This window comes from Peromyscus eremicus, chromosome 13, assembly GCF_949786415.1.
Source record: "Peromyscus eremicus chromosome 13, PerEre_H2_v1, whole genome shotgun sequence".
Taxonomy (NCBI): Eukaryota; Metazoa; Chordata; class Mammalia; order Rodentia; family Cricetidae; genus Peromyscus; species Peromyscus eremicus.
Window position 1 is genome coordinate 39,728,386 of NC_081429.1, and position 266,764 is coordinate 39,995,149.

Below are 266,764 nucleotides of genomic sequence, written 5' to 3' on the forward strand. Positions count from 1 at the left end.
ATAAGCTCTCTGAGGAACAATATTTGCTTTTAATAATTATGAGAAAAACATGTCCATTTATGCTCATTTATGGGAAAAAATTTAAAATACCCCATCATAAAGGTTACAAAATCATCTTATTACCGCGTTCCACAGTGTGTGTTAGCTTTCTGCGTATTAGGCATTTGAGTGGTGACTGTCCAAGTGCATCTGTCATTGAAGACCGTCACTCAACTCGGCAGCACAGAGTGCACTTTTGGTTCTGTGTGTGCGTGTACATGTGCGTGTCTTTCCTTCTCCATCCCGTTTCTCCTGCTTTCTCTTTTCTCAAATTTAGTAACCTATCTTAAGTATTTTCATGTTAATAAATGTTTCCAATATTATCTTTCAATGGTAACACGTTTTATGGTAGTTAGACATTATTTTGTGGAAAGTCATCATGCTTTTTATAACCACAGATACTGTGTCTCCAAGCATCCCCTTGCTTTCTTCTCTACCCTGTGACCTAGCTCTCACTGCTCAGCCTTACTTAAGGAGGCAGGAGCTTACCCAACGTGGTTCAAATGCTTGAAACAAAAATTTGAAGTAGACTGAGCTACTCAGGAAGCTGAGGCAGAAAGATCTGGAGTTTGGGGCTGGTCTGAGCCTCATAGCAAGATTCTCTCAAGAATACAAAAAGAGGGAAAGAAAAGGAAGGAGGGAAGAAGAAAAGAGAAGAAAGGAAATCATAAGTACATCTGATCAACTTTGACCGAGCCAACAACAAAAGTTAAAAAAAGAAAAAAAAAAAGACCAGAAACAAAGTGTTTCTACTACTTTCTCCAACTGATGGCTCACTGTGTCCACAAAGGAAGTTCCTCCCTGTCCATGAGAGCTCACTTCTAGTTAGGAAAATGCTTTTTCTCCTTTTGTGTGGCAGCCAGCTAGCTACCTGGAGCAACCATCACATTAGGGCCTAGCTAAGGAAATCCTGGCTCTTTGCCGGGGACCAGCCATCTATACCAAGTATGAGGTCAAATACTTTAGAAGCTGTGGCAGGAAACATGCTGTGTGAGCCACTGACCACTGTCGTGGGTATTTCCACCTTTAAGACTTCCCAGGGCCCTCTCGTTCCTTCACCTGCTGCCCCCTGAGACAAAGGGTGCTGTTGGGATTCCCTGCCAGCCTGTCTGTCCAGCTTCTTCTGCAGTAAACTATTAGTTGTTTGGCCTATCAATCATCCCAATCCCTCTGCTCAATGTCCCTTGTGACCTCCACTGGGCTTGACAGGTGGAAGATCCAGAGCACTTGCCCATTTTCTGGAGAACTAGATAAAGTAAAGGATCCAATGCCTGACATTTGGCACCATGAAAGCTGAGGGGAATATATTTCCTGGACTAAACCACAAGCTAGTCAGGGATTGTCTTCGCACCCCTAAAAATTTACAAATAATGGGTATCCAACTGCAAATTGCCATCTTTTAGGCAATACACAGCAGCTGTAAACATGAACTCTCAGCAACTCAGGATGGCTGGGCTAGGTCTGCACAAGAATGGAGCCATCGATAGCCAGGCAAAGATTCAGGGGGAGTGCGGGCAGGAACAGGGAGAAGGGCCATGTGACCCTTCTCAAAGTCCTTATAAGAGGTCATGTATAATGGCAAGAAGCACAACCTCCTTTGGGCTGTATAGCCCAAGGTCATGGGTGGAGCAAATACCACTACATATCCCCTTTTTGTCTAAATAAGAAGTTTCTAACCTTAATGCAAACTATATACAATGATTATCAAGTATTGTCCGGGGAAAACAAAGGGTAATAACATAAACAAAAATGGAACTACAACCAACAAGAATAACATCAAGGGTTGAGGATTTAGCTCAGTGGTAGAGCGCTTGCAAGGCCCTGGGTTCGATCCTCAGCTAAAAAAAAAAAAAAAAAAAGAATAACATCAAGCAAGAAAGGCATGCTAAATGTCCAGAAATGTCCAGAACTGGGTAAATGGCAGGTCCTAGCCCTCACTGTTGAACTATTTCCTTTGAACAGAATGAAAAATGGAGGAGTCATAGACTTCTGTTGTATACCTACTGATGACCACAGCAGTTTCCAATGAATAGTCCCAATCCAGTGGTCACACAGATGGCCCCAATTAAACTCAACCAAACCTTGTGAATCTGGGAGAGGAACACAGTCATGTGGTTGGGTTTAGAACCAATGAGAAGGCAGAACAGAAAGGCAATAAAAAGTCAGGACACAGGAAGAAGGTCTCTCTCAGGGGAAGGACGGTAGCGAGTGGTAAGATAAGGTAAGATAAGCTCTTGGCTACTGCTCTGATCTCTGGGCTTTTAACTCTTTATTTGGCTCTGTGTTTCTTATTTAATAAGACCGTTTAGAATTACATCTATAGAACACAGTGCAGAGAGGGATAGGTGTCAGGAGATAGGAGGGGGTAGGAACTAAAAATAACCAGAATGCATTATATACATGTGCAAAATTGTCAAAGAACAAACTCAGCAACAGCAATTAAATAAATAAAGGTAAATAAATTGTCTAAAGTTACTGAAGGAATATCTATGGCAACAGCGGGTTTTTTAGCACCAAGCAGACAGCCTTAGGAGCTAGAGCAGAAAGACCACTTGGAGTGATGCTAATGTCTCAGGTAGGAGGGAAAAGGGATACATTTCATGGCCCAGACAGCCAAGTGGAGTACCAGAAGCCCAACCTGGGATGTGGGTCATGAGGAGAAAATACATCATGGCGGATTTATTAAAAACCAGTACACAGCCTATTATATCATGTCGTCAGTTTGGAAAAGACAGGAAACTGGGTGGTAGCAGAGAGCAGAAGTGAGGGAGCTGTCCTAGAAGGGTTTATGTCCTCTAAATCTGTAAGAAACATACTTCTGAATTCTCACCAGAAGACTTTTGGTCCTTGCGTTCAAAGCTATGTGACTTCAGGAAGTTGATATTTAGCCAGGAATTCAAAGATTGCTTTCTTTATTAGGTAATGCCATAATGTTTGAATTTACTAATGCTTTCAGAATGCTAGTAGCTCTTCAAAATCTAAAATGTGAAATATTTTTCTTTTCCCATTTGAAGACATTTAAAACACGAGAGTGGGTTTTTGTTTTGTTTTGTTTTTTGAGTAAAACTGCTAATTCATCTGTATCAACTTTGTGGGAAAAAAAATATAGAACACTGCCAACAGTCTTACATGTAAAAGGGTTGGAAGTATAGGAAAAAAACCTCTGAATATTAGGAAGAACAAGTCATTTTTTTTACCTTATTTATTTATTTTTGAAGCAGAGTCTCACTACATACCTAAGGCCGGCTTAGGACTTGCAATGTGGCCCATTTTCAAATTCACTCCTTCCCTTCCTCAGTCTTCCAAGTGCTGGGATTACAGGTATGTGCCACCCCATGTAACCCCTCAAGACATTTAAAACATTTCACACAGTTAAAGAGAGCCCTAAGAACGGTATACTGCTGTGGAGAGAAGGCAAAGGCATCTGCCATTTGGCAAATACTTTCTGCGAATCTCACATCCTACAGGTTGTGCTAATGTTGGGGTCTAATCACCAATAAAATACTTCCTGCTCTTACGGAGTTGATGTTTTGCTGGTTATAGGCAGAATATTTTTATTCCTTTTATTTATTTATTTATTTATTTAATGCCGAATGCTGTTTATTGAAGGAGGGAAGAGGTCTTATATACAGGCTTACAGCATAATGGGAGAACCCCGGAAGACAGAAGTTCACTACGATGTTTTACAATCTTGCATCTAAGCTATTAATGCCCATTATGCAGGATACACAGACAAGGAACTTCCCTTAAGCATTCAGGAGGTGGAACCCAGCAGGGAATTAGCATAAGGAGGATATCAAGGTCAAGGTCAGCAAGCAAGGCAACAGTTACCCAAAACAGGGGCCAGGGACCTACAGGTCCCCCTTTTACTAATAAATGAGCTTCTGACTTAGGTTGCGTGGGACGTCAGCAGGCCACCTTACCCATCATAGAGATGCCTGCCCAGGCCACACAGGCACTCTGTCTTAGGTTGGTGAGCGCCCCCCAGGAATTACCTGTCTCTGAATACTCATTATCATACAGGCTCAGTTGTGTGTGAGCTGCAGAGTTAACTGCTGCCAAAGATCTCAAAGTGGCGCTGGGCTTGTAATCTGTGTGTTCGACACAGAAAAGACCAACAGAGGTCCTATCCCACCCATAGCCAGTAGGCTAAAGGCAACTGAGCCATTCCCTTCCTTAACGATAGGCAGAAAATTAAAGGAATGAATGGGTAAAATAATGGCTATGTCATCTGAGGACAGGTGACATGAAAAAGTGACGGGGGGGTGTGCTGGGGGGGACAGGTAGGGGCTGCATTAGTTTCTATATTAGTTTACATTTATATTAGTTTACATTAGGTTTTTCTTTTTCTTTTCTTTCTTTTTTTTTTTTTTTTACAATTTTCATAAACCTGACTTAAAAGCAAATTTATCATCTTAGTGTCTGCAGGTTTTAAGTATAAAATGGGTCTCACTGGGTTACAGTCAAGGTATCAACAGGGTACGTTCTTCTGGAAGACTCCAGGGCAGGGTAGTGGGGAATCTGTTTCCCTATTCTTTGCAGCTTCTAGAGGCTGCCCAGGTTTCTTGTTGCATGGCCTCATCCCACTTCCACTTTTGTTATCTGACCTTCACCTTCCTTCCATAACAACCTTTGCAACAACAACACTCTCAGGCATGTTTAAGTATTCCAGAGTTATCTCCCCATTCCCCTCCCCCCCCCCAAGTAGCATGACGTATTCACAGGTTTGGGAGTTTAGGATATGAGCATCTTTAGAGGCAAATTATTCTGTCTACCATAGGGGGTGACTGCAAATTTTAAACAGGGTGATCAAAGGTGGGTGCACTGAAAAGATAACATCTGAGCAAAGACCAAAGAAGGCAGGCCAATCAAGAGGACATCTGGAGGAGAGTGTGATAACCACAGAAAATGGACTTTGGCCTCTGCAAAATCTAAAGCAAAAAGAAGGCTGGCAATTTGATGAATAAGAAGGAGGCCAATATCATAGGGAGAAATCCTGAGGAGAGCACAGATAGATGTAAGGCCTGGGAGCTGAGCCAATGGATGGTGAGGTTTCTGAGGTTTTATTCTGAATGGGCTGTGGAGACTGTGGAAGCATCTGAGAAGTGACATCATCTCACTTCCATTTTTAAAGTTTCATCAGTTGATCTATAGTAGGTGGGAAAGAGCCTCGTGAAGAATGGAGTCAGCACCCTGGCTTGAGAATCTCGGAACTCCAGAAGGGAGATGACAGAAGAAGAGTCTGGTGGTGAGGAAGGGTTGAGTCGGCTGATGTAGACAGGGTGGAGTGAGAACAGCCATGGGGGGCCCGTGGTGGTGGGAGAGGAGCAGGGGTATATAGTCAGGCTTCTCTGACCTCCCCCAGCTGCAGCCAAAGAGAAGCAGTCATCGTCCCTAACCTCCACTGCATCACTCCCTTTTCCTAACTCTCCACCCCTTGGCTTCATACCAAAAGAAGCCTGACTCTGTCCACTGATGGAGATTGAAAGAGAATTGACTATCTCCTTATTCCTTTTGAGTCAAAGTCTCCCAGGCCTAAGTCCTATCTTGCTTGGCTGGGATCTTTTCCTACAGAGATGTAGGTCACCCGAGGATGGTATGGAAGAGCACCATTAGGAGCTTCTGAACATTGGAGGAGAAATGCTTGTCCTTTAGACTGCGCCTTGGGTAATTCAGAGCCCTAGAAGGTTTTACGTGAAAGGTGTTTGCTTAGGAGTATGGTAGGATATGCTAGTTGAAATGCAAATCATTCTACACTTTCAGGGAGTAAACAGTGACAGGACCCATCTTAAATTCAAGTCCATTATCAACAGACTCAAGCATTATCCTCACCCTTCTCCCCACCCAGCCCCTGCAAATTGGGTCAAAATTTGGCTGGACTAAAACAGTAGACTTCTTTCTCCAGAAAAGGTAGCCACTATGGCCCCAGAGCACCAGGAAATGGGACTCAAGGAAAAAGAAAAATAATAATAATAAAATAAACCATAGCTTTCCAGCGGGGGAAGGAGAAGGGTAGGCATCTTACCCAGACCTGGAAAGTGCAGCTATCAATTCAGCCTACTGTGAAGAAAGATAGCCACATCTCCAAAGCCATCCTGTAGGGCTGGAGATTGTACCAGAATAGACTTCATTTCCAAATTATGGCAAATTGAGAGTGCCAAAATGGATATTTTTCTAAGTCTTCTCCCAACCAAATTTCAGTTTACAGACCCTGGATTCCAGACATCCAGCATTGACTAACCAGCTTTCAGGGAGGTCAAAGCCACGATTTCACCTACTTCTTGTGTATCAGACACATCCCAATGTCTGTAAGCCTCACTGGCAGCACTAGACACGTAGGTGCTGGTGGACTATCTTGGCGAGGATGGGTGCTTTAAGAGTTAGTGTATTATCTTGTTTTCTGCAAATGTTGGATGTGAGCGGCCAGTGCATGGAAAACCCATGTGCTCTGTGGTTCCTCCTTCAGCTCCTGCCTCCAGGTTCTTGCCTTGAGCTCTTGCCCTATAACTTCCAATAGAGGTGAACTGTTACCTAGAATTCTAAGATGAAACAAGCCCCTTCCTCCCCAAGCTGGCTTTGGTCAGGAGTGTTTTAGCACAGCCACAGACACCAAATTAGCATGTGGATTTTATATTTTTCTTCCCTAAGATTTTGATCATTGAGAGAATGTTGCTTTTATATTTGGGGAGCATGTCACTAACTTATTGGGATTGTACTAGTTGAATTACTACTGTACATCTTATAATTTGTGCCATCCTATGGCCTCAGAAAGATGACACTGGGTGACTGTGGACATCTTGTGGGTTAGGAAATAGACAAGGCAGTGTGCTATGGATATCGCTCTATATAAATAAAATGCTGATTGGCCAGTAGCCAGGCAGGAAGTAGAGGCAGGACAAGCAGAGAAGAGAATCTTGAGAACAGGAAGGCTGAGAGAGGAGACACTGCCAGCCGCCGCCATGAGTACCAACATGTAAGATACTGGTAAGCCACGAGCTACGTGGCAAAGTATAGATTAATAGAAATGGGTTAATTTAAGATGTAAGAACTAGATAACAAGAAGCCTGCCACTGCCATACAGTTTGTAAGCAATATAAGTCTCTGTGTGTTTACTCGGTTGGGTCTGAGCGGCTGTGGGACTGGCAGGTGAGAGAGATTTGTCCTGACTGTGGGCCAGGCAGGACTGGAGAAAACTTAGCTACAGAAGTGAGTGTTCAAGTCTAAACACAAACACCTTGAAAGTGGTTGAACTGCCTCAGAGCTTTTGCCAATTGCAGTGTTCACTAGAGGCTCACAAGGATCCTCAGTGGAGGGGTGGTTGGCATAGTGTGGCCTCAAACAAGAAGGGGTGGACTGTCCTTGAAGGGAAGGGCTCTCATCCCTAGATGCCCACAGTTGCAAAGGTGAGATGGTTAATCCAGAGTGTTAAGGGAATATCAAGCAAAGATACCACAGGTTGAAACTTCCACCCATGTCACTTGTAGCTTCAATAGGTGTGACAGCTCTGGCTTTTTTTTTTTTTTTTTTTTTTTTTTTTGTCCTATACCCAGTCCTCAGGCAAGAGTGAATTATCTAATTGCTAAATTCAAGAACAATATTTTGAGCTCTCTCACTTAGGCAAGCTGCTTAAGCACACCCCTTTAGAGGCATAATCCAGGATAGAACTCCCTGGGCCCCGGAGTGAGCAGAAAATAGGTCTGCTTCTATGGTTCATACTGGGAAACCGATGTGGGGCCAACTGATCCCTAATGACAAATGGCACTTTGTATCGGTTGAGAAGGTGATGTCTGAACCAGTGGTTATTTTTCTTAGTTCTCAACTGGCTCTCAATTGACTCAGAATCTACATAGAAAATACTGTTACTATGTATTCAGCACATCCTCGGGGGGGAAAACAGTGTTTTCTCTATTGCAGTAACTAAATTAGCAGAGCAGCTGGAGCAGCTGGCAGACATTTTTTTCACTCTGTATATCTGCTAGTAAAGGAATCCTGCCTGAAAACAAGCCAATGCAAAGAAGGCAGTGCCAGGAGTACCCCATCAAACATCTGCATCCAGATGTGTCCGACTTCCGCGAGCTTTTCAGCTACAGGAGTCGACACTGTCCCTCTTTTTTAAAAACAGGTTTATTTAGTTTTTTATTTGTGTGTGTGTGTGTGTGTGTGTGTGTGTGTGTGTGTGTGTGTGTATGTGTATGTGTATTTGTTCATGTGCATGAGTGCAGGTGACCTCGGAATCCAGAAGGTGTCAGATCCCCTGGAGCTGGAGTTCCAGGTAGTTGTGAGTTGCCTGATAAGAGGACTGGGAACTGAGCTTGGGTCCTCAGCAAGTGCTCTGTAACCACTGGGCAATCTCCCCAGCCTGTCACATTCCCTCTTTCACCCATGTGACCTAGAGTTTGATTTAGAGCTTTGCCAATGGAAAGAGATCTGAGCAATGCCATTCAGGGATGAGTTGTTTCTCTTGAATCTCAGTCTTGAAAACATCTACTTTTAAAATTTGCGTCTTGCTGAGCAGTGGCGCAAGCCTTTAATCCTAGCACTTGGGAGGCCGAGGCAGGCAGATCTCAGTGAGTTCGAGGCCAGCCTTGGCTACAAATCGAGTTCCAGGACAGCCAGGACTGTTACATAGAGAAACCCTGTATTGAAAAAACAAACAAACAAAACCCCCAAAATTTGCATCTTATTTGCATAAAACCAAAGGAAAGTTGCTGTGGAATAGTCTTTTTGAGTGTTATGAATATGTATTACTCTCATTGGTTAATAAAAAAGCTGATTGACCTATAACAAGGCAGAATATGGCTAGGCAGGAAAGCCAAACTGAAAATGCTGGGGGAAGAAGACAGAGCCAGAGCAACACGAGCCAGGCACCCAGGAAACAAAACATACTAGAAGACAGGTAAAGCCACAAGTCACACGACAATACATAGATTAATAGAAATGGGATAATTTAAATGTAAGAGCTAGTTAAATAATAAGCCTGAGCTATTGGCCAAGGATTTGTAATTAATGTAAGCCTCTATGCGTTTATTTGGGACCAGGCGGTCAGGACAGGAAACATCCATTTACAGAAAGTTGCAAGACATGAATGTGAGGTTATAAAATTAGTTACAAGGCAGTGGTGGTGAACGCTTTTAATCCCAGCAATCGGAGGCTGAGAGGGAGGCAGGTGGATCTCTGTGAGTTCAAGGCCAACCTGGTCTACAAATCGAGTTCCAGGACATCTAGGAAGGACTGTTACACAGAGAAACCCTGTCTTGAAAAAGAAAATCAAAGTTAGTAACATTGGTCTGGAAAAAGCAATAGCTCTTTCCAGCTCCACTGTCATCGAGATGTTCCTGCTACAATCTGAAAGGACAAAGTGTTGGTGTGGCTCAGGGGTAAAATGTTACTTTCCCAAATAAAGGAAGGGTGATTTGGTAATTAACTATCTTATGTCTGCCCCCCTCCCTCTGCCCAGCTTTTGATACTATCTTGTTTTATAGTGCCACGACAGACTGCCACAGACTGGTTAATTAACAGATTTATATCTTATAATGCTAGAGGCTGGGCGTCCCGAGATCAAGTGCAAATAGCCAAGGAGTTTCTGGCTGTACCAGCCCACGGCAGAAAGACCAAAAAGAGGGAAACAGCAAATGCTCAAGGTGTTTCCTATCTAAACCACTCCTATAACCATCAGCCCACTTCTGTGATAAGGCATCCATTAATCCATCTATTAGGGGCAGAGTCATCAAAGCCTAGACACCTCCCACTGGGCCCTGCTTGTCTATGTATGATGTTAAAATTAGATTTCTAGTACCTAAACTTTGGGGGCCACCTATGAACAAGAGCAGTAACCCATTGGTTTTCTTCATGTTTGAATATATATATTTGACTTAAGATCTTTCTAAAGGGTTTAGCATTTATGTGTCTGTGGGTGGGATGAGATGTATTTGAGCCATGGTGCCCATGGAGAGGTCAGAGGATGGCTGGCCAGGGTCTGCTTTATCCTTCCACCACATCGGTTCCAGAGACTGAACTTAGGCTCCAACTTAGGCTCTCCAACTGTGCCGTCTCACTGGCCCCCTTAACTCAAAAGTCTTTCATGACAATAGTTCTAGCAGTTCAGAGTTGCAATTTTTGAAGGAATGGCTCTTTTTTTTTTTGGAGGAAGTCGATAGGAAATGAAAAAAAAAACTATTTTGAAACAACTAAGTCTGGATCCTTGAAAGAGGTGTTAGAAGAAAAGCTGAATTCATTAGAACTTAGAGACACTTGGGCAGGCATGTTTATGGTCCTCAGCAGAGGAAGAAAACGGAGCAGGAAAAAGAGGAGAAGGAGGAAGAGGAAGAAGAGGAATTGTTTGCAGCAGTAAGAGTTACAAGCCAGGGGGTCATCACAATGGAACCCACAGAAACAACTAACTGGGCTCATAGGAGCTCACAGACTCTGGACCAACAACTAGGGAGCCTGCATGGGACTGACCTAGGCCCTCACATATGTGTGACAGTTGTGTAACTTGGTCTATTTGTGAGACTCCTGGCAGTGGGTTGAGGACCTGTCCCTCATGCTTGGGCTGGCTTTTGGGAACCTGTTCCTCATACTGGGTTGCCTCACCCAGCCTCAGCACAAAGGGAGGAGCTCAGTCCTGTAGATGTAACCAACCTTCTTATTAAATAAGAAACACAGAACCAATGCAAAGAAGAAAGCCAAGAGGTCAGAGCTAAGAGTTAAAACCTTACCCTTCCTCCTGCGGTGGTCCTACCTCTCCGAACCAGAGCTACTTTCTGTGTGAAAGTCTTTATATATAGTTTCTGTTCTGCCTTCTCATTGGTTGTAAACCCAACCACATGACCACCTCGTCACGGCCTGTCTGTATAGGCCTCCAGGTTTTCTATGATTGGTATTGAGATTAAAGGCATGTGTATCCAATGCTGGCTGTATCCCTGAACACACAGAGACTTACCTAGCTCTGCCTACCAAGTGCTGGGATTACAAGTGTACGCCACGACTGCCCTGCTTTCCTATGGCTTGCTAATAGCTCTGAACCCGGGCAACTTTATTTATTAACATACAAATAACATTTTAATACAAATAAAATATCACCATACAGTCCTACCTCAACTTGGTATGCCATGCTTTGTTGAGACCCATAGGAGGCCTGTCCCTTTCTGAACAGAGACAGAAGAGGAGTGGATGGAGGGTGGGGAGCAGAGGGGAGATAGGAGTGGAGGGAACGGAAGGAAAGGAGGGAGGAGGGAAATTGTGGTCAGGAAGTAAAATAAGTGAAAAATTTTAATTAATAAAAACAAAAAAACTTAATTCACATTTGTCTTGTTAGCACTGGGCAGACTCCAAACATATATGTCACTGCTGAATAATTTCCTAAAGATTCCCTCTCATCAAGACTCAGTTGAACACTGAAACAAGTCCTGTGGGGCAAAAGAGTCACGTGGACTGGCGCGGCGGGGGGGGGGGGGGGGGGGGGCAGGGGCAGGAAGAGCGGGGATTCTAAGATGATTTTTCACTGAGGTCAGAGCCACCAGCCCCCATCCCTGAAATAGGATGCCCACTGTGTATATGAGGACGCCCTCAAAAGGCAAGAAGACAAAAGAGTTTAAGAGAGCAACAGGAAAACTAAACACAGATGACTCACTTATCTGTGAAATTGGCTGCTTAATGGCTGGGGTGTCTAGACTAAGTCCATAGGTAATCATGCATGGGAACAGCCACAATTTCGAAACATCACAGAAACGAGCTACTCGTGTCTGCATTTAGGATGAGAAATCAAGTGTAACTTAGATAACTCGAAGAGTCCGTATTTCTTTATTTGCTTTTGTTGGTTTTCTTGTTCTGTTTTTTAAAGTCCAGTGGGTTCTTTAAGGTGTTTATCCCACTGCTGAGGCAGCCTCTGCAAGTCCCCGGCTAACTAAACGGTGTCCCTTCACTGATTTTAGACAGCTTTTCACGGTCTTCTCCCAGGCATGTATGTACAGACAGAATTCTTTCACAGGGACATTGCCATCTCAATCTCAAAGCAGATGAAATGGAAAGTTAATGTGAGCTAAGAAGAAATTCATCTTTACTCTTTATCAAAGTCACAGGGGGCAAGGCAAACCCAGCTAAAACAGGAAAGGAGCCAAATAAAATGACATCATTTATTCCGGGGAAAGAGTATAGCTAATTTGTCCTTGGCCCATGCCTATCAAATGTTGGCTGATGTTAAAGCTTTAGGTTTTTGCTTTAAGATTTAGGTTCTTTCTATGAGTTAGTTACTTTTCTGTTATTAAGAGAAAACATTCTGACTAAAAGCAACTTGAGGAGGAGAGAGTGTCAGCTTACAGGTCCATCTCTACGGAAAACAAGGGAAGGCGCTCATACAGGAACCTGGAGGCAGGAACAGGAAGCAGAAACCACAAGGAGTGCTGCTTACTGGCTTTTCCAGCTAGCTTTCTGATGCAGACCAGGCCACCTGCCTCGGAATGTGCTGCCTATGGTTGGCTGGGCCCACTAGATCAATTATCAATCAAGAAAACGTCCCGTTGTCATGGCCACAAGCCAATCTGATGGAGGCAAGTCTTCAACTGAGGCGCCTTCTCTCTAGATGTATCAACTTGACAATCAAGATTAGCCAGCACACTAGCAGACACCGAAAAGCATTTTTATTAACTATGCAAGTGAGACAAGGGCAAGTAACAGGCCTCAACATGTAGAGGATTTTGCTGCCAAGGCTGACAATCTGAGATCCATTCCTGGAACCCACACGGTGGAAGCCAGTAACAGAAACCAAAAGAGTACCAGGTCCCTCCTTCCCCCATGCAAATGTGTCTCCTACTTAAAACCTGCCATGACTGCCCATTGCCTTTAGCATAGTCAAGTCAATTCAACAAGGCATCTTTGACCTTGGATGACCTTGAATGTGTTCTTTACACCAGCTTTCTCCTTCCCACCCACCACTATCACCCAGTCCTTTCTAGTCTGACTCCTCTCTACCTCCTCGGCATCCCCCCATGCCAAGTGCTCTCTTAAATGCTAAGCTAGAGTTTCCTAACTGGCTTGCCAAAGCACCAAGACCTTTGAGATGGCTGGATGTACAGCTAGTCAGTAAACCCAAGTTAGCAATGACAACAGAAATATGAAGGAGTGTGGGATGTATTGTGTCCCCAATATATTATACACCCTGATAAAGTTTATTGGCGGATCAGAGGAAAAAGCCATCCACTATAGTAAACATAGAGGTCAAGCAATGGTAGTGCATGCCTTTAATCCCATCACTCAGAAGGCAGAGATCCATCTGGATCCATGAGATTCAAGGCCACACTGAGAACAAAGCCATGTGTGGTGGTACATACCTTTAATCCCAACACTAACCATAAAGATCTGGAGGTCTGTACAGACAAACAGGAAGTGACAGAGCTGGGCAGGAAGAGGAAGTGATGTAGCTGGGAGGAGAAAGGAAATGAGATGGCAGTACAGAAAGGCATATAGGCATGGGTATACAGGAAGCAGGTCTCTTTGGAGACTGAGGTGTTGGAGAGGTGAGGTTGGCTGTGGCTTTTCCTATTCCTCTGGTTTCTCGGTTTTTCACCAATATCTGGCTCCGGGTATTTTATTAAAGGAGTGCTGTTCTTGTCAAGTCATGCTCATCTGCAAAGCCGTCTGCCTCTCCTCCACACCTGCCCCTTCATTCAAGACACCTGCCCTACCCAGAATTCCCTTCTCAGATCTTTGCCTGCTTACTGCTTGAGACTCAAATCTCACCAGTTCTTCCAGGTCCTGGAATCAAGGAGGTCTCCTGTGACTTCCCCGATTTGGTTAATTCATCCAGCCCCACAAATGTCATTACATCTTTTGAAACATCTGTGGGCTTTCCAATCATCCTCCATGATACCCGTCTCCTCCTGTACATACCAAGTGGAGTGGCTACTCCAGCTACCTCACCCCTGAGTCTCCAGTGGTGAGAACAGTACTGGCAGATAATGAATATTCAGCACATTTTTGTGGTTGTATAATTCTTGGCAATCATGAACTCCCAGATTTAGATAAATAAAAATAACGCCTATTATAGGTATGTGCTCCTTTTAAAAAATATATTTAAGTAAAATCCCTTCTTATTTGGAAATAAAGTGAAATATTGAAAACAAAAATCAGTAATTCAGAAAAAATGGCTCAGATCACAATGAAGTTGTTAATAGCATTCATGGTGGCACTAGGCACCATGGGCAACACTGGGCAGCACTCAGGAGGCTGAGGCAGGAGAATCAAGAGTTTGAGTTCAGAAAGAGAGAGAGACAGAGACAGACAGACAGACAGTCTGACTGACTTCCTGATCTTTCCTCTTATTAGGGTTCATGTTCTGTAGGGAGAATAAGATATCTTTCCTCCAGAAAACTCTCAGAACAGCTGAATCAAAGGCAGCCTTTGAGTGGCATTCAGTGCTGACCTGTCTCACTGCTGTGGTCCCCACATGCTTACGTCACAGCCTGCTGATCACATATTAGGGGAGCTGTAGCTATGAAGGCTTTTATTATCTGTCATGTGTCTGTCCTATGCTTTAATGTAAAATTGCACCAAAAATGACAAAAGGAAAAGTTTTTTTTTGTTTGTTTGTTTTTTTGTTTTTCGAGACAGGGTTTCTCTGTGTAGCTTTGCTCCTTTCCTGGAACTCATTTGGTAGCCCAGGCTGGCCTCGAACTCACAGAGATCCGCCTGGCTCTGCCTCTCGAGTGCTGGGATTAAAGGCGTGCGCCACCACCGCCCGGCGGAAAAGTTTTTAAAATATGCCGGGGTAACAAAAGAATTATTTTTATTGCAATTTTTTTTGAAATGTCTAGCTCTCTTCCTGGGTTTTTCTCCAATGGACTCCATACAACTTGCAGATGTGACTACAGAGAAGGGAATCACTTCCGTTAGGAAACACGAGGAGGCAAATGTATCAGCCCTGTGTAATTCCAATTTCTTGTTCCATGCATCATGTGACATTTTTGATTATAAACTGATGGCAGGCGAGCCTTGGTATGAAACCTTCCCTATTATGTAATGCAGACGTGGTGTTCATAACCGTTTGCCAGATGGAAACTCTGAGGCTCTCACTGGAGAGTGAACTAGTTGGTCTATTTTGTGTAAATCTTCAAAGCATAGATTAAAAGCAGAGGATATGCTTTATGGTTTCAAGATCTAAAAGCCGTGGCCACACTCTGTAAATCTGCCTGTAGTGTGAAGGGTAGCTTATTCGGTCAGCCAGACCGACAGCCTTATCAAGTCTCCTGTGCCGTTTCACTCTGAGATAACTGAGCTAAAGAAAAATGTACCCTGAAATGAGTATCCCCATCTAAATATGCGGCTCGAACCCTGAGGCCAGACGCGGTTTATTTTAGTGTCTGTTTGCGGTGCCCTCTGTGGTACATCATGTTGAAAGTTTTCTCATTCAGAAAATATTTCAATCTTTCATGGTTTTGCAGGGCCTATATGAAAAAGGACTTGGTACACGTAGAAACGATCTCTCAGATAGCACTTGAAATGTATTTATTTTCTTTTCATATTGCCTGAATAATTTATGTGGTATGTTTTGCTAGTTATCGAGAGGAGGAACTTACAAATCTATTTTTTTTTTGAGTTCAGAAAGCTTCTCTTTTTCCATAAATATCAAGCCAGCACTCAGAATGTCTTTAGGAACAGCACAGTAAAATAAAAGATAGATAGTTAACATATAAATAGAAAGATCCACACTTACACTATTTCTCTAGATCTTAGGGAACTGAAATGGAAAAATGGCAAAAGCTAACAGGAGAATATTCCCACTGACCAAGAACGCATGAATTATTTCTACCCTTGTATACTAGCAGGAGAAACCAGGATGCATTTTTTAGACATAGAAAGTAAAACGCAATTTCAAAGTCGCTCATGTGGTAGTGGTGGTGTGGAATAGGAAGGATTTACACTGCCATCTCCTCCTCCCCAGCCCGTCCCCCAGTGAGTGCTGGCATATCCTTCTGCAGGTCTGAGCATGTTCTCCAGGCTAACAAAAGCCTCAAAGCCTGCTTCATATCTAGGGCATAGTTAAAAACTCACAATTCTTATCTTCTGGAGATAAACACTCAAGTGTTTGTAGGTGAATTGAGACACGCATGTGTACGATGTGGGGGTTTTGTTCCGTTTTTCTTGCCGTGCTGGAGATCAAAGACGTGGCCTTGCTAGGCAAGTGTGTGATATCACCCGTCCGATGATTTTACAGCCAGAGTTGCTTTCAAATAATCTGGGGGCTGGGGAGGGGAAGGGAGGATGGAGGGGGTGGGCATAGACGGAAGAAGATCGGATATGCATTGATCATCATATAAGAAAAGTGACAGCTCCATAGGATTATTGAGTTTTTTCCCCTCTGCTTTTTGTGTTTTACAAAGTTAAGAAAACAAAACAGAACAACTCTTTAATGCTTAAAATCTGGTATAATGCCATGCCTATGGGCAAACTGGCAGCACTAATTGGATTCAGTGGGTTAAAAAAAAAAGAGCCAATCAACAAAAGGAAGCTATGAGCTGGGCGATGGTGGCGCACGCCTTTAATCCCAGCACTGGGGAGGCAGAGGCAGGTGGATCTTAGAGTTCGAGGCCAGCCTGGGCTACCAAATGAGTTCCAGGAAAGGCGCAAAGCTACACAGAGAAACCCTGTCTCGAAAAACCAAAAAAAAAAAAAAAAAAAAAAGGAGGCTATGAAATTGGAAGGGAAACGTGACGGGAGTTCTAGGGGTGGGTTAGAGAGGGGAGGGAGAGGTGGATATGATCAAGATACATTGTATACATGTATGACATTTTCAAAGAATAAGTAACAACTGAAATAAACGAAAATACCAATAGCACTTGTAGCTGGGCATGGTGGCGCATACTTGTATTCCTGTCATACAGAAGGCAGAAGCATCTCAAGATGAGGGATGGCTGGGGCCGTGCGATGACATCCTGTTCCCAGAAGAGTGGAGGAAAGGCCACATAATTTGGATCTGATAATTTACCTTCCAACTTTCTGTCAGCCTTTCAAGCACTCCAAGTCCCATCCAGACTCCATCCTTGAGTTTATCTTTTCTGAACTTAGTGCTTCTGTTCAAGCTGTTTTTCCCTAATGGAATCGTATGCCTTCCCTTTGTGGACCCTGCTGGGTGCCATTTTCCGAGTCTGATTTCACTGTTCTGTGCAATAATGGCTTTGGGTTGAATAACTTCCCAGACCCCTGCCAGCCTATAATTATTGAGGCCAACTTGGCCGCTTATTTCTAAAGACAAAGATCTCCTTGCCAATAAAGTCTGTGAGTCAGAGAGCTTGACTACAGTCTGAGCAAAGATTGATAAGTGCCTGCAGTATCGAATTGTGGAGTTCTGCTAAAATTGGGACCCACCCTTTTTATATCTCACTATTTGTGGCTTCTTGGAAACTTGTCATGTCAAATGAAAATTGATCTAAATGATGTGTGAGGCCCACTTAGCAACTTTTCCCGGGAAAAGTGTGCCTTGGGGAGACTTAGAAACTGAGCACAGATTTGGGACTGATAGAAGGAATTTGGCATGGGAGGAGAAATGCTTTTGGCTCTCCATACCACCTGAACACTCTTCTCTGTTGTTTCAAATGACTTACAGTAAATATTTTTGTTGCCTGGATTTCCGTTATTAAATGTTAACTGAAGTTATTTGAAAGATAGAGCAATCTTTTGGAAACCACTGGATTTGACAAGTGGAACTTTTTCTCCCTTTTAAAAATAAATGCTCTTATTCCCTGATGCTGAAAATCAAATACATTAAGAAACTTGATACAAGTGACTCTTAGTCTGCACCCCTGTCCCCTCCTTGCCCACGCACCATGGGAAGCCCCAACAATAGACACGCTGCACCCCGTGAGCCCCTGACGCTAAATAAAGTTGTCTGGATCAGGGGCATGGTTCTCACAGGGCTCTACAGCTTACATAAAAATCAATTAATCTGATGGCTAAAGTGAGATTAAACCCGAGGCTCTGTGGACTGACTTCATTAGAACTCTCTTGGTTGACAACAGAAATGCAAACTCAATTATGCTTGAACAAAATATAATAATTTGTTAAGTCATTAAGTTAGAAGTCCAGAGAATGATGTTTCCAGCCGGCTGGGCACAGAACTCAGAGGACGTATGCGGACCTGAGAATCTCTCTCTAGTTTCCTGTTGATTTTTGTCTAGACAGTTTTCGTTCTTAGGCCAGGCTCCTTTCACACAGAGGCAAGGTATCTCCCAGTGCCTCGCCCCTATGTTGTTTCATTATATAGCAACCCCACATGGGAGTCAAATTATTTTTTAAATTTCAGAAAAATCCCCAGGAAATACTTTCACTGGCCTCGTTTGGATTTGAGCCCACGTGTGATCTAATGGTAAGAACTAGGGAATTACAACACTCTGATGGCCCAGTCTAAACCAAAATCCCACTCTTCCCTATTGGTGGAAGTATTAAGGCAACTCCATGTAGTTAAAAGGGAGGTTTATTTGGGGGTTTTACTTACAACAAGTAAAGGAATAGGTTACAGGGTCCAGGAGAGGTGAAGTGCAGTCCAGTGATGTTCTCTGGAGAACTCTGCTCCGTCTGCCATCCAACATCCAGGATCACCAGGAGCCAAGAGAGCTGGCACATCTGGATCTCCAGTCTTAAGGGCTCCCATCTCAGCCCCACCACAGGGGCGGGCCATAGGTAGGCATGACAGTTATCGGAAGCCTTAATGGGGGAACAGCTACCCACTACACTTCCCTTATATCAATGATGTCTGAGCTCACGTACTGAAAGAAATAATGACCAATCTTTACAGGGAAACTATGATGTTCCTTCTCAGTAACAGGCCATATACTAGAAAGGGGAGGTTGTAGATGTAACCGTCTTATTAAATAAGAAACACAGAGCCAATGCAGAGATGAAAGCCCAAGAGGTTAGAGCAATAGCTAAAAACCTTACCCTTCACTGCTGCTGCTGTCCTCTTCAGCCAAAAGACCTACTTCCTGTGTATCTGTCTTTATATAGACTTTTTGTTCTGTCTTCTTATTGGTTGTAAACCCAACCACATGACCTCCTCGTCACTGCCCATCTATACAGACCTCCAGGTCTTCTATGGTTGGTATTGAGATTAAAGGTGTGTGTCTCCATGCTGGCTGTATCCTTGAACACACAGAGATCTGCCTAGCTCTGCCTCCTAAGTGCTGGGATTAAAGAGGTGCACCACCACCACCCAGCTTCTGCTATGGCTTGCTATTAGCCCTGACCCCCAGGCAACTTTATTTATTAACATACAAATAAAATCACATTTCAGTACAAATAAAATATCACCATAGGAGGTGATAGCTAATTGGTTACTAGTTGACTACATTTTTTTAGTTCTTTCTTTTTTTTTTCCAGTGATTGAACCCAGGCCTGTGCATGCTAGACAAGCATTCTACTGCTAAGTTATATCCCTAGCCTGTTATTTGTTAATGAATCTCCTATCTAAGGCTAGACACTTGGATAGTTCTCCTTATAGAAGGAATATATGCAGCAGAGACACTAGCAGAATGGACTCATGAGGAGAGGGAGAGCCATAAACTGCCTTTGTCTAAATGACTGTGGTTCTCTCCCACTCATTTGACTGAATGTGAGGCCTCATTCTTTAGCTGTTATTCTTTTTAGCTTGGATTATACTGAAAGAAAATGGCTAAGGCATCTAGACCACCGATGATGAGAAAAAGTATAGGAATCAATCTTGCTTGTCAACCTGACTGGTTTGAAAAATTCCTAATAACACACACCTCTGGGGTGCCTGCGATGGTGTTTTCAGAGACAATCAGATCTTTAGGGTTATGATCCCTTAATCCACTCATAATATGGTGGCATGGATGAAGAAGGAAGACCACAAGGAGAGTGTTCTCAGGGGCTATAGCTTGCCCTCACTCCTTTTCCTCTTCTTCCTGGCTGCCATGATGTGAACTGCTTTGATCCGACGAGTCCTCCCTTGACTCTGATGAAATGGATCCTGAGAAGACTTGAGTCCAAATGAATTATTTCTCCCATAAGTTATTTGAGTCAGGTATTTTGGTCACAGTGAAGGAAAGCTAATTAATCCAGAAAGTACGTGCACGGATCCTCCTTACTTTCTACAAATGTCCAAAACCATTGCCTGTCAGGTTCCTGGAGGGAGCCTTGTGCTTCAGACAAGCCTGCTTGCATGCTCATCCCCCACAGCTGCGGGTGCAGCGTGGCTTGTCCATGGCTTTGCTCATTTTCTCATCTTCGAAAGGATGGAACTGTACAAACCCAGTGTCCATCAAAGGGAAGAACACATGGATTGTCGTTCTCTATTTAAATAAATAAACAGATGTAATCGGCATCTCATGTCAGCAAAATAAAAGTGTTTTATTGTTGACTGTGATAGCGTTTAGGATAAGGACCCTGGGCTTCCCTGCTTCTAACAATCAATTTGACTTGATCCAACTGAAGCCTTGTCTCTTTTATAAACCCTTGATTCAGCACTCTGTATCAGTTGCTTCCATTTCCTCCCTCTCACATCCTTTGTTTTTCTCCAGAAATATCATTTCAGTTATTGAATCATGACTATGCACCCACAGGGTTAAAGGTTTTTCATGAATTATCTTATTCATTGAACTCATCAAGTCAGGTCATTAAAGGTGCTGGTAAGAAACTTTAACCAATGTCATATAACTAATAAATAAATGTAACTTTGAACCCCGTGTGATTCTTGAGCCCATGCTCTTGACCTTCTTGGTACACAGTCTCTCATGGTAGTTTTGATCATGCTTTAGAAAGAGCAAAGTGTAGACAAAGCTCTTCTGTAGATGTAACTAAGGCTGTTATTTGTCAATTGACTGAGTTCATTACAAAGCTGATGTATGGCTGAGCCAATATTATTACATGACCCCTTTAAAAGTAAAGGCCTCGCTAAGGTTGGTGGGCAAGGAAAAGTCAAAGGCATTCAGAACACAAAGGTTCCACATATCTTTTCTGCTTAAAGATGGAAGTGACCACATGCAAAAGGCCTGAGAGCATCTTCTAGCTTCTTTGAACAAACTTGGATAACAAGCAGAAGAAGCTAAGCTCTGCCTACAATCTGAAAGAGCTAAGAGTCAGAGACTTCTCCAGAACCCAGGCCTGCCTAGACCTCAACCTTCCATGACCCTAATCAGAAAACTCAGTCAAGCCTACCCAGACTTCTGACCTATTGAATTAAGATAAAAGAGTGCTGTCTTGGCTGTTAAATTTGTAACAATTTGTCATACAGCAATAGAAACTGATAAAAGTCTTCTGTTGTTGAAGTTAGGCTAAGGCACAGGAAATGGCTAATGTCCACGGCTACGGTCGGTAAAAATAATTACTTTTTTAGGTTCCATGTAATACTACCTGGGGGTGTCCAATCTAATATTGTTTGCTTAACGCATTCTCATAGACTTGACATCTCAGGAAGATGTTGGAAATGAGTGTGGACGACTCAATCCAGTGTCCTTTACTCCCAAGAATGTACACACCAAAAACTGACAGTTCATCCATCACACAGCAGAGAGAATGTCCTTTGCTCCTGATCCTGTTGCCTATTATGGTTTGAGTCTGTGCGCAAGGGTGACCTGATCATGTCTGAGGTCAGAAGCATAGTTGTTTCCAGTATAGTATTTTTTTACAGTAATAAGTAAACATTAAAATTTACAGTGTTAGTCCTTGGAGTATATAAGGTTAACATTTAGTTGTACAAAATCTTAGGTTGGATTTTGCTTAATATCACCACTAGAGAGAAAAGATATTTTTCAGTTTAAACTGTAGATCAGGATTTTAAATTTCTTTATTGTCAAACTGAAAGAGCAGCTGGATGGAAGGAAGGAAGAAAGGAAGGAAAGAGAAAGAAAGAAGAAAGAAAGTGAATGAGTAGTTGAGAAGATTCAAAAAACTCTCATGCAAAAAAGCGTGACTTAGCTGTCGAGGTGGGAATTTAAGCCATCTTTTCAAAAAACTCACTCTAAGCCTGTTTCAAATAAAGAATGGAGGTGTGGTGATGCACTATGTTAATTTCACCACCTGGGAGGCAGAGACAGGCAGATTTCTGAATTCAAGGCCACACCAGTTTATTTAGCAAATTCCAGGCCAGCGAAGCCAATATGGTGAGACCCTGTTTAAAAAAAAAAAAACTCCAACCAAACAAAAAGAATAATTCTCATTGACATAAACTCTCAGTTATTCAAGAACCCAGAAGTTGTGCTTGTTTTCTTTACAAAATTTTAAAAGAAATGTTTGTTTGTTTTAATTTAACCCTTGCAGTGAAGATCAAAAGCCACGAAAGATGAGTTCAATACAAGGAGGTGCATATTTTGATCCCACAGATGTGGCTTGAGGCAGTCAACACCAAACAGCTCCTCCTAGCTGTCATGGAGGGAATGACACTATCACATCAAGACTTTCTGAGTCTAACTGAAAGATGTTAAGAGCCGATCGCGTGTTCTGACCACTGTTCTGACCACCGTAGGCTGTAGGACTGTGCAGGAAGGTTGCTCCATCCATGCAGACACCCAGAAGCTATGGTTGACTTCTAAGTTATGGCCAGTTCACTGTATCCCATCAACTTAGCAGACACTCACCATCACCTTTCCTTATTAATACTAGAGTCTGTTCTTGGAGCAACTTTTGTTCCCAGGTTTCCTTCAGTAAGTTTTAGAATCATCCAAACCCTTCTATCAACTAAATTTCAACCATCTGTTGTACTGTTTAAAGAACAACTAGAGTCGGGCGGCAGTGGTTCATGCCTTTAATCCCAGCACTCAGGAGGCAGAGCCAGGTGGATCTCTGTGAGTTTGAGGCCACCTTGGGCTAAAGAGTGAGTTCCAGGACAGGCACCAAAACTACACAAAGAAACCCTGTCTCAAAAAACAAAAACAAAAACAAAAACAAAAACCAACTAGCAAAGGAATACTAACACGATATTCAGAATACATGCACGGATCTTTTAGAAATACGTATAGAAAAGGTTGTCAATACTTTACTTGGTAATAACTTATTCCAAGTGTTTCCCTTCCTTTCCAATAAACCTTAAATGATCTTTGTTTCTATCAAAAGCAGACCCATGCTGCATAGTTTTAGTTTGTTCTATTAACGAAAAAGACAAAGGAAATACTTTCAAAAAAGTTCCCTTCATTAAGAGATTCAGTTCCTCTTACAGAATATTAGATTTGGAAGTGACATAGAGGTCACTCAGTATAACCCAAGCGTGGATGTGCTCAAATTCTTTTACAGCTTTTGTTTAACCTTGATAGTACATATCAGTCTAAATAGCTCTTACCACTAGAAACTTCAACCTTACAATGAAATGAAATGTACATTTCTATAATTACTATCTACCATCAGGGAAGTCAAACTGCACTGAAGAGCATAAATATTTTATTCTTATCTTGCCAGTTATTATTTAGTTATAGATCCTTAGGCACTGAAAATCCTCACTGAGGCTTCTCATTCCATACAATTACATTCGACATTGCTCATCAATTTGGATGTCCATGGAAGCAATCCCTACAGGAAAGATTTTGATTCCCAGATGGTCTCAGTAGCTTCAAAGCTGTAGTGAAGGCTAACATCAACAGTCAGCTTGACAGGATCTAGAATTTTGTAGGAGCCGAGCCTCTGAGGATGCCTGGGAGAGATTACCTGACTTGAGTTATTTGAGGTGGGAAGGTTCGCCCTGTATGTGGGTGAAACCATCCCATGGGTTGGAGTCCCAGACTGCATCTGAAGAAAGTGCAGGTGTTCATCTCCCTCTGCTTCCTGAGTGTTGATGCATGGAACAGCGGCTGCAAGCTCCTTTTGCCATGACTTCCCCTCCATGACAGACGACACCCTGAAACTGTGAGATGAAAAAAGAAATCCTTCCTTGAATTTCCTTTGCCAGGGTATTTTGTCACAACAACAAGACAAATAACCAATTGAGTTGTTTCTAAAGTTCCTTCTAAGACCATTCACACGGACTCGGATTACAGAAATGAGTTACACTTTCTTGGAAGTATTTTTTTTTTTTAATTCTTCCAAATATAAATGTTAAGAAACTAAAATGTCAGAGTAAGCAACAGTAATATTAGCATGGTAATACTGGAGGTAAATGTTAAACACATGCACACCGTCTTTTCAAAGAGCATTTGCAGATGTAAAACCAAGAGTGGTTTTGTTCTAGGGAAATCTAGTTGAAAAGTTACATTAAATGGCTTTATGTGACATATCTTGGCATTTTCCTTTTTTAATTTGCAAAAATGTATTTCTGGAGAATACGGCTAGCAGTGGTTATGACTGTACACTTAGACTGATCCTCTTTCCCCTGCTTCTGGTGATTTTCTGGGAGTATGGTCTTGTACATCTTCTGGGCCATTTTCTCGTATAATCTGTTCTCTGGGAGAGTGAAGAAACTTACTGGGTTTATAAATTTAGAAAGAACTATCAAACAAGACTGCTCAGTTCCGCTGTCTTTTTTTCCCACCTAGGCAGGGGGACTTGTTCACTGGGATCTTTGCTGTCTTTCAGTTCATCCATGAAGTTAGCCTTGCAAGAACAGCCACATGCTCTGTGGGGCCACGACTGCCCAACAAAGCATGCAACAGGCAGATGGGACTCCCTAGGTCATGCCCACCAACCTGACTTGCTTTATTCCCTCAGGAGTCACTTTCTCTGCCTTGGCCCATCCTTCCTGCTCTTGGAACTCAGCCCAGTACGTGCTATTTTAGGTGGTACGTACTTCAACTACATGGATACCCAAGTGGGAAAACAGTGGAAATATTTGTAAATATTCATTTACAAAGGTATGGGGTAGGATGGGGGAAATCAAAGCCCTTTCTTCTTGCTAAAGATAAAAATTTCAGCTAGAAACAAAGTAAATTTAGGATATAAACCATATTCCTTGCTAAGGTATATGCTCCAACATTCCACTTAAGTGCAAAATGTGCGCATGAGTGTTTAGCAAGAATAAATGTACTGTCATTCTATTTTTGAACATTAAAAAAAAAACAAAGATAGGAATTATAGTGGATAATAGTTGGGGTGGTTGATTTTGATTCTAGACGTTTGTTTTTTTTTTTTGAGATAGGGTCTCTCTACATAGCCCTGGCTATCCTGGAACTCCCTATGTAGACCAGGCCGACCTCTAACTCCCAGAGTTCAGCCTGCCTTTGCCTCTTGAGTACTGTGATTAAAGGCATGTGCCACCAAAAAGCTCTCCTGAGTCCTTTTCAAGTTGTGTAATTTTTGAGCCCAAGAAGTAAGAAATAATTTCACTCAGCACATTTGGATTATAGATATAAAGATGGAGGCATAAAGATTTAAACATAGCCAAGTCAACACTGACATATCCTAGCAGAACATGAGATGAGAGTGCCAATTATATAGGAATATCAGCTGATGGGTGTTATCTAACCCCAAACCACAGTGCCATTGAGCATCTCTGTAGTTCCTACTGGTGTAGGTAGACCAAATGTAATTCCATCCAGCTTTGACCAAAACAAGTGGCCAAGTTTTCAGTAAGGATTTTTGCTACAGTTATAAAGTGAACTGCGAAGATTAATAAGCAAAGTGCTTCCTGCCAGGTCTTCCTAAACCAGATCACACATCCTCAGCATTTGATGGTGATTACATCCAAAAATGTTCCCAAACGTTGGGTTAATTTTCAGCCCCCTAACATTTTCCTCTTAGAATAACAAGGCAGCTTAGACTTAATTGTACAACGTTTGGGCAGCTAAAAAATGAGAATAAGGTGAAAATTATACATTATGTGCAACAATGGACTTCTTAAGACAGTTCCTTTTATTGTCAGTATTTTTCTAAATTTAAAGGAATGCCACAAATATTTGTGCATTACACATGTTATTATTTATTTATTTTATGTGTGAAGGAGTGTGGAGTGGTGGAGGGGAGGAAGCGGGGAAGGCATGTGCCATGATGCTCATGTGGAAATCAGAGAACAACTTCTGACAGTCTACTGGAGGTTGGGGGAGGTGGGGAGGGGGACTGTACCATGATGTTCTTGTGGAGGTCAGAGGACTGCTTTTGGAAATCTATTCTCACCTTCCACCATGCGGGTCCCAGGGATTGAACTCCAGTCTTCAGACTTGACAGCTAAAGCACCTTTACCCACTGAGCCATCTTGCAGGCCCTGCTGTCAATATTAATGACATCCTTAACCCAGTTCGCAGCAAAGCACTTGCATTTCATCAAAAATGGCGCCCAATCTGCTCACAACTTCATCTTTGTCTTAAAAATAAACAGTATTTGCCATTTCCGCTCACATTGCATTATGTGCTGAGGGCCTTTGACCCTTACAGCCTTCTTTCACGTCGGCGCCTCTGAAAGGTTCCTTTGAATTTTGCTGCCTAGGCACAAAAGTCTAAGACCCAAGCAGTAGGTGAGAAAACATAAAAGTGAATCGTGAAAGCTGACATATCATTTGGGAATATGGAAAACAAAACAAAACAAAACAAAACTGAGCATTCCAAGTCAAAGCAGAAGCAGACTAGAGTCTAGGACTGAGGAAACCCTTTTGTGGCTAGAGCCTCAGGAATTGTCACTTCCAGATTACTGAAGCATCATCGTCATCTCCTCCTCTCAAAAGAGAAGTTTATTGACAACTTTTCAGTCTGGCATAATGTGCTTGGAAGAAGTATACGAGAGAAATGGAATGCTGAGTCCCACCCCGAGGGATTTCATCTTTAGTGGGTGAGACAAAACCAAGAATCCAAAGCGACCAGGCAACAAATACATCAGATCTCTTCAGCAACCATCATGGGCTCATCTGCCACAGTAACCTGAACTCTGCTCTCTCTCGTATATATATATATGAAGCAGATTGGTGACACCCAGTGAGAGCCCAAAACATGGCGAGCCAGCACCTGCCTGTTCCCAGAGCCAAGTGATTCATTCATCAGGAGTCAGTTAGGAAGTACCAATGTGTCTATCCTAATTGTACTTGATTTTAATTATGTAACTCAGGTCAATATTTTCGAGCCTTTGAAATAGAAGTGTGAAAATGAGTATTTTATATGAAAGTCGTTTTGAATTCCTTTAGGAAAATAATAAATCTTTGACACTTAAAACATTACTGTTGAATCATGTCTTGGCAAGGCAACTAAAATAGAAGGAAAAAAAGTACTATCCAAATTTGAAAGGACGTTTCACCTTGGTGCTCTACACCAAAGGTCAGCAAGCTGTTCCTAAATGGACATAGCAAATATTTTCAGATTCATGACCAATATGTCAACATGGATTCTGTCACAACTCTCAACTGTGCCACGAGAGCACAAAAACCTAAATAAAACATTAACAACTTGTGTGCATGCCGACTCCACACTCTGAGACTGAAGCAGGAGAAGCATGAGTCTGAGGTCACAGAGACCCTGGGAAGGGAGGGGGAGGGGAAAGGGGAGGAAGAGAGAGAGGAGAGAGACTGCTTTCATTTATAGGCGTGAGGTGATGACTCCCTGGGTAAAGCACTTTTCACACACATGTGAGGACTGGAGTTCTAAAGGGCAGACTTCACACCAAAGCTGGGTGGTAGCCTGCCTGCAGTTTGGGCATTCAGAAGGTGAAGGCAAGGGATCCCCAGGACAAATGGGCTGGCCAGACTGAACATATCGGTGAGCTTTGGGTTCAATTAAGAGACCCCGCCTCAATGAAAAAGGCTGAGAGTAGTTGAGAAAGACCCCCAACATCAGTCTCAGGTCTCTGCATCCATGTACACACACATGCACAATACACACACACACACACACACACACACACACACACACACACACACACCATAGACACTTGCAAAAAAAAACCTTTCATTTATAAACACTGAAATTTGAATATCATACAATATTCTCAAGTAATAAAGTGGTATTCTTTTTTTCCCCCCAACCATTTAAAAGATCTAAAATCGGGGCTAGGTTTGTAGCACAGCTGGTAGATTATTTACATAGCATGCACAAAGCCCCAGGTTTGATCCCTGTAATGTCCCTGATAGGTTCTGGCATCTGAATGCTTGGTCCCTGGTTGGTAGAGCTATTTAGGAAGCATTAGGAGGTATGGCCTTGTAGGAGGTATTATGTCACTGGAGGTGGGCTTTGCGAGTGTCAAAGCCGCTGGCCATCACCAGTACACTCTCTCTGCTTCATTTCAAGATGGGAGCCCGCAGCTTCCTACTCCTCAGTCAGGCCTTCTGTCCCCTAACTCTGGACTCTGACCCTATGAAACTGTTGGCCCAAATAAGCTCTGTCTTCTATAAGGTTCCTCGGTCACAGTGTCTCATCACAGCAATAGACAATTAACTAACACAGTTCCCAACACTGTATGAACCAGGAATCTGTGTTTACCTATAATCCCAGCACTTGGGAAGTGGAGGCAGAAAGACCAAAAGTTCAAGGTTATCCTCAGCTACATAGCACGGTCAAGACCAGACTGAGATACATGAGATCCTGTTTTTAAAAAACAAAAAATCTAAAATCTATTCTTCACACACACACACACACACACACACACACACACACACACACACACATTACGTATCTGTGATATACAAAGACAAATAGACAACAGTCCCACTGCAAATGAAAGCAATGAAAAAATAACATGGAAAGGCAGGGCCAAAGCAAGAGCCAAACATCTGGCATTCCATCAACAGCATCTTGACACATGGTGCCATGATGTGAGCTCCAATGAGTTTGGGTAGTCCTACCTTTATGGCCTTGCAGTTTACAACCCACCCAATCTCTCTATTAAGCTGGGCCCACTCTTTGTCTCCAGCTTCATTCAGCATGTATTCATTCTCCTGGCATCGCTAACCCCTTGGAGTGTCGATTGCAGCCTGGGCTCTGTCTTAGTTAGGGTTTGTATTGCTGTGAAGAGACACCATGACCACGGCAACTCTTACAAATGAAAACATTGAATTGGGGTGGCTCCCTTACAGTTTCAGAGGTTCAGTTCATTATTGTCATGGTGGGGAGCATGTCATGGCGGCTTGCAGGCAGACGTGCTACTGGAGTAGCTGAGAGTCCTACATCTTGCAGGAAACAGGACGTCGATTGAAAGTCACACTGAGGGAAGCTTGAGCAAAAGAGACCTCAAAGCCCGCCCCCCACAGTGACACACTTCCTCCAACAAGGCCACACCTCCTAATAGTGCCACTCCCTTTGGGTGGGGGGCATTTTCTTTCAAACCACCACAGGCTCAAACCTCAAAGCTTTATGCTTTACCTTCTCAGGGCTGTTTGTAGGGACTCTGACTCTTGGGACATTTCCTGACTTCCCTCACCTTCCTTTGATGCCTCAAGGCTAACTTCCATGGCTCCACAACTCTTGGCCTTTTTTGTACTTAGAAAATTAGCATCATAAGAATTATGTTAATACTTCCCACCATCTCACCCATCTCTCGTGGTAGCGAAGGTCCCTGGGGACCACAGTGGCATTAGCCCTCTGAGTGTGTCATGCCTGAGTTTGATGAACAAATCCTGGTGAATTCATTTACTAGACATCCCTGAGCGGTCAGTCTAGACACTCCAGAGGTGAAGCAAGTCTTTCGAAAACATTTGAGATAAATCCTGAGATGCCTCCAGGCAGCATTTCTGCTGTCCCAGTGTACCTACACTGTTTAAACAGTCTGTATCTTTACTACCGCCTTTTCCTGGGCTCCAGCTTTCAACATGCTTCTTTTCTGAGGTGGAAAAATAACATCCTTTTTCCCCCCAAATCCTTCTGTTCTGTTTTTCCACTTCAACGTCTCACCGTACACTTGGCTAAAAGGAACCAGCAATATCCACACTACAGTGTGAACGCTGGACTGTCTTGAAATTTCGTCAACTAACTCGGCCTCTCTCACGAAGTCTCAGAAAGTCGCTTGCCACAGTGGAGCACGAAGCCTCATGAGTGCAGTCAGTACTTCTGTTGACATTCTCGCCTGCTGAGCTCCCACCAAAATTACCTATTATTAAGCTCTGCTTATGCATGCTAAGGCCTCTAGCCCACATCCTGAAAATTTTTCGAATTCTTCCCAAAAACCTGCTCCAAAGCTTTTAAATGACCCTATTCACCTGCAAACAATTTTCTGTTAGTCAGCATTTCTAGGTGCTGTGACCAAACCCCTGAGAGGGACAACTTAAGAGGAGGAACACTCGCTTTGGGTCCCAATTTCATAGGCTTCAGACCTTTATGATGGGAGGGCACAGCAGGGGCATTTATACCTTAGTGCCAGCACCAAGCGGAGACAGAGTGAGTAAGCACCATAGTCTGCTCTTTCCATTCCCCCATTTTGTTCCATGCAGGATCCCAATCTGTTGGATGGTCCTGCTCAGAGTCAGGATGAGTTTTCTCCTCTTACTGAATCTGCCCTGAAAATACATCATTCTCCTCTCACCTGCCCAGCCAGAGTCGAGCTGTAGCACATCTGCAAATGTACCACATCTGCAAATGCTTCTCAGTCCAATCAAGTTGGCAATAACATTGAGAATCAGGCTTCAATGTATAAAACTGAGGATAGGGTGAAACACATTCAGTCAATAACCAATATCTTCATACACTTTTGATCATATATATATATATATATATATATATATATATATATATATATATACAGGAATTCCAACCACGCCCCATGGTCGTGCACGCCCGGCAGGACACTTAGTCATCTCCGCCTAGTCATTTCTGGGTCATACGTCCTGCATGACCCATGACCCATGGTTACGCGGTCATGTAGTCACGCAGACATGACCCCGTGATCCCTTTGTCTTGATAAAATTCTTGTTAGTGGATTTTGTCGTGTGTGGTGACTTTTCCTTTGGGGCCAGAGCGCCGCAGGAAACCTTGTCATTTATAACATCAACACCTCTTAGAAATAACCATCAGCTGTCACTTCTAATTTCTGACCCTAGTAATTATAACTGCTTCATTGCTTAAAATTTTCCCAGGATCTGGACCCATCGGGATATTTGAGCGTTGAGGAGTATGTCTTGTTTATTGTCTCCTTTCCAAGCAAGTGGACAATTCTTGTTTGCATGACTGCTTGTCACATCTTGGTAGCATAATTTTCTCATCTGTATTGGCCTCTCATTGTCCTTTTAAGCTCAGAGATGTACCAAAAAGAGAAATTACAAAATCTATCTTAGTCGGAGAACAATTAAGAACATTCAGTTTAAATCAACTGGGTAATTCTTGCTTCTCAATTTGGTTCTTAGATTTGACTTTTATCAAGTATATAATAAAGAAAAAAGTTTATGTTTTATATTTAGGAATGACCATTACAAAATCCCTTCCTGTTACTTAACATGAAATATCTTTGAATATAAGAAATACATCTTCAAAATAACCAAGAGAAAAGCAGTTGTACGACATAGACATCATGTTTGCATTCTTAAAATTGCTTGAATCCTGACACAATGGCCTTACTTAAGATACTATGAAGGATGCAGAATTCATAGGCAAATAGAAGGGCATTCTTTTAGACAAGGTGAGCTCTCAGACAAGGTAATGCTGCAATTATCATTCCACAGGAACTCTGCAGGAGGAAGCTCAATGGTCTTTATTACATAAACACCAGAATAGCCACAGACTACCATTTCACCTCTCATTCCTGGGGAGAGGAAATGGGCTCACTGACGGCATTGTTCAGTCAGCTTATGGTAACATGTTCCTTTTGTTTGTTTTGTTATTTTTGAGACAGGGTTTCTCTGTGTAGCTTTGGAGCCTTTCCTGGCACTCACTCTGTAGCCCAGGCTGGCCTCGAACTCACAGAGATCCGCCTGGTTCTACCTCCCCGAGTGCTGAGATTAAAGGCGTGAGCTACCACCGCCCTGGCTAACATGTTCCTTCTAACCTGAAAGACTCTGGACTGTAGTCCAGCTATCTTGCTTGCTAAATTACACATAGTTCCAGAACACCCACCATGGAATAAAAGGCCAGCTTTCAAGATTCAGAAATTCAAAAAGAACGGTCACAATCTTGAGTGCTAGGTAAGGTAAGGTGATAATAAAAAATATTAATAAAAACATCTTCATGGTTCACAGAAGAACCTGAAGGTGAGAATTAAGTTTTGACCATGAAAGGAGTTTGTCATCACCAAGAGATTTCGTTGCCTGTTCATGAGTAGGGCTGACATGAAAAGCCAAGTCTATACATGGCAATGGGCAGAAAACACAATAGAACAAGATACATCAATGATTTTCTTTTAAGGATATAAATACTAAAAGAGAGCTTGAGGTTAGAGTTCTTCTTCCATGGTCTTCACTACTCAGTCATCCAGAGTTTTAAGATCCATCCATGAACACATGGCTTTGAGTCACTCATCAGAAGAAATGTCCATCACTGTGTTCTCATAACCAGGCAGAGTCTTCTGTGGAGATCAGCCTAGATTGGCCCATATCTTAGATACCTTATCACAGGTACTACTTTCTTGATAGGCTCAAACTGGGCACAAGTCACTGAATTCTAATGGGCAGGGATGGTATGGAGGCAGCATCATGACCAAAGGTCCCATCTTTTGCCGATGTTGCTACCACTGCCATTTCGCAACGTGGTAGCCATTAGGGAAGAAATGTATTCCACAGATTTTCTCCAGGTGGCCTTCTAGGATCCTGCTACAAGATCCCGTGTGCAGCCTCCAAACTCATCCAAACGCATCCAGGCAAAGAGCTATCTTGATAAAAGGCAATGCCATAGATCCTCACGCTCTGGCCTTCCTCTTGAGTTGTCAAATCTCGTAAGTGCCATGAATGAACAGTCATTGCAAGTGGTACCTAGGAGACATCCTGATGAATGCCACATTCTTGGACCTCACACAGTTTGGTTTTTTTACTATCTGCCCCTGGTTCACCACTGCCAAGACTCAAAAGGGTCACAGAACCCTTGTTAGCACACGTGGCAAGGGGGACACTTTTTGTCTAATGTGATAGCAGACTTGGGGAGTAGAAAGTTGCCCCCACATTTGCGTTATAGCTTCAAAGACTGCCGAGATGTTGTAACTGAAACAGAACAGACCACACAAAATCCAATCCACCGAGCTGAGCTCAGCATTTTGGATTTGGGACTACAGTAACAGCAGACTACAGAGGCTCATCATTGTCAATTTGACTTTAGAAATTACTCAAAGGCCAGAGAATTCTGTCTAGCTTGGCATCTGAGAGGGCCTACCTGTTTCAAGGACCTCCTTTTGGACATGGGCCTCTTCCCAGCACGTCATTACTCCGTGCAGTGAATAACGATCAGTCCATATCAAGCCACCTTCAAACTGTTTAGTTCCTCATGGTACCAGGGCTTACAGATACTCTTCTTTGGACTTATTAGATTCCTCACGATTTTATTCTTTTCTTTGTTCAATTTTTTTTTTTATTTTAAGTCATCAATACTGACCATTGACCTTTTCCCTCTTCCAGCAGAGTCCTCTCTAAACAGTATTATGGAAGCTGGGTATGGCTGTGAATGCCTTCAATCCCAACACCGGGGAGGCAGAGGCAGGTGGGTCTCTCTTCTGAGTTCTAGGCCAGCTGGGACTACACAGTGAGTTCCAGACCAGCCATGACTAAATAGTGAGATTCTGTATCAAAAACAAAGAATTAAGACCTCCTCCAGGTTTCAAGGCAAGCCTTGGCCTCTGACTCATCTGTGGAAACATTGATTCCTTCTTTCAAGGTCTGCCATACCTCTGTGTTACTCATTGCTACCCTACTTAATTTCAAATAAGTCTTCATAGTTTGTATTGCTATTTCCTACTTTAAATCCATCTTTCTCCCTAAATTCCAGAGTCTCCTGTAGCCAGACATTCTTTCTCCTTTGTCAAACCTCAGTGTTTGATTTCGTCCCAGGTGGTGTGACTAAGTCACCAGGTGCTTTGGTTATGGTTGTTATGGAGACGTGTGTAGCAGCCATGCTGGGGTCTGGAGTCCTGAGGCTCCAGTCAACACCAACCTGCAGGTTTCGGACTGTTCATTGCCAGGTCTCCCTTTTTCATAAGGACAACAGTCACATAACGTCATGGCTCACGTTAATGAACTTGTCACCAAGTTACTTCTTTAAAGACTTTGTCCCCCATGAAGGTCCCAATGAGAGGTAAAGATTTCAACAGGTGGATTTGAGGGGAGGAAAACCTTTTGACTTGTACCAGTGTTCTTAGCAGGTACTCAAAAATATTCAGTGGGTAATTTAAATTTACTATTCAGCAGTAAATAGCAAAACATTAAGGGAGTTTGGCATAGAAACTACAACTCTATGTGTGTTTATGGGAAGCCAGAAAGAGAGAGGGCTGTGGTACAGAGGTGTCTACATCAAGACAAAGCTAGCAAATGAAAAGAACTTTCTCAGGAGGGCAGCTACGGAAAGCAACAATAGTCTTCTGGAAAAGCATGGCTCCGGAACAGATGTGCTAGTAACAAGGAGATTGGATGAGCAAGAAGTATACTTCTGTCTCAGGCAACAGTCCCAAACTGAATGACCCAGGTCACTGGTCAAGTTCTGTTCTTCAGAGTGTTTCAGAGCCCAAAAATTCCCCAAACATTTTCATCATCTTTACGGTAAATGCTGGATGCCGTCCATGTCTGCATTTCTGCTGGTGGGAATGAACGGGAGGAGGCACAATGCTGAATGGCGTTCCCGCCCCAGATCTGAAACATGTCACTTCTCACATTCCACTGATGAGGACAGTGTCTACTGCATGTCTAACTACCAGGGAGGCTGTAAATGCATTCTACTGTGCTTGAGAAGGGAATGCTCTATGTAAACATCTGGCAGTCCCTACCATTCCCCCTTAAAAATTTGCAATGGGAGGGAAAAAGGTTTCCTAGTAAGAATGAAGTTGGTGTCCTCCATTAAAGAGATGACAGCACTATTTGGGAGAAAAGCATCAATGAAAATTTCAAGAACTACAATAAGATATTGGTCTCTACAGAGAAGTGTTGAATTTGGACCACAATGAGAAAGACAGAATGCCCAGAATCATCAGAGCCACGAGGAACAACTCCACATAGAAACTAATTGATAGCACCTTATTTACATACTAATTATATTAAACAATAATCACCCTATCATTACCTACCAATTAGTTTAATAATCATCAAATTCAACACCTGGCAAAACCATGGTTATAGTACTTATTTCCTGTAGTGTCTTTTCCTTCATTGACTTTTGATTAAACGTTCTTTCAGTTTCAATCTTTGGCATCATGCTTCAAGAGAAACAGAAACTGTTTTCAAATAGTGGACTAGTAGGAAATGATATAATACTGGATAAGCAAAGAGGGAATATTAAAATAACAGTAAAAACTTATGTACCAAAAAGCTGCTAAAAGTAACAACTTTTATCAGACTCAAAATGGAAGAGGCACAAAGTTTTTAGACTTTCTAAAAATACATAATCCATGGGCTGTCGAGACAGATCAGTGGGTAAACATGTGCCTGGAGCTAAACCTGATAATCTGAGTTGGATCCCTGGGACCCACTTTGTAGGAAGAGAGATAAATCTGATAGGTTGTCCTCTGATCTCCTTAGATAAGTCATGGCATGCATGCACCCTCATATATACACACATAGTAAACGTAAATTTCTTAAAATGAAAATGTTAAATTTTTTAAAATAAAAATTATGTAATACAGTTCTAAATTATAACTGAGAACTATGGTGCCGAAAAGGATAATATTTTTTTTTCAGTTGTTGGTTAGTGTCCTTAAACTGTTGAAAACACAGGAGCCCCTCAGTAGCTGCTCACATGAAGAGGGACAAACTGCTGTCTCACATAAAACATGCTGTGGGACATGAGCTGGGGTGTCACCCACTGATGGTGACAGGTGGATCGATACAACAAAGCAAGGACAATGGCTATTGACTTAAAATACTAAAACATTCACCTAGCAAACAATTTGAACAATTTCATTACTAGATATTTATCCACGAAAAAAAATCCATCCATACAAAGAATCATTTATTTATATAATAAACAGAGATGAATCTCAAAATAATTATCCTCAGTATAAGAGCCAGACACAACGGATATATAAAACTCTAGAAAACGCAAACTAACCCAGGGTGGCAGGAGGCTGACTCATGGGGCAAGAGAAGACAGGAGGGGAAGGTTACTCCGAGGACCAGGGTACTTCTGGCCACTGTCTTATCACTTGTGGTGTACGCAGGTCAACCCTTATCGAAGGGTGTATCTCAAAGGCAGTTGACATATGATGAGAATATGCTAGACAGAGCAACAAACCATCTTTTTAAAGGCCCTAACGCTCTAATCACCTGCCTCTCACTCCTCTTAATCCTCTAAATGGGAGCATCCACAATCACAGTTTGCTGAACTATCCGAGTCGATTGTTTAAGTGGTAACTTTATCTAAGCCCATTTTAATAACCTCCCCCAAAAGAGTCAAGCCACGCTTCGAGAAAGAACAGGGAAAACAAAGATTTTCGTTTACTGAAGAAAATGATCTTCCCGTTTACATGTTACTGGCCTGCTAAAAAACTCAGTCACTGAGGACAAAATCAGAACAGAGCTGGTGTCCTACCCAGAATTCCGTACTGGGTTTACTTCGTATTGCTCCGCTAAGCTGAAGTGGCTTCATCATTTCAGTCCTCAACACTTGGATTATTTTACTTGAAAGCTTGGCTGGAAGAAGAAGACAGACAGACAAGTTCACTGTGTCAGTTGGTGAAGTCTGGGGAGTCTTGTAGAACACTGTGTCTACTGACAGACACGGGACTGCTTTGCAGTAGAGGGTCAATTAGCAAATATCTTTGAGAAGGGCTGCACAGTAATTACTGCTTGCACCGTAACTAACAGAGACATTGCAGTTGCTGTGGAGTTCCAACCTAACCCCCAACTAAGCAGATTTCAATAGATAAGTAACAGAGTTGAAAAGTCTCCAGAACACTGAGAAGTTTCAAAGCACTGAAGAAAAGCTGTGTTGCTATAAACATCTTATTGTGTTGTAACCATTGTATGATACAAGCAAAAACATCCTTCACTTTTATGTACATGATGGCTGCAGATTTATGAAACACTTTTTAATTTTTTTATTTATTATTTTATTTTCTGAGACAGGGTTTGTCTGTGTAGCCCTGGCTGTCCTGGAACTCACTCTGTAGACCAAACTGGCTTCAAGTACAGAGATCCTCCTGCCTTTGCCTCCTGAGTGCTGGGATGAAAGTCATGGGCCACCACATCTGCCTGCTGATTCCTTCTTTGCATGAACCAAATGACTTGGTAGACACATCACTGTTTACATTCTGTGGCTGTATCATGACTGGATTAGAGCATTTTACTCTGGGAAAGCTATAGTGTTAGAGGGCACACCATCAACAGATATGAGAGCTCCCAGGAGAAACCTATGGATACCCAGATACTAATTGTTCAGTTCAGAAAAGTGCCTTAAATATATTGTTGCCATGTAAGATTAAACCATACACTACTGTCATGATTAGAGACTGTTAGAATTTGGATTGCGAGTGTTTCATCAAAAAATAAGAGTTCAATTGGTTTTTGTGGGAAGACTTCGAGAAAGGTCTATTACCAAGGTTTCAGCAATGGATAAATAAATCATTGATGCTTATGCCTCCAAGAATTAGCAGCCGAGAAACTTTGTCACAGCTGGGGCTGGAGAGATAGTTCAGCAGTTAAGAGCACATACTGCTCTTCCAGAGGATCAGAGTTCAGTTTCCAGTACCCAGGGACCCGTGGCCAGCCAATCACCAATAACTCCAGCTCAGGGGATTTTTTTTCTGGCCTCCACCGGCATCTGCACTTCCATGCACATATCTATCCCACCCCACTCCATCCCATCCCCCCCCACAAATATACAGGATTAAAAATCTTTGAAAAAGAAATATAGAGCCTGCTGGTGGTGGTGGTGGTGGTGGTGGTGGTGGTGGTGGTGGTGGTGGCGGTGGTGATACACACCCTTAATCCCAGCACTCGGGAGGCAGAGGCAGGTGGATCTCTGTGATTTTGAGGTCAGCCTGGTCTACAGAGTGAGTTCCAGGACAGCCAAGGCTATAAAGAGAAAAATAAAATAAAAATAAATAAATAAATAAAGGAAATACAGAAGAATTTTGTCACTCTAGACCACCATGAGTAGGACAGAGCTCTTGGGAACTGGAGCCTCCTGTGAGAACATCCTGATAGAAATCTAGTGTGGACCAGAGTTCCCCGTCTCTGCTTGTCTTCTTATTTATTATCTGTGACCCAACCTATCCCTAGAGATAAATCAACTTTGATTAGAATTCTCATGGGATAAACGAACAACTGAAGATCGTTTTAGAGCAGCTCATTCCATGTTCCCTCACCCCACCTCCCTGCCCTGCTCGGCCCTACCCCAATCCCAGAACCAATCTTCATCCTTGTGGGGAAATACTGCCCCCCTCTGCAAACACAGGTTTTCTAGAAGGAGCGGGCAGAAGGGCAGTGGGGGTAGATGTGGGGAAGAAGTTTCCTGAGTTCTTCCCTCGGGTACTGCTGCAGACAGACAGCTAGCTGAACAGTCCAGAAGGCTAGGCTCTGGGCCCAGGGCAGAGCAAGAGGATCTGGGGGAAGATTAAAAGGTAAAGCCAGAGAGTTTCCCACATTTCTTGTAACTTATGTGGGACAAAATGACTTCAGGGAAAGCCATGAATGTCTCGGTTAAGAACATGAGTTTTATGTCAGGGACCTTAATTTAAATTCCAGTCCTCTCTCTCTCATCTTTAAACTCTGAGCCTCAGAGAGTAAAATGAGGCTGTTAATATCTATTCCTGGCAGTTGCTTTGAGGACAAAGTTAAATAACACATGCAAAGTACTGAGTACTGCCCCCGGCTGTGGTCTCCATGTGAACAGCAAAGTGTTCATCATCGTAGATTTTATTTTTTTTTCCCCTGATACATTTTTTTCCCCTGTGTAACAGTTTTGACTGTCCTGAAACTCGCTTTGTAGACCAGTCTGGCCTTGAACTCACAGAGATCCATCTGCCTCTAGCTCCCGAGTGCTGGGACTAAAGGTATGAGCCACCACCACCCGGCCAACATCTAAGATTCTTTTCTTCATTTGCCAAGTACTTACTCCCAGAGCACAATGAGGACAGGGCTGGGCCTTTAGGGGCCAACTATAAAACAGACTCCCCATCAAGAAGAGAGTCCCTAGGGACTGTCTTTCACATTTGATTCAAAATGCCAAAACTAGGAGCGAGGGGCTTGTGGCTCAGTAGAGTATGCTTGGCATGTTCAAAGCCCTGGCTGGGTTAAATCCCACCCCCACCAATGTCTTCCCTGTAGTAGTCGAACTGCTAGACGATGGACCAGTCCTTATACAACAAGCAGAAACCAGTAGTGTGACAGCGAGTAACTTCACATGTGACCTCTCTGAGATGAATTAGCCTCGCGTGGAAGACCACATCCGACCAAATACTGTAGCCAATTGCTTTGCCCAGGCTTTTGTTGCAAGTGTGAGATTGTGAAGTGGCACACTATTTCTACAAAGCTGGTGACTTAGGAAATGCTCTTCTAGAGATTTTCTGAGCCACAGGGTCTCGTTTGTAAGGACGAGAAGATGATGGGGCTTTCCCATAAGTTCTTGGTGGGGGCTGGTGCCATAACTTAGTGTGGGAGCACTTGCTCAGCAGACTCCAGGCTGAGTTCCGTCCCCAACTCTGCAAAACAAGACAGTTGCCGAGAGGGGAGTGAGAAACCGAGTAGGTAGTTTGTAAGCCAATCATCTGGCTTCGATCCGTGTTTAGTAAAATCTACTTCCTTAATTTTTTTCTATTAAGGTGTTGAAATGTTATGATTCTATGCATGGGATCCATGTCTTTCCTTTTTCATGTTTAAAATGGTGGGTTTTAAATGTCCATTCCATGCTAGTAAAACTTTCATAGCCAATAAAGGAATATATTGAATTAATCTAGGATACAATTCAGTATAAATTTTGAGAGAAGTGTATTTTTGTCTTCATTTTTATAATTCAGTTGGATATGTCTTTCATTTGTTACCACTAACTAGACACAAAGAATGACTATTGCCACCTCTATCCTAATGGTCTACTATTAGTATACATTTTTATTTGAATCATAATATTTGTGGTTATTTTTAGTGCATCTGATTCTATCTTCCTGGCCAACTGCGTATGAGGAATTTGAAATATGTGGTGCAAAAACTTGAAAATAATTTAAATATGAAAATCTTTCAAGTTTTTGTTTGTTTGTTTGTTTTTGTTTTTCGAGACAGGGTTTCTCTGTGTAGCTTTGGTGCCTGTCCTGGAACTCACTCTGTAGACCAGGCTGGCCTCGAACTCACAGAGATCTGCCTGGCTCTGCCTCCCGAGTGCCCGGCAAGTTTTTTTTTTTTTTTTTTTTGTCAATCTCCCTGAACAAATTGCCAACATAAAACAAAATTGGACATAAAATCATGTTGCCAACATAAGATAAAGCCATTCTGGAAAAAAAGAATCAACAATTTATACAAATAAGAATTTCCCAATGACATGCTGCCTATCTTAGAGAAGTAGAGATGGTCTGGTGATGTGGTCCAGCTGAACAGTAGTTCTTTCCGTTTTAAAGCAGACTCCTTTGCAAAGCCTTTGGGAGTTACATCATTCTAATGAGAAAAGAGTCTTCCCATTAAGGAGCAAAAGGCGTAGATTAAGGCTTTTTAAAGTGCTGATTTTTTTAAAAAAAAAGTAACTTTAAATATAAACAAAATGCTTATTAAGTTAAAACTAGCTAGCTTTCATGGCATAATTTAAAACCATTATCAAATATTTTCTCCCTGGTTGCAGGCTGACTGTCAATTCTGGACAAACTGCTCAGACACCCTGTTCACTCAGGCTGCCCATGGGGCAGTTTACGCTTTTTCTGCACCTGTGCTTAATGAGCAGCATTTTTGCAGGCATGTCTGTTTTCAGGAGAAAAATAATTGTTTCATGCAAATAACAAAAACAAAACAACAAAACCACACACACACACCCCAAACCCCAAAGCAACAAAAATGACTGTAATTTATCTCCATTCAGCCTACCTAAAGAAAATCAGGAAATTTTATGAACATGTCGAAAGATCTGGAGACTGAAAGTTTCAAGGTTACCCAGCCAAAGGCTTCCACAGGCAGGACTGAGAGATTAACAGCAGGATAAAGGCCAAAGATTATCAGAAAAAAACAGCCACTGCCACCCAACTGTATCTTTTTAAGCCCAGATGGGCTTATCAGGGATGCCCCTCCCCCGCCGGGCAACCGATTTGGTCAGTAGGGATACTGCCTATGGTGTTTATTAGTCTTAAACAAACCTACATTTTCACTTGGAAAGTAAAAATTTACCCTCAAAACTCATCCTGTAAGTTATTTTAATTTCAACCCTGAATGAGTGGGTCTGATAAATTGTCTTTGCTCTTCACCCAGCCCCACCTCCAATTTTCGACTTGAAAGAAGTCAATCTAATTCGGTTCTGTACCACACATGCTCCTAACCATCTCCTTCCAACAGCAAAACACAGATGGATGCGCTCCCTTTTGCTTAGGGAAATTTTAAGTTGTCAGAAACACTGGGAAGATTCTGTTATCCTGGCAATTACAGGAGGAAGAAAGGCACAATCCTTCCTGGTTGGTGTGTCTCTTGGCCACATGCACGCATCATACACACAGACATCTAGCGCCCCAACAAGCTGCCGATGGGGAAAGCCACCTCTATACTGAAGGTCAGCTTCCCTCTAGAAAAACTAAGACATAAGGATGCTTTGTGGACGTTGTTGCAACCTAGGATCAAGGCTTTGAAATGAAATTAGAAAATGCTAAAAGTATTACAGACACAGAAATAGTCCTAAAACAAACAGACAGACAAAACTCCCAACTTTATTGAGGTTTGAATTGCCTAATTTTGAGGAGACAGATTCCCCTAGACCTGGAGTTACAGATGGTTGTGAATGGTCATGTGGGTGTTGTTCATGGTCATATGGGTGTTGGAAATAGAACCTGGGTCCTCTAGAAGAGCAACCAGTGCTAGAGATATTTACAGTTCCCCACCCCAGGTGTAGTGTTTAAGATTTAATTATCTCTGAGTTGGAGATAATCTTGATCTCAGAAGGATACAGTAGCAAGGCAGATTTATCTTAACTAAGAAAATGTCTCCATCTCCAAAATTAAAAACAAAACACAACTTTCAAGTAAAAGGGTGAAGTCCTAAGGATTCCTATCAAATTCCTGTCAAATATCATATTTTTGCTTGTAGGCCGCTAGAGATATTTCTATGGAACTGAAAGAGAAAACTTTCTTCTGAAATGTAAAGGGGGCTCCCCGAAAAGCTCTCATAGGAATATTATTCTAAAGTATTTTGAGTACAGTAAATATACCAAACTATCATATTTTTGTGACAAAATTCTTTTCTGACCGCGTATTTTCTTCCTCCAGAATCTGCATATTTACAGAAAGCCTTTCCTACAGGTTTATCTTTCAAGCGTCCTGATTTCCAGGTATCCTTCCCCCCCTGGAGGGAACACTTCCCAGAAGTTCACTGTTTTACAAGGAGCCCTTTTATATTTGAAAGAGACAACTGTTTTGTCAAGGGATGATGAGAAATTCCAAAAAAGCTAACCCAGACGGGATTCTAAATTTGGGGCAATCTATGGCACTCCTTCAACTCCGAGTGTCGGTCAGAAAGATTCTCGAGTTATTTTACACCACTTATAAGGAACTGGTATTTGCTGTGGTTTTTTGTTTTTAGTTCTTTACATCAATAAATATAAATGTTAGTTTTGTGTCTTTAATGTGTTGAGGATTTTATAGAGCATACAGTTCAAATTATCCTCACGGCAGTTACCGAAGGCGGAACTTTTGGCGAAAATAAGAACCTGGTAGAAATAACATATTTTGCTGGTAGCTTTAATATGTTCTCAAAGCAAATGAGACCTCGTGCCTAACCGAAGGGGAAAGCCAAGTTTGGGGTGAGTTTCTGCTGCTTTGAAAACTGTGGGCTTCTCGTTTTGAAGCCCCTTCAAAAGCAAAAAAAAAAAAAAAAAAAAAAAAAAAAAGACCAATGTTTAGAGCTGCTGACCTGCAGGGGACGTCTCCGATCCCCTTGCCAACCTCAAGAGTGTAGAAAGTACGGAGAATTTTCAATGGAACTTTATACATTCTTGGAGCAAATAACAATTGAAATATATATATAAAAAAAAATCTGGCGGTGGAGGAGGGGTGTGGATAGCGGAATTCTTCCATGACAGTGAAGTCTACAAAAAACGAAAATGACCACGCAAAGGGATTCCGGGGAAGGCTGGAGGAAGGCAAGACTTAAAGGTCTTTCTGCCCACCTCCGGCCCAGCTCTCTTACAGAGGTCACCTCGGTCTCTGCTTTGGGTGCAAATGGCCCAGTGAACGTGGCCTGGACGGGGAGGTTTTTCCTTCCTTCATCGGCCAGTTCAACCGTCCCCTTCTCAAACTGTTGGCCACTTTCCTTCTCAAAGAAACGGGCGGGCACTCCGTTCCCAGGAAAGGAAAACTTTGCTTCGGGACTTAGAAACTGTTGCTTCATCATTGCGGAGAAACTTGGTTCTGGGGGTCCGCCTGCAATCTGCAGAGCTCCTCACGGAACCCCCGGGGCTGTGGAAGCTCAGGCAAGGGTCACCTTTGTCCCGCGTTCACCCTCTCCCAGCCGGCTCTTCCTCGAAACCAGGTAGATATCGCCTGGAAACATGGGGGATGTCTGAGCCCAACAGTGTAAGGCAAAGAAAGGGGACCCTAGGCGGCGCCCAGGAGACCCAGGAAAAGCACCCAGGAGGAACCGCCCCGCCCCGGGGCTGCAAAAGTGAAGTCTGGAGTCCTACGGAGAGACAAGGTGGTGGCCACTTTTAGGACTTTTTCGCTCCCCACAAAATACACTCTGGTGAGCCCAGACTTTTCTCAGAGGTGACGCAATGTTCTCAAACACCACCACAGCCACCAATTAAAAAAAAAAAAAAAAAAAAAAAAAGGGAAAAGTGGGATCAAGCCTTGCTTCATACAGCTCCAGCTCCTCCCCTCGCTTTCCTCCGGGTCCTACCTCACTTTACAATCGTTTCCCATCCCTACCCCCAATCCTCCGCCAAAAAGTTTGACGACCGCAAAGGAAACCAAAGTGGGGGAGAGAAAAAAAAAAAAAAAAAAGTTCTCCAGCCCCAGACCTGGCGGGAGATCAGCATCTCTTTTGTTCGGGGCGAACCCACCGTCCCCCGTGACGTCACTCGGACTCGGGGCCAATCGGAGCGCGGTCGGCGGCGGCTGCGGCGGCCGGAGGGGTGGGGGCAGCGGGGCCGGTCCCTCCTTCCCAGCCCGCAGGGCCTCGTGGGGGGGCGGGAGGGGACTGTCCCATATAAGCCCCGGCTCTTGGGGCTCAGCCGCCCGCACCCGCTGCGCTGCACTGGGGGAGGAGAGGGATACCCCGGGCGTGAGCGCGGGACCTGCAGCCACAACTTCTGGTCCTCTCCCGCCGTCCTTCCATCCTCTGTCCCCCCCCATCTTCTTAACAGGCGCCCGCATCTCAGGACTCTCCCACCCCCGCACTTCGAGGCCACTTGCCTCCCGGGGAGGGCGACTCTCCTCCCGTCCACTCAAGATGCTCAGGGGTCCGGGACCCGGGCGGCGGCTGCTGCTGCTGCTGCTGCCGCTGGCCGTCCTGTGCCTGGGGACGAGCACCGAAGCCGGGAAGAACAAGAGGCAGGCTCAGCAGATCGTGCAGCCTCAGTCCCCGGTGCCTGTCAGTCAGAGCAAGCGTGAGTACCGACAGTCGTCTGGCTGAAACCGGCCGGCTGCGAGGGGACGACGGCTCCGTCCCCCTGCGCCGCCGCCGTCTGAAGTTGGAGCTGAAGTTTTGCGCGCGTGCGTGGCTGGGGCGAGCGCGCGTGTGTGTGTGTGTGTGTGTGAGTGCGCGCTTTATTGAGAGAAACCAGCTGTGGACACAAAAGGCTTAGGTTTGAACAGGCTGGTTGGGGGTGGAGGGCCCTGGAGAAGATCCTGCAGCGGAGGTGGGGGCCATATGGCGCTAACAAATTCTACACCTTCCGATTGCCCTTCCAGGAGCCAAAAGTTGTGGTGAAGGACAAATGTGACACGAACTTACACATTTTCCATCTGAGATTAGCGTGGTCCCCCCTGCTCCTCATTTTCTTTATTGCTAAATAGTTGGTTAAATATTTTCCAAATGGGGATGAGGAAAGACTATCTAAACAGGTAGTTTCTGACCAACCTGAAAGAGTTGTAGTTGGCTTAGTGCTGCTTTTGGGGTACCCCAGGATTCTTCACCAAGAACAAGGGTTGGAATTTCTTCTTACAGTTTTTCAGGCACACCTTTCTTTTACTTTGGGCTAGAGGAAAATTTTAACGTTCTCCTCAATTTTTTTTTTTTTTTTGAGTTGGTCTCACACTGTAGCCTAAGCTAGCCTGGATCACTCTCCTTGTGTAGTCCAGGCTTGTGTTCAACTTGGAGAGTTTCTCCTGCCTCAGTTTCCACAGAGCTGGGGTTACAAGCATGGTCAGCAGCACACCCAACTTAAAATTTTCTTTCTTGTCTTTTTTTTTTTCTTGGCTAACTGTAATGAAGGCTCTCTCAGGTTTTAAAAGTAATTTCTATTATTTGCCTATCAGAATGTTCCACTCTCCTGATGTAGTTCCCCTGGCCAGATGGACATGACATCATTGTATAACTTTTAGCCAAGATAAAAGATAAGAACAAAAATACCTAAACATCCACCTACATAAATAATGCTTCAGTCTTTGGATACCTAGTTTCCACATCTGTATTTTAGTGGAATATTGCTTTTAAGAGATTTTTATGTTTGTTCAGGCTCATCTATTCAGGTGGGAAAATTCAATAATTTTGTAGGGGGAAAAAAGGAGGAGGATGGAGCTGTAATAACCTTTCCTTCAATTCTTCACAGCTGGTTGTTTTGACAATGGGAAACACTATCAGATTAACCAACAATGGGAACGCACCTACCTAGGCAATGCCCTGGTTTGTACCTGCTATGGAGGAAGCCGGGGTTTTAACTGCGAGAGTAAACCTGAACGTAAGTGGAAGGCAATCTGGTCGCTGGCAGAAACGAGGCTGACTTTACTAAAGTTAATTTTCAATAAAAACACTCCCCCCTCCCCCCCCCCCCATTGCCGGTAATTCCCTCTTTGTAAAACTGCTGACACTTTTCACGTACTCCTCTTACCTCTAAAACCAATGTCTCACACACTTAAGTTTCCAAAAGCCTGCCTTTTCTTCTCTCAAAAGATTTTGATTAGAAAATGAAAGGTTTTTGCCTGTCCTCCTTCAAAAAAGAAAACTTATACAAAAGTTTGCTTATGAAGGTTTAATTCATTGGAAAGTGATCTCAGATCTTCGGCTCTCAGATTATGGGCCAAAAGCTGCTTTGAAGCACTTGTGTTGTAGAGTGATTGGTTAGCCGCAGTTCAATGAAGAACCACCAGCACTTCTGAGACTTGGAAGCCCCTTGATAGGTTTCTTGTGAATCACAGCAGTTCCTCCAGCTTCCCCCGCCCGGCTACAGGGGAAACGTTTCAGTCAAGCTGACAAAGGCCAGTGCCTGCCAGAGGAAGGCAACCTTCACACTGTTTGCCTCCCACGTGGCCCTTGAATTGATTTCCCTAGTTTGAGGTTGGAATTTGAAATCTTTCCCTTGCAACTCAGCTGGTCCTAGGGTGTGGCTTCTTCTTGAGGAATTCTTTACATTGTAAAAAGAGGACACGTTACAGAGCTTGCCCAAGGCCAAGAACTCTGGTTTCATTAAAGTGTAACTTGAAATTTCTCAAGTCTCATTTATTGCAGTGACAGGTAGCCGTGCTCCGTGTCAAACGGAAGAGAGGTGTCTCCTTTGGATGGCTGGGAGGGGTGGAGAAGTTTTCATGTGTGTGAGGCTCACGTGGGCTTTTTCTTCTCCACAGCCGAGGAGACTTGCTTTGACAAATACACCGGGAACACTTACAAGGTGGGCGACACCTACGAGCGCCCTAAAGATTCCATGATCTGGGATTGTACCTGCATCGGGGCCGGGCGAGGGAGAATCAGCTGTACCATTGCAAGTAAGGAAGGCAGTCTGTAATGTGACGGAGGTCCCCTAGACGTGTATTTCTCTGTCCTGTCCCTGCTGTTTCCGTTTGCCCATGACTGAATATTTCTTCCATTGGGATCTACCCCAATGACCATATTCGTGTGGTCACCCACCTACTTCTTGTACCTAGGTAGAGGAAGATGATCTAAGTAGAGATGGAATCAGAATCTCTCTCTCTCTCTCTCTCTCTCTCTCTCTCTCTCTCTCTCTCTCTCTGTGTGTGTGTGTGTGTGTGTGTGTGTGTATACAGTGGAACCAAGTAGATCTCTTGGTTCTTTTCAATAAAGTAGACCCAGAGGACCTCCTTATTTTAAATTACCTGGGCATGCCGGGCGGTGGTGGCGCACGCCTTTAGTCCCAGCACTCGGGAGGCAGAGGCAGGCGGATCTCTGTGAGTTCGAGGCCAGCCTGGTCTCCAAAGCGAGTTCCAGGAAAGGCGCAAAGCTGCACAGAGAAACCCTGTCTCGAAAAACCAAAAAAAAAAAAAAAAAAAAAAAAAAAAAAATTACCTGGGCATCTTCAAGCCAGATTGATCACGTAATCATCTGCAGTGATGAACCAGCTACACTTGTATTCTTTGTTATGTAGTCTGGTTCTTTATGATGAGTAGGTAAGACTTAGGGAGCTGATCTGTCTGTTCTCAAATACAACATATGATGAGCACAGTGTATTTCCAAGGAACTCCGAGTGCTGGGCTTCATGAACTCTCTAGCGAAAGCAATCTTTCCAGTATGACTCACTGGGTTGCCAGTACTTTCTATTAATAATGTATTTAAAAAAAAAACAAAACCAAAAACTAGCTTTTAAATATAAGTCCTCTGTCCAAAAGAACCAATCAGTCCCTTCTGAGTAGACCCAACCAATATTCCCAACACTTAATGTTAGGGTTTTTCCAAGTTTCTTGGCAAAACTCAAGAGTCAATAGTACATAGTGTTTATAATTCTGCAGACAATTCAGCCATTGGACTTAACCGCCTGAGCAAGAATCAGGGTTTCCACACTCATGTGTGTGTATGTTTGCTTTGCACCAGAGTGACATTTACATCCTAGAGTAAAATGCAGTCTGTCCCTACTCCAGGAAATTGGAATGCTTTGCCCACGCAGCTCAGTTTACTGGATGAGAGGAGACCATTCCTCCCAGCCCTTTTCTGTCTTGGGAACAAATTATCTGTGATGTCTCTGGGGGAACCATTATTTATGACCCCTTTGCTATTCAGATTTCCCTGTGACTTCCCTTGGTGCTTTAACAGTTGACCCAAAGTAAGCAGATAAGTTGTTAGCCTTTTCCCTGCCTCTGACAGAAAAGCTGTTTTCAGGTTTAGGGGTCTCCTTTGGGCCCCCGCTAAGTACTTATCTCAGGTGGAACACAAGGTCACCATCTCCCTTGATTCTCTGCATTGCTTTCTCCTAACTTTTGCCCTTGTTGCTGTAACAGATCGCTGCCATGAAGGGGGTCAGTCCTACAAGATTGGGGACAAGTGGAGGCGGCCCCATGAGACGGGTGGTTACATGTTAGAGTGTTTGTGTTTGGGAAATGGAAAAGGAGAATGGACTTGTAAGCCTATCGGTAAGTGGCTCGTCGGGATGATTGGGGGAGAGGGGGAGCGGGAGTGCGGAAATGTGTGGAACCCCAAATCACCGGGCAGGATATCTGAATTACAATGTAAAGATTAGTGAAATGTTGTGTGAACCCCAGTCTTAATGAAATCAGATCCTGAAGTACAAACTGTAGAGAAATCTTAATTTTATTTCAGAAGCCCAAGAGAGAGTTAAAATATTTAGGAAGAAGTCATTTCTTTTGTTTATATCTGAGGCTGTCTCCTTGGTGAAGACTTGTTATTTAAAGGGGGAAAAAATGACACTTTTGACACATTTCTTGTTGGAATGCAGTGGACTGAAACACCAAATGGCATGTGGCTCTGGTCACACCTTGGTAATTTCTCTAAAAATAAACATTTTCTTTTAGTCTCAGCCTCATTTGTACTCTGTGAATCCAAATGTTTTTTTGTGTCTGTTTCCTAGTTTTCCAATCATAGTTGTTGTGTTTCAGATTTGTTTTGTCTTTGATTTTTATAGAAGTCTAAAATTTAAATAGCTTCCTTCTTGTTCTATTTAAGTCATTCATAATCCAGATTGGGATTTGGTTTAGGGACATAGTTTATTGATAGAGCGCTTGCTGAAGCAAACATAAGGTCTTGGGTTCAATCCCCAGCACCACATTAATGAATTAAAGATTTAAAAAAAAAAAAAAAAGATTGGGATTTTTGCAAGAATCATCTCCCACAGGGTGTATACATTGATTCTTTCCACTTGAAATGCTAGTGGAAAGCTTGGGAACTGGCAGAAAATGCAGTCTATGTACTCATTAGGAGAAAAGAATTTGCCTGCCAACTGGCCCAGGGCTTCCTTTTGCTTTGGCTACTTGCTATGTGCTTAGCTGCAGGGTGTGCCTTCTTTTCTGAACAGAGTGCTACTTAAAAAAAAATGTGGCTGGGTTTTTGCTTACACACTACACTTTAAATTACAGGGAGACACTATAATTTTAAATAGCTTTCTCTCTCTCTCTCCTTTCTCCCTCTTTCTCTGTTTTCTTATTTCTTCTACAGCTGAGAAATGTTTTGATCATGCTGCTGGGACTTCCTATGTGGTGGGCGAGACCTGGGAAAAGCCCTACCAAGGCTGGATGATGGTGGACTGTACTTGTCTGGGCGAAGGCAATGGGCGCATCACATGCACCTCCAGAAGTAGGTTTTAACTCTTTTCTGTTGAAAATGCAGCCTACTGGTGGTGGCTTCAGGATTCCTAGAGAGAGTTGTAATGCTGTGTCACTTGGAAGAGACCCAGCACATCAACATGCTTTGGCAACTTTAAGATGTCCAGAAAAATTGTAAAACTAACTAACACATTCTGCTTCTCCAGAGAACACTAAATAAGTAGAAAAGGCAGTTCTCAAGTCAATACTATCTTAGGCAGTCAGCTAGTAAAAAGAGCCCTAGTATTTATTCAATTGCTGAATGGGTCATCTTAGACCTGGAGATTATCACTGAGATATTTTCCTACTACTAAGGACAATTAAATCCCTAAAGTAGTATGTAAATAAATCCTTTGACACGAGGGAGCTATTGACATGGAAATAAAAAGCTCTGAAAGTTCAGATTTCCTTCTGTGTTTGAAGTTTAAATAAGATTTATTTACAAAACAAAAACCTAGTGAAAATGAAAAGTGTTCAGTATTATCCTTCCAATAGGAACCTGGAATCAATTTCTGTGTGTTCATTTATTGAGCTAACAGACTGTTTTAATTATAACCCATCTTTAGTCTTGAGCTACACTATGACTATTAAGGGTCTCGCCTCTTTGCAACTTAGATATTGCTGTAAATGCTGAGTCAGGAAAAAAATCAATCATTGATGTAGGCAAACCCTTAAACACACAAGAACGGAGATCAGAGGAAGATCTTTGCTGGTCAGTGCTTTCTGTCAAGACCTCAACTAAGAGTGTTGTCACACCTGAACCTTCCCAGTACTATTTTCAGTATCTTTGTTGACACTTCTAATGCTGTGCTTTGTAAATGACTGAATAGATAGAAGCCTTCCTCATCTCTGACCTACTAAGTGTTCTCTGAAGGCCAGGCTATTTATTGTTCAGTTCATATTCCCCTCCCTATACCCCCTCATACAAAGTGAGCGCTTATAAAATTTCATTGAACAAATGATTTTTCTTGGAGAAACTTCTTAGCTTGCTATCGGGAGTTTTAAGGGATACGTAAGAGTTTGAAATGGATTTCTTTCTAAATCCGTTTATGTTTGTGTGTAGAGGTGGGAGGCACACATGCCACAGTGTGCAGGTAGAGGTCAGAGGACACTTTGAAAGAGTTGATTCTCTCCACCAAGCAGGGTCCAGCGAGCTCAGGTTGTCAGGTTTGGTGGCAAGTGCCTTTACCAACACTGAGCCATGTCGGTGGCCCAGAATTAGATGTTGCCACAAAGGTCTCAGAAGACCTCAGAAGATCGTCATGTTTTTAAATGCTAAAGATCTAATGAACCAGTTAGTTTGGGGGAAATGTTTGATTGTTTTCCATGATCTACTTTTGTTTAGCGAATTTGATCTTGGCTGGTATTTTTAATTAACTATTTTAAGCTAGACAAATAAAGCACATTCAAGATATTTAGCTTTGATTTTATATTCATTTTAAAACCAGGCTTCAGCAAATTCCAAGGCTGTTGTTAGTTTGAAATTCTACACAGGGAAATTTGAACACAGAAGCAGCAATTAAGACTTGAATCTTATAAGGGACAGTAAGGATGCCTGAGGCCAGCTTTTTTTTTTTTTTTTTTTTCACAGCAATAATGAGACAACTTCCTTAACTCCAGAACAGTTTTTTTTGTTTTGTTTTGTTTTGTTTTGTTTTTCGAGATAGGGTTTCTCTGTGTAGCTTTGGAGCCTGTCCTGGATCTGGCTCGGTAGACCAGGCTGACCTCGAACTCACAGAGATCCGCCTGGCTCTGCCTCCCGAGTGCTGGGATTAAAGGCGTGCGCCACCACTGCCTGGCAAGATAAATTCTTAAAAAGCCCTGGCTGGCCTAGAATTTACTATGTTGCTAAAAAAGACCTTAAACTCCAAATCCTCCTGCCTCTACCCACCAGGTCCTGGGATTACAGGTGTGAGTGATTTTGTTTGCTGACTTGTGAAGCAGGTGTTTTAGGGTAGGGCAAGAAAAGAGACCCTTCTAAGCCAAAGAAATTGTTGTTCCTGGGAAAGTCTTTTACATAACAAATGGAGGAATGGACGCTTTAAGCATTTTATGGCTTCCCTGGGGCAATAGGCAAAGACCCTTTAACAACTGCCTACCCACCCCACCCTCACCCCACCCCCGTGTTGTGCCTAGAGTTGTGAAGAGGGTTGGCTATTGCAAGCAGGGCCATATGCAGTAACTACCGAGAGAGAGTCTCGAAGACACTAAGGAGTTAAAAGAATAGTCGAATGTCAGAGAATGCATTGGGTCCAAGAAGCAATGTAAAACGTTTTCAAAAAAATGTTTTGTTTTTTTAAATCAGTGAAAGATACTGAACAAGTTGTTTTTGCAAATTGGAGAGATGGGACTGTATTGTAACAAACGTGACCCCGCGTATCTGAATTTTAGTATCTGCAGCCCCAGCACTGGGTATGGGCATGTTACACCAACAGCCCCTTAGAAGCGTTCAACTACAACACTGCTGTTTTTGTTTCAGTGAATGCTTGCTTGTCGTTTACTACCGGAATTCTACATTCAATGCTTCTTTTTCCACAACAGACCGATGCAATGATCAGGACACCCGGACGTCCTACAGGATTGGAGACACCTGGAGCAAGAAGGACAACCGAGGAAACATGCTCCAGTGCATCTGCACAGGCAACGGCAGAGGGGAATGGAAGTGTGAGCGACATGCTCTCCAGAGCACATCAGCCGGTGAGGCGCCGACACTGGGGAGTAGCTGGACAGACATACCATTTGCAGATGCTTTATAGAGCTTCAGCTGAGAACATTTCCATAATTTTGTTTAAAAACAGTCACTCTATATTTTGAACAAAATTTTGAATGGAAGAAAAAAAGGGTCTTGGAGGTTGAGCAATGGAATTTAGCTCCACAAGGTAGAACAGAGGTTTGAAAAACAGTGAGACCGAGGTCACGGCTCCAGCAGTACAGTGCTTTATGCATGAAAAACAAGAGTTCAGGGCCCAGGACCAGCATGCAAATCCAGGCGTGGTGGTCTTATCCCTGCACCAGGAAGGTGGAGGCAGGAGGATGGCGGCACCGACTAGCCGCCCTACCCTACTAGGCAGGGGTTCCAGGGTAGTGAGAGACACTGTCTTAGAGAACAAGATGATTGGCTCTGGGCTTGATCTTTGGCTTCCACATGCAAGTGCTCTCCACACACATGTGCACAAACATGTACACATGGACCCTCACTCACACGCATGAATAATAGTGAATGAGTGTGTAATACGCACTTACAATCCTCACAGCCCTGGGTTCAATTCCCAGCACACAAACAAACAGTAGTTATTGTCTAGAATTTAAAAGAACAACTAAAGAGGTAAAGGTATTTGGACCACAGGTGTTTTGTGAGAGTCTGAAGAAGGGTTGAGAGTGTTTACACAGAGTACTTGCCCACTATGCACGAAGTCCTGGGTTCGAGCCCCATCACCAAATGAAATAGGGGTGTTGGTGGTACCTATGATCCCAGGGGTCAGGAAGTGGAGGTAGGAGGATCAGAAGTTCAAGGTCATCCCTGGCTACTTAGTGAGTTCTAGTCAAGCCTGTTCTGCATAAGACACACACACACACACTCTCTCTCTCTCACACACACACACAAATCTGAAGAAAGCAACACAGCCTTTGAGGTGTGCCTTCCCAATCCTGTGCTTTGTGTTTTCATCTAGTGTTTGACTATGTGATATCCCAGCCTTGTTACTTAGCCTCTTAGCAATCAATCATTTAGCTAATAGTAATTAGATTTTTTTCCCTTTTGATGAGTTTATCCTGACCTAATTAATTCTTGTGAAAGCAAACAAGGTTAGATTTGATGATCTCTACATTATCTAATTATCATCAATGAAGTAGCAATTGGTGAAAGAGAACAGTGACAAGTGTCAGCCTATTGAACTAGATGAAGGATTAACTGGGAGTTAACTGGGATAAATAACATGTGCTAACTATTTTTATGTCATTACTGATAGTATACTGAGGTACTTTGTTATTAAAATGTTTGAGAAACACTGTTAAACAAAACAACCTATTCTACGAGGGCCTTGGTGTTCTTCTGTATGTGGTCTTTGACACCATTGGCATCCTCTGAGGTATCTTCGGGTCCTAGCGCTCAGCCTCGAGGGGGAGATGCTAGATTCTCTAGTCATTGCCCTATGAGCTCTGCTGCTGCTGTGGGCTCTGGCCTTCAGAGGACAGATTTTCTGAAAGTTCCAAGAGAAGATAGCACATTCTGATGTGTTACTATCCGAGAAAACTTGTGAGGATTGACTAGTTTTAGGAACACACACACACACACACACACACACACACACACACACACACACACACACCCTAAGTAAGTCTACTGAGTAACAGCACCCAGGAAGAGGGGCTAACAGGAAGTCCGTGGCTATCCTGGGTACCCTCCTATGAGTGCAGTTTCAGAGAGGGCAGGAAGTCTGCTGTGGATTGGCGGGGTCTCTCAGGAAGAGGAAGGTCCCCACACTGTGTGTATGAGGGCTGTGAGGGAAGAAGGAGGAGACAGACCATTTCAGGTGAAGGGAGATTCGTGAAGGGAGGGCAGGGACATGGCATCCAGGAACAGCGAGCAGGTCAGTGGGTTGAAGCTTACGAGGTGGAAGGGAGGGGCTGGCAGCCAAGCAGGAGGAGAGCTATGGAGGAGTGTGGAGTTGACAGACCAAGAGGCTTCCTGGCATGACTGAAGGTTGGTTGAAGGTATTCTGGGTGGCAGAATAATGTCTGTGACTTAGATGTGTTTTTCTGGTGGCTCAGGTGAGGTTATCTGGAGGGGTCTTGTGGATCGCTTCTTGGGCTGAATGCAAAAGCTAAAACTCAGAATGGGAGGAACATTTCATTCAAGTTCTGTCCGGGTCAGGCCAAGACTCTGGACGCGTTGATTCCTCTCTTCTAGTTTTATAACTTTGCATTCTCACGCTCCTAGGATCTGGCTCCCTCACAGACGTCCGAACCGCGATTTACCAACCGCAGACTCACCTCCAGCCCGCTCCATATGGCCACTGTGTCACAGACAGCGGGGTGGTCTACTCTGTGGGGATGCAGTGGCTGAAGTCACAGGGAAACAAGCAAATGCTGTGCACTTGCCTGGGCAATGGAGTCAGCTGCCAGGAGACAGGTAGGCAGCATCTCTCTACAATAACACCGGGGAACTCATATTTAGTCTGTGCAACATCTTTGTAAAAAATGTAAAACAATAAAACCAGAATAGTTTATAGTCTTAGCCTCTTATGATAAAAATCACAATGGTTGACATTTTCTTCCAGTCTTTTTACTTTGTGTATTTTCTTCATGAGGAACAAACTGCGTTGTGTTATCTGTGTTTGCCAAAAGTGATATTATAAGACTCCTGGTTTTCTGAATAGCGAATAATCTGTATTTAAATTTGCCATTATAGATGTCTTTCAACAACTCACAGCCTCTTCTAAGTTACAAGCACATCTATCTTTCATTATTTTCCCCCTAGAATAGCCTTGCATACTATTTCTTCAGATACGAATATAACCATAAATCTCTCTCTGTCATCTCTGGACGATAATTAATAAAGCTTTGCAAATGGAGAAACTGAGTCACAGTAGCAGAAATGGCTCTCATGGACACTAACAGAGGAACTCTGGCCCATGGCTCTATCCTAAATAATAATACATTTTGATTGCCGTTTGCCAGATGTCTCTCACTTTGTGCCTTTAGCGGCACAAACACTCAGCTTCCATTTAAATTAGAAATTTGCTGCCGCTGGGGTGAGGTGGGGGTGGGGCACAACTGTTCTGACCGAGACTCTTGGTTATGCTTGTAGCTGTGACCCAGACTTACGGTGGCAACTCGAACGGGGAGCCCTGTGTCCTTCCCTTCACCTACAACGGTAGGACCTTCTACTCCTGCACCACAGAAGGACGGCAGGATGGACATCTGTGGTGTAGCACGACCTCAAATTATGAGCAAGACCAGAAGTATTCTTTCTGTACAGACCATGCCGGTGAGTGTCCCAGGAGTAGCCGGGGCAGTGAGGAAAAGCCCTTGTGTTTGCCCGCAGTCAATCATTAATTGTGAGGCCGCACAAGAAACACCGCTTTGATCTGTTTGGACCCAGAGACACAGCCAGTTCCGCAGCAGAGGCTCATGGCCCTTAGCACCACTAGGGAAATGACACCAAGGGAAAAGGCCCTGGGGTGTGATTATTTTGACACATAGGGATTACGATACGATTAAAGACACTCAAGTATTGAAATCAGTGGATGATCCCACAGAGCCGATGAACACACAGGATAAATGTCAAGGGTGCCTCCACTTATCTTCTGTTTAGAGCCATATTTTACACAAAGCTATCGTTTAATCTCTTTTTCCTTCTTGGCTGGGAGAACACGAGATTTAAATCTATTTTGAAAGTGAAGATGAAAATCCACTAAGAAGCTTAGGACTCTATTATCAGATACCTTTTATTCTGCGATAGGCCCTCTGGGAATTAGCAGCCGGGACCCGGCTCTGGCTAAGCCGTTGGTGGCCTCTCCTTGTTGTACACACAGAAGCTGAGCTGTAATCTTCCTGTTTGTTTGTTTGTTTTCTTTCCTGGGCAGTTTTGGTTCAGACTCGAGGCGGGAATTCCAACGGGGCCCTGTGCCACTTCCCCTTCCTGTACAATAACCGCAATTATACCGACTGTACTTCGGAGGGCAGGCGGGATAACATGAAATGGTGTGGGACAACCCAGAACTATGATGTGGACCAGAAGTTTGGATTCTGCCCCATGGCTGGTAAGACAAGGCCCTGTGAGTTAGGCACGGGGTCCACTAAGCAGCCTCTTGATGCTGATCTCTTCATCTCTCCCTAAGACAATTTGGGAAAGTATGATACCCATATATGTATGTACGTATTACGGTTGCAAGTTGAGAAAACCATCAATAGCAATGATTATCGATATGCTTATAAAGTCCCATTGACAGGATTAAATGTCAAGAACTAAAACACAATGCCAGGTACTTTTACAATTTTGTAAGTCTTCAAACAAATTCACAAAATGTATCTTTAAAGCAATCTGACTCGTAGTCACAGACTAATCAGCACATGGCTGGTTTGACAGACACCACAGCTCTTAAGAACCAAAGTGATCGAAATAAGTCAAATTGTTTTCTGACAAGTACTGAACTGTCCCTAGTTTACCTAAGTGAAGAAAGAGGAATCAGGTATTGGTTATTTTGTTTTTAAGCTTTGAGAGTCCTGTAGAAGACACTTGATTTTCCAAATGTAGAATCAGGAACTTGAGTGTTACGCAGTCATGTGTGGTCAGAGGCAAGGGAACAAGGGAACACTTTATTTTTCTCATTTCAACGAAAGATGACATTAGGTTTGAGAAAGAAAGTCCCTTTTCCAGGGGATTTTATTTATGCTCAGTTTTCCTTTGAACTAGAGTTGAACTAGCAGAAACAGGTGAAGTCACGAGGCTGTGGTCCAGCCTTCTGGACAATGAGAATCAATAGCACGAATGTATGAGATTTTTCTAGTCTAGTATTCTGTAGCCCTTCTGGTATTTCTCTCCAGTCCCCTCGGGACTAGCTCTTCCCTGGAGAGTTCAAAACTCTCCACCTTCACCCAGCACTGTGCATGCACGTCTTCTTCCCCAATGAGAATTCTTAAAATCATCAAACAAGACCCATGACTTCCTATTTGTGTTCCTATTTGGATCTCGTGATCATTGATCAAGTATTTCTTGATCCATTTCCAAACAGCCCATGAGGAGATCTGCACGACCAACGAAGGGGTCATGTACCGCATTGGGGATCAGTGGGATAAGCAGCATGATTTGGGCCACATGATGAGGTGCACGTGTGTTGGTAACGGTCGTGGAGAATGGGCCTGCATCCCCTACTCCCAGCTCCGAGGTACGCTGGTTTATTGATGAGCAAGGGTACAGAAAGACGGTGTGAAAACTTGCACCTACCCAAAGCAGAGGAGGAAGCACCCAGTGCCGGGCTTTTCATTCACTTAGTGTGCTGGAGGAGTTTCTGGTTTCCAGCAGCCCGTTGAGAAAAGCTGGCAAGAGTGCTGAGCACTTCTAGGGCTCTGGAAACAGTCCCAGAATGTAAATTTAGGTTGAGCCAAAAGGGTGGCTTCCTAGGGGACAGCATCGGCATTTGATCCTTCTAGCTCTAGGTTATTTATGTCTGTGTTTCTGTCTAGAGAAGATATGATCATTTCTTTTCCCCCACCCTCCCCCCGCTTTTTTTTCTTTCTTTTTTGGTTTTTTAAGACACAGTTTCTCTCTGTAGCCCTGGCTGTCCTGGAACTCACTCTATAGACCAGGCTGCCTCGAAAGTCACAGAGATCTGCCTGCCTCTGCCTCCCGAGTGCTGGGATTAAAGGTGTGCCCTCCGCCCCCACCACCCAGCAGCCTATAGGCCAGTCTTCTGGAGGCATTTTCTCAACTGGGATTCTCTCATCCCAGATATGTCTAGGTTTGTGTCAAGTTGGCAAAAACCAACAAGCACATCCTCCTATCCATTCCAGAAACCAGACCACAAATTGTAGTATATGCTGTACAAATTTCTCTACTCATCTTATGATAACAACCAGAAATTTAAATAAAATAATCAACTAAACAAAAATGTTACAGGGATTTAGACATGTATTTGTTGAAAAACAAGTTTCTTCAGAGGAAGCTGTAGCTTACCATGGCTTTTCTTTTAATGGACCAATCCATGACAATTATAAGTCTATTAGACAGAATAAGAGGGGAATAAAAGTTGTGTTATTAAGCTTTGAAAAAGTTTATTTTTATGCCTGTAGAAACGACGTTTTAGCGGGTGTTAAATCCAACAATAGAACCTAATGCTTTGAAAAAAAAGTACAGTTTCTTCTATGTCATCAGTTAAAGTTCATCACCTGTCCAACTGTCCCTTGAACAGATCAGTGCATCGTTGACGACATCACTTACAATGTGAACGACACGTTCCACAAGCGCCATGAGGAGGGACATATGCTGAACTGTACATGCTTCGGTCAGGGCCGGGGCAGGTGGAAGTGCGACCCCATTGGTAAGTGGCTGCCCCCGACTGCAGACTTTTCACCGTGGAGCATGGTTAGCCGGGGGTGGTGGGGGGTGGGGTGGGGTGGGGGGGTGATGGTGGATGAGGAAAGCTCTTTGTTGCTGCCGGATTGCCTTCGCTCCAGACCCGACTCAGTGGTCTGCAGAGAGCTTTGCCAAGTGTGTTTCTCATCGTGAGCCAGTGCGCAGTCTGTCCTGCTGCTCATCCTTCGGTGGCAAGCGTGGCTTTACTTCACTTGAGTGGAGTTAAGCTTTTTGGTTGTGAATCATAAAAGGGAACTTTCTTTTACTGACTGCAGAAACGTGGGTAAAGGGCTAAGCCGGTAAATACCTCCCTTCAAAGCACTTCATCCTTTGGCTCCCTGTGTAACAGAAAGGTCTGTGCTCATGCTGAAGGTTCAACCTTCAGAACAGCCCTGTTCCAAAAACCCGTATTCCTTTACTGCAGGAGGCGGGTTGCTAACTGAGAAAACAAATTGATCCTAGAGGTTTGTTTGGCCTGAGACTGCAAAGCTGAGCGATCCCAAGAGGCTGGCCTATAGAAGCCGCTCGTGTTTAAAATTTAGCTCACTAATGTAACACTAGCTCCTGAATGTTGAAGAAGTATATAAAATGGAGTCATTGCAAAGCTCTTTCTTGCTATTCAAATGGCAAGTCAGTTAGTTACTTTGATATCTAATTTTACATTTTTAATTGATACCTAATTTTTTAAAAGTAATATTCAGATTATGAATATATACTGAAATTTTAATCTTTACATTTTAAATTTAGCAGTGTTTCCCCTTTAGAAAGCTAAATATCCCTCCTTCCCAATACGTACGTTTTAGTTTTTACTGCTAGTTTTTCTATAAGGTAAAACATTTGAACAAAATATTATTTTAGAGCTGGGAAATGGCTCCACACACATGTGTTTGTACACTTACATGCACATGAACACATACACAACACATTATACACCCATACATGTACAACTATTATTTTAACTATATTTGTAAGAAGAATTGCAAGTTTTTATTCCTATTTTAAGAATATACTCTCGCCAGGTGGTGGTGATGCATGTCTTTAATTTCAGCACTCGGGAGGCAGAGGCAGGTGGATCTCTGTGAGTTAGAGGCCAGCCTGGTCTACAAAGTGAGTTCCAGGAAAGGTGCAAAGCTACACAGAGAAACCCTGTCTCGAAAAACCAAAAAAAAAAAAAAAAAAAAAGAATATTCTCTCTCACACTACAATGACATGTTTGGGACTGTTTTAATCTTTTCCTTGCGTATGTTCTAGACCAGTGCCAGGATTCAGAGACCCGGACATTCTACCAGATTGGTGATTCCTGGGAGAAGTTTGTGCATGGCGTCAGATACCAGTGCTACTGCTATGGCCGTGGCATTGGGGAGTGGCATTGCCAACCTCTGCAGACCTACCCAGGTAAGCAGGTCTGAGACTGACACCCGACCTGTGAGTGGTCATGATAACAGGACAGCGCCAGTCTCCATTGATATTTGGAAGCCCAAATTGGGGGCCTGTCTCAATCCCATCCCTTATCATATTACTGTCCAACACATTTTTACTTAAGTTATTTTTCTTTCTTCACTGTTCATCAGGTAAAAGCACCAGAGTGCATGTTACCGTTTTTGCATTTTATACACTGCAGAGCATTCCGTTAGGTGAAAACATTGCAGTTAATTTTATCTTCTCTCTCTCTCTCTCTCTCTCTCTCTCTCTCTCTCTCTCTCTCTCTCTCTCTCTCTCTCTGTGTGTGTGTGTGTGTGTAAAAATAGTGACTTGCTCTGGAAGTAAAAAGCATTCGCTCATTCTGTTTCTTACAGAGAAGTCACGTACATAGACAGAGGGTAGGAAGTACAATATGAGGTATAAATTTGTTCCCTGCCATCTTTAACCCTTCCTTGGGTTAAATTTCATTTGTTTATGAGATGGAATGGGGAACTTGGTCAACTGCACCCACACAGTTCAAATACCCCAAAATATTTATTGTTGGCTTTTTTGTTTGTTTGTTTTCTTCTACAAAGACATCACGCCTAGCTGTAGGTGTTTATTAATTTTGGGGAAAACATTTGAAAATCATTGAATGACTGTAATGACACATACTAAATTTATGATATTAGTCATTTCAGCAAAGTCTCCTAGATCTCCACTAATGATTTATTTATTTTAATTTGTTATCATCCTCTGAGTATGTGGGGGAAAGGCGGTGTGCCATGGCATCCATGTGAAGGTCAGAGACAAATTTGTGAAGTTCTCTCTTCACTTTTCTTTAGGTGGGTTCTGGGGATCAGGCCCCGGTCTCCAGGCTTGTATGTGGCAAGCTCCTTACACGGAGCCATCTTGCTGGCCCTAATTTTAGACATGAAACATGGCCTGTATTCAGAAGCAAAAAGATTTGGAGCGAGATAACAATCTGCATGTAATAGACATTACAATAATAAATTAAGTCCCTAAGAGTTAAGACTAAAAATTAAGATTAAATTAATTCTGCATAAGAGAGTCACCATCCCAGAGTGATCTACGGGAGCTAAAGGCATTGCGAGCCTGTGAGCAAGCTTTGAGCCCTAGCTCTGACTGCTGTGAAAGACACACTGGTTAGCTGCATTCTTTCTTCACATCTGTACTAAGGGAGACCAGCACAGTCAGCTTCGCAGTTCCCTCCTGTCCTTCACACTGACAGTCAGCTATCCCGAACGCCGCTCTGTCACTCGTGCATTGTTTTTATGAGCTGGGAACATCCTCCTCTGCCCAGCCTTTAGACATTGTCAGGGCTAAGAGAGGCGACTGCTTTCACAGGTTTATGAAAACTCAGAGTGACCTGCCTCTTAACACGTATTTTTTATTGGAATTAGGTTTAAGAGTCACTTAACATATATATATAATCATTGCTTTGTTTTGCTTTTTGAGAGTCTCCTCTAGCCCAGGGTTGCTTCAAACTTACTATATAGCCAGTGATAATCTTGAACTCCTGACCCTCTTCTCCATTCCCTGAGTGCTGGAATTACAGGTGCGCACTACTATACCTGCTCTATTTAATAGTTTAAAATCTGATTACAAATATGCTATACAGTCAGAAAATGTATACTTAGCAGGGCTGGATTTTTAAATGCTACAGGCCAAGGACACAAGCTTACTGTGTTTACGGTTGGTTTTGGCAGGGCAATTTTTTTGAAATCTGTTCTCTTTTGAGACCTTTCTTTTACAATAAGCCCACCCACATAGTCTTGCTGCAAGCATTGAGGTAGACCAGTTGGATGGGACAGAACCCCACCTAGCTGGAGTTATATCTGCGGACTTTGCTCCTAGTCTCTAAAAAGGGCCACATCAGAAGCCCACAGAACACAGAAGAGATTTCAGGGTGCGGAGATGAGTGCTTGACCTTAGACACCGTGTGGTGCTTATCTCCATGTGGGCTTTGCTCAGTGGCTCCTGCCTAAGCTGTGAGGCTCCGTGTTGTGGGAATCATAAAAAAGACCACAGATAGCTGAAAGATTGTGTCTGAGCCTTGCTCTGTTTGTTCTTCCTACTGGGTTGGTGGGGTTGTTCAAACAAACTAACAGAAGATAACGGGAATTTGGTTTGTCAATAAGCACCTGGAAAAGCACAGCTCTCAGCAAATTAAGTAGAGAAAACTGGTTCAAGTCAAAAAAAAGAGTCATGAATGTTTAACTTCTCCAGGGTCACCCTTATTGGAAATCACTCATTCTGACCTTATTTTCGGCTGCTTTTGAAAGTGCATAACATGTCATCCTGTAAGTGAAGATTTCACAGTAGGAATTGCTCGTAGATGTCAGAAAGGTCCACTGGAAAAATTGCATCACCTAACCAGCATCAAAAGGACTATAAAAACATTTCAATCTAAATAGTGTAAAGGAGAGCTACGCTCTTAACTTTACTGTCTTTAAATCAAATGTGGTAGTGTAGAGTGTAGTGATGGGCTGGAATTTAATTGAGCTAAGAAATAACTTAGACGATTTTTTTTTTTCTTCTTTTCATTTCTGCACAAAAATGCTGTAAAATCCCCTTTGCTTGTTTAGGGCAGTCCCTTAAGGGTAGAGCATGCCATGAGTTTAGGGGGCTGGAGAGGGAGGTAGCTCAGTGGTTAAGAGTACATACTCTTCATGTACATGAGTTTGATTCCCAGCACTGACACGGGACAGTACAATTGCCTGTAACTCCCGTTCCAGGCCAGTTAACTTCTCTATCCTCTGCCAGCACCTGCATTCACATACGTGTACCCTCACCCACAGAGGCATTTTAAAAATTAAATTGAAATAAAAAATACTAGAATTTCAGGCCTGTGCTGGAAGTCTGAGAAAGGAAACAAAGCTTTGATAGTTCTGCTTCGCTTGGGTTATCCATTGAAACCCATCTGTCTTCCTTCCTTTCTCATCTTCCCGTCATCCTCTGCATAGGAGTATGGTTAGTGGACAGTTAATGTCCTTTGTATCGTCTTGGTAGACTTAACTTATCACGAAGATTTAATCATTACATATTTTCCCATCTTCACATTCACTATTGATGCACTAAATAAAATGCCTGTGAAATGTCTCTCTACCTGAGAGATTATAGTGGGATGTCTCTAAAAGATCAATATTTAACAACCTTATGCGATTGTCACAAATAACATACGGACAAACATCTCTTTTTTACTGATTTATAGGGAATTTCTTTAAACAGTGTTTGAAATTTTGTTTTTTAATCTATGTGCATTTGTGAAGCTCTTCGTGCATGGAAGGGGTGATTCTAGAAGGCCATGGAAATGACTTTTGTTAAGTGGTCAAATGACCAACCTGTGTGGTGTGTGGAGCATATCATATGCCTCTTTAGGAGGCAGAGCTGAGAATTTTATGTGTGAATTTTGACGTTCACCTTGTAGCATTAACTGAAATTAAGATTCAATGAATATTTGTTAGTCTTCAACAAACTGAATTATTCCTAGTGTGGAAGTGAGTACATTATTCTAAAATTTTTTTGGAGGTCACAAAAGTATGTAAGTTACATATTTGTCCTGCTAAAGAAAACCTTGTTTTCAAAGAATTTAGAAGCTAAAACCATAATTAAATCTGAAAGTCAATATAGTTTTCCCAAGGGCATTCAGAAAACTGCCCATAGTGTAGAGTACTACTTTATCAACATGTAGAACTTGGTTCTGTTTTGCAGAACATCAGTGAGAAATTCTTCCCTTATGTTTTTCTAAGGACTTTGTACAGGTGACCTTTGACTGACAAAGATAGGAAAAAGAGAAGAAGTTCAATTTCCATTCTGTAAACATTTTTCAACAAGATTTCATTATTATCCTGAATAGAATCCACTATACTAAAAAATTCATTCCCTTCTCTTATTTTGTTTTTTTTTCAAGCAAAAGAACTGAATCTATCTTTGTTAGTCATTATCAAAGTGTGAAAATATTTTAATTTTTAAGTATGCTTCCAAATGTCATTTCACTTAGTAACTGCTTAAAAAAACAAAACAAAAAACTTGATCTCTTAACAGTTTGACCCACAGTGATCTTAGAGTACATTTAAGTAAAAGGAAAACTAGATGTCTTTTTCCAAATGGAGAGAAGGTTTAGCCGGATGGGGAAATAAACCTGGGTCTTTAATTATTACCTTTGTCTGTTTGTCCGGGATTCAACCCCATTTAGAAATGTTTGTTTTACATCATGCCGTACGGCCTTGGGAATGTTGCTTCCTTCCTAGAAGAGCCATTTGGGCTGAAAGCCTCGCGATTCAGAATCTGTCTTAAAAGAGCGTTAATAAAATTGGCGTATGAGGTGTGCATTCTGAACTACATTATTTATGTTACGGAGACCTCACAATTGTCTCTCAGTGCTTTGAAAGCAGAGAAGAAAGCAAGCTGTGAGACATCGGGGTGGTTTTGTTTTATTTATTAGAGAAAAAAAATCTAATTGCCTTTCTTATGGAAAAGGCAATAATTATCAAGTAGAATTACACCTGTTTCTAATGTCAACATGTAAAAGGTGTAGCTAAATGCAATCATGTTTATTATGCTCATATTTCCTGAGAAGCCAACAGTCTTTAAGGGTGGACATCCATGTGTAATGAATTTTAAGAATGCATAAGGTAAAGAAATCACACATTTTCATTTTCAGGCACAACTGGTCCTGTCCAAGTAATTATCACAGAGACTCCCAGCCAACCCAATTCCCACCCCATCCAGTGGAATGCACCGGAGCCATCTCACATCACCAAGTATATTCTCAGGTGGAGACCTGTGAGTATTAGCTAAGGAGCCTTGGACTCTGAGACTCCTGACCTTTCTGGATTAGGATGTGATGCTCTGCGGGGTTGTTTCTGCTTTTGAGTCAACAGATCTGATCACTTGTCAGACAGTATTTTTATTTTCTTAGTGTCTAGGCAGTCTGTGGTCAGTCAAATTGAGAATTGGCATGTCGATTTAGGGTTTTGGTTGGTTGGTTTGTTTTTAATGTATCTAGAAGAAATTAGGTCTTTGTGTTAGAAAGCTCTTAGAAATTATAATGCTTACAACTATTCTCATCCAATGTGGAAAGATTTGAAATTTTTATATGCTTTGCAACTCCATTAAAGGTAAAATTGCATTTTCAAATTATTTCCAGAGTTTGAAAACCAGCTAAATGAATATCATTCCTTTGACTCAATCAAGTCAACTGTACTTTGGTCCTCTAAAGTTATTTAGACAGAAAGGAATGAGGTAATGAGAGAAAGGAGGGTCAGAGCAGGGATTGTAGTTGGTTTCTGAAAGGAAATGAACCCTAGAGTTTTCTAGCCATCCAGAGGCTGAAACTATACTAAAGAGGTTATCAGTATAATAACATAAACTAAGGAGGTTATTAGTATATTAGGCTTTTATGTCTCTGTCCCTCTCAGACCTGCTCTCTTCAAAGTTCATGACATAATTTGAAAAACACTATTTTAGAAAGGAGAAAAATGTGCTTTCTAAAATCAAATCTTGTCCAATTGTAAATAATCCAAGACAACAAAAAACATTTGACTTGTGACATTAACTCACGCAGTGAATTTAAACTCTTTGGGGGAAATCCATGCTGTTGAGATCATTCTTTTTCTTCACTTGCACTGTGTGTTCCATCATCTTGAGTAGTCAGTCGCCAGCTTAACATCTGGCAATGTCGATCAATCCGTGATGTTTTTCTCCCCTTCAATAGCTCCTGTCCCTCTTCATCTTTTTATTTTATCACCATTTCTATTTACTTTGAACTTAACTCTGAAGTTTTTTTGCAAAGCCACTACAAAAGGGACATTTCCAGATAGGTATGAAGTATCCGTGGAATTGAGACATCCGCACATTTGATTAAATTCTTTTGAGTATTTTTTGGTTTGGGTTTTGCTGTGCTTTGAGACGTGTCATTTGGCAAAAACTGGTTTCATATTCCTTTTGTAGCTGCAGATCTTGAACTGCTTCTGCCTGGTGCTTGGTGTCAGGTGTGGTTCATCTCCCCCTCTAGGTGGAGCTGGAGGTTGAACTCAGGCCATGCTAGGCAAACACTCTACCAACTGAGCCCCACCCATAGGTCTCCTTAAAATTTTAACCAAGAAGTCCTTTTTGGTTCTTGTTTTTGTTTTGTTTTTATGTAGGCAATCTGAGAGTTTACATGCTGATATTTTCTTCTGATGGCCAAGAAAGCTTACATTGTATAGAAGTTTATTGCTAATTTTTAAACTAACATAACGGCTAATTTCAATTTCTTTCAGCATATTTGAGCTAAAACTTAAATTTAAAGGATACTTGGACCACTTCCATTTATCTTCAGAATATAAACTGGCCCTAGAACATTTGAAGTATCTACAAACTTGATTGGATAACCTTTTTTTAAAAAAAAAATCTCCAGGCATTAAACATGTATTTGATATTTAAACCGCTTTAGAATATTTACACTTAAAAGGATTTCTTGTTTGAAGTCTGGGTGTTTCTTTTCCACACAATCTATTGCAATGAGTTTTGTGGTCCATGACATATTAATGAGGTTGGACAGGATATAAGAATGTAAACCGGAGGGAAAAGATTAAATAAACTGAACTATATTCTTCTGCAGTCTTTCCCAAAGTTGGCTAACCGCTCTTGATGGGTTGTTCATTTCCAAGGATGAGTCACACAACCAGACAAGTTGAATCTTGTTTGTGATGGCCCCAGGATCTGAGTCAAGGCAATGTTATGCTTTCCAGAGTCTCTGTAAGGCCAGAAACTTGAACTGTATCCCACCAAGTTGAAAGATAGAGTGTGTGGCCTTTTCTCACTTCAGAGAGAAATGGGTCTTGGTTTACTGGAAAAGTTGAGGGAGGCTGAGTTGAGGATGCTGGTATTAAATTATTCAATAATTAGCCATGAGGAAGGTATTCAGCACCTCAACTGTGTGACTCTGAAAAACATCATTTAACTGTTTCTCCGTCTGTAAAGTGGGAGCAGTGAAGCTCTTCACTTCTGGCAGGGAGATGAAGATTAGCAGGAGAAACAAACAAACCACCCCGGGCACACAGTAAACTACTCGGCCTAGCCATTAATTAACATCCACAAACTCAGTAGAGGCCGCTCTGAACCGAATCGTTTTCTTCCAAAATGGAGCTGTGAGAATCCTTGATCCTTCTTGGAAGATTACTGAACACCACCTTGGAGGGATTATCCTCGCCAACGCTTGGGCCGTGTTTTTCTTTTTAAATTGTCAGAAAACCTCTGTGGGCCGCTGGAAGGAAGCTACCATTCCAGGCCACCTCAATTCCTACACCATCAAAGGCCTGACCCCAGGTGTGGTATATGAGGGTCAGCTCATCAGCATCCAGCAGTACGGGCACAGAGAAGTGACACGATTTGACTTCACCACCAGTGCTAGCACGCCTGTGACCAGTACGTATCCAGCGTCTTTGGGGCTGGGTGCCATCCTTGGGACTGGGTGCCATCCTTGGGGCTGGGTGCCATCTTTGGGACTGTGCCCACATTGCTCGGACACGGGCTCCTCGCAGAAGGATCTCTCCTTCTCGGCCGCTTCCTTTTGTGAACGGTGCCTGCATTTTCTTTTTGACATCCTCCGAGCACAGAGAGGGTGGGTGAGCATTCTAGCTACTCAGACGGCTTGTGTTCATTCCCCTTTTCTCTAGGCAACACAGTGACAGGAGAGACCGCGCCCTACTCGCCCGTGGTGGCCACTTCTGAGTCTGTCACTGAAATCACAGCCAGCAGCTTTGTGGTCTCCTGGGTCTCGGCTTCCGACACCGTGTCGGGATTCCGGGTGGAGTATGAGCTGAGCGAGGAGGGAGATGAGCCACGGTACCTTGGTGAGTAGAACGTGTGGTTGGCTCAGCGTAGGTTAATTGATACTTGGCTTGGGAGAATTTTGGTCTCTGGAACGACTCCACAGTTCAAACTGAAGACACTCCCATGCTGTTAAAGTCAGGAGAAGGGTAGATCCTCTCTGACCAGGCCGGGATTCCCTGAGCACCTTGTTTGTCTCTGTTGCTGCTTATTTTTATTTTTTTATTTCTTTAAATTTTTTTGTTTTTTTTCCAAGACAAGGTTTCTTTGTGTAGCTTTGCGCCTTTTCTGAAACTTGCTTTGTAGGCCAGGCTGGCCTCGAACTCACAGAGATCCACCTGCCTCTGCCTCCCGAGTGCTGGGATTAAAGGCGTGCACCACCATCACCACCACCACTACCACCACCACCACCACCACCACCACCACCACCCGGCGCTGTTTATTTTTCATTTGTCTGCATACGGGACCAGAATGAGACCTGCAGTTGACAATGTTATGTTTTAGGCTTGCATAGTTACCGTCTTGTACGCTTTTTAAATATCCCAGTGATTAGGGATCTTCTAAGTTTACTGGTGCCGGTGAGTAAGGGGCTCAGTGAGTAGAGGTCCTCACTTCCAAGCCTGACGACCTGAGTTCAATCCCAGGGTGGAAGGAGAGGATTGAGTCCCACAGGTTGTTTGACTCCTAGTCCTCTGACCCCCATCGTGTGCTGTGGCGTGCATACCAGACCCCCCCATGTCCAGTAAATACTTGTGTGAATGGGACCCAGATCATAAAAATGAATGTCCTAGCTGGGTGGGTGGCAGTGGTGCACGCCTTTAATTGAAGCACTTGGGAGGCAGAGGCAGGTGGATCTCTATGAGTTTGGGGCCAGCCTGGTCTACAGAGTGAGTTCAGGACAGTCAGGACTGTTACACAGAGAAACCCTGTCTTGAAAATAAAAATAAATAAATAAGTAAGTAAGTAAATAAATAAATATGAATATTCTTCCAACTTCCACCCATGGCTACTATCCTGATTTCTAACAATAGCTCTATTTAAAATATCAGATGGAGGTTATTAAAAACTATACATCTTTGGGGAAGAAATGGAAAATGAAAGAATACACATTGGAAATTGCAGCCTACTCACTAGTATTCCTCCCAGTCTTACGAATACAGAGTTCTTAGAAGCCAGAGAAGGTTGGTTTGCTCCGGCCACTGACCTCTCCCTTTATTTCAAAGATCTTCCAAGCACGGCCACTTCTGTGAACATCCCTGACCTGCTCCCAGGCAGAAAGTACATTGTCAATGTCTATCAGATATCTGAAGAGGGAAAGCAGAGCTTGATCCTGTCCACATCACAGACGACAGGTATGTGTGCACTCTAAATCGTGTTCAAAGAATCTTTTGGTGTGGGATATGATGGGTGATACGATACATATGTGTGTAATCCCAGGCTCGGGAGGCCGAGGCTGTTTCAGACTAGTGTACGTTACAAGACAACTGTTTTAAAAAACAAATTTTTGAAGGCCCTTTTACTAGAAAGCATGGGCTTGTAGCAATATTGACTGACTTTCTTTTTCTGTTAGCACCCGATGCCCCTCCAGATCCTACCGTGGACCAGGTTGATGATACTTCAATTGTTGTTCGGTGGAGCAGACCCCAGGCACCCATCACAGGTCATTCTTGGCTTCTGTGTTTACTTGGATATATAGATGTGGAAGGAGAAAATTCTAACTAGACTGGCATCATCTTTAAATCTCCCATTTAAGTGGTTAGAAGTGTGTGTGTGTGTGTGTGTGTGTGTGTGTGTGTGTGTGTGTGTGTACTTCAAATCTTCCAGGGCTACTTCATTATGGATTGTTTTCCCTCAAATCCATTTTTCACCCCACCCCAACACGTGCACATACAGCCAGTGAAGCCAGCCCGCCCCATGGCCCATTGAAGCAGTTTCTAAGGGTTGCAGAGGTGGACTCTTCCTGCAAACCTGATGTTCACTGCTGGAGAGGGAGTGGGGCTGCTGCTTCCCCATCATCAGTGAGGGTCCCCAAAGCTGCAGACAGTGCTCAGGCTCCTTCCTCAGTTGTCTCCCCCATCCACAGCTCCAAGAAGAGAAATGGGAGTACTATGAATATCTCACCCCATGGCTTCACTAATTGACATTTGTTAAGGATCCTGTCTTCAAGGACGTTTATTGTTAAAAGATTTGTATCACTGTTCTTATCTCTGTGCTCGTCAGTCCTTATATGGTAGGAAATGATAACACTAAAAGACCCCGAAAGAATCTTGCTGATTCTTAACAAACTGTCAAACAAAATGCAGAGGGCCATTAGAAAGGAGAGATTTATTATTTGTCTAGCCTCGGCTTCAGAAGACTATGTATCTAGACACTTTCCTCCTAAACCTGCAGGGTACAGAATCGTCTATTCACCCTCGGTTGAAGGGAGCAGCACAGAGCTCAACCTTCCTGAAACTGCCAACTCCGTCACCCTCAGTGACCTCCAGCCTGGTGTGCAGTACAACATCACCATCTATGCTGTGGAGGAAAACCAAGAGAGCACACCCGTGTTCATCCAGCAAGAGACTACCGGCATCCCACGGCCCGGTAACTTAAAAACACCACCTCTCCTGCTGTCTGATCTTGTAGGTCTGGACCAGACAGCAGCTCTAACCTTCCAGGGGAAGATAAAACCTAGGTGGATTAAATTCATTCCCTTAGCCTCCAGGGAGGACGGAAGTGCAAGTCACGTGACAGGTCCCTGAGAGCGAACTGTATTGTCTCTGTCAACAGTTTCTACATTGCCGCCACCTAAATCAGCGGTTCTCACCCTTCCTAATGCTGCGACCCTTTAATACAGTTCCTCATGTTGTGACCCCCAACCATAACATTATTTTCATTGCTACTTCATAACTTACTTTGCCACTGTTATGAATCATAAGCATATGTGTTTTCTCATGGTCTTTGGCGACCCCTGTGAAAGCGTCATTCGACCCCAAGGGGGTCTCAGCCTACAGGTGGAGTACTGCTAATCTAAATGCTGAAATATCAACACTAGGAAGGAACTTATCAAAGACAACTATTAGGTTTTCTGGTTAAAAACTGGCAAGGTCTCATCTTATTTTTCCTAAGACACCCAAGAACTACTTAATCTGTTCTCTGAACAACCATCAAATGAGCCAATTAAACAAATATACCAGTTTTTCTGGAAGCATCTTAAAGTGAAAGCATTTTTATTTTGTGTATTTACTTCAACTTCTTGCTTTTATGCCTATCTGTAGACACTAGATAAAGATTCCAACATCAGTTAAACTAACCAGGAATATCTACACACACACACACAAAAAAAAAAATCTCATTTTTTGAGTAAGAAGGAAAAGCCAGTATTGGCCAAGAGCGGATGGGTCTAAGAAATGCCTCGATTGTTCAGGGAGTAGACTTTTAGCCACAACCCGCAGTGGGAATTTGGAATGACACATTTCTCTTGTCTGCTAGATAAAGTTCCCCCTCCCAAGGACCTACAGTTCGTGGAAGTGACGGATGTGAAAGTCACCATCATGTGGACCCCTCCTGATAGTGCGGTGACTGGCTACCGCGTGGATGTCCTCCCTGTCAACCTGCCTGGGGAACACGGACAGAGACTGCCTGTCAGCAGGAACACCTTTGCCGAAATCACCGGGCTGACCCCTGGGGTCACTTACCAGTTCAGCATCTTTGCCGTGAACCAGGGCAGGGAAAGCAAGCCTCTGACTGCGCAGCAGACCACCAGTATGTCCTCTTCCTGCCTGTCTGTCTGTCCTTTTGCCGTGCCTCCAGGCTCTACACCCTCAGTTCTGCCTGTGATACACCACATGCTACTCACTCCCAGGTTCATGGCTTAGGGTTCATAAAACATCCAGCAGGAAAGAATGTTGAAGGTAGAAAGAAACAAGGGTTCCAAGGATGCTGACTGTAACATACACACCGCTTCCCACATGTGTACCACACCCAACATGCACACCACTTCTAACATGCACACTGCTTCTCACATGTGTACCACATCCAACATGCACACCACTTCTAACATGCACACTGCTTCTCACATGTGTACCACATCCAACATGCACACCACTTCTAACATGCACACCACTTCTAACATGCACATGCAGGCAGTTGCAATGTAGGAAGGAGAGCATTTAAGAGAGTTAGAAAAAGTTTTCTTTGCTAATGGAGACATGGAGGTGCAATTTCAGTGCATCTCTGTCTTCCTTCTCTTCCTCCTTCTCCCCCTCCCTCCCTGTCTCTTTCTTTTATCCTTGGTGCTGGGAATCAACAGTGCTCCACCAATGTTCCCAGCCCTTAAGTACATTTGTTTGTATGTGTAATGAGATATATCTATATCAAAGTTAAAGTGTAGTCTCTTAATACTACAGTAGAATTTGAGACAAGCAGATGCCAGGCAGACAGGGGTGTGTAGCTCAGGAGATGGGAAGAAACTTCAGGTCCTTTTCAGCCCTGTGTCCAGGAAGTGACTGAAGTGTGTCTGAACTGCCTTTTGGATTCCAAAGCTCATGCTCTCATAGGACACACAACCGTCTCTGGAAAGTTCCTAAAAGATATTTTAAGTTCCCATGGGAAACCCAGTTATCATCCTCACAAAGGAAAGTGATGATCTATGTGATTCCTTCTGGTCGTAGAAGTTCCCCACCGTCCCACCATGAGACTGGGGTCCTGCGTGTCTGTTTCAGTTGTTGCAATCAGGTCCCTGTGAGAGAGCTTTTCTTTCTCCAGAGGAGGACTAGTCGGTCAACAGTACGTTAATTAGTGTATTGCCTGCAATCTGGACCAAGCTGTCCTTGCCCTGAGCCTGTTCCTCCCTTAACCTTTCCTGCCCAAAGCAAATTGTGGGGTTTGCAAAGTGTTTTGCTTTAAAAAAAACATGCTGTCACTCCAGCGTAGCTATAATTTCCAAGGGTGGTGGTGGGTAAATCTTGCTGAGAAAATTAGCCTTCCTAAAGATGACGGGCCAGTGAAAAAGGTCAGTGAATTCTCATAACTGACAGAGTTTTGGCAAAGTTCTACACTACCCTCAGTCCCCAAGAACCTCAGTTTCCAGGGATGTGGCTCTCTAGTTTCAACCTTGAGGAGTGAAAACTTGGAATATTTAATCAAGCTGGAGACTCTCCGCGTGGTAATTATTGACCTAAACATTTCTTGACATATTTCATCTTGTTTTTTGTTTTTTGTTTTTTTTTTTTCCCCAGAACTTGATGCTCCCACTAACCTTCAGTTTGTCAATGAAAGTGACAGAACGGTTCTGGTGACCTGGACCCCACCTCGGGCCCGGATAGCAGGCTACCGACTGACAGTGGGCCTGACTCGGGGAGGCCAGCCCAAGCAGTACAACGTGGGACCCTCAGCCTCCAAGTATCCCCTGAGAAATCTGCAGCCTGGGTCTGAGTACACTGTGACCCTGGTGGCCGTGAAAGGCAACCAGCAGAGCCCCAAAGCCACCGGAGTCTTTACTACCCGTAAGCTGAAATTCAAAAGCCTTTCCTGAGGGAAGCTACGTGTTCTTAACGATGCTGGGTTTTTTCTGTCCTTCTACGCTTTGAAAGTTAATTTAAAAACCATAGTGCGTCATTTATAGTAGTACCTCTGAAAGTGTGCTGTGGACTGCCTGGTGGTCTGGGAATATTTGTTACTGATACGGCACCTCGCCAGAATGGGTATCACAGCACATGGCCTTGGCTTGGGCTGATAAATGTTTGGAAGCAAGATTTCCTTGCTGAAGGAAGCAGTGTGTGGATTTGAAGGTATTTCCAAGTTCCTTCTGTCCTCCTGGACTAATAACACTGTGAGTCAGGAGGGCTTGGGAGATGGCTCAGTGGATAAAGTCCGCGCTGGTTACGCGTGAGGACCTGAGTTCGGTTCCCTAGCACGGACATAAAAAGCCAGGTGCAGTAGTGAATACTTGTAGTCCTAGCATTGGGAGACAGAGACAAGAGGATCTGGAGAGGCGGACAGCCAGTCTTGCTAGTCAGTTACTCCAGGTTCTCAAAAACTAAGTGGCAGAAGCCTTGTGTGGTGGTGCGCGCCTTTTATCCCAGCACTCAGGAGGCAAAGGCAGGTGGATCTCTGTACACCAACCTGATGTACATAGCAAGTTCCAGAACATCAGGACTACATAGGAGACCCTGTCTTTAAAAAATATATATATATACATACATACATGCATGCATCTGTAGGTATGTATATATATGTGCGTGTATATATGTGTATATATATATATCATATACACATATATATTATATATGGTGGAGACTGATAGAGGAAGTTCCTTAATGCTGACCTCTGTCTTCCTCACAGACTTCAGGGACATGTAGAGCACACACACATGCATATACACACAAAGAAGAAAATATTGACTAAATACTAACAGACAGAGTATAATCAGTATCTAATATAACTAGTATCATCACATTATTCTGGACATCAAAACAAACACCACCCCGGACACCAGCAAATAGACTGAGAGGTTAAGCCAGTGATTTCTTGGAGAGCCTGGACTGCTTCAGGCTCTAGTACCTCACAGAGCTGAGACCTGGTTTCCTCTTCTCTAAACTGTAAACTCCACGGAGAGGAAAAAAAATACAAGAATTTCTGGCCATGGCTATCCTTTTACTCAACATTTTAGAGGAAATGGCCTTAAAGCTCTTATTTAGCTACATCCCAATAAAGGCGAGTATTCCCAAGCTCTGTCTCTACTAAGTGCGCTCCATTTACATGACAAAGGATTATGAGGCTGTTGCTTGCTGAGCACTTATTTGTTATTTTCAGCCTGACACCTTGAATTATGGAAGCACCTACCATAAGCATGCTCTCTTCAGTTATTGCTGCGTGCCCCTCGTTCTCGGCTTTCCGGGAGCTTTCAACAAGTCTTCTTTGACTGATTTTAAAATATGGATTCACAAAAGCGTTAAAATGTAATCTAAGCCGGGCGTGGTGGTGGTGCACACCTTTAACCCCAGCCCTCAGTAGGTAGATGCAGGTGGATCTCTGTGAGTTCAAGGCCAGCCTGGTCTACATTAGGGAGATCCTGAGCAGCCAAGGATATGTAGAGAGACCCTGTCTCAAAAAAAAAAAAAAAAAAAAGAAAAAAAGAAATATATATATATATATATAAACAATAATCTAGAAAACTTTAGTTTGTAAATTACTCTGGAATTTCTCAAAGAAGATTCTTGTCAGCTGTCCCCCATGGGAATCTATAATTTACCACAAACTTACTTGCCTGTTTATTTGGTGTGAGTTTAAACAACGAAGGCTCTTTCCTATGAATTTGCTAATCACAGGCAAGTGAAGTCTGCTTTTAGTTTGCAAGAGAATTCATTTTAAATTTTTGCTATTTTATGTTGCCTGGTTTTGAGATAGCCTAAGATCCACTCTCATGGAGTTAATGTCTGTTTTTTCTTGCAAATACCCATTTTTTTTTTTAATAGATGTCCTTCAAGTGAATCAGCTTGGAGGTTTCAATGCACATTACCTCTTACTAGGTGGCTTCTGGGAGTAATAGTAAAATTTGAAGACAGCTGAAGATTAATTAACATACTTCATTCTACATAGTGTACTTTCCCAAAACTTTTGAGTAGATGAGTAATTGAAGGATAAATTGTTTAAAAACAAAACAAAACAAAACAAACAAACAAACAAAAAAAACAGCTCAATGAGGCTCAGACTTAAATAAACCAATGTAAGCAAGGGGTAACACAAGTCCATCTGAACCTCAAATAGTCTCTGGCTGTAAACATCAGCAGGGCCAATGAACTTTAATTTCGGGAGCTTTAGTAAATCTGGATTTACTCCTGTAGGGAGGGCATATTTTTATCTCTCCACAGTCAGATTGCTCCTTACCTAACAGCCCCTGCCAGAACCCATAATTCATACTTACAGGCACATCCTTTGTCTGACATCAGTTTGTGGGTTTGTGGTTTGCTGATTTTCCTGTAATCGGCTGCCTAGGCAAGGTAGTATCGTCTCGAGATGGGAAGATTTTACTGCTGGGCTCTAGCAATAGAAAAATACCTTGACCAGGTGAAAGAAATGGACTGCTCTGAGTTTTGTTTGTTTACTTTGGTCCACAACCCCCTATTGGTGAAATTATTAAGGCCACTCCACGTAGTTAAAAGGGAGATTTATTTAATGGTGTAACTTACAAATGAAGGGATAGGTAGGTTGAGGGTTCTGGGAAAGACGCAGTGCAGTCCGGCGGTGTTTTCTGGAGAACTCTCCTTGGTCTACCCCTAGCGTCCAGGGTCCAGGAACCAAGAGAGCCGGCGCATCCGGATCTCAGGTCTTCAGGGCCCTCTCTTGGCCCTGCCTTGTAGGCATGATAGTTACCAAAGCCTCAATGGGGGTTGGAACTTCCAGACCAAAGCTGGAATGGCTACCCACTACAACGCCCCTCCCCTCTCCCCCACTCCTAGACAGGGTTTCTCTGTGTAGCCCTTGCTGTTCTGGAACTTGCTTTGTAGACCAGGCTGGCCACAAACTCAGGGATCTGTGTGCCTCTGCTTCCCGAGTGCTGGGGAAGGATTATTCATTCTGAATTGTTTCGGGTGAGCAGTTAAAAATGGTCACCCAGGACTGGCTCAGGCGTGTAAAGTTGGCAGCAGGCGAGCAGTGTGTGATTTCAGGTCACCAACCGGAATTCCCTCAAATGCCATCAAAATGACATACCTGTGAACCGCCCACTAACACAGCAGGTAGTCAGTCAGTACAAGGCTTCAGTTCATCCACTACAGCAGTCTCTCCATAAGTCGGTGCATACATATTTGACTTACATTTCAAAATAAAAATGAAAAGTGAGACAAGAAATCCAAAATGAGAAGATAAAAATGGAAGAATTGTAATATTGGACCTGAATTCTCATGTCGTATTAAAAAAAATATGGAGCTGAGTACAGTGAGAGATGGAAACATTTTCTTCCTCGTTTGGGGCTGGGGATGGAGTGTAGTTGGAAGGGCATTTGCTTTCCTGGGTTTGATCTCCAGCATTTACACACAGTGTGTCATGGTGGTGCACTCCTGGGTTACAGGAAGTGGGGGAGGAGGTCAGGCTAGCCTGAGCTACACGAGACCCTGACTAAAGAAAGAAGGGAGAGAAAGAAACAAACAAGGAATTAATCCTTGTTTGTATGACTGGAGGGTAACTAGCCATTCATAATTTATGTAAATGCATTCTGTGGGGTTTATTCCAATAGGAAAAGAATTTGCCTGGAAAACAGAGGAAAGAGTGAGTGGGGCTATTAACATACTTAACAAACACCTTTGAATTTAACAACTCATATCTCGGTTTCTGGGGCCTTGCCGTTCTACATTTATAATCAAACCTGCAAGGTGTTTGAAAATGTTTATCTTAATTCTGTGTACATACTTCTCTTTTAAATTTTCATTTTTTAAAAAATAACCAGGCAGTGGTTGGCAGACACCTTTAGTCCCAGCGCTTGGGAGGCAGGTACAGGTGGATCTCTGCGAGTTCGAGGCCAGCCTGGTCTATAAAGTTAGTTCCAGGACAGCCAGGGCTACACAGAGAAACCCTGTCTCAAAACAAAAACAAAACAGAAAATAAAATAAAATAATGTGTGTATGTGTGTGGGAGGGGTGGGTATATACGTGGATGCTGGAAACTGAACGTAGGTCCTCTGCAGGAGCAGTGTTTGATCTTAACTGCTGAACCTTGTCTCTGGCCCATGCATTTAAAAAAAATCAGTATTTTCACTAAAAAAATTGATGGTGTTCTCAGGATACTAAGAGAATACGAAGCATACTTTCGTTGTAATTCCTGCTTCTGGTTGTTAGGTCCCAAATGTCTGTAGCATTATTATTCTGAATGATCCATCACATGCTTGAGGGACGGATCTTTAGAACTTGTAGCGCGTTTTTAGAGTGTCAGACTCTCTAATTGCATCGAAAAGTAATTTTGCACTATTGTGAAATAATTCGGCATGAAGCTACTTTGAGATTACCCCTGTAGTTTCATCTTTGTTCATAAGGATACAGAAACAGAATGACTACTTACTGGTTTTCGGTGAGCAGTTGTGTGTTTTTAAAGGGGTTTTGATATATGATATGATGAAACTATAACAGGTCATAAAAACCAAGAAATGGAAAGGGACTTACTTTGAGCTCACCTGGCCCCTTGTTTTACTTATGTTTGAGTGACGGGTCTTTGCCAGAGATTCAGGCCCCAGCCCAATGTTGGACGTGGAGAATCACCATACTGTTGTCTTCGGGCCCTGGGTGACATGGTGTTGCACGTTACTGATTATGAAGCAGTGATGTTCAGCTTCTCAGTCGATGAAGGAACCCGGGCTACATTCTCTGTCCACTTGCTGGTTAGACCAAGTTCTGGTGAAAATACTTGTGCGTCTGCAGTCCTGGCCAATGCCTACAAGCCTAAGGTTTTGAACGTCACGTTGGTTCCTTTACAGTGCAGCCTATGCGATCCATTCCACCATACAACACCGAGGTGACAGAGACGACCATTGTGATCACCTGGACCCCCGTTCCAAGGATTGGCTTCAAGGTGAGTCGAACATGTACCTCTCATGATAGAGCCCAGAAGTGCCTTCCCATTTCTGCCTATGGGAAAAACAGCCGCATGCTAGAGACGTGGGTTTTGTGAAGCCCTATGGTCGTACTCTAGGGCCTTGTGAGAGCAAGACCTTGCCTGCACTGCGGATTTTTTTTTTAAATTATTATTTTTTCCTCTATGGTCGTACTCCAGGGCCTTGTGAGAGCAAGACCTTGCCTGCACTGCGGATTTTTTTTTTTAATTATTATTTTTTCCTCTTTTGCAAAGGAAGAAAGCCATTAGCATGGGACTATAGAGCTTGTTGTTTTGTTTTGTTTTCTGTCCATCCCCCTAGGGAACTCCATTTTAAAAATAAAAGTATAGGAGAACTTCATTTGATGGGTTGCTCTAAATGGGTGTCAAGAAGCTCACGGAAGCCAATTTGGGGAGACCAATTAAACTTAGAGTCACTTCAAAATCACATTTTTATCCAATCAGTTTCCTCTCAACTTGTTCAAAGCCCTGTGGGTGAATTTCTTAATAGGAGTTAAAATTGAGGTCTTCGTTTTAGATTTCTGGAGTCATGTTCTTTCAAGTAATGATACCAGGGAAATGATGAATACAAATGAATATCTTTTAAAGACTCCATCCTTTGGCATTCAAAGGATGAAAAAAGAAATGTTTATTATGCCTGGAAATCAAAGCCTGATAGTTTGAAAGGAAGGAAAAAAAAATAGATCGAAGGTCACTTCATTTTTTTTAGTATGCAAATAGCCATATTGATGGCCATGTTACTCAAATACAGGAGCTCCTTAGGAAGACCGCCAATGCACCTTTTTAGTTTCCCTTAATAATGTCATTCAGAGTTGCAGCAGCTGCAGAGAATATGATGAATTTCTCTTGAGTCGAATACTGTTTGATAGTATTACCTAGGCTTTTGAAGTTATGAACACACTTCTTCATGGGAATGTGTTTTTCATTTCCAAGTGTCAGAGTAGCTGGTAATAACTAGAAAGTTAACTGTACGTGAGTAACTCATTAAAGGCAGAGCCTAGGGGATTTCTTCCCTGTGTACTGCTGGTATGTACCAGAAGGGTCTTCGTCAAACAGCTGTGAGGACATTTCTCTGGAACTTTCTATTATAAACGTCCCTGGTGCCCAAGGAAGACACTCTCCAGTTAATTGCAAAATAACTAAAGCGAACCCCCAACTTGTTACCCATCCAATAAAAAGCACAGTGTGGATTTTTCAAGGAGGTCTCACGGTGTTAGCGTACCTGCAAGCTCTTGGAAGCTCTGCGATGTTCATCCTTCATGCTGATTTTGCTTCCCTCCATCCAGCTGGGTGTACGACCAAGCGAGGGAGGCGAAGCACCCCGAGAAGTCACCTCGGAATCGGGGAGCATCGTTGTGTCTGGCTTGACTCCAGGCGTAGAATACACTTACACAATCCAAGTCTTGAGAGATGGCCAGGAGAGGGATGCACCGATTGTCAACAGGGTGGTGACGCGTAAGAAGACCTTTCCTCCTCCTTCTAACTTTTAAACTGTTTAAAAAGACTACAAAAGCCAGGTGTGGTCATGCATGCCTTCAGTCCTAGTGCTTGAGAGGTGAAGAAGGAGGATCGGGAGTTCAAGGCCAGCCTCACCTACACCAAAAGCTGGAGGCGGAAGAGCTGGTTGTCATAATGCACACCTCTAATCCCAGCAACGTAGGAGGCAGAAAGAGGCAGATAGCGGAGGGTTTGAGGCTAGCCTGGTCTGCATAGCGAGTTCTAGGCCAACCAGGGCTGCACAGTGAGAGCCTGTCTCAAAAAAGGGCAACAGATTCCTCTAATTCTTCTGATACTGGTGCCACAGCTTGCTTATGAGAACAGAAGAAGGAGAAGAGTCCACCCCCTAGCTACGTCATTAGAGTCTTCAGAATTTGATGTCGCTGGCTTAGCTGGTGTCTTGCCGTCCACAGCATTGGCACTGGAGATGTTCCTTCTGTGTCCAAAGTCCTCCAAACAGGCAGGATGAAGCAATTTCAGTAGTGGTACAATATAGCACTGATCTTAAAAAAACAATCCTCTATCAGAGGGTTACTGTCACTGTGTTTTTATAGTATACTTTCTCTATTTTTAATGATCCTAAAGGGAAGGGACAAAAGGGAGGGGAAAAAAGGAGAGAAGGATGGAGAGAGGCAGTAAAGGAAACATTTCACAAACCAAATGTTTTGTGCTCACTTTAACTTTTCGCTTTTCTTCTCTCTGTAGCACTGTCCCCGCCAACGAACCTGCACCTGGAGGCAAACCCTGACACTGGAGTCCTCACTGTCTCCTGGGAGAGGAGCACCACCCCAGGTGAGCGCAGGGGGGATCTGAGGGCACGTGTACACCAGCTCTCCACGACAGATTCCATTCAGAAACCAACGACCCAGCTCTCTCTCCACGAAGGGATACAGCAGTACAAGAGAGGTCATGACACGCACAGGGTGCTCACTACACGTAAACATGTCCGCATATTTTCTCACGTCACAGGCATGAGAGCAATCAAGTGTGAGGCTGTGGGGGAAAAGACAAATGGAGCCAAGATTTTGTTCAGTACGTTAGAAAATTCCCAAACAGGTTGGAGGGATGCTCTTCCAGAGGACCTGGGTTCCATTCCCATCACGCACATGGCAGCTCACAACTGTCTGTAAATCCAGTTCCAGGGGACCTGACACTCTTACACAGACATACATGCAGGCGAGACACCAATGCACAAAAAAGAAATAATTAAAAAAGAACCCGAACAAATGGCTAAAACTATAGCACATCATTTCTCTGGGGTGAGTTACCGTAAATCTTAAACAGACTCTTTCTTCATTGGAGTTTGATAAATCTCTTGGTATCTGGGTGAGGCTGGCTCCAGGATTTGCAATGATTCTGAAATCTGCAGCTGCTCACTCAGCCCATTACATAAAATGGTGATGTGCTCGCTTCTAACCTACACATTGCTCACGTACTTCACATCGTCTAGACTGCTTATAGCCTAAAATGCAGCCCGTGCTGTGGAGGTAGTTGTCCTACTGGGTTATTTCGGGGACAATAACAAGACAATGCGTGCACAGTACAGACCCAGATTGTTTTCAAATGTTTTTTTCTTATCCATGCCAGTTCTGTACACAGATGTGTAACTTAAGGATAGGTGATGAACTGCGCTCTACACAATGTAAGCGAGGCGGGGCTGGAGAGAGGGCTCGAGTGTGTAATAGGGGTTGCTGTACGAGCATGAGGATGTGAATTCGTCCCCAGCACCTACACAAAGAGCTGGACATGGCTGCACGAACACCTGTCATCCTGTTCTGGAGGAGGGAGAGAAGTAGGCAAGAGGAATATTGGGGTTTGCTGACTGCCAGTCTAGCTCCAAGTCCAGTGAGACCCTGACTCAAGGGAATCAAACGGAGCGTGATAGCAAATGAAGCTGTAAACATGTTCACACATGCTACAATGTATTGGGGGCTGGTGAGATGGTTCAGTAGGTGAGGGCTCCTGTTGCCAAGTCTTCCATTGTGTGAGTTTTGATCCCCAGGATTCACATAATAGAAGGAAGGAACTGATTCTTGAAAGCTGTCTTGTGATGTCCACGGGCAGATCATGGCACATGTGCCCTCATACATATGCACACTCAACAAATAAATGCAATAATTCATGTACACACATACACACTCTGGATAGATAAATGTAATTTTTTAAAGGGGAGGGGGTCGGATGGAGCTCATCAGGGTAAGTGAGTGGCTTGCTACCAAAGCTTACTGAGGTCAGGCCCTGGGACCCATGTGGTGGACATTGAGAACTGCCGTGTGTGTGTGTGTGTGTGTGTGTGTGTGTGTGTGTGTTTATGTATGCCATGGGGATGTGCAGGATGCCCGCGCACATGCACACACAAAGTAAATAATTGTAATAAAAATAAACAGAATTAATAGTAATAAAAAGGATTTATAAAATCATTAGATGTATAAAGTCTAACTATTCAAGGAGCATAATGCACCAGAAGAATATTAACTTAGATATAATTCTATGATTAAATAATGAGCATGGGGGAGACCGTTGTTGAGACAACATGATACTCATTATTGAGAACGTTCTAAGTTGAAGCAAACTGATTGGAGCTATACTTAATCAGAGAAATACATTTGGTTTATTATTTAGCTGTTTTCAATTTTACTGGTATTGGTAACATTTTTATAAAAGTGAAACTGTTATACCAACCCTAGGGCTGAGGTAGGAGGATTAACATGAGTTCAAGGCCAGCCTGGTATACATAGTAAGTCTTGATGCTAGGCCAGGCCACAGTGCAGGCCCTGTCTCAACAAAAACAAGACAAAACTGTATCTATGTGTGTGTATAGATATATATCTATATCTATACACACACATACATGTGTACATATAATTTTAAAGTGTCTTTGTATGATGGATGCATGTCCACATGCATTTTCATCCATGTAAGTTCAGGTGGGCACTATGTGTGTATGAAGGTCATAGGGTGACCTTCAGTGTACGTGACTGCCTTCTATCTTGTTTGAGATGGGGGAGTAGAGGAGGGGGCTGGTAGCTTCTCAGGATTCTCCTGTCTCCACTTCCCAGCTCTCTACAGGGATTACAGACACATGCTATGGTGTCTAGCTTTATATGGATCCTGGGGATGTGAACTTCAGGTCCTCGTGATGGCATGGTAAACACCTAACCCACTGGGCCAATTTTTTAGTCTGCAATTTGTAGAAATAATTTCTTACACAGTTTCTTACACAGTTCTTAGCCTTGTTTGAGTATATGTGTCAGGAGATTATAAACGTGTGTGTTTACAGTCACACAAAAATAAAACTAGCTTAAAATGTTCCTTTAAGTCTCCCTTCCGAATGGACTGAATCTCACATGAAGTTTCTGTCTCAACGTATTGTATAATGTGACAGTTAACACCGTTTCCAGATAACTTACTTGGGTTGGCAACGTGAAGCTGACAAGTCCCTTGCTTCTTGGCAGCTGGGTCATTAATCTCTGGTCTCAATGGCCTGCCCATTCAGATGGTCAGTAGCAAAGGAAGTGACCTGAATGTTATTGATCTCCCATCCCATGGGCTTCCTAGCACACACCGCTTTAATGTTTACCTTTTCCCCACTGACAGAATATACCTGCGTTTCCTGTCTTTATGACTCAACATTGTGATGTTTTCTCCCAACACAGGCCTGCAGAGCTCTGGCCACTGCTAGGTTTATTGGTGTCTCCTTCCCTTCAACACTTCCACTGCCTCATTTTCATAATTCTGAAGGCTTCTGTGATTAATACTCCTTTTCAAGGAGGAGCATCTGTACTTCCGTTTTCCACACCCCACCCCACCCCACCCCGCCCCAATTCTCTTCCTGAAAGTCCCATCCATAGATCCAAACCTTTATACTCTTGGGAGAATGTTCTTAGGTGGAAATGGATCTCATAGTAGTCAAAAAAAGAATATTCCTCAGCTTTCTGTCAGGTCACCCATTAAGGAAAGGCAGAATGTCGTGTGGAAAGGAGGCTGGAATTTGGAAACAGGAAAGTCTCGGCTCATCCCTTCTCTTTCTGAGATTGCCTTATCTTTGTTAAGGATCTCATAGTTTTATTTTGTAATAACACATTTGTACATATGTGAGATCATCCAGTGGATATGACGTACAATGATCAAGCTTAGCCTTTCCATCTCAAACATTCATTTCTATGTGCTGGAGAGACCCTCAGACTTGTCTGGTTATTTCCAAATGCACCCTACATTGCTGTGGACTAGTCTCCACTCTGCAGAGTTGGAGAAGATTAAAACTAATTCCCCCTTTCTGACTGTTGGTGCAAGTCATTGGCCTGCCCCTTTCTCCCACCTGTTCCTCCACGGGTCCATCACTGGTGTGTCGTTTAATATACCCTGGTTCATAAATGTTCTGTACGGTAACTTCCTCTCCCTATTCACTCCAGATATCACTGGCTACAGAATAACCACGACCCCCACAAACGGGCAGCAGGGGAGCTCTCTGGAAGAAGTGGTCCATGCCGACCAGAGCTCCTGCACTTTCGATAACCTGAATCCTGGCCTGGAATACAATGTCAGTGTTTACACTGTCAAAGATGACAAGGAAAGTGCCCCTGTCTCTGATACCATCATCCCAGGTAATAGAAAAATAAGCTGTTCCCCTCAGAGTGGCAGTTTCAGTAGCAGTGGGTATTGGGTATTAGCATCTTAATCCCAGAGAGCGGAGAGTGGCAGACGGAGTTGGGATTTAATGCCAGCCTCCCAGTGTGCTCTCCACAACCACGAAGCCAAAGCAACTGCTTGGACGAAGGCTTTGCTGTTGCCTCCGCTTCACTGTCTGTGCTTCCCCGGGATGCTGTTTGTTGTTGCCATGGGTATGTGATGGGCTCAGCCACGGCATTAACGCTGTACTGTGTGCTCACGTGGAAAGATTACTAAACAGTGTCGTGTGTCTGTACCCGGTGCCGACAGGCTGAAAGTAATGTGGTAAATGCATCCCGTTGGGACGTTTGTGCCCGATTTTACAATCCAGATCCACCTCCAACAGTTACCTAGAAAACAGTTTTTGTCTCCCTATGTGAGCACTGCAATACACTTGGATGACAATCCAATTCTTCACTTTGCAGCTTCAAATCCTTTTTAAAATTGGAGGTGGGGTGAGAAAAAAAGGAAGAGGTAAAGGCCAGGCTTTCTTCTGAACTGAAAAACCCCACCACAAAGGCCTATCTAGGGATAGGTTCATTGTTTGCCCCAAGTCTTTGGTGGAATAAAAGCACTGGGCAGACTGTTCTCCTCTGCAGTATTTTGGTATGCATTTATGAATACTAATTAAATTATAGGAATTAAAATATTGGCAGTGGCATGGGCTCAGGGCTGCCTGGCCTTGGGCTGACCATGCTTTTGAGTGGCACATTCGGAACATAACGTTAATACGATGGCCACAACGCTGTCATGAGTTTTGAACGTGGAAAACAAATCAATTAACCAGCCTTTTTTTTTTTTTTTTTTTAAGCCTTATACTTAGTAAGATTTTATTTTCTTACTAAAGGTTTTGGATTCCTTTCCCTCAACATTGCTGGTATTCTCTTGCAGATATTATGTCTTAAGTTCTGAGAATGGTTTTGACATTGTAAATGTGTTTATGATTTTTTTTTTTTAAAGAACTTGAGAAGTTAAAACTGTACCATTCAGGGACATTTTCTAAATGCAAGGAAGTCCCTGAAAGAATGTGGTAAATTAACCTGCCTTATTCTCCCAGGGAAGCAAATTATTCACGATGCTTGGGAAGTCTTTTCAAATAATTTGGGACACATTGCATATTACCATCATTGCTTTACGATTCTGTCAGTTTTACTGCTGGTCACCTGATGTGTACACTGCTTGATTTTTTTGCCTCTACTTTCCTTTTGCCTCTTCTCTGCTTTGTAACTCAATAGAGGTGCCCCAGCTCACTGACTTAAGCTTTGTTGATATAACCGATTCAACCATCGGCCTGCGGTGGACCCCGCTAAACTCATCCACCATTATTGGGTACCGCATCACAGTAGTTGCGGCAGGAGAAGGGATCCCTATTTTTGAAGATTTTGTGGACTCCTCAGTAGGATACTACACAGTGACGGGGCTGGAACCCGGCATTGACTATGACATCAGCGTTATCACTCTCATTAATGGCGGAGAGAGCGCCCCTACTACATTGACACAGCAAACGGGTGAATCTTGAAATCTTCTGTGTTTGAGACGTGGATGGTGTTGCATGCTGCTCAGTCACTCTGGTTAAACCTGGATGTTTCCAAGGAGAAGCCAGATTGGCCACAGAGATGAAGATGGGGTGCATTCAGGGATAAGGCATACATGAACCTAACTGAAAACATATATAAGCAGCCTTATGCACTTTCATTCAAATCACAAACAGATGTCAAGCTAGAGAAATCTAGATAGCTGATCTATGAATACAAAGTAGATAAAATTTGCCGACCTTGTGTTTTTTGTTTTGTTTTTGTTTTTTTTTTTAAAGTATGAATACTAAGCTGAATGGTGAGCACTGGTTAATACTAAGACACACCTCCAAAATGTGCCACTGTGTGTCTCCTCTTACCTTTTGATAAGCTCCCACACTCCTTTGTAGCTAGTAAAACATCCATCAAAAATTAGGGTGGAACGGAAGAGGGGGTTTTAGAGGTAGGAAGACATGAACCCTAGGGCCTCCTAGATTGTGTGCTATGCCAGGTGAAGAAACTCCTCTTTAACCACAGTCTGGAGACCAGCATGCAACATCGGAAAGGTTCTCTGCCCTGCATGGTAAGAAACATGCTGAGAACCACTGTGCATGAATCCCCTCACTTGTAAGTAGCGGTCACGGAGTGGAATTATGATGATGCAGTAGTTTGTAGAGATGTCACTGCGGGGAGATGGAGGACCCCTTGTCTTTTTTGTCTGTGTGCATGTGTTTCTTTGGAAAGTACTGCTATGTCTCTTTGCTGTGTGGCAACTTAAGCCTCTTCAGCCTGGGATAAGAATCTTTAGTGGTATTAACGCACTAAAAAACAAAACAAAACAAAACAAAAAAACCCAAAACAAAATAAAACAACAACCAAAAAACCTATTTGGAAATAGGTTAAAATTATTAATATTCTTTAAAATGCATGGATGATGGCAGAAAGGTTAAAGGGGCCTAACAGTATTCTGTATAGTATGTTTTTCTTTAACAGTAGTGTATCATGATTTAGATTAGATTTGGAGTAGACTATTTGCATGATTATGACTGTTTTCTTTTGTGCATGAAATGCTGGTTTTTACCTTTTCAGCTATCTCGTTAGGTTTAACTTTAAAATTGCGTTGACTTAATCTTCCTTCTTTAAAATTGCATTGACTTAATCTTCCTTCTTATTTGAAATCAGCCGTCCCTCCTCCCACTGATCTGCGATTCACCAATATCGGTCCAGACACCATGCGCGTCACTTGGGCCCCACCTCCATCCATTGAGCTAACCAACCTCTTGGTGCGCTACTCACCCGTGAAAAACGAGGAGGATGTGGCCGAGCTGTCGATTTCGCCTTCAGACAATGCAGTGGTTCTAACAAGTAAGCTCCCAAACGTACACATTCCATACATGCTCACCTGGAGCAAAACGGACGGATTCTGAATTCTCCAGAAGGAGAGCTGTTACAGCACAGCACACCATCCAGGCTTGCCAGGCAGCCTGTGGAAGATGTAATGTTTCTGCTGGTGTGACAAACACTTGCTGTCTACAAATCACAGTGGAAAAATCATCAGTGAAGTCCAAGGCTTCAAACACATCCCACTACCACATAGATGCACAAAAATAATTGACTAGCACATGAATTCTGTAACCAAGGGAAGAATAAGAAAGATGCGTCTATTAGTATTGTCCTTTTGTGTGTGGTAGCACACAACAGATGATCCTAGAAACAGTGACTGGGCACTTGGGCAGGGGAGGGAGTTAGATCAGGGTTTTATGTGGACAGAGAGAGGGAGTTTAGTTCATAGTTCAGATAACATCTGTCGGCAGAATTTCCTAGAAGGTTTAGAGTTTAGAAAACAACTGACATTCAATAGACTTTTTGTTGTAGTTTTTTTTTGTTTTAATGTGCATTAGTGTTTTGCCATGGGAAGTTTCAGGTCTCCTGAAACTGGAGTTACAGCCAGTTGTGAGCTGCCATGTGGGTGCTGGGAGTTGAGCCTGGGGCCTCTGGAAGAGCAGTCAGTGCTCTTAACCGCTGAGCCATCTCACCAGCCCCTAAAATAGACAATGTAATAGAAATTGCCATTTCCCGGTTCCTGCCATTTAGGAATTGATATTTTGTATTAAAGAAAGTAAGAGGTTGGAACATGGTGCTGGGCTTCCAATACACATGTAAGATACAGTGTAAGGTTCCACGTGAGGGGAAAGTAGTTACATTTAGGTATGCTCCTTAATAGTGGCCAGAAAACATCCCTTCTTGTTCAGATGTGTCTCAGAAAGTGAATACAAAAAGGCAGCCAGGCATGACTGACCCTGCTTTCTCACTGTGAGGGTCAGAGCATCCAGATGCTTGCTTGACTGTGGCCACAGGGCCGAATCAGTCACTGGGTACCACATTACCCCAATACACTAGACCCTGAATCACACGTTGGCTCCAGTTTAGCCTAACCTGTCAAGTGTTAATTGTGTACCTTACAATTCCTAATGCTATATTGACGTTGAAGTAACTCTCTCCTCCTTCAAGAAGTCATTATTCCTGTGTTTTAAAAATTAAGCAGCTTGGTACAGTGTAGTGAGCCCGGGGGGTACTGGGTACCTTCATTGTCTTGAATACAACATTGGTGGCTCCCCAAGGACACATGTCCAATGTCGTCCAACTGTGCATTTAAATAGATGCAACACTGTATAGCATGGGAGCTGCAGACCACCTTGTTGGGTTGCTGTGATAGGGAGGGGGTAATGCACAGTCCCACAAAAATGTCCGTCAGTTGCCCTTAGTAGATGCACTTTCACATGGATGGAAGAGGCTTTAATGCGCCATGTCTACGCTTGACTGAATTGCATTTATACAGGCGGAACGGAGGGGCTTGAAGAGGCACAGGAAAAGGTGGCCCTTAACTACAGATTTTATCAGGCATAGATGTTCACTTAGCTACGAGGAGGCTATGGGACTGCCTGGCTGGCTGTTTCATCAGATGGAGTAGTCCAGGGCGGGCTGTGGTTTCCCATGCTTTCGAGTCTAAAGCATGTCCCGCTTGCCTCTTTAGATCTCCTGCCTGGGACAGAATATTTAGTGAGTGTCTCCAGCGTCTACGAGCAGCATGAGAGCATCCCTCTTCGAGGAAGACAGAAAACAGGTGAGTCATGTTGGCAACATGCTTCTCAAGTAGCTCGCGCCTACCAGTCTTAAACAACAAAATGGTTGATTGGGTCTAAAAATACATCTCCGCTTTTTATGGTATTGGTACATTACTTAATTTTTTTTTTTTTTTCGAGTTAGCATAAAGTAATGGGTTTCACTGTGGTGTTTTCACACGATCCATTGGTCCTCCTATTCCATTCCTCTCCCTGCTCTCCATGCCACATCTCCTGGTTCCCTTTCTCCCTGCGGGGATGTACAGCCCCTTTCTGCTCTCCTGCCTCATGTCCCATGTCACCTATATTCTATGACTCTTTTCCACCCTTCCCTATGAAGGCGTCCTTTCCTCTTTCCCACACTCTCTTTTCTAGTTTCATGACCTATGCTACACACACACACACACACACACACACACACACACGTGTATATATATATATATATATATATATATATATATATATATATATATTCCACATAACAGAAAACATGTCACTTGTTTTGTAAGACTGGATTACTTTGCTTAACATAATAATTTCTAGTCCCATCCATTGCCCTGTAAATTTCATTTTTCATTATGGATGAATAATATTCCATTGTGTATATGTATCACATTTTCTTTTCCTTCCTTCCTTCCTCTTTTCTTCCCTCCTTCTTTCCCTTTGTTTTTGTGGTTTTTCAAGACAAGGTTTCTTTGAACCCTGGCTATCCTAGAACCAGGCTGGCCTCAAACTCAGAGATCCACCTGCCTCTGCCTCCCAGCTGCTGGGATTAAAGGCACGAGCCCCAGATCCCCTGCTTTGTAGCGTATTTCCGTTGTCTGCTCATCTCCTGATGAACGGCTAGGCTGATTGCATTCCCTGGCTCATGTGAGCACGGATGTGCACGGATCTCTGTGGTAGGATTTAGACAGCTGTGAGTGTATGCCTAGCAAAGTCACAGCTTTTTGAGGAACTGCCCTACTGACTTCCATAGCGGCTGCACCAGTCCACATTCCCATCACTAGTGAAGAAGCAATCCTGTTTCTCTCCATCCCTGCAGCATGTGTTGTTGGTTTGATCTCAGCCTTTCTGACTGGGATGAGATGGAATCCCAGAGTAGTTTTACATTGCATTTCTCTGATCGTTAAGGGCGTTGCTTACTCTCTAAGATATTTATTTTGCCAATTTTTTTTTTTTAATCACTGATCTTGAAAAGTAAGACCTTACTTGTCTCTCAACAATGAATAATTACTAATTTAGCAATTCAGTCCTTATGGTCCTACTCTTTGCTTCCGAAGAGGACTGAAATTAGTTCAAAAACCTTATTATTTCTTCTTAAAACAAAGCAAGAGAAGCATTTAAGAATAATATATCTCCTTCTCGATAGTTGGTGGACACAGCTTTGAGTAGGTGTCACTGTCCACTGGCTGATCCGTCACTCATTATCATCTCTATCATTTTCCTCCTTTCCTAAGTCAACAGGTTTAGTTTTCACTTGTCATGGGAAATTTACAAGGAAGAATTGAATCCAATAAGAAGTAGGTTCTTTCCTAAAAGGGAGTTTTTATTTTAATTTTTCCATTAAAAAAATGCAGCCTTGGGCTGGAGAGATGGCTCAGAGGTTAAGAGCGCTGACTGCTCTTCCAGAGGTCCTGAGTTCAATTCCCAGCAACCACATGGTGGCTCATAGCCATCTGTAATGAGATCTGGCACACTCTTCTGTATACATAATAAATAAATAGATCTTAAAAAAAATGCAGCCTCTAATCTTAGCACTTGGGAGGCAGGGCAGGTGGATCTCTGAGTTCAAGACTCATCTGGTCAACATAGCAAGTTCCAGACCAGCCAAGGGCTATGTAATGAGACCCTGTCCCCAAACGAAGTCCAGTTTCGTATTGCAATTTGCTGCCAAACAGGAGTTAGGATATCACAGTTTGGTTTGAGTATATGTTTGATAGAATTAGTGAGTGTTATAACTCAAACAGAAATTAGCTAGCAATTCCAGAGAGCTCCAATGATTCTGGATGAGATGAACACTACACTACTAATAGTTTTTTTTTTTTTTTAAATTAACAATTATATTTTTGTGCTATGGCCAGAGTGCTTTGCCTAGCATGAATGAGGACCTGAATTCAATCCCCAGTACTTTAAAATAAATAAATAAATAAATAACAACAAAGAAGTACTAATTTCTTACTTAAAAGGGATTATGTGTATTGTAATTTGTCTGGGGTGATGACTTTAAGCTTTATAGGGCTCGTGTTTAGCATCATTGCTACTCCGTTGTCCTCTCAGTTCCATATGCAGCACAGAGAACCACTTTGAGCGCCAAATACCAGACTGTTCTGCTTTGAGAGATGCACTGACACACACACACAACACATATAATATGTTTGAATGGTGTCCTGGTTGGGATTCCTATGGCTGTGGTGAAACACCATGACCAAAGCAACTTGAGGAGGACAGGGCTTATTTGGCTTACACTTCCACAAAGTAGTCCATCACTGAAGGAGGTCAGGACAGGAACTCAAGCAGTGCTGGAACTTGCAGGCAGGAACTGATGATGCAGAAGCCATGGAGGAGGCGTACTGCTTACCTATTGGCTCCCTCTGGCTTGCTCAGCATGCTTTTTCATAGAACCCAGGACCACCAGCCCAGGCATGGCTCCACTCACAATGGGATGGATGGTCCTTCCCCTGTCAATCACTAATAAAGAAAAGGCCCTGCTCTAATTTTACAGGCACATTTTCTCAATTGAGGTTCCTTCCTCTAAGATGACGTCAGCTTGTGTTGAGTTGACCTAAAGCTATCCAGTACAATGCCAAAGCCCTTGAAAATATCAGTGCATAATAAGTATGGTGCAGAAATCAACTATGATTAATTGGACATATTGTTTCAATTACTTTGAAAAAGAAAAGATAAATGAGTGTGAGCTGATGTGGTCGACTCTCAGTACCATATAACGGGGCATGTTGCTTCCCCCCACATCTTCCTCTGTGTCTAAGCTGGTTTTGTCTTTTGTTCCCCTCCTTGGGTGGGGAAAAAAAACAGGTCTTGATTCCCCAACTGGTTTTGACTCTTCTGATATCACTGCCAACTCGTTCACTGTCCACTGGGTGGCCCCTCGAGCCCCCATCACCGGCTACATAATTCGCCATCACGCCGAGCATTCTTCCGGAAGACCCAGGCAAGACCGAGTGCCTCCCTCTCGGAATTCTATCACACTCACCAACCTCAATCCTGGGACTGAGTATATTGTCAGCATTATCGCTGTTAATGGCAGAGAGGAGAGCGCCCCGTTGGTTGGCCAACAGTCGACAGGTAATTTTGCTGTTTGAATCTGCAAAGAAATTCATTTGTATGGATTTTGTGCGGTTGGGTGTAGTCTGTGGCACAGCTTCCTGTCACCTGAGTTGGCATCGACACCGAAAGGGTGGTGATGGAGCACAGAGCCAGGCATTGTGGTGCACGCTTTTGATCCCAGCACTGGGGAGGCAGAGACAGGTGGACTTCTGAGTTGGAGATCAACTTGGTCTACACAGTAAGTTCTAGACAAGCCAGAGCTATGCAATGAGAGAGACTCCATCTCAATAAATAGGGGGAGGGGGCGGTGACAATGTGTGGCCAAAATATCTCCCTCTTAGAATATACATTAAAAAGATAACTTTTTTTTTAACCCTGAGGAATTTTTACCTGATTCAGTTATCTGTGTTTTGGTGTTTTGGCCGGTCAGTTTTTTTGTAGTGTTTTGAGATGGTTTCATAACCCACACTGACCCAGAACTGGCTCCGTAGCCCAGGCTAATCTAAGATATTCTAGCCTCAACTCATGAGTGCTGGAGTTACAGGCACAAGCTAATACTCCCAGCTTGGATGTTTATTGGTTTTTAATAAAGTTTCATTCAAAAACATATTATGGTCCCAAAGTTACTATAAACCTGATTTTCAGTTGGGCTTGGTGGCACAGATCTGTAATCCTAGGTACTCAGGAGGCTAGAGTAGGAAGATGGAGCGGTCAAGGCCCTTCTAGGCTGCTGTGAGCTCAGAGTTAGCCTGTGCACTTCAGTGAGACCTTGTCTCTGAATTAAAGTTTTTAAAAGAGGTGCTATGGCTGTGGTGTATTGGTAGAGTGCTTTGTCTGGCGGGAGTCCAGCCGTCGGTCATTCAGATGTCTATAGGTGTAGATTATTTATTTTCAGTGACAGTGATTGGGAGACCTGTTATCATGATATCTATATCTTAGCTGCCAATAGGGCTGTGTGTGATCACTACTTCCAAATAGCATATAGTTAAGAGCGCATGGACAAGTACCACTGTAGGTTTTTATAACTTTTCTGTGATTTAAATGATTTGCCAAAGAAAACGTTGAGGAAAGAGAATTCACAATTTTATCACTGTTTTCCGGTCTCCTTAGCCCCTTCCCTTGACTTCTTCGTAGTTTTTAATTTTGCTAGTTTAGTGTCTATATTTTTGTATGAAGGAATGTAACAGTTATCTAGGAAAAGAGCAAAGAGTGATTCTGAGCTTTCTTTGGAAATTATGGATGTGAAATTTTCCTATGATTTGTTTTCCTAGTTTCTGACGTCCCGAGGGATCTGGAAGTGATTGCCTCCACCCCGACCAGCCTGCTGATCAGCTGGGAACCTCCTGCTGTCTCAGTGCGTTATTACAGGATCACCTATGGAGAGACAGGTGTGTTCATTGGATCAGGGTCCGGGTGGGGAACTTGGAAACCTGGCAGTGGGTATGAGGTTAAATGCAAGCAGGCCCATTTAAGGAAACTTCTTTTTATTTTTTTCGGTCCAAAAATACATGGGAACTATGTATAATTGATTGTCAAATGAAGTTTAAAAGTTGTTTATATGTTACAGCTAGAGGTGGAAAGCAGAGCTGAGGGAAAAAAGCTTATATATTCACAAATATTATCATTTTCAAGTATTTCTTATATTTTCTTCTCTGTGTTCTCCAAATTTAAACAAATATTCTGTTAACACTTTTGAAAAGAATGCAATTTATTCAACTTAAGGTTGAGTGAGCCACATTCTTGTCCCTCTTTTCTATTTAAAAAATTAATTAAAAATATAATTACATCATTTCCTCCTTCCCCTTTCTTCTTCCAAACCCTCATATACCTCTCTCCCACCACTTCCTTTTCATTTTCTTGGCCTCTTTTTCTTGTTTCACACACACACACACACACACACACACACACACACACACACACCCCAAGAGTGTGCACGCACTCCTACAAAAATGTTGAAAGTACAACCAACCTACCTAGTCTGTGTAGTGTTGCTTGTGTATACATGATTTCAGGGCTAACTACTTGGTATTTTGTAATCAACTAGGAAGCTCATTCCTGGGAATTTCTTCACCTTTTGCCTGTTAATCTGCAGCTCAGTGACATTTTAACCCAGGGATGTTAAAATGGCATTAGCTTGAGAGTTCTCCCGATTTTTATATACTTACCGGGGCTTACTATGTGCATAAATACACCTGTCTGTTCAGTCTGTGTTACAGCAGCACTTCTTAAAAGGCAAGTTGTAAGCAGCAGTGATTTCTGTACTGCTTTCAATGTGTTAATCATGTTGGAGTAACTCTTAGTTCCTCAAATTTTCCATGAACTCCTTTCGTACAGGCGGAAACAGCCCTGTCCAGGAGTTCACTGTGCCTGGGAGCAAGTCCACAGCCACCATCAACAACATTAAACCTGGAGCTGATTACACCATCACCCTGTACGCCATCACTGGCCGTGGGGACAGTCCGGCCAGCAGCAAGCCAATTTCCATCAATTACCGAACAGGTACAAACTTCCCATCTGGGGCGACCCAGGGTTGTTTATGAAGATGGTTATCACAGTATTCTCCCGGGGTATTTCCTTCACTGTGAAATTGATTTTCCTTCAGTTTTGTGTGGTGCTGGGGATCAAACCTAGCATCTCACATATGTTAAACAAGTGCTCTTTCGCTGAACTAAACCTTCAATCCTGATTTATTTGCTTAATAAGACAAAAGCCTATAGCTGACAACACCTATATGTGACAGAATTTTGAGACAAATGTACAAAGAAGACCCCAAAGGCAGACATTTTTGTCTTGTGTTTTTAACTGCTAAACCTCATGCGTCTGCAGTAGACATAAGACAGAGAGAGTATTCATAAATACCTGTAGAAATGACTGGGTGAGTAGATTGGGTAGAGGACAAAGCTCTGCCTGAGGTGTGGTATTTTGTTTGTGGAATGAAACAGTCATGTTGAAAATAGTTGTAATAGTGTCTGGATGCGTGCATTTCCTTCCTCAAGCTAACCCTTCATTCTTGTCAAAAGAAATATCTGCAGTGCATTAGTAGAAGCCAACGGTCATTTGTATACACACGAGGACCAAAGACAACCGGCCTGTCCAGTCCTGCCCTCAAACACTGGGGGGACTTCACTGGTTTCTTTTTTCCTTATAGAAATTGACAAGCCATCCCAGATGCAGGTGACTGATGTGCAGGACAACAGCATTAGTGTCAGGTGGCTGCCTTCAAGTTCTCCTGTGACAGGTTACCGAGTGACCACCGCTCCCAAAAATGGCCCGGGACCAACAAAAACTAAAACTGCTGGTCCAGGTAAGAAAAACCAGTTTGGCGCCTCTAGCAGGATAAACCCAGAAGGATTGTGGAAGGTTTTGTTTTAAGTGTCCTATATGGTTATGTGTTGTGGTATTCCCATTCATAGACTATATTGCCAGCTCACTTCACAAGGCAAGTTTTAGTGTCCATGTATTTCTGGGTTTGTTTTTTATACAGTTTTGTGTAGTAATGTGGACACACCAGGAAGAGAAGGGTGGACGGACGTTGTAGAGCCTTTCTAGATCTGATGTTTTTATTATATAAAATGACTTCCAAGATTATGATCTCAGGCAATTGCTTAAGGTCAATTTAATTTCTTTCATTTTTTTTCAAGAATACCTCATTAATTTTGGGTTAACAAATATATATGTATATATATATAATATATATATAATAACATCTTAAGTTGTATTCTTGAATATGATTTTGCTGAAGTATGCTAAAATTCTTTTTTTTGAAATAGGGTCTCATGAAGTCTATGCTGGCCTTGAATGCACTGTGTAGCCAAGGTTGACCTTAAATTTCTGATCCTCTTGTCTATACCTCCTAAAAGCTAGTACTATAGGCATCAGTTTACTGTGGTGCTGGGTATCAAAGCCTGGGTTTCTTCATGCGAGACAACACTCTACCGATTAAGCGGCATTCCCTAGCCCCAGCATGTTAAACCGTTGTTACCAATGAACAGATTTCCCCAAGAGGAGATAGGCATCTGACTTTCCCAAGAGGAATAGGTATTTCATGATTATTGTGTACGTCTGCTTTTGATTAAGTTCTCTCGGGAGTGGCTTGGGTGGTTTTATAGATCTGCAATTGCTTCTCCTTCCTCTGCAGATCAAACAGAAATGACCATTGAAGGCTTGCAGCCCACCGTGGAGTACGTGGTCAGTGTCTATGCTCAGAATCGGAACGGAGAAAGCCAGCCCCTGGTAGAAACTGCGGTAACAAGTATGTAACCAATGTTTGATTTCTACTCCCAAAGTCCTTTTGTTTTGGGGTGTCTGGATGCCCCCTGCATGCCTTTGGCCCTTCTATACAGGAAAAGGCAACATGTTAGCTGGTTCATAGCCCTTCTATACAGGGAAAGGCAACATGTTAGCTGGGTCGTATCTTGAGATGAGCCCTTGGCAAACATTTTTTTTGTCTTCTTGCCACATAGTGAGCTTGCAGGGGAAACCATGGTAGTGTTGCCACCAACAGCTGCGCTGCTTTGAACCTCCTTTGCTCACATAGCCTCAGCAAAATCGCATTTGCCTTTAGCAGATCTATGAAATATTTCTCTAGGACCTACTTTTTCTATGACTGGGTGGTAAAGTTGAAGTACCTCGTGAAGCCGTTATGTTCAGAGGACTGGCTAGGCCAGCATTTTATTATATATATTTAATGGGGCGGGGGAGAAGAGTTTGAGAAATATTAAATTGAACATTGGAAGTCAAAACTTTACCATTTCCAAGATATAGAAAATCCAGGTCTATGAGACTAACATCACATTGCAAAATCAAATCTTGATAGAATATCTTTAAATTAATTAAAAAAATTCCTTTGTGGGGACTTTTGCAGGGTGTCTAAACACCTCACACACACCAGTGTTTTAATAAGTAATGTGACGATAAATATTCTAAACCACCCCCCCAAAGGCTCTTAAGCAGATGTCAAGTAACTTTCTATTTTAATAGTCTGATAATTGGAGTTTAATTTGTCAAAGAAAATGGTATCTGCAGAACTGCTTTGCACGGTATAAAAATATGCTTGTTTCACAACTTGGCTTTTCACATAACCTCTTACCATTAATTTGCCTAACAGACATTGATCGCCCTAAAGGACTGGCATTCACTGATGTGGATGTCGATTCCATCAAAATTGCTTGGGAAAGCCCACAGGGGCAAGTTTCCAGGTACAGGGTGACCTACTCAAGCCCTGAGGATGGAATCCATGAGCTTTTCCCTGCACCTGACGGTGAAGAAGACACCGCAGAGCTACAAGGCCTCAGGCCGGGTTCTGAGTACACAGTCAGTGTGGTTGCCTTGCACGATGATATGGAGAGCCAGCCCCTGATTGGAATCCAGTCCACAGGTATATCGTTAACTAACTGCACCACCCGAGTGCTTACGGGAGCAGAGGCTTTATGCCCTGCTGACATTATATTGTACTGGGCTATTGATTCCCATGGTAGGGAGAGTAGAAAAATGCCCTCAAACGCTTAGGAAAGGCCTTCTTTACCGAGGAATGGTAACGCACAATAGAAGTTAGGTGACATTAGTTACCTAAGTCTAGTAAAAAGAAATTTAGAGTAGCTTAGCATATATATATATATATACACACACATATAGATGTATATATGTGTGTATGTATGTTATATATATAATATATATATTATATACATATATATATTTGAAGACCATAAAGTAAGACATTTGAAGATGATATTAAACTCTGGATTATTTCCTAAGTGACACACCTCTGTAGCTAACCCCACACACACATACATACATGAAGGAAAGAATCTAGAATCATAGAGCTTACTCTGAGAAAGGACCCTAAACCAGGTGGTTCCTTGCAGCATGGTCTAAGAACACCTGGGAACGTCTTCCCTGAGCAGATAGCCTGTGCTGGTGCGTCACTTGCTTGAAGGATTCTGATGCCAACACAGAGGACCGAGTGGCTAGGGCAGGTGCTTCCTCCAATCCCTTGTCCTCCTGTGCTTGACTTCTGAAGCAGGGTGGGAATGCTCAAAGCGTGTGGAGGCGACTGTCTGTGTGACTGCTCTCGGCTGCTCTCTCCTGCCTCTGTTGTGAACCAATTTTCTTCTTACGCCGCACCGCAGAGAAAACTTCACATTTAGCAGCGATATTTGCCATGGGGTCCAAATAAAAGAGACAATAAAAGCCCACCTCCATCTCGTGGATGGAACACTCTGTGAAATGGTTTACCATATGAAGATAAATCTATACAGAAAAGGGGCCATTGCTCATCTTTTTCATACAAAAGAAAAGAAAAATCAATTCGAATGACCAAGAAGGCAATTCAGCTCTTGGTTTTAAAAGGGGTGGGAAGATAAGACCTTTTAAAACCCAAAGTCTATTAGAGGCCTGACATTTACCCAGGTGTTTTCAGCGATTCTGAGAATTGCTGGTATAAAACACACTTCCCTCTTGTGTATCCCTTCTTATTACCGGTTTGTGCTGAATCTCTGCTGGGCCCGGGGGGCCCTCCCAGCCCCTACAAGAACAACCCCATTCTACTTCTTAAAAGTCGCTTTGCTTTCCCTCTCCCCCACCCCCTCTGAGATCACTTTTTAACCAATGACCGTCCTGACAGCCATTCCTGCTCCAACCAACCTGAAGTTCACTCAGGTGACACCCACCAGCTTCAGTGCCCAGTGGACAGCACCCAACGTGCAGCTCACTGGCTATCGAGTACGAGTGACCCCGAAGGAGAAGACGGGACCGATGAAGGAAATCAACCTTTCTCCAGACAGCTCATCTGTGGTTATATCCGGGCTCATGGTAAGGAGTGAGCTTACATCCCTGGAATAAGGAAGTGGGTCGTTTCACGGCCTTTATCAGAACAGCAGCGTAATCTCATAATAAGTAGAACGTTCTTTCCTTCTACCATCAAATAATTTTGTTATAAATGTATGCAATAGAATTCTTTTATGTTGAGCCGAGGTTTTCTAGATGACTGTTGGATTATAATGGTAGAAATAGCGTTGAATTTTGTGCAATTCTTTGGCAGCTATTAATAAGCATTTGGCTTTTTTTTTTTTAAGGTTATACTCTGTAGGGATCTATTTATAGATCTACTGGCTGAATTTATGGCTTTTATGAGTGGCATTTCCTTGGCAGGAAGCATTCTCCTGTTAGTGCCAACCTAACCTGACACTACCCTCATTAAAACATTTAAACATCAGGGGCTGGAGAGATGGGCTCAGAGGTTAAGAGCACTGACTGCTCTTCCGGAGGTCCTGAGTTCAGTTCCCAGCAACCACATGGTGGCTCACAACCATCTGAAGTGAGATCTGGTGCCCTCTTCTGGCCTACAGTCCTACATGTTGTACACATAATAATAATTAAAAAAAAATTTAAACATCAGCTGGGTGTGTTAGCACATGCCTAGAATCCCAGCACTAGGGAGGCAGAGGCAGGTAAATCTCTTGAGTTCTAGGCCAGTCTGACCTACAGGATGGGATCCAGGACAGCCAGAAATACACGGAAAAATCTTGTCTCAAACAAACAAATAAACAAACACCATTTCTTTCTAGACATGCAGCAAAATATCCAGCATCCCTAAGGGGTTGATGGACATCTTAACACAAGACCAGTTCCAGGGGAAGCAGAAGAGAGATCAGAGACAGAATAGAAACTTTCTCTTGCCTCTTTGTGATCAGAAAAACAAACAAACAAATAATATAGATGTGATTTACATCTGTCAGCTACCTCCAGTGACCCACTTGTCTCTTGATGCATGAGGAATGTAGATGCACAGTCATACTTGGTAGACTAGGCTGGCCTCGAATCCACAGAGATTCATTAAAGGCATATACCATCACACCTTGATATGCCTGGCATTTTATATGGATGCTGGGAATTGGAACTCTGGTTCCCATAAAGGAAAAAGAAAAAAAAAAAGGCTAATACATTTCTCTAATGCTTTAGTAGAACTCTCTAGGCTTTATGCAATACCCTTGCAAAAGCTTCTCATAACCTTACTTCTAGGTGGCCACCAAGTATGAAGTCAGTGTCTATGCTCTCAAGGACACATTGACAAGCAGACCAGCCCAGGGAGTCATCACAACTCTAGAGAGTAAGTAATCAAATGTTTTAATATGGACAAACCTTCAGTATAAGTAGAAAGTGAAGGTGCGAAAGTGATCTCTTAGACCATTAATTTAACAATAGAATTTGGAAATTGCTAGAATAGCTGATCTTTTTGATAATCTACTTTGCATGCCATCTAGAAAATGGCCTGCTGAAACAAAATGGAATCACTTCATTCCCGTGGGTTAAAACCCACAGCTCGTGTGAGGATTTGTTTTCATAGAGTTCAGTTTGGGGAGGATGAACCGGCTTCTGCTGTAGGAAAGATGGGGCTAAATTAGGTCCACGATCTAGTTCTCTGCTTTATCAATAACTTGATATGCATTCTTTCAGCAGTCATGGAAAATGTCTGTTTGACCATCTATGGAATGATGAAGGGAGAAGATGCCTTATAAAAATGACAGAATACTTCTAGCCATGCTTATGTTATTACTAATTAACTGTGTTAGGATTCCTACCACACAGTTTTACATTACAGTAAATTAATCATTGTAACACTTGTTTGAAAGATTTCTGGATACTACAGAGTCAGCCCTGGGAACCACTGGTAGTATTGATAAAGCTTTTCAGTTTCTTCAAAAGAAAGACATGAGAATAAATATTTTCCTATTAACTAAATACCGTTAACCTTTCTTTGTGAATGCCAATGGGGGGTAACCTACACATTATTAATCAGTGCATTTCCTGCAGTGAATGTATTTGTACAGTGAGGAAGTGTTTTAAACTATCAAAACCTTCCATGTATGAGCCCAGCATGCATTAATCTCTAGCTATGTTCCTATACAGATGTCAGTCCTCCAAGAAGGGCCCGTGTGACAGACGCTACGGAGACCACCATCACTATTAGCTGGCGAACAAAGACGGAGACAATCACTGGCTTCCAAGTCGACGCCATCCCAGCCAATGGCCAGACCCCAGTTCAGAGGACCATCAGCCCAGACGTCAGAACCTATACCATCACAGGTCAGTGTGCTCAACAGTCTGTGTGCCCTCACAGCAGTCTGAGTGTATGCCCCCACAGCATAAACTGGCCAATTAGTTATTCCAAGACCAGTGTTTTATGAGAACAGTTTAAAAATGTGATGCCATCCCATGATATTTTACTTCCTGACTTTTGTTTGACCTATAAATTTCATCATTTTTTTTTCCCCACAAAATGCTCATTATTATTTAAAGAAAATGTACACCCATAGTCACAAGCAGGAGTCTGAGGCAGGAGGATGTAAGTTTGAGACCAGACATAGCGAAACTCTTATTATTTTTTTTTTAATTAATACAGAAAACAAAAAGATACAAATGAGTAGTGTACAGTTCTTAGCATTAGTGTGACTATATTTTAAAAAGTATAGTGAAACTTATAATTACAAACAGCACTACATGCCTGGTGGTGGTGGTGGTGGCGCACTCCTTTAATCACAGCACTTGGGAGGCAGAGGCAGGTGGATCTCTGTGAGTTCAAGGCCAACCTGGTCAACAGAGCAAGTTCTAGGACAGCTGGGGATACACAGAGAAACTGTCACAAAAAAACCAAAAAAGAAAAAAAAAAAAACCTAAGAAAACAAACAACAAACAGTATTACATGTTGTTGTTGGTTGTTTTTTGCTTATGCTCTTTTGGGGGGCTCACCACCCAGGTCCCAAATAAATATACACAGAGACTTATTATTACTTATAAATGTCCAGCCTTAGCTTGGCTTATTTCTAGCTAGCTTTTCTTAACTTAGATTATTCCATCTGTCTTTTGCCTCTGGGCTTTTACCCTTCTCTATTTCTGGATATCTTTTCTTTCCTTCCAGGCTGTCTGGATAGCTGGGTGGCTGGGTGGCTGGGTGGCTGGCCTCTGGAGTCCTCCTCCTTCTCATCTCATTCCTTCTCTCCTCTAATGTTCTCCTCCTTCTATTTATTCTCTCTGCCTGCCAGCCCCACCTATCCTTTCTCCTTGCTATTGGCCATTCAGCTCTTTATTAGACCAATCAGGTGTTTGAGTCAGGCAAAGTAACACAGCCTCACAGTGTTAAATGCAATATAAAAGAATGCAATACGTCTTCGCATCATTAAACAAATGTTCCACAGTATAAACAAGTGTAACAAGTCTTAAAATAATATTCCACAACAACATATAATAAAGGTCAAAGTATAATCAGAGATTAATAATCAGAGTTCAGTATCAGGGACATAAGTGACTATCTTTTGAAATGGGTTTCTCATTAATAGTGTCCACACCATGATGCATTTTACTGTTCTCCTGTGGACTGCTTCTGTAGCCTACAAAAATTTGGGATGGTAGAGGAGTCAAGGAAATTGCAGGCAAGCATGAGAACTCCCCTATAAAATATGAACCAATAAAAGGTGTGTCTTTTTAAATTCCAGGTTTACAACCAGGCACTGACTATAAGATCTACCTGTATACTCTGAATGACAATTCCCGGAGCTCCCCTGTGATCATCGATGCCTCCACTGGTAACTACGCTTTCTATTAAGGAAATGTCAACTGATACATAATGGAGTCAACCACGTAAACTTGAGAACTAAGTGGGAAGCTGGGATCCCCATGGGCTAGCTCCCAGGGCCCTCCGGTTCTCCCTACTTGGTTTGCTCGGGCTGGGCGCAAGTGTGAATACTTTCGTGGCCGTTCATGTTCTAAGACATCATTTGGTTTCCTTTCAGCCATCGATGCCCCATCCAACCTGCACTTCCTGACCACCACACCCAACTCCTTGCTGGTATCATGGCAGGCACCCCGTGCCAGGATTACCGGCTACATTATCAAGTACGAGAAGCCTGGATCCCCACCCCGAGAAGTTGTCCCTCGGCCCCGGCCTGGTGTCACGGAGGCCACCATTACTGGTATTGCTTCCATGCTGCGATTTTCCCCTCCTTAATTACAGATACCCCAAATCTAGAATACTTCCTAACTGTGTCTTTGCTGTTTCGTGAGAATGGGATGCCCGGCACTATGTAAGGCATTCTTCTCTTTAGGGACAGTGCTGTTCTCAAAAGGTCTGAGCATGTAATTTCAGTGACATCATATGATATAGCTAGATGTATTGCTCTTTGATGGAAGTTCACCTATTTTTTTCATTCTTTTTGGCCCCCCCCATAAGATAAATCATATCTATAGTATCCCCTGGATGTTGGAGTCCCTGTAGAACAGATAGCAGGAATCACAGCTTCTTAGCTGCATCTGTGGGACAAGAAAATAGAATCTGGTATGGGAAGACTTGAGTGAGCTGGATTTTTGCACTGTCATTGAAGACTGTCAGTGATTAGACCTAAACAGAAGTCTGAAGTCTGCGATGCGCTCTCCCAGATGTATATTCCACTGGTGGCCTACAGTGTTGATAGGTTATCTACTACTAATACTGCCGATCAATACTGTCCATACTGAAAGAATACTCCAGTAAGGTTACCGTGACACTGCCTTTTCAAGTGTCAGCTGTGATTGGAAGATGGCTAGCTGGCTGGGTGGCCTTTGTGCACAGAGTCTCTGGATGTAGCTAGAAGAAAAGCTGGTTTTACCTTTGAAGACTCCAGAGACAGCTGGGAGGAAGGCTCGCTCCCCACTAGCCTTTGCCGGTGACTCCTGCTGGACTGACCGAGTCTGCCAACATAACGAAATGGCTGTGTGTCCCACCAGGTCTGGAGCCAGGAACTGAGTACACCATCTACGTCATTGCCCTGAAGAACAACCAGAAGAGCGAGCCGCTGATTGGGAGAAAAAAGACAGGTAAAGACTCAATAATAACCCGTGGTTGGCTTGCAGGGTGAAGTTCTCTACGTTGTGATATGTTTCTCACGGGTTATTTTTTCTAGCAGTATGGCTTATATATCATACTCTTTAACAGGGATCACCCAACATCACCCAAAGCTATTTGATTTATTTACTTCTCTACAACCTAAAGCCTTATTCAACTTTCAGAAATTCAAACTAAACAAAACCAAACTTTTTGATGGTGGGAGTAAAACTTTCCTTCTTTGTCGTGATTTATTCCTTTGGTTTCTGAAATTTCAAATCAAATGCTTGAGTTGCAAAGGCTTCATTGGAGCAGAGGCAGCTTTCTATGGGCTCGGCGGTTCAAAGCTTTGTCTATACGAGAAGTTCATACTAACATTTTTTTTTTTTCCTGTCTGCACTATAAAGAAATCTGTGAGGAAAATCAAGATTTCTTTCTAGAAAGTGGTTTGTGATCTGAGAACCGCTGATTGGCTAGGAGCCTCGATCGGGTTGATGAACAGTTGTTGCCTGGATTGATGGTGATTGTTGCTTCTTCCTCGAGCTTACCGCGCTTTGCTTTTTTTTGGCTCTAACCTCTCTTTGGCTAGATGAGCTTCCCCAGCTGGTTACCCTTCCACACCCCAATCTTCATGGACCAGAGATTTTGGATGTTCCCTCCACAGTTCAAAAGACCCCCTTCATCACCAACCCTGGGTATGACACCGAAAATGGTATTCAGCTTCCTGGCACAACCCACCAACAACCCAGTGTTGGGCAACAAATGATCTTTGAGGAACATGGCTTTAGGCGGACCACACCACCCACCGCGGCCACCCCCGTCAGGCTTAGGCCAAGACCATACGTGCCGAATGTAGATGAGGAGGTCCAAATCGGTCATGTTCCCAGGGGAGACGTAGACTACCACCTCTACCCTCACGTTCCGGGGCTCAATCCAAATGCCTCTACAGGACAAGAAGCTCTCTCTCAAACAACCATCTCTTGGACGCCATTCCAGGAGAGTTCTGAGTACATCATTTCATGTCATCCTGTTGGCACCGATGAGGAGCCCTTACAGGTAACTAAATTTTTTCTCTCTTTTTGTAACTTTGTCAACCAGAAGCAACCAAAGCTTTCACATCAGATGTCCATTCTCCCAGGACTCCTAGAAAGATGTCACAACTCTGGGAGTTGTTTATTTTCATATCTCATTGTGGCTCTGGAGGATTAGCCAGAGAGTGTCACTGAGTTCACCCTGGTAGAGAGAATGAAATTATTTTTATTATTCTCACACACTGGAGGCTACTTAGTGAGATGGATAGAAAAGAAGGAAAAGTATTCTACTTTTATATGAAGTCTGAAATGCCACCCTTGTCCTTGAAAAGTCACATTATCTTTGATGTGTCTAGGAAGATTAGATGAACCTTTGGGTACCAGCTGTTATGAGAGATTGATTCTCCAAAACCCTATTCTTTAATTTGTCCCATAGGTGCTAGAATCAATTTTTATTGTGTTATTTTTAGAAAGCGGCAGAAATTTAAAAGTTGACTGTACTGGAGGACATTTGTTTGCTTAGAAACTTCAGTCTAGGGATATGGCCGGTGTTTTAGGAAAATCCAAGTTCTCATGTGATGGCACCTTGCTTGGCATGTGCCTGTCTCCCGTGGTGTCCATGTTTATGAAGAGTTTTTTTTGCCCCGGAGTTCTAGGGAGCCACAGGATTCAGAGGAGGCTGGTATAGCGGAGGGTATTTCTGGTAATTGTGGCCCACCTAGATAGAAAAATCTAGCAGAAATGATGGCTCATTTAACATCTCATCCTGACTGGGTGGAAAGCCTAGATAACCCACCTCCGCCCAGCTCTCCCTTCGCTCTTTTTTTAAACAGGGAGGGTTACTAATGGGATACGGGAGCTCATGCCCGCCTGTCATTGTAATGCTGTGCCCCCCCCCCCCCCCCCCGAATGTACAGTTCCAAGTTCCTGGGACTTCCACTAGTGCCACCCTGACCGGCCTCACCCGAGGGGTCACCTACAACATTGTAGTTGAGGCACTGCAGAACCAGAGGAGGCACAAGGTTCGGGAAGAGGTGGTGACGGTGGGCAACGCCGGTAAGTACACTGCTGTCCCGGTCAGGCTCACGCTTCTTCCTGCTGGGTCGCCCCGGAGAAGGCTTTGTCTGTCGTTCCTTGTTATCTCTGAACTTAGGGAAGTTAAGGCCGCACAACAGCTGGGAATTCCCCTTGTGCAACCCTAGGGCGTTCATTAACACGTATGTATGATTGACGGGCCTGGGAGGATGCTAATGTCATTTAGTACGATACTCTTTGTCCCCTCCATTGAGGATCTAGTTGATAGAGGCAATGGTTTCTGGGTACTTTTTACTATTCTCTTGTCCCTTACTCTGTGGTCCTCTTCAACGTTTCTAACCCAAACAGAATACCTTCTAGTCTTGCTTGGCAACATTAAGTGATGGCTTAGATTTTTGTTCCTAATGTAAAATATTACCAACATTGCCCCTTTCTTTCCAAAGAGCTCTCTATTCGAAATTTCAATTCTATATACTTCTTTGTTTTCTTTTTTTTTTAGATGTACTTATTTTAATTTTATGTGTATGGGTGTTTTGCCTGCATGTATGTCTGTGTGCAACATGCATGCAGCACCCACGGAGGCCAGAAGAGGGCGCGGGATCCTCTGGAACTGGAGTTACAGATGGTTGTTAGCCTCCATGTGGGTGCTAGAACCTACCCCAGGTCCTCTAGAAAAGCAGCCAGTGCTCTTAACTACTGATCCATCTCTCCAGTCCCTTTATGTGTGTTTTAATACCCTTTATTATATATATATTAATTTCATGTGGCATACATGAAAGATCTTAATAAAGGTTAAATGGCCATCACACAAACTTAATAAAGATTAAATGACCACCATGAAACATCTTAATAAAGGTTAAATGACCACCATGAAATGTCTCAATAAAAGTTACATGATCACCATGAAACATCTTAATAAAAGTTAAATGATTACCGTGCAACATTTTAATAAAGGTTAAATGGCCCCCATGCAACATGTTAATAAATGTTAAATGATCCCCATGCAACATCTTAATAAAGGTTAAATGACCTCCATGCAACATCTTAATAAAGGTTAAATGGCCCCCATGCAACATCTTAATAAAGGTGAAATGACCCCCATGCAACATCTTAATAAAGGTTAAATGGCCCCCATGCAACATCTTAATAAAGGTTGAATGACCTCCATGCAGTATCTTAATAAAGGTTAAATGGTCACCAGTCAACGTCTTAACAAAGGTTAAATGACCTTAATCATGAAACATCTTAATAAAGGTTGAATGACCCTTGACTCTTCTGTGTGTCCCCTGGAAAGTTTTTTGAAACCACTGTGTGCCATTTGGCTTTCTACGGTGCAGTAGCTGAAGAATGGCCGTGGAACACGAGCTAGGGAATAACAGAAAGTGTGAATCTCAAATCTTCTATCACTGTAAGGAACCTCTTCCACGTCGCAGGACTTCTGTGTAGGACCAGTTTCTTGGGTTCAGTCTCTTTCCTCTGAGAGAAGACTGCTGCTTCACTCATAAACTAAGCAGTTGCCTGGCTGGCAGTGCAGAACTGGGCAGATAGTTGGTATGACATCCACAGTAATGAATATTCGCCTTTGTGGGTTCCCTAGTAAAGTGCCACATGAAAGGCCTTTTCAAAAGCGTAGGGGTTTTCATGCTTTCCCACATTGTTTTCTTGAAGGTGAGGTGTGTTTCAGACAGAATCTTACTAGACAGTCTGTGCTGGAGGGAAACCTGCCCTGTAGCTCAGGCTCCATAGTATTGGAGTAGAATTCTAGCTCCGGGATGTTTTTAAAATAGTGAATCCCCATGTAAGAGTTTCAGCCCCTTCGTTTTCTTTTCAACTCCTTATTCCATCTGTGTTCTCACTTACCATGTTCTCTTGTCCTAAAACATTTTAGATTTTTTTTTTCATTCTTCCAGGATGAAGGCTTTTGAAATATTAGGCATTTCAAATATTGGTTGCATTTGTTCTTTTGATTTTTACACAATTAAAAGAAGTATCCACATGGGGGATTTAGAGTTGTAGTAAGTTAGCTTATTTAACATTTAGAGACTAACTTGTGGTGTGCTTTATTTGTACATATTATACTTATTTATTCATTAGAAATGGGTATTAATGTTCTAACTGTACATATGTCTGTGCACAATATACATGTTTGGTGGCCATGGGATGCAGAACATGGCCCCCGAGACTGGGAAGTTAGAGACAGTTTTGAGTCACTGTGTGGGTGCTGGGAACCTAAACCAGGTCCTCTGGAAGAGCAGGCAGTGCTCTTAACCCCCAGCCATCTCTCTCCAGCCCCCTGTACAGACAATGTTTTTAAAATAATTTTTAATTTTTTGCCGGGCGGTGGTGGCGCACGCCTTTAATCCCAGCACTCGGGAGGCAGAGCCAGGCAGATCTCTGTGAGTTCGAGGCCAGCCTGGGCTACCAAGTGAGTTCCAGGAAAGGCGCAAAGCTACACGGAGAAACCCTGTCTCGAAAAAAAGAAAAAAAAAATAATTTTTAATTTTTAAAACAAAATTTTCTAAGACAGAGGGACAGATCTTGGGAGACCCACTGAGAATTTTTTACTTATTTCTAAGTTATCTGCATCATGGTGATTTCTCTTATTTGGAAAATCCATATTTGTCCAGTTTTATAGTAACTGTAAAAATCTAGGTTTTCGAAACTATTTTGTAAAAAAAAAAAAATGCTATAATGTAAGTGAAGGTTGCGTTCTAATGTTACATAAAAAATGTCAAGACTTTTTTAGTATAAGCAAAGAATGGTGTCCAACAACAATGGTTGTTAATTACTCGCTAACAATAATTGTTAATGAGTAATTTCTGTATACTGATGAAGAGATGTCTTGGTTTCATGTAGCTTCTACAAGATCCTAAGGAGGTGGAGGTATTTATATTACTATTCTTATGTAATGGACGAGGAAAGGGAGGCAGAGAAATGTTAATTAGCTCAGAGAAATTTGGTACCTTGGAGAAGCATCACTGCCCACGTTCATAACTAGTTTAAATTGTCTGAAGATCCGTGTAACTTACGTGCGGTAGATTTCCCAGAAGAGATCACATTTCGAAACTGCAGACGGGAATGAAGGGAGATGGGTTTCTTTTACCCTGCGGCGTCAAGTGCGCACTGGCTGTATCAAAGCATTGCTGATGAGAATTAAGTTATTGTTAGTGTTACTGGATTAGGTCATTGTACACAGTACATCTGTTTCTACGTGTGGCCTGAAACCATCAATAAGATGTCTTTTTCCTTTTCCCCCCCTTCTCCTCCTTTGCTCCATAGTCAGTGAAGACCTGAACCAGCCTACAGATGACTCCTGCTTTGACCCTTACACGGTCTCCCATTACGCCATTGGAGAGGAGTGGGAGCGATTGTCTGAATCTGGCTTTAAGCTCACATGCCAGTGCTTGGGCTTTGGCAGTGGCCATTTCAGATGTGATTCGTCTAGTGAGTAGCTTGCTTTGTCCATCGACCTACTCCTCCATCTCTTCCAGGCTCCTGCCTTCGCACTAGTTGGCCACAGAAGCATGTTTGGCAGCTGCAGGCTCTTCCAAACATGATGCAAACAAAAGTATATTGTTTGACGCGAAGTAACATTTTGCATCATGGAAGAATGATGGGAAATTTTACTTGTCGACTGTTACTGCATTTCAAGAGTTGTGTGCTAATCCAACTCTTCACTAAAACATGTTTGTAGCAGCGATACACGTTTTGAAGAGTTTAGTTACGTCTAACTTGATGAAGTTAAAAACTCACCAAATTTCTTTCAGTCTTTAGTGCTGAGTCAGGACAGAGGAGAACACACTCACAAACACCATGTTTCTCAACATAACCAGACACACATGTATTGTAATACATGCACACATCACACACACACACACACACACACACACACACACACACACACACACATCTCACAGCCTAGATATCCCAAACACTGCTAGTAATATAAGGGAAAATATCTAGGTAATGCATTTAACTTTTTTTTTTTAATTCGGAGCTGAGGACCGAACCCAGGGCCTTGCGCTTGCTAGGCAAGCACTCTACCACTGAGCTAAATCCCCAACCCCAGCATTTAACTTTTAAGGGTCCAGTTCAGGGCCTGTGAGATAGGTGACGGCAAGCCTGATGACTTGGAACCCATATGATACCAGCTCCCACAAGTTGTCTTTGACCTCTATATATGAACTTTAGGACATGAATTTCCATACATACACATATACACATACATACACATGGAAATAAAAGTTTCAAAGTCAACTTTGGCTAGAAAATATTTGATTTTCAAATTTTTAGGAGGTTTTTTTTTTTCCAAGTGTTGGTGGAAATGATCCGAGGAATTATATACTGTGTCTAGAAGTTTAGTATCGAAGTATATAACCATTCATTTATTCTTTGTTGTTGGAGGTATAATTATTATGGGCAGTTTTTTTTAATGTGGTAATCATTATGTCTTAAGTACAAGCCGGTGGACAGTCATAGAAACCATATTCCACGGAACGACATCTAACAGATCTCTAAAATTTTCCGTGCAACATTTTCCTTCGTGTTATGTGAAATTGCTAAATCCAGACTGAAAGTATAAAGTCAAGAAGTGGTTTTGGGTGTACGTAGACTTGTGTACTCAATGGAGCACAGTGGACTGACTATGCACCCTTGCTCGAGCCAGGAGAACGTTTGGCATTGACTAGGAGGTTTTCCAGTTCTGAGACGGAACCACATTGAAGTTTGCATGTTGTTCATGAGTCAGTTCTTGTGCTCGCAAATGTGGAGGCCTACAGTAATTTTACATGTGAGGCTTTGGCTCAACGTTCTTGGCCATAATACTTTTACTTATAATTTAAGGGAGGCTGAATTATTGATAAGGTGGAAGAAACACTGTATTTTATAAGTGTCTTAAGTGTATTCTGTTTAGAATAAATCTTAGAGATTAAAAGGTCGTTTTACATATGACATGCACAGCTTGTGGTGACTGGCTACGTCTTAGGATTTATCTATTTGTACAAGCCTAATTCACTGATTGGTCATCAATTTGTTTGTTGTTACATTTATTCTCTTGATTTATATGAATCAGGTGGTAGCAGGTAGATGCTAGCGGATTTCTCTTTAATGTTTAATTAAACTATTTTATATCTATGGTCGCCGCAAACCCCCAAATAGTTTTTTATTCTCCAATTCCATTTAGTTTTCCATGATTGTAAGGTTTAAAAAACCCAATGAATCAATGATTAGACCTATGAAATGATTTTGGCAATAGTGTTGTCCTAACACCATCTTGGAAAATACTAAATATTAAATGTTATCATGAACGGTTTACCATAGGGAATGTGATCTTCGACTTTCCACTCTACGGATTCATGTCATGTCCCAGTATTCTGCCTGTCACGTGAGTCAAAACACAAGTAACTCTTTGCCTGTGATCTCCCCACCTTACAGAATGGTGCCATGACAATGGCGTGAACTACAAGATTGGAGAGAAGTGGGATCGCCAGGGAGAAAATGGCCAGCGGATGAGCTGCACGTGTCTTGGGAATGGAAAGGGAGAGTTCAAGTGCGACCCCCGTACGTCATCCTAATGGTTTCTAGACCCTTGAGTACTCTGACCTTCCTAACTGAGCTAAAACACTCATTCACAGGATGGGCTGGAGACCCATGGGTTTGTCAATGTTGTGGTCGGGAAATCAGTAGCTTGCTTCAAAAGTGAGTCGTGACTGAATGTTACATCCAAGCCCTTTAACGGCTTTGATCATCTGCAGTGAAGTGTTATAAGTAGACTCGGCTTTTAAAATACGATTTCCACCTTCCCATCGGGCCTACCATACTGAGGCTTTGAAACAACTCTTTCTGATTCACCTAAGTTGCTGAGATGTGAGCCTGTGCCCACGCAAGTCTATGGCAGGTTCATCAACTTAACCTGCATGATTGTTCTTGGTCTTACAACTCTTTCTGATTTGTGCCCATGTGCAGATGAAGCAACGTGCTATGACGATGGGAAGACCTACCATGTAGGAGAACAGTGGCAGAAAGAATATCTCGGAGCTATTTGCTCCTGCACGTGTTTCGGGGGCCAGCGGGTAAGACTGGTGTTTTGGTAAAGTACAGAGGAGGCTCCAGCATGGATTTGCTGTGTGCATAGGGGGGCCTTCCCTCTTATGAAGAGTCCCTAAGATGGGTATATTCCTCCCCACATGCCCTTCTCCTTGATAAAAATGTCAGCACCCCCACGCATGACTACAGGCTGTCCTGTTTGTCCTCACCTGACCTGTAGCACTAAGCCTCCTCCAGCTCTGTGCTGACGGGCTAGCATCTCTGTGGCAGTATTGTTCATATGTTTAATAATACCTTGATCTAAGAAAATGCCACTACTTTATGCCCTTGCTCAACCTAGAAATAGATCGCCTATCACTCTAATACTGAGCTGAGTAATAATGGACAAACAGGGAACAAGAAGAAGTGGCCCTGGCTCTTAATGACCTACTTGGGGACATTAAATTAGCATACCCTGCCAATCCAAGCTGATCACTAATTCTGACTAATACCGCTCTGGATGGGCTGGAATCAGCAAGAAGGCTCCATAGAAAAGAGAAACATAAACCACCTGGGGTGTGGGATGCTAACATAAGTAGGGATGGAAGAAAGCAGAGATATGATCATCTTCCTGGGCCTAGGAAGAGCTGCTCCAGGGGGGTTCCAGCGAGGCAGTCTTCCCCATGGTGTCTTCTGTTAAGAAATTAGATTTGAGGAGGGAGAGAAGTATGGAGGGCTGAGAAGTTCATTACTAATGTAGTACTCCTCAGCCATTTTTAATATGTGCCCTTTTTCTATATATCAATTTATATTCCATCTCTTAACAATTAAAATTTCAAAATGACTTATAACTTAAAAGTAATAGACATAGAGGTAGGTGTGATGGCGCACTCCTTTAATCCCAGCACTCAGAGGCAGAGGCAGGGAGATCTCTGTGGGTTTGAGGCCAGTCTGGTCTACAAAGTGATTTCCAGGACAGCTAGGGCTGTTACACAAAGAAACCCTGTCTCAAAAAAAAAAAAAAAAAAAAAACAAAAAGAAAGAAAAAAAAAATCTGGGAGCTAGAGAGATGGCTAAGTGGTTAGGAAAGAGCACTTGTTACTCAGGCAGAGGACCTGGACCTGGTTCCTCTATTCACATGGTCCCTAATGATCACTCTCAGAAGAACTGATGCCCTCTTCTGGCTTCCCTGAGCACCAGGGACACATGGTACACATACATCCATGCAGGCAGGCACGCAACATAAGATAAAAATATATAATAAATCTTTTTAAAAAGAGAAGGAAAATGAGCGGCAGCAGGAAGGATCTTGTGGACCACCAGACTCATTAGATCCCAGGGCAGCCCATGGGATTGACAATCTCGTTCAACTATAATGTGTTAAGTGCTCTCTCTCTCTCCCTCTGACAAACACAGAAGCAAATCATAAAACCCAGTCATCACAGTCTAACTGAGTGACTTTGTTGGAAGTAGACTTCCATCTTCCTTCATCACTTCTTTATAATTTATGAACACGAAACCCTTTAAATAATGCCTGTCTCTAAATTTCTGAATGAAACCTAATGGTAGGGATTGTTCTGGTTTTATACCAAAGTGTAGCACAAATTCTAATTGGTCTTAATAATAAAACCTGGAGTCAGATATTGGGGTAAATGCTGAAAGATCAGAGAAGTAAAGGAGCTGCCACTAGAGAGACTTCTTACCAAAAGACCAAAAGTCTGAGCTCCAGTCTCCTCCGGCCTTATATTCCTTTCTCCACCCAGCCACATCATTTCCTGTCTCCACCTCCATAGTGCTGAGATTAAAGGCATGTGCCTCCCAAGTACTGGGATCAAAGGCAAGAGATCCCAAGAGCTGGGATTAAAGGCATGAGCTTCTGGCTCTTTCTCTTTTAGACTGGATCAATCTCGTGTAGCCCAGGGTGGCCTTGAACTCCTGATCTTCCTGCTTCCTCCTCTCAAGTTCTGGGATTAAAGGTGTGTGCCACCACTGCCTGGCCTCTGTGGTTAACTAATCACTAGCTCTGCACTCTGATCTGCAGGCAAGCTTTATTTGTTAGAGCACAAGTAAAATATCACCCCCCCCCCCCAAAGCACCTTTATTGATTCTGCAAGTGGGTCTTGTGGGAAATAGGCTCTTTTTGTTTTTTTTTTTTGGTTTTTTGAAGACAGGATTTCTCTGTAGTTTTGGTGCCTGTCCTGGATCTCGCTCTGTAGCCCAGGCTGGCCTCAAACTCACAGAGATCCGCCTGCCTGCCTCTGCCTCCCGAGTGCTGGCATTAAAGGCGTGCGCCAACACTGTCCGGCTGGGAAATAGGCTCCTGAATGGAGAAATATGTCAAAAATATTTAAATGATTGTATAAGAAAATGATTGTAGTATTTATTTGTTTATTTTTGAGGCAGGGTCTCTCTGTTATGTAACCCAGGCTATCCTGAAACTTACTATGTAGACCAGGCTGAACTTACTATGTCGACCAGGCTGAACTTACTATGTCGACCAGGCTGGCCTCGACTCCCAGCAATCTGCCTGCCTTTGCCTCCTAAGTGATGGGATTAAAGGCATGCACCACCATTATCACCTGGCCTTTTCTCTTAATTTTTTTTGAATTATAAAAGGAAAGTCTCATTCAAGTTTGGCAAAAGATGGACACCAAACTGAAGGAACCCCCCAGTCTGTGAGCTTCAGGGGCTAAAGCAGTGGAAGCCAGAGTTTGTACCTCTCTTTATGCCTTTGTTAGTATCTACCTCCGCTTTCCCTAGGGTTCCTGCTAATGGTGACATCTTCACCCCATCAGCTCATTTTTCCTCCTTCCAGCTCAAGAACAATGAGATAAAGTGAATGCCTTTCCAGCAAAACTCAGGAAGAAGCATAGGCCCATTGTGGGATCTTCCTGTATCCCGTCCCACCTCTGGCCAGGGCTGAGGCGACAGTGCTATAGGATAGGGAGGTTTTAAAAGGGACCGGAAAGAGAAAGCGGCCAGTTATCCAGTTCTTCCTGAGGCCCACTGTGTCCTTTCTGGCTTCTTCTAAGTCATTCCTCTCCTCTGGCTCAGTTTCCTTCACTGGAAAGTGATAGAGTTTGTCCACATGCTCCAAGTCACTGTTAGGAGCCATGGAGGGCTGTGAGAAATCCTCCACCGAGAGTAGAAAGCCTACTGAGGAGGAAGGTGGGAGTGAGATGAGCAGAGCTTGAACAGGAAAAGAATCTAGGACATTTCAGAAGAAAGAAAAGCGGATGTGGACAGATATATGTGTAAGACATGGTAATAAGCCATGAAGGCATCATTGGAGCTTCCTGTTTGATTAACTGCTTATCTTACCAGTGCATAAGAGCTGAAGTTTTTAAACTCGAGCACTAAAGTCTGTCCTCAGGTTATCACAAACCCCATTTAACTTCATGTCTCTCTTCTCAGGGCTGGCGCTGTGACAACTGTCGCCGACCTGGGGCTGAACCCGGTCCTGACGGCTCCACCGGCCACACCTACAACCAGTATACTCAGAGATACCATCAGAGAACAAACACAGTAAGGGCACATACCCCCCACCCCAGCGCCTCTTTCCGAATTCAGTTAGGTGCATAATAAGGAGTCTGTGTATAGATAGATGCTTTTCTTTTGAGTGAACCAAATGATTTTTATTGGAGAGAAGTCTTTTATGGCTGGGGAGATAACTCAGTGCTGAAGACCCGAGTTCAATCCCCAGAAACCATGTAAAAAAGCTGGGTGCTGTGGCAAGTGCTTGTAACCCCTTATAATCCCTTCAATGAGGCTGCAGAAATAGGGGGTCCCTGGGGCCAGCCAGCCTAGCCTAATCAGTGGGCTTCAGGCTCATGAGATCCTGTCTCAAAAATCAAAGGTAGGTAGCATCTGCATGTCACCCAAAGGTTAACTTCTGGCCCCTTACATAACATACATACATACATACATACATACATACACCCAGATGGACACACACATACACAGTCTGATGATCGACTTACACAGAATTCTGTACCTTAGAACGGAATTATAACTTGTTGTAAGTTACTAAATTCCTGGGCATTGTCTACTGCTCAGTGCCTTGTTAGTCTTTTGAAACAAATCTTCCCCTCCACACTTCAGAGTATTGCTACTAATGTTTTTCTTCTACTGTTACAGAATGTTAATTGCCCGATTGAGTGCTTCATGCCGTTAGATGTGCAGGCTGACAGAGACGACTCCAGAGAGTAATATTTTCAACCCGGAAGAACAAGTGTCTCTCTGCGGAGGTCAATCCACACCCGAGTGATGTTAGCGGACCCTCCATCTCTGAGCGTTCATTTCTCCCTTAAGCCTTTTGCTCTGGAGTCAAGTTCTCAGCTTCAGCTCAACTCACAGCTTGTCCAAGCACCACCCTGGGGAATGTTTTTAAACGGTGGCGGTTGGTTACCTTGTTCTGCTCCCGAGTATTCGGTACTGCCCGGTATTGTTTAAGAGCATCAGAGATCCTTGTGATTTGGTCTGGGATCCGTAGGGAAACACAGGTAGCCAACCAAGATGAAAAATGTCTCAGTATCCAAAATCTTGAGTTGGAAAGTTCCCCAGACACTTACTTCTGCTCTCTATAACCATGTGGCCTGCAGCGCTGTCCGGAGGCATGTCCTGTGGCCGTGTGTTCAAACACCTCACAGTACTCACTCTGTTCCAACAGTTCTAATTGCCTAGAAATATCCTTCTCTTACCTGTTATTTATCAATTTTTCCCAGTATTTTTATACGGAAAAAATTGTATTGAAGACAGTATGCGGTTGATGAGAGGAATTCAGTATAATTCTGGTTGGTGATTATTTTTATACTGTACGTGCCAACGCTTTACTACTGTGGAAAGACAAGTGTTTTAATAAAAAGATTTACATTCCATGATGTTAAGGTCACTTTCTTTTTTAACATAAGGTGTTAGGGGAGAAAAAAAAATCACAATCTTCATGGATGTCTTTTTCTTTTCAGTTCAACAAACATTTGAAAAGCCACAATGTGCTCGGCTGGGGTGACTTCTGTACATGAACCTCTGCCTGGCCCTACAGAAGCACAGATTTAGATTTTGTCATTTGTGTCCTTGGCTGTGGTTCTGCCTTAACAGGTTTAAGTGGATTCAAATATTTGTTATCCTTGCTAGCTAGTATTTTAGAAGTATAACTGAAGTAACTTTCAGTTTTTCTTAACATTTGTTTTCAGTGTGTGTGTGTGTGTGTGTACATACATGTATGTGCAGGTGCCTATGGAGATCAGGAGGCCCAAAGGGGATGCTTGGGTCCCTTGGAGCTAGACACAAGTTTGTGTGAGGCACTGGGATTTGAACTCATGACAGAGCTATGGGTGCTCTGATCTCCCTAAGCCCTGTCATTCTTTTTTAACCATCATAGACCTTTGCTTCTTCATTGAATAAACACCTATTCAAGTAGATCATTTGCAAGGGAAAGAGGATGGCTGAGCTGTCACAATTACTTGATTGGCATAGTATGGGAATTTTCTCCCTAGGAAACTGCATGCTATGATCTCCATCTAGCCTTTGATTCAGGTCAACTGCCACTTTGAGTGTGAGTTGATGGACTCTCAGCTCATAGTGTGCCTACACTTGATCTGCAGAAGTCATTTCCTTTTCAATTTCACCTTGGAAAAACAAGATTCAGGGATTTTTAAACCTGTATATTGAGGATGGGGTATATGGTATGGGGCATGTGGCTCAATGGCGGAGCACTTCCCTAGAATGTGGGAGGCTTTAGGTTCACTACCTAACACCTGACATCCTCCCCACCTCCCAAATTTGACATTTAGTATAGGAAATAGTAGCACAGAAAAACAGTAAAAAGTTCATTATTGTCCTAGTTATAATTAACTGTTCCTTTGCTGTGAGGAGACACCATGACCCATGTGACTCTCATAAAGAAAGTATTTAATTGGAGACTTGCCTATAGTTTCAGAGTGAGTCCAGGATCGTGGCAGGGAATGTGGCAGGCAAGCAGGCAGGCGGAGTGCTGGAGAAGTAGCTGGGGGTTCCACATCCTGATCCGCACATAGAGAGACAGAAATACTGGGCCTATTGTAGGCTTTTGAAATCTCCAAGCCCACCCTTAGGTGCACACCTCCGACAAAGATGCCTAATGCTTCCCCACAGCTCACCAACTGGGGACTAAGTATGCAGATACATGAGCCCATGAGGGGCATTCTCATTTAAACCACAATTATTAATTAGTAAGAGATTCCGAAAATGCTTTTAAAATACATCATTATTCAGTAAAAAGAGTACTTTAGTAAACACCTGGCAAAGAATCAATTCTTTGTCTTCTTGGTTCATTTGCTAGAAGAACATACTAGGTCACTTTTGAATTGATTTGCAGTTTGCAAAATGCCTTGACATTTTTAGTTCTCACTTGGGGGAGGTTCCAGGGCTTAGTTTTGCAGAGAACCCAGCTCAGATGAGCTTTCCTTACAAACTAGAGGCCCAACCCCTGAGTTTTTAAGATTACTAATTCAGCTTCTCCAGTCCAATAGTTAGAAAGCTAGCTGCATTGTATCTATCAAAACAAAAGAGCTAGACCTGTTTGTTGGCTTACACCTCCAGTCACATGCTTAGGAGGCTGAAGCAGGAATATTGCCATGAATCTGGGCTATACAGAAGTTCTAGGCTAAGCCTGGGCTTTGGCAAGGGAGACCCTGCCTAAAAAAAGAACAAAAGAAAAATATCACAGAATATTCTAAGTGTAATGGTACACACTTGTAATCTCAGCATTCAGTGGTGGAGACAAGAGAATCCTGAGTTTGAGCCCAGGCTGGACCTGGACTACATGGCCAAACTAGGCTACATGGAAGACGTGTCTTAAGAAAACAGCAGGACTAGGGGCTGGGGCTGGGGGTGAGCGCTTGTCTAGATGTGGGAAGAAGCCCTATGCTCAACCCTCACTGTAGGAATGGTACAGTGGTGCATGTCTGCAGTCCTAGCCAAGGTGAGACAAGAAGTTCAGAAGTTCAAGGTCATCATGAACTACCCGGGGAGTTGGAGGCCATCCTGCCTTACATGAGACCCTGTTTTCCCCCACTACCACTCAAAAGGCAGGAAACACAGAGCCAGGTGCTTTTCAATGGCTGTCTGACATGGGTGGGTCCTAACTTCCTTGAAGAGGGGATCTGGCTCACATCAGTCTTCATCTGATGCTCCCCGAAGATGTGAGGAGTGAGTTAGACCATTCATAAGTGAAGCGGTCAAGATTGATTTTACTCAAAGGTCTTCATAGTTAAAAACAAAGACCAGCAGGGCGTGGAAGCTCATACCTGTAAGCCCAGCACTGGGGAGGGAAAGGAAGGAAGATTCCCACAGGTGGGAGAGCCAGCCTGTCTATAGGGAGACTCTGGCATAAAAGGCTACAAAGCTAACACATGCAAAGAGCAGGTTCTAGCTGATGCTATGCTCCAGACAGCCTGCAAAACATCAAGCCAAAGCCGAGTCCCTGAAACAGGGCAGAACTAAGTCCAGTCAATTGGACCGATTTAATTGACTAGTCAATCCCTCTGACTACTTTTATGTGGCAATATAAAAAACCACAAGCTTCATGATTAAGATTAAAAAATGTCAACAAGGTGTTGGAGACACGGCTCAGCTATTAAGGGTTTGTAACTGCTCCTGCTGAGGACCCAGGTCCAGTTCTAACACCCATATCCAGTGGCTCTTCACTCACTGCTCCTGCTGAGGACCCGGGTGCAGTTCTAACACCCATATCCAGTGGCTTACAGCTGTCTCTAACTCAAGCTCCAGGGGATCCAAAGCCTCTGGCTTCCAAAGGTCCCTGCACATGCATGCACATACTCATCCAGACACACACATGGGTGCTGGGAACCGAATCCTGGACCTCTGCAAGAGCTGCAGTGCTCTTAACCACTGAATCATTTCTCCAAACCCTGAAAATAAATCTGAACAAAACAAAACCAAAAACCAAAAAACCAAAAAAAGCAACAAAGCAGCTCAACAACAGCAGCTCTGTCTTTCCTGTGGTCCTCACTCCAGCAGCAACTCTGTCTTTCCTGTGGTCCTCACTCCAACAACAGCAGCTCTGTCTTTCCTGTGGCCCTCACTCCAGCAGCAGCTCTGTCTTTCCTGTGGTACTCCATTGCTTTTGCTTTTTCTAACTTTTAAGACAGAATCTCACGGTGTAGCCCAGGCTGGTCTCCAACTTACTGTAATCCTCTCTCAGCTTCCCAGGTGCTAGGATAAGAGGCATGAGCCATCGTGTCTAGCATTCTGCTCGACATTCAAAGCAAGACATTGAACTTACAACTCAACTTGGAATACATGAAGCAAATTTAAAGGGCCTTTTCTGTTTGGGCATCATAATTCAAGAAAGAGCAAACTCTTTTCTACTGGTCCTTTCTCAGAAAGAGCATTCAACAGGAAGGCCACTTTATTTCCGAAGACCTTTACAGTCTCACTGACTCATGTTGCTGAGTCCTCTGAGAACTGCCTTGAGCAAGCCAGATTGCTGAGGCCTAATTAAAAGACTTAGTTGGATTTAGGCTAGAGATAGACAACAATTCAAGATAATTCAGTTAAAATTAGTAAATATTAGGTTTTTAAAAGACGGTAACAATTTTGAAATTTTACTCTGCCCGGCCAAAGTTGACTTGTGATGAAATATGTTGTTCTGTATTTGTATTGTTTTCAGCTCTAATGATCTGAATGAATTATGTAAATTAGCCTATAATAATGTCACTATAAGCCTGTAAGGCACTTTCTAGGGAGGTGAATGGAGAAATGAGGAGGTAGAAATCACAAGTATAGGAAATGGCTTTCCTCATTTAATTATATTTCCATAGAAAATTCTATTGCATTTCTATGTGTATGAAACTCATTAAGGTGATTAAGAAACATCCCATCAGCACATTGAAGTGCCGCAATCGCCTCCTATTCAGGAAGTTCCCAGTACTGCAGTAGGGAAAGTGGCAGGCTACCATTTTTTAAAGTCTCACACTCAGGGATGCAATTCAACTGTTGAAAAAGAAAAGCATTGTTGGGACTTCTCGAGTTAGGGAAGGAGATCCAAAGACTACCAGAGGCTGCCAAAGCAGAAGCCACAGGAAGGTGACCTTGCACAGATTATCCAAGTTCTTGACAACTCAGGAGGGGGAGTCCCGGGATCACTCGGTGGGAAAAGGTGCTGGTGGCCAAGTCTCATAACCTGAGTTCAATCTTTGGGACCCACATGGTGGAGAGAACTGACTCCTACAGGTGTCCTCTGACCTCCACATGCATGCTGTAGTGCGCGCGCACACACACACACATGCACACACACGCACACACACTCTCTTTAAAGATTCTTTGGCACTTTCATTTGAAATGTTATTTTTATCAACACCATCCTATTCTACTTTCATTAAAAGATTTTATTTGGATTGTTAAAAAAAAAAAACCCTCCATAAATTACAAATGAAGGGAATACTGTAAGTTATAAAAGAACCGAGAAACTGTTCTCCAGCTAAAATCCCCAAACAGGAAATTCCTCTTAACATTCCTCAGTAGTCAGGTATGAGACATGAAGGCATGCTTTACATTTCCTTAAATTTCTCACCGCTTACTCTTCAGAGACAGAGGGGTTTTAACAACCCTCGGAGCCACATTTACCTCTAAAATAGCTCTTGTGAGCCTCTCGGTGGGAGGGTGCACAGGCAGGCCGTCTGGGGTCACTGTCAGCACTCTGTCCTGGCCTGGGTGGGTCTGGGTCTGCGGTCACCCGTTCTGCAGGCCGTGCACCATGCAAGCTCCCCTGGGTCTAGTGGACAGGGGGCCCAGGGTTCCACCAGTGAGCACCTTGCATCAGGGCTTTGATGAATTTTGTGGATGATGTATGCTCATGTATAATCCCATGTGTGTGTTGGGGGTACACATGAAGCCAGAGGTTGTCTGGTGTCCTCTTCTATCATTCTTCGCTTTATTCCACTGAGAAGGAGTACCTCATTGGACCTGCCATTTTCTGGCTAGGCTGGTGGCCTAAAATTCCACAATCTTCCCAAATGCTCCTGTCTTACCCCACCTCTCCACCCCTGGTGCTGAGGGCAAGGTATCTGTGAACACATCCTTCTTTTTAGGGGTCCTCATGCCTATGCAGCAAGTGTACTCCTACCCACGGAGCCATCTCCTCAGCTGTACAAAATGACGACTTCTTATGTTAATAAAGAAAAATTGCTGTTATGAACGTCTTTAATATGACCTTAGTATTTTTCACGGTCATTTCCATCCATCGTTTTCTCCCACTACTTCCCATACTTCCACATGCACAATAACAATGTGAAAATAACAGCTAGCATCGTTTCCTAAACAGTGTTGAACATGTGACAGGTAGAACTGCGAGTCTTTTAGTATTTTATCTCATTGATTCCTCAGAAACATCAATCACCATCATTGCTACAGCCTACAGTTGGGCATGAGGCTACAGGAACCAGCAACGGTCACATAGTTGGTGAGTACCACAAGCGAGACTTGAACCAGACTACCCAAACTCATTCTGCAGTCTGCAAAGGATGGGAGGGTAAGATGCACAGTCAAGATTACTCAGCTGGGGCCGGAGAGATGGCTCAGTGGTTAAGAGCACTGGCTCCTCCAGAGGACCCAGGTTCAATCTCAGCACCCACATGGCAGCTCACAACTGTCTGTAACTCTAGTTACAGGAGATCTGACATCCTCAAACCAATGCACATAAAATAAAATTAAATAAATTATTATAAAAATAAAAAAGATTACTCAGCTGCTGAGTAGTAAACAAGGTGATTATCCTAAAAGGCAGGTAGATAATCTCCTGGAGAAAAAGATGGGGCCATGATGAAGAACAGGAATGGTGTGTGTGTGTGTGTGTGTGTGTGTGTAGGGGATGCTGGAAAAGTCCTACCTCTGGGCTTCACTGCTGATGTCAAGAGAAGTGTTTCACACTTTCTCGGATGGAGGACTTCTTACAAGTTAAGATAAATTCCTGCCTAGCACAGTGTTTAGCAAAAACAAGGTTTAAGAGTATCCACGAATCTGGGCATTTAAAGCCTTTCAGGGTTTAAGGACCGCTGATAGCTTTAGAAAGGTAACTCCAGAAGGAAGCGTCATGGGATCAGGTAACAAGGAGTGAAGGGTACCTCTCATGGGTCTGGGTGGGTTTCTTCAGTGCTCAGCAGCACCCCAACGTAAGTACATCCATTAATGATCCAGGTATTTTATGCTATGGGTCTTCTGAACCACTGAAACAGGATATATCACTATGCTTTTCATTTAAGCAGTTTTAGTTTCCACTTATTGAAGGCAGTCTCATCACACATATATAGCTACGAATTCTCTAGTCACTTTAGGAAAGACTTAGCTGGTTCGCTGTCAAGACTCTGCCAGTGATGCACTTCGTGACCCGGCTACCTCCACCAAGTTACACCTAGTACAAAAAGGGAAACTAAGTCACAGAATCAAGGAGGCATCAGGGACATGGGCTTGAGAGGAGTGATGCTTTGGCCTGTGTGGCAGGGTGGTGGAAGATAAGCGGGAAAGGGACCTGCTGACAACCCTCAACTTTTGTGAAGAACCGATCAACAGACGTTGTTGTATGGGGCAATTTCCATGGTTTCACCGGAAACTCTTGTTCCTGAAGGGAGGACGCAGCAACTATCCTGCCCCAAGCTCTGCCTGGTTGTGGGCAAGGGCGAGCAGGAACAACACTCCAACATATTTTGGAAAAGAATTTGAAAATACGCTAGAATACAAACTCCAACAAAAGCAGCAATGTTGAGCATTAAACATGTAACTCCTGATGTGAAGGTACCCACAGATGGGACAGAAGTATAATGGAGGTGATGTGGGATGATCACCTGCTCAGAATGCACACACTCTTTAAGATATGACAGAGCTGAGTTCTGATAATCTCATCTTAACTTGGAAATAGCCTACATGGAAGATGACCTTTTTGACCTCATGGCTTACCAACAGTACACTACGGGGGTACTCATTGTCCATACCCTGAGTGTTCACCTGGGAGGTGTTTTTGCTGTTGTCCGACCTCAGTGATGTACTGAACATCACTGGCAAGCAAAGAAAAAAAAAAAAAATCACAATTTAAAATTGAACACAACACTCAAGTCAAAGGACTCTGTGGAATCAACTATGAAGTTGGGGATCCTCTTTTTAATCTTTTTTGACGTGTGACATGGTCCAGACAGACATCAATCTCCCCATCCCCTGTCCTGTCTTCCAAGTGCTGGGATTTGTGGCCTATGACGTCATGCAGGCAGGTTTTCTGTTGATCAACCATGCTTATACACTGTTAAAAATGGTTCTACGTAACATTTAATTGTTGTGAAAAATATTGAACTAATCCATTCCCTATCACTATTTTTATTTGCAGTAAGATTATGTGAAAGCTGGATTCCCACCATCCCTTCCCAGGTGTGTGGGCACAATAGTTTAAACACTCAAAAGGGTCATGGTTAGCATTACATGTGTAAGCCTAATGAGGCAGCATAGGGTTAAGTAGAAAAATGGTTCCAATTACATTTTAATGTTCACTTTCAGTCAAGCTAAATAACTCGAGGGAGACAGCACATTTAATAATTTATGAGCCAACATCTACTCGCTATTTATTGCTACAAAAAAATGAGTTAAAAATGCTGTGGCCAACAGTATGTGTCTATGAGTTGGGAATTAAGGCATTCCACTGAGGCTGAGGTTACAGCTTAGTGGTAGAATGCTTGTTTAGCATGAAGGCCCTGGGTTCTGGTCTCTAGTACGGCAACAGATCATCAGCACAAAGCTGACTCAGATGCCCCTCAAGAGGTAGAAGCCAAATGTGGGCAGAGGTTGGAGCAGAAAGACCCATGTCTAAGATGTCTCATGGCAGGGCTGGCAGTTAGCATACACAAGATGGTTTGTTTACTCTGAGGGATTCCTGCCCTGTGACCTAACACAGAAGCCACAGGATTTTACTGATTACTTAAATATGATTTATTTCAATGGGCTATTCCTAGAGCTGGAAGATCAGTCAGCATATAATGACTCACAAACATGACTGCTTATAAAAGTTTCTGTAATGGGAGTGGTGGCGCACACCTTTAATCAAGAGCTTGGAGGCAGAGGCAGGCAACCTCTGGTTTTGAGACCAGACTCATCTACAGAGCAAGTTCCAGGACAGCTAGAGCTACAGAGAAACCTTGTCTTGAAATACAAAACAAACACACACCACCAAAAACCTTTTGCATTGTTTATTTAGGGGAGGAGCGGAATGAAGGCAGGGCTGAGGCTGACTGACTGAAGGTTTCAGCTGCCCACAGGCACTATCCCTGTGAACAGCCAGGACCACAAAGGCAGGGACACAGATCTACTTCCGTCCGGCACAGGGAGGCACTGACACCCCCCCACCCCAAACACACACACCTATGCTCACTTTGGGTAAAAGCTCTAAGTAAAACACCGGGTCCACTTGTAGGTACCAAATAAGTACCTAATTACTAAATAGCTAAGATGAGTTTTAAGCAGTTCTGGAGGGAAGATCATGGGCGCCGAAATACGAACAACACTTCACCTAAGAAAGGAAAAGCTGTATCAGCATTATCCGGATCCTGCTAAGGACCCAGTTCCCAGGGGATAACTGGCTGTTTGTCAAGGAGGTAAACAATCAGAGGCACGATGAAAAGAGCCCCGTGGAGAGCAATCCCAAGTGGGGATGTGTCATCATAAGGCAGCTTGGCTTCTCACTGTCTCGAAAGCTGAGCTCCAGGAGGGAGGGATGCTTTTAGGTTCTGCACACACAAACCTCTAGGAGTCTATACCTTTCAGATAAGTAAGACCCAGCTACCTAAAACCACAGACCCACTTATTAAGATGCAAACGACTCATTTTCTAAAAGGTGCTTTAAAAATCCCACACATGATTAGCCACTGCACCTAAGTAAAGCAGGAAAGAACAGAAACTGAGATCAGTGGTGGAAGAGCCGGAGGTCCGTGTGAGCCAGGACGATCCCCAGTTCATTGCACGCCTCGATCACAACCTTGTCTGCAGCGGATCCAGACGGAGCGACAATGTAGGCCACACCACTCTGCAGAGGAAAGTCCCAAAACCTGTGTTGACTTTCAAAACACAATGACCTGCATACCCAGGAAAAAACAAAATTCCCCTCCAAAAAGCAGAAGCCAGGGGTAGAAAAGATGGCTCAGTGGTTCAGAGCACTAGCTATTCTTACAAAAACAAAACACAAACATACACACATACAAAAAAAAAAAAAAAAAAAAAAAAAAGAGTTTGGTTCCCAGCACCCACACAGCAGCTCACAACCATCGGTGACTGCAGTTCTAGGGCTTCTGGTGGCCTCTTCTGGCCTCCCTGGGCACCAGGCAGGTACACACACACACACACACACACACACACACACACACACACACACAGTCCAAACAATCACAATTATGTATGATAAAATTTGATCATAAATAAAAATAAAACATCTTTTTAAAAAAGCATAAGCTAACAATGACATATTTAGGCAAAGCAATAGAATTTGGGTTATGCCTACATCACACAGAAAAGTGAAGTAATTCTCCACTTGTATCAAATCAACACAGCTTTAATACGCAACTCGAAGTAGCTTAAAACATCAGAAGCACAACTTTTTATTTTTTTGGTTTTTTGAGACAGGGTTTCTCTATGTAGCTCTTGCTATCCTGGAACCCACTCTGTAGATCAGAATGGCCTTGAACTCACAGAGATCCGCCTATCTCTGCCTCCCAAGTGCTGGGATTAAAGGCGTGTGCACTACCACTGCCTGGTACAACTTTTTTGTGGTACTGGGATTGAACCTGAGGCCAGGTGTTCTATACTACATCCCCAGCCTCAAAGGGGCTGAAATTGTTTCTACGATTCTGTATCCCCAACTCACACCGATTCTCACTTACCCTTTTAGCTCGGTCTACATTATCCCTGAAAGGAAAGAAGGCATCGGAGCTGACAGAAACACCACTCAGCTTGTCCACCCATTCCTTCTTCTCCGCCTCGGTGAGTACCTCGGGGACTTCCTCGAACAGTGCCTTCCACTTCACCAGGTCTTCTCCCTAGGGGGCCAGGGAGCAAGGGGGCTCAGCATCACCGGCAGCTTTATCCAGTGGAAAGCACAATGCAGAAACCACCTGGGCATTTTCCTAGCACTGCTCACTAAACAATGCCACACCCAAGTTCCTGTCTTCAGAAGCTCTTTGATGCTTAAAAACATTTTCATGAAGGAAAGGTCATTCTTAGATCACCAAAGAGATTATATCTTACTTTTGTAACTCAGTTTATTTCAAACCTACCGTGTTCCCAAATCTCTAAGTTAAATCTGTATGTCTATATACCTTCACCAAAACATTTAAGACAATTCTTCATTGTAATCTAGGAAGAAGATGATACTGGTGTTTTCATAGATGAAGTACACATATACAACTATCTCAGGTGCAGTCAGCTGTAGGCAAATCAGAACAATTCATGGTAGTTACGACTGCCTGGATGTTTGTGTTACCCCTGAAGTTTATACTGAAATGTAACCCCTAGAGCAAAGGTATTAAGAAGCAAGGCCTTCGGCAGGCCGAGGTGGAACAAGCCTGTAATCCCAGCCTGGGAGCTGAGTTCAGGTCAGCCTGCACTACAGAGAAGACCTCATCTCAAACAAAACTTAAAAAAGGCAGTCATCATAAGGACACTGTGCCTTAAGAACATTCTTGTTAAAAAACAGAAAAGGTACCCAAACCACACTAACTTGCTAATGGCCTTGGTAGGTATGGTAGGAGAAAGCCCCTGGTTAGCAGCTATCAGTCATTAAAGTTAAAGTGGATACACACGACCAGGCAGCAAACCTCTGCTGACAGCCAGAGACGGGTGGAGAACAGTCCTTGCAAGGACAATATTATAACCCACAGGGGAAGCATGGGCCCACAAAGTTAATCCAAACTTCATAACCCAGGAAGCAGAGGCTCATGGCTTCAGAAAGGGGGCGGCAGCGAAGGTGACAGGGATTACAAGCTATCTTAACAATTTCAGACAGTGCAGGATTTCAAGAAGGTCTCTCTGTAGTAATACTGTGAAAGTCTGTCCCAAACACTGAAGGATCAACACAGCCCCCCTGGACCTCAAGCAGCCCGTACCTCGCCAATGGTGCCCGTCACATACTGATCAATGGCATTGGAAATTTCTGCTCTCTTCACCCCGGATTTAAACTTCATGGAAAGCACCCGTGGATGGTGTCGGAGCCACCACGAGTTTGCCTTATCCCCTGCAAGGCGTGTGCAGTGTATCCGGGACTGCTGTCCTGCTCCGATGCCGACAACCTGAGAACAGACATTTCCTTTTAAAGATGCCGGCAGAAAAGCGTCCACTCCGAGGGGCTTTGCTGGTTCCTCAGAGACCCTGCCCGAGGACCAGTGCCTACAACCAGCCAGGATTGTGTGACAAGAACCAACAATCTTTTTATTAATTAATTAATTATGTATGTAGTACTCTGTCTGCAAGATTTTGTGACAAGAACCAACATCTTTTTTATTTATTTATTATGTATGTATGTATGTATGTATGTAGTATTCTGTCTGCATGTAGACCTGCAAGACAGAAGAGGGCACCAGATCTCATTACAGATGGTTGTGAGCCACCATGTGGGTGCTGGGAATTGAACTCAGGACCTCTGGAAGAACAGCCAAAGCTCTTAACTGCTGAGTCATCTCTCCAGCCCGAACCAACAATCTTAATGGTTGGCGTCCATGAAAAGCCTTCTGAGTCACATACTAGTATCTCTAAGGCCCCGACAGCCATCACAACTGTCATCTGTGGTCTAAACATGTAAAAATGCCAGAAGACCAGAAGATAAACTGGAGCGTGCTGCTGAAGCTGTGGTCAAACCAAGCTCACAAGTTAGGAAAGACCCTCGTGATGAGCTGGGTCATTGCTGCATCCCATGGCTGGGACACATGGTTGAGAGATGTTCACTACAGGAGCTGGCTAAATTGCTCAGCAGGTACATGCACCTGTACTACATGCTTAGCAACCCAGTGTGAGTCCTATAACCCACACCCAGTGTGAGTCCTATAACCCACACAGCAGAAGTACAGAACTCCTGCCGTTGTCCTGAGATCTAACATGTATGTCATGGTATGTTCACAGCCTCAGACCCTATCCCCCCATATCCTCCCTTTCCCCGAACAAAAAAAAGATTAAAAAATTCATTAAAAATAAATACTCAATACAAATACTGCTTAACCTTAACAATGGTTAAGGTTTTATGTCCCAATGAATCCATGGTAAGCGGAAGATATCATAAGAAAATGTACTAAATCCCCTCACCCAACCAACACAGTCTACTATACAGTCCCAGAATATGGACTTTAGTTGAGCAAAATCATCCAGTCTAGGTCTAGTTTAGAAGCATGTGGTAGCTGGGAGTGGTGGTGCATGACTTTAATCCCAGCACTTGGGAGGTAGAGGCAGGCACATCTTTATGAATTCAAGGCCATCCTGGTCTACAGAGTGAGCTGCAGGCCAGCCAAGGCTACAAAGTGAGACCCTGTCTCAAAAGGCAAAAACAAGAACAAAAACCAAACAAAATAACCAAATGGTAAATAGCCTCATGTAGTGGGTAGCTGTTCCAGCTTTGACCTGTAAGTACCACCCCCAATGAGGCTTGGGTAACTGTCACGCCTACAAGGTGGAGCTGAGAGAGGACCCCTGAAGACCCGAGATCCGGATGGGTCGGCTCTCTTGGTTCCTGGATCCTGGACGCTGGAGGTAGACCGAGCAGAGTTCTCCAGAGAACACTGCTGGACTGCACTTCACCTTTCCCAGACCCTGTAACCTATCCCTTCACTTGTAAGTTACCCCACAAAATAAACCTCCCTTTTAACTACGTGGAGTGGCCTTAATATTTAAACCAATAGTCTCATGCAAATTCACACTGTACTGAAAGCAAAAATAAATGGTTACTATGAATATTCTTTGGTCCTTAAGTTGAAATGCCCCAGCTTCAGTTATTTTAATTTGGAATGATCTGGGACTGGAGAGATGGCTCAGTGGTCAAGAACACTGACTGCTCTTCCAGAGGACCTGGGTTCAATTCCCAGCACCCACATGGCAGCTCACAACTGTCTGTAACTCCAGTTCCAGGGCACCCAACACCTCCCACCCACCCCCCCCAGACAAACATGCAGGTAAAACACCAACGCAATTAAATAAAAATAATTTTAAAAAAGTTGAGGGTAATCTATCTTGTCTGCAACAGTGGCCACACAACCACCTAAGTAGTAAAAAAAAAAAAAAAATTTAAAGAAGGTAAATGTCACTGTGTTCAAATTATTCTTTAATAACGCAGGCATTAACAAGGCAGGGGCAGGGCAGGAGGAACTCTGGGAGTCCAAGGACCATCTCAACAACAGTTCAGGTCGACGCCTAGCCTTGCTGCCCTTTCAACAAATTCCTGGAAACACAGCACAGGAGGCGGGGCCCAGCTTGTGGCAGCCCAACTGCCTGGTACACATGGGCACTGGCTTTGACTCCCAAAGACAAGGTTAGAAACACGTCAAAACCCTGCAGGCCGCACACACAGCCCTTCTTTCCTCCCTCATGCCCTGTCAATGGAATACCACCAGTGAGGGGTTGGGGTGGAGAAAGCACTTCCGCTAAACCAAATGCAGCCAGCTCAGTCCAAGCAAGAACCAGCAGGGCTCGGCTCTGGGGCTGCTGACTTAGTTCTCATTAGTTTTAAGTCTACCAGGCAGGAAGAGAAACATGGCAAGTCTTCTCTTTCAAGCGCATAGTACCCGAGACAGACGGGCTTCTGAGTACTGTAAACAGCAGTGCCTGTGAGGTGGGCTGACGGCGCGGTTACCTGTCCGTCCTTGGCGTAGCACACGGAGTTGGACTGAGTATACTTGACGGCCACAGTGGCTACAATGAGGTCTCTGAGGGCAGACTCCGGCAGCTGAAACACACAGGACGCTTAAGTCTCACCAGGCTTTCGAAACCTCATTAGCGTTAAGCTATGGCGACACCAGTGTAACACGCAGGTCTCTCACTGACAGCAGATGACCGAGTCATACCGCACGCTGCCATGCTTTATGAAAGACTGAAGCACGTTAGCAGATCTGCGACTGATGGAGTGCAGTGTCCCGTGTGTCACCCTCAAACTAATGGCAACTGTTCAACAAGATAGGAATAGTGTACTTATTTTAAAATGATTACCTTTTGTCCAGAGTGACTTCATAACTGAGGATGTAAGACTCAGAATCAGAACTAATACTGAGGTTAAATTTCATGTGTTACACACTACTGTGATGTACACCCAACCAACGCTGCTCTGGAAAAGTCAAATTATACCATTTTATGTTTTGCTGAGAACACTGTAAGAATCTATTTTAAAACACTCTGCAAAAAGAGTATGTGTGTGTGGGGGTACGGTCAACATACAATACATACTGTGTGAAAATGTCCTTATGTTACAATGTATCATATGTAATGAATACACGCGGTGAAAATTTTAAAATTTAAAAATAAACAAAAAGGTAAGCTTGGCTTCATCCTATAGTGTTATTTGCTCTGTCCATGACCTTGGGCTATAGGGCCTGAAGGAGGCTGTGCTTCTCCATTGTACATGACCTCTTAAAAGGGTCACGAGCCCCTTCTCCCTGCTGCCTGCTTCCTGGTCTGACTGAACTGCCAGGTGGATTCCCTCCCGGTCAGATCAGAGGACAACTTCAGCTGTCTACTCGGTTCTGTATTCTTGAGTGTATTCCTTCAATTTACCCTAATAAATTTCCCTAATATTCCTTAAGCAGACTCCCATGGATTTATAGCATTACCTGGCACCCAACCACGTGGATCTGAGCCCCACGCCCCCAGTTGCTTGACCAAACCCTAATGCTCTTGGGCAGCTGCTGGTGAGTTTCTCTGCCCTGCAGATTCCGCACACACGCACGCAGCCCAAACCCCACAGGAAATGCCTGACTCCTGCACAGGTGACCACAGTGGCTATGCGGGGAGCCTGTAGGCCAGTTCTTGTAACCACTGCCAGAAGGAGAGAGGGGGCTTAGCGGTTATAAGCACCGACTGATGTTCCAGAGGAACTGGGTTCAATTCCCAGGTCGTCTGGAGCCTGATCACGCTAGGCTAAAAGATAGATAGATAGATAGATAGATAGATAGATAGATAGATAGATAGATGATAAATGAAAGAAGGAACCATATGACCCCTCTCCCTTTCCTTTTAAGAGGTCACATACAACGGAGAAACACCATCTCCTTCAGGCCCCATAGCCCAAGGTCATGGGTGGAGCAAACACCACTACATCATCCAAATTAAGCTTCTATTCTGTCAAAGAGGAACGGAGTAAGAAGCACAGGAGAACCCAGCACCTGCAGTGAACCTACACCTTCTAAATCTCAAAATCCGTAGTTGTAAAAGATCTTTAAAAGAATTTATTGTTCTAAGACATTAATATGTCCTTCATCTTTTGTTTGAGCCAACAAGTACAATCTGACTCCACAGAAAGCTAGTCCCTTAGAAGTCACTTTCAAATATAGCCCTGGCATTCCGAGTTAAATCAAAGGATATGAGAAAGGCGTGTGTGTGTGTGTGTGTGTGTGTGTGTGTGTGTGTGTGTGTGTGTATGGAAACTCAACCAACTGAAGCACTATTTGTAAAAAGGGTAAGACTTCGTGTGTTCAGCTTCCCCTGCCCAGCAATCAAGACCAGAGCAGTCTCAGACCCCCTCTATTTTCCGCTCTTGCTACAATGACCTGTCTGTGAAGAGACCAGTCCCCTCCAGAAGCAGAGAGAAGGCGGCCCACAACTCACTTTGACGGAAAAAGATGCCGAGAAAGTGTTACACACACGCACACACACACATATTCATTTCCCTACCTTGTAACTTTAGACAGATTTAGCTATTTTCTGTCCCAACCCTGTAATTTTTACAATACAGAGGATAGTGCTCTCCCATAAACACTGGGACTGAATGGACAGCATGTGAGCACTTCTTCCCAGTCATCATTATCCCAAGGACAGACCTCTTCTACAGGCTGACAAAAACCAACACAGAACTTGTTCCCGTTAAAAACAATTAGCAAGCCCTGAAAGAGGAAACGGCCTACATACCCATCTTGGCACAGATTTCTACACTTGGGTTGTCATGTGGCTTTTCATCAATTCGAAGCAACACTCATTAGCAGAGAGAAACATCTGTAACCTAATGTATGCAGCTACAGACGACACAATCCACTTAGGTATGATTGAAGACACTTATTTCTATGTATGTACACATATACAGATATGCTTCTAATGTGTCCGGCTTACCTGACATCTCAAAGATGAGCTAGCTGCTTGCATATCTACCAATTACAAACATGGACCTTAATAAATGATAAGCTTATATACACTGAAGACAGACATGTTATTAGCATTTGGTTTAGACATTTTCAAACTTACATCTTTGTTCTTGGTGACAATATTGCTAAATAAGGACTTGTCGATGACACCATTATTTCTCTTCTGGCTTAAACGAAGACCAAAGAGTGTTCGGACTTCATTTTCATCTGGTTGGTAGGACTGGTCCATCTAGGACACAAATTTTAAAAGTTACAAGTATTACATCTCCAGTCTTAAATTTTCCATACAAAAATGTCCCTTCTTGTTGGGCATGGTGGTATACGCCTGTAATCCCAGTGTACCTCCCAGTGGGAGGATGTGGCAGGGGCACGTCAGGTTAGAGATCAGCCTGGGTCACAGTGAGTTCCAGGCCAGTCTGAGCTACACAGCCAAACCATGTCTCAGAAAACAGGACCAAACACTAGCAAAGGAAAGACTTCACTCTTGAATTACACTCATTCTCTAACATGAAGATGTGTGATGACATCATTGAGTATGGGCATAATACAGCAGCCAGGCACCAAAATCACTGATCACCATGGACACACTGTTATGTTAACCACAGGTTACCACCCCTTCAGGTCCTTTCCTAGATACGCATATAACACAGACTCGCCAGAACAGGTTGAGGCACAAAATTTACATTCTATTTTTCCTTTCTTCCTAAAAATTTGTTACAGAAATTTAGTTAATATTTGAATTACAAATAAAAAACGGGTTCCTGCCTAGTGGCACATGCCAGTCACTCTAGCTTCCTGGGAGGGCTTAGAAGGACTGCAAGTCCAAGGCCTGCCTCAGCTACAAAGTGAGTCAGCTCAAGGCTAGCCTGGGCAACTCGGTGAGACTTTGTCTAGTGGTAAGTAACAGAAGAAGGGCTGGGGACGTGGCTCAGTAGTTGAGTTTCTGTCTAACATGCACAAGGATCCCCAGCTCAATTCTCAGCACAGCAAAAATAAATGGGGGAAAAAAAAAAAAAAAAGCAACCAAAACAAAACCAAAAAAACCAAATAACACAAAACTGGAAAAACCAAGAATTATAGCTTTCATCTGAAAAATACCACCCGGCCCCTCACACACGAAGAGGCTCACTCGGTGAATGTGAGATGCCACTTTCGTCACCATGCCCACGAGGACACTGAGGTTGCTGCCCACTTTCTACAGGGGCAGCGTAGAGTCTCCCATACACACAGCCTGGACCCACCCTATTTCTCTTGGGACTTATTATATAAAGACATGAGACAACCTGCAAGGGTGGGAAGCAGGGGACATGAGTGAGAAACCAAAGAAGCCGGGCGGTGGTGGCTCACGCCTCTAATCCCAGCACTCAGGAGACAGAGGCAGCGAGGCCAGCCTGGTCTACAGAGTGAGTTCCAGGACAGCCTGGTCTACACAGAGAAACCCTGTCTCGAAAAACCAAAAGAAAGAAAGAAAGAAAAAAAAGAGTGCAGATGAAAACACTGGTGGAATATGCTCTATTTCTGGAAGGACAAAGAAGAAATTTAGAGCAGTCACTTAGGCTGGAGGTTTTCTGCCATGTTAACAGTAACATTTGAACAAGCAAGCATGTAAATAAAATTTAAGAAAAGAAAAAAAGAAGGAAAGAATCTTAGATCCCGCAAACCACCTGTATAAAAAAATAAGATTAAGAATAAAGGTAGGTATGGTGGCACATGCCTTTAATCACAGCTCTGGGAGGCAGAGGCAGGCGGATCTCTGAGTTCTCGGCCAGCCAAAGGCTACACAGTGAGCCCTTGTCTTTTCATAAACAGTAAGAACGGAGGAGTCTGAGGTGTAGCTCTAAACGGCTAACCCAGCACAGGGAAAGCTGTGCGCTTGAGGCCGCCTTGAGCTACAGAGTACAACCCTATCTCAGAAAGAAAGAAGACCAGGGAGAAAAGGACAGAGACCAGTACACTAGAGAGGGGTAAATCTGAAAGATGTTTATAGGAAAGATTCACAGGAAAAGAGCACAATGTGAAACCGAAGACTAAATTACCGCCTAATTTAGGAACTGCTCTGACCTGAAGAACACAGTAGTTTCCATTCTTCTTTTTAGATAGTATTTTCAAGGCTTCTTCTTCATATCCCGGGGCAACAATACCATCTGACACCTGTAAATACGTTAGATATAATTCTTATTTTTAGAAATCAGAGAACAACTCTCTAAGAAATAGCAACAATTAGCTGTCATAAGTAATGCACTACTACTATCAACAGAATTATTCTTTAGGGCTGACTCTGTTTTGCAAGCTATCTTATCCTATTTTCTGTGGTTAATCTTAGTTTTAACTAAGAACAAACGGATGATTGACTTGAATACGCGAGCCTCAGGGAAGGAAAACCCATTCTCCTGCTAGTCTGTTCGTGAAGTGGGCTTGGGCCTGCACTGGAGAGCACACTCCATCCAGCCTGGCTCCAGAGAACACAAAGCAAAGGGATGAGATCCTGGGGTTGTTGTCTTGCAACTAAAGACACAGATGTCTCAGTGTCGCCATGACCCGAGTGGCATGCCAGCCCAGCACGGTTGGGATGGCTCAAGACCACAGAAAGATTCACTAAAGTTCACTAAAGTAACTAAACACTGCCCGCCACGCCACAGCCTCCCCAACCCTCCCGACCCTCTCTGATTTCCTCTCTGAGCTACCTCTTCTGGTTCTGCCTCCCAGCACTAATGGTGAGATGCAAGTCTAGTGCTAACTGATGAGGGTTACTTCATCAAAGTTCTTCTAAGTTCCTCCGCCCTAGACATTCAGGTCTCTAAAGGGTTTATAGCAAGGTCCATTATTATTTTCTCATCGTGCAAGATGGCTCTGCCTTTCAGAACAGTAACTCTGGCATTAAGATGCACCCAGCAGCTGGATGGTGGTGATGTACACCTTTAATCCCAGCACTCGGGAGGCAGAGGCAGTGGATCTCTGTAAGTTCGAGGCCAGCCTGGTCTACAAAGCAAGTCCCAGGACAGCCAGGATTGTTACACAGAGAAACCTTGTCTTATCTAGGGGTGGGGGGTGGAGAACAATAAAACAAAACAGAAAAACCACCCAGCAGAGAATTTAAAAGAATTAAACATATAATGAAAACCCCCATCAAAACAAACACCCACCTGAAACCTTCAATCCCAAAATTAACAAAAAGTCAAGATTTGTGTTCCACATATAATCTCAGTATCCTACATGGTAAAGAGCTGGTACAGACAACCACTGTCGGCTACAGATTCAAGGAAGCCTAGGAACAAGTTATTCAGTTACACACGGATCAAAATACCCGAACCTCTACTCACTTCTCTGGAGATGATTTTTGCCGTTGGGACATCACAAACATCAGATAATGCAATAAAATCACCAAATGAAGACATCCTATCGGCCCCTGTAAGTGAAAGTTAAGGGATTTGCCATAAAGTATCCTTGCATTGAAAAACCTATGGGATCAAATCCAGTTTTTCCTCTGATCCCTTTCAGGTCCATAAACATGTTGGGGTGTGGCATTCATCTCCCCAAACTCTGCTACTACGATGTGGGCATACTATATATGTGATGTGGAAACAAAAGAATATTCTCTAAAGCTTCCTTTATTACTCAGAGTTAATATACCAGTCAAATAACCAGTAAGAAAGTATTCACTCATTTTCCTTTCTAAATTAGCACTTAGCTGTAGGCCAGCACCAGCTATAAAGGAGGCCAGTGGCCGCCATCCACTCAGAGTGTGTATACAGAATAGCACAAGGCTACAGTTGCTGCCTCTGGTGTCTCAAAACCCCTCAGGAACTAGTATCTGCTGGTCATCACACCTAAGATTCCGGTATTTCTGAGTATGTAAAAATGCAAGTCAAACCAAACTTAGTGGTTAGAATAACCATACAAGTTTTTTCATAATAAAAATGTATTCAAAGACCTAATCTAAAATAAACTGTACCAATCTCATTGTTTGTTTATTACATTAGAATACTGACATGCACTTTTGTATAAATATGTTCATCTTAAGTATTAACTAAAAAACAAATTTAAATCCTATAGTCTTATTCTATTAAGGCTAAAACATTGCTTTTTCCTTTAAATGACAAACTCTCTTCTGACCTCTTGCTCTTGCATATGCAGTGGCCATAGGCGTGAGGGTTGGATAGAGGTCATAGACCATGCAGACTCTGGCCTCGTCTTCACTGAGGGGAACCCCAACGGCAGCACCTGCCAAATGAAGCAGAAGGTCAAGCTGGTGATGGTGGCGGGTAGGAAAGGCACTGACCAAGCAACCCCATTCTGCCAAGGTAAAGTACCGACTGAGCACCCCTACCCCGCCAAGGTAAAGTACCAATCTAGCACCCCCACGCCGCCAAGGTAAAGCGCTGACCAAGTGTAGTGGACAGCAAACTATCAGCCTTAGATGATTTGCAGTGATGTGGATTCTTGCATAGCGATACAAATGTAAACTATTTTTCTATTCCTATTTAAGATAATTTGTATAGATACAAATTCAAAACTATAATTGTCATATTGTACACATGTTCCTACTCCTATTTGAAATATTTTGTATACTGATACAAATGTAAGATTATATTTGTATGTATATTCTACCTGTTTAGGGTATTTTGTATATTGATACAATTAAGGATACTGTTATCATATTGCACTATACATTTCTACCTCCATTTAAGATATTTTGTGCATTTTCACAATTCTGAGGTCATTGTCTTTATAATATACATATGTTTACAGACTGTTTACCTCATTAAGGTGAAACCTTAGTCCTTAGGTTATTTAGGTAGGCAAGACTTACAAAGTAATAGTCATCCATGCCTGTCATATCTATAGTTATGTTAGTTAGGCTTTCCAGATTTACAAAAACATATGTCAGATGGGTAAGTAATCTTCAAACACGTTATAGATCTACAGAATACGGCATTTAAATGTTTTGATAACTTAGAATTCTGTTGATGTGAGACACAATTGCTCCTGGCAGCACCATTTACTCCCAAGAGAATGTTGGGCTTCAAAGACACTCTGTTTGGAAGTTTGTCTTCTCGGCACCAAGTGGCGTGCTGAGCAAAGAACTGCCCTTGCCTCGACTGCGGACACGGACAAGCATGACAGTGACTACTGAACCTTGCCAAGACAGGGTAAGATGGTCTTTCAAATTTCCTGCCTCTGAAAATCGTCTGTCAGATATTCTAGGCCTGCAGACAAAATGGATGCCCCAACAACGAGGAAAATCTTTAGGTAACTGTCCAGGGTGCCAGCTGTCTCTGTCAATTCTTGTAATTTTTCGGAAATTGCTTGCCTGCACTTCCTGTTTTCTCAGGTATTATTATTTTCCTACAGGTCTCTGAAGGTGTTGAAGACTAGATAGTTACAGTTATAATCCTCTCATATCTTAGCTAAGAACATTTTAGACACCAAAGTTAGAATCTTCAGGGTAGGACAGCTATTGGAGTAATCTCTGTAACATGACACTTACCTATGTTTTGGACATTTCTGGGTTTTAGTATGTGTCTCTTGTTTGATGTTGTTCTTGCTGGTTGTATTTCTGTTTTTGTTTATGTTATTACTTTTCCCCTCTCCTGGACAACACTTAATAATCATTTCTATTGCATACAGTTTGTGTTAGGATAGAGCTTTCTTGTTTAGACAAAGGGGGAGATGTAGTGCACAGCTGTGCACCAGCCAAGGCCCTCCTTGTCTACATGCACATACACACAATCTTCTAGAAAGCCATAAAATAATAACCTAAAAACTCAAATTGCTACTTTTCAAAATTGACATCAAAGTCTTTTTTTTAAAGGGCTAGAGGTGTATCTTAGGGGTGAACCATGTGCAAGGACAGGGATTCAATTCTCGGCACCACAAAATAAAGAAAACAAAACACATTTAAAAAATTCACATTTTTCAGAGACTTAGCCTGTATTTTTCTAACATCCAGGCACTATATCTTCTACTACTTGTACCAAATTAAACAAAGACCACTCCGTGAGGTAATTAAACAGCACACGTGCAGTGCAGGGGCAGGGGCACTTTCCCCCTGGCCTCCGAAAGCGGAGCCCGAAGCCTGACCACACTGGCCTGTGCAGGAAGCTGGACCACTGCATTCCTGACTCTGCTTGGTGTCATAGACCACTGACTCCTTCCTCACTCATCTCCCTTTAGCAGCTAATAAATATTAGGAACAATGACATGCTAGACCGCAAGCAGACCTTGCAACATTGTGGACAACCCAATCATGGAAATAAGGAAAAGCTCACTCAACAGAAACAGGAGCAGAATGCTACAATTGTCTCTTCATCTTTACTGAGGTACACTTCCGACACAGAAGAGCAGTTGGCTGCCTCTGTTCCATTACATCACTTCATTTTCATCTCTGAACTTAAGAACGACATTGCAAGAGCGAACAGTGCAATCTCTCCATCTCCTGATGTCATATAATTATGTGTGTATTTATTATGTTACCCAGTTGTATATAACGATATCGACACTATTAGCAACAGACTTGCCAAAAGTGGCCTATGATGTTCAGATTCTACAACTGGCATCAGAACTTACCGATAATCAAGAAAACTAGAGAGAGGAAACAAAAGAGCCCAAGCCTCTAGGGCGTTCTGGAGCACAGTGCCTTACCTGCTGGGCTGACATGCTTGAAAGAAGCCGCAGCGGGGATGTCCACTGCCTGCCTGAGTTCCTTCACCAGCTGCCAGGCGTTCAAAGCATCACACAAGTTTATGAATCCAGGGGCTCCATTGAGAACTACACACAGAAATACACATTAATAAGCAGGTTGAATAAGGTCACATATACGTACATTCCTTAAAAAAAAACATGTCTAGACTACACAACTTGCATGTGATTTTAGTCAAAAGGCTGAGAACCGAGTCTACAAAAAGTAACCAAATGCTGGGGGTATAGACAGAGGAAGGCGGATCTCTTTGAGTTTGAGGCCAGGCTGGTTTAGACAGTGAGTTCCAGGACAGCTAGGGCTACATAGTGAGACCCTGTCTCAAGAACCACCCCCAGCCCCACAAAAAGAAAAATTGAACAAGAGGCGAATGTAGATCTATAAACACAGCGGTAACCCAATTTCAAAAGGAGCAGAGCGACTGCACTTGGGTCGTCTTCAAAAACATGCACCCCTCCCACCTCCCCACCCCATCACTGCAGACTAGAAACACAGCAGTAAGAGACTGGGCATCAATGACAAACCAGCCATTTCCTACATCCCTGTGACTAAGATGAAATACTTATGGAAATTACAGTGACAGTATCCATCACAAGCCATAAACCTTTTCAACTAAACAACAACAACTATGGTACAAGTCCAAGTGCTGTGGACGGCAGAAGAGCGACAGAAACAGTGTTTGCACCTGTTAGAGCAGACGCAACAGAAGCTGCAGGCTGGGCATGGTGGCACACGCCTTTAATCTCAGCACTCACTAGGCAGAGGCAGGCGGATCTCTGTGAGTTCGAGGCCAGCCTGGGCTACAGAGCAAGATCCAGGACAGGTATCAAAACTACACAAAGAAACCTTGTCTCGAAAAACAAACAAAAACCAACCAAACAAACAAAAACATTGCCAGGCAGTGGTGGTGGTGCACGCCTTTAATCCCAGCACTCAGGAGGCAGAGCCAGGTGGATCTCTGTGAGTTTGAGGCCAGCCTGGTCTACAGAGCGAGATCCAGGACAGGTACCAAAACCACACAGAGAAACCCTGTCTTGAAAAACAAGACAAAAACAAACCAACAACAACAAAAAAAGTTCCACGACAGACTACAAGTGCAGCAGAACAGAATGGTACATGCTTGTAATCCCAGCACTCTCTGAGAAGAGACCTTGTCTCAAAACAAGTTTCCCCAACCAAAAGAAAACCACACCATATCCTCATGGAACTTAAGATGACAGGCAGAGAAGAAACAAAGTCAGCGATAAACAATACACGTGAGCTATCTTATGAGGCGCCCAGCAAGAGAGCCGAAGAGAGACTGTGAGCTCAGATCCCACCTCTGTGGGGAGCCCAGTGAATGTGAACGGGGAGGTGAGTGGGAAAGCTCGTGTCTAAACACTTCACAGAACAGTGGTTCCCCTTCACACATTGCATTCTCGGAGGTGCTAATAACTGGTTAGACATAACAGAGCGTGCTACAGAGAAATGTTTCACGTTGCTTCATCTACTAGACAGACGAGACAAGGCACCATCTCACTTCCGGCCGGAAGAAAGCAATCAGTCACACCAAATCCGGCCACTGTACTGCATGCCTCCATCAGCAGTCCTCAGGAGGCAGAGGCAAGAGTGTCACAAGCCCGAGGCCAGCCTAGTGAGTTCCAGGCTAGCCAGGACTGCATAAGGAGGTGTCGCAAAAGCAAAGAAAAACAAAACAAAAGACAAAAATCACACAGACATACAATTCCATCTTTACTTTTGCTTCAGCTTTGTTCCAGACAAACATGCATGGACACTGTAATTATACCACTGCCGAATATTCAAACCACACGAAAAGGCAAAATACTTTTTTTTTTCTGCTGTAAAAATAAGTATGTGTTTGAGAGAAATCCTGTGAATGAATGTCTTGCAAGAAGCTGCTGTTTCCAGGCCCGGGGCCTCCTCCGCCCTGAGTACAAATAATCCTTTTACAGTTTGGAAGAATGAAGTACTATACACACACAGGAACAAGGGAGACTCTCTCTCTCTCACACACACACACACACACACACACACACACACACACACACACACACGGAAACCATTCTTCAGTGCCGAGCGTGAACACAGAGCTTCTCAGAGTGCAGGTGACACTCGGGCCCTGGAAATTCTTATAAAAACGCAAAGTACACAGACTCTACATGCAATCAAAGTTTCTGCTTCTGGGGCTGCCACCCTAATGGGAGAACCCGCAAAGCTGGGGGAGGTGACAACAGGGAGGATCAGCTACTCTGGTCTGGGGTGCTGAGATCCGAAAAAAAGGCAGCCAAGACCATGAGGAGCTGAGCGAGGGGAGCAAGCCTGAGTGAAGAGGTCTGTCAACATCAAGACCCTAGAGTAGAGGCTGCGCTGTGCTAGGATCAGAGCTGAGGGGGTGGTAGAGTGACTGGGGAAGCAGATCTGAGGCAGGAGGATGTACTTTATGGAGCACGGAGGCCAAGGAAGGGTCCTAAGTAGGGCGGCATCACCCGATGCACACTGTAGGCAGAAGTATTTAGCACAGTCTGGGAGACCCTGGGGTGACTGAGGGACTTAGAGTCTGGGAGACCCCAGGGTGAGGGACTTAGCATCATTAGGTACAAGATGTGGCTGTGGCAGAGCAGTGACAGATCCTTAGCACTCTGGATGGGAGGGATAGGAGGAGAGCATCTGAAACCCTAAACCCCCCACCCTGTTCTCTTCACCCTTCCCTGGGCTGTGACGTTAGCAGCCACCAGAAGAACAGGGCTTCCCCACAGGAAAACGTGGGCCAGTGTGGCTTGCCTGGAGTGTGGTGAAGCTGCCCTGGCTCTCAGCTCGTGCTAACCCTCCTGACGGTGCCAAGGTTCCACACCTGGAGCTCTCCTCTGCCCTTCCCCACCCTCCCTCCTCTCAGGGGGAACAAAACAGGGCAAAACACTGAAAATCCCTCTGTTAACTCTACAATAGGTCATGCAGCAATTTCGTCCAAGGTAAAACTCTTGTTTTGGACACAGAACTTTAAAAAGGAGGTGAAACAGTCCATCCTACAGCAAAGGTGGCTAAGCACAGGAAGTCCCTGAAACTGAGCAGATTTACCAGGCACCTATGGAAGCTGAAGGGACTACTGGGAGACTTCGACCAGCTGAGCTGTCTGGAAAGGACGCTCTCTAACCTGTTGAGCTGTGCAATGTGCTCCTGGTTTCTAGCTTTTGTAAGCTGTCACCAATGCCAGGGGGGGCTTTGGTGATGTGGCCGTTTGAGCCATTTCTGCTCCTATAAATAACCTCTCTCCAATATTCTCGTAAGTAATCACAATAAAAACCATTAGTGCACAAGCTGGTCTGTTACTGGTCCCCTATCTGGAGTGAGTAGACACATGCTCACATTTCAACTACAAACCCACAGTTCTAATTCCCAGCTCACAGAATTATCTGTCACTTCTTTTTCTTTTAAATTAAATTATTTATTATATTGTCTGTGCATGTGTGTGGGGAAGTAGAGGCGTGAGTGTAGTGCTCAGGGGACATTCCGACCCGGGACTGTACTCTAGTCGCCAGGCTAGCTTAGCAAGTGCCTTTGCCCCTGACCAATCACACTGGTCCCTCAACGTTATTTCTATCTGGCCCACTACAACTGGCCTGTCAGGCCATCAAGGAAATCAGGTCTTGTAATATTTGTCAAACAGTGGCTCTTGACCCACAGCAATACACAGGTTCCCCTCTGCTTTCTCCACTGCCTCAGTGACGTCACAGGAGCACCACAGGACTGGTCCTCTTCAGTGACGTCACAGGAGCACCATAGGATTGGTCGGGGTCCTCTTACTGGTAGTCCCAGCAGTCCTACCCGGCCTCAAGTCTTCCAAAACACCAAATGTCCAAAAACCTGTACCTCCAACTTGAGCTTTGTTTACCAGCCAGGACCTGTGGTTTGCCAGGAAGCATGAGATGCTGTGCCATGCTGACACTTTGTGCAGAGTGTCCAACTGGCACTTGATTTTGGATGGTTACAAGAGGTCTTAAGTAATTTAGTTTATATTCTGAACGGGAGTAACCACACAAACACAGAGAAAGCCAGGTGTCCGGACACAGCACGTACTCCTTATACTTTACCTGTGATGGGAAGCTTGGGCTTCAGCGTATACAGCTGGGCAGGAGTCTGATGGGGATTCATCCCATACCGCAAGGGCATCTGGGAAATTCCTTTACTGTATTGCTTTCTGAAGTAATCAGAAATCGCTTCATCATATTGTGCAGTATGAGTAAATGCCTAAAAAAAGTTGCACTTTGTGAGATACTGGGAATGCTTTTACATACATAGCCTTACCTGCCGCCCCTGCCCCATGTCTCCTACCCCCAATTAACCCTAAATAGCACAACTAACCTTTCTGCCTTTGAATCTGACAGGATATTCCTAATATTTGCTCTCTCCATGTTTAACAAAAGGACAGAAGCCCCAAACAGAGTGTGCAAAGCTGATACATTTAGCAGAATTGCAGACTGCTTGGACAGGCACACGGACTACATGGACACTGTTTTTTACAGGATCACAGAAGTGTATCCCACCTTCAAGGCCAAGTGGCGCCTGGTCTCCAGGGAGGTGTCCTTACTATCGGAGCTCTGCATCTCAGTGGCCACGGCCACATAGTCCTCTGGCTCACACACGACTGTCACTCGAGCGTGGTTTTTGGCTGCAGCTCTCAGTAAGGTCACTCCACCTTTGAAGAACAAAATATATTCTTTTTCTTGGCACTTTGCTATCAGTTGATGAGTTCTCTAGTCACTGTGCACAATACTTCTACCTTAATTTCTGACTTAAAAAAATAAGGGGGAATAGCCCATATGAACCTCCAAAATACACACAAAATATTTAGTTTATAGTTTAATATTTTCTAAATAATTTATAAAATATTTTCTAAGCTGGATGTGGGACACACCATCAGAATTTGTGTACTTTGGAGACTGAGGCAGGAGGATCACAAGTTAGAGGCCAGCCTGGGCAATGTAGCAAATCACTGTCCCTAACATGAACAGCAAATCCCAACATGAAACAAAACCACAAATACTCAAAAATAAACAAAAACAAAATCTCCAAGAGAATTGAATCTCCACCCATGCCAGTTCTGAAACGTTTATTCCGCCTTACCAATATCAATTTGCTCAACAGCGGCCTCAACAGTCACATCTGGAGAAGCCACAGTCTTCACGAAGGGGTACAGGTTACAGGCGACAACTCTGTCAACCAAGGAGAACTGGCTGTCACTGGAAAACTCAAGCTTTGTCGCGGACAGCTTTTTAGAGATGTGAGCAAAACCTATGAATACCTAAAACATACACTGCAAGCCTCACATTTTCAAATTCTTTTCTGAAAGACTGACTCTCTGCTCACAAGGGTTTGCCTACAGATGTGTATGTACTCACGAGTTCAGGACCCATGGAGGCCAAAAGAGGACATCAGACCCCCAAGAACTAGTCACAAATTGTTGTGGGTGCTGGAATCCAAACCTGGGTCCTCTAAAAAACAGCAAGTGCTCTTAAGCGCTGAGCCCACCCGTCCAGCCCCAACATTTTGAAAATCTCAGAAGTAAAAGAGGTCTGGAGGCTCTGCACTCGCAGAGCACAGAATCAGCACACACTCTGGACACGGGACGCATCGTCCTCCCCAGACCATCGTGCAAGCCTGAGGCTCGACTGGCTTCAGCTAACTATTACTATTAAACCATTTAAATCTCAAAACTGGTTATTTTGGCTGGGAGTGATAATAGTCCCAACATTCAGAAGATTAAATAGAGTCTGAGGTCAACCTGGGCTGCACAGTTAAACTCCTACCTCAAAACAAAATATTTTAAGAAGAAATCAAAATTATAAGAATATAGAAATTTGGGTCTATGTCATTTGCTTTAAAAAAAAAGAAAAGAAATGCAAATGTGTTTGGTGCAAAAAAAAAAAAAAAAAGTATAGAAAAATCTCATTTTCGACTGTGATGTTTACCTAGGACATTCACATTTACACTGCTTTCCCAACAGACTGTGCACATGATGTAAGGGTAGAATACTTGTTTTGCCTTCAGAGAAGTCACAAGTATGGTATAACATGAAAGTCAAAGGACTATCCACCCCAGGACCGCAGTATGAGCCCGGCTGGCAGAAACCAGTGCAACGGGAGGAGAGCTTCCTGGTTTACCAGATCAGGCCTGCTATTCCAGATCCCAAACAAGACAAGCACGTTACAAGAACACTTCCACTGCTTCTAATGGAAGCTGACACAAAAGCTAACTTGTCAGTCCAACCCAAAAATGAGAAGAATGACACACCACAGCCAAGCAGGACATCGCCCCAGCAAGGCAGTCAGTCAGCTTAGCACCTGAAAATCCATTAGGGGCTGGTAAGATGGCTCAGGAAGTCAGGGTGCTTGCTGCCAAGACTGATGACGAGTTTAATGCTTAGAACCCACAGGGTGGAAGCATGTGTGTCCCGTAAATAAAGATCTTCAAAAAATAAATTAATGTAAGGTTCATAGACGACAAAAGCCACAAGATTACTTCAATGCACAAAAAGTAGGAAAAAATCACTATCTATCCGTAATTTTAAAAAAAGAAGACATCAATAAGTTTAGGACTGTAGAATTTTCTCAACATGATAAAATGTAATAAAAATCTAACATCATGGTTATCAGTATCTTAGAACCACTATGTTCCTCCTAAGACTCAAAAATAAGAATATTCACTCTTAACCATTTCTATTCAGTATTTTGCCATGTTTTAGCCAAAGCAATGTCTAAAGAAAACTAAAGGTAAGACATCAGGCTTGGATACAAGTGAGATGATGTTCATATTCGAAGAAAACCTACCCGCCTTAATCAATGAGTCCAGCCAAGGCTGCCGGTCTTATGATCAATATGCAAAAGTCGATTGTAATAATACACATTAGCAAACACCAATCACGACAGGAAATCAAGGAAGCAATGCAGTAATGACAGCGCTGATGGGAATCAAATACTGAAGAATAGAATGACAAAGGTGTCCAACCGACACACCGAAAACACAAAACCATGCTGAAAAGGAATAAAGAAAATCGATGTCTCTCAAAAGGGAAGAAAGCTCCCATCCACGAGTTAGAAGACACTCTGCTGCTGAGAAGGCAGTAATTCCCCACATTCATCCACAGACCCTACAAAAGTCCCACTGCCTTCCCCGTAAGTGTTGCAGAGCAGTCCAAATGTCACGTGAGAACGCAAGGGTCCCGGAATGGCTCAACGGAGCGGGAGGACCCATGGCTCTCTACTTCAAATCCTACTGCCGATCTACCGCACTGGAGTAACCACAGACAGAGACCAAGGATGCCTGGATCACGTGGAGGAAAGAACAGCCTTCAACAAATGATGCTGGGACAACAGGACAGTCCCCAATGTGTCAAATGAGATCTCTGCCTCACACCTCTCCAGATACAAAAATTAACTCCACCAACAGAGCTGGGTGTAAAATAGCACAGCTCTGTAATCCCAGCACTAGGTTAAGATAGGAAGGCGGGGAATCAGAAACTAGTTTCAACCACACAATTGAGGTTCTGTCTAAACACAAACAGGCAAAACCCTAGAATCACAAACTTAACCACAAAATCATAAGCAAAAAAAGAAAAAAAAAGTCATCACAATAATGAGGTGTCTTTGGTACAAGAAAAGCACAAGATTCAAAAGGAAGAAACTGGCCGCCATCGAAGTAATCAAAACTTGTGATGGTCGGAATGGCACCACTGAGCAAGACACAACCCACAGATGGGGAGAACCGTGAGGAATCAGTAACAAAGTGAGAAGGAACACTACCAAGTTCAGGAGGCTTTGGTGGGAGGTACAGATGGGAGACAAGAGCGTTCTAACAATCAATACGGTGATGGTTTTACAACTTCTTTTGAATATACTGAAGACCATCAAATTGCATCTTTTTAATAGGCTGAATTGTATAATACACAAAGCATACCTCATGAAAGCTACCACGGATGTTTAAAGAAAACAGTATCTTTGTTGATTTGATGCAGTGAAATTTCAATCTTAACTCTTGAAAAACAAAGATTGGGGCTGAGGGTCTAAGTCAGTGGTGGGATGTTTGCTCCAAATGCACAGTAACAACAAAGCAAAAGTTGTTCTAACTTAAGTTACATAGTTTAGAAACATGAATTTGGCAAAATTAAAACACTCATACATGAAAAATATCACAAAGAAGATGCAGAAAAGCATTTATATCATGAGGACAGCAGATCATTTATACAGTGAGACTTAGAGATAAGTCTTTAACTCACTCAAAATTCAGCTTCAAACTTTTTACCTTATAAGGTTGAAATCAAGTCTAGCCATGTCAGCATTATCTTCTGGAATATTTCGGGCCAAGATTCCTAATGCAATAAAGTGGGAGGTACATAATTAGTTTATGCTGTGTAGTCCCGTCAGTCACAAGGTAAAAACTGTCTAGTATTCTTTTTATTTCTGAGGCAGGGTCTCACTACGTAGACCAGGCTGGCCTCAAACTCAGAGATCTACCTGCCTCTGCCTCTCAAGTGCTGGGATGAAAGGGTGCACCACTACATCTTAAACTCCTGGGTTCAAATGATCCTCCTGTCTCAGCCTTGTAAGTATTAGGATTACAGGTCTGTGCAAATGCACCAAGCACCTAATATTCTTAAAGAGCATTACGCACAGCTGAAGAGTTCTACAACAAAAAGTTAAAGAATTTAACAACAGACAGTGGTGCAGGCCTGTACTCTAAACACTCAGGTTAAGGCAGGGGGAGAGCAGGTTTGATAGCAAGCCTGGGCTACCTAGCAAGGCCATATTTCATTAAAACAATAACAACAAAACCAACCAAGAACAGAACACCTTTTCCCTCAACGAGTAAACGTCACCGGGCCTGGTGCCTCACACCTGCGATGCCAGCACTTAGAGGCTGGTAAGAGTTCCAGACTAGCATGGAATACAGAGTGGAGTCTGAGTTAGTCTTGCCTCAGGGTGGGCCTGTCTCAAAAAACAAATCTAATTCCTTTTTCTTCGGCAAAACAAACAAAACCCCAAACCCAAAAAACTGTAAAAGGAATTTTTACGTCACCTCTACCAGTCTTTCCATCCACATTTTCATAAGCAATAGCTCACGACTTGACTGGTAATCCTTAGCTTTCAGCCTTTTTCTTTCAGATTTATTTATTTTATGTGCATGACTGTTTGGCCTGTATTTTTTTTTTTTTTTTCTTTTTTGGTTTTTTGAGACAGAGTTTCTCTGTGTAGCTTTGCGCCTTTCCTGGAACTCACTTGGTAGCCCAGGCTGGGCTCGAACTCACAGAGATCCGCCTGGCTCTGCCTCCCGAGTGCTGGGATTAAAGGCGTGCGCCACCACCGCCCGGCTGTTTGGCCTGTATTATCTGTATGTGCACCACCCATGTCTGATACCCAAGGAGGTCAAAACAAAGAAGTGGACCGCCTGACACTGAGTTACAGGGGTTTGAGCTGCTACGCAGGTACCAGGAACTGAACCTGGGTCTTCTGCCAGAGGAGCCAGTGCTCTCAACTGCTAAGGCCCAGCCACCCCTCCAGCCAGGCTTTCTGGCCTTCCTTCTCAAGGTTCCCTGCAGCTCGCAAGGCAGAAATACACTTCCTGCTGCTATGACTGTTTAGAGGGTTTGCTGTGCCAGACAAATGAACAAAAGTCACATTCTTTCGAGAGTCAGTTATAATGTAACACTGTAATCCAAGTCTGAACGACTGCAGAAGTCTACGGTCAGACTCTAACAAGGAAACACTGCAACCCAGATTAGCTGAACTAGTCATTAGTCAAGATCACCAGCAATGGGGGAAAACAATCTGCACTTGTCCTGCAGTGAGGCCAGTCATCTTCCAAAGGGATTCTAACAGATTATGAAATCAGAAGGCAAAGCTGATAAAACCAAAGCAACTTTTTAAAAACACTGTTTTGGAGCTTATAACTTATTTCTTCTTCCTATGTCCTTCGAAGCTCTTAACTACAGTATCTATTATAAACGGAAGGTGTCAACCACTTACCAGCATGGACAGCAGGATGCAAGGTTTTCACGCGCCCCCCCAACATTTCAGGAAAACCCGTCAGCTCAGATACATCTCTGAAAACAGAGTAACGAAAACAGTTATGAAACTATCATTTTCCACTCCTAAGGCATCTCCCACCAAGTTTACTAAACTCAGTCCGAGAGATTTTTTTTTTTCAAGTCCAACTTAAACAAGTATATTTTTAAATTTTTTTTCACTATGCTGGATTTCCAAAATTTTATTTATTTTGCAAAAAATGTTATGTTTTCTGAATGGTGTGTGTGTGTGTGTGTGTCCCGGTTTTTCGAGACAGGGTTTCTCTGTGTAGCCTTTGTGCCTTTCCTGGAACTCACTTGGTAGCCCAGGCTGGCCTCGAACTCACAGAGATCCGCCTGACTCTGCCTCCTGAGTGCTGGGATTAAAAGCGTGCGCTACCACCGCCCGCCCTGAATGATATGTTTTTTAGAGAATCAATTAGGTATGAAAGCATTGGCTTTACAATTTCCAGAGACATAAGTCAATAACTTTAATCAAGAAATAATTCAATGGAGAGTCATTTATAGAGAACTAACAACAACGAACATTAAACAGATCTTTGGACTAGAAGTATAGCTCAGTGTAGAAAGTTTGCCTGGAATGCACAAGGACCTGTATAAAACAAACAAAACCACCCAGAAACCAAAAAGGAGAAAAACGAATTTAATTTTACAAGAGCTGGGAATATTACTTGCTTGTGTAGCCTTTGTCTTGGCTATGTGGGGGCCTGGGTTCAATTCTCAGTACTATGCACAGAGGGTGGGGGAATTTAGTCTAATGGCTAATAGACAGAAGGTCTTTGCTGGGAGTGGCCACACACACCTGAATTCCTAGCCCTTAGGGAGACTGAAGTCACAGGATCTGGACTTCTAGGTCAGTCGGGGCTACATTGTGAGACAGTCTAAACTGAAGTTTCCAGTCCATTGAGAGACTCGGTTCAAAAAAAAAAAAAAAAAAGTGTGTGTGTATGGGGGGATGGGGGGGACATGAACCTGCCTTGGAGCCTGAGTTCAACCCCTAGGCTCCACATAGTGGGAGAGAACCAACTCCCTTCCTGAATAGCAACAAAAAAATGCCATAAAATACATTTTAAAATCTGTATATAAAGCTTGCAATCTGCTCACTACTGCACCTCACTAACGGTAATCTCATCTGTTTGCTGCACAAGGTATTGGTCAACTTCCTGGGAGAAAATCTTGACCTCTTTCTTAGCTAACTGCATGACCTTGGACAAGTTACTTCTTTGTGCCTGTGTTTCAAATACGCACTTGTCCAACAAGGACAATCAAGAAAAGATGTTACAACAACTGTAAGAACTAATCATGGAACACGTCTCCCACTTGTCCACATTCCACTCTGTGAACATGACCGAGCCAGGCTCTAAATAAACCATTTAGGCCCCACACACTCACTCCCTGCAGGAAATATACCAACGTTCTCCATTTTTTAAAAGATACCCACAATCCAACACTCACTCAAGGAGGCTGAAGCGGGAAGGTCACAAGTTTAAGGCCAGCCTGGGCAACTCAAGAGACCTTGGTTCTAAATTTAAGAAGTTTCTAAAGTAAAAAAACGAAAGATGAGCTAGGGATATGGCTCAGTGGCTGACTAGGCAGGACACTGGGGTCAATGCTCAATACCACCAAAAGAATAAGAATCAAAAAGCTACTGGCAGAATGGGGGCAAGCAGAAGCAGGGATTGGGCGGGGCAAGCAGGGATTGGGCAGTGGCATGGGAATGAATGACCATCTGATAAACATTTAAACCAGGTGATGCACCATGTAAGGACTCCTTATACTTCATAATTTCGATTCGTTTGAAACGCCAACAGCAACAATGGTGAGCACCAACTTGGCCACAGGACTCAGAGACTGCACCTCACAGGAACCTAACTGTCTGCCTGTCCCTGATGCTCCGGATTCTCATGAGAAGATGCAAAAAGATTCTAATGAGAAACACTTGTTTAAGAAGTTAACAGCAGTCTTGCAGTCTGGAGCTGTCGAATCTAGAGGGGATACATATTGCTCACACAGACAAGAGTATGAAGAGGTGGATAATAAACCTCTCCAGGAATTATCCATAGGCCAAGAACTGTTATGGCAACCAAGACAGACAGGTCTTTTGTTTTCTATCTGAATATTATCCCAGTGGTTAAGTGTGTCCTTCCTCTGAACTTCTGTCCTTGAGATCTTTTTCCTTTTCTATCCTCCAGTCCTTCGGGATCATCTCCTGACTTCTCTTGTCAATCAACCCCTTCCCACTGCCTAGTCGTCAGGTGATGAGCAGCTTGTGAGCGAGCCAATGACTTGTGCTTTCATAGGGTTACAGGATGCTAATGGAAGAGGCAGCTGTAAATCAGGATGTTAAAGCCAGACCTTCCTCGGACACAGAGAATTTGTGTTTGTTCTGCATAACAAGTGACCTGCCTAAATTGATTTGCTTGAAAACAGTGGCTGAGTGCTAGGGTTGTAAAAATCAAATCTCTAATTCTGAGGCAACTTCAACCCCTCACTGTTATGCTGTTACCTGGGAGTTTCCTCTTCCACAAACGAGTAGGGTTGTATGGGTCTCACTATGTTACCGGGAGTAGGTTATTTTTCTCACAGTGTCTGGATTACATCTCTTCCGGGTTACTATGGTCACAACGTTTTTCTCCCTGAACTTACCTTTAACACTACTTTCTTGCCTTACCTGACTGCCAGGCCAGCATCCCTGAGCGCTTTGGCCGTGCCTCCGGAAGCGACTAGACTCAAACCAAGAGATGCGAGGTTTCTGGCAAATTCCACTAGGCCAGTTTTGTCAGACACGCTGAACAGAGCTGAAACAGAAGGCATTGCTTATTATTCGCGGGCTTTTTGCACGGCGTTCTCCCGGGTCTGGACAGGGGACAGGCGATGGCAGGCCCGGGCCCAGCACTGGGAGCACACAGTCTGCAGGCCCGGCCCCGGGGCTTCCCCAGCTCGGCCAGCGGCGGGCGTGCTGCACGGGCGGGTGGCGGGGCTGGGGCAGGCAGAACCGGGCCATGCTCCGCGAGGGCCTCACCAAGCTGGCCGGGAGCCATGGCTGCAGCGCGGGGTCGCGGAGGAAGAAGACGGGCAGGCCACGTGCGTACGCCGGCAGGCCGGACCCCGAGGTTCAGGAAGCGGTGGGCGGGGCGGGCTGACCCCCCCACGTGACCCGAGGCCCCGCCCCGCCCCCGGCCCCGCCAAGCTGCAGCCTAGGGCGGGAGGCGCCGCTGGGCGGGGCAGCAGCTGATGCCGAGCCGGGAATTTGCAGCCGCGGGCTTCCGGACTCAGAAACCAGATCTGGGCGTGCACGCCCGGGATTCGCGGGTTTTTTATGGGGTGCAGCCGAGGTCCGGGGAGGCGGGGCGGTCGAGGCCCAAGCACCGATTCGGAGGAACTAGCCAGAGAAATAAACAGTCCCCAGTCGAGGGCCAAGTCAGAAAGAATTTGTGCAGCCTTCTACCATGATCGCCTTTTTTTTTTTTTTTTACAGGTTTGGGAAGCAAGCGTGAGACCTACAGATGAAGTCATTGACTCCACAGTCCAGTTGAGAGCCCAATCGAAATGAAATTGACCATCACTTGAGGTTTTCATGCCATATTATAAAACGGCCTGGAATTTACATCAAGATCACTATCTTGTAAATAGGTAAAATGTTCTTTTCCTTCAAGCCCAGGTGAGAAGAGTGATAATAAAGGTTGCAACAAGACTTCTTTACTAAAAACGGAATAGCAAAGTTGAACACCTAAGTCTTTTTAATGAAAGTGACCCCTTTGGCACAAAATAAACACATCTTGCTGTGAACACAGCTCTATTTTTAACGTTAGTGTTTTAATATTAATTTTTCTTTTTAATTATGTTTTTATTTTTAATCTTCTTTAATACAATTCAACAAAAGAACCTACAATTATTCTGTAGAAGAACCCAAAATGCTACAATTCTATTAAAAACCTAGCTTTTTATTTCCAGTCTAGGCGCCCAATCTGTGCAAGATCCATTTTTCTGTTGCCTGGATGCTATTTATTTCTGCTTCTCGTCTTTCCCTCTCTAATAGTCCAATCTCTTTTTACTCCCTTGAATATCTATTGACCAGAATCAAGAGTTTCATTTTTCCTTCTTACCTCTAAACACCTCTCACGTTTCTAAGAAAGATATATTAGGATCATCATAGTGTCTTCAGAATGTGTTTACAACTTTAAATGTACAGAGATGAGGTTCATGGTTAGGGGTACAGGGAACTACCCTGACCAATCACATTAGATTTCTATAAAAGCCGGGTGGTGGCACACGCACTCTAGGGAGGCAGAGCCAGGCAGATCTCTGTGAGTTCGAGGCCAGCCTGGTCTGTAGAGCGAGATCCAGGACAGGCACCAAAACTATACAGAGAAACCCTGTCTCAAAAAACAAACAAACAAAAAAGATTTCTATAGGAACTAGAAAGCAAAGAAAACAGTAAACAATGAAAGGAAATAAACAATGCTTGGATATTAGACATTTTTCTCATAAATTATCATATATATGTATATATATGTATATATATATATATATATATACATATATATACTTAATTTGGTAAATATTTATTGAACCCCTTCTGCCTGACATAAAGACAGAAAACTATGGCCTGATTGCCCGCCCAGGTACTCAAGATGGGAAGAAAGTACAGACGCATACCCTGGAGCGGTGAAGGAAAGAAAACAAGGTATTAAATTGAGTTAACTCAGGCCCCTGGTAACAGAGTGAGACACATTCCTTTAATTTAAAGCCATTGAAATTAATTCTGATTAATTTAATTCTCTCATAGTTTTTGAATACAGACTTGATTGTTGTTTCACATGTTAGTAGCAGGAAGAAAAAAGTGAGTTTTGTTCTTAGTTTCGTCACCCTGGACAAAGTCACTTCTTCGGGGGGATCTTCACTGCCTTTCCTATAATACTGAATGAACAAATTGTGAAGTGACCGGCAAATGCGGTAACATACAAGTATGCCTCCTCCATTTGTCCTCTTGACATAGTTGACCATCTGGATATGTCTCGGAGCTTCTGATTACATCCTTGACGATGCCCATCGAAAGCAAGCTAGCATCTTGGGAGCGAGAGATCCATCATTCAGGTACTGCTATTGCAGACTGACTGACTGACAACGAATAGGTAAATTCTATAATGATTACACTTGCATATCTTTTTATTTCCTACCCCACCCAAAGGGAGCTTGAGGACCCTAAAGTCACATTATCTGAAAAGTCTCGTGTATATGTTTTTCCAATCTTGAATGTACTATAGTTTGATTTTGCTTCATGGTGTTTGTTCCTTGTGGCAATTTACTACTACAAGTAAGTCTCTGTCCCATTCCCATATGTAGGCTTTTCTGATGGCTATTGAAGCTGATTTATGTTAGACTCACTCCAATGAAGGGTTTGTGCACCCCAATGGGAATATCTGTCATAAGAAGCAATTTCCTGGAAGTTTAAATTATTGGGTTAATATACTAAGTATTTTCTACAAAATAGAAACCTACTAATACATATCAAGAAATGCAAGCATTTTCCTTGAGGTCTGGGAACTGTTTGGAAACAGCAAGTTGGCAATAATACGAAATTGAGTAAGAACGAGAAAGCAGTTTGGAAGGTTCTGGAACTAGCCCACTGTAAACCAGAAGAAGCTGCGTCCTCATTAAAGATCCTGCAAGCATCACAATTATGGAGAGATAGAATGTTACATCTCTAGAGTTATCTTAGACCCTTTATAAAAAAAAATGGCCAGTTCTGAATCTTATATGTGACCTAACTTTCTTGTTACCTCTTGGACTATCACTTCCATAGACCTCTAGCCTTGAGTAACCCCAAGGCTAAGAAAAACAAGATAACATCTAAAACCACCTTCCTTTTCTGCAGCCAGCCTACACAATGCCCACAAAAAAATGCCTTTCTTAACTGCATCAATAGATGACCTTCCTTGTCTCTTGGCTTTAGAGCAGCAGGTCATTCAAGATGTCTTGACTCTGAGTTTCCAAGGCACCATCACTCATGTTTGGTTTAGAATAAACAATTTCTTATTCCTTTAATGCAGAGTCGTTTATCTTCCTGTCATACCTACTCTTAACCAAAGATTTGAAACTACGAAAAAGAAGGAATCTGTGTGTGTGTGTGTGTGTGTGTGTGTGTGTGTGTGTGTGTGTGTGTATACTTGGGAGGTGGCTAAGTGGGAGAGTGCTTCTTAGCATGTGCAAAGCACTAGGCTCAATCCACAACACTGCAGAAGTGAGACAATGAATGAATGAGTGAGGAAAAAAGAAAATGGTCTGTGAAAAACAAAATCAGAGGTAAAGAACAGGAAGACACAGATATCTATGGGGTATGAGAGGTCCATCATTTCTACCTTGGTTATACAACTATATAATGAGGCAGGTAACCTGTACATTATTATATACCTATGCAAACAAAAAAGTATAGTCTCGGTATATGCATATTTTGTGTACAGTCAATGTGAGTAGTTGTGCAAATCATGTGAGTTTCTAAATGTTGATTTTAAAGTACAGATAACGAATAGACACACTCTAAAATCATATCAGAGGATGTTTGGGGGTTTCTGTTGCTGCAACAAAGCACTGTGACCCAAAAACAAGTTGGGTAGGAGGAAAGGGTTTCTTTGGCTTACACTTCCACATTGTAGTCCATCACTGAAGGAAGCCACAACAGGAATTCAGAAGGCAGGAACCTGGAGGCAGGAGCCGATGCAGAGACCATGGAGGGGGTGCTGCTTACTGGCTTGCTCCATATGGCTTACTCAGCCTGCTTTCTTTTTTTTTTTTTTTTGTTTTTGTTTTTGTTTTTCGAGACAGGGTTTCTCTGTGTAGCTTTGCGCCTTTTCCTGGAACTCACTTGGTAGCCCAGGCTGGCCTCGAACTCACAGAGATCCACCTGGCTCTGCCTCCCGAGTGCTGGGATTAAAAGCGTGCGCCACCACCGCCCGGCTCAGCCTGCTTTCTTATAGAACCTAGGACCACCAACCCAGGGGTGGGACCACCCACAATGGGCTGGGCCCTCTCCCATTGACCACTAATTTAGAAAATGCTCTACAGGCTGCCCTGCAGCCCTATGTTATGGAGGCATTTTCTCAATTGAGGTCCCCTTCTTTCAGATGACCATAGCTTGTATCAAGTTGACATAAATCTAGCCAGCACAGAGGGTGTTGAAATTATGAATGCAAATTAGCAATGGAAGAGACAGCTAAAGGTAAACAAATTTGGAAAGTTAATGACATTGAAGGCCTAGAAGTTGATAAACCTAGAAGAAGATAAAAGTGCTTCATTAGGTTTGCAAACAGACTGAGGAAGAGGTCAATCCAAAAGCAGAAAATGTGTTCAAACAAGTATTTAATATTCTAGGAGTACGTGTGGATGTAACTAGAATTCAAGCCATAGGTTCATGATGATATTAAAACAAGTGCTTTTCTTATAAGTGTTTATTGAGGACACTGTACATTTGTTAGTGGATTCAGATATCCATATATTCAAAGTGTTAGGCACATATTTGTAATCCTAACACTTGGAGGGTGAGTGGGAGGAAGATTGTGAAGCCTGAGGCCAGCCAGGGTAACACAGTGAGACCTCTAAAATAAACAAACAAATAAATAAGCAAAAACAAGCATCAAACAAAAACAATCTCTTTTGAGAGTTGTTTATGATTTGCATGAGAAATGCTACCCATAGTCTGTGGCATTTGAATGCTTGGTCTTCAGTTGGTGGCACTGTTTGGGGAGGCTTAGGAGGTGTGGCCTTGTTGGAGTAAGTCACTGGGAGTGGGCTTTGAGAGTAAAAGACCAGCACCATTTCTTCTTCACTCTCTCTCTGTTTTGTGTTTATAGTTCAAGATGTGAGCTCTTAGCCTCCTATTCCTTCCATTGTGGACTCTAACCCTCTGGAACCATAAGCCCAAATAAACCCTTTCTTTTTCTAAGTTCCCTTGGTTATGTTGTTTTATCACAGCAACAGAAAGGTGACTAGTGCCAGGATCTACTCTGTGGCAGTGGTGAAATGCAGTGATTAAGGAGGAATTTTGCTCTCAAAGAGTTGTTAGTCTTGATCTACAATCATGACCTGCAAGATACGCTGGTGCAATAGTTGCACAAAAGTTATGGGAGTAACCAACTGCTATCTGATTGGAATTGAGTCCCACTCCATGGAGCACATGCCTGACAATGCCTGGGGTGGTCACAAACATGAGATTAGATAGGACATAGACCCAGGGGAAAATCAAATACCATTCTGCTAAATGAATGTAGCAATAAAAATGACTCCTAACAACATTCGGTCATACAGTATCTTGCTCAGCCATCATCAGAGAAGCTTCCTCCTGCAGTAGATGGGAACAAATAAAAGAGACCCACAACTGGAGAATGTGTAGAGAGCAAGAGACCTTGGGACATTCAGTTCTAGGTGAGATGTCTCCATCAAATCTTGCCCTCAAGGTTCAAGGATCTCTGGAAGAAGAGGAGGCAGAAAGAGTGTAAGAGCCAGTAGGGATGGAAGACATCAAGGAAATAAGGCCTTGTAGACATAACAGGACTGAAGCACATATGAACTCATGGATGGCAGCATGCACAGGGCCTGCACAGGTTTACGTTACAAGGGGGTCCCATCACTGACATGAGCCCCCATCCCTAACCCAGAAGCTATCTCCAATTGATGACTGCCCACAAAGGAAGTTAGTTTTCCCCAATGGAGTCTCACTGGGTATACAAACCACACTTAAGGGAGGTCCCATGCCTAGCAGTAGATGGCCAACACAGAATGAACTCAATGGTATATTTGGAGGTTTTCTTGGTGTTATAGCACTTTGTCTGTTTTTCTTGTTTTTGTTTTCCCTTACAGACCTTTTGCTTATACGTTATGGCTTCTGGTTTTGTTTTTATGGGTTTTCTGTGTGTGCGCGAGTGTGTATGTATCTCCTTGCCTGTTGGTTTTCTAAAGAGAGAGACAAAGGTTTGGATTTGGGTGGGTGGGTAAGTCTGGGAGGAGCTGGGGGAGGGGAAACTGTAATCAGAATATATTGTATGAAGAATCTTGAATTAAAAAAAAAAGAACTGGCAGTCTCAGAGAAGAAAAAAGTTAATAAGTAAAAGGAATTGATAAACGTTATAGGATGTTAGATGAAGATACCTCACCATTATCGAAGACAGTCGTGACCAGAGAGAGCTGCCATGGTTTACAGACCTGCTTCACCATGGTCAGGACAGGGAGCTGCATTTTTTAAAAAAATTCTCTCATCTATTGCATCCTGGACTGCAGTTTCCCTCCCCTCCTCTTCTCCCAGTCCATCCCCCTCCCTTCTCCACTCCCCCAGATCTACTCCGCCTCCATTTCCCTTCGGAAAAGGGCAGACAGGAGTTGCAATTTTAAGCAGGCTTGTCAGAGAAACTTTTTTGCTGTGGATATCGCTATATGTAAATAAACTCTGATTGGCCAATAGCCAGACAGGAAGTATAGGCGGGACTAACAGAGAAGAGAATTGAGGGAACAGGAAGGGAAGAGAGAGACTGCCTGGAGCCGCCGCCAGGAGAAGGAAGATGTAAGGTACCAGTAAGCCATGAGCCATGTGGCAAAGTAAAGATTAATAGAAATGGGCTAAATATAAGAGTAAGAGCTAGACAGTGACAGGCCTGAGCTAATGGCCAAGCAGTTTAAATAATGTAAGAGTTTGTGTGTTTATTTTATAAATGGGCTCTGGGACTGGCGGGACTTGGTGGCAGGAGCTGGAGAGAAATTCTCCAGCTACACTTTTTCACTGATCACAGTAGAGAGCTGAATACTGAGTGTGTGTGGGGGTGGTGGTGGGGGGGGGGTGGGGGGGATGGGGGGGTGGTTAGCAAGCTTCAGGAAACTTGAGGGAGCGTGTTCCAGGCTGAGAGAAACCAGCAAATGCCAAGGCCCTGCAGAGGGAGTGTGCTGGTAGAGTTTTGGGAACAGGCGGAAGAGCAGAATGGTTGCAACACAGGAAACAGGGGGAGGAAGAGGAGTGACAGGTGGAACGAGGCGCCGCGAGCCACTGGAAAGAACTGGGCTTCGATTCTAAATGAGAAGGAAGCTTTGGGAAACTTGGGGCGGAAGTGGCATTTAATCCATCTGTGCTAGATCACTCTAGCTGTGGAGATCAGAGGTGAAGGAAGTAGACAGATCCCAGGGGAGACTTGGAGTGCATGCCAGGGCAAGACCAGGGTGGTGTGGCTCAGAGCTTCTGCAGTGGATGGACTAATGAGGAGGAGGATATATATGCATGTATGCTCTGGGTACAGGCAGGGATGCTTCACCACTCATGTGCTCCCCACTTCCCTCCTTTTATGTTCTGGTACTTCTGGTCATGAGAGCTGGTGAGAAAAGAGACTCAAGGCAAGTCTAGGTCAAGCTAACCCTACAGTATAGTTCTGGGTAAAATGTCTCTTAAATTGTCAACATGTCTACATGCAGAGCCTGTAGAAGAATCTGCCCCCTAGGTCAAGGTAACAAAGGGGATAGAAGCCATGTGAGCAAAGAGATGTCAAACCTTCTCAGCTTGTGCCAGTCACTCACTGGACATCGGCAAGCCCAGCTGAAGAGTCGGTGTTTTCATCAAAAGTGGCCTTTCTGCCCCTAAAAAGTAACTGGGCAGCTGTTGCCATAACCTACATGACAGAAGTATTATCTATGGCAAAGTCAGCGGGAAACTAATAAGGCATCATCCCAGCTGTGTAACCTTCAAATTTAGCCATTTTTTAGTCAACTGAAAGCTAGTGAAGTTAGATAGTATGTTTAGACTTTTTTTTTCCCCTCAGTAACATGAAGGGAGAGAGATGTGTTATAAAGTGATTAGTGACGCACGTGAAAAACACAAGGAAAACCGAGGGCACACAGAAAGGGAAAAGAATCCCTCTCTCCAGGTCTGGTCTACACATACCTTCAGCTGAGACTCAGAAATGTCTGAACAACCAACAGCACTTGGTACAAAGATATGATATTCTCTTTATACAGAGAGATTTTAAACAAGAACGTTAAGATAGCAATGCACCATGCTCAAGGCATAGGTGTACATGCTGTTCAAATAGCTTCCTTCTTTCCCAGATATAATCCTGCTGTCTTCTGGGACTTTCACAAACTTCATTTATAGTCTTCAAACATATCTTAACTGCCTCGTGTAACCTCTGTGACCTAGGATTTTATCTGATCAGCTGTAATTCTGTCCAATGCACCCGAGGAACCACATTTAAGTTCCTTAGCAACCACTTGAGATGTAACTGCAGAAGCCACCAAAATGATGCCTATCGTTATTGCAGAGGTACTCAAGGGCATCTCTCCTGAGAAGCCTACACTGGTGCTTAGGTATGTACTATCCTTTCCTTAACCACTTTTCTTTCTATGAACCCCGGGCTTAAATCTTCATGACTTCCTCTTAATAACTTGCTGTGGAATAATCCTTCTGTACACGATGTGAATATATGTCGCTGTGATTGGTTTTAATAAACAAGCTGATTGGCCAATAGCCAGAACAGGATAAAGTTAGGCAGGAAAGCCAAACCGAAGATGGGATGAAGAAGGTCAGTGTCAGAGGCATTGCCAGCTAGATGAAGAGGGAGCAGAAGATGAATGTGCCATGATAATAAAGGTACCACCACATGGCAGAGCGTAAATAAGGAGTATGGGTTAACTTAAAATGTAAGAGCTAGTTAGTAATAAGCCTAAGCTATTGGTCAAGTGTTTGTAATTAATATTAAGCCTCTGAGTGATTATTTGAGAGCAGATGTAGGACAGGAAAACACCACCTATAATAACTCCAGTTCTGGGCTGGATGGCTTAGCAATTAAGAGCACTTGCTGCTCTTCCAGAGGACCTGAGTTCCCGGTAATTACATTTGGTGGTTCACAACTCCAGCTCCAGCCCCAGGGGATCCAATACCCTGTGTGCACAGACACACATATACATATGTATTGTTCAGGGTTCTCTAGAGAGACAGAACTGATAGAACGAAATATATATAGATATTTCTCTATATATCTATATATATAGAGAGATATATATATCTTCTTATGTCATGCTTAATTTCCAAATTTATTAGAGTGGCTTACAGGCTGTGGTCCAGATAGTCCAACAATGGCTGTCTACCAATGGAAGGTCCAAAAATTTAATATCTGATCAATCCACAAGGCTGGATGTCTCAGCTGGTCTTCAGTACATGCCAGAATCCTGAAGAAGTATGATCTGATGCCAGTAAAGAATGGACTTACCAGCAACAGGGAGAACAAGCAGACAAAGAGCAAGAGTTTCCTTCTTTCATGTCCTTATACCAGCTGCCAGCAGAGGATGGGCCTTAGATTAAAGGTGGATTTTCTCTTCTCAAAAGATCCAGATTAAAAGTGGCTCTTCCCACTTCAAATGATTTAATGTGGAGAAAAAGCCCTCACAGGTGTACCCAGCCACTTGAGTTTTAGTTAATTCCAGATGTAGTCAATTTGACAATCAAGAATAGCCATCACAAGTTCACACTTTGTCAACTTGACACACAATCATACATCCTTATGTCATGCTTAATTTCCAAAAGAAAACAATAACCAGAGCCAGGCATGGTGGCACACACCCTTAATCCTAGCACTCCTGGGGCAGAGGCAGGTGGATCTTTGTGAGTTCAGGGTAGCCTGGTCTACAAAGAGAGAGCCAGGACAGCCAGAGAGATTACACTGAGAAACCATGTCTCAGAAACAAACAAACAAACAAAAACAATAACCAGGTCAAAATTATGTCTAACATGATATAACTATTCTATGTACATTCACAAACATTATATATTTAGAATAGGTGGCAATATCCCTTGAGGGACATTCTTTTGGTATTTCAAAACTTTAAATATGATAACCACTGATACTTTCTTAATTGATGTTACATTACATGATAAAGAAAATGAGGAAAGAAAACACAAATATCTGTTCAAACACGTTCTTAACGAAATATGATGGACACACTCATGTCAAGTATAATCCTCATTTCTGCAACTGGTCACATGGCCTTAGCTGGTATATATAACCACTTTCCTCTACGACCCATTCTGTATTTTCCCCACCTTAGGAAGCACTTCATCATGTCTTGGTTCTTTTCTGGAGGAGTGACACATACCGTCATTCCCGAAGGATCTGTGTCTTTTGTCGTCCTGCCTGGATTTGGTCATTGTAGTTTCCCATTGACTTACATCACAGGACGTGGTAGCACCAAGAGATACCCTGAAGGATCTCCTGCTCTCTAGACATAATCTTTCTTCATCAAGGAGAAGCAATCCGATTTCCTCTTGGTAATATGGATCAATCACCCCTCTTGACACTGCTATCCCTTTCTTAGTCTGTTGGCTTAAGGACATCAGAAGCCCAAAGTAGCCAAGGGGAAGTCTGAGCTTCCAGCTCAATGGAATGTTTGTGTCTTCTGGCAGGAGCACTCCCCACTCTGGAACCAAAACTTCTAGGCCAGCAGAACTTAAGGTTGTGGGGTCCAGAAGCAAACATTTTCCTAGTGGGTCCCTTGGACCATTCCATTTTCTGCCCCTTGCTTCCTGGATGTGGCTGTGGGAAAAACTGTACCATATGTTGGATTCAAAGCATATACCACCTTCTGGGGACTCCCGCCCCAGTTCTCCAAGCTGCTGCCACCCAATTGGCATTCTATCTTTCTCTCAGGCCAGCTGCTTCATGATGGTGTCGAACATGGTAAGACCACTGGATTTCATGTTCATAGGTTCACTATCACACTTCTCTGTGGATTGAGTTCTTTGGTCAGTAGCAATACTGCATGGAATATCATGATGGTGGATAAGACATTCTGTAAGTCCATGGATGGTGGTTTTAGCAGAAGCATTACATGCAGGAAAGGCAAATCCATAACCTGAATAAGTATCTACTCCAGTAAGGACAAAGTGTTGCCTTTTCCACTGAGGAAGTAGTACAATGTAGTCAATCTGCCACCAGGTTGCTGGCTGGTCACCCTGGGAAGTGATGCCATATTTAGGGCTCAGTGTTGGTCTCCCCTGTTGGCAGATCTGGCTGGGTCAGCCTTGGTGAGTGGAAGTTCATATTGTCAAGCCCATGCATAACTTCCATATCGGCCACCAAGGCCACTTTGTTCATGGGTCCATTGGGCCATGACAGGAAGGGGAAAGAGGCTGACTGTCCACAGAACAGGTCATCCTATACACTTGATTATTGAACTCTCCCTCTGCTGAATTCACCTTTTGATGAGCATTTACGTGGGAGGCAAGTATCTTCCCATCCTTCACCCATTTGGAGAGATCTCTCCACATACTTCTTCTCTAGATGCCTTTCTCATCAATTTCCCAGTCAGGCTCTTTCCACATCTCTGACCATCCAGCCAATCATTGAATGATTGCACATTTCGTCATTTTTCCTTTCCAAACAAAATGCATGGCCATATGTACTGACAAAATTTCTGCCTACTATGAAGATTTCCCTTCACTGGTATCTTTCAGGGTTGTCCTAGAAAGGGGCTGTAATGCTACAACTGTCTGCTTCCAGGTAGTACCTGCATGACATGCAGAACCATCAGAAAACTAGGCCTTAGTCTTCTCTTTCTCAGTCAACTGATCACAGGGCACACCCCATGAGGCTACAGGTACATGCTTGGCAGCAGACAGCATTGCAATAGGAATAGAAACCATAGAAATTTGGGCAATTTCCTCCTCCTCCTCCTCCTCCTCCTCCTCCTCTTCCTCCTCCTCCTCTTCCTCCTCCTCCTCTTCCTCCTCCTCTTCCTTCTCTTCTTTTTTGGTTTTCCAAAACAAGGTTTCTCTGTGTAGCCTTGGCTATTCTGGAACTCTTTCTGTAGACCAGGCTGGATTCAAACCTTAGAGCTCTTCCTACCTCTGCCAAAGTGCTGTGATTAAAGCTGTGTGTCACCATGCCTAGCATTTGGATGACTTCTTCATATAACTTACTTGTGCCTTCAGGACCTGTTTAGGCCTGATTATGTTCAGTTTCCACTAAGGCCCAATAGCAGGCCAAGAGCTGTCTGTCAAAGGGAGAATGGTTGTCTGCAGATGATGGTAGAGCCTGGCTCTGGAATCCCAGAGGTCGATTCTGCGATTCACCTGTAGTGGCCTGCCAAAGGCTTCAAACAGCATCCCTGTGACTGTGTGAGACCAAAATGAGCCATCTTAGAAATAAGACCAAAATGCTTTCACCCCAAAATTAAGGCCTAAGATTTTTCCTTTTGGGAATAGGCCATTAGTTACTGAAACCAGTCAGTTCAGATTCCAGAAACCAGGAAGTGTAAAAGTACAGAGTCACAAGATAGTCATGAGGTAATGCCTGCCAGACTATGGAATGTCCTCTCCCTGGTTTCCAGGGTAACTGACCATAAAAATGCCCCCACCTGAGGGCAGCCAATGAGAAATGGTGGCGGGCAACCACTCCCTTAGAAGTAATTTCTAGAAGCCCCTAGAAGCGAGCCAGTCAGAATTGTACCCATACTAGCACCCCTAAACAATGTAACCTTGTGACTTTTCCCTTTAAAAGCTGAGCTTGCAGATAGGTGGGCGCTTCCTCCAGCCTCCACTGTGTTGGATGTATTGGACGAAGTCCCTGCCTAGGCTTGTATTGCTTTTGGATATCCAGAATTAAACCATGCTTTTGCATTCCGGCATGCTCATCTTTGGTGGTCTCTCTGGGGGTCACGATCTGGGCACAACAACTGACATCTTGTCCTAGTCAATGTTCTACTGTTGTAAAGAGACATCATGACCAAGGCAACTCTTATATGAGAAAGCATTTAATTGGGGGCTTTCTTACAGTTTCAGAAGTTTAGTCCTTTATCATCATGGCAGGAAGACAATGGTGCATGGAAAAGAAGTTGAGAGATACATCCTGATCTGCAGGCAGAGAGAGGTGAGGGAGAGACTGGGCCTAATATGAGCTTTTGAAACCTCAAAGCCCACCACTAGTGAAACACTTCCTCCAACAAGGCCACACGTACTCCAACAAAGCTACACCTCCTAATAAAAGTTCCACTCCCTGGTGACTAAGCATTCAAATACATGAGCATATGGGGGACATTCTTATTTAAACTACAGCACATTTCAACTACTATCGGTCTACTGGATCATAGGTCCAAGTGGCAGAGCAGCCTGGACCTGTTGAAAGTCTTCTCCTTTTCCAGTTCGTACTCAAAGCAAGCAGCTTTCTGGGCCTCTTGGTACACTGTCTGGTGTAACACACCTAAGTGAGGAATGCGCTGTCTCCAGAATTCAAACAGGCCCACTAAACATTGTGCTTCTTTCTTGGTGGTGGGCAGGGCCAGGCACAATAACTTATCCTTCACCTTAGAAGAAATATCTCTACATGCCCCTCACCACTGGACTCCTAAGAATTTCACTGAGGTAGAAGGCCCCTGAATTTTAGTTGGATTTATTTCCTGTCCTCTGATCTACATAAGTGTTACCAACAAGTCCAAAGTGGTTGCTACCTCCTGCTTGCTTGGTCCAATCAGCACAATGCCGTCAATATAGTGCACCGATTTAATATTTTGTGGAGGAGACAGACATATGATCAAGATTCTTTTAACTAAGTATGACCCTGGGCAGGAGAGTGACTATATCTATCCCTGAGGCAAACTGTAAAGGTATACTGCTGGCCTTGCCAACTGAAAGAAAATTGCTTCTGATGGTCCTTATGGACAGGTACTGAGAAAAAGGCACTTGCTAGATCAATAGCTGTATACCATGTACCAGATGTGTCAACCTGCTCAAGTAAGGATACCACATCTGGTACAGCAGCTGCAATCAGAGTTGCTACCTGACTGAGTTTTCAACAGTCCACTATCATCTTCCATGATCCAGTCCACTATCATCTTCCATGATCCATCTGTCTATGCACAGACCAGAGAGGAGAGTTAAAGGGAGATGTGGGAATCACCACCACTGCGTCTTTCAAGTCCTTGATGGTGGCACTACCTTCTACAGCTCTTCCAGGGCTGCCATGCTGTTTTTGATTCATTATTTTCCCTGGCAGAGGCTTCTCTTTAGCCTTCCAACCACAGTAGCCCTCACTCTACAGGTCAGGGAACCAATGTGAGAATCCTGCCAACTTCTAAGTATATCTATCCCAATTATACATTCTAGGACTAAGGAAATAACCACAGGATGAGTTTGGAGACCCACTGGACCTACTGGGAGTTGGACTTATGATAAAATTCCATTTAGCACCCGACTTCCATAGGTCCTTACTTTAACTGGAGGGCCACACTGTTTCTTGGGGTCTACCTGAAGCGGTGTCAACTCATAACCAGGCTCCAATAGACCTCAGAAAGTCTGATTACTTTCCCCCAGTGTATAGTTACCCTTGTACAAGGTCAGAGGTCTCTCTGGGGAAAGATTGAGGAAGGCTAACAGTAAAACTTTTAGGTATTTTGTCAAGGTCCTTGCTCAGGAGAATTTGGCCATCTCTTCATTCAAGGGGTTCTGGGTCTATACAATGGCTCAAGTCTGGAAATTGGTTCATGGGCTGGGATTTCCTTTTGCCATAATCTATCCAAAGGAGCCTTTCTTTCATTTGTTTGAGAATTTTTCTGCTTACACAGATCAAACAAAAATATAGTAGGCTTCTTATCTTATGCCTGGAAACACCATAATGAATTAGTTAGTATCAGTGGTCCATCCATGTCATAACACAATTAATAATAAATCTCGCTGGGCAGTGGTGGCACATGCCTTTAATCCCAGCACTTGGGAGGAAGAGGCAGGCAGATCTCTGTGAGTTCAAAGCCAGCCTAAAAAGTGAGTTCCAGGACAGCCAGGGCTGTTACACGGAGAAACCTTGTCTAAAACAAACAAACAAACAAACAAACACCACTCACCCTGACATTCTTTTCTTTAGTGACGTCAAGAATCCTGACTCCATCTGAGCAGAAGTCTCTGGAAAGAAGTCTTCAGGCTGCCACAGGTGAGTCTCTGGCCTGTGTCCCGTGGCTGTTAATACCCCAACTCTGCTCGGACAGACTATATGACATCTGGGTTGGTCCTAAATGCTTGCTGAGGCAGTCAGAGGCTGGGGCTTTTCCTCAGTAACATGGACAGAGTGGGGAACCTTCATAATGGAAATACATTTTTAAACCAGTATCTTTCAAAACTAAGTGACAAAAATTAAAAACAAACAAGTAAGTAGAGACCACGGTAGAGCTTAGGGGTAGTGCAGTTGCCTAGCGTAGTGTGTTTGAGGACCTGTGTTTAATCTTCAGCACCACAACACCTCAACAACAAAAAAATTGTCAGAGAAAGAAGTGGGAGGGAGAGATTGAGGAAAAGAAGTCAGTGTGTGTCAAGGCCCAAAAAACTAGAACTAAGATCTATAGAGGAAGCATTGTACATTTCTAAAGAGTGAGAGAAACCACTCAGCTAGAGTATTGAAATGAGTCTATTCAGACAGGCTGCTGTAGGTTTTAGTCACAATACTAAGCACATGATAAACCACTAAAGTTTTAGGTTAGGGATTGACTCACCAGATTTGTTCTAGAGAACAACAACAACAAAAACAAAAACAACCAACCAACCATCAAACTTTCTGTCTTTGGAAGGCAGCAGAGAGGAATACAGAAGATGATTGCAAGAGAAACTGATGCCAGTGGAGATTAAAATGGGGGTGAAAAACAGGAGTCAGGTAAATAATTAAAAGGTAGACCCAACATTACCAGTAAGTGACAGGATATGGTAAGCGCAGGACCAGGCTGGATAGCCCCAACTCTCTCTTTCGAGAAGGTTCCTCTCCTGACTCGGAAACACCAGGGAGGGGCAGGTGATGGAGGATAGTAAAGACTTTCCTTTGGGACTCACTGTTTCAGAGGTCTCTGTGGAACTTGTTAGTGGACATACTCAGAAACGCTGTCCTGAATCTGGGTTTGGGGGCTCACACCTACTATCCCAGTACTTGGGATACTTAAGGCAACTGTTTCAAAAAGAGTCAATACATCTTCCTGGGGTTGTAAATTTGGCTGCTCAACACATCAGTGACAGTAGAATCTCCCAGATTATAATGATTTGGCAAGAGGAGCTGCAGGGTGAGAAGACAATTTAAGACAAAGTTCCAGGAGAAAGTAGCTGGATATTGTGAAAGTCAATGGCAAGGTGTTGAAAATACAATCGATTATTTTTAATAATTTGGGAAGGTCTTTTGAAAACCGAAGAGTGACTTGGAATGAGCAGTGTCATCAAAATCACCAGTGACTCTGGCTGAGACGTTTTGGTAGAACGGTGTCAGCAGAAGCCAGTCTGGAGGAAGAGTGCCAGACAGTATTCAGATCCATTTGAAGTTGATGACCGTGAATTCATAGACCGTGGAGATGTGTAATTTAACTCTAGGAGCTCAACAGTCCTTGCCCAGGCATACACAAAAAAGGCAGACGGCTCCATTCATCCAGGACTGGGATTTTGCCAGCAGGCTGTGGGAGGAAAAAAGGGAGTCAAGGGATTTTGGCGAGTCTGATGGACTTGATGGATCATGGAAGCTCAGCAGGACAGGGAGAAAGCGAAGACAAGAGGGAAGATGTCAATCAACTGTGGGGGCAAGGACAGTGTGGGCTGCAGGAACATGGTTGCAGGGAGTAGGTTTCTAGGGCAGAGCAGTTGATATTGGGTGTACAGCCATAGGAAGCCAAGGAGAGGGTGTGGAGACTCTGTGTGCCCAGAGTCCTGTGCTTTGCTGATAGGATCGATGTCTACTTTCCAAAGGTCCCTACTGAACAACAGTTATATAGTTCCAATGGAACTTTTGTTGATAGTAATTTCATGAATAACACAACACAGCATGAAATATCAATTCTAGTAACATATGAACCAGGAGTTTCTCAAAGATAATTGCCATGGTTTTATGTTTAAGATTTTGGAGTGTCCTGTTCATTTTGGTTGCCACTTTGGTTCCTTCAGGTATTTAAAGAGTTTAAAACAAAACCATATTATCTCCACATTTACCAGGATTCTGGTATCTGAGATGTCAGCTATTAAGCCATGCTCCTTTGGAAGAATGGACATTACTGGCAAAGATTTATTTTTAATGTCTTTAGTTTGAGTTTCTAATCTAAACTTCTTTTCAACCACCCACCATTTATCACAGAAGTCCTTAGCTGGGATTAGTAATTGGCCTTTACTTTGCCATCCTCTCTATCCTACTGGTCTCAGACATAGACTACCTGAATTTTCAAGTATTTTCTAATGTCTGCTTTTCCCTGGCCAGCCATACTCAACTGTTGTAGCTTATCTTGTCCAGTGTGCCAGCCATCTGTCCTGGTGGAGTTACAGACTACTGCTCAGCTCCAGCATTTGTCATAGCCCACACTGGGCTGAACACCATCATCATCATTGGTATCTGGAATTCCTTGCTCAGAACTCAGACTCCTGCTTCCTATGTTTCTACCAAGAAAAATACCATAATGGATTAGTCCCAAGATAGAGCATATAATTCTCATGTTGTTTTCAGTGTAGAGGCTATTAAACTGTAACTCTTAAGATGAAGGGAGTCTCTCTGAAACAAACCAAACCAAACCAACCAACCAATTAACTCTCCATCCATCCAACCAACCAACCAACCAACTAACCATCCATCCATCCTGTGATAAAGTTAGTAGTTTTATGATTCAGTTACCTCTCAATATTCATACTAGCTTGAGACCACGCCTTCAAAAATGGGAACCCTTTGGAAAGGGGAGGGCACTTCAAATTTAGAATGTTATAAGACCCAGGAGATCATACCCTGCACATACTTATCACTGAACCTGGATGCCAAAAGATGGTTCAAGCAAAACTATAGTTTGGGAATAGCATCATTATAATTTATTATTATGTTTTTCCATTATAAAATGTTGAGGGACATGAAACATACAGAAATATAACATATTAAAACATAATCTGCTTAGATGCTTTTTTGTTTGTTTGTTTTAATTTTTGAGACAGACTCTTACTGTGTAGCTCTAGATGGCCTGGAGCTCACAGAGGTTAACTTGCTTCAACCTCCAGAATGTGGGGTTAAAGGCATGTGTCACCATGCATGACACTCTACTTGGACTCTTTAATGATAGTTTGGCTTTTTTTTTTTTTTTTTGCTGTTATTTGTTTTCTGAAATTGAGTCCACTGTAGCTCTGGCTGACTTTGAACTCTGTGTTGCTGATGACCTGATCCTCTGGCCTCTACCCCCCAAGTACTGAAATTGCGGACATGTGTTACCACGCACAGCTGGAATGCTAAATTTTCAATTAGCATGTAAGAATGCATCTTGGTGTCATGGTCTGCAGCCCCAGAACTCAGAAGACTGAGAAAGGAAGATCATGAGTTCAAGGCTTGCCTCAACTACACAGTGAGAATCTTTAAATTAAATCTCCTTTATTTGCTCTTTGTGTTGGTTCAGTTTGGATATGAATAGTATGTTACTAGGGCAAGGACTAGGGCCGTAAAGTAACAAGCAACTGGCATGTTTTCCCCATTAGGAAAAAACCTCTTTGAAACCCAAAAGGAGTGATACTTAAATAATATTTTCTTCTTGCTTTTTAAAGAACTGTACAAGCTAGGAAAGGGTCAGAGGATCTACAGTCGACAGAAGGTAGTATGAATTGGCAAATGCCTATGACACAGATTTGTGTATGGGCTGGTTATGCCTCACCAAAATTTCATGCTTGCAAAGCTATGAAAGAGAAGAAAATGGGGATGGAGAAAAGGCGGGCTGCCTGGCCATTAGGCCTCTCTCTAGGAGAGAGAGATGAAGTTTAAGGAGTTTAAGATTATTCTCTGTGCATTCTTTATGGAATGAGCTCATGAAATTGTTCTACAAAAAAATCTTAAGCATCTCCTCAAAGGCTAGTTAGTGAAAGAGTTAGTTGCGAGAGGTGTGAGCTAGAGCGCACCACCACTAGGGTGCAGCAAAGGCTGTCGTTGGGGTATCAGCCGGTTAGTATTTCACAGTTCAAGGAGAGCCAGCTCCACTTTCTGCCTGCTGAAGTGCCTTTCTCAGGCTCTCAGTACAACCCCCGGAGGGGCATTCTACTCCTAGCCTGCTGTTCAGATGCAGGAAGAGTCCTGACGGAGCTCCAGGTAACAGTGCTGGGGTGGTAGGGCTGACACCATGTCCTTCCTGGAGCTAACGTTTGTGCTTGGATAATTAGGAGCAGAGAGCCAACGGTGATGAGACACGGGCTCAGAGCTTACTGCTATGGAGAAATACCTGTTGACATCTTAAATTTTAGTATGCAACATTGATTTTTATAGCCGTTTTTTTATTGTTGAGAAATGATTTTGTTGCTGTTGTTGTGGGAGAAGAGGTATAATAAAACACTAATTTTAAGTTGCATCTAATTTTAGAAAGTTAAAATGCAAAAAAGTGTTCTGAATATTTAATAAAATAGTATATATAAATAATTCAAACAGCCATGGTGTGTGTGTGTGTGTGTGTGTGTGTGTGTGTGTGTGTGTTTGTGTGTGTGCGTATGCTCAGACATGCACAGTTTTACAGAGAAGGTAGTACAGTGGACAGGGAGTTTACATGCTTACGCCTTTGATCTTGTGTCTTCTTAATTATTCCTCTTCTTTGTCCATACCGAAATATACTCACAGAGCATTTCCTTAAGGCCAGTCAATACTCAGTTGAAATTTCAGAGTGAAATTTACCATATAGTTTCCAATATATCAGCAAAGCTAGAGGAGCACTCAGAAATTTCTCGTCTTTAAAAGAACTAGAATATTCTTTTCTTTTAGAAAGAGGGCCACACTCAATTTTAGGTCAAATAGTAGTGGTGATTGGTAGAGGTGGCCTTTGGATTGTCTCAGTAACACTGTGGGGTGGGTACATGCTCCATCATAATAAATCAGCTCTTTCCTGCCTTGTGTGTATTTCCAGCTGCCAATGATGACCAGACAGTTTACAGTAAGGCTGCTGTGACCAGCATTTCTGAAGGGCTGATGGACTATTATTAAAATGAAGAAGCTGGATTAGATCTAAAAGGTTTATTCATTCAACAAACATGTATAGGATATCTACTATGTATCTTACCTTAAATTGCTTCTGAAAATATTAAGGTAAGAGGATAGACTTCAGGCAGAAACCAAGCAAAGCAAAATAAGAACAACCCTTCCAAAAGATATCTATTAAGGCAGAGTCAACATTATGCAAAGTGGATGTCAGTTGCTTGCCAAAACCCTTTTTCTTCTGGCTTCCTTATATAAGGATAGCATGGTGAGACATTCTTTTTGACAAATGTTGCATTACTGACTCTTGTTAGATATGAAACTATTCTTCAGACGATCACAGAAATCAATAAAACTGGGTTTGTGGAGGTCAGAATTCTCAAATAGTCCCAAGTGGTGGCCACTGTGTAGTAGTACCTAGCTTTATGTAGTTGTGTCTCACGTTGTAATAAAGTTGGTCAATGCAACCAGTGATGTACTCCCACTTACTTTTCCTCTCTCTTGGATCAATAGCTCAGGAAGTACCAGATACCACTGTGTGAACAGACCTACAGGGAGGTTCCAAGTGACAAGGAACCGGTTTCCTGCCAACAGCTCTTTCTTATTCAGTCCCTTAGATGAGGGCATCATAGACTTTTTCCATTTATGATCTCTTTTTGCCTGAAAAATTCTTCTGTAATCTTGGGTATATAGGCATAGAAAATAACTGTATGTAGCAAACATTTACCAATAATCAACTAACTAAAACAATTATTTGGTATATGAGTAATTTGCTAAAGGTAAAAGAAAATTTACCAGTCAGAAGAATGCACTTGTTTGTTTTTGCATAAAAAAATTAGATCTTGGCTGAATATTTGATACTGCAGGATATGCAAAGAATAAGGCAAATGTGGGAGTCTTTTGGAGTCCAGCTCTGACCTGTTGAAGGGTTCTTGGAGGGAGGAGAGAAGAATGAGGAAATTAGATAGATAGAAATATAGACATAGAGAGACAGAGACACAGGATAGCTTTGGGGGGGGGGCCCTGGGTCAATACCTAGCCGCCTCAAGGTTTATTCCAAAAGGCTTTTTATACAATGCCAAGGGGAGTGGCAAAAGACCTCCCCCTTGCAAGATCAAAGCATAACATACAGGCAAGTGTAAACCCTTCCAAACACCTGATAACCATGCCTGTGGCCAAATCATCCCATTATGCAGCCCTGCTGGGTAAAGCAAGCTCAGATTCTCTGACCTTGAGTAAGGTCTTACTAGGAAGCCTCTGTGGAACTTTACAGGCAAAATAAGAAAATCCTTTCCAAAGATATTTATAAAATAGAGAGTCCAACATTACACAAAATGGATGTAGAACATCTTCAATGTCTTTCAGAGTTGGTCAACAGTGTGATTTTATAGTTGCTATTGCTGAGAATTTCATTTTACATAAAAACATAGCACAAAATGTCAGAAGTATATTTTAGGTCATTTGAGAAATTATTGGAAATTCTGCTTTAATATGCAGCCAAAATTAATTTAATAAACTTTTAAGTGAAATTCAAGTCAGCAACTCAAGTAGCAGTTTTAAAAGTGGAACATTCTAATGCAACACAGTCTAAAGATGGACTAGTTTGATTCTTGCATGGTGAGGAATGACAGGAGGAAATGATTACAAGTCTTTGTTTTCCATAATTAAACCACTATGTCCCTGCAATAGTAGAAAACTGTATGTGTACAGTAAGAGCACCGTAACTCATACCCCCTACAGGCTTGAATCTGGCCCATGCCCAGGTAGCATCCATTAGCACTGCATGGCGTGATGGCATGCACAGTGCAAGGTGCTTATGTTGTATTTTCAGAATTGAGGCTGGAGTGAAGTTGTATGATACAACCCAGGAGAGACAGAATGACAGAAACACCTCGGATTCATTACACATTTGATCTTAAATGAGGTTTTGATGTTGCATTCCCAGAAAACTTTTACTATTGCCAAAGGTTTCATGCCCAACCACAATAGGTTATATAACCCGTATCGGGACAGGAGCCACAGTCTAATAAGCTGTCCTTTAGGTGACCACAGCCTCTGGGGACAGTTCTCACTACAACCTCAGGAGATGTCTTGAACCGGGTCCATAGTTAATCGTCTCTTGGACTTGGGACTCCTAAACACTGAGGTAATAAATGTTTGTAATTTTAAGCTTCTAAATTTGGAAGTTCCTTGTCACACAGCTAGTATGGGTTTGAAATGATGTCAGACTAGAAGAATATAGAAGTTGCAGGGCCCACAGGCATTCTTACAATCATGCATGGTTTATTTACAATCAACACGGTGGAGTCTGGTCTAACGAGTTTTGTTTAATCCACAATGGATGTTGGGCATAAATCTAACTTGGTAGCGGGACAAGGGAAGCTGCCCCTTATTTTCTGTTCTTAACTACTGGCCTAATTTCTACTTTCTCTAATCCTCAAATTTTTCCTATTACTTAAGTAATATTGATGAACTTAATACTAACTAGGGCATAATGTCCAAACTTTATTTAATTGCATTAAGTGAGGGCTTCACAGTAATGAATTATGCAGATAATAAGCTAGTAAAAGAAAAACATTTTAAGAATACTTCACTATTTATTTATCTTTCCCCATTTATGTGTGTGTAATTATGTCTGAGTAATTCATGGATAAGCATAAGAAGCATTATTCATATGTCAGACGACTATGTTTTCTTTTCAATACTGATAAAAAAAACAATGGTACATATTACAGCCAATGACTTTTTAAAAAAAAATTGAAATAAGGTCTCTCTATGTAGCCTGGGCAGACCTTGAACCCACAATCCTTCTGCCCAGTTCTCTGAGTGCTGGAATTCCACCATCCCCAGCTAAACGATATCTGTGGTTGGATATAGAAGTCCAGTTTTGTGTGGCATCTTTCTAGAAGGACTTGCAAGGAGTCATTTGGGCCCTAAGCATGGTTTACTGTAGCAACTAATGGTGCCAGCTTTGGGAGACAAAAAGACATATAGAAACCTGTAGAGACAGCTGTTACAGAATCAAGAGGATGGGTTAACATGAGGTCTAAAATTTAGTACTGATCTTTGCAGAGTGCGCAAAGAGTTGATGTGGGGTGTGTGTGTGTGGTGTATGTGTGTATGTGGTGTGTGTGGTATGTGTGTGGTGTGTGTGTGTGTGTGTGTGTGTGTGTATATGTGCGTGTGGTATGTGTGATGTGGGGGTGGGTGTGTGTGTGTGTGTGTGTGTGTGTGTGTGTGTGTGTGTGTGTGAGACAGAAAGAGAGAGAGAGAGAGAGAGAGAGAGAGAGAGAGAGAGAGAGAGAGAGAGAGAATATGTGGCAGGCAACTATTGATCCCAACATGTTATTTCCAACTCCCAAGAATGCTTCCCAATATTCATCCACACACTCAAGGCAAATGCCTTGAAGTTCTCCTTATCTTCTTTTTCTCAAACTTAGTATCTCACACTTAATATGCCAACAAATCCTGCCAATAAAAAAATAAAAATAATACATAAAAATTAATAAGAAAAATAAAGAAATTCTAAATGTTCACAGAATCCAGTGGCTTTGTGTTACCACCAGCCATGCTTGGGTCCTTGTCCTTTCTCTTGGACTGTTATTCCTGTTTAACTGGACTCTCTCTTTCTGTTCTTGCATCCTGCAGTCTACAGAGTAGCCAGGAAGTGATCCTTTCAAAAAGTGGATCTATTTAAAATACACCTTGACTCTGAGTTCCAAAGGGAATGAAGTTTGATCCTCTGTAAGGGCAGCCACTGCTTTTAACAATGGAGCCGTCTCTCCAGCCTCAGTATTCCTATTTCTAATGGACACTTGTGCATACCGTGGGGTGGGGTGTAGCTCTGCAGTTCGTGTACAGTGCACCATGACCAGACCAGGACAATGAGGACATCTATCATTGCAGACACTGATTATTTCTTTGTGTGGGGAAAACTGACCATCCTTTCAAAGAGCTATCTCTAACTACTCAACTTATGGTCAACCATAGTTACTCTACTACACTAGAACTTCGGGCTTTTCTGTTCTTACTCAGCTATACCCCTGTTGGACTAGAGTTTCTATCCAGTCTAGAATCCAGTCATCTAAATAAAGAGTGATATTTGACATGCAGAGCTAGGTTGCTGAGTTCTAGTGGTGGTGGTGGCGGGGACAGACTAGTTCTCGGGTGAAGTTCTCCCATACACAACCCATCTTCAGTCATCTTTCACTCTTTCTGCTTAAGATTATCAGTGATAGACCTGCCAGTGGCCTTTGACCTGTGGGCTCAACCATAGCCCTTACAATCATGATATTCTTTTTAAGAAGTGAAAAGATTGAAATTAAGCTCAGACATGAACTTAAATGGGAAAATCATACTGGTGAGAGGCCCAAGATAGGACCTATCTCTAGATGCCACTCCTGTGGAAGCTCTTGCTTTCCAAACCTGGGTCAATCAATGGATAGTTCCCAGGGGCCAACAGGCAACACCCACCAAAGCTGTTCCCTCAGAGTGGTCCTGCATTTGTCTTTTCTGTCAGGGTTTGGGCTTCCTGGCTTTGACTGACCACAAAGGGATTAGAAAGTATGTGTTTGGAAATGAGCGACATGGGCAGTATGCTGTGTGGGTCTGCTGGAGCACGGTGTCCTTTATAGCCTTATGGAGGGAGTGTCAGGACAGGTGCCCCATTCTGTAGGAACCGGGGAAACCTGCACCTGGGGTGACTCTATTGCGTCATAACCTTACTTAATTTCTGAGGAGCAAGCATAATTCTTCCAGAGAGTTGTTGACCATAATCACTGTGGGAGTAGGAAGTGAAAAATTTAACAAATTATTTTAAAAGTCCAGGATTCCTATTGTTTTTCTAAAGAAAGTTACTGAATTTAGGCCTAAAAAGAATCTTTTTGAGGATACAAACTATGAAAATGGGTAACAAGAATGACCTCACAAGTACAATTGCTGGAATATTGCCAAAGGAAGAAATGAACAAAAGGAATAGCAGCATTTGGCTTTCTGTAGCAGACAGAAGTACAGACCAGGACTGAGAAAACAGCTTGATATACAGGCAAAGTCTCTTTTGTCTGAATGTGTAAGAGGTTGTCTAAAAAACTATCTCCAGATGGGGCTGTGGCTCAGTGACAGGGTACTTACCTGGCAGGCATGAGGCCCCGGGTTCAATCTCTGGCACTATCCAAATCAAACCAACCAACCAGCCAACCAAACCAACCAACCAACCAAATAAACACAAAAAGCACCGCCAACACCACCACACAACCAAACTTCCACACCTCATTGAGGACAGACTTTGATAAGAAGCCAAAGTGATGTTAGAAGTAACGTTACCTCTAATGTTATTTTTAAGTAACAAAAAGCCAAGTAAATGTTAGGAACCCTATTGCTTTCTGAATGGAGTTCTGTTGGATGTAGTTCTGGAAATTAAGAAACAAACGTGGCTGATAGAAGGAAAACGTGTATTCAGGAAAGGATTTTACTCTCATTTCTTTCTTCATAAAGATGCCAAGGAAGAGCATATTGGGTCTTTAGGGAGAGGAAGGGAAAGGAAGAAGGGGAAGGGGAGGGGAAGGGAGGTGTGGGGGGAGAGGCAGGAGGGAGGGGAAGGAAGGGAGGAGGAGGGGAAGTTGGGGGAGAGGAGGGAAGAGGAAGGGAGGCAGGGGGAAGGGAGGGAGGGGAATTGAATTGCAGACCCTAAAAACTACAGTAAAGGAATAAGGGCTTCCTTCAGTGGTTTTAGCATCCTTTAGAACTGTTTTGATGGTGGTGACCCCACAGTCCCTGTAATACTGAATGAGTAGAAGCCTGAGAGTGGCCGGGTTCAGATGAAGCTCCAATTTATAATAACCGATGGATAGAGAAAACTTTTTTTATTGTATAAGAGAAGCTATCTTTTAATAGTTTGGTGGATGGATTATTAAAACTAAATAAAGCTTTCAATGATGTTTCATGATGAACAATCTTATCTTTCATTAGTTTAAAAAATACAAAAGAGCATTCAGTGTCTATAATTAGTGTTAGGTTTGACTTGCTCCTTTAGGCCTCATATTATGATGGAAGCTAACAACCCCATGGACTTTGGGGTGTGCAATCGAGGTCATTTGAGGTCATTCGAGGTCATGGCACTGACAGGTTTGTGCTGCTTTATCTAGGTTCCCATTAGTTTCCTGAGACTAATGACACAGCATGAATCCACAAGACTAGACTGATCCTTTGAGAGTCAGAGGCAAGGCCTTGGCCTTGCACAGGAGCTCACAAACTGAATTAATTGATTGCCACAATGATTTATATAGCTACCATTTATGACACGCCCAAAGATAAAGCCTTACAGTATATTTCTGGCAAATATAAATTTTGGTTTATCTGAAATTAAAAAAAAAAAAAACCAACAAGAAAAATAAACAAAAAGGCACATCATACTTCTAGGAGTGAGATTTACATCCTACACATTTCTAAATTAACAATTGACAAATTGACCATTTCTATACCACGCCTTTTAAAAGAAACATATAATTCTCATATACTGTCTTAGGCTTTCTTTCTTTCCTTTTTTTAAGATAATATAAAATGTTTAATTAAAACCATAAAGGAAATAAAAACATTAAAAACAGAGAAAAAGGACAATAGTAACCAATACAAAATAGTAATAAGATGACAGATTGACAGATGTCAAACTTTTGTATCAATAATCTTTCTATCAATTCTTCTGTAATGTTAGGTTCACATATGAAGAGCTGTTATGTCTGATATGCTCTGATAATTATCATGCAATGCTCCTTGTCTTACTCGGTGTTTTATTGCTGTGAAGAGACACCATGACCATAGCAACTTATAAAAGAAAGCATTTAATTGGGGCTTGCTTACAGTTTCAGAGGTTTAGTCCATTTTTTTTTCATTTTTCTTTATTAAGAAATTTTCTACTCACTATACATACCACCCACAGATCCCATTTCCTCCCTCTTCCCACACCCCACAGCCCTCCCTCCCAAGCCACCCCACATCCCCAGATCCCCCAAATCGAGGTCTCCTATGGGGAGACAGCAGAGCCCGGCACACTGAGCCTAGGCAGGTCCAAGCCCCTCCCCACTGCACCAAGGCTGTGTGTAGGCACCGGGCTTCCAAAAGCCTGCCCGTGCACCAGGGACGGATCCTGATCCCCCTGCCTGGGTGCCTCCCAAACAGTTTGAGCCAAACAACTGTCTTCCGTATCCAGAGGTCGAGAGGGTGCCTGGACTGGTCTACTCTGGTGACCGGGCTAGTGACTACCCTAACTGTCTTCATAGAGCCATGACGGAGGCAGAGGCAGAGATCCATGGCCAGGCACCAGGCTGAGCTCTGGGAATCCAATCGATGAGAGAGAGGAGGGATTCTGCAGGCAGGGGACTTCAAGATCATGATGGGAGGATTTTCAGAGATGACCAGCCACACTAGTGGAAGCCCATGAACTGTAGATTAGTGGCTGTGGAGCCCCCACCGGACTGGACGAGGTCCTCTGGATATGGAAGATGATTGTTTAGTTAGGCTTTCAATTGCTGTGATGAAACACCATGAACAAAAGCTACTTGGGGAGGAAAAGATTTATTTGGCTTATACTTCCAAGTTGCTGTTCATCACCAAAGGAAATCAGGACAGGAACTCAAACAGAGCAGGATCCTGGAGGTGGGAGCTGATGCAGAGGTCATGAAGGGGTGTTGCTTACTGGCTTGCTTCACATGGCCTGCTCAGCCTTCTCTCTTACAGAATCTAGGACCACCAGCCCAGGGATGGCTCCACCCACAATGGACTGGGCCCTCCCCCATTGATCACTATTTAAGAAAATGCCTTATAGCCCAATCTTACGGAGGCATTTTCTCAACTGAGGCTCCCTCCTCTCAGATGACTCTAGCTTGTGTCAAGTTGACATAAAACTAGCTAGTACATGTACTTACTGAAAATTATTACTATTAGCTGCATATTTGGATATGCTGAGATAAATTTATGAAGCTTATTTGCTGTAGTCTTACTTTAAACCATGATGTTAATGTTGCTCCCTGCCCCCACCAACTTTAAAAACAATTCCTGAGATGTATTTTTTTCCTTTTCCTTTGTCCTTTTCTATCTCTAGCCAACCAGACACAAAATTGCAAGTGTTATGTCTTTTGATATGATTGTCTACAAGTTATTGCAGCAGGTATGAATGCATTATTTATATATATAGATATAGATATATACATCTTGCATACAAGATATATATATATATATATATATCTTGCATACAAGTTGATAACATGAATCAGATTTTTATTTAATCAGAAGGTTAATTGAGCCAATGTAAACAAGAATATCAGACTGACATATATGGTAAGTAAAACAATAAATAACACCTGAAATTAGATTGCTAAATCATATGCAAATCTGGCAAGTGCCTCTACAGGGCAATAGACCCAGACTTGCAGAGCTAGCTCCTCTTCCGGTTAGAGATTATTTGTAGTCACTAGTCTTTACAATTTAAATAGCTAACTTCACAGGCCCTAAGTGACGGCCACCAGTACGTAAGTTCTACTGCAGTTGGACGTGAAGTAGACTTGTTTACATGATCTTAGAACATGACAGAATTGGAGCCGAGGAGACAGCTTGTTCAGTCAGGTGCTATGAAGATCTGCTTGGATCCCCACTTACGTGAAAGGTGGGGGTGTTGGTGTGAACCTGTAGCCTCAGCACTGGTGGGGCCCAGATAGGTTGTTCCTGGGAGCGTACTGCACAGTCCTGTCTAGATGAAACTGTGAGCTCCAGATTCAGTGAGGGACCCGGTCTCAAAATTTAAGGTGGAGAGTGATAGAGCAAGATACCTTGATCTGCACACACACACACACACACACACACACAAACACACACACACAAACACACACACACATGAATCGTATTTGTGCCTCTTCTCAGTTTTCTCACAGTTTTCTTTATATGGGTCATAAAATGTGAGCATTTAGTAATATAAAATAGAAAGCAATGTTTGTTTTGACAAGCTTTTATAAATGTTCATGTGCCGTTACAGTCTTTTTGTGTGTATGATGTGTGTGTGTGTGTGTGTGTGTGTGTGTGTGTGTGTGTGTGCACTCATGACTGGGTTCTGATTATATTTCCCTTTTGCTATTCCATCATTTAATTTTATCCTTTAGCCATGCTCACTGTGCAAATGTCTTTGACTCAGCTGTAATTTTGGAAATTAATAGAATTACGATGTAGAGGAAAATGTTGAAGACTATGTTACCCATAACATTATTCACACCACCCCTAAGAAGAGACCCCAAAGAGTGGAAACTTGGTGAAGGCTTCCTTTGTGGATACAGCTCAGCTTCCTCTCTGATCTCCTGCCCTCACTCCCACATCTCAGCATTGCTCCCATTCACACCTACCCTGGATAAACCAGTAATTGCCTTCTGTGGAAACCACTTCCCTGATCATAGGCGATACAAGATCATTTTCTATTGTTCAATCTCTAGGACCAATAGTCTCTGTCATGGCATTTCTGAAACTCTGAGTTACGAATGTTTGTCCATTGGGGTGTATCAACTTGACACTATGTATGATGAACACTGGACTCATAAAACAAACTTTTTTGTAATTCCATTTCTCACCCTTAATCTATTAAAAAAAAAAACAAACCCTCCAACAGTCGAAGGCCGTATATTTTCCATAGGGTGGAGGAAGATAAACTTTTACCTAAATATAAAATATTTTCTGGGTTTCTGCTCTCATGTATGTGGGATACTTACTACCTGATCTGTATTGTTTCCCTTCTGCTATTCTTCTAAATTATGCCTCTCTCAAATACTCTTGAGCTATCTGCCCCTTTTCAAACCTCTTTGATGTTGAAGGAATTGAGTAAACTTTGAAATAATCACACTTCTGAGAGCAAATGGGAAGGATCCGATTTCACATGCTTTACGCAGAAGGAAGTCTGCATGGTAGAATTTGTTTTCTTTGTTCTCAAGTGTCAGCTCTTTTTCTCCCAGAAAACACAGAGGGAGTTCTTCTAGTTAAACATATTGTGTTTGGTGAGAATTTGGCAAGACAATGGTAGAGAATTGTGAGTTGAATTGTGGACACCACAAAGATGTACTGGGATCCCAATTCCAGTATTATGGATGTGACTTTATAAGGACATATAGAGTAAATGTAATGTACGATGATACTGAATTAGGGAGGACCCTATTCCAACATGAGTGGTGTCCTTATATGGGAAGAGGGGAAGAAACACAACCACACTCATAATTGCAAGGATGTATATACAGTGTGGGTGCAAGGGTGTGTGTAGCACACAGGTGGCCGTGCAGACATGGAGGCAGAGAATGGAATTAAGTTGCCACTGTCAAGCCAATGACTACCTGAGACTACAAGGGTAGAAGAAACAAGGAAGAATTGATCCTCCCTTGGATGCCTGGGAGGAAGCACACCTCTGCTAGCACCTGGATTTTAGACTTCCAGCCTCCAGGACTGTGAAGAAATAAACGTTTGTTGTTTCAAGCCACCCATTTGGTGATATATTGTTACAACATTGCCACCATCCTCTTAGGCACCATGAATGACATCTATCACGTGACATTTATTGTGTCATTTGATTGACTGGCTTGTGCATTCCACTAGAACATACGTTCTAGAGTACAGATTCCTGGGTGTAAAATCCCGATCAAAGTTGAAGGTGTGTGACCCAGGGCATATTGTTGGACTACCACCCAATATGTCTATGATGATTTTCTCAAATCATTACAATAGCCTTAAATGCTAGGTATTAATATCACCACTTAAGGGCAGAGCCTGGGGAAACACAGAGAAGCCTATCATTTGTCCACACTAGTTCAGTTAGACTAAAAAATGTGTTTAACCTTTTATTTCAAAATAGGCTCAACTTTATAGAAAAGTAACGAGAATACCTGGGGATGTAGCTCAGTGGTAGAACACTTGTCTAGTATGCACAAGGCCCTGGGTTCCATCACCAGGACTTGAAAAAGGAGGAAGAGTAGGAGGAGTAGGAGGAGTAGGAGGAGGGGAGGAGGAGGAAGAGGAGGAAGAAGAAGGAGAAGAAGAAGAAGAAGAAGAAGAAGAAGAAGAAGAAGAAGAAGAAGAAGAAGAAGAGGAAGAAGAAGAAGAAGATCACAAGGACCTCATGTCTCTTACCCAACTTCTCCAATTTTTACTTTTTTGTTTTTAGAACCATATTTTCCATCATTGACTTTATTTCAATGTATTATATATATATATTTTCACTCTATAAATTTCTTGTTTTGTATAGATTATATTTTCATTCCTTTATATGTATATATTCTACATATATTATATATGATATATAAATACATTATATTTTCTGCCACCTCAAGAGACTATGACCATGGAATTGAGGGAATTTAAGGTTGATATGCTATTATGTTTCATTTAAAGTGTTCTACCACTGAGGTAAATCCCAGTTCCATTGTATTTTTTAGTAAGAATTTTATGTGAGAATAACACACACACACACACACACACACACACACACGCACGCACGCGCACGCACGCACACGCGTGCGCGCGCGCGCGCACACACACACACACACACACACACACACGTGCACACATCATAAGTGCATTGCCTAAGGAATTTCTGCCAAGTAGGCATACCTTCCTAACCAACAAATGGTTCAGGAAATAGGTCATTAGTGACTGTGAGCTCCCCACCCCTTGCCCCATCCCACTCACTTCCTCCTCCTCAGAGGTAATTATTACCCTGACTTCTCTCATCCTAAATTGCTTTTGCCTGCTTTTGAACTTTATAGAGATGGAGTTATATAGTATAGTATGCACTATGGTGTTTGAAATAAAGCCTGGTTTCTTTTATTCAATATTGTGTAAGTGAGATCCATTATTTTTGTTGGGTGTATCTGTAGTTTTTTTTTTTTTTTTTTTGCTGTTGTTGTATGATTGTGTGTGTGTGTGTGTGTGTGTGTGTGTGTGTGTGTGTGTGTGTGTGTGTGTGATTTAGGTGTGCATGGCATACATGCACTTCTGCATGCAGATGTGCGTATGCTAACAGGGGCCAAGGGAGGATGCTGGTTATCTTGCTCTATCGCTCTCCAAGCAGAGTCTCTCCTGGAACCTGGAGTGGATGCTTTTCTGCCAGGCAGCCAGCAAGCTTCAGAGCTCCTCCTGTCTGCACCTCCACAGTGCCGGGGTTACAGGTGCATGTGAGACCACTCCTGGCTTGCTATCAGGGTTCTAGGATCCAGACTCAGACCTTCATAGTTACACAGCAAATTCTCACAAGCACTCGGCCATTCCTCCAGCCTCCATAGGCCTTTTCCCCCTTCCCTGAATGACCACATCCAAGTTTATCTACTTCTGTTGAAGATGGGACTTGATCTCTGTGTGGAGCCATTGATCTTGGAAAGTTTGGGGGCTAATCATTTTTGTACAAGCATTCCTCTCTGTTTCATTATTAGAAGAACAGTTAGGTTGGATGGCATGTGTAATGTCACTTCTAGTACTTATTATACGGCAAACCCATTTATAAATTGATTATACATCATCTTCCACAGGGTATGGGCACTCCAGAGGCTTTACATCCTTTATAAACACATACTACTATCATTCCCCTTCATTCTAGATATTCTGGTAGATGTGTATGTGTTGGTGGTGAGCAGAACACCATGGCACGCATATGGAGATCAGAACACAGCTTTGTGGAGTCAGTTCTCTCTTTCATCTTCGTTTGGGTTCTAAGAATCCAGCTAGGTCACCAGGCTTGTGGCAAGCACCTTTACCTACTGAACCATCTTGCTGGCCCAATATTTAAGTATTCTTGCAGCAAATGTAGTGAGTTGATTTTAGGGTAACTATCTTCTACATATTACCAATGTTCCAGAGGGTAAATGAACATGGACAATTTTTATTCTTTTATTCTTTCTGTGTGGGGATGCCTTTCGCGTACACACTCGAGAATTTGCATCAAAACTTCAGAAGCCGTACACTCAAAGACCATAAAAAGGTGTACATTGCTTCAGTTGGCTTAGGTTGCCATAATAAAATGGCAAAGATTGGGAGGTAGACATAGCAGGAATTTATTTTCTACAGTCCTGAAGGCTGGAGTCTGACAGCAGCGTCTCCATGGCTTGGTTCTGGAGAGGACCCTCTGGCTTGCAGACCACTGTCTCCGGTGAATCTTCATGTGGCCTTCCTCACCACAGGAGAGTAATATCCTTTTGTAAAGCCATTAATTCAAGAGGATGAGGATCATCCCTTTAACTTCACTGGGCCTTAATGACTTCCCCAAAGTTCACTCTCTAAATACAGTCAGATTGGGATTAGGAATTTCAAGGAGACAAGACGATTCCGCCCAGGTATGTATGAATGTGTCTTAGGCTTTATCTTTTCACTTTTCTGTGTCTCGTACTTGATGACATATGGAGTAACAGATTTTGTGCACATGAAAATAGTTTGCATTAGTCATCTTATCCTCCCAAGTCCAGTGATCAGTGACTATTATCTGGGTTAGTTATGGTGAGGGGTGAATGAAAGGGAAGAAAGGAAGGATAATGGATAGAGAGCGGGGTTGGGCTGAGCTGCTGTATGTTAAAGGGCCCATTTCTCAGAAGAGATTCAGGAAGTGCTGAATGTCTACCTATTGTGATCTATCATCCATATATCCTACCTACCATTTATCCACCCATCCATCCCATCCATCTATCATCCATCTGCCCATTCATCTATCTATTCATCCATCTGTCAATCATCTAACTATCTGCCAATCTATTACTCTATTCATCCATAAAGCTTCTCTTTTACAAAGTGGATCAAATTGTCACATTCCCATTTTTAACACTTGCCTGGGGAATGTATTAACAATTCTAAATGAAGTACATATTCACAAAACACTTTGATTCTACAGGGTTTAAATTCATTAACTTTTTCTTGTTTGTTTTTTTAAGATAGGGTTTCTCCGTGTAGCCTTGGCTATCCCGGAACTCACTCTGTAGATGAGGCTGGCCTCAAACTCAGAGATCTGCCAGCCTCTACCTCCTGGGTGCTGGGATTAAAGGTGTGCGCCACCACCGCCAGGCTCATTAACTTTTCTATGTTGTCTTACAAGTTTGATTCTGTCCAACATATTATGACAGTCTAGCATGTTCTAATTTTTTTTCTCTTAGTTGTTCTCTAGAAATGATACCTTTAAAGCAAGCTCTCTCTATTAGTCCAGGCTGGCTTTAGACTCAGGATCCTCCTGCCTCCACTTTTTGAGTTCGGAGATTACAGGTTTGCACCACCATGTCTGGCTGGTAAGCACTCTTTACAACAGTCTTCTGCGCCCATTTATAATCTTTCCCTGGCATTTGTCTAAGTTTAATAATACCAGTAAATTCAGATCAAGGCTTTGTGACCTGAAATACTCATCATTATATCAGAAGAATTAACCTGTAGTGTGACGAGCCAAACACTGTGATACGCTGCTTCATACCCATCATTTTGTTTACGGTCACAGCCCTAGGAAGAAGCTTGTATTCTTATCCCACTTTTTCTAAATCATAAAGTTTCAGATTGGAAGTACGGTTTAACTTGTCTAAGGTTGTATAGCTAATAGTGACCGAACTGTCCAGTCAAGTCTGATGGACTCTGAAAACCATCTACACCTCTCCACCAAGAAACAATTCTACAGTAGGAGAAAGCACAGGTGCGTGGTGACTTCAGGGCCATGCCGTGTTATGCAGCCATTGACACTTGGGTTCCCAAGTCAATTTGATTCATATTTTGACAGTAAACAAAAGTGTGAGGTGCAGGCATGGGTACATATATTGTGCCCTCAACTATGTAGATAAGTAAACATATATGAATAGTCGTTTACTCTTCCTGTTTCTGTGACAAAGTACCTTGACAAAAGCAACTTAAGTGAGAAAGGGTTTGTTCGGGCTCACGGTTCTAGACCACATTCCATCATGGTGGGTGAATCATGGCGGCAGGAGCTTGGGGCGGCAGGAGCTTGATGGCAGCTGGTCCCAGGGCATGCAGAGTCAGGAAGCAAAGCGAGATAAATGCTTGTGCTCGGCTCCTTTTCTCCTTTTGGTTCAGTCCGGGACCCCAGCATGTGGCATGGTGCCACCCAAGTGGGCTGGCCTAATCAAGATCATCCTCCACAGGCATGCCCAGACGCTTTTCTCTCAGGTGATCCGAGATCTCATAAAGCTGACAATTCAGATTAACCATCACAATTCTCAGAGGGGGAAAAAATGGAATCGGTATATACAAATATGAATAATTCTCATGCTACATATGGTTAGACTATCGATTGTCATTTTCCCATGGTATAATTTCTCTAATGAATATGTATTGCTTTTATACTCAGTAAAAGAAGTGACAAGAAATCTTTAACATTTTAAGACAGAAAGTATAAAAACTTGTTTTTTTGTGATAAAAGGAATTAGTCCATTTAATCACTGCCATATCCATTAACACAGTGCAAACGATTCCATTCGTGATGTTTCTGAGGTGCCTGGCTATCAGATGCTCATGTACAAAGTCACATTCTCCTGCTTGCTGAGTTCTCTTTCCCTATCTGCTGTATGTTGGAGATAAAGTGGAAAGTGTGTTTCTCGTCGGGAGGTTGGCATTTGAATGAGGCGGTTGCTTTTCTCAGCTTAAAGAAGATAAAAGGTGTTATCAAGTAATGTTTGCTTTCGCCTCGGATGTCCGCCCCACGCCAACAATTGGAATTGATTGAACTCTGTTGCCTTCTGATTTAAGAGCCTAGCACTGGGGATCTACCCGCTCTGAATTTTACAAATCAATGGATAAACTCAAAACAAAAAACCTGTTACAGGGCACCTTAATGTTTATCTGCTGGCGAGATAAACACTAGTTAAACAGGCGTTTTTGACTGAGTTTCAGTAATAACACTATGAGATCTGTACTGGATGATAAAATTTTGCCTAGAACTTTACGTAAAGATAGAACAAACACGGAGGAAAATTACTTAAAAACCTTTATCTTAAAAAACAAAAACACGCCCCCAATAAAACGCTTGTCTTGCTTGTGATGCACAGGCATAATTGGACACAAAATACCAATACTCATAATTTTAAAAAAGGTCTTCTTATTTGCAGTCTTAATCAACTTTATTTCATATATCCACACAAAAATCGTTTGTGAGCCTTTAAAAAAGATTTAAAAAAAATAAATGTGTCTGTGTGTATACCTGTGTGAGTGGATTGCTCTTGTGTGTGGGTGCCCATAAAGGGCAGAAAAGGTCAGATTACCTGAAACTGGAGTCCTAGGCGGTTATGAGCCACCTGATGTGGGTGCCAGGAACAGAATTCTGGTCCTCTGGAAGAGCAGCAAGTTCTTTTGACTGCTGAGACAGCTCTCCAGCTCTATCTCTTGTGACTTTTGGTAGTATTTTCATTACTGTCAAGGGGATACAGCACCCCATAAAGCTCCTGTGTAGTTAGTACTTGATTAAAAGATACTGCTTCTCGGAAGCCTAGAAACCCACGAACCAGGCAAAAAGAAATAAGGCTACATAGCATTATGCATGAGGAATACAATGACTGCCTAACTGGTTAGTTAGTTCATCCCGACGTCAAATATGAATTTTGGCATTCTATTGGATGCTAGAGCTTTATTAAAAGGAATAAAATTAGAGGAAAAGTTCTTAAAGGACAATATTTATTCAGTGTCAAGATTTTTACGTAGAAAAAAAAAAGTGGTCACATTTCAATCAGCAGACCTTAGAGCCATCTATCTGGTAAACTATCTAGATCAACTCTTTACAAACGGTTTTCAGCGATGGACTCAGTTCTCAATTTGCTGCTGACCAACACTTTGAGGGAATAGAGTAAAACTGAATGACTGAAGTAGTACGAAAATAAAAAGAAGACCTGGAGAACCAACTTGATAAACACTACTTTCAATGGATGTGTAACTGCTGTCAAGTTTTTGTAGACATTGTAGATTTATCTTGTCAACATCTTGTCACTTCATGTGCCCCCTCCCTGCCCCCAACAATTGAATATAGGGTCTTGAAAATGCTAAGTAAGTGTCCTGCCGTTGAGATGTGTTCCTAGCCCTTTGGGTATTTTTTGTTTTGAGACAGTGTTGCATTGAGTTTCTCAAACTGATCTTGAACTCACTCAACATCCCAAGCAGGTCTTGAACTTGTCATCCTCCTGCCTCAGTCTCCCATGTATCTGGGATTACAGGCCTTCATCACCATGCTCAGATTCCCATGTTTCTCTTTCCCTGAACAACTCATACCTCATTCTCAGACCCAAGCCCACGTGTTGACCCTCTTTGAGCAGCGCTGGTGTGGATCTCTTTTTCTTTGAGTTCTACTGCTGTTTGGCCTGATTATCCAATCTGATTATGGAGTGGAATGAGACTGAGTTCACTGACCTCATCCACACCTTGGAGAGGTCTGTGTAATTACACCTCTGTGGGAAGGATCTGCCTGTGGTTTCCTGATGCAATCACTCTGTTTAAAAACACAGAGGCTTGTGTCCCTAGAGTTCAGCTGGCCTTGGTTTTACATGATTACTCTCGTGGATGAATGGCAAGGAAATCCCATGTAAAGAGTCCCCCCAGGTGGGGGAAAATCTCCCAGTATTTTACAAGGCTGTGGATGAGACAGTGTGTCACCATGTGAGGTGCTCATGACTCACACAATTTTCAGGATTTAGCTACCCCTGTTAACAGTGGGTAACTGTCATGGCTGGTGCAGACAACTTAATCTCATTCATTTTATTTTCTCACAGCCTCAAACAGCAATCTTTCAGGTTAGTTCGGATTTGGAATCCATTCAACATTTATTCAGACTCCATTTTGAAGCTATTTCTCACTGGTTCGTTCCAACACCCCAGTGAATGGATGCGGTCTGCAGCCCGGATTCGGGATGGGGATAAGGTTCCACTTCTGGGTCTTTTCTAGCAGTGGTGGGCAATGCTGGCTGCCAGGCTGCACTTGACATAGTCAGGATGGCAGGTGCTTCAAGTGATGGACAGCTGGCATCTCTCCAGCTGCTGCTTCTCCTGCTTCATCTTCCGGCTGACAGGTACCCCGAGAAGGCCTTAGTCTGTCACATATGCTGGGGTTTCCAGTTTGTCCTTTGAGCATGGGGGCTGCTGGGATTAATGCTCTCCTGTCTTTGGCTAAATCCCACTCCTCTGAAAAAGAGTAATATTTTTATTAATTATTTGGGAATTTCATATAAAGTATTTTGATCGTATTTTCCTCCCAACCCCTCCATATTCTCCCTCATCACTTCCATTCCCTTACTCACCCAGCTCTCAATTTTCTTCTCCCTCTCACCAAGTTCTGTTTGTGCTGCCCAACTGCTCTTGGGAGTGGGACCTGCCCTGGAGTGTGGCCATATTCCCAGGGGTCACATTCTTAAAGAAAGCACATCCTCCCTTTTCTGTAAGCTATCAGACACCAAGCTCTTCCGCTGCTGGTGGAAGTTCATTCCCATCTCTCCATCTCCATGCTTGGACTTTGTCTGGCTAGAGCTTGAGCAGGTCTTATGCATGCTGTCACAATTACTGTGAGATCATACTTGCGCAGCTGCTCTGTTGTGTTTGGAAAACACTGTTTCCCTGAAGTCATCTGCCACCTCTGGCTTTTGCAATCTTTCTATTCCCTCTTCAGCAAAGTTCTCAGGGCCTTGGAGGGAATGTGTGTAATATGTACATTTTACAGTCTCATATCTTCTGCATATTGACTGACCAGTTGAGGGCCTCGGTGTTTATTGGGCCTCGGTGTTTATTGCTCTTCATCCCAGAGGCCACTGGAGACTTTTTTTAAATTTTTTTTAAACAATTTATTTATTTTTATTTTATGTACATTGGTGGTGTCTGCACATGTGTCTGTGTAAGGCTCTCAGATCTTGGAGTTACAGACATTTGTGAGCTGCCATATGGGTGCTGGGAATTGAACCCGGGTCCTCTAGAAGAGCAGTCAGTGCCCTTAACCGCTGAGCCATCTCTCCAGCCACTGGAGACTTTAACACCAGGTCGTCTGACTTTACAGGTTGGGTCTTGTCCCTTGCCTCATTTCCTGTCTATTAATACTCCCTTTATCAAGGCTGGGAAGTAGATGAGCCCCTCTAGCAAGGCTGCAGCTTACAGGAAACCTAAGGAAGGGGTAGTGGACGCTGAATGAGATGTTGGGGGAGGATGAGAGAGGGTGAGGGGAGCTTCTCTACCTAGATCACCTGGCCCTGGACATGGGATTGTGTCCATGGAGTGGGAGAAGAACAGGGCTGAGATGAAACGGATTTACTTCTGTGTGTTGTTTATGGGTTATCCTTTGTGAACCAGAGAACAGGCATGGGCCAAGGGGACAGTGATGGCTTGACCTGGGGCTGGCTCCTTCCATGGTACAGTTGAGCTGAAAAGAACCTGGTTACTAGGTGACCTTCAAAGACCCCACAGTTACCTGCTTCATACATAGCCCTCCCCACTATTTGTGGTGAAAGATTTCATTCAGACACTCCCAGAGTTTGACAAACCACTGAAGTCTGCTTCCGGTCTCAGCTGGTCAGGATGTATTGACACCTCCAGGCACAGGGAGCTCAGATACATCACAAACACACCAGACACTGTAGTTACAGGCCCTGACGCTTTAGAACATGGTGACCACCCCTGGGAACCCTGGAGCACCACCCCAGTCTGCTCCATCTCCTCTTCACTGGGAAGGGAGGGGACAGTGTGGCCATAATTTCAATTCCAAGTCACTCCTCAGCATCTTTTACATTCCCTAAATATCCTGGCTGTGTCTACTCCTGCCGGGAAACTTGGAAGCATCCATGAAATCTGTATCTGATGAAACTAATGTGCAATGTCTGGAAGTAAGGATAGTGGTTACCCCTGGAGGAGCATGAGGTCAGGTGCCATTCTGGGGGCGGGGCATGAGGTCAGGTGCCATTCTGGGGGCGGGGCATGAGGTCAGGAGCCATTCTGGGGGTGGGGCCTGAGGTGCAGGAGCGGTTCTATTAATATCATCATGTTCACTTTGTGAAAGTCCACAGAGCTGACGATTTGACCACAACAACCTTAATGGAATTTTCTTGGTATTACCTGGTATCCAGTAAGCCATAATAGTTGATCAAGGGCCTGATGAGAAAAGCTGCTTCTCCCTCAGAGCCTCCAGGAGACACACAATCTTGTGGCATCCTTATTTTCGGACACCTGAGTACTAGAATTGCAAGATAACAAGTTTGCTTTGTTTTAAGCCACAAAGCTTAAGGTAATTTCTTAGAGCCACAAGAGGAAACTCATCCAAAGTTGTTTCAAAGGAAACGAATTCTCGTTGCGTGACTGATAGGTGCCGGGCAGGCTCTAACTAAGCTGGGATTCCAATGCAGATTTGCCTGCATTTAGAAAACAGGAGCCCATTAAGACCTATTTTTTTTTTTCCCATCCAAAATGTTCCTCTCTGCTAAGCTCGGTGCTACATTGAATTTCTGTAAGGAGAATTCTGGAAGTCATTAATTCGGGTTAGGGCCTTGTGTTGGTTGTTGTAGTGTGAAGGGGCCCCCAAATAACTTGACCACACAGCGGCCATGACAGGCTTACTGGCAGGCAACACCCAGATCCAGGAAAAGCCTTAAGCTGATACCACCCAGGGATCTACCCAGGGGTGAGGAAGTACCTGATATCCCAAACATTCCAACCATTAGATAAGGTGGCCAGATGTCCTTGAGTCTAGCACACACCTATTTTTTTTCTTTTACAGATACCCCTAGACAATTGTCAGCCAATCAGGGTCCTGGACCCTGGAAATCCCCTCGTCCTAACCTCTGCTATGATAAAAACTCTGCCCCACCTGAATTCAGGGCTCTCTGCTCTCACTGCTTCATTGGACAGACAGAGGGACTGAGCCCCGGAGCTTGAATAAAGGCTCTGTGCTTTTACATCCGGGATTCGGTCTCCGTGGTGGTCTTTTAGGGTTCTCCGTGATCTGGGCATAACAGTAGTTTCCCATTGACTTTAATCACAGGACATGGTAGCGAGAGATGTTCTAAAGGATCGCTCTCCTGTACTCCAGACAGAATTTTCCTTGTGTCTATCGTAGGGAAGCAATCCAATTTCCCCTTGGTAATCTGATCAGTCACCCCTCCTAACATCGTTTTTTTCCTTTCTTAGTCTGTTGGTTTAAGCAAACCAGAAGCCCATTTGGCCAGGTGGAAGCCTGAGTTTCTGGTTCAATGGAGTGTCTGTTGTGTCTCCCGGCAGGAGCAAACCCCTAACCCCCATCAGAAACCAAAGCCTCTAGAAGAGCCAACCAGTTAGCTCCCTCTGCCTTGTGGTTGTGTCTCAAGATGTGAGCTCTCAGCTGCTGCTCCAGTGCCTGCCTGCTGCCTGCTAGGATGGGCTCGGATTCTGACCCTCTGAAACTGTAAGCACCAAACAAACTCATTTTTCTGTAAGTTGCCTTGGTCATGGTGTCTCCTCAAACAATAGAAAAGTAACTAAGCTAGGGCCAATGCCACACTGTCCCTGAACCCTTATTTGGCTTCTAATGATCTGCTAGTTCCTGGTCATAGCCCCAGTAACTTGACAGTCCCCTGCTCTGTTCCAGTGAGAGGAAGAAGGGAATTATTGTCTTCAGTGTTGCTACATTCATTTCTAACAAGAAATCGCCTCTCAAATGACAGTGTATCCCTTTACTTTTGAAGACAAAGCATGTGAACTGCTAAAATGTCAAGCTCTGCGCCATGAGAAGAAATTCTAAGGTGAATTCTTGGGCTAAATAAGATAGGGCTTGGGAAGCCACTTAGGGGGAGAGTGTTTGCCTGGCTATGTACTAGGCCCTGAGTTTAATCCCCACCACTACAAAAATAAATAGATGAATTAATACAAAGTCATTTGCTCTTTGTGTTGGTAGTTTTTATTAACTTGACCAATTACCTATGTCAGATTGGTGGGCATATCTGTGGGGGCATTTTTCCTGATTAATGATTGATATAGGAGAGTCCAGCCCACTGTGGGTGGTACTACCCCAGGGCAAGTGGGCCTAGGTTATATAAGAAAACAAAGTGAGCAATTGAGAGAGCAAGCCAACAAACACTGTTTCCCTATCAATTACTGCATCTAAGTTCCAGCTTTGACTTCCTGCATCTCCCATGGTAGACTGTGACAGTTTTAAATCAGGGTTAGTTTGAGAATAAATCATTCAGTGTGAGTAGAACTTGCTTTGCAGGGCTAGAGGTATAGCTCGGTTTGTATCTTAGCATTCACAAAGCCCTGGGAATAAACCAGGAATGTCAACACACTCCTGTAATATTACCACTTCAGGTGTGGACTGGATGGAGGAGGATCAGGAGTTCAAGGTCATCATTGACTATGTTCAGAGTCCAAGGCCAGTGTGGGATACATGAGGCATTGTCCAAAAAAGAAGAATAAGAAGAATAAGACTAAGAAGAAGAAGAGGAAGGAAGAGGAGGAGGAAGAGGGAAAAAAAGAAGGTAGCTTAGAAGCAAAGAAGGCATAAAATATTGAAATATTCAGATATAACAGGCATGTCCTAACTGTTATGTATATGTAGTATGAGAATGACATGCAGAATGTTCCCATATTCATTTTATTACACTGCTCTAAGAGTGTACTGTGGGATACTCCTTTAAACTGTGGGAATATATGTCACTGTGATTGGGTCAATAAAGAAGGTGACTGGCCAATAGCTGGACAGGTAGAGGTTAGGCGGGACTTGCAGACAAAAAAAGAGAGCACAAAGAGGAAGAAGAGTCTCAGAATCACGAGACAATGTGGAGAGAAGGAGATGAACTTGCCATACTGAGAAAAGGTACCAAGCCACGTGGCAGAGCATAGATAAGAAATATGGGTTAATTTAAAATGTAAGAATTAGCTAGTAACAAGCCTGAGCTTTCAGCCGAGCCTTTATAATTAATAATACGTCTCTCTGTGGTTATTTGGGAACTACAGTGTATGTCGGTCATTACTGAGTCGATGTTGGGTCAGGACTCGTATCACCCAATTCTTAATCAGTCGCTGGTGTGGGCAAAACCTTACCTGTAAACTTGTCCACAGTCCACACACAGTAGTGATGAGGTCAGCCCCCTGGTTCCTGCTTATTGTGATTTGAGTTGGGCTTTCTAGACCTGGACACTTTGTACTGGAATATACAGGGTTCAAAAACCTCTTAGGTGTTTGTTTGTTTGTTTTTTTGGTCAACCCTTCTAACAAAGAAAATTGCCCCCAGATTGTCTTACTCTGGTGGCAAAAAGGCAGCTATCAACCCATAGATAGAACCTCTATTTTAATTCCCTATGCCCCACCCCCACCCCATAAATAAATGAGAGAGAGAGAGAGAGAGAGAGAGAGAGAGAGAGAGAGAGGGGTAGGTGACTGAGACCGAAAGTGAGGAGCCAGGCTAAGCTTTCCTTTGTAGGTCAGGGTGGGGTGAGGATGGAGAATAAGGTGAAAGAGAGATGAAAAGTCCCTTGGTGGTGGGAAGTCATTTTAATGAAACAAGTTGAAAAGGACCCCTGAGAGACCCAGTTCCGCTGGAGACTGCAGGCTGAGAATGACAGGATCTAGCCCTTCCCTTCACTATTATCACCGAGAGTTCTGTCCTTCGCAGGTCCAACGATGAGCTACAGGGTCCTCACAAGCTAACATCTCTCCTGGAGAGCAGGAACCAGGCAGGCCTGGACCTTTGCTCTGACCCCAGGAGCCAATAATGCAGCAGATGGTTCCACGGTGGGGTAATGCTGAGGTCATCATAGACTTCCTGGTTCTGCGCCCCCCCCTCGCTCCCTCCCCCCTCCCCCCGCTCCCTGCCCGCCCCCCACTTCCCCCAGATGAACTGGAAGCTTTTCTTTCTCAGTCTTCCTTCCACTGCGCCTGCGCAGCATCATTTCTTTAGGGATCCGTCTCATCCCTGCTCCTTTGCATTGCAGTGGGCTGGGCTGAGAGGCAGCCCAGAATGCTCTGGAAGGCTCCACAGCAGCTGCAGCCACAAGCGGGAATCAATTAAGCAGCTCTTCGGTTCATGCTCTCAGTCAACGACTTAGCCGGGTTCACGCTGACTTTGTTATATACGAGATCCCCAAAGAGAATAATACCTTATCTAAACTTTCATTATATTTTATAGTACAATGGCTATGGATCGATAGTAAATTTTGTTCTGATGTAACATTAGTTTCAGAAGAATTTCCCCTTTTTCTTGTTTCTCTATCGTGAAATCAAATTATAACCATAAAAAAAGAGTTTTCTTCTTATGGACTCTGTGAAGAGAATAATGGTATGTTCCAGAGGAATATTTTAACTTATTATTGCTTGGATGAGTTTATACAATATAGAATTAAACATTCTATTCAAAAACTATCCCTGTATGTTTTGGAAAAGTAACACCTTTTATGATGCTAAAGAAAGCATATCATATATTATTTAAATATAATAATTTAGTGGGTTTTTTTTTTTTCGACAGAGTTTTTCTGTGCATCCCCAGCTGTCCTGGAACTTGTTTTGTAAACCAGGCTGGCCTTGAACTCACAGAGATCTGCTTTCCTCTGCCTCCCGAGCGCTGGAAATAAAGGCATGTGCCACCACACCCAGCTGTTTTATTGATTTTTTTTAAAAGGAGGTAAGTACGTCAAATATATAAACACGATTGGAAAATAAGAAATGAAAATCAATGATCTTTTTCCATATACTGTCAAGCTGAATTAAAATGCTGTTACGCCGTTTACACTTGAACAGTTACTGAAGAGAGGACCGCATAGATGTGCCAGAGAATCTGCCTCTGGTTTTACCCCATCCCGTTAGCTTCCCCTTCCCTCAGAGGGAATGACTACCGTGAATTTAGTGATCTTTATTCTGCGATTTGCATATTTTACTATGCATATGTGGAAACTCCCATCTTATTCGGTACACTGCCATATTATTCTCCAGCTTCATCTTTAAATTCAGAATTTCAGGCAGGTACAACCTGGGGTGCTGCTAGACGAATGTTTAGCTTGGGCTGCACACCCTTCCGGTACGACGTGAGGTTACAGATGCGTGTACGTTTTTATTCAGAGAAAAAGGCCCATAGCTTTTTATTAGATCTCCAGTTCCATTTTTGATCGGACTTGTCTGTTGCTTTTTTAATTTTGCTTTGAATGAATTTCCTTTTAATGTTGTAGGGGGTACAAAAAAGGGTTATACCCCTCTTGTCCATGTAAAAGGTCACAGCTGATAATCCCACACCAAGACAGGTTAATAAGAGAAAAGTGTCAGAAATCTATTCTGCAATCAACGTGGTTGTCTTTTTTTTAAACACATTGAGATGCCATTAAACCGTCTTTTCTAGCCACAATCCATGATTTATTCTCTTTAGTTTGTTCTGTACGGTCTTTTCGGTGGACGGAGCATTGTCACACTTTTGCTAGTTTGAGTTCTCTTATGGGGTGAGCTTGGTTAATGACCCATGCATGGTTTGGGCTCTGCAAAGAGATTTAGTAGAACGGCAGGTACCATTTTGAACGCTAGAGGGCACTACCACAACTAAAAACACAAGAAGGCAGCCTTTTTTTGGAGGCGTCTATATTACACACGCTGGAGGAGCCGCTTGCGTGATCTTCACATATTTGTTTATTTCTGTTTATGGATTCTTGCGTCGAGCTTCTAATGTTTCAAAACTTTCATGTTCGAGCTTTAATGCTACCAGTCTCTCAAAGCACGTGCAAAAGCAAGCCAGAAAGAGGGACTTAAGGAGGCACAGTGCAGCTGGATTCTGGTTACTTTTCTAGTCACGGACGTTTTAAGATATCAGTTAGTTGGTATCTTTATTAAAAAAAAAAAAAAATTTTACTTCGGAGTTTACATAGACAACGTTTCATTTAAGTCTGAAATCACTCTGTCATTATCTAAGTAGCTGTGGTCTGCATTCCATGCCAGTGAAGATCCCTGTGGGCATTTCGTGTCCGGAAAGCTGAGCTATTGAGCATCCAGCAGGAAGCAGGTACTCCACGGGACCTTTTCCATCATTGTCCTGCCTGCCCATGTCTCCAGGCAGCCAGCTAAGGAAGGAAGAATCACTTCTCCTTGACCTCCCCAAGGCCTTTTACATGTTAATGGCCAGTGTAAACCAGTATTTTAACATTACCACATCGAAATCAATCAGATTTATAAAGCACTTCACAATTCACAAGGACTGTCTGCCCAGAAGCCTGACAATGACCCCTGGATATTTAAAATTAACGTACAGTTCTTCCCAACTGTGAACAGGAAAAGCCAGGATTCTGCAGCATTACGGACTGTGGGCTGCCAATGACCCTGCCTATCCTTGGGGATGTTGTTAGTAAGAAGGAGACTAGAGACCTCTCTGGGGTTTTCTGATTTTTTTTTTATTATTGTATGAGTTTTTTTTATATTCACTTGTCTAATTTTTCCCTTACTCATTTTGAATAAATTTCTTTTTTGATGTTGTAGCGTCCGTGAACCCGTTCCTGCCCATCACAAAGGGTCACAGTGGACATCTTGTACCAAGATACATTAACAAGAGAAAGACATAAGAAACACAGGGACCAAAGTGAGCTATGTGCTTAAGAGTACTGAATGTTAACTGTACAAAATAATGGGTTTCTGACATTTTTGCACATGTATCTAGAATGCTTTGCTTGTACCCATCCCCACCCGCTTGTTTTTCTCAGTCTCTCTCTCACTGGGTCTCTTGCTCTTCTCAAATATTCATTGTTTTACATTCATGTCTTAAGAAGAAATATGGACCCACATATGGGAGGAAATATGTATTACTTGTCCTTCTGAGCTTGGCTTGTTTTGCTTAATATGGTGATTTCTAGCTCCATGCATAATCTCTGGCTCAAACTGTTTTCCTGTAAATGGCCAGATTTTGTTTAGTGGCTGAACAATCCTCCACTGTGTACACAGGCCAGGGACTCTATCTACACATCTGTTGCTGAGTACCTAAGCTGATTCCATCACTTGGCTGTTGTGAATAGTAAACACAGGTATTCAGGGCTCTCGATTGTGTGTTGACTTTGATTTCCCTTGGGTATAATTCCGGGAATGGTATAATTAGATCATGTGGTACAAACTGTCCATTTTTTAGTGATAGGCCTGATAAAGCAAGGGCAACTGTTTAGGAACGTGAGTGGACAAAAACGGCGTGATTGGGTTGTGACAGACCAGGGAGGAAATGGGGCAAGTCTGTCTGCTCTTTGTGTGGCTTTCCTTCTTTCCACGTGTGTGGCAGCAAGACAGACCAGAGAATTTTTATTTTATTTTATTTTTTTATGATCTCCTCCAAGATAGAGAAGGAGCATAACATTAATGTTTCAAGGCCTTGTTGCTTCCTTTCGGGAGAAGAGGTTCTAGTTTCTGTGATCCACCTTGGGGAAGTGAAATCCTAGTTTACATGGCCTGCCAATAAGCAGGAGCAGAGGCAAAGGATACAGGAGATGGGCAGAGAGAACCATCACCACAGCATAAAGTCTTTAAAAGAAACTCTATTGTTTAACTTTCTGAATGTTGTTTAATGTTTTTCTCCTTCTGAAGCTTTAGTTATTTCATTTAAAATACATTTTAAAGATTTATTTATGCTTGAGTGTGGTGGCATACACCTTTAATTCTAGCACTCAGGAGAGAGGCAGAGGCAGGCGGATCTCTGTGAATTGGAGGACAGCCTGGTCTACTTAGTAAGTCAATTAGGGCTACTTGATGAGACTCTGTCTCAAAAAGGACTTTATTTGTGTGTGTGTGTGTGTGTGTGTGTGTGTGTGTGTGTGTGTGTGTGTGTGAGATTTCCTGATATGGCCCACTGTATTTATTTACTTGTTTTTCAAACTCAGGGTCACACATGCTGGGTAAGAATTTTTATCCTTCCTCAACTTAGCTTGATTTCTTGATGAGTTCATTGCTTGTGTGAGAGAGGAGGTAAGCAGAACTCCCACAGTCTGTGGCTAGACAGGGTGGCCGTCAGTGAAGAAGAATAGGGGCGGGGCTCACAGCACAGCAATGGGGTATGTCCAAGGGGCATAGGAGGAGCAATGTTTGAACGCACTGACTTTAGGAGTTCTTTGACATTGCAGTGGAGAAACAAAGTCATCAGTGTGATGTGGAAGTCTGGGATTCAGGAGAGAAAGAGTTCTCAGTGACGTAGGCAAGAGATCGGACATCACTGACTGCCTGTATCTCAACAAGCCAGTATGACCAGGATAGGCTTGACCAGAGGCACCAGGGAAGGATCAGAAAAGCAAGGCAAGCTGGGATAGCAGGCCACTCAGCTGCCCAGTGTCCTGGGGAAGGAACAGAAGAGAAGAGGTCAAAGATGCTTCATTTGCTCACCGAGTCCCATCTTTGGATACTGTGACTTTCATGCTCTTTCCCAGCCAGAAAACCCATCATGGCCTTGTGCTGTGGAAATTTTGCTTGGAAGGAAACAAGATTTCCCAACCATGGATTGCATTGTTCTGTCGTTCCGATTGCTGGCTCCTCCAGGTCAATGCTCTCAGTAGTCTCACGGCCTTCTGTATCCAGGCCCATTCACATTTATATAGTAACTGGTCATTAAGAAACACTACAGTGAGCCACACCTTTAATCCCAGCACTCTGGAGGCAGAGGCAGGCAGATCTCTGTGAGTTCAAGGCCAGCCTGGTCTAAAGAGCTAGTTCCAGGACAGCCAGGGCTGTATGAAGAAACCCTGTCTCGAAAAGCCAAAAACAAAATAAAACATTTAAGTGTATGCCAAGCATGGCAGTGTACACCTGTAATCCTGGCAGTCAAGAGGCAGAGGTAGCCTGGGCTACCCAGTGAGACTTTTGCTCAAAAATCATAACCAGACTATTACAAAAGGATATATATATATATATATATATATATATATATATATGACACTGAAAAGGAGAAATTGATAGGTTAAAAACCTTTTCCTACCAAGTTGTTCAGATATCAATAATATGCGCCCTGATGATAAAACAAACAAGTAAATAGCATCTTTAATTCCAGCACTTGGGAGGCAGAAGCAGGCTGATCTCCGAGTTCAAGGCCAGCCTGGTCTACAGAATTAGTTCCAGGACAGCCTGGGCTACACAGAGAGACCCTGTCTTGAAAAACCAAAACCCACAACAAACCAAAAATTGTAAATGGATGTGCTTCCCTGGGTCTTAATAAAACTAAAATTCGCACGTAGCTCCTAGTGTCAAGTCTCTGGGACTGAGGAGTGTATACTCTGACTGCCATGTAGGACTCTGTGTTTGAGTAAAAGCCCGAAAACCAAGCAGAAACCAGTCTCTCTGCCCTGACCTGGCCTGTCGGCACAGATTCTGGGCTAGCTTAGGGGGTTGCCCCACCCAGAGTGGGGAAGGGCATCTGTTTCGCTTTCAGGACAACCTGTCTTTGGGGAAATCGAGGGAACTGGGGTGCAGAACGATGATGGCCTCCAGAAAGCCACATTTTACCTCAGCAGCAGAGGCATGGTTCTCTTCTGTGCCGTGTGCCGCCCTTCACAGTTACTCCTGGGCCACTGTGGGTGAACATCACTCACCTGGGAGATGCCCAGAAGCAGTGGGGGTGACCGCTCCCATTTGCACACACTGGGAGTGCAGAACACGGTTCTGTGAGTGGTTGCCTAGTTACAAGGCTGTGGCCAGCCTCTGCCTGAGGCCAGTTTGGTCTTCTGTTTTTAGGTTCTGGAGACTTCACCAGCCCCAGCCTTCTCTCTACGCCACACTGTCTCTCATCATTTCCATTTGCATTCATTGTAGGACTGGCTGTGGAATCAGGATCACCATTTAAGTGTAATCTAATGTTTACAGCCAGACTACGGGGCATTGAGCTATGCTGTCTTTGTGTTTCAGTTTTCCTATTAAGGAAGGAAGGGCTCATCGACAATATTTTTCCTAACAATAACTCATTAGCTGCTGTCAACAGCAAAAATTTTAATGGATTCTAGCTATATGAGCCATATGTGTTATTTCTTACCCCCAGGGCCATTTAGAATGAAAGGTTCTCAGGAAATGGACAACATATTGTCAAGTTTAAAAGCATATGGAGCCAGGCAGGATTCTAGTGAAGACTCAAGGTCTTATAATACAATATTTATAAGCAATTAAAGTTCACCGAAGTCTATAAAAACATGCCACAGCTGTGAATCAAATTAGTGCCTTGACCTACCCAATTAGACAAAGAAAACATCAATATCATAATTAGGCAGCCAATTATTTTCTTAGAATTAATGTAAGTAGTGTTTATACTCTAAAATCAAATGAACACGGTGTTTTCAAACAAGCAAGTGCCCTCTGCTAAAAGATGGGGCTTCCTGGGTGAGAGTAACTTTTTGTTTGATTAGTGGATTGACCAGAGGAATTGCTTTCTGTTATCTCAGCAAAAATTTCCTTTTGTTTCAAATCAATCTCACTCTCTTTTATAAGAATCGACTGCCTATGGATTTAAGTCATTGCTTTTGTCAGTTTGGGTTGAAAGAGAGAGAGAACTTCAAGGCTTCAAGCAGGCCACGGTGAATAATTCATAAGTTCCACAGGTAACTCAAATGCAAGTGTAAGGACCAGCTGGTCCTCTGCTGCCGAAGCCCTTCATCCTTGTCAGGTGGGGAGGATGCTTCAGATCCGGGGAGGGAGTTTCTGTTGTGATGGACAAGTGCTTACTTCCCGTCTCTGGTTTCCTAGTCTTCAGCTATTCATCTCTCAGTTTCCAAGTATGGAAGCCACTTAAGATGCACGGACTTGCCAATACACTTCAGAACTCCAGCTGAAGTCGTCACCTGTCAGCTGCAAGGAAATTCCAGAATCTTATTATGTGGAAGGAGGGCATCCATCAAAATGCTTTCATTCCTGAGGTAGCCATTGAGAGACTTTTTTTTTTCCCCCTAAAACTTCCCAAACCAGTTGCATTTAGAAAACTGTTTTGCTGTGAAAAATCGTAGCTCAAGCATGCCAGTCTTGTGGTCAGTCTTCATGATTGCCATTTTGTGTCTGTAGACATAATGACGTGGCCTGGTTACCTTATCTCCAAATAGATGTTCACAACATTTTTTTTTTTTCTTAGCAGCAGTGTGTGACGTTTGTCTTTATTATTCATCCTTGGGATTTAAGAGTCACTTTGTGCTATATTCTTATGATTTTCCCTTGAATGTTCTTGATGGTTCACAGATAACCTAAAAGACACTTTGTTTGTTTGTTTGTTTGTTTTGAAAAGCATGTATATATAAAGCACAGTGGCGTCTGAGGTAGCACTCCACCAGAGAGCATCTCATCATGCATATTAGCAGGGTTGAGGCCTTATCAATACTATCTGAAGATGATTTGAGGAAACATCCTAAATGCTTTCATTATCCTTCCAGACAGCATATTTCCTTAATCACTCGGAAGGGTAAAGGGGAGTTATTTGCATCCTTACACTTACTTGTTTTAGGAAGTCAATATTGAGTGTTACACTTATGTAAGTTGAATGTCTGATACTTGTCAATTGTTTATATTCTCACCTACTAATCTATCATTGAAATTGCTATATACAGCTGCTTAATACTTCTTGACTGCTGTCCAATTTTTATACTAAATAAAAATGTACACATCTCATAATGACCAGAGAAGGCAAACCATCTCCTCTCCGTTGTCCTTTTAATTTAATTTAATGTTTTGTTTTATTTTCTTTTGTATGGAGAGTATCTCTCTATGTATCCCTGGCTGTCCTGGAACTTGAAATGTAGACCAGGCTGGCCTCAAACAGAGACCCTCCTGCTTCTGGCTCTTGATGCTGCGACTAAAGGTGGGTGCCACCTTTCCTGGAGCCAGCTTTTCAAAAGATCTTAGTGTATTTTTAATTATGTGCACGCGTGTATGTGTCTGTGCGAGGCTGTGTACATATATGGAACCTCCAAAGGCCTGAAGAGGGTGCCAGATCCCTGTGAGCTGGAGTTGCAGGCTGTTGTGAGTTGTCCAACGAAGGTGCTGGAACCCAACTCAGGTCCTCTGCAATAACAATATCATTTTTGACCACTGAACCACCTCTCCTGTGGCCTTATCAGCTCCCAAACTATTGTATTTCTGGCAATTATATTGTCCAGTAGTTTGAGGTTTCTGTTTGAAATAGAACAATAAAGCAGTAACATATTTTCCTGGTTGTCAGTTGACCGTTTAAGAGCTGAGTGAGTTTGTTCAATATCTTATGTTATTTACCTTCACGCTTTATTTCTACTTTTTTTTTGAGTGTCTTTCTATATAGATCAGGCTGTCCTGCTCAGTGTTGCCCAGGCTGGCCTTGGACTATAATCCTCTTGCCTCAGCCTCCTGCATGCTAGGATTACAGGTATATGACACTCTACTTAGCTCTGATATTTTCAGATAAAGTCTGTGGGAATTCAGTAGGCATCATTCTGAACATTAAGCATGTGTGAGACTGCTGTGTATTGGTGGTCAGAGAACGTATTCCATCTTAGCTCAGTCTCTGTCTTTCCTTCTTTGCTTCCATGTACATACATGTACAGTGCTTTATTTAATTCCAGCAGACCATTCATTTCCCTACAAGGAACTCAGTCGAATGGAGGAGCTGAAGGTATAATCTAGTTTACAATTTATGAACTTTCCTTGATAAAGACATGCTCCGTATTGCTCATTTGTATAGTTCCACTCTGTTATTTTTATTATTTTGCAGGCTTTTTGGTGACCTATTTGATGTTAGTTGTCTCCATCACCTCTTGAAAGACACAATTACTTGTGTTTTCTTAAGCCCTTGAGCAGTTTCTCATCTCTTCTGGAGCTTATAAAGATAGTTCACAGTGCAGTGAACACATTGACAAATTCCCTTCATAACTTGGGATTCCTGTCAGACCTGCCAGTGTGCACACAACACACTCGAAATCAGCATTTCCCCCAATCTACTTAGAAAACCAACAGTGAACTCAAAATCTTGTAATAATCTTCTTTACCCTGAGATTGTCTGTGGTGGTATTGTGCTACCCAAAATATTGTGCACCCTAATAAACTTATCTGGGGTCAGAGAACAGAACAGCCACTAGATACAGGCTAGAAAATGGTGGCATTCACGCTTTTAATCGTAGCATTCCAGGGGCAGAAATCCATTTGGATCTTTGTGAGCTCAAGGCCACATTGGAAACAGCCAGGCATGGTGACACATGTCTTTAATCTCAAGAAGTGAGCCTTTAATCCCAGGGAGGGATGGCAGGAAGCAGAAAGATATATAAGGCGTGAAGACCAGAAACTAGCAGCATTTGGCTGGTTAAGCTTTTAGGCTTTTGAGCAGCAGTTCAGCTGAGAGCCATTTGGATGAGGACTCAGAGGCTTCCAGTCTGAGGAAATAGGATCAGCTGAGGAATTGGTGAGGCGAGGTGGCTGTGGCTTGTTCTGCTTCTCTGATCTTCCAGCATTCACCCCAATACCTGGCTCCAGGTTTGTTTTTTATTAATAAGAACTTTTAAGATTCGTGCTACAATTGTCCATTCTTACTTTCTTTCAAATGGGGGTTGCCCTTCCTCAACTGTTGGACAAGACCCCATATGGGATCATGCAGCTGAGTAAGGTGGGTCTACAGAATTTATCAACAGTAAAAGATTTCTTAAAATTAATGTTCTGGTTTCCCTTCCATTGCTGTGATAAAGCACCCTCACAAAAGGCTCACTATTCGGCTCACTATTCCAGTTCATAGTCTATTGTTGCAGGGGAGTCAAGGCAGGGACCCAAGCAGCTAGTTATAGCTCATCCACAGTCAAGAGCAGAGAGAAATAAATGCATGCAGACTTGCTTGCTTGTCGTAGACTAGCTTTCTCTTTTCTTATACTGCTCAGCACCCTTTGTTTAGGGAATGGTGTTGCCCACAATGGGCTGTGTCTTTTTACATCAACTAACAACCAAGAAATCACCTGAAGACATGTTACCAGGCCAAAAAAGATCTAGACAATTCCTCATTAAAACTCTTTCTTTCCAGATAGCTCTAGGTTGCCTCAAAGTGACAATTAAAACTATCCAACACAATTAAATTATTATGTTTATTTATTTGTGTACGTATGTTTGTGGGGGCGGCATATGTGCCATTGGATGTACGTGAAGGTCAGAGGACAACTTTTAGGAGACATTTCTTTACTTCCACCGTGTGGTCCTGGGAACCAAATTTAGGTTGTCAAGCATGGCACCGGACACCTTTACCTACTGAACCACTTATAAACTGAGCCACAATAAGAGACTTGTGAATGGGCAACAGCTAACTATTAATTCAGAGCTAAATAAAATGAATCTGGAGTATTTCTGGCTACCACACTCCTCTGTGTTGCATCGTGTGCCTTAACTTGGCCCTTGGTTCTGAGCACACAGCATGTACACTTGGTACTACACCTTCAGTCACACCAGACAGGGCCAAGGGACACAATGGAGACACTTTTGCGCAGATTAGAGGTTACAGTATGTTGTAAGTTACAGTGTTTTTATTGCACATGCAGAGTTTTCTGCTCTTAGAGAACCATAGTGGTTTAGTTGTGGAAACTGAAGATCTGTAATGTTTTCCCGCCATCACCCCTCAGCATTCAAGTTAGTATGTACTTCTGGACGCTACTGTGTTATTACGTTTGGTTTTAAAACTGACATTTGAGTTGTGGACATGAGTTTCCTAAGAAATCACTAAATTAATTTTGGTCTTGGATTAGGACGAGCTTTCTGGCCCTTTCTGAGCTGGTCTGAAGGGCCATTCTGCTATTTTGTTCTTTGTATTTATACAGCAGCGTTTGTTCTCAGCATTGTGGATTATAAAGTCAAACATCAGCCAACTCTGAAAAATGCTGAAGCTGCTGTATGTCTGATGGTATCAAATAGTCAGCTGAGATTTAGTTCTTCATGTAAAAATAACTGAGCACATCCTCCGCATTAGTATGCAAATTTGCTTCCATTCTTTTAATAGTGGTAAAGTTATATGTACATCAAGTAATTGCTTTAAAAGAAGTTTCTTTGTACTTGATTACCAGTAAATGTTTGGTTTGTATGCCTATTCTTGTTTCTTCTGTATACTCAAGGCCACACAAAACTCACTAAGGCTGGATATCGTCTATTAGAAGACAGGAAACAAGTGTACATTTCCTAAATATTATTTGGTTTTTGAGACAGGGTCTCATTATGTAGCTCTAGTTAGTCTATATCATTATGTAGAGGCTGGCCTCAAACTCACAGAAATCTGCCTGTCTCTGCCTCCCCAGTGCTAGGATTAAAGGCCTGCACCACCAAATCAGGCTTCCTAGAGATTTGAATAATGTTTGGTCTGTTATTCACTGGTCCATGTTACATTTCAAGGCCACGAAGCATCCTTTGCCTCACTTCCAAATTTTGAACAATTTTTTTTATATTAATTCCAAGTTATATTTATCTTAAAATGCCATTAAATCTTTTGGGTTCTATTCTTCAATCTGTAGAACATCTAGAAATTCATGGGTGTCTTTTGTAGTTTTTTTCTTAGCTCTCTTTTGTTGCAATGTAAACGCACCTCACTTGTGAAATTAGAATTTGTGAGCTGTAATAATCCTTCCTGAATATGAAGCTTATTATTCAAAGACACTTGGCCTCCTCATCTTTGAAATAATTAATTCTTTACATGCTTTCTTTTATCTTTGGTCTTCTTACCTTTCAGTAGTTTTTTTTTCCTTTTGTTCACAGTTCTTAGAACTGTCAAGTCCAAATACAATACTGTTTTCTGAAGAGCTTACTGAATACCAAGTGCACACACACTCACAGCATGCCCTTTCCTGCAAATATTTTACAGGACAGCACTATAGATTTTAATTAATATTTCAGAGCATTATACATCATAATTTACCAAATGTTCTATTTTCTTTATGTTGCTTAATCACTAATTAATTTATTTAGCCCAGTATTCATTTAACTACTCTTTCATTAAAGCTTTATTATGGTATAACATATAAAATGCATAACATGGAATTTGTTCTTTTACTTGTTTTTAAGCATATAGCTTGATAATGCTAACTATTTATAATACTGTATAGCCAATCTCCATTAGTTATTTATCTTTCAAAACTGGAAATCCATCACGTGCAATAAATCCCTGTTTCCTTTTTCACCAGCTACTGTCTGTTTCTGTGAATTGATTATTTCATGTTCCTTAGATGAGAGGGACCATATGGTATTTGCCTTCTTGCAGCTGACCCATTTCACTCAGCACAATGTCCGTCCATGTAATAACTCCTGTCAAAAATCTCTTTTCTTTCTTAAATTGAGTAATATTCTATTGCATGTGTTGGTTACATTTTTTTTTTATCCATTCAGCTTTTAATGAACACTTTTTGCTTTCAGCTTTTGGCTATTGTGGCATGTGTGCGTGTGTGTGTGTGTGTGTGTGTGTGTGTGTGTGTGTGTGTGTGTGTGTATGTTGCTGAGGATAGCACCTAGGGCTTCACACACGCTAAGTCCTCTCCTACTGAATATGCCACAGCCTGGTAGTGATACGATGAACCTGAGTTTGCAGATCCTTTTCCATGACTCACCCTTCATTTTTTTTTTTTTTTGTTTTTCTTTTTTAGGACATAGTTTCATGTATCCCAGGCTAGCCTCGAACTTGCTAGAAAGCTGAAGATGACCTAGAGAGCCTGCTCTTGCCTTCATCTCCCAAGTGCTGGGGTTATAGTAAATGCCATCTTGCTGCAGTTTTCAATCCTTTTTGGATGCAAACCTAGAAGTGGAATTGCTCGATCTTAGGACAATTCTAATTCTCTGAGAACTCAACACACTGCAGGCTGTATATTACGTCACCACACCTGCTATACTTTTAACAGCTCCACCAACCATCCATACGCATCCCAATATCTTCACATCTCCACTCACTATTTTTGTTGTTGCTTTTCTTTATGTGTGTGTGTCAGGTATGTGTACATGAACATGAGGGTATATGTACTTGTGTGCATGCGCACGTGTGTGTACACTAGTGAGGTCAATGTTAGGCATCCTTCATTGTTTTCTACATTATATTTTGAGACAGGATCTTTCCCTGAACCTGGAGCCCGTCAAATGTCTAGGCTGATTGGCCTGTGTGTTTTAGGGACCAGTCTCTAGCACTGGGGCTACAGATAGACACAATGTCTGGCTTTATACAAGTGTGCTGGGTCAGCTTCTCATGCTTGTATGGCCATCTCCCCAGACCCTGCTCGTTTTTTTAAAGATGCCACCATAAGATGATACTGTACTGTGGTTTTGATTTGCATTTCTCTAACAACTAGTCACATTCATCATCTTTTCATATCCTAATTGCCTGTACAATAATAATAATAATAATAAATATACAATATAATAGTTATAATAAAAATAAAAATCTGAGTCTGTATAACTTTTTATTCATTTTAAGTGATTCATCGAAAGCCCTAGACCTTCTATCAATGACTAAAATAACAAAAATGAATATAAGTTTCATGACCTCAGGAAGTCCATGGTCACCGTGGGAAACTAACCTTAACCAATGGATGCTGAAACAGGAGTGATGGGTATCCTGAGAGAAACAGGCACAGGAAGTTCTCTGCTCATTGGTCTTAGCTTGTATCATTAACATTTGCTTTTCTTGGTGTTTCTTTTTAAACATAATTTTGGCCATTTACATCTCATTTCTTTAGAGATAATTTAAACTCCCCACTCCACCCACTTAAACCTAATTTCATAAGTACATGAGTGTGTGTGTGTGTGTGTGTGTGTGTGTGTGTGTGTAACCCAGGCGACAACCTCAGTGTCATTCCTCAGGATCACCATCTATCTTCCTTTTGAGACAAAGTCTCTTGCTGGAATTTGCTATGAATCTAGACTGGCTGGCCAGTGAGCCACAGGGGTCCATCACCTCCGCTTCCCCAGTGCTGGGATTATGGATGTGTGCCACTACACTCGACTTTTCTTTATGTAGATTCTGGAGACTGAACTTAGGTCCTTGTGATGGATTCCTGTAGTCAGAAAGTTTCTCTGGTCCTGCCAGGCTTCCACAGTCCTGTGGCCTGCTTGTAAAATGATCACCCAGAAGCTTATATTAATTATAACTGCTTGGCCATTAGCTCAGGCTTATTATTGACTACCTCTTACACTTAAATTAACCCATAACTCTTATTTATGTTTAGCCACATGGCTTGGTACCTCTTCTCAGTTCTGCCTTGTCATCTTGCTTCCTCTGTGTCTGGCTGGAGACTCCTGACTCAGCCTTCCTCTTTCCCGAATTCTCCTTATCTGCTTATCCCACCTGTACTTCCTGCCTGGCTACTGGCCAATCAGCATTTTATTTATGAACCAATCAGAGCAACACACATTCACAGCATACAGAATGACATACCACAGCAGATTGCTTTTTTTTTTTTTTTTGAGCTGAGGATCGAACCCAGGGCCTTGCACTTGCTAGGCAAGCGCTCTACCACTGAGCTAAATCCCAAACCCCACAGCAGATTCCAGTTTACTGGCTGAGCCACCACCCCAGCTCTAACTTCTATTATCCATCAACAATTCCAGTTGAATTGAAAATTTCAATTAACCAGACAAAAATAAACTAAATCTCCAGAGTTTAGGCCGGCCATTACACAACTGTTCATGTCCTGTTCGCTATGCCAAGACCTTGCATATTGTCTCATCACTAGCTCTCATTCCCTTACTGGAATGTCTTACTTTTATGATTAGGGTAAGAGAGCAACACTCTGTCCTTCAGCAATTGCTCTGTACTTCCTCCAATATAAACATGACGCACACAATACTGTACTTCCCTCCACACCTTTGCTTCGTCTTTGACACAGCATTAGGGTATGTCAAGAATAACAGAGAGGGGTGAGAGAACATCTATTCCTCACAGGGAAAAATTGTGTTTGCTGTGTGTTTCTGCAGTGCTGGAGATTGAACTCGGGATCTTTGCTGTAACACTGAGCTCTGCCCCCAGCCTTTCAAAACATTTTTTTTTTTGACAGAGTCTTACCCATATCAAGCCTGTCTGAACTCACACTTTCCCCAGGCTGGCTTAGCACTTGAGATCTTTTCACCTCAGTCCCTGGAGCAGCTGGGTTTACAGGCCACATCAACAGGCCCAGCCTTGCTTATTCTTGTTAAAGGTTATGTATTTAAGAAAATCATTTCTTAAGATTTCAAGTTGATGCTGAGCAAGTCATGGTTTTAACGGTGTCAGCAATCAACTTCCTGGTCCAAAGCACACACCTAATGACTTTATGCTTTAATAATATGCTTTAATAACAGTAGAAGTCCACTATTTTTCCCTCAAGAAAGAGTTAAAATCAGAATAAGACTCCAATAAATTAACAAGGATGCAGACATATGTCTTTCTGAAAGAGAAAAATCGATGGTTTCTTTTAGGCTCAGACTTCTTCGCTAATCCCTCCTTAACCTTTGACTTAACTCTTCGTGTTCCTTGGCTGTATGGGTATCAGCCTGTGGTCATGTGGCCTCTCTTAAAATTCACTTCTGCTGAGGTCTTCTAGACTAGGTAACAATGGGGGCAACAGTTGCTCAAATAAAGCAAGCATTTCCAGTCACAGCCTGTCACTCTCTTCCTACCCTGAGATAACACCTTTGGAGGAAACGAATATGATTCTATTTAGTTCTCAACAGCTGGACAAGAATAGATAGGAAAGTCATTCCTGCTTGTTACTGACAGTTGAATAGACTGCCACTCTAAAGCTTGAAGAAACAGTGATTTAAAATGTCTACTTGGTAAACGGTTAAGTATCTGATGTCACTGTGTTCTCTGAGATTTATATGCTAGTTTCCCTGTAACTCGCAGCAAATAAAGTAGTGAGTACCTACCAGATATTTATCATACCCATGCCAGTTTGTACTAGGATACAAAGTATTCTAAAAGTATATTTATTGTTATACATCTTGATATCTGGAAGATTTTTATAGGATCAATTTGTCTTCAACATAAGAATGTTCCTTTGAAAAGAATGGTCATTTCCAAAATGGACCTGAGAAGAAATAGAAAGGTTGAATAGTCCTATGTTGGGTTACCTTTCTTGAGACGTGAATTGATGTCTGTTCACCCCAGATTGGGAAGTGAGGACAAACCAGACTATGATTTCCACCCAAGTTCATCTTAGTGGACCAGTACATTTTATGGGGTTTAGAAGTGGGCTGGGGCTTGATTACAGGAGCATGGTTGAGGGCTTTGCTGTGACCTGCACAGCTTTATGATTGACCTGACTTGGGTGATGGTTGCAAGTGTTACAGCTCTGGAGGGAAAAGCACCCTGCCTTTTTGGACAGTCAGGCTATACCTGAAGCTGGGTTCTGGTGGGGGATGGTCTCCCCACAGGACGTAGCAATCCTGCTCCTCTCTGAGAGAGAGCGGGTACAACTGAGCTCTGCTCCACTCCTCTAAGGGAGTGTCCCAGCAGAGGTGTTTATTGCCTCTCTGTTCCACTCCACTAGGGAGTTTCCCAGCAGAGAGGTCCATTGCTTCTCTGCTCCACTCTGCAAAGAGAGTTTCCCCACAGAGATTCTGCTCCACTCTGGTGAAAGGTCTTCACCCAAAACTCTTTCAAGAGATTTATTTGGGAGGGGGGAATCCAGGAGAGTGGCTGCCTCTGCCAGGGTGGACAAGGGAAGCTGCAACTGAATAGGTACAGGACTTATGTAGGGCTTCTTAAAGGTAGAGTTTTTCCAGGGAGAAGATTTTCAGGAAGGGAATTGGCCAGATATTTGTCACTCATGGTTGCAAATTTGAAACTGTTAAGATGATGGTTTCTGCTACAGAAAAACACTTCAAGAAAAATAGGTTAGGAAAGAAGTCTCTGCAAGGACCTCAGTAGCACAGGACACTGCCCCAAGAATTAACAAGTGGAGTTACATGAAGCCTGTATGTACCACATTAAGTCTAACATGTTATCTGAGAGTTAATATACAAATATTATTCCAAGTAAGATTGGAATAAAAGAACATGTGTTTGTCAATGCGAGATATCAAGGGAAATCAGGGCTATGTGGTTAATTGTAGCCAAGGAAATCAACACAGCTCACCAATTTATTGTTATGCAATAACTTCTGACATTATGTAAAATCAAAAATGTGTCTATCTATATTTCTGGTGTAGCATGCCCTAAGTTTGATCCTCAGTACACATGCATGCGTGCATACACACACACACACACACACACACACACACACACACACACACACACACATACTTGTTTAGCATACAGTAGTCCAATCCCAGCACAGGAAAAACATACAGAATGAGACACAGGTGAAAACATAAACTTTACAATTGGTACTTGAGACTTTCAACATTCAGTGACCAAGTAGCATGGACACAATCTATAGATAAATGATGACTAGTCAGAAAAGGAGGAGACCATCAAAAGAAAAGATTTTTGTTTTTGTAGAATAAGTGAATGGTGAGTAGTGTTGAAAGCTGTTCCAAACTGGCAAGAAAAAAAAAAAAACCCAAACCAAACCAACCAACCAAACAACCAAACAAACAAACAAACACACAAAATACCAGCAGTAAAGATCAGTAGTAGAATTAGAAGGAGCCCTGCTGGTATGGACAACAGTTTCTGTTTCTTGTTGTTATAGGGATCAATAGATTGACATCTTGGAGGTTTTACCAGAGTGTTTAGGGTCAGAGCCTGAGCCCAGGAAATCTCTAACAATGTAGGATGGGCCACCTTTCCACAATACTGCAATTGAAGAAACAGAAAGCAGTGAAAGGTCTACTCCATGTGGTTACACTGGGAAAAGGAACAAATAAAAAGGAATAGTAGACGCTCCTGCCACCCACAAACTCATTTTAGGGGTTCTGATATAAGGCTTAGGTTTAAATAGAGCTTAAGAGGTATGCATAGCCAAGCAGCCCTGGTTGACGTGTGGTTCTGAACATGACTGACACACCTTTTTGCCCAGGCTTTTATCTCCTGTTATGTCCTGCAAGTTGTCACCACTATATAAAGTCTCTTTCAGAGAGATAAGTACCTCCTCTGGACAGCTTCGGGCCCCAATCTTTTCCTTCTCTCTGCGTGATATTCTTGGAGAATTCTCATTCCTTCAGGCCTGGTCCATTGTCTCAATAATCTTCTAGACAAAGGAGAGACACAAGTGTTTCCTGTTTGCATATCTGTGCTCCTGTCAGGATAGGTACAAAGTGAAGGATTTGTTCTGTAAAATAGTAGATTAGATTGCACAGGCTAATCTCTATGTAGGAGACTGAAGAAGTCTTGTTCTGAAGGCCTGCTTACAAATTCCAAAATGTAAGTACCAGGACTCAGCAGACGCTGTCTTAACCAGGTGATGCAAGTTAGTATCTCTAGTAACAGGATAAACAAATACTTTGTGTGTCCCTGAATGAGAACTGAAAGGATCCAACCTGACTTATGTAGAATTTCTGCCAACTATGGATAATCTGGACTTAGTCACGAGTAAATAATAAGACAAACCTAAACTGAATTGGCCTGTTTTTTTAAAAAACAAAACCCAACCCACGTTATGAAAGGAAAAGGAAGGTTGAGCACTGCTTCAGATTAGAGCATACTAAACAAACAGGTGACTGTACCTGATGTGTAGGACTGAGCTGGAGCCTGAATCCATAAGGGAAAAATTCTATTAAAGATGTTATTGAAAAAACTGATTAGATTTGGATACGGGCTGTGCATTGGATAATTGTCTTACAATGATGTCAAGGTTTCCTGGATCCTTATTTCTCCTCTGATTATGTAAGATAATATACTGTTCTCAAGAGGATGAACTATTTGGGGATGATGGGTTATAAAGCTGCAATTTACTTTCAATTGATTCAGCAAAAGTAAGATACACACATAATGCATATACACATAATGTATATATACACACACAATGTACATATATATATATATATATATATATATATATATATATATATACACAGATAAAGCAAACATCACAGAAGCTAAGTTACTCATTATTTTTTATTTCAATTTTTCTGTCAATCAAATTTCTTTTTGCAACTAACAAACATTCATGAACTGTCAGAGCTATATACTATGCATCATTTTATTCCTAAGGAAATGTATCATATGCAGTGTTGGGGAGGAACGGGTCTAGATGTTAGCAACAGCGCTGGGCTATGGCCAGCAATGTAATTGAAACTGAATTTTCAAGGTAAAAAGAGAATCAGTAAAGGCACAGCTCATGACCTTCCATCTGTAAGCTAGACTGTTACAATTGTTGAGATTCCTTTTTCTGTTAGAAATTATCACAGTGGTATTATATTACACCAGGAGTTGACCAGAGTCAATTAGCATGCATGGAGGTGAATCTGTGATGTTGGGCACCAATGCCCGACATCGCAGGGAATACGAAGGTAAAGGTGATTGTGCGTGCTCCAGGGTGGAGGCCTAGACAAGCCACAGAATCTTAGAAACAGGCAACAATACAATAAAAACGCTTCAAAGAGTGAGAAAGGTGACCCTGCAATGTTTCTTAGACCTTGAATTCGATTTATATCCAAAGAAGATATGAGAAAATGATCACCGCTGTCCACTCTCACTATCCTTTTACGGGAAAGGACACTTTAATACAAAATACTATTTTGAACAATACCAAAGTTCTTAAAGACAAAATTAATTTAACTTTATTGAGGAAAAAAAGAACAGTAATAAAAGCCCAATGAAGAGTGCCAACTATAGAAGTTACAGCTATAGAAGTTATAAGGAAGTAGTTTGTTTATTTTTAATTCTTTAATGTTTTTGTTAACCCTTTAGTGTGTATATGTGTGTGTCAGGGGCCATGTGTGTGCCACAGTGCTCTTGTGGAGTTAAGAGAATGACTTTCGAGTGTCAGTTTGTGAATCTCAAAGATGGGAGGAGAAAGACCACTGACCCAAATCATCATGGCCAAATTAATTTAAAGCAGGCAATTAATAAAAGCAAGGCTGTTTTCACTCATGTAAACAGGCTGCCTCTCTCTAAGATGGGGTTTGAGAGGTCAGCCTTGGATATGAGAAGACAAAGTTTTTATAGCTCGGGGTAGAGGGATATCCAAATGGGGGATTTGGTGGGCAAAATAGGTGGGGTTACAGGAACAGAAAACATAAGCATTTCAAGTTAGTTATAACGACCGCATGAAACAAGACATGACTGCAAGGTGGTCGTAACAACAGGTAGTCATAACAAGGTTGCCATAACAACCCTGCTTGAAGCAAAGGTTGCAAGATGGTTATTATCTTTTTGAAACTAAGACCTGATTGCCATTCTTGTAACAGGCAGTACAGAACCATTTGTAGTTAAGGTTACAAGTGGAACATAGCCCACACCTTGAGAAACAGAGGTTTAATCATAAACAGGAATGAATCTAGTTTGTCTTTAATATAACATGGCTTTTAAGCCTAAGAATGAGGCAGGCTGGTTTTTCAAGTTCTCTCTTTCCACTCTATGGGACCTTGGCATCAAACTCAGGTCTTCAGGCTTGGAAGTAAATGCTTTTATCTACTGAGCCAACTTACCAGCCACTATTTATTTATTCTTATATTGAGGAGAAATATATCTCCCTGAGCCCTTAGGCAGGCATAGTTGATGTGGGTAGTAGAAATAAGCTCTGAAGAATTCTCAATTGGGAAACCTACGTAAAGGAAAAGGTTGCATTGTTTTCTACAGCATGCCAGTGGTTTTTAGTGGAATTTAAACACAGCTATGATGAATTTAATTACTCACTATGTCAATAAATTAATATCTTGAATTCTTCATAGTTTGAACTTAATTCAAAAGCATTTAAGAAGATATAAGGAAAGTTATTTATATAAGAAAAAAATAAATGAATATGTATATATACATACCTGTATGAGCATACATACTTACTATTAAAATTATTAAACAATGCTTACAGCCAACTAAGAGAAATAGTGAACTACATTATGGATAATGTCATTGACTTAATTAATACCTTCAAAATTTCCTAATTTTAACCAAATAAAGATAAATATAACACTTGTTCCATATGAGAAGCAAGGTTAAGAGCTACAAAATCAATTTTTGATATGAATATTAAGATATCATTTTGCACTATTGGTGAATGCTTCAATAGATATACTTGGGCAGAGTCTTTTCATGTAGAAAAGAGAGACTTACACTGTTGAACAGTTTAATGAATCCCCTACTTAATTAAAAAAGAAATAGTTGTAGAATAGTGAAGGAAGTTTATTGGCAAATTTTTAAAAAGTTGCTTCTTAGGGATTAGGGAGACAGGTCAGTTAGTGATGTGTCTATGCATAAGCATGAGTTTAGACAAAGCCACAACATCTCAGAAATGGGCTACAATACAATAAAAATGCTTCAAAGATTGAGAAACCACCCACATAAAAGCCAGGCATGCTACCCCTCTGCAATGCCAGCATTCGGGTAGGGGACAGAGACAGGAAGACCCCGGAGCTGGATGACCAGTTATTCTAGGTGAAATGGTAATTACCTGGTTCACTGAGAGACCCTGACTGAAAAATGAAGTGGAGAAAAGTATAAGAAGACACCTGACATTGATCTCTGCCTCCCCCAATATAATATAATTGACAAAATGCTTTTATTGTTTTACATTTGTCCTTAAGAAAAAAATGCTTCTTCATGTCTTATTTTCATTAGTAACACATTCCAAAGAACTTGTTTAATTATGGTTTAATTATGTCGAACAGGAGTCTACTCTACGTTGTATTCTTTGTACCACACACTCTAATGCAAGTGGCGTAGTAAACTATGTGATGCTCTAAACTTTCTCAAAAAGTTGAGTTCAATACTAATGGCCCCTTCACTCTAACATCCTGCTAAATCTTCCAGCCAGTTGACTAATGATAAAAGTCATCTCTGGCTTTCTGACGGCTGCGTCCTGGAAAGCTTGAAAACCATGCAATGTAAGTAGTGTGGTGCATATTTAACAGCCAAGAGGAAACCTTACACCAAGGATGGCTGTCAATCAAACAAGACTGTCCTGCTCTTTTATAACCAGAAAAATGCTGATTAAAATGAATGCAACTGATAAAATTAAGCAGGGAATTCAAAATTGGAGGAATTCAAGATCTTCTTAGTATATCTTGTCACAGGTCATTGCAATGCAGTTTATTCTAAGCATGACATTAGAATAAAATATATCTTACCATTAGATTTACAGGCAAAAATGAATATTGATGAATATTTCTAGAGTGTATTTATTTTACACCACTTTCCTAGGCTAGCACATGAGATTAAGAGTCTTTGCTGATGTTATCCCAGAAGCTTCGTACATCTATCTGTTTCCAGCCATTGTTACTAAGATCTGGGTATGATTAGGTTACTGCTTCTATTAGAGAAGATGAGAATATAGAGTAGCAATACCCTCAAGTCACTGTTTTACCTTCCTCACAGTCTTGATAAATCAACATTCTGCTCCAGCTTCTTCCTAGCTCCATAGTCACAGGATGTGAGTAAATAGGACTACGGACACTATGCAGACTGAATTATTAGTCTTCCTAATGCCATGCCCGATCTATGAAAATGAATTTGCATAGATTGCAAGGTGTGGCTGGAACACAGGGGAACCTCAGGTACAGTCTGCTTACTCAGCAAGGCATAGGTGGAGACATGGTGGCCTTCTTAACCATGAGGTCGTTACTCATAGCTCTAGGAACACCAACAGTTCAGGAATGGTTTCCAGTAGGTTGGAAGCAGCATTCATCTTCCTGAGTATGTTTGTCTAAACAGCATAGAGAAGAAATGCTATTGCATAATGTGGAAAAATACTAGCAGGTGTCTTCAAAGGTGCTTTTGATCCAAGTGTCGTTGATGTCATCCTCTGTCTTCCTTGCCTTCCCTGGAGTTAGGGACAGTGCTGTTTAAGGTATCACCCCCCACCCCGAAAATCCTTTGCATATGTCCTTACTTAGATTTAGAAACATAATATTAGACTTCCAGGTTAATATTTAAATTTTCAACCCTCAATCACGAAAATGTAGAGAAGAGGCATGATGACATCTTCGATACACAAAACACAAGATTCTAAATTTGAGAAATCTGAGCTTGAGAGAAAGACAGACTTCTAATTCTGAACATCTCTTGACTGACTTGGTTTTCTTGGCCAGCTGTCAGGAATTTCACTTGGAGGAATTTTCTTTTTCTCTTCCCTGCCCCCACCGTGTTTCAACTCTACAGCATGCATATTTACAGAATCAATTGTACCTGAAACTTTTAGTTCCTAAAATTCCATTTACAAAGGTAAAAAACATATCTTAAATGTCCTATTTTGCTGCATTTTAAAATAGGCCACATTGTTTTTCTTTTTTATACCCAGCAATCTAAGTCACCCAGAGGCACATGCAGCAAGCTAATCAAATCAGTTTATTTATGAGTCAACATAATGTAAAAAGAGCCACGGTGTGGGTGGAAGGGTGGGACGAGGCCTTCTTATTGTCCACCAATAAGAAATGCCAAGATAGTAAGTAGTGTCCTTCATTCAGTTTTTGGAAGTATTTGGGTCAGTACTTAACAAAGTTGGCAAGACAAGCAGCCCTTTCCTCATAGGCTAGGACTGGCTTATTAAAAACATTTCATTGTATCCATTTATTCATGTGTGCAAGTGTGTGTGTGTGTGTGGTATGTGTATGTGTGTGGTGTATACGTGGTGTGCGTGTGGTATGTGGTATGTGCATGGTGTGTATGGTGTGTGTGTGTGGTATGTTTGTGTGTGTGGTATATGGTATATATATGGTATGTGTGTGTGTGGTATGTGGTATGTGGTATGTATATGGGGTGTGTGTGTGTGTGCGTAGCGTGTGTTTGTGTGTGTGTGTGTGTGGTGTGTGTGTGTGTGTGTGTGTGTGTGTGTGTGTGAGAGAGAGAGAGAGAGAGAGAGAGAGAGAGAGAGAGAGAGAGAGAGAGAAAGGGAGAGAGAGAGAGGCAGTCAGAGGACAACTTGAGGGAACCAGTTCTTTCCTTCCATCATGTGGGTCCTGGGAAGAGAACTCAGGTCTTCAGCGTTGGTGGCAAGCACCTTTACCCTCTACATTACTAGTCTTGGCTCTTGGATGTTAGAAAAATCATTGACAGTGTGATTATTGTTATGATTAGTACTAAAGTGTAGACTTTGGCTACCATTTCATTTTCTGACTATTTATAATGAGAAACTAGATTAATTCTTATTGTCATCCTCATCTAATAGTTTATACATAGGTTACTCATAATTTGTATATAATACATAATTATAAATGGTACAGGCTCATTAAAAACAAAATTCAAACAATTTGGAAAATGCATAAAGTAGAAAACAGGAGTCTCTATTTTATCTGATATTTGTCATCCAGTATGGAATTTTTTTCATATATCTGCCTGTGTATGTTAATAAATAACATCAAGGAAACTAAAAAAAAATATGGTATAATTACACATAAAACTGGTCAAACTTTAACAAAATATCAGCAACATCATTTCATGGTCACATACATTGCTCAGTTCCTTTTGGTGATTGCAGGGTTTTCTTTTTTAAAATATCACCATCATCATCATCACTAGAACTCTGTATGTGTGTGTGTGTGTGTGTGTGTGTGTGTGTGTGTGTGTGTGTGTGTATGGTGTGTGTGTGCGTGTATGGTGTGTGTGTATACATGTGGTATGTGGTATGTGTGTGGTGTATGTGTGGTGTGTGTATGGTGTGTGTGTAGTGTGTGTGTGGTATGTGTATGTGTGTGTGTGTGTAGTGTGTGTGTGGTGTATGTGTGGTGTGTATGTGGTGTGTGTGTGTGGTATGTGTATGGTGTTGTGTGTGTGTGTGTGTGTGTGTGTGTGTGTGTGGTATGCATGTGGAGGTCAGAGGACAACCTGAAGGAGTTGGTTTTCTCATACCATGTGGGTTCAATCTTAAGTCATCTGTCTTCGGAATGACCACCTCTACTTGCTGATCTGGCTCACAGGCCTGATCTGGAGGTTTTCAGAATTATAGGTGTTAATTATTTACATAGACAATTCCTTAATGAAGTCGTCCTCTTGCTCCATTTCCTCCCCAGTTTTTAAGTCACTCACCTGGCTGATTTTCTTATGTTTCTGAGACTCTTCCCACTGACTAATTCTGGGAGTGCATTCCAATAACTCAGCATCAGCTACCTTAGAAATCCACTGCTCTCCTCTCATTCCCGAGTCCTGAGCCACAGTTTGAGTTGGTAGAGGATGAAGGAGATTTGCCAGCTTTGAGAGAGCCAAATATGTCTAACTTTGTTAACTTCTGAAATGCTTTTGTAGTCAATTAGTTATTCACTTAAGTCTCATGTGTATTGATGATAAGGCCAAGTTTTCCTCTAATGTTAAACTTTGGAATGAGGTACAAAGTTGCACTAAAACCACTGGAGCTAATGTCCCATATTTTAACTGTGACATCTTGTGCGTGCACAGCTGTATGTACTGTATACGTAAAATGCATGCTATGCAACAAAATGGGCACATATGTTCTTACTTCTGAATTGATGAGATTTGCAGCACTGCCTGGATTGAGCCTCCTGACTCAGTTCCCGGCATGTGTTGTCATTATATTGAATTTTGTGTTAGTGACTTTTGTGGTTTTATTTACAGTTTTGTTTCTTAGGTATGAACTTTTAAACAACGTTTTTGTTTCATATTTTTGAGTTACATAGAAATGGGATCACATAGTGTGCATACTTTTTGGGGCTTTGTTTCTTGTTCCTGATTCGGATTCTGAGATTCATGCTTGTTGGTGTTTGTAGTGGACTGATAATTTTGCTAATGTATTCAATCACATAAATCTATACCCACTATGATTGGTTTACTTCTCTTTACTGTGATGAATATCTGCGTTGCTATCAGGTTTTTGCTATAATTACCCAATGCAACAATGCTGTTTTTCTTTGTCTTCTGTACAGATATGTAAGACTTTTAGTAGACAGTAGCATTCAAATGTGGTTTTTGCTTGAGAAGTGAATATGTAACCTAGTTGTTCTCAAACTCACAATTGCCTGCATCAGCTTTTCTTATGTTGGGATTATCGGTATGTTGCACCACATCTGGATGCAGAAAACTCTTTATCTTTATATATTAGTTGATATACATATGCATCTACATATGTATGGGTAAAATATTTTTTAAAAAAATCACACTTATATTGCACTGCATTGATATAATTTTTAAAGATTTATCTTTTATTTTATGTGTCTGTGAGTGTGACTATATACATATGTATGTATACCATGTGAGTACAATGCCCATGGAGGCCAGAAGGTGTCAGATTCCCTGGAACTGGAGTTACTGATAGTTGTGAGCTGTCATGGAGTTACTGGGGATCAAACTCAGGTCCTCTGCAAGAGCAGCAAGTGCTCTTAATCACTGAATTGCCTCTCTATTCCCACATTCTAACATTTTTATTTGAATCTTTCAAAATTATTTTTATCTTAATTTTTATATGATCTACTTTAATCATATTCTTGCCTTCCCCCAACTCCTCCCAGAACCTCCCCACATCCTTACCTACCAAACTTCATGTTCTTTCTATCTCAAAAAAAACAAAGAAAAGAAAAATCAAAATAAACCAAAGCAAACCAATATGACAAAAAATATCAAAATTGAAAGTACACAAAAAACATGAAACCCATTTTGTGTTGGCCAACTACTCCTGGGCATGGACCTGCCCAGAGTGTGGTTAATATACTCAGCGACGCGACACGAAACTGGGGAAAACTGGAATTCTCTTTCCCAGCAGGCATCAGTTACAAATAGCTTCTTGTTAGGAGTGGGGTTCTGTGTCCACGTCCCTCCGCAGCGCTGGGATTTTGTTTGGTTTGAACCTGTGCGGGTCATGTGTATGTCGTCCCGTCAATGTCTGTGGCTTTCCTTTGAGTCAACCACCACTCCTGACTGTTGCCGCCGTTCCGCCTCCTCTTCCTCGTTGATTCCTCTTCTTCCTGAGCCTTGAGGGGAGGAGTTTATTTAATTTGATTCAGTTGTTAATAAAGGTATCACAACCCACAGCTGGGAATAACACCACTCTATAAAACCAGGAGTGGTACTAATGTGTGTACAGGGTTAAATTTAGTACATAAAAGTCCTTGGTGTTTTCTCATAGTCTCTATCTAACCATTATGAGGTGCCTGGAGCTTTTTTCACTTGTCAGCAGTTTGTTTTAACAGCTTTGAATTTTTTGCCAATATTAAATGTGTGACTTCTGGTTGTGGTGTGTATGATTTACGTTTCTTAAAGTTGAGCATCCTTTCATGTACCCACTAGCCTTCTGTGCCTCTCTCCCTCTGACCTTTGTGGCTGTGACTGTTTTTTAGTTGATCTGTTTGTCTTTTGCTTCTGAGTCATAGCTATACCTAACGTATTCCCGTTGCTGGGCCTTCACATCTTGCTCACTTTGTAGCCTGTTTTCATCTTTTTAAGTGGTTTTATTTGGTGAACAAAACCTTCATAATTTGGGTATGGATTAATTTTCACTCTTTAAGGTTGATGACTTTTTAAAAAAATGTTTATTTTTTGTTCGTGTGTCTATGTGTGTGTCTGTGTGTGTGAGAGTCTGATGCATGTGTTCGGGTGCCAGCAGAAGCCAGAAGAGGGTGTCAGGTCTGCTGGAGCTAGAGTTGCAGGTGGTAGGTGCTGAGACCTGAACTCTTGTCCTCTGGACAAGCAATAAGCACTCTTAAACAGTGAGTCATCTCTCTGTCCCCGAGGATGATGTCTTGCTTAGGAAATCCCTTTCTACCTAGAGGTCATGAAGTTATTTTCATGAGATCTCTGAAAAAAAATCTGAAGATTTTGCCTTATAAATTTTTATAATAACCTGCTGCTATTATAATTTTTTTGTATACCAGGCTGGCCTTGAACTTGCTGTTTAACCAAGGATGACTTTGACCTCCTGATCTTCCTGCATCTACCTCCAAAGTTCAAGGATTACAAATATGTGACACTATGTGCAGTTTATTCGATACTGGGGTGGGACCCAGAGCCTCATGCATGTTAGATAAGCACTCTACCAATCGAGATTCACATTCAGCCTCTCAGTTTTGTATGATTTGAGGTAGAAGCTAAAGTTTGGTTTTTTCCACATGAATACGGTCAGTTACTTCAGAAGCATTTCCTGTACAGCCTCTTGCCCACTTCTGCAGGGTCAACCTTGTTACAAAATCTGTGTGGGCATGTTTCTGGGTGTCTGTTCTATTCCAGCAGTCTGTCTATCCCTGAATTAATACAGACTGTCTTAATTACATAGCTTTTCAATAAGCCTTGACATTGGTAGGGCAACTTTCTTCAACTCATTTTTCATCAGCAATATTTCGGTCTTGGTCATAAGTATTTTTATATAAAGTTTTAGAATAAGTTTAACTATTTCCTCAAAATAACCTTTGGAAATTTTAATCAAAGTTTCATCAAAGTTCTTGATCAATTTGTGAAGAGTGATTTATTTAGTATAGAAAGTTTCCTACCCAAGAAAATGGTCTACCCTTCTCTTTTATATTAGGCTAAACTTCAATATATCTTAATGTGCTCCATAATTTTTCTTAGAGATCTTTCCACCTTGTTGAATTTATTTATGCTTCAATATATGTGCTGCTGACTTGTTGTGTAAAAATGCAATATATTTTAAAATGTTTGTTTTTATGGGTACAACTTCTCTAGAGTTTCTTTCGGTTTTGATATTCAATCAGTAACTCATTTGAGTTTTGCACAGACAATAGCATATCATCCATGAATAATGATATGGTTCTTCATGTTTGACTTTTATACTTCTTTTTCATTTCCTTATTGTATGGTCTTGGCAAAGATCTCAAATAGAGTTTCAAATAAACATGATGACAGTTCGGCCCTTGTTTCATTCCTGATTTAGAGGGAAAGCTCTCAATGATTTATCACCAAGTACTGTGTGCTTGTCTTTGACTTGTGCTCTCTTTGGAGACACTGTTTTGTGCTGGAAGCTCCGTCTGCAGACTCCTCGTCACCCAGTGTGGTGACCGCATGGCCAGCTGTCTGGCCTCGTGACTGGCTTCTCTTAGACTCCACTGGCTCTTATTGGGCTTAGTCAGCGAGGATTACTGTCAGGAAAGGGAGGAGGCCTGAGAGAGGAAGAGGAGCTGCAGTCTGAAACCTTTATTCTTCTTCCTCTTTCACTATGCACCACCTTTTCAGACAGTTAGACGCATAGGAAGAAAGTCTCCACCTACTCTCTGTACTTTCCCCTCATAACTTTTGACCAACCATTTTAACTTAATTCTACCATATTCAGTATTACACTTGATGCATTTAAGTTTCTCGTTCTCTGTCTCGGCAGCTGCTCCCAAATCACCCATAAGAGACTTATTATCAATTATAAATGCTCTGCCGATAGCTTAGGCTTGTCTCCAGCCAGCTCTTACAACTTAAATGAACCCATTTCTATTAATCTATGTGTTGCCACGTGGCTTGTGGCTTGTTATCTCATCTCCTACATGACCTGCATCCTTCTTCTGGGGCTAGTGACTCCTCAGAGTCTGCCCTTCTTCCCAGCATTCTCTCTACCCCCCAAAATCCTGCCTAGCTATCAGCCAATAAGCTTTTTATTAACATTGAGAACAACACATTTTCACAGTATATGAAGGTTGTTCCATAGCTCTCTCTCTCTCTCTCTCTCTGCTTTCCCTTCATAACTTTTGATTAATCATTTTAACTTAATTGTACTGTATTCAATATTATAACTGATGTATTTGAATTTCTTGAGGCCTATCTTATGGTCAATTTCATATAATTATTATGTCTGCTTAAAAACTGTATTCTGGCCAGATATGGTGGCATGCATCTGTAGTCTTAGCACTATGGTGGGGTTGAACAAGAGGACTGTGAGTTGGAGGACAACTTGGCTAAGACCCTGTCTGAAATACAAAGCAAAACAAACAACAACAACAATAACAAAAATTAACTAAAAAATTCTATTTTGTCATTCTTGGGTGGAATGCTCATCGTGTTAAGATAATTTCTTAAAGATCTGCTTTGTGTCAGGTAGGTAACGTGAACATATCAGGAAACAGAGACAGAGGTCCCTTGACTAGGGTGCAGCTTAGTGACAGAGTGTGTGCTTAGCCTGCATAAAGCTGGGGTTCAATCCTCAGCTCCAAAAGAAAAAAAATAATCTACTTCTGGACAAATAGGAGAGGTGTGAGAATACAAAATACAAAAGGAGACCCTATCAGATATGTGAGGATAAGCAGGAAAAATAAAAGAGAAGAGGCAAAAAATGTGCTGGAGACCCCCTTGGGTGTACCTGGTCAAAGCTGGCTTTATAGAAGTTAAAAGTGAGAGGGCAAGCCAGGAAGAGCCATGCATTGCATGGACAACCATCATTTCCCATTCTTTGCCTCCATTGTGTTTATTTTAATTAGCTGTGCATTCCCAATATTCCTTCTGCATTGTTTGTGGCCATATCAGCCTGAACACACCCCCATCTCACCCTTCCACCTATTTCTTAAAGTCTTTGGATATTTCTAGAAGTTCCTTTAAAAGCTTTCACCACAGTTCGTATTTTCTCCACTAACCTGAAAACGAGTTTTGCTTTTCTCAAGAGACCATATGTAAGACAAAGTTTGGAAGTTTCTCTTCATTCAGACAGCCCCCACCCCAGCAGTGCTGGAGTATTATTGTTTTTAATGACTGTTCATGGTAAATTCTGAGTTGAAGTTACACATCTTTCTACTCATCATATTTATGAACATTTTCTTTCCAGGAAAAACACCTCCTCAGAGCTTCCTTTTATTTGATGCTTGGTTGCTTTGTGGTTTTGTTTTTGGTTTTGGAGACAGACTCCCACTATGTAGTCCAGCCTGGCCTAGAACTCAGCACATAGCCCAGGCTGACTTTCAACTTGAGATCTCCCTGTGCCAGGCACACACCACCAGTTTCTCACCACCAAAGACCCAATTTATAACTGATGCAAGTAACACTATAGATACAATATTTAATTTGTGCCTAATTTGATGAAAGTTTTCTCCTTGCTTTGTTACAAAAGGTTTAATGAGACTGAAACAACTTAATTTTAATGCTTAATTTGGATTTTCTAGTTAAAGTCTAAATCTCATGGATGACAAAAAAAAGCACATTATCTCTAATAATGAATTGAATTACCTAAGTAGTTGGGTATAAATAGAAAGCTTATTTCTGAGCCTTAGTTTATCAATAAAAACCATGCTGATACACTGCTTTATTTTCCTTTCTCATCTCCTATAGTTTTCCTCACCAAGACCCAAGAGAAACAAAGATGACGTTAAGTTCTTTTTATTTGTTTAGGGGGGAAATTTTCTCTCTCTGTCTCTGTTTCTCTTTGAGGCATGGTCTCACTCTATAGCCTCAGTTGGTCTTGAACTCGTGATTATCTGTCTCAGCCTCCCAAATACGTAGGATTATGGGATTAGAGGCCTGGGCCAATATTTTTGGAAATTAGCTTTATTTTGGAAAATATTTAGAAGATAATTTTTAAGTCCCTATGGAGAAGCAGGCAAGATATATACATAAATACAAACATATATATGTGTACATGTCTACATGTCTATCATTCATTTATCTATCATCTCTCTCTCATATGTCTTTCATCTATCTATCTATCTATCTATCTGTCATCTATTTAACATCTATTTATAATCTATGTATCCATGTATCTATATATCTATCTATTATATATTTCATCTATCTATCTATCTATCTGTCTGTCTGTCTGTCTGTCCATCCGTCCGTCTGTCCGCCTGTCTGTCTGTCCGTCCGTCCATCCATCCATCCATCTCTATCTATCTACCTATCTATCTATTTATCTATCTATCTATCTATCTACCTATCTATCATCTATCTATCTATCTATCTATCTATCTATCTATCTATCATCTATCCATCTCGCTATCATCTATTTAACATCTATTTGTAATCTATGTATCTATCTATCATCTATCTACCTATCATGTCTTTCATCTATCTATCTATCTATCTTTCTATCTATCTATCTATCTATCTATCTTCTACTTATCTATCTTCTATCTATCTATCTATCTATCTATCTATCTATCTATCTATCTATCTATCTATATCTTTCTATCTATCTGTATTTTGCACAGGGCTTGGGGAGAGCAAAGAAACAAGAGGCTATAGAAGCCAACAGCATGGTTGGGGTTAAAGTTAAGCCTGAGCTGGTAAGAATACACAAATGGTTATCTAAGGAGATTGTTTAACACCCATTTTAAAATCTTGGGGCTGGATAAAAGGCTCAGTGATTGAGAGCGTGTACTGCCTTTCCAGAAGATCCGAGTTTGGTTCTTAACACCCATGTCAGGCAGCTAACAACTGCTTGTAACTCCAGCTCCAGGGGGTCTGACACCTGTGACCTCTGTGAACACCTGCACTCATGTGCACTTACTTCCACATAGACACTCATACATACACATAATTAAAAATTATGTATAAGTGTGTGTGTGTGTGTGTGTGTGTGTATGTGTGTGAGCATGTGTGGTAGCACATTTTTGTGATCCCAGCACTCAGGAGACTGAAACAGGAGGATCACAAGTTGAAGGCCAACCTGGGCTACATTTTTTCCTTGAAAAAACTTTAATATAAATATATCTAATATTTATAAATAGTATAATATATAAATAATAATATTTAATATTTGTACATATCAGTAATATAAATATCTTCCATTTTGCAAGTGTTCAGAACTTTACAGTATTTTTTTAAGTTAACAATGTGTCTTTCATGAAAACGTAAAAAACTCACATCAAATATTTTGTGCAACTCATTAATGAATACAGGAATTTATATGATATTCAGACCAATTCAAGTGAGAATTTGAAAAACAGCTGTGAAATCAAGAATGCCTAAATGAATTAATTTGCTTACTGAAGTGATGTGGTAACATTTTGTGGTTAATATCAGTGTTTTCACAAGGTAAAATAAATTTTGTTTTTACTGGCAAAATTCCTTTGTGTTGCTTTGGACAAGAACTCTTTATATTACTATCTGTTTTCTACACACTCTAGGGAGTTGTAAAGCAGTCTAGGTGATAGAAAGACAGTCAGAGGTACACACCCACATAAAACCAGCCATTCCCAGAAGTCTACCAGACCATGCCCTGACCTCCACTGTAAGGACACACAGCAATCTCATTGGCTCATTTCCAGCTCATCTGAGTTTTACTTGGCAGAAAAGGCACACACTGAGTTATAGGACCATCATAAAAGAGGACTGAAATACCTATCTGAGCTGATATGTCGGGCAGAGTGATATGAGGATTCATGTGGTAATCTACTTTGGTGGAAGCTGGAAGGCATCTCTTAGCCTGATGAGCAATTATGGAAGAGGGCATTGGACAGCCTGCCAGGTGGGAATAATACCCATGCAATCTCATCTGTATTTTTTTTTTCTTTTTGGTTTTTTCGAGACAGGGTTTCTCTGTGTAGCTTTGCGCCTTTCCTGGAACTCGCTTTGGAGACCAGGCTGGCCTCGAACTCACAGAGATCCGCCTGCCTCTGCCTCCCAAGTGCTGGGATTAAAGGCGTGCGCCACCACCGCCCGGCTCTCATCTGTATTTTGAGGAACAAGGAAACCACAGACACACTGTATTTGTTATCAACTGATTCAACCAAGAGTTGAGAGTTCTACATCTTTGACTATCATAAAGGAGTTTTACAATATAAAAATACTCCCAATTTATCCACTAACAGTAACTTCTTCCAACTGAAGAGCAAATCCATTCTCTTTCCAAATGCCTGTCTAGCACTTCAACATCTTCCAAGACTGTGGCTTAATTACTAAGGGAGGCTTGGAACAGTAAAAAGGTTGCTTGCCTCAGAAGTGACTTTTGAGTGTTGCACTCACAGTGGACAAGAGTTCTCTTGGCCTGCCTCGTTTGACCCTCTCTTTATCAGAGATGGCAACACTCTTTTTGATGATCTTGGGAGTTAACTACTGTGACCAGAGATCAAACTAGATCAGGTGGCAGCAATGAAATCTAGTCTGAGACTTATCAGTTGGACACTCTAGACTTTCTGCTTTGGAGTGTCTAATCAGGAGCTCAGTTTTAAAAAGATTTATTTTTATTTTACATGTATGATTGTCTAAATATATGTATGTGCAGCACATGTGTGCAGTACCTGCAGAGGCCAGGGGAGGGCATCATATCCCCTGGAACTGGAGTTACAGATGCTTGTGAGTCACCCTGTGGGTGCTGGGAACTGAACCTGGATCCTCTGCAAGTGCAGCCAGTACTTTTAACCACTGAGCCATCTCTTCAGCCTCCTTAACCAGGCACTCCTTAGAAGTTCAGGCAGTAGAAGCAAAATAGTTAAGACTTCTGGCACGATAGCCAGATTCTCTGGGCTTGAAGCTGAATTTTACCTATTACCAGTCACATGGCTTCAGGTAAGTCACTGATCACTTTGCTTTAGTTTACCTAGCTGTAAAAGACGGAGAATAGTTAGACCGTTCTCACGGAGCCAAAGTGAGAATGGAATAGATGCAAAATGCGCCGAACAGATGTTAAGTATTATACTACTACTTTTTGTTGTAAATGGTCAGTTGTAGTTTGAAAAATAAAGACCGAGGAAGTGTTTTCATAAGCAGTACACTTTCAGCTAGGCTCGAATACACAAAACTACATGAACGTATGTACACACATATGCATAATAAGTTTATATCAAACAGCCCACATAGATGTCCTCATCAGCGGAGGGGATTTCACAGGAGAACTGGCTTACAGGGAAGCCAAGGAGATGGCTACACAAACAGATGGACCTGAGTTCAATCCCTAGAGCATCCATAAGGCGCACTTGTAATCCCAGCTCCACTACAGTGAGATGAAGGTGAAGACAGAAGAATCCTTGGACTCTGGCTCAAGTGCCAGCCAGCCTGCCTTGCACATCACAGGCAGCTTCTGTCCTTGTCCACACCGTACGCAAGTGCCATTCTCTAGCAGGGTTTTAACTAAGTCCTTTGTGAGGATGTTTGTTGTAAGTTAAAACTGCTTCTAATTTTTATATAACAGTATTTCATTAAAGTTTTTTTTTGTTTGTTTCGTGTGTGTGTGTGTGTGTGTGTGTGTGTGTGTGTGTGTGTATGTGAATGCTAGGTCAAGTTCAATTTTAGGAAGTTTGTATATTTCAGAACAAAAATCTGTGAAATATTCTATAGTGGAATTTTTAAATTTGTAGTTTTTGAACCAGCTTTACCTAGTCTTAATATGCATTTTCCCATAATATTGTGAGCCACTTGGGGATAGGAATATTTGTCAATTTTAGTTAGTCTGTGTTTTAGACATTTGCAATGGCACCTGACATATGGCACTCATGATTTACATCTATTGAACATTTATATAATAGCCATTATATTAATTTAATAATAATAATAATAATAATGCTAATTAATATTATAAAATATATTTAATGTGAGTATGGCTCTAGGCATTTTAAACACATTACAGTTTTTGATTATTGCAATGCCTTGCAAGTGGGTTTATTATTGCCATTTCAAAGGACAGACCTAGCCTCATAGACGTGGGAGTTGAAATAGAAAGTGCTGAGCCAAATTTAAATGACATCTGTCAGAATCTACCAAGTCTTTCTTGAGTTCTGTGCCCAGTAAATGCTGGATGAATGAAAGGCCCTTTTCAGAATACTTATGAATAATATGCAAATTGCTTGGTCTGCACATACTCTGAAGGGAATATTGAGACTTCTAACTTTGAGGACCTTTGATCATCTCCTGTTAGCATAGGAACAAACATCTTAGTGTTACAACCTGTGGATGGATGTGTACCAGCAATTCTGGAATGGCTTGTTTGCCCAACACTCCTCCCCACCCCTGTCCCGGCACACTGATTAGATTCCTTATGCCCACTAAGGAGACACCACCCCGCTCCAGGCACCTCCCTCCTTGATCGCTTCTTTGGCAATCTCTTATTCAGCTGAAGTCATTTTGAGTAACATTTTGGGTTTTAAGGTGCAGTAGGCTAAAGGTCATTTTCTGATTGGTTCTCCCACTTTATTATTATTATTAATTACCATCATCATTATTTTAGATTATCCTGTCAGTTTGTCTGAGATTCACCCCAAAGCAAAACTATGGTAGAGCCTCTCTTTCATGTTTAAAAACAACAATTTTGTTTCTTTTTTTCCTCCCGTACTTAAAGCTTCAAGTTGAATTAAGACCCTATTCTCACCTATCAGGAAGGTCTGGGGACTTTCTCTACCTAGGCCATTATGATCTAAAGTTCTAGCTCTTATATTTAAGCAGCATCAGGAAATAGTCACAATCTTCCTGCACAGTCCTGGGTTGTTGGTTCACATGTGGGCCAATCAAAGCCAAGCTATAGCGAGAGATGGTTTCCTCGTAGGAGGTTAAATTGTGTTTTTATTATTTATTTATTTGTTCGTTTATTTTTAGCAGAAAACTAATGTTTGCTGTAGCGAGATGCTTGCCTTGAGTAACTTTAGAGGAAGCAAGCCATGGCACCCACTGGATCAACTTCTCGGCTGCCTCAGAAGATCACCAACTCCTCTCCAAGGCCTGAACATTCCAAACAGAGGAAGGTTGCTTTAGCATTTGGCTGAAGACCGTAGCTTTAGTTCTGGCAAATGCAAGAAAAGTAGCTATTTCCTTCCAGGAAAAGGGTGAGCTTTGAGAGTGGAGCACACTGGGATTCCAGGTGTTGGGGTCATGAACTGATTGTGGGAGGGATTTAAGATATAAACCACCCTTGAGGACAGGAGAGGCCACCGTCTTTATCAATCCATGTAAGCACAGACTCGTTATGATTGTCCTTTTTCTCTTCTGTACTCAGCCGTCTTCCTCCTCTGCCTGCTAAGCCACAGGGAGCTGACAAGGCAGTTCTCATAAGAGAAGGGCAAGCAGAGGGCCTCTTGCCCAGCAGACTACCTTCCAAGCATACACATCCCCGACATGACATTCCTTACTGTGAGTTCACTGTGAGGGAGACACACGAGGACCACAGAGCAAAGTGAGGGTTCCTGGAATTCCAGCTGCACCCAACTTTTTCTAGGGGCCTTAGTCTCCCTTATAGTCCTCAGCCACACTGCAAAGTCATCAGCCTCCAGTTTGCTTTCTCTCTTGCAGTCTCAGAATAAGCTCTGGTGACCTCCCCATCTCTATGGTTACCAGGCAAAGTTTTTTAAGTCTCTGTCCAATGCTTCCTTCTTCGAGAAGACAATACTTACCTTCTCCAGAAAGCTGTTTATTTGATCTTTAGGTGAAGCACTTTCGATGGGTTTTGTAGTTAGCACCTTCTTGCCATAGTCTACCTACGATTCATTTAAGTGATATTTCTATTAAATGGAACTTTTATTTGAGACAACAATTTCCCAACTCCCAGACCTGAGGATCTTTGAGTTTTTATGTATCTCAGGGAAGAGTTAAACAGTTAAACCTGCCTGCTTCCCCTGTCCAGCACTGTCTATAACTGTATGATAGTCTGGGGAGAAAATGCATCAGACACACTCTTTCAGCGATTCAGATGAAAGAGAATCTTATATAGAAGATTGGCAGCCTGTTCCACTCATTACCTCATTGATTGCCGGGAAATGTGACTGGCCTGACTGGACAGGCAGATCCTCCTCCCTGCCCACTCCTCCCTCTTTCTCTTCCTAAAGCCTTTCCCTGGGAAAAGGAAGGAGAAATCCTCTATCATAGAACTTAGAGGTGAGTTATACATGGTTCATACAGAAAAGAATGTTCTATATATAGCTAGAGGGACGCAATCCTTTGCTCTGTCTCACATTGTTGGAGCGAAAGGGGATTGATAACAAAGGAGACGAAAGAGATGTCACTAAGAGCCACATACCGATAATTGGATACAAATGATATTTACCTTAATTCCTGTAGTTTCATTTCTCTCTACTGTTTGCAAGCAGAAGCCAGAAGTATGGTGCTACATCCTTTGGGGAAAATGAATTTTAGAATGAAAATGATCATATCCAACACAATTGTCTGCCTTTATTGTCCTGAAAACCTTCTGCTTTTTGTTTATTCCCTATCTTGGTTATTGCCATTAACAACGGCTTTCTCCAGAAGCAGAGCGAGCTGCCCCTGGTCTCCTTGGCTTTCCTCCCACACTTTCAATCAATTTTTCCCACTTGTCAAACCTACCTCTTACGAATCTGTATATTTCTTCCAGTTTGCAGTCTTAGCCTAATCCTGAAGCATATCGGAAATCTATAGAGGAAGAAAAAAAAAAATAGACAGGAAACTGAAAATTGAAGCAGTCAAGTTGTTAGTCAAAGATGCCGGGTTCTCAGGTAAGCAGGGACAAAGGGAGGGAAATTATCATTTTGTGTCGTTCTTCCAACGTTAAATTTCAAATCTAGAATTGCGTTTGACTGTCTGCTGATGTGTCTGATTCACTGAGACTCTGACTCCAGTCTCACTTTGTCCAGGTCAGGAGAAGAACACTCCTATTCTAGCTACCAAAGGCAAATGTCAGGCAACAAGGCATTTTGGAAGACCAACTACGACATTATAACTATGATAGGGTGAGAGGGAAGGGTTTCTTCTAAATAGATTGTTCCAAGGAAAGTAGATGCTGTGGTTAGGCAGAGCGACACCCATTTCCAGAATTCCAGGCCTTCAAGTATGGTCGTTTGTGGTTTGGGTTCTATAAGATATGTCTATGACTCACATGAAACAAAGGCTGAGGCTGTCCAACCTTCCCCCCGAAGTTCTGGCAGGCTTGCTGATCAGCCGGGCTCTAACTTAGTGTAGGGCACAAACACCTTCAGCAAGCAATAATCCCAGTGACGATCATGTCATAAAGACTCGGAAGGGTGAATGTCAAGACCAGCCTGGCCAGTTAGTCTCAAAGTACCATGTGTAGGGGAGCTTTCTAACAGAAACGCTTAGATACCCACAGAACACTGAGCTGGTTCTGTTACACTCATGCTGGATATTGGTCTCATTTCCAAAATTTCTCAAATTTGCATTTGTCAAACCAGGGGACAAGAGGACATTGTGATTAAAAAGTAAAGATGTCTCTATGTTTTAAAAAAATTGATATAAGACCAGTATGTTCTATTGATTTGAAATCATGTTGTATAGGTAAAGCATGAAGACAATTTGTCCAGATAGCCTATTCTTGTTAAATTTACCAGTAAAGACCAAATCCGACTGGGAATGTTGACACATGGCTGTAACCTTAGAACTCAGGAGGCTGAAGTAGGAGGATCACAAGTTCAAGGTCAGTTTGGCCTATACAGCAAGGCTCTATATCAAAATAAAAAGTAATGAACAAAATTAAAATTCCTTCTTAGAAAGGGAGAGAGACTGTTAAATGCCTCTTAAATGCCTCTTAAGGAAGGGAAGAAGGCAGAGAGGGAGGGAGAGAGAAAGAGGAGAGAGAGAGGGAGAGAGACAGAAACACACATACACACACACACACACACACACATACACACACACACACAGGGTCGAGGGAGAGGGGGACAGTAGGTGAAAGAAAACAGAAAAGCAGAAAGTGAGGACAATGTGTCTGTGAGACTTGGTACCACACAGATTTCTAAGGTTGACCCGATTCGGTTGCTGTGGTAGGCTAGGTGTGTGTCCACTTCCGCACTCTGCTCCAAGTGTCTCCTCTACAAAGCTGTGCACTTGGTGGGAGGGGATGACTGACATTCTTGCGGAGAAGAAGACCATTCTTTAGTCAAGGGTATGCAAGTAGCTGTGCTCTCTGCAAGAACCTCAAACAGGCCTCAAGAGATAATACATGCAAAGGAAGCCCAGATGCTCTGTAATTGTGTTCAGCAGTCTCTCCTTAATCTGGAGTTTCCACGGTTTTAGGTACTCACAGTCAATCATGGTTTGAAAATTTTACGTGGAAAGTTCTAGAAACAAATACTACATGCATTTCAAATGACTTTTATTATATTATCATCTTAGTTCTATTTTATTATTAGTTTTATTGTCAATATCATCCTGTGCCCATTTTAAGCTTCAGTATAGGTATGTGTATACAGGAAGAAAGAGGGTATGCATGATTTGGTACTATTCAACGTGTCAAGCATTGGCTAACTATCCCAGGACAGATCATTCTACTCTCTTGTCCCCTCAAGAGGCAGAAGGCCTTTCATATGGCCAACCACTTCTTTTTAAGGTATTAGGGGTTGGATTTATCCGAGTGTTTTTGTGTAAAAGCTTCCAGAATCAAATGACCTCTGTCTCTCTCTTCCAGACTTTTGTTCCTGGTATTGATGTAGTCCTGTATTGATTACATGTAAAATGTAATAATTGAACTTGATAGTACCTGTCATTCCAGTGATCTCTAATACGCTTTATTTTTTGTCCACAGGTTAAGTATGATTGTTTTAACTCTTCATTTGAAGAAATAGAAGGTGAAATGACTTGCCTGCATGGTGACTTTTTCCAGTTTGTAATTCAGTCATCAGCTTTTGTAGAGAATTAAAGAAGTAATTTTAAAAAGATTTGGAAGTCCTGTTACAGCAATTTGTGAACTGAAAAATATTCCCAGTATAATAAAGCTCTGAGACATTTCTGACTATCCAAGAATTTTTCCAGTTTGGCAATTTGATAGACACAGGTCATATATGAACTTTCAAATCAACTTTTAAAGCTTGAATAGGACTAGCCAACCAATGACTCTGTGTGTGTGTGTGTGTGTGTGTGTGTGTGTGTGTGTGTGTGTAAATGAGAAAAGCTCTAAGAAAAAAAGACTTAAAAGGATAAACCATCCGAGAGTGTCCAGATCTATTGTTTAAAGCTTCAGAAGAAAGCAGGAATCTACATTTCACCAAAAGCCAAATACTAGTTACACAATTGTTCTCACCCAAATCAAAAGAATATTGCAGTTAATCCCCCACACTTAGGTGCCATATTATGCAATACATTGAAAAATCTATACAAGCAAGGTTCAAGAGAGGGTCATGACATGAACATGTTGGTAATAATAAAAATGTCTTGTAAAAAATAAAATGCCTGAACGATCAGGGCTACCACTATTTCTAAAGAGAGCTACAATAAAGGCTAATATATAAACATGAATATATGTAAAAAAATCCATGTGAAGAAGTCATACAATGGTTCTCTTAAGTAGCCTTCACCCTCTACCCTTTTAAAACGTAAGTGAATTCTATTTTTGCAATAGCAAAATTGCAGAGATTTCTTAGGTACCCATTGGCAGGCAATGAGAGTTGCTTTCCTGGGGACCATGTTAGGTCAGGTGTACTTGCAAGGGTTATACAGCCCATACGAAGCAGAAAGCCTCAGAATTCCTTCCCAGGCACGTCCATCCCTTTCTTTGAACTGTCATGAGAAGGCGCCATAAAGTATATGCTACTGAGGTTTGTGCCATTTTTTCCCTCTGTATGAATATACCTCCAGTGTGTGTGTGTGTGTGTGTGTGTGTGTGTGTGTGTGTGTGTGTGCATGTGTGTGAGTGTGTGTCTGAAGATTCCCAGTAGTAGTTGTTTAATTGCTGGGGAGGGGTTGTTTATTTGTTTGTTCACTTTACATTTTTGTTTACTGAGAATAGCTTTGCTAAGTAGCCTAAGTTAGCTTTGAACTCATAACCCCACCCCAACTCCAGAATGATGGGATATATATAGACTCGTGACACACAGCCCCGTGGTAGAAAAGTGAAGATTTTTCCTCTGTGGGTATCAGTTAAATCTTCACCAAATCACTTTGCTGTTCACTCATTTGTTTGGGGGAATGCTTGGGGTAGGTTTTCTCTGCATTATGAGGGTTTTGGTTTTGTCTTGATCATTTCCTCACCTGAAATGCCCATCACTGAAGGACCCCAAGACCCTCTGCTTTTCCACAAAGAACATAAATGATTAGCACAGAGTCCGTAAAGTAACAGACGTGTAGAATTGAATTCACTATTTTTGAGACATCTGAGGGAATTGATTTTAACATTTTAGGAAATTGAGTTATAATTAAATAAAAATGCATGAGTTTTTCCCATGTGGTCATTTATTAGATTAATCTGATTCATAATTCAATTTTGATGTTCAGGTTTTCATACTTATTTCATTTTGCATATGGTTTAAAACAGAAAAATGCATAAAATGTATGTTCAGAAACACTTCCCTGTGTATGTTCACATAAACAACTATTGTTCTGTGTTTCTGAATTATTTCCCCATGTTTCTTTCTGTAAAGAGTTTTTTCCGTGTATGTTTATTATATATATGTATGTGTGTATATATATATACACCCAATACATACATACATACATATATATATTTATATACTCCCATTTTCATATAAAATGTAGCCTGATGTACTCATTATATAAATTATGTATGACATATGCTAATCATGCTTTGCACTCCACAATACAGCACCCCATAGAGAGAATTCTTTCTCTTCTTTCTCCCTTTCTTCCTTTCTTTCTTTCTTTCTTTCTTTCTTTCTTTCTTTCTTTCTTTCTTTCTGTCTTTCTTTCTTTCCTTCCTTCTTTCTTTCCTTTTACATTTATTTATTACTAGTATGGGAAGACACACATGCACGAACACATGTAGGACACACAGATGGAGAGATGGGAGGAAAGCTTGCAGTAGTGACCTGTTTTCTCACCACGTGGCTTTTGGGGATCACACTCAGTTTACCAGGCTTGGTGCAAGTACCTCTATCCAGAGAGCCGTCTCCCCAGCCCCTCCAGGGAGGCATGCACATAGGCATACATGTAGGCAAAACACTCACACACATAAAATAAATGAATCTAAAAAGAATTTTAGTAAGGCAGAGAACAATAAATAAGAAATTTGGTGTTGAACGTCAGCCTTCACATGTACACGCACACGTGTGTGCCCACACACATGTACACACATGAACATATAAACACACTTACATCATACACACAAGCAGATGAAAACATATGGAAGAAACACATTGGAAAGGATTAGAGGAAACTGTAGCTGGTAGAAAGAGCATAAAATACTGCAAAAGCTCAGTCTTTGCTACTACAGTTTCTCAGCAGCAAAAGCCGGGTGTCGGTATCAGATCCTTTCGCCAGAGTCTAGGTATGTTCAGTTTGACTGGAGGAAGCAGGCTTGTTAGAAGTGAAAGCTACCAGAGGGGGAAAAAAATCACAACTTCAGAAGCTGTAATTGGAAAAATATGATGTTCTGAAGAAATCCAATAGAATAATCATAGCTCCAGAGTAATATTTAAGTTGGAAAGAATCAATCTCAATAGAAGTAATTATCAGATACATTGCAGATAAAAATAGAAAAAAGATGAAACGTGCTGCATAGAAAATTGATCCAAGAGTCAAATGGGCTTTAATGGAAGAGAGCCCAAAGAGAAACTTATTTTTTTTTTCTGAAAGCACGGAGCTCATATTTCCCAAGGGAAGTGTTATTGATGGCTCTGGTTTCTTCCCTCCCAACAGACAAGCTGCAACCAAGTAAGTGAACACAGCTTGAGGATTTTATTGTCCCCACAGGGAGGAGATGATGCTTCACTCTGGTCGTGAGGTCTTTCCTAACCTCCTCTCTCTTCATGATCAGCTTCTCCCCATCTAACCCCAGCGCCATTGTCTTCCCAATTCCAGCCTCTGTCTAGAGAAGTGACTTCACCTGCCTCCCGCAGTCACTCGGCTTCCTGTCCTCACACCACTCTCGCTGGGTCCTTCCAGAGCTTATGGATGAGTGGTGCTGGTACTTGCCACATTTCTTGCAGAAAGGCAAGGATGTCAGTCAGCCTTGCCAACCCGAGTGCTGTTGACGAGGAGAACCAGAAAACACTGACAATGTCTAACCAGGATCACCACATTTTCTGGGGCCTAGGGTGCTGTTGCAAAGTAGTGCGCTGTGATACACTCTCGCCTCATTTCCTACTTAAGGTCCTGCCCGGGTTTCCCCCTTTCTCTTCACCCTTCTATTCTCTTGCTGTATTTGAGGTGCCAAGTCAGAGCTTCCCAACCATGACTCAGCTCGTCTTGTCTCTGAAGTATTTCTGCCTTTGTCCCACTTTCCAGTGACTCAAAGTCTCTTTCCCCTGCAGGAAGGACACCCATGTCATCAGTTTGCTCCGCTCCCATTTCTTCCTTTCGGTGGGCCCCATTATGAGTCACCGTCACCTTTACGACATTTGCACAATTCAGATACTCAGGAGTGTGTGCTGGAGTGCCCCGCCTTCTCTGTGAGCTTCCTATTCTCTGCCTTTGACACTGGCCTCCATCTTTCTTGCTGTCTCCTCTCTCTCCCACTGAACTCTTAACCCTGGCTGGGACAATTCCAGGAAGGTTCAGTTATGGGCTCCGATGGCAAAGCCTCTCTTCAGTTCTCCGGCCAGTTCCACATTGGCACTGTGCCTTTTGGTGGGGACCGTGCTTAGCTTTGAGCCCTGATAAATAACTATTCCATTGTGCTACTCGCATTCCAGACTTTATGCTCTTAGCCTTAAAAACAAAACAAAACAAAACTTTTTTTGGCTGTTTCAAAAAAATAGTGTTGAGGATTGAACCACTAAGCCCCGAGTTTCTGTTTTGTTAACCAGTTTGGGAGTTCTCATTCACTAAAGCTACAATGTCGGTCTTCTGGATTCCTACCTGTGCCTGTAGCCTTGGGTCTGCCACCTGGTTCCTGCCTCCAGAGCCGCCTCACGCCTGTTAGCTACTTGCCTGGCGTGGCCTCTGAGTACAGCCTTCTGCAGACAGTTTAAGAGACAGCGTCTCCTGTCTGCTCTAACTCCACCTTTGGCCTCATACTGAACCTCCCAGTCAGAAGATTTTGAGTCAGTTCCTCCCACAGACCCACATTTTGTCCAGAGGGGATCACGGTTGACATTACATTTCTTTATTCTTCCACAATGGTACCACTCTCTTGCGCCTCCGCAAATCTAGGAAGCAATTTTTTTTATCTCCAGTTCTCAAGAAAGGCTTTCACATAGAGCTCCTGTTTTGAAAGAAACCTTTAGCGTACTTAAGGGCTTACGCTACAGCATCATATGATTCTAATGTTCTGTTTTGTTGTTGCTGTTAACTTTATAATCCCTAATCCCTTTTGGGAGAGATCTCTTTTGTTCGCTTCGAATGCTCGTAAGTCACTGTAGAATCATAAATAATTCTACTATCTACGTCTGTCCAAAGATGCATTGGTATTCCCCAAACAGAAAGGTAAGGGGTGGCAGAGACAGCTGGGCAGGTAAGCGCTTAGGCTGCTCTTCCAAGATCCAGGTTTGATTTCCAGCACCCACGTGGCAGCTCACGATCATCTGAAATGCCAGTCCTAGGGGATCTAGTGCTCTTTTTTGGCCTCAGCAGGCACCAGGCATGAATGTGGTGCACAGATACACATGAAGGTAAAACACTCATACACATAAAACTAACTAACTAACTAACTAACTAACTAACTAACTAACTAACTAAAATTTAAGAAGGAAAGGTTACATGGTCATCACTTGAGAACTTGGCATAAAAAGGATGTATCCCCTGTCTCTAAGTAGCTCACACACTGCCCATTTGCCATGAAGTGTGGTGAAAGTTCTACCGAATGGAATGTGCCAGAACTTTATGACCACAAGGGGCAGTTTGATTTCTTTGCTTTGGGCAAGAGGACCAGGGGCTTCTATCCCAGCCCATCTGAGCTGCTTCCTGAAGAATAAGTGTTTGCCACCAGGGGCCAGCGACAGGCCTAGCAGAAGAAACAGGAAGTGGAAAGATACTCCAGCAAGTCAGAGCACGGCCCATTCCACTGAGGGAAGCATGAATAATCTGGGTGGCTCCAATAATGTTGCTGTGAGGAGGAGGAGGAGCAGGAAATCCAGCTGGAGAGACTGGTCGAGGGTGCTGGTGAAAGAATTGATGAGCTATGCTAAGGAGCCGAGGCCTGATCCTGTAGCGATAGCCACCACTCCCTCAAGTTGAGCAATTCTTCAAGTGCTTGATGGAGTAACCCAGGCTTTTCTGGCTGTACCAAACTGTATTCACAGAATTTTAAGAAAGCACCAAGTATTGAGTGGCTTAGAAGCTGTGTAGGACTGGAATAATTCTTCTAGAAGGCAAATAGGACTCTAAACTTTAGCTCTACAAATGTCCTTTTTCATATTTTACATATCCGTATTTTTTTTTCCTTATTTGATGGACAATTTGTGGGAAAATATACTTAAATATGCTTGAGCACAACAGTGTGCGCTTTTAATTCCAGCTATTTGGGAGGCTGAGGCAGGAATATCGCAAGTTTGAGGTCAGTGCAGACAATTCGGCAAGATCAGGTCTCAAAAAATAAAATGATAAGATAAAATAAATACAAAAACCAGGAAAGCAGAAGTATAGTTTAGGTCTCGCTGGAATCCTGGTATATATTTACTTACATTAGAATTTTGTTGTGAGTATAGAATTATTTTCTAGTAGAAAGAATAACTGTATGTATACATGCATCCATTTATTTTTAGGAGAAAAAGAAATTGAAAGAGAGACACAGAGACAGAGAGAGACAGAGATAGATAGGTGGTAAGAATAGAGAAAAAGATTGGGCAAGTCCCCATTTGGCAATGTACATTTACTTTTCTTGAAGTTGTTTAGACTGCATATGAAATTTCCCCTGACTTAACAATAGTGTCTCCCAATTTCTGGCAAATGGCCAATGATTTAAACTTTTCAAATAGTTCTAGAAAAGGAATTGTCTCTCCAGGAAATGTCAAAGCATTTTCCAAACTCTTCCCTTTCACGGATACTTTTTAACAGATGTGTTGCAGAGAAGCACCCAGAAAGAAAGAGAGGTGGTGGATGCTCTGGCCCTTGTCATGGCACAGGAGGAGTCACGTCTTGTCTCATGTGTCTATAGCACTGGTTCCACACTGAGCCCTTGCCTAGGTACCCAGGGAAGGCTCACCGAGATAAGGGCGGAGTCCTCTTTTGGGCGCCATCTTCCTATGTATTAGTCACTTCTCAGGATTAGTTTTGTCTACTTTCCCTTCCGTATTTATGTCCTTGTGTTTTTCCCTAGAAGATACTGTTTGGGCTTCTAAAGACACTGCAATGACAACCCGGAGCAGAAACTTCATGGGCACATACATCTCCCAGGAAGGCTGCATGCAGCCAATGACCAAAAAGGGGACCTTGATCTGAAAATGCCACCATTCCTGGCTTCTCATTCTCTTGGGGAGCGGGAGAAGAGAGAGTGTAACTTCAAGCTTTCGCTTGTCCAGAAACTGCCAAAAAACACTGCACTGATTTTGGAATTATGGGTAAATTTAATCAGTAGACAAATTAGAGACTATGGAATCTGTGAATAATGAAGATTAGCTGAAGGAGTTTGTTATGTGTGTATAATATACTTATTACATGTGTATATATGTGTATGCATATATACATATATGCTAAGAATTCAATCAGGAATTAATGCTACACTGTTTTGACAGAATTTCTTCTCTAAGAAACCCTCAATACTAGGAAGGCCTTCACCTAATTGGCTGAGGTCCACCTACGGTATTAGAGTCAGTCTCCTACACATAAAGTGAATTAGCTGTAGACTTTATCTACATTTGCGCAGTTCTCCATAGCAACACTTAGATTAGTATTTGTTTAAGTTCCTGGGGTCCTGTAGACTACTCAACACAAGAAACAATGTTGATGCCATACAAACAGTGTTAATTTGATTAGAACAAATAGAATTTAAGATTGGTGTGTGTGTCTTGGAGTATGGTGTATGTGCGTGTGGGACATGTGCATGCACCATGACACATGTCTGGGGACCAGCAGACAACTTTGTAGCGTAGACTCTTTTCTTTCACCTCTCCATGGGTCCTTCAGAGTATCCTCAGGCTGTCAGGCTTTTACAGCAAGTACTTTTACCCACTGAGCCATCCCCCTGGCTTGTAGTGTCTCCATTCTTGGTGATCTTTGGCTGCACACCATAAGGTATCTCTGCTGGCTGCTTCCACGCGGTGCCTGTATTTCACAGCTTCCTTCCTCTCCTTTCCAGGGAAGGGTAGAACCACTCTCATTTCATTATTTCCTGCGCTTGTGTCTCCAGGTCATCACCTTCTATCTCCAGGAATTAAGTCAGGCTTTTTCTCGGATAGCGCTGACAATTAATTGAAGTCTCATCTTGTTTTATTTAGGTAGGAGTCAGAAGCAAAAGGCTAATGCGTTATTGATTCGAGATTGCTCGTTAAGTATGGACGGGACTGGAACAGGCTGAGAGAGCCAGGGGAAGAGTGAACAGGAGTCAAGGCAGAGGAGTGGCAAAAACGAAGAGTTACAACCTTAGAAGGAAAAATTGCTCTAGAATGGTTAGACATCAAAACTCATGTCTGCGTCAGAGGCCGAAAGGTAGGCAGTGGTCCCATCACAGAGATACTTGAGGGAAATAGGAGTGATCAGGAATATCACAGCAGCTTTGGCATGCCTGTGTTCTCCTTCAAAAATTCCTGTTGGGTTAGAAACTTAACTCTGTCTGGAGGTGGGGCCTGTGCAGGTCCTTAAGGATCAGGTAAGGTTGTCATGGTTGAAAACTGAGAGGGACTAGAGAACGTGCATCGTTAGTACCATGTGGTACCTTAAATGTCTCTGGACTCTACAGCAAGAAGGCTAGGAGTAGAGGTGGCCTCTTAACCTTTAACCTTTTCCTCATTTCATTTCTGGTTCTGTGGTAAAATACCCCGACAGAAGCCACTTAAGAGGGAAAGGACTTATTTTAGTTCACAATTCCAGGTTATTGTTCATGGCTATAGAGAAGTCAAGTCAGAAGGGACTTGGAACCGCCAGTTATACCCACAATCAAGAACAGAGAGACATGCATGTGTGCGTGCTTAGTGCCCGGCTGGCTGTCTCTACTCTTACACTGTCCAGGGCACCAGGTCCATCCGTCAAGTCAAGGCAGTCCCCCACAGACATGCTCATGGGCCAGCCTGATCTAGGCAATCCCTCATTGACGCTCTCTTCCCTCGGGTGATTCTATTTTAAGTTGACAAAAGTCACCGCCACAAACAACTAGATCCCTAAGTCAAAACAAAACTGTTTTCTTAAAAGTTATCCAGTCTGTGGTGTTGTGTCAGGAACCATAGAAAATGGATAAAATAAAACGGATAAGGCATTGCGTTTTGTTTTTACCACTCTCTCATCCCCTTTGTGAGACCTGGCTTCCTCTTCTCCCTCAAGAATTCCCTCCAAATCCAGTCTGAGCTTTCCTAAAGGTCTTTGAACATGATGTCATGCTGTGAGAACTCAGAGGTAGGTCTAGGATCCCAGAGCACACCAGAAAGGAGAGGAAACATAATTGAAGAGGAGAATTTGAAGACTAAATGCCCAATTAGTCATTAAAGAGTAAACAAATTCCTCCATTTCCCCCCATCTCCACATCAGTGATGACCAGGGGGACATCCATGAGGCAGTGTCACTGAAGCATGGCGGTTGGAGCTCCTCGCCGCTCTGCACATGTGAAAACAGTCTCTTCTCTCCATCCCGGGGAGACGCGGGGAGCTGAGTGCTCCTCCGCTCTGTTCTCCAGCCTACAGAATGCAGAGAGCACAAAGCACCGGCTGAAAAAAACCCGTCTTTTCCTTTCTTCTTCCTCCATAGAGCTTGGGGATTTGGGGAGGGATTTACAGTCAGTTTGAGTAAAAATGGATGTTGAGTAGTTCTTACTTTCTGGAAAGAAAGTAAAGGGGAAAAAAAAAAAACCCAAGAAACCTTCAACAAGTTGCTACCAGGTGCATTGCAAATGGCATGTTGATTGACTCAACTCAAAAAGAAATTAGGAATGTAAATGTGTTTGAGAGAATTATTATCCAAATCACAACATCCTCTTCAGACACTTCTATGATTGAATACTAAAAAGAACATTAGAAGTCTTCCAGCAGAGCACCTCCCCAAAGTCTTAAATGATAAACGGCATGAATTCTCTTCTTGCCTTCTTTGTATCTGCAGTCGATTCAGGTCTGCGTGTGCTCGTAATTCACACACATTTGATGGTGGCCTCCCGTCAAAAATGTAACAAGGTTTCATATTTAAAACTATTGATTATTAAAAAGAGTAATGAGGCTAGATTATCGGTAGAGATAGCTGTTGTCAGTGTCTTAAAGTCAATGGGGTGTGGACAGTGTATCCCAAAAGTGAGTACGTTCAACCCATGATGACATAACATACCTTTCACTGGCTGTTATGATAAATGTCTTAAATATTTTTGCCTTCAAAAAAGTAGATATCTAATAAACATCTATATTTCTTTCAACCTTAATGATCAATTTATTATTTCTACTTACAAAGACTGCTTACTGTGTTGCTGTAAGAACACAGCTCCCTCTCTCTGTCCAATGTAAATATGAGATAGTTTATTCTGGAGCCAAATATGAGTGACCATGGCCCTGGAACACAGATTCAGAATACCCCAAATACTGTGTTCCCAGGTACTAACAGTCTCATGAAAGTTTTCCTAGTAACAGAACAGAGAAAACTGTTAATAAGACACTTCTGAAATACATCTGTGGGAACATCACTTAAGTAGGTGACAGCCCAGTGAGAAATCCGTGCCTCAGATGTTCTCTGATGACATTCTTAGCCTTTGGGTTGGTGGAGGCTAGGGGTCTTGTTTGTGCATTGGAAAAAGGCTTACCTAACTGCCACAAGGATACTAGGTCACATCAGAAGGATATTATTAGCCATAGAAGTGGGTAATAAATGGCAATTTAGGAGGCTAAATCTAGTTCAGTATAGTTTGGCCCCCAACCAGTAAACTTCTAGCTTCCCACGGTCACAGGAGTTCCAATAGGTCAGTAAGCTTTGTGGGATGTTGAACGCACGTGTGGCTCCCCCCCACCGCCTCCTGGGAACTTCAGTTCACAAGCAGCAGGCTCTGGAGATACAGGGCAGTGAAGGAGATGGACAAGCATGCTGTCTGTGGTGGTGGCTTGGCACAGTGAGGAGACAGGGAAGATAAATAAAACAACGTGTCAAAGCATCTCTGGCCCAGCTTCGGCTCCTCCCTGCCAGTCCACCAGAAGTGATTTGTCTTATCAGTCTCATCTAGCACTTTAAATTACTGCCTTATTCAATAGAGTGTCACCTGTAAATTCCTAACAGAAATGGGTAAAGTTACATATGTATATGTTTAAGAAGCTTCCACAGTAGTAGGTTTTCACAGGGCTTTTCCAAAAGGCCCATTGTTTCACTTATCTCTCCCCTAGCTGTGGAGCTATTGGCATTTGCTGGAACAGGGAGAGACACTTTTCTCTTAAGATGTGAAGCCTGATAGGTTTACCATGCCCCAGAGCAGGCCCCATACCCCAAAGTATTTGGGTAACACACACACACACACACACACACACACACACACACACACATTTAAAGAGAGAACACGAAGTCGGGTTCACTGGGACAGGGAGATCCATCTGAGAGGTGCTGGGTGAGAGGGGATGAATAGGATCAAAATAGAGTATGAAATTCTCAAGGAATTAATAAAAAAATTATTTAAAAATATGTGGAGTTAGAAGGACACACAGTAGATGTGGAAGAATTCTAATATTTGTGTGTGTGTGTGTGTGCATGTGCCAAAAGAGACCAGCAGGCCAGCGGTCTCTCCACATTACTCTTTGAAACAGATACCTCCACAGAACCTGAAGCTTGCCACTTGGCTAGACTAGCTGGCCAGCGAGCTCCAGCGTTCCTCCTACCCAGGGCTAGGGTTACAGTTGCATACAGCCACACCTGGCTTTTATGTGGGTGGTGGGGGATTCAAACTCAACACCTCGTGCTTGCGCTGTAAACACTCTACTGACTGTGCCATCTCCACAGGCCCCTTGTGTGTGTCTTTATAAGTAACAAACAGGTTGAATTTCCTGGGCTCACTGAAGGATAGTCATCAGGCAGTTCTGGAAAGATATCACTGTTATTTTACTGGTACCCATTAAATTCTTTCATCATGCTTTGTTCTTACCAGTTTCTAGAAAGCAAGAAACATGCATAAAAGCCCACAAAGAAGTATGTGTATTGATCCACATGACTCATTTGGTCAACGAACCACAATTATATATTACAAACTTTTTAAAGCAATGTGCTATGGTTTCCAGTACTCCACCAAATGAAAAGGATGCATATTGATTTTCAGGTGGGCTGAGTCCCTCACCTCTTCCCACTTCCTGCAACTTTAATATGTCATTCTTGACGAATCAAGAATGACAAGTTGAAGTCAAGGTTAGTATCCACAGGGGCAGAGCTATCTGTGGCCTGGATCTCTTATTTGTTGGGATTTACCTCTCTTCTTTTTCCAGAGGTAAAACACTGTGTTGGAGGGATGTTTGTATGAAGCAATGAATGCATGAAACCAAGAATGGTTATTTGAAGGCATAGTTAATTGAGCAGGCACTGTTTAGAGTTCAGACCTTAGAAGCGAGCCAGACACAGCCCAGTGACACATGTGTAAATGTGACACAGTGCCCGCGCCTCTGGTTTCCTTGGTACTGATGTGACATTCTTGTTACTAGAGGTGAGAGAAAGAAGACTCAATTATTTTTTTCCACTGGAGTGAGTTCCGAAATATAAAATTGTAGTCATTAGTAACAGAACTCTGTTTTAAAAGTATTTTATTTTAGCACTTGAATAGGATACCCTCAATACACACATTTCCCCTGTTTTGTCTCATATTGTTTATGCATTTAGATTTGTATTCTTCCTTTTAGGAAATAGCAGCAAATTGTACTCTTTTTTTTTTAAGGTACTGTAGTGGACTGGATGTCAGAATTATAGATTGTGGAATTTAGTGACTAGCTTTGGAGAAAGCTGTTATACACCCTTAGCCATGTTGTTTCCCACCATCTAGATGAGAGGATTATTAACTGAACTCCATGTGGTCCTGCTAGCAAAAGTCTTCACTTGTTTAACTAGTCCATAGCATTCAGGTGAGACTACTGGGTTCTCAGATCCCGTCCCATTTCCACTTTTTGTATTGGGTAGACCAGTTGTCCACCAGTGGATTATAGAAATGCCCATAGCGGAGGGAGGAAGACATTAAAAACTTAATTTACTTTTTAATTTCATGTTGGAATTCTATCTTTAATTACAATTATTTTACACAGGAGGATTATATGGGATACAGAAAAAAACATGGAGATCCTTTAAAAGCAATTCTACACATGCTTCCTTTGCTCGCAGCCTCCCTCCATTTGTTACATGATTTGTTTATACATCAGAAATCAACGAACAACACAAAAATGATTTTATTTTATTTTTTTCATTGGTTGAAGCTGATTCTCAAATACAGTAAGGATTCTTTGCCCACGGCTTCTGTGAGGTTTGCATGCTAAGGTTTAGACCCTCTCAGAGAATTCTGTCCTTATTCTTCCTTTGGGGTCTTCCTGCCACTGTGTTTTTTAAGCCCGCTGGTCCTGAGCCATCTGATCCCTGTAGTCTCTCTCCTAAAATCTGTTTACTAGAGGATTTAGCTAATCGCCTCATTTTAAACCAGTCTTTTTGTGGCACTGTGCACTGCTCATTTGTTTATTAATATATTTACAGACAGGGTTTCACTCTGTAGCCTACGCTGGCCCCAAACTCAAATCTACCTGCCTCGGCATTCTAAGAGGTAAAATTATAGGTGTGTGCCATGTCCAGCTGAAATTTTGTTTATGGTTTGCTTTTTTAAAATTTTTTTTGTGCCATTATATAAGTTTGATTAACAATGTATGCAACCAGCATCCCCACCAGGAAATTGAGTAGGGCTGCTACATTTAAATTTCCTTTGTAACCAATCCAGCCCCCAAACCCTTTGTCAGTAACTGATTTGCATGCTGACCTTTAACCTTTGCATTTTCAAGAAGAGCTTATAACTGAAGCAGTAAGTATAGTATCAATCCCTGAGTCTGCTTCTTTCACTTTATGTAATGTATTTGAGAATCATTTGTATCCACACATGTTCCGTTAATTTGTTCCTTTTTATTGCAGAATATTATTCTGCCATGTGGATGCTTTAGCTTTTTACTCACTTGTTGGAAAATATTTGGGTTGCTTCCATCCTTGGGCAATTATGAACAATGCTGCCTTAAATAGCTGTGTTAACACGTTTGTGTGGATATCAGTTTTCATTTCTGATAGGCAAATACTTAAGAGTGGAATTTCTGGGTCACATGGCACCTTTGTGATTTGTATTCTTAAGAAAATCCATCTCCACTGTTTTACTGAGTGGCTGTTCCAGTTTGCTTGTCCACTAGGGATGCATGGGAATGGCAGAGTTCCTTGATAATGCTTCACACGGTCAGTTTTGTTCTCTTTCCCCTCTCTATATAATGTACTGAGATGGGGCCTTAATAAAGAACAAAAGCACCAGGGCTAATGAGATGGCTCAGAGGTTGAAGGCACCTCCTACCAAGCCTGACAACCTGAGTCATCAGGTCCCCAGATCCACCCACATGGTGGAAGGAAAGAAGCGACTCTGACAACCTATCCCCTGGTGCCTGCACGCACATAAATAAATAAGTACATATACAAAGAAAAAAAATAAAGACAACAATATCTACATTATGAAACAAAGTGTTTATCATCGCATTCTCATGCATTTGCACTTAATTAAACTGCCAATATACAGAGCAGTCCTGTTGAGTAGGCATTTGCTTACATCTGGTTGGCCAAAAGGACGGATTAAGGAGATGTAATTCAGATCCAAGACAAGCCCCCAAATGGCAAACTAGACATCAGGAGCAACAGAAAGAAAATGCACAGATGTGAATTAGTTTACTTGCTCTGTATCCCACTCCCAAGTGCTCAGAAGTAACCAAGTCCCTATGCTACTCAGAATATTGAAATCAAGAAGAGACGATTCACATCATAGGGCTGACAACAACATTGGTCCTGTTTGTAAGAAGTACTTTTGAATCCTTTCTTGGAGTTTCCTTCTCCATTACCGTTTCCTAAATGAATTGAACTTGTGCTGATATTTTGTTTATTTTGTTTGGTGAACGAGTCTCACTACGTAGACCAAGGCAGGCCGAACCTTCCCATCCTTCTGCCTCAGCTGCCTGTGATGGGATTACAGGTATGTGTCATCACTTCTGGCTGTAACTCCTGGTTTTGAGTATCAGTCTTGTGGTGGTCCAACCATCCATTAGAAGAGCTGATGGTGTCTATCTTCATGGCATCTCATACCCTTAGTTCTCGGGGTTTACTCATTTTGGAGCTGTTCAAAACTGGATGGTTAGGTTACATTTTAAGGGAGGGTCAATATGAAAGGAAAAACTAGTTGTTATAGTTAAATTTATTTCCCAGTTTCCTTTAGGGTGCTGCCAAGTTGGAGGCCCCTACAGCATCTTGCAGCTGAATCCAGCTCTGCCAGATTCCCCCCGCAGCTTTGAAACAAGAGGCTGTTTCTTCAGTTGAGCCACAGATGAAGGAGTTGGCTTGTGTGTCAGGGCCATGTGGTAAGAGATTCATCTTCAGCATCCGAGTGCCAGGAGTCTGTTGAGGGTGTCTGACGCTCACACAGGAGAGGCAGGAAAGAACTGAGCCAAGATGAGAGAACAGACCCATGTCTCCCACTTTCAGGCATCTTGGGCACACACTCAGCATACCGAGAGGTGCAGCAGGTGGACTTCCTGGCACCTTCTTAATTGTTATCTTCTTGTCTTTTCCATTATTTTCTTCACCTTCCCCAGGTATACAGTTGAATTTCTGGGGGAAAATGTGATCAATGTTGTTAATGTAACTCGGCTGTCTGACGGGAGAGTAGCTGGTTACTGTATTCTTTTCTGTTTCTTCACAATGAGATAGAGAAAATTGGATGGCTTTTACATGCTTTTTAATGTCTAGTGGCACACTTGACCAGCTCCAGGCACTGCCCTCTGCAAGTGGCACAGATGATGAGCTTGGCCACAGAACAGCCATATCCATATTGCTCTTGTGTGTGAGGGAGACATTCGCTTTTTCTTCTAGCCGGGAGCTACAGTAAGAGTGCCCCTCCTGAGCTCTATAAACACTGAGGAAGATTATAGAGCTGGACTCATTAAAATCTGGCTGTAGAGCAATGGTAGTAATAGAATATGATGTGTTATTACTTCAATTTTCATTTTCTGAAATGACCATGGCATTATTCATTGGAGAGCCATCAGACCTTTTGGGCATGTTTTTACACAATCAAGTTTTAGGAGTGAAAACACCAACAAAGTCCCCCAAAATTGGCAAGACAAATCTCCAAGTCTGCTTAATAATGGAAAATAATGGCTAATTCCTTGTAGTAAACAACAGCCTATAAAAACAGATAATGACTTGTAAACTCATTTAGTTAACTATGCAAAACTAGGCAGGCAGGAATTTGAAAAATTGCTAGCACAAAGCCTTGTATGATAGGCATTCATTAAATATTAAATGCCCTCCCTTTGTTCATTTTTAATGCTCTGTATTTGGAAGATGAATTTGTTAAAAGTCTGATCATAGTAAAAAAGAAGAAAAAAATGCTTAACCAAGTCAACTTAGTCCTTGGATGTATATTTTGTATATTGAATGTTCTCATGTATATTTTGAAAGTTAGTGTGTTGGGACAAAAATATGACAATGAGAACAAATCAGTCAAGTCCCTGTTAACTGTGACTTTGAATACATCATTTAAGTTTCTGAGCATCAGACTTTTGTTCTCAGGAGAAGAGCATATTCTGAAGATCCAAGGCACCAGAGAGTGACACCATCTTTCTGAACTGCTAGAACAGTCCAGGACTAGGCCACTAGACACTCACTTTATTGACTTCTTTTTGTTTTGATTCCAAGTCGGCCTCTAATTACAATGACTTAGCTTCCCAGGTCCTAGAGGGATAGTTTGACCAGAGTAGGCTTCAGGATCCTCTCAGCCATTTCTTATGGTAGTCACAACAGTCATGTCCTGGTCTTCTCCATGGAAAAGACTACATCACTGATGAAGACATGGACGGACGGACTATCAACTGCTCACATGAGGTCTCCCCCTACGATAGTTCTCTTCATCCATACAATGAATGCAGCTTTCCTTGCTTCTCCTAGAGAAAGACCTGTGTGTGTGTGTGTGTGTGTGTGTGTGTGTGTGTGTGTGTGTGTGTATAACAATCAATGTTGGCTACGCATGCCTCTGCTGCTCCACTTTTAAAAGCCCATTTTGAAACTTAGCTTATTGTCTCCAAGGTCTCCCTTCTGAAGCTTCCTCCCTGCATCCAGTCATCTTTCAGCATCCCCTGTTCTGTGGGCTAGGACCCAGGGCTCCCAGACTCTTCTCCACATGGCAGTGCTCATTAAGGACAAAGGCCTATTGCTAAGTTCTGAGTTCACAACCCGAGTTACTCCTGCAGTTACTGCATTTTTGTTTTTGTTGTTTTTCCCTACCTTCTCTTTCTAATTTCAAGCGGATTAGAATTCCATCATTTGCATACTCGTCTTGGAGACGGACCTCTTGAAGCTTAGTCCTACTTCACAGGATTGGCTGTTCTGAGGCTGGGGACAGAGCTGTCACCCCAGGACTCCTCCTAGTGCAGTGGTTCTCAACCTGTAGGTCACAATCCCTTTTTGGTCACATATTGGATATCCTGAATATTAGATATTTATATTATGATTCTTAAGAGTAGTAAAGTTACAGTTATGAAGCAGCAATGAATATAATTTTGTGGTTGGGGGTCACCACCACATGAGGAACTGTATTAAAGGGTCACAGCGTTAGGAAGGTTGAGAACCTCTGGTCTAGTGTCTATCTACTTCTCTCGGTTATGGGACTCTCTGCTCCCCGCGTTGTGTATCTTTTTCTTTCCTGATTTTTCCTCCTATTTTAAGAAAGCATATCTTTCTGCAGTATCTTTACTCTGCGTTCATACTTATCAGCTTGACTAGTTTTATTCTAGACGGGAAATAATGTCTTCAAATCTCAGATGCATCCTCCATTGCGGCCAGCTTTCGGTTTTGCAATGAGGAAGTTGGATGCTATCATTCTTTTTCTTTCTTCAGTAACAACTTATGGAGTGATTCATTTATACTGATTGTTGAGCTTTTGTGTCAATGTGAAGCTGCTTTAAACATTGCAGTGACTTGAAAAATCTACCCACAGTCTCTGTTGCTCATAAATTTTGTACGCCACGGCTGGTGTAGATCTGTAGTGAGTCCCCTTACACCCAGAAATGCTTTTCATTCTAGCAAAGAGTCTTGTTTTATTCTTTGCTAATCTCATTTGTTTTTGCTGCTTCCTGTTCCTGGGACTATTAGCATTTAGATGTTAGACTTTCTGGATTAATTAAATAAATAAAAATTCCCCTCGATTTTCAGTGTCTTTGGGATTTACTTCTGCTCTCTATTTTGTTTTCCTGAGCTTCTGTTGAAGTATGTATTTCTTACACTGTTGTTTTTCAAGAGCTCCATTTGTTCCTATTGCTTTTCAAAAAAGATTCAGGGCTGAATTCTTTGCCCTTTGATGACAAGCCATCTTCCTTTTTGGTTACAACAGTGTGTGTTTTTCTTCCAAATGAAATCAATTTACCTGTCATATAGGGTTCTTTCATATCCTCCACTTAGGTTGTCTGTATTCCTGTTTCCGGCTTGCGTGAGCTCGTGTGCCACGTTAAAGAGTCATCCCTCAGTTGTCTGGTTATCTCCAAATGCTTATTTAGAAAGAAAATCCCCTTTGGAACTCTGCGGGTGCAGTTTACCAATTTGTGGGCCTGGCCACAAAAGGCAGAGATGGAGGATTTAGCTCTTCATTACAATACTCTTCACAAAAATTCTTTTGGAAGGATTCTTTTTCCTTCTGGGAAGGAACTCTCTGTTCTCCTGCCCGAGGATGTATGATTGACTGCGAGTGTTTGGGGAGTTGGGCAGGGAAGAGATGCTAGTGAAGGGATTAGGGAGTGAAGCAACAGATTTCTTCAGTACTGGAGTGTTAAAGGAGAAGGAGCCCCGTGGTCCTTGCACTTGTGAACTAGGTGCTTTGCCTCTTGTGCTGGGAAGAGCTGGGCAGCATGGCTAGGGGATTTGTTATGCTATTATGTATCAGGGTTAACGTGAGCAGGGGCCTATGTTTTGTTACAGGGAGCATAGTGCTGAGCCTGCAGCTACCATCCAGAAGGTAAAGTTCTTAGCACACCAAGAAAACATTTTAGTTAGTTGCCGACACAGTAACTATGATCACAAATGTAATTATCAACAATTTGCCATTTTTTATGGGCCTATTAATTTGTACCTTGCTAAGAAAGTGTTTGATTTGAATAAGGCCCTACTTTCAAGGAGCTCATGTTCAATAAGAGATACTTGAAAAATCTGATGAATTGAATAACTGAGGGAAAACACAGGATAAAATGGAGAATGATGCCCATGTTAGCAAAGACAATAACAGATTCAAGGAAGCTGCTTTTCCCAAGGGCAGAAAAGCTATCTTTTCTGGGGTGACTGAGAATCTAGCACCCTTCCTCACAGGTGTTGGGGCTCTAGCGCCCCAACTTTTGTTCTCTCCCCCCACTTCAGAGAGCTGTTTTGAAGTCCTTTAATACAGTTCCCATGAGATGGGGGGTCTTTGCACATTGCTTTCTGGGCAGTACATTTATATTCTTAAGGAGGTGCTAAAGTTGAAGGATAGCTTTTATTTTCACAGGAACAGGGAGCAGATGCCGCCCAGGAGTCCTCTGATGGACATTTTAACAGTTTTCTGTTGCTCTTAAGGAAGCAGTAGCCCAAAGGATGCTAGCAGTAGGAAGCAAGAGCAACCAGTGTGAACCTTCTGGGATTAGAGGGAAGTGCTGGCACACAGTCTCACAGGATGGAAACTAGGCTAATCTTGTCCCAGGGTAGACTCTTGTGTGTTGAAGGGCAGCCCTGAGACCTACTAATGCATTTGGACAATGACTGCTGATATTCTCTATGTTTGTGTTTTTGAGAAGAGGGCAGTTTGTATTCTCAAAAGAGATGCCTGGCTCAAAAAGTGGTGATGCTCAGAAAGAGGTTTTTTTGTTTTTTTTTTGTTTTTTTTGTTTTTTTTAAATTGACTTTTTGGAAAAAAAAAAAGATCTTGTCTAGCCATCAGTGTTATTACCCATGTACTTGTTTATGAATACTGATAATCCAAAAGAGAACCTTTTTGGTGTCTGTAGTCCCATGATATCTTCATCCTCTATAAAAATTATTTAAACAAATATTATTTATCTAACAAAATTTATAGACGATCTTCTATGTATCAGGCACAGTGTAGGCCCTGGAAACACAATGTGATCCCAGTATGTAAAAGATTCCAGTGTTTACAGCCCCATGGAGGGAGACAGTCAACAGTGAACTTTCACACAACTGGAGGTGACTACTGTCAAGAACATAAGAACAAAACTGTGAATGTTAAGATGGGCATTTTTAAGAAAGTGACCCCTGAAAATGTAAGTGATACAGAACTTGGAGAAGGTAGAAGGGACGCATGTGCAAAACACTGTGATGAGGAGGCCTTAAAAGAAGACTGGAGGAGAGCCTTCCAAAGCAGGAGAGTGTGCCGGTACGCTCACACCATAGAAGGTTCTGTACGTCATCAAGCAGCTCTGTTTTGTTCCTAACAAAAGGAGAAACAGGTGGTGTCTTTAGATCAGTGCTTTCAAAAGACAGTTTTGTCTTGGCTAAGGCAGGGGGATACTGACTTTGAAGCCAAACTAGTCTGCATTGGGAGAGCCTATCTCAGAGTGGGAAGGAGGAAGAGGGGGAGGAGGGAGAAGAGGGAGAGGAAACGAGGGAAGAGGGAAGGAGGAGGAGGGAGAAGAGGAGGAAGAAGGAAGAAGAAGAAGAAGAAGAAGAAGAAGAAGAAGAAGAAGAAGAAGAAGAAGAAGAAGAAGAAGAAGAAGCCGCCATTGTAGCAGATAGTAGTAGTTGACATTTTGGCTGTAACCTAGAGAAAAAGTTAGAAAGGCAAGAGGAGACAAAGCTGCATTCCACACCACTGCCACATGATGAGAGCAGCATTTAATATAAGAGAGAGAGTACACCTGAACAGAATGTCAAGAAACGCAATCAAATGTTCTCCCCTCAGATCAGGAAGTGCTGAAAACTCTCAGGACAAATGAATTCACAGAGCTCCCGGGAGAGAAAAAATTCACCACGTCGCTTGGGAACAGATCCTGACGTTTGACGTTATTACAGGGGACCTACTGAGAATTGTAAAAGGCCATCACTCTTGGTATAGAGAACATTCGGTACCACACAGGGAAGTAAGTTGGCACCGTTTCAGTTTTGCGGATGTGGAGTTTAAGAATTTGGATGCAGAGAGACCCAGTGATTTGTCGTAGGACACGACAAAATTGAAAGTTGGTAGTTCTTGTTCACCTTCTCACACGTTCAGTTCTCAGCATCATCCAGATGACTGCATTGGTGGTCAGAAATGTCTTGGAGAACTTAAGACTAGGGTCAAAGTAAAGGATAATTTCTCAGACATCTCTTATTGGACATCCCCTAAGGGTTTTCTAAGCATCAAGCTATCTTCTTGACCTCAAGGTTTACATTTAAAATGCATATTTTGTGAATTTTAAGCTTAAATTCATTAACTCCCTGATGCTACTTGTTAGCTCCCTGAAGCAGCTTTGTTCATAACAGCTTATGGACAGAGATGGAGTCAGGTAAGCTTCCAGCCACACTCCACACTGATTCAGCTATGATGTGTATGTCTTACATGATGTACACAGTAGGATCTTCAGAGCTGATACATCTTCATCCTGTGGGAAGTGATTTATGTGAACTTCAACTTTCCAATGCCAGTTGTTTTTTTTTTCTTCTTAGATGATAAAAAGCAAAGTTCAAAAATTGTTTTTAAAAATTTGTGGTAACAGGAATAGTCTGTCATAGGTATTGATGTTGACCAGCACCACCTGTTTGACCTCTATTTGTAATATTGATCAGCCATTTTCTAGAGCTTCAAAGAAGCTTTAAGAGTGTATGATACTTTAAAATTCCTGAAGCTTGGTGGTTTGAATGAGAATGGCCCCAGAGTCTCATATATTTGCATGCTTAGCTCCTACTTGATGAACTGTTTGGAAAGGATTGGGAGGTGTGTCCTTGTTGGAGGAGGTGTGTCACTGGGGGAAGGCTTTGAGGTTTCAAAAGCCCACTCCAGGCCCAGTGTCTCTCTCTACCTGCTGCCTGTGGATCTGAAAGTGAAGCTCTCAGAGACTGCTCCTGCACCATGCCTGTCTCCTTCCTGCCATGATGATCAGGGACTAACCCTCTAAAACTATAAGCAAGCCCCCAAATTAAAAAATTCCTTTTACAAGTTGCCTTGGTCGTGGTGTCTCCTCACAATAGAGCAGGAACTAAGATACTTAGGCACGGTATTGCGTGCCCTTAACTTTAACACGTGGGAGAATGAAACAGGGCGATCATGAATTCAAAGCCAGGCTCATCTACATTGTGAGACCCGGTATCTACAAACTCATAAATGAATGAATATTGAACAATAAAAATCACTGGAAAGCTTACCCAGTTTTTTTCTCTCTTCACAGCCTCTGCATAACTTCTGGCTTAACATTAGAATTCAAGATTTTCACTGCTTTTTAAAAGTTGCATAAAGAAAGGCTTTTGGATAATTTGATCATTCACGGTGTCTGGAAGTGAGCAGAGAAGAAAATGTTTTGTGTCATGAAAAGATATTTTAATAGATACCGAAATTCATCTCTAGATTGCTGGCGAAACATACATCTATACATCTTGTTTAACTTATGGTTATCCAGACAAATTTAGGAAATGCATTTTATATCCTGGGGAGTGAACCCAGGACCTTATTTTTGTGTTGGATAAGCACTCTGCTACTGAGCAACATCTCAAACTTCTAAAAAATCTCTCCCCACCCCCCATAAGTGTAGCTCTCACCAAAGAAGCTTCTTTTGGCAGCAGATAGAGATTCCTAGAGTGATCTAAAACTTGTGAAAATGCAGATAAGTGATCATGGGGTGCAGCTCCAACAGGTGCATCTACAACACACTCCTAAAGCTCAGGGAACATCATGGAAGAGGGGGCAAACAGATCATAAGACTCAGAGGACCAGAATGTCATTTAGATATAGCAGGGATGCTACAACAATTCGGCTGCCTAAACAAGACCTGAGTAAAGACAGCACCGTTTGACTTGTCAGTATGGATTGGGAGAATTTCACAAGGTCCCACCTCCAGATAAAGAACTATAAACTATCAGTGGCTTCCTGGAGAGGCAGAATCAATTTTTCTTCAGAACAAACTCCCTCACAGGTTAGCTAGTCCCAAGTGGTCATCTAAACACATGTACATATGAGCCACACTAGGTGGGTCAAATAGGTTTCGTTCATGCATATATATACATATACATATGTGTGTGTAATAACAATAATTATAGAAGAGGTTATGCATTTGAGAAGTGGGTGGAGAAGAGTTGAAAGAGGGAGAGAAAGTGGTGAAAATAACATAAACACAGGCACAAAATTATCAAAACTTAAAGAAAAATAGTTTTAGTAGTTTATTATACTGGCTAGGCTAGCATTGAACTCACCATGTATCTTAGCTTGGGCCTTGAATTTGTGATCTTCTTGTTTCAGTATGTTGAGTAGCCATCATGCCTGGCCATTGGTTTTCAATTAAAACATTAAAGCAACAGAAAGGAGTCTTGGATGTTATTGAAATTATAGACACATATTTTTATGTACCTCTTTTTTTCTACATATATTTGCAATTTTGTTATCATGTATCCAAAGTGTTCTGTACTTTTAACCTTATAAGTCTATGTCAATAGTGGGTAATGTTATGGGTATAAGCTTAAAGAAAGAATATTTATTTACCCAGATAGTCATTTTGCAGTGGCAAAACTGGAGGACAATGTTTTAACCAGGGGTTCAAGATTAACATTTGGAGGGGTTGGAGAGTTGACTTGGTGGGTAAGGTCACTTGCATAATCATGAGGATATGAGTTTGGATCCTAACACCCACATAATTATCCAGGAATTATGCAAATGTCTGTAACTCTAGCCCTGTGGGATCCAACACCCTCTTTTGGTCTTCATACACACACAAATGCATGCAGCTGTGTACACATATGAACACACACACACACACGTAAATAACAGCAAAGAGTGCCATCCTGAGATAATAGTATGATGATACTGATGCTAACATTGTGTGCTCTAAAGGGAAACATTATGCTCTTTGCTCATATCCACTCAGTATGGAATAAAGGCCTGATAAATGCAATTTTCATAATGTTTATTGGCAGGGGCACAGTCTTTACTTGACATAGTTACTATTATATCTTGTCTACTTAATAAGTATTCAGAGATGAGCAATTGCTAATTCATTCGACACTTATTGAACATCAGTAAGCAAGCCTACATAGAAGACAAAACATACACACACACACACACACACACACACACACACACACACACACACACACATTTATTTAGCAAGATATTCCAAAAAGAATATCATTACATGATTGAGGTGACAGTGGATGTCAGAATATTGATTTAAGTGTTTATACAGGGTCTTCGAGTACAGGCCTTTTATTTTTTAGTTTTTTTAAATTATAATACAATTACATCGCTCTCCCTCTTCTTCTTTCCTCCCATGCATGCCCCCATTGCTCTCTCTCAAATTCTTGGCCTCTTTAACTCTCATTGTGTGATACTCACACACATACACACACACACTCACGCACGCACGCACGCACGCACGCACGCAACCACTCCTAAACACATAAATACAACCTGCTTATCTGTGTATAATATTACCTGTACCTATATGGTCTAAGGGATGACCACTTGATATCGTATAACCAGGGGTGGTTCCTTCCTGGTGAAGATTATTTCTCCTGCTCTCAGCATTTTCCAGCTGCCTATAGTTCTTTGTCTAGGGCTGGCACCCCATGAACTTTCCTCCTTCCATGTTAGCATGACCTCTGAGGTCATCATTGGCCAGGTCTTTGTTTAGGTAGCTATGTTGATGGGATTTCATGCATGTAGTGTCTCTGACATTTCTAGGAGGCAAAAAATCTCATAGCAAACTTCCTGTTCCTCTGGCTCTTGCGGTCTTTCTTCCTCAGTGATCTCTGAGTCTTAGGTGTAGGAATTGTGTTGTAGCTGTATCAGTGGGTCTTGCCACCACACCGTCTCTTGTTCTCTGAATTTGGATTGGGTGTGGTTTTCTGTAATGGTCTCAATTTGTTCCAATGTGAAGTTTCTTCGATGAGGGGCGAGGACTACAGTTATCTGTGGGTATAAATAATTAGAATATGGTTAGGAATTGTGCTGCAAATTATTAGTAAAGTGGCAGATGTAGGTTCTCCTCCAAGGTCCATGACTTCACTGGCTCCAGGTACTTGGCCAGGTAGCTAGTACCAGGCATGTTTTCTTTCTTGCTGAGTAGGACTTAAAGGCCAACTAGAGAGTTGTTGGTTTCTGCTAAGGCATGCATACCACTGTTGTACCCTAAGGGGTTTCATGTCATACCGGTCATTGCTGTGGCTCATAGCTATCCTTGCTGGGTAGGGCTTTTTGTTACTTCTCTCTCTTGGAAGCTTGTACGCGGAGCCTTCAGCTACCAAGAAAGCTAGTCCTCAGGCTCTCACATCAGACCCAGCTCAGACTCAACTTCCACCTCTGCAGGGAAACCAAGGACAACAGCAGTAGCCTATAATGTTTTAGGAGTCTCTTGGACAACCCTAACCAGCAATTCAAAAGGGAGCTTCCCATGCTTAGTGTTGGGGTTTTTGTTAGATATGGTGTGGCTCTTAGGGGCAGATATATACATACATACACACACATACATGTATATGTATATATACATACATACACACACATAGGGATAGATATATATACCTTTCACCTTTCACAAAAATAAACCGAATGAGTTACTGATGTAAAGGTAAAAAAAAACAAAACAAAACAAAACAAAAACCGAGTAAGTGTCCTGGAAGATAACAGGACAACAAAAATCTAGATAACCTTGGATTTAGTAATATGATTTTCAGACAAGACCAAAGACAGGATCTGTGAAAGACAGAATGGACAAGTTGGGCTTCATTAAAATCAGAATCCCTGCTCTGCCAAAGACATTGTCAAGAGAAGCCACCAGTTGGGAAGAAAATATTTGTAAAGTTTATCTCTGATAAAGCACTAGTGTTAAAAAAACCACAAATAACTCTTAAAGCACAACAATAAGGAAATAACTTGCTTCAAAAACAGAACAAAAGCTAAACAGAGAGCTTACCCAATAAAATGAATGAAAATAAAGAAATGCTAGACATGATTTGTCATCAGGGAAAGCAAATGAAAACAGCAGTGACAAAAGATTAAACTCTTGCAGAATGTCTATAACCTAAAACAATGATGTCATTGAGGGTGACAGACGTTGGTGACAGTTTGGAGTCACAGAGCCTCCCACCTATCACTGAAGGAAATGTAGTGTTACAGTCACTTTGAAGGTAGCTGGGCAATTGTCAATGGAATTAAGCATATTCTCAGTGTATAATCTAGTAGTTGCAGGCCTTTGTATTTACTTAAAGGATTTAAAATTTACAGCTGCGCAAAACTCCACCCACAGACATTTACAGCAGTTGTGAACTTTTCCTGGGGAGATATGAACAAGTTTCTTTTCACTCTCTATATAAATCACTGATGACAGACTAAGGTACAGATTCCATCAAAGCCCAGCTTGGCAAACCAATGAGTTTTTTGGACCTACAAGAACATTGACAGGAACCGAAGCGACCCCAAACCAGCCAGATCACTAAGTCTCACCTCGTCATGGATTACCACCTCCGGAAAAAGCTGCATCATAGAGTCTCATTCTCAGTTAATCTCCCTCATGGTTTGTACCCTCTTCCAAGATCGCTTGTAGCTGGATGGGTAGCAGGAGGGAATAATGGTTGGAATCCCAGGTGAGTCAGGTGAGGGTTCGGTGACTACCCCCTTTCCTCCTACCACGGAGCGTAATGGCTCCATTCTTACTACTATAGATCTAAATAGCTCTATAGTGTTCCCCTTGTACCATTGTCATGGCTACCAGGTCAGGGCTATATCTTAAGATGGCCAAGGGATGCCTAGAAGAAAAAGCCATCGTAACATTTGTTTCAGTTACAACTGTGAGAATTTAGAAAGAACCAACGTGTCCATCAGCAGGTGGCTGATAAATTGCAGTGGCATGCCCAGACAATAAAATATTCCATGTCTAGTATGAATGAGCTATGGAACAAGATGGAAGAAAGTCATCTGAATGTTACTGTGGAAGAAGCGAATCCGAAAAAGGTCCAAACAGTACTTCTGACTCTGACTGTCCTAGCAATGGCAATACTGTGGAGACTCCAAGATCACTCTTTGCCGGGGACTGGAGGGTGGGAGGAGACGGATAGGCAAAACACAAGATGTATTTTAGGCATAAAAAAGATGACCTGCCCCTGTTATATAGAGAAATAAAAACAAAAATATATAAATAAAAGTCCAAATAAAAGAAGAGCAAAGTGAGTATCTGTGTATGACATGAGTGAATAAGTGAATAAGAATGCAGTGGAAGTCAAGAGGTAACACTCTCTGGTAGAAACATTGCAATTCGTAATTGCAGAAGGAAGGTGGTAAAGATAGAACCACTCCAACACTGCAGTAATAATCGCTTCAGACAAGATTCACTAAGGGATGCTAAAATTAGCACAGAAAGTCCTAAGGAGGAACTGTATACATGCGTCTCAAAATACACTGGAGAACTGCCAGATGCCACCATCATTAAGGACTCCTGATAACCTGACTTCATGCATCTCTCCTATGCTGTTACCAGGGAACACTGGGTCCCTTTTGTGGGCTCTTAGTCTCATAGTTAAAAGGAGGAAACTTGAGGACAATGTTGAAGTTTGAGAGAAGAACAACATACATCCTTGGGAAGAGAGGGTCAAGGTTTCTGAACTGGCGGTCCAGAAAGTGACTTAGCCATAGAGGTCTGAGAACAGCTGTACCGGGGAGGAGAGGGTAGGAGAGAGGGAGAAAAGGAGGAAGGGAGGGGCAGTTGAATGTTAGGGCAAACTGACTTTGAAGTTTGACTAGTGTCTGCAAAAGAGAGGTAGAAAGGAGGAAAAGAAAAAGTTAAGACTCAGAAAGCATGCCGGCTTGAGGGGGGTTGTTTGCAGGGACCCGTGCCCCACTACTGCGTCAAGCTGAGCATGCCCATTCTAAATGAAACAGGGTCAAACTCCCTCAGTAATCCCCTAGCATTCACGAACAATTCCCGTTTGGTGATTAGTTTGTGATGAAACCCGTCCTGGTCACATGCACGTGAGGCAGTGCTTATTAGGCACATGCGCAGTTTCTTTTGTTTGACCATCATATGTAAAAACATGGCAATGCAACGCTATCTGTACATGATATTGCCTTTTGTATGTCCCATGGAAATCTCTCTCTATGGCCTGTGGTCTTGTCGTATGACATAGTGCTGATTAATTTCTAATATACACATGACAATTCAACAGCACAACCAATGGATTAAGTCGTCTAGTCTTTGTAAAATTACCAATATAACCCGGAAGAATTTATTATGTGACTAATGAGATGATCTAATTCAGGAGCATGTTTTCTATAAACTGGCTTCGTTCTAAGGGTGTAGCTTGCCAAATCTCAGTACACTCCTTCAAGTGTCCGCTAGTCTCTGGCTGTTTGTTTTCCTTTTAGTCTTTGGAGTACAGAGAAGTTTCTGTTCAAAGTCTTTATAAATCCTATTGTCCTCCAGTTTGATTAATGACAATGAAATGTGTTGGGTATCTCATTTTTCTTTAATACTTTCCTTTTTTTTCATAGCTTTCATTGTGCCTGGATCAAGGATAATTCATCATGGATATTTTTAGACACAGTTTGAGAAGCTTTGCTTCCGCTGCAGGTCGGAGGAAGCCAAGTTGGGGTTTGATTTGATTTCCTCTGCTCAGAATACAAATTATTCCAAACTAAGATTTTGGTTTTTTTTTTAAGTTACTCAAGGAGTAAGTGTAACTAAATAATGAAAGGTTAAGTGCAGTTCTTAAAATTTATATTATTTATTAAGTTTAGCACATTAATTAGTTCTAAATAATACTTGTGATGATCTGACTACAGTTATTTTGATTTATGTTATTACTTGAGTTAGGTTTAAAAGTATTATATTTGTAATAGTGGTAGATTACTGTATCAGAAATTGT

The 266,764-nt window shown here is 42.5% G+C and overlaps 2 protein-coding genes, 1 long non-coding RNA gene and 1 pseudogene across 10 annotated transcripts; 1 reads left to right on the top strand and 3 right to left on the bottom strand.

Moving 5' to 3' along the window:
* Window positions 1-32,316: 32,316 nt before the first annotated feature.
* On the bottom strand, window positions 32,317-43,501 carry LOC131923176 (U4/U6 small nuclear ribonucleoprotein Prp4-like; annotated as a pseudogene).
* A 915-nt stretch (window positions 43,502-44,416) lies between these two features.
* Window positions 44,417-117,622, top strand: Fn1 (fibronectin 1). 8 transcript variants are annotated; one of them, XM_059278056.1, is made up of 46 exons: window positions 44,417-44,717; window positions 45,882-46,010; window positions 46,894-47,031; window positions 48,496-48,627; window positions 49,667-49,804; window positions 52,354-52,509; window positions 54,752-54,943; window positions 55,622-55,801; window positions 56,400-56,576; window positions 57,549-57,701; window positions 58,725-58,853; window positions 60,140-60,283; window positions 64,977-65,098; window positions 67,546-67,723; window positions 67,975-68,151; window positions 69,352-69,480; window positions 69,699-69,788; window positions 70,520-70,714; window positions 71,603-71,875; window positions 73,351-73,617; window positions 78,579-78,673; window positions 80,002-80,170; window positions 80,918-81,004; window positions 84,625-84,816; window positions 86,116-86,388; window positions 87,577-87,759; window positions 89,429-89,518; window positions 92,550-92,819; window positions 94,073-94,189; window positions 95,136-95,300; window positions 95,950-96,105; window positions 96,940-97,053; window positions 97,909-98,178; window positions 99,424-99,611; window positions 100,821-100,908; window positions 101,709-101,885; window positions 103,292-103,381; window positions 103,589-103,768; window positions 104,559-104,648; window positions 105,245-105,711; window positions 106,604-106,742; window positions 110,001-110,165; window positions 112,155-112,280; window positions 112,686-112,792; window positions 116,160-116,270; window positions 116,883-117,622. In XM_059278056.1, the coding sequence occupies exons 1-46, from the start codon at window positions 44,561-44,563 to the stop codon at window positions 116,952-116,954; spliced, it is 7,437 nt and encodes a 2,478-aa protein (XP_059134039.1). In that variant the 5' UTR covers window positions 44,417-44,560; the 3' UTR covers window positions 116,955-117,622. The 8 variants fall into 8 exon arrangements, with proteins under 8 accessions (XP_059134039.1, XP_059134041.1, XP_059134044.1 ...); XM_059278058.1 differs by lacking the exon at window positions 97,909-98,178 and having other exon boundaries at window positions 105,320-105,711; XM_059278061.1 differs by lacking the exon at window positions 97,909-98,178 and having other exon boundaries at window positions 105,605-105,711.
* Window positions 117,623-126,129: 8,507 nt separating this feature from the next.
* Atic (5-aminoimidazole-4-carboxamide ribonucleotide formyltransferase/IMP cyclohydrolase) lies at window positions 126,130-154,006 on the bottom strand. Its single transcript, XM_059278406.1, has 16 exons — window positions 153,890-154,006; window positions 153,539-153,665; window positions 150,809-150,885; window positions 149,088-149,154; window positions 145,914-146,002; window positions 145,334-145,485; window positions 144,881-145,037; window positions 140,738-140,863; window positions 138,209-138,316; window positions 137,416-137,501; window positions 136,157-136,246; window positions 134,196-134,324; window positions 131,602-131,694; window positions 128,876-129,058; window positions 127,655-127,810; window positions 126,130-126,804 (listed from the first exon to the last, which is right to left on the bottom strand). Exons 1-16 carry the CDS (start codon window positions 153,906-153,908, stop codon window positions 126,685-126,687), a joined length of 1,779 nt encoding a protein of 592 aa, XP_059134389.1. The 5' UTR covers window positions 153,909-154,006; the 3' UTR covers window positions 126,130-126,684.
* A 37,574-nt stretch (window positions 154,007-191,580) lies between these two features.
* On the bottom strand, window positions 191,581-192,310 carry LOC131923439 (uncharacterized). The gene is made up of 2 exons (XR_009382618.1): window positions 192,079-192,310; window positions 191,581-191,962 (listed from the first exon to the last, which is right to left on the bottom strand). It is a non-coding gene; the product is annotated as an uncharacterized LOC131923439 (long non-coding RNA).
* Window positions 192,311-266,764: the final 74,454 nt, after the last annotated feature.

What these genes read in the sequence shown, in the direction of transcription:
- Fn1 (XM_059278056.1), top strand. Translation starts at nt 44,561, where the DNA reads ATGCTCAGGGGTCCGGGACCCGGGCGGCGGCTGCTGCTGCTGCTGCTG. An exon ending in TGGATTCTGCCCCATGGCTG is followed by an intron (nt 56,577 to 57,548) that starts GTAAGACAAGGC and finishes ATTTCCAAACAG; the next exon opens with CCCATGAGGAGATCTGCACG. An exon ending in CCGATGAGGAGCCCTTACAG is followed by an intron (nt 105,712 to 106,603) that starts GTAACTAAATTT and finishes CCGAATGTACAG; the next exon opens with TTCCAAGTTCCTGGGACTTC.
- Atic (XM_059278406.1), bottom strand. An exon ending in GGCGCCACTTGGCCTTGAAG is followed by an intron (nt 145,038 to 145,333) that starts GTGGGATACACT and finishes AACTTTTTTTAG; the next exon opens with GCATTTACTCATACTGCACA. An exon ending in GAAACTACTGTGTTCTTCAG is followed by an intron (nt 134,325 to 136,156) that starts GTCAGAGCAGTT and finishes TTTGTGTCCTAG; the next exon opens with ATGGACCAGTCCTACCAACC.